A 255,763-nucleotide genomic window follows, 5' to 3' on the forward strand; every position below is an offset into this window, starting at 1 on the left:
ACAAGAAACATCGATCGACTGGAGATTATACAATTTATAATTTAGTTTGGTCTTCCATCGAAAGCGTGCAGCCGTCGTATAAAAATGGAAAATAATAATAAAGGACTACTTAAGCAATTTCCTTACCACATAGTCGCTTCTTTTATTCTTTACGAATGACAGACACTTAAATTATAGGTAGTAACTATAATAAATTGATAGATCGTTCTGCAATCAATATCGTTTTCTCGACAGAAAGAAAAGAGAAACAAAGACAGTTATCGATACGTGCCAGCAGGTGAAAAGATTCTCTCGAGGAAGGATTTTTCGAGAATACGCGTCGTGGGTTGCGTTAAACACGCCCTCGCTCGGTTTACTCGCGCGAAGAGGCGTAACGAACGAATCGTATACAACCACTGCCGAATCGATTCCTACTCGATGATAGACCTTGCGTCCGGGACGGTACAGAGAGAGAGAGAGAGAGAGAAAGAGAGAGAAAGAGAGAGACGAGTGAGAATTTGCGCGAAGAACTTCTTACCCCCCTATCGGTTATCGGTAATAAATTTAGAAAGAAATTATCGTACGAAGGTAGAAGAGGGTGAGCTCTGGAGGTAGGAGCTTGTAGTAGTCGAGGCAAAACGTAGCTAAGGAGATATTCAAAGGGGTGGGGTAACGCGTTGCAAAGCAAACAACAATAATAATTATTTGATAGGAGAAAGAAAGAAAGAGAGAGAGAGAGAGAGAGAGAGGGAGAAAAGAGATAGATAGAAAGAGAAACTTGGCGCGAGCTCGTAATATCTGTAATGGGCCGTTCTACACGAGTGACCTGTCGGCCAGCTCTGAATTAATGGCAGTCGAGATTTCGCGCGGAAACGCGAGAGGGGGTGAACGGGGTGAAGGGCTCTTGGTGGTGAAGAAGGGGCCGGGTGAGGCTCGTTCTTTGAGTCGTGGCTCACGACCGACTCCCCAACCGACTTTCCTTAGCGATCGCGATCCTTCCGCCAACCGACGTAGAAATGCGTGAGGTGAGGAGAGAGAAACATAAAGGGGTGAGAAAGAAAGAAAGAGAAGGAGAAGGCACTTCCATCGCGCTCGTGCCGCCGATCTAGCAAGTAGATCCACGCGAGATACGCGAGCTACGAACGAAGAGACTTCGGAGAGCTCCGTTGATCTCGATCGGGGAAGCTAAGGAGCTCGGCTTCGATCATGTCGATCGTGTTCAAGCGTTTATGGGACGAGTCGCGATCGGATATGTCTTGACGGGCATGGGAGAATTTCTTTTTTCTTTAACATTCCTTCTTTTTCTTTTCTTTTTTCTTCTTTTTCTTTTTTCTCTTTGTCTCTTACATCTACTCGATTGAATCGAATACCTTGCAAGTAACCGTTCTCGATATCGATAGAAACACTTTCAACCACACACCATAGTACCGACAGACCACAAAGAAATACATCTCGTGTTATAAAGACGATTTACGAATAATAATATATTGGACATTAATTCTAATCTTTTTCTTTTCCGAGATAATCATATCGAATGGTCGATATAACAAAATCGATCATAAAGATAAAAGGAAAGAAAATTAGTGTTACTTACGTGGTAAGACCAACGGCGAATCATTAGCAGACAAGATCTAGGAAAAGGAGGAGAAGAAAAGAAGAGAAAGACGAGGAAAGAAGAATTCTTACCATTAGAAGGGAAATATTAGCATGCAAGGGGCCGCATCGTGGCTCGATATGCGGCATCGTGTGATCGGAGTCGCAACATTGTCGAGATCTCGTAGGGATTGGCATGCAACTCGTTACGAAGCCGGCACACGAACGCGTGTGATCAAGAGAGAGAGAGAGAGAGAGACAGAGAGAGAGAGAGAGAGAGAGAGAAGCATGGTGCGGGAGAATGGTCGCGTGCAGCCGATCCGTAACCCATTGAGTTCCAGAGCCAGTGCATCGCACCTAAGGACTCGCTCGGAATTCGAGGACGAGAGAGAAACCCTTCTCCTTCCCTCTGCGAGCTCAAACGTTAAGCCTCCTTATCGAATAAACCATCTTCGTCATATATATATATATATATATATATATATATATATATGTGTGTGTGTGTATGTATGTATGTATATGTATGTATGTGTGTGTGATATATAGGTATAATATACGTAATAAAATTTAAAAGAGAAGGATCAACGATTTCATTCTCACACACACACACATATATATAAAGATAGAAAAAGAGAGATTAGTCCTTTTTATATTTAGTTTTAGAATTCTTCTTACAATGATTCTAACGATAGCGTAAAAAGAAAGAATAACACAGAAGGGAGCGAGATAGCATGAGAAGAACGGGGACCATCTGGCAACTCGTTTTCCCAAACGGTGTGTAAGATGAGGAAGAAACGAGGAGTAGGACGAGAAATAAGGAGCAGGAGTATATAATGATACAGTGTGATCCTTAGCTAACGGCTGGGATCCTCCCGCTCCTAATTAAAATTCGCCAAAGGAATACATTATGTTGCTGGCTCTCTCTCTCTCTCTCTCTTTCACTCTTTCACTTGGTCTTTTTCTTTATCTCTTTCTTTGTGGTCGCACCGCGACCCACGCTTGAGAACGACGCCCACCGTGAGGCCGATTTGACACTTCATTATTCGCCGGCACTGCGGAGGCCTGTCATTAAAACGAGATTAGTCCCGTAATCGTAAAAGTTAGCTTGAGTTTGGACGTAGTCCATCGAAGAGTCGTCGACTCTAGACCGTTCAGGATCGATTCTTTTTTTCCTTTTTTTTCCCTTCGTTTTGTTCTCTTTTCCATTTTTGTTTTCTTTTCCAACTAAGGGAAGTCTTCGAACTTCAATTTTCTTAACTTTTTCCTTCTAATTGGTTACTGACGATAAATTCGTTCAATTTCCATAACGTCATCAACGGGTTGTCTAACGTTGTCTTCACTCTGCCTATGTTTATAAGTGAAATCTTTTTTCTTTTTTTTTTTTCTTTAACTTTTTAAGAGAAACGTTACATAGAAACGACTGGAGAAAATGTAATGCAAGTCTCGTCGAAGAAGAAAACGGGAAAACTTTCAGAGTGGATGGCGTGGGCTCTTAACATAGGGTAAAAGGGGATCGTTTTATACGATTTTATAGCTCGTGGCAGGCAGACACGGGTAATACCGTAAAGGAGGGATGAAACTTAACTCGAATCGAAACGCTAATGTATACGCGTATGCACGCGTACCTACGTATATATATATATGTGTGTGTGTGTATACATATGTACATACATGTGCGTGTATTTAAATATAGATATGTATTATATATAGATATATATACACATCGTTTCCTGAATCGGGGTTAAGCCACGCTTCGCTGAATTTTGTTGAACAAGAGGATGCAACGTCGTGGTGGTTCAGTCAAATCCGCCGAAAACAGACAAGGGTGGCGCACGTTACCGGCAACGCGTCCCATCCGATTTTCAAGCGGCGTACGTCGACTCCGTGCATACGTAAATGCCTTTCGAGCTGGTGGCTAAAATGCCACCAACGTGTCCAGCTTATCGAGGATTAATGTCACGTCCTTGTTCTCGGCCAATGGAAACTCTACTGTCCTTCTTCTTTACCAAATGTCCTCCCTATCCTTTTTCTAATAAATTCAATCAATTGACGTATCGTATATTTCCGATTTGTTACGAAGCTATAATTTTTACGATATTGTAAAATTATCATTGAATTATGATATAAATGGAATATGAAAATTGATGATATAAAAAGCAAAAGAACGTATGAACTGAACGTAAAACGATAAACTGTGAGAGAAAAAGATGGGAAATACGAAGAAAATAAAAGAGGGAAAAAGAGAAAAGAGTTAGAGTCTCCTATCTTTTTCGATCTTTTTGCGAAAAAGGAGAGTTTACTACCGCTCGGTGCCTTCTTCTCCCTAAGGTCTCCGAAGAATACTCACTCCTTTGTCTCTTTATGGTCCGAAAGTGGCCCGTGGAAGCGAGCGATGCACCGTGCAAGTCCGCTGCCGCCATATCGACGCCGCCGCCACCGCCACCGCCACCACCGCCACTGCCGCGGTTACAGCCGTCTTCTTCTTCGACGCCACGAAGAAGTACGGTCGGATAATAACGAGTTTCGCTGTCGTCCTTTCGCCCTTCGCGTAACGCGAGTCGTAAAGTCGAGCGTGCGCTCTTCTCCTCGAGCTCTCCTTCCCATGTTTCTTTTTTCCTTTTTCTTTTTTTTTTACCTTTCCTTCCTTCCTTCTTTCTTTCGTTCTTTCTTTCTTTCTTTCTTTCTTTCTTTCTTTCTTTCTTTCTTTCTTTCTTTCTTTCTTTCTTTCTTTTTTCTCTCTTATTTTCTTTCTTCCTTTCTCCAGCCAATCATTTTTCTCCTTCTTCCTCGCTGATGTAGACGACGATGTCAAATTTTTATTGCACCAACCAGCCACTCTCAAATAACGTCAGTACCTGCCTTCCGGCATGCTTTTCGGCAATTTAGAACGTTTTTTCCTTCTTCCTTTAGAAATCCACCCAAATTATCGCGATTGAGTGATCTCGCTTGACCTGCCTCCCTCGAAAAGACTCTTGAAACGATACACATTTGTCTCGAGCGTTTAACAGTCAAGAAAATTTTAAGTGCCGACATCTGTTCTAATTGAAACCATGTTTTTAAATTCTTTCTATCGGAATTTACATCGTTTTGTTAATGGTATAATTTTAATCATTATTTAGAGATTACTTCGAATCGAATCGAGATTAGAAATTCATTATTTTTTAGTAACACAGAACGGTACTCGATCGTATACCAATAGAAAAAGTAACATGTTCGAGAAGTTTCAAGAGGAAAAGTTGCAATATCGTCATGAGAAAAGTAAATTTTTGATCTCTCGATCGATAGAATAATTAAGGATTTGAAATGGATAAAAGCGCGAACTGATATTACTTGCGTTAAGACGTGTAATTAAGTATAACCTCTTCGTTGAAAAACAGATTATTACGAGCAGGTAGAAGGTAAGAATTCCTGGGACAGATCTCTTCGTGATGCTACGGAACTTCACGACGTACAACCAGAAGGCTGTAGAATTCTGCAGATTATGAAAGAAGATTGAAGATAAACATGGGTCTCGTCGGAGAAAATTTATAGAGAGAAGGCAATAAATTTGATAAATTAAATATTTGAAATTATTGTATTAAACTACAAAAAATTATCAGGAAACAGAAATGTTTCTTCTTATTAATTACACCAGGTAATTCGACAATTGTTGATATAACAAATACTTTCTCACGCGTTCCCCAAACATTCGTAGATTTGTACAAACAGAAAAATTCGGGTTCTCGTACGGAATAGCAGAATCGACAAACCATACCATTGTGCATACATTTGGTATAACAGCATGTTCCCGTGTTATCCTACGGGACACGGAGAAAAGACCAGGGGTAGGAGGGGTGAAGACGCATTACCAGATTGCCTCACGCCGCTCGTATTCACCGGTCTTTTACATTCATGAAGCTTTTATTCGCTTGATTTGCCTATACGCTTCTCGTATTCACGGCTCTCGATTTGATTTGCATTGATTGGAGTGCTGCCCTTTTCGATACCCGACCGGTCTCTTCTATCTAACGCGACGTTATAGCGAGCACACGCGTATCCTGTTTGGTCGTACAATGAGAAGCGTTGATCGTATCCATGGAATAATCCTTCGAAAAATCGAAAACAGAAAAAAGAAAAAAGAAATTACTCAACTCTACGTAGTTTTCGTCGGAGCTTTTCTCTATTACGGTGCATAGGGATCATCGATTTAAATTCTTCATGCATTCGCTTTGAAATAAACTAAATTTATACTATGGATATGGAAAGTTTACATGGCTTTTTTTTTATTAAATTATTTAATAATTTCCAATAACCAATATATCGTTTCATATCATTTTCTATAATCAATAGAATGAAAAGGGTCCATCGATTTTTTATCATGCAAATTTATCAAGTGATCTAGGAAAATAATATAACTTGACCGACAAATTTTATCGACTGGTAGCAATACTCTTGGTTGTATCGCAATGACGAACGACTATGGCAAGCATGCAAGTATCTCGCGTTAAGGTAATTTCGGTCGTAACTAAAGACCGCAAAGGTCTTCGACGAAGAACATCGTCTCGATTCGTCGATGATTTATGCCAGGCCATGCGGGAATGGCTACTTTGAAGTACCAACCAAGCGAAAGTTCTTACCGACCAAGAGGAAGTTCAAAAAGTCGCTAGTAAAAGAGTGCTAAGTATTCGATAAAAAATTATTCGCTAGAATAAATTATTCGGTATGAAAAATTCTTCGACGACGGTATAGTAACAAACTATATAGATACTACGATTTCGAAACAAAAAAAATTAAAATAATTCTAATCAAACGGAGTATCACCGTTCGACTTTTCGAAACTTTCGTTTACGAAGACAAGTTTAGAGATTCCATCGTCGGAAAACGAAAAAGGGCTACCGTTTGTCGTAATGTCCTGTCATCTAACACGACCGTCAAGCTCGATGATTAATCGATTTCTCGACAAGAAGGAACCTGTCGACGATCGAGAGAAGAAAGAGGGGAACGAACGTGAGCAAAAGATGCCGACGAGAGACGCAAAATATTTGGGGACAAAACCCGAGTGGCAAGACTGAGTCATTAATAAAAATCATTCTCTCGTTAAACTGAAAATATTTGTACCTTGCAGTCGTCAGGAACACCATGAACACCCTCGCGGCTTGTGAGATCCTGGATGAACACAGATGAAAAGAGAGTAAGGATAAGCGAAGATCAACGTTTAATCGTCACGGAATGAGTATGAGTTTTTTTTCTCTATATTTTTTCTTTTTTTTTATATACCGTCTCTTTTTGCATGTATGCATGTCTCTCTCTTTTTGTACTTTACGCGCGGCATCGAAAAAAGGTGGGCCACCTGGAAACTTCCCAGATGAAATTGATTCGTACGCGTACTTCGCGGCGACCTGGACCATGATCGTAGCATCATTCATCTCGCTCCTATACTATTAGTACTGTTATTTATGGTTTAAAAAGTCTATAGATCGTGGTAGGCTATTATGTATCCGTATCGAGACCACGTCCACCGTCGTTGATTTATGTGTCCGCGCAAATTGCCGCTTGTCCTTTGTAAGACGTTGGAAAACTTGGACGATTAAATCCCTGGCTAAGAGTATGGATTGTAATTTAGCCAAGTAGAAAAGTTCTCGTTATTCGATAACGTTTATCTTAACCATAATTAAATTGCTCCGCGTTACAATTAATGCTATGTGATATTTTTCGAAAGGTTTATATATTGATCTTTGATATAAAACGATGAAATCTCGTTTTTATAAGAAACAAGTAAGTGGCTTTTGCGAACCGATAGGAAAATCATAACGATGGCGTGAAATCGAGTATATGTCGAATAAGAGTGATCAACGTTTCAACAGGGCTTCTTGTTATCGTCCGAATCGTCCAGTCTTCTAAAGAATTTCAACGCCGGATAACGTCGCAATCGTAATAGCTCGTGTTCTGTCTGCAGAGCCAAGAGCTCAGTATAATTATCTTGAAGTTTCTTGATCAGATCGGATCTCTTCATAAGAATTTGTATCTTCCGGTCCACGTACCGACATTGCCTATCCTCACCGATAAGATCACGGCTGTACTCCATCTTGCACCTCACCACGTTCATGTTCACGATCATGCGATCGAGAAAATCGTTTTTCTTCTTGATAGTTTCGATCTTTTTATCGACCTCTTTGAGTTTCTCGGCCCATTCATTGAGACTCTTGCCAAAATAATTCTGCAGCATCTCGAGTTCCCTTTCCAAACGTTGAGCAGTTCTATCCTCCCTCAAATTTTTGGCCTTTCGTTTCAAGTATATCTGTATTTCCCTGGTGAGGTTGGTGCCTTCGACGAAGTGTAGATCGTCTTTGAGATCTTCGATTCGCATCTTCAACGCACGATGCTCCCATTCTTTGTTTCGAACTGTCTTTTGAAAACTGATCGTATGCTCCACTGCCTTCAGTTTACGTTCTCCCGCCTCTGCGATCAAAACGTTCACATCATCGACCACTTTTCTAGGTATAAAGATCGCGTTCAAGGTGTCCTCGCAACGACCATGTAAATCTATTTCCACCTGGCCCAATCTCATGACCAACTGAATCTCGGTGTTGACATCGAACATCCTTCTATCTTCTTTCATTTTACTTAATACTTTTCTCATTTCGCGTGTTCTATGTTGACAATTCTTCACTTTCACGCCGTAGGCACGTACTATCTTCTCCGCCTGATTTATCTCAGCCTGTTGAGCCTTTATTCTCAATTCCAATTCGATTCGCTGACGTCGAATTCGCGTTAAATGTTCCCAGATAGAATCTTCTATCAAAGATGGCAATGTGCTTGGTCGTACGTCCAATTCGTCCAGTAATTTCAAATATTCGGTACATATCCTTGGCAAATAGACCAATTTTATTCGGTTCAAAACGCATTTACCAAGATCGAGTAAATCAGACATATTGACGTTTTTCAAACTCGTTTTCGGTCGACGCTTATACTGACGTAAGATAAGTTCCACTGATGATTTTCCCAAAGACGGAAATTCTAATCTGAAATTCTTGTTCAATATTTTTTCGCGATTGAACATTGCTTCCAATGGACTTAACAGACTCCTCTGAACATTTTCGAAAGATTCCAATTCCTTTTTAAGCGTCATCTCCAACGTTTCATTCTCCTTAATTTTATTTCTCACCTTCTCGTAGCTTTCAATATTCTTGACGCGATTGTAATTTCGTATACGACCGCGTACGTAACGAAGTTCCATTTGTTTTATCGCAGCTTCCAATTTCATTCTCAACTAAAATATTATCAGGATAATGTTATATGAAATTCAACTAATAATTTTATAATAAAAATCGTTAATATATTAGTTCCTTTACAAACCAGAAATACTTCGTCTAATTTGGCATTAAATTTATCAATGCCTTCTTGCAAAGAAGATTCCAATTTCACATAATCAGCTTGTAATATCCTTTTGTAATGTTCTCGTTCCTCCAAACGATTCTTAACGTCGTCTTCATACTTATTAACTGCCCGAATATCTTCAGCTGTGTAATCCTCTGGCTTTTTGATCAGCATACATTCGGGTTTTGGTATGTCCTTCTTAATAATGTCTTCCCATCGAACCTCTAACACACCATCCATCATTGCCATCAGTGCGCGCTCTCGGAAATCATCGGCTAGCAACAATTGTCTGATCCTTTCGGCTTCGGCTTCCTGTTTATCTAAAATTTCTTGTAGCGACGGTGAAATGTAAGGTTTGACCTTCACTTCGCTATCCAAAACTCGTATGACTTCCTCAGGTTTTTCCTAATTTGATAATTCGAATGAAATATTTTTGATCTCTCCAAAACTAAATGATTTTTATACCTTAATGTGCCACGTGGGTACCAAAGGCACACGTGGTATCGATTTATTGAACATGATTTTTAATTCAGAATCAATGTAATGTATCCTGTTGATTTTATCTTGTATCACTTTCATTTCGCGTTCCTTATTCTCATAAATCTCATTAAAAATCTTATTGAAGTAAGATCGGAGTTTGTTGCAATCGTCCATCAGGTAATGATTATTCAGTATCACCTGACCGAACCCATAACATTCCATCTGCGGATAATAATAAGGGGATTGCTCGATGAACCGGTAGCCCGTCATACCTTTGAACAAAACGAAAGAGATGGACGTTAAGTATTAATACGAAAGATCCAATCGATGCGTTCCAATCTGTCGGTTTTCTACCTTCGAAAGCCCTTTCCTCTGCCAGTTTTTCCTCGTCGATCTCACGTTCCTCATCTTCCAAGAGTTCGCCCAATTTTATCCTTTCTTCGCGATCCAATTTTAAAGGATCAACTAATGAGAGTTCAAGCTGAGATTCGGTGTACATTTTCCAAAATTGAAAATAATTCGCTTTAGCGATACCACTGAAAAAGGTTTTTTGAAATTCCGCGTACTCGATGGCTTCTTTAACTTCCGGGTTTTCAAGAACGGATGAAAAATTCGTCACTTCGAGAGAATCCAATATCGAAAAGATCGATTTAGCAAGAATCTTCTGAGAATCCCAATAAGTTTTTTTGATCCAATCGGCAATGTGGTCCATAGAACTGCATTCAAACTCGTACTCCAGTCGCTTATCTTCTCGAGCGTTCTTCGCTACTTTCATCGCGTGTTCGCGCTCGACCTTGTCGAGGTCGAAAGCCGACACCGGTAACCTCTCCAGCTCCGGAACGATTTCGTTCTTATTCAGCAGTTCTACGACGTCGTTCTTCAGAATCAAGAAGTCCTTCATTATGCTTGTTCTTTCCTCAGCACATGCAGTTTCTTCTGCCTCTAATTTTTCCTTTGCTATCCACTCGACCCAGGTCAAATCGATCTCCTCTTCGAATTTATTTAATCTTCGCTTGGCTGGATTCAGTAGATTTACTAACGATTGATTCAAGCTAGCATAATCAGCATATACCCTTTTTTTCTCTTTCTCGGATTCAGAATCATTAACGAGATACAATTTCTTTGTGATATCTTCTTGCTGATCGGCCTACGCTAAATGAAAAAAGTTTTACTTAATTTCGATAGTAGAACGATTAAAATAATATTAATTTTACCACTTGCTCCACTTTCTTCATTGCGATTAACGACCCATCGTGACCAAGGACAACAGCTAAATTAGCACTAGAGTTAACTAGACCTTTCACAGATCCAAAGTCATACCTATGATGTGTCATTATGACCGCTACTATTTCACTTATTGTCTTATTCCTGACGATGATCACACCATCGTACGCGGTCGTCGTTAACCAATTACGATCGGTGAAAAGATGAGCACATCGAAAATAATGATTCGTTGGCTTTGTCCTAACGATTTCGATCTCTTTCGATGTTGTTTCTAATAGTTTTAATATTTGAAGTTGGCGTGTGAGATATGGTGTACCCACTACCAACTGATAATTTCCTGGTACGTTGTACAAATTACGAAAACGACTGTGTAAATGTAATATTCCGATATACTCTTTCATTTGAACTTGCTTCTTCGATACATTATAAACGAGAACTTGTTCTCCGACGAAATATTCCATCGATGTAACGGGTATAACGTATATTCTAAATCCCTTTTGAGTATCACACAGCAACACATCGGTAATTACTCTTTTTACACGAACTTGACCTACCACCGTATACGAAGTGTTTTTCAGGCTGATGCAAAAACAATTACCAGATTTTGTATCGCTGACGACTAGGGACCTGTTATAGAACAAATTTGACGGATTAAAGAAATATTTTCGATCAAAATTATGTCAAACCTTCCGGACGAAGAAAATTTTATTAAGTTCAACGCCTTTTTATGTAGTCTCATGTTTACGATAATCTCAGGATTCTTTGGATTATTCATACATATGAAAAGTACTTCACCCTCGTTAGTGGTTAACACGATAAGAGGATAATCTGGATGAGAAGCTTGACAAGAAATATCACCGATCGTTTCTGGAGAGATCCTTGCTATTTCTACTCCAGTATTGCACTCTAATACTGCTAAGTCCTTAGAATTGTCGCTGATTACTACATGATGGCACCAAGGATATATAAAATCAATGTACCGATAATTAGCACCGTGATAATAGTATTCTTTTATCAACGGTTTTGTATGACTCTCCAAAAATTCAATTTGTATCAAATATCCTTCGAGAGTGTAATAAAACAACCAATCGTTCTTTAAAGGAGATGCTATCAACATATAAGGTTTTTTCGTAGATTTAATACACCTGTTGATCAGGACATAAAACAAATACAAGTTCGAACGTTTTTTAATTATGAAAAGCACGTACCACTCTTTATTCCAAACATCTGTATTAATATATTTTTTATAATAGCATAATTCGCAAAATGTAGTCTTCAAGATTATTCCATCACGATACCAACAAATACTTGGCATTTCATAATCTTCGCATAACCCACAATGTTGTGAGTGAACGATAAGATACACATTCGTGCCATCCTCATTACTCAAGTATATGTGTCCGTCGTGATCAGTTATCGCCAATATAGGATCACCTGCTAAAGGACACCAATCTATCCAACGTATCAGCTCATTTTTTGGTAGTTTTATCTCGTGATCTGTACTGTACATTCTCAATCTTATAAAATTAAAAATGCACATCGGAGGAATCAAATCTAGTTACATACCTTTGAGAATGTAAGACTTGCTGATTACATCGAAACTCCAAATGAACAATGCGCCACAAGTTTTGCCCAATTGAGCTATAAGCGTTGGACCAGTTTGATTGATTCTAAGTATCTGTTCAACGTCATTGGGCATACGCGTGTTAACATTCATAATTTTTTCACCAGTTCTCCAACACCAGAGAATCATTTCAAAATGAGGGTAATAACCCATTGACACGAGATAATCGGTTGCAGTGAAGGCAATAGCCGAATATCCGTTTATAGATCCTTGGACGCATTCGGAAATCTTATTTAACGAAGGATAAGCGAAAATAAGGATTCTAGGTTTGAGGGATTTCTCAGAAAACGCAAAGATTTGAATCGTAGGATGTGCTGAGAGACAGCAGACACCATCGCCCGTACTTTGATCTAAACAACGTTTTATAAATCGTTTTTTCTGATTAATGTGAAAGAACGTTATGTGAACTCCACTGGACCAAGCAAGAATATCTTTGCCTATCCAAACCATTTCTTGAATCTTTTCACCGCGCGTCCAACATGGTATCCACGTGCTTTCGGACATTTCTCTGTTTATTAATAATAACCTCGAAAAATCCTTACACGTTTATGTAATTTGCTTGATGTTTCGAGATGAATGTAGTTGACAATGGAACTTCGAGAAATTTCGTTTTTCACAAATCGATACGATCGAGGGAAACCGATGGGACTTGAAATAGAATCGTAATTAAATATAATTAAAAATAGAAGTAGTTTTATTCGAGATGAGAGATCGAGAACGAGTTAATCGGGCACGTTCGCAGACTCTTATCGGTTAGAACGAGGTCCCCGGCAAAGGTGAGTTTGGCAGGCTTAAGACAAAAGGTGATTAGGATACTCGGAGTCGATGCTGGTTTATAAAGACCCCCATAGCGTAGCGTGATGAGGTCAAGCAGCAGGGAGTCATCCGTATAGCAGAGCCCGATCAAAAACTTATCCTTGCAACGTGATATACTGCCTGCTGTACTGCTTGCTGAGACTGTTTTTTTTTTTCTTTTTCTTTCTTCGTCTTTCTCTCTCGTTCAACGAAGAAAGGCCTGCATGGAGTCTTGCCCTTCTGAGACTCTGCCCTTTGCGTATCCACGACTGAAAGATGCGTGTTTTGCGTTGATCGTAGGACCCAAACCTACGGTCTTGCCATTAAAGTGACACCCGCTGAGACGCGTATTTGCATAACTTATCGTCATCGACATGATCATTGACGCAGACTCCCTTTTTCGGTATTTAGAGACGAGGGAGATAATATACATAGTTACATGTATGATTAAACTTTCTTCTGAATCTTACGTTAACAGTATCATCAACGGTACAGTAGTATTGTAGTAACAAGAGGTTCTGAGACATACAGAAGCTATAGGATCGAAGGTCCTTTGGTATCTGTACACGTGTGTGAACTGTGGGAACACACGAATCCGAAAGGAAGAAAAAAAGAAACAGAGAAAAAGAGAAAGATCAAGGGAAGGAGAGAAAGAGTCGTCGAATAAGGAAGAAAACAAGGAAGAAGAAGATGAAGAAAGGGTGAGAGAGAAAGAGAGAGAGAGAGAGACGGCGGGTAACATTTAATCAGAGCCCACGGTGAAGTACACGGTACGCGTATGTATATAGAAGCGGTATATGGTTCGGTTAGTTTTTGCTTGGGAGGTTGCCTGGAAATTGGCGCCAAATTAGTAAGGAGGACGAGGCGAGGCTCACGGTGCCTTGGGCTGCGTGACGCGAGACATTAAAAGTAACCTCTGCTCTTGTACACCCCCGTCCCTCCATCCCGGATTTCTTCCACCCCAAATCGGCCTCCTCCTTGTCTGCAGTCCTCCTCCTCACTCCTCCTCTTTTCTCCTCCTTCTTCTCCTTTACTTCTTCCTTCCTCTCCTCCTTCTTTCTACCCATCGAATTCACAACAACAACTACCACCACCAGCACCATCGCAACCATCAGCTAGCACCATAACTTCCACTTCCATAGACAACGTCCGTGATCCGTGGTGCAACAAAACGAGAAGATTTAGAAGAAACTCTTTCTCTCTCTCTCTCTCTCTCTCTCTCTCTCTTGCTTTCTTTCTGACTCACCACGGTAATCACTACCGTCCAACGAAACTGAAAGAAAGAAAAGAAAGAAATAAAAAAGGATTCGCACTTACGTCGAACTGAGAGAACCAGGTTACTGCCTGATTCTTTTCGTATCGAAGAAAAACGAGAGAAAGAGTAAGGGTGGAAAGGGTATCCTGATGAACTTCGTGTTCAGCTAACGATAGTGCGAGAAAATTCTGAAAGTAGATATGATTTTTTAGCGCGAATCCTTCCAGGCGTTCTTTCTCGAAGGAAACCATAAGTTTTCTTTGTTTTAAAGAAGAAGAGAAAACCGTCGAGAACGTTCATAAGAAATCGTAGAAATGAAAGAAAGAAAGGAAGGAAGAGGAAAAGAAAGAAATACAAAAAAAGAGAGGATAAAAAAATAGAAATAGAAAAGGTGAGGAAACTGGCCAACGCAGGTCGTCGTTTCGTCGAAGCAGCTGCATTTTAACGGTTGCATGTTTCGGTTCCGAGCTGGTGCTAGATTATATGGATGCATCGCCGCGATCACAGACAAACGTTTAAATCGCTAAACGTTAAATTATACGCGGCTCCGCCGTCTATCCTCCGCCCATAAAAAATAATAGCACGCTCGGCATAGATTCGCCTAGCTCCCGATTTGGTATCTCGTCTTTTGAACAGCTGCGGTCATTTCTTCGGGTTCTTCGGCACGTATTATAGATCACGTGCCGTCTCTTTCAGGATAGAGCATAAGATCTTTCGAAGTTTTAGATTTTTTCTAAAAATAAATAGTTAGGTATATATGCGTCTTGATTACTATTTACTCAGCTTCAAACATGAGTAATATCATCAGTGCATTGGAATATACAACATATTAATAACAATGTCAAGAGACTATTTGTATCGGACCACACACGAGGGCGGGTTGGTCTCCTAGTCGGTAACATTAATTAGCATTCGTCTTTACAGCTCGCTTGTGACTCTTAAGTATGAAGAAGGCATGCATGTAGCGGCATCAATGATGAAAGCTTTGACTCTCTCTCTCTTTCTCTCTCTCTTTCTCTCTCTTTTCTCTTTCTTTCTTTTTCTATATATTTATGTCTACGTGCGCGGCAAGCACCAATCGACAAAGCGATCCTAAAGAAAAAAACTAGAGAGAAGGTATAGCGTTGCCACGATGACATATGAGCTACCAGACTCTTTGTGTCGCCATGAATACCACTTAAATTGGGGAACGAGCCATCAGGGCTCGCTACTGAATATCATCGTGATGCCGAGCCGTCCGTTCTCCGCGATTTATCACCTCGTGACTCTTTACGACGAACGGATTACAAAATCTGCGTCCTTGCGTTTGCCTCTTTGCACCCTCCGCGTCTCTGAAGCATAGGGAACGCGAACATACTAGAATTCAAATTGGGATTCCATAACGTGGTGAAAGGATAAACTGTTCCCGCCTCCTTTTCCTATCGATTCATCATCATGCCAGTGTCATCGAGTTCTCGAAAGATCTAACAAATGTTCTTCGCATAGCGTAGTAAGAAAGTATTGAAGAAGTTGGTCTGGATTAGAATGTTGAAGCTTAGAACACGATTTATACCGTACGTATATTGGACACGTAAATATAATTTTACAAAGTATTACAAGTTTATACGTTTTGAGTCTTCGTGAAGAATTTTTCAACTCCGAAGAGTTGTTCTCTTTCTTCCCTTTAGACATCTGAGATGTCAACAATGAAAGAGAAGAACAGATATAGAGTTAGAAAATACAAGAAGCCGGAATACATTTCTTTTCTTCTTTTATTTGTTACACGAGTGAAGCTTGTAAAACAGGATCGAAGGTCGGAGGTTCCGGTTAACGCGCAACCGCTTCGCATGACTGCAGTTGACGAGCACTAAAAATTTCGACTCTTTAGCGAGGCAGGGCGAGAAGGCTCCGGTATAGAGGCAGGTAGATATATAAGAAGCAGATGCGTCTGTCATTAATATGAACCGGCGAAGCTATTAATAACCGGTTAATGAGGACTCTCTTTCTCTCTCTAACGTCCCTTTTCTCTGTCGTACGTGCGTGCGAGACGAGGTCCTGCCGTAAGATAGGGAGAGCTTATGCGTATATACACATCGCCAGCTCATATTGTACTCCTCGAATATACCTATACGATTGTAGAGTGTATCGTCAAAGGGCTCCGGCAAACCTCATGATTTATAATCGGCTGTGTCCCTTTTTATTCTTCTTCCGTTCTTCTCTACGTTCTGATCGTGAAAAAATCTTGAATTTCTTTTCTTCGAATCGATATAAATACGATCGAATACATTTACAATCGCGCAGATAATTAAAAATATTCTACATAAATATTCATATATCTGATCAATATTATATATTGTAAATTCTTGTTGTAGGTACTCTATAATTTCATGATAAAATTTGTAAGGTGTCTCGGACATCAACGAGTGGCTTCCATCATTCCAAAAGTCGAAGGGTAATTAAATGAGAACCACTGAGTACGAACGCAGGAACGCCCACGCCATGCATCAACCGTGACGTAGATAGGTAATGCTGCTGCAGATGGAGAAGATGGTCCTCGGAGATATACCCTTGGTTTCTACCTTAGTTAGGGTCAGCTATCTCGCGCGACCCATCTCCGCCTATCCAATCACACACTGCACACCGCGTATGGCACGCAAGCGATAATACACGGTGTCCCAATTATCCCGCGACACGGCAAGGCCCACGCTCTCGCCGTGAGAGCATTTTCAACACGCCCCTGCTAGCCCCTCCACGTGCACGGACCGGCAAACGCTGGCGCCCCTCAACGGATGGTTCTCATAAAGGACGAATCCTCCTTCTCACCTCCTCCTTCTCCTCCTCCTCTTCCACCTTCTTCTTCTTCTTCTTCTTCTTCTTCTTCTTCTCCAAATCTTTTCCCTTCGCCCTAACTGACTCTCAAAAAGAAGACGTATCTGGAGTTTAAAAAGTAAAGTTTTAATGAGAATGAGAACCGTGTGTCATACTTATTCGCACTCTGATTCCTTTTCTTCTCTTTTTTCTCCCATTTAAACTCTAATTATAAATTCGACAAATATGTTTGCACTTATTTTATAAAGGTATATTTTAACATGGAGAACATTGTGTTGAAAGCATACAAAACGTTAGGTAATTAAAATCCTCATGAAAGAAAAAGGTCTTTTCGTTAAAGTATAATCGATAAGACCTCATCAATATGACAAATTGCCAACGATTATGTGCTTCATTCGGACGACCCTCGAATGAGTCCTCATCAAATTATACGTGATTTTCGAAGGTGAGGCGAAAGTAGGATCATTTTTAAAGTGAAAAACGTGATGAATACACGAAACTGCGACGTTCTTGATGCTGTATAATTATCAAAAGACGCGATGGAGGTTAACCACGCCCTTGTCCCCTCGGGCGACCAATCACGAGTGTCGCTGGGGTCGCCCTGCGGCGGGGACAGGAACGACGACACTCCGACTCGACGAGGACGCGGGACGAGTGGCATGGCGCGCTGAGAGGATATACATACCTACGAAAACCACTGTCCCTGCCCCTTGACTTTCTAGAAAATGGTAGACATCTCTTACCTCCTACAAGCTGTCTCCAGATTTCCATAAAAAAGTGCTCCGGTTTGGATCTGTTCAAAATTAGCGATATTAAGATTCCAAATATGTCTATGATATCTTTGATACTGTAACAATTTGTTCTGATCGAAAATAATCTCTTGATTAGAAACTGCTGCGATAATACTCCTATGGTGATTATTAATTTCATCTTAGAAGAATCTTGAAATCATTATATCTGGAAATTCTTAAAAATCTCTTACTTCATAGGAAATAGTTTGAACCGTTCAATACCAATCGATCTCTCATCAACTAGATACCAACAATATCGGTAACTTTCACATACAAGACATTAGAAAAATGTCTTTCTTTCCTGTTACTTAATTCCAATAGAGAGATCAATAAAAATCTTTGTCTTAAACCAAACGTAAAAAAAAGCCAATATATATTTTTTGGAAAAATTTTGACCTATAGACAAATTTTTGGTAGGAGAACCCATAGGAGCTCCACCTACGAAGGGCGACGACCGCCTATGGAATCTGTCGCGAAGGTCGTCGGCTTTGGTTGACAGAGAGGAAGAGTAGGAAAGATCAGGAGGTACAGGGAGAGAGATAGGTAGATGAAGAGAAAGAGGGAGAGAGAGCGAGAGAGAGAGAAAGAGAGAGAGAGACAGAGTAGGATAAAGATAGGAGATGTGGAGAGGAGTCAGGAAGGGAGCGAGAAGGAGTAGTCGAGAACGAGGGAGGGTCGTAGAGTGACAAACTCGAGAGGACTGTCACCGTGCTCAGCGAATCACGGGCGAATCGGAGGGAGGCTGTCGTCGTTGGTGGAGGACAGCTCGGTGGAGGACGGTGTCAGAGCGCAAGCGCCTACGACTACTGGACACGCGGCGACACATCGATCCACGCTTCTACAACCTCTCCTCCACCTACCTTTCCTCTTCCTCATCCTCTTCATCCTCTTCTTCCTCCTCCTTCACTGCTTCCACCCGTCCTCTTCAGCTTCAGCTTCTCCCACCGCTTCGTACACTCTCACCCTCTCGGTCTATCTCTGTCTCTGTCTGTCTGTCTATCTGTCTTTCTCTTTCTCTCTCTCCTTCTCTCTTGTACGAGTACTCGGTCTCTCTTCTCCATCTCCTTCGCCTCCTTTCCTTGATTAAACCGCGTTTGCCATGGCGTTGTTGCTTACGAAAGTATCCGCCGCGCCGTCGGTACTCTCTCTCTCTCTCTCTCTCTCTCTCTCTCTTTCTATCTATCTATCTATCTATCTCTCCCTCTTTCGTTTTCTCTTTCTCCTTCTCTCTCTTTCTCTGACGAGGATCGCTGCCCCTGTTAGACGAGGGTGGAACTCGAGGGACGAGAAAGAGGTGCCACGGCGCATCCAACTGCTGGTGCTGCTGCTGCTGCTGCTGCTCTTGCTCTTGCTGCTCCTGCACTTTCGACCGGGAGATTAATATCCTCTTTTTGCCTCCTTCTATGCATCCTGCTACATAGTATAGATATAACATTTTCTGCGATCCTCCGTCGACGCTGAACGAGAATAGAGTACCCACTTCTAATTCTCCAAAAATCACCTTCGTTTATACCATATTCTACGTTTTCGAAAGAATCGAATAATCACATTCTTTGATTTACAATAAACAAGTTCGGAGAAGGATGAAACTTATCTCGATATGATCCATCGTTGGAGATGATATTCCGTTGATGTACCAGGATTATCGATTCTCTCTTACACCTCAAACGAAAAAGGCGAAGTAGCAACGTCTATAAAGGAAGAGAAAGAGAAGGAGGAGAAAGAGGAGGAAGAGGAGGTACTAGCCGACAGGCTTACTCGCGTCTCACAAACGACAAGAGGGTGATATATTACCAGGAACTACCCAGCGGGACCGACACTACCACCTACGCTACCATCGCTTCTATCTTTCTTCTTTCCTTCTACGTATGTGCACTCACACCCCCTGAAGCCAGTACTTCAAACTACCCCTATCCACGCAGAAAGAAGAAAAGAGAGAGAAAAAGAGAGTGAGAGAAAGAGAGAAAGAGAGAACCTTATTCGAAGGAAGATCCATCTCCATAATGGCCCCCACGCCCCCGTTCTCTTCTAGCACGCTCTCTCCTCTCTCGTATTGTACGAAGCATCCTGAGACACGCAGACACTCGCAACCACCCATACCCGAGTCCGAGTCGCCACCCCATGTTCGCGAGTTCGTCTCTCGAAGGGTCGAAACTGCCGGAACGGCAGAGATTTTTTGGCACGGGCTGTGGTTCCTCGCGATCGAGACGACGAAAGTGTTAAAAAGTGTTAAAGGTCTCAAATATTTCTTTAAAAATAAATTCATTCAAATGAAAATATCCTTGTATTTGTTCTGAATTTAATTAATATGCGAATGTAAGTGTAATTTTGTAATCGACGAGATTTGAGATTAATTCGATTATTTGATAATGAATATAATTATTCAAATCCTCGAATAGATTTACAGTATCATATTTAATTTGTATTTCTTTGTTGTCTTTTCCTTCTTTTTTAATTTTCTCTTTGTACTCCTAGTAACGATTTCCGTAACCACAATCCTCGGACTCCTTCCAATAGGGACGAGAATAATCGTCCTTTGCTTCGGAGAGGATCACTGCAGCAAATATCTACATTTGGGATTTCACGCGAACGTCCTCCCGACTCTGAGCAAAAGTTCTCACGCTACAACGGGCGCAGCTCTGCTTCTTTTTTTCCCTCCTACTCTTGTATCGGCTCTCGGACCGCACGAACCTTCGAGGGCGAAGCTCTCATTATGCATATCCGATCCGGCGCTCGAGAAGAAGCGCACGAAACTTTCGTCCAAGTCCGCCGCCGCCATCACCATTGGAGCTTCTTCTTTTTTAGAATGTACATATATACGCATACATATGTATGTACATTTGCGAACGAACGGTAATCGCGAACGGTGACTGGTATGAGCGAGGATCCAACGCTCTCTGCTCGATTCGATTAATTTCAAAAGTATGTTGAACGTTCCAGCAATACTTACTTTAAACAAAATTTTTCCATATCTTTTTTAGAAATCATTTGTATAAATTTACAAAAAATTGTCCGACGAATTCAAAATATTTTACAAAATTTCTTAGTAAAAGATAATTCTTTCGGAAATATCTGACGTTTTACTTAAAACATTGCCAAAAAAATTCTGGGAAAATTATAAAATTATAGAAGAAAGATTATAAAAATGAAAAAATTGTTTGATATACGTAATAAAAAATAGTGATCGAATTACGATGCTATTACCTACATATTTTCGTGACCGAGGATGATGCTGGAGAAGCCGTTTAGAAGTTGCGTCGAAGGAGTAGGGAGGATTTAAATTTTGCCAAAGGATAAAAAATTATGAAAATCCGTGGGACGAGAAGAAAGAGGGAGTGAGAGAAAGAGAGAGAGAGAGAGAGAGAGAGAACACACCTGCCGCCCCTTCTAGAGTTTTCCGCGGTGAGAACAGAAGCGCGCCAGCGAACAGATTAAGCTTAGGAAAGAGATTTATGAGCGAGCGTGTAACGAGCAACTTTTTCATGCGATGTGCTTGCCGGGGGTAGCCTGCGGGGGTGGGATTAGCATAAGATCCAGCAGCTGCAGACCGCGCGGAGACTTCACGGACCTCCCTCTCCTCTTTCATTTTATTTGAAAGAAAAAATCGTTTTTTTACCTCACGACCTAAAGAGAGGGAGAAGAAAACGAGCTATCCTCCAAAGAGTCCTGTCATCTAATATCTTGAAGTCATTTAAACTATAATAATATTTCTCGATAAAATGGACCGTCACATATAAAAAAGATTTATCAACGTTTCGTGAGAGAAATGTTTTAGTCAGTTATGTTCGAAAATTAAATGTTCGATAAGATATTGGTATATAAATTAACAGGTGAATCTAATGAATATTTTATTACTGACAAATTATTAAGACGTTGCATAAGTTTTTATCATATCTATCTAGATATATAAGTACGTTATAGACGGCTGGTATTATGAGGATAGATTATTTTAAAATTATTACTTTCTGCCTATGAAACGTCCAATTATTTTTAGATCGATCAGCCGTTGCGATAAAGATCATTAAAGCGACAGCAACGATATTGATCTCCATTTTCTTTGATGAGAAACGACCGAGTACAAAGTTCGTGTCCACCTTTCGTGCGCTTTACGAGATAGGGAGGAAACAGAGGTATATATTTATCGAAAGCAAAAGGGTAGAAGAGAGAGACGAAGAGCGAAGAAGGGACAGACAGTGTGGATTTCGAACTCACAGCGTAATAATCGACGGTAAAAGCTTCGTAATGCGGCGATCGGCAGCGGAACGATCGTACTGTGCCATTGCCTTCTGACATCGTGCATCGATCGTGGCTCGAGTATTCAATTAAGTATCTTCCTCCGTGGCCCTCTCGATCTTTCGATCCTCCACCATTTTTCAGCCCTCTCTGAATGTACGACGTACGACCTTCCAAAGGCGGTTGTTTCGTTTCTACCACGAAATTAAGCACGGATCGAGTAAGAAAAGACACGAAAGTATTGGCGATCTTTCTTTTTAATAAATATACGATCTTACCGTTTGTGTCCGTACATTTATTACAAGTGCTATAATAGATCATGATACGAGACGATTAATTCGTACTCTTTTCTTCTTTTCTGTTTTTAATGAGATGTTAGATATTTAATATTAATTATATATTGGTATCTCACATTATTAGTCTGAACGTAATTAACTGATATATCGTTATACTATTAATTCATTATATTTATCCTATTTAATATTAATTGCATATATCATTATTGTTGTTATTCAATTTAGTTAATACTGTCAACAATAAAGAGTACAACTATTGTTCATTATTATCTAACATTATTCATATTGATAATAATTCATCATTCGACACGGAGATCGATTCGATCGGTCGTAATTTTCTACGATCGGCGTCGTTGAATCTTCGGCTACCGTATCGTATAGGTCGAAGTTTCCGTCGATCAGAACGGCGAACGTGCAGGCTATAGAGCGCGAAGCGAGTTGTACGGAGCGACTGCACGGACCTCCTAAGGTCGTGTCTCTGGATATTAATGAGAGGATAGAGGCGGCCACCTCACACCACTCTGGATCTCGGCAGCAGACTCACGGATCGTCTCTGATGGAGAGAGGTTACCGACGGCCTGCCTCCCACCTCCACCCTATAAGCTCATGAGAGAGGAGGAAGAGAGAGAACTGAAGGAGCAGTACCGGCAGGAGGAAGAGGAGGAGGTGGAGGTGGTGGAAGAGGAGGTGAAGAGGGCGGGTGGACCAGGGAGGGTCTCCACCCTACGACGATGGTGGAGGGAGGACATCGTCGGGTCACGAGAGGCAGGGAAAGAGGAGAAGCTCGAGGAGAGGACCAAAGAGAAAGAGAGAGAGAGAGAGAGAGAGATTGAGAGAGGGAAAGAGGTGGAGGACGAGGACGACCAGGAGGAAAGGACGGTTCTCTCGAGAGGGCGAGAGAGGGGTGAAAAAGGAGAGCTAGCGAGTGAGAAAGAGAAAGAGAAAGAGAGGGAGAAAGAGAGAGAGAGAGAGAGAGAGAGAGAGAGAGAGAGAGAGAGATATCTGGACCCCACGTAGGAGACGTTCAATACTGTAGCAACAACGCAGAGCCAACGCCATTGGCTACCATTTTCTCTCTATACCTTCTAGGCATACACCTTATACTCTACTCCACTTCTCTTTCTCTTTCGCTCTTTCCTTTTGCTTGTTCTCTTTTCTCTTTCCCTTTCCTCGTCTTGCCACGCGTTCTCTTGGTCCACCCCCTTTCTCTCTCTCTCTCTCTCTTTCTCTCTCGCGATCCTACACCGAAATGAGTGGAGAAGGAGATATAGAGAAATGGAGAGAGAGAGAGAGAGAGAGAAAGAGAATAAAAAAACGCGATCACCGCCTTTCTTCCGAATCCGCGATGCGTATCCTCGAGAGAGGTTTCGACCGATAACTTACGGCCATAGAAAATTGGATACGCGAACGAAACCGCGAGACTTCGTTGAAATCCGAACGAATCGATAGATCGCGAAGAAGACACTGTCGTTGATTTTTCGTGATTGATGTTTTGGGTTCGATGCCGATATGATACATTGTTATTCGATAATTCACAAATTTCTTTGGTAGATAATTAAAATAACGTTAGTGTAGCATGTATATATTTTGTATGATATTTAACGAAGAGCTCTACGAAAAGTGTGGAATTAAATTAAAATACACGTGAGTATCTACGTAAAGCTGATTTAATTTGATCGAAAATTTGCAGGGATAAAAATTTTTCAGCTCGCACGAAGTATGTATAACAGCGAGAAAGAGAAATAGAAAAAAGGAAGAAAAAAAGTCGAGTGGCTCTCTTGTCGTAGTACTTGAAAAAAGAAAAGGAATTAAAAAGAAATAAAAAAAAGGAGAGTTACCATGGTTCTCTGCGCATTTCGCCGGATTTCGAGCGTGATTCGATAATTACCACGATCTCGAGGGTCGCCCTTTCGTTCATTTCTACCATATGCTACGGATCGGTAAACCTTACAACCACAAATCCAAACTACCGAATGTAAAACTTACCTTCGGATCGTTCTTCTTCACCTTTTTTTCTATCTTTCTCTTTTCCTCTCTCTTGGTCTCTCCTTTTCTACCAAAATTTTCGATATCATAGAATTGCGAGTTACGCTTCAAATTGCTCGAGCGTGTTTGATATTTTTTTATGAGTTTTGCTACAGTATGCTCGATGGTATTTAAACGTTCGTGAAACGAGATACCTATGCTGGTACCATGCCGAGAGAGATATACAATTTTATCATTTTATTACTAGAAAATTCGATATCGCGCGTGAGAAAGTATCTTTTTCCGCGTGTAAGTATTTCATACGTATTTATAACCGCAACAATTGCAACTATCCGATGCAGATTAATATTCGTAACGCACTCATTCACAGAGAAACGGAGAAAAGTTTGGAAGTAAAATCGACATCGTTAATACAAAATTATAATAAACTTTATTAAGTTTACAATGTCCTTATTAAAATACGGCTCGTATGAATTTTGTAGTATCGGTTGATCACTTTTTAAACGACGTTTCGATATTAATGATCGAATATATTAATTGAAATTAACGAGGAAACGAATATGTATATCTGTATATATACATATTATATATATATATATATATGAATGTACATATATGTATACACGCATATATATGTATGTAGAATCTAAAGGAATGTATGACTACCAAATATGGTAAGTATTCCGCGTGATCGGATTATAAAAATTTAATAAAGCGTAACTATTATTATTATTATTATTATTATTATTATTATTATTTTTTTTAAGTTAACAACGTACTTAAGATATATAAGAATAAAATATCATTACTGGAACATGTACTAATGTGACAAAATAGTAATCATTCTTTTGTGTTTCTTTCTTTATTGACATCATGATTATTCTCAAGTCGATAATAAGATATCACAAAATTTTGTTTAAAATCTTTACTCTTTGAAAAAGGCTTCTATCGAATAAATATATTTGTATCGAAAAATATAATCTCTTCTATATCAATGATAGTCTCTCATTGATAGAAACACCAATCTAAATACGAATTTATGCTTTTCTGTAACCGCGGTGATAGATAAACATTTATTAAAAAATAGACATTATATGTTAACGATAGATAAAATCGTGATATTAATAGATAATTCCTATATATAATGGATAACGCGAATGTGTCTATGAAATATGAACTTTCGAACGATATCATTTCGAATTATTAGTGCGATAAAAAAAAATTGCGTATTCAGTCTACTATATTACATGGCGATCTTCTCTCTTGCTTTTTTTTTTTTACAATGTATACGAATATTACTTGACTTAATACATTTTTTTGCACGTGTAATGCATAGACGTAGGAATAGCTCACCCGGTTTATGTACATATGTATCATTTCTCCTTGCTATCACTCAATTTCTTACTTTCGCATTCTTTAATATTTAGCAAGGGTATCTCCTTTTTATCATTCTTAGGAATCGAAATTAACACTGCTCGTTTCGGCGGTCTTTGCAATATTGGTGTAGGTTTTATAATTTGTTTTGGATTGGTTGAAAGTTGACGTTTCATTTCCTCCTGAGTTATTTTCTTTGTAAATTGAGTTATAAGAGGTACCTTCTTCTTATCCTTGTCATTGTCTTTTTCCAATTTTTCTACCTTATCATTACTATCGGGGATCTCACTTTTACGTTTAGGTGTCAAATTATATGTCCAACGATTCGGTAGGGTTAGTTCTTCGTTTAAATATTTCTTTCTGATTTCCTCAGAAACGTACCAACATGCCTTTAAATGCATTTGTCCTTCATCAGGACAGGATATCCACTTTCCTATTTCGCCGATTTTCTTTCCTAAGCTAGCTTTTGAAATCTGATTGTCTATACCTACATTTTTCTTATTCCAAAACGTAAGGAACTCCTTTACTAAGAAGTTTTTACCATGGATATTTCCATGAATCAAACGAATCAAGTCGGCCAACGCTTCTGCCGGTACTTTTGTTTTCCTCGTATATCCACTGGTTTGTGTTCGCGATGGTGTGCCGCTATCGGCGTCGGTATTTTCTTTCATAGTAGACGGAAGTACGACAGGTATTTGAGAGACCCAAGCATGTCGTGCTGTCAAAAATTCTACGACTCTCTTAGGAGCTAATGAAAAAAAAAAAGAAAGAAAAAGAAAGAAAAAAGAAAATAAAAGGAGAGAGAAAAAAACAAAATTTATCGCAATTCCTACGTATATTTTTTACGTAATAAAAATCAATTTGTACTCACTATTTTCAGGATACGTATTATCTGGACCAAGCCAAACGCAACCGATTATTTTCGGTTTTAATTTGGACATTTTTGTCCTTCTTTCGGCCTCGAATTCTTCACCCAACAGTTTCAACTTGAACTTCTGAGTTTCCGGTGTCTGAAAGATATATTTTATGAGTACAGGAGATATTCGCTCAGAATAGATAGGTAATCATACTGAGAATAGATAGGTAATCGCGTTAAGAAAAATGTTTAAAAACTCACCATACTTTCGTCTTCCTCTTCGTCAGTTCGAGCTTCCTCGTCGGACAAATATCTGAAAGAGACACACGTAATTATGAAAGAATGTGATACCGTATCGTGAATGGCAGGGATGCATAGCAGGAAACAATTTACGAGCTCGCTCATTGTCACTTGCTCGTAATAAGATCTACGATTTTTTTTTTTTTTCAAATGACTTACCCGTGTGGGACCATGAACTCATTGTCAACATCGTATTCATTATCGTCCGGATTTTCCTCATCTTTCTCATCTTCGGAACCATGTAGAGACTCTCCAGGCTCTTCTTCTTCCCATTCCTCATCGGAATCGACCTCGTAATCGAACCATTTCTAAAAATAGTCGATATCGAAATCACGTGATTAGACGTACATTTGAAAGTCAACTGTAATCATATTTTTCTTTGTAAAAAAAAAAGTGCATTCCAATATTTAGCTAGCTTATTTTCATACACGATTGAGGAATCCCACCATTATTATAGTCTATACACAATGAATAAGCAGGACGTTCGTATCAAAGCGACTTCCTTGACGACCGATATCAAGCCTTCAAGCGACCAATTACAGTGGGCACGTGTTGTTCAGTACGCTTTCGTTTTCTCTTCTTTACAGACAGCAGAAGAGCACGCCGCGAACAAACAAGCCTGTCAAAATGTAGAGACGTTGTGAATATTTTCGGTTTAATATCTCTCGGATGATCGATCTTGAAATCTTCGTGATTGGTGACAACGAAAAGTGATTTGAATAATCTTCTTTATTATCATTACTATTATCACCTTCATCATCATCGTCATTGTCATCGTCATCATCGTCGTCATTGCAATTCTTTTATTCTTTACGTAACTTGGTAGCTTAGAACGTAGCTATTTCGAATTTGTTCTACACGAGGATAGAAAACGTCGAACGAAGGAATCGATTCGATTAATAAGAAACAATAAGAGTCGAATATATCGAGATCGTTGGCGAGAAACGTTCCTTCGCCTAAAAGTCAATAAATTCTCCTCTCTCTCTCTCTCTCTCTCTCTCTCTCTTTCTCTCTCTCTCTTTACAACCGCGGCAAGGGAACCTTTGTCCGATAAATCAACGTCGATTTCATCCCTACGCGAGCATCAATTACAAGACCTTCTCGAGACATTAATTTATTGTTGGAGAGGAACGTAATCTACCGGCTCGTTGATATTATTCGTCGCCGGTTAGGAAGAAAGAAAAGAAGCGGGCATTTCGAAAAGTGTACTTTTGACAGGAAGACGGCAGAAAGACGAAGACGGAAACGAAGAAATTATAACTGAAAGAGAAAGAGACACTGTAGCAGCTTTCGGCAGCGATACGAGGTAACCGGTCCATCATATACATAAAAGAATATTTATTATCACGTAGACAGGAATAGTCGCGCGCCATCACGTCGCTGATGCTTAACGTGTGGGCAAATATCGTAGATCGCTCATGTTCGTTAGTTCCGGATACGATAACTATTCGTACGCAATGCGATAATACAACGGCACATCTTTCTCGATTCAAACGGACTTTCTCGTGAAATTGAAAAAAAGAAGGATTAAAAAAAGAAAAAAGAAAAGTTCGATTTCATGAACAAAATCAATAGATTCTTTCATTTTATTTACAACTTACGACGTACGTGCGATTATAGATATCTACAAATATTAATAATTTCGTATAATGAAATATTATAATAAACGTGTACTTAAACGCTATTTCTATCGTTATCTATGCGTAAACAATTCGATTAATAAACTTAAATTAATTCGTACAGGAAGATACGAAGAACGAATTAACAGCAAGAATGTTGAAGTTAAGATAAGGACTCCGAAATTTTTTTCTTATTTATCTTGACTCCGATACTTTTTTTTTTCCTTTTGTATATTCTTTCATTAACATAGTACGCGACGAATGTCATTTTTTCTTCCCCTCTCTTTTTACACTCTTTTGCAAGATATCTTGTTATTTAATTTATTTACCGCGATCTACCACCACCTAACTATGGTGCAATTTTTAAAACGTCGAACAAAACTTCGGCGTAACTATGATTAATTATCTCGAAAAAAAAAAAAAATGTAAAAAGAGAAAAGAGAGAGATCTTCGTGCCTTTTTCGTGAACTTGACGCCTCTGGCCAGATCGGCAGAGCACGCCGTGAAAAATCCAAAACAGACGCTAACGCACACATATATATGTACGTATATAGATACGTATGTAGAATATGGGGGTCCGGTCTCATGGAGTGGGACTAATCGTAAAAGAAAAAAAAAGGAGGGAGGGAGAGAGAGAAAGAGAGAAGAAAATGCACTTATCGAAGTAACGCGTAAACGTTTCGACTGTGCCTGCCGGAGGAGCGAGCCTCGTTATTTACAGCGTGTTGTCACCCAGCGGGCCATCTGTAATGGCTGTTATATGCCCCATTAAGATTATGGTCGTTGCTTCTCTTCGCGCGCGCACACCGGCGATTAACTCTTTTTCTCTCTGTCCCTCCTTCTCTTTCTCTCTTCTTCTTTCTACAATCGTAACTGATTTATTTCCGAATATACCCAAGTCCTTCCTGAACTTTATTACGTGCTACGAATGTAATAAAGTTCAAGCTGACTCGCAATCGGACCGTCATCGTGGCGGGTCTCTTTTGAAAATTTCCGTTGAAGATTTTTCTAACTGTGAAGTTTTTACAAAATTACAAAAAGAGAGAGAGAGAGAGAGAGAGAAAGAAAAAAGAAAAAAAAAACACATGGAGAAAAAGTTATTACGTATTAGTATGCAAGATCATTAGAACGATATAGGAAAATTTCTTTTAAAAGAAAGATTGTTCTTAGATATTGTTAATAAATCGCATCTTCGAATTGAACATTTACAACAAATGGGAAAAAAAAGCGGTCGATTGCAAATCAACCCTTCGATATCTTCGTTCTCTGTTTCCTTCTCTATCATTCTCGATATATTATATTCTTTCAACGCGATCCTATATAATGCACGACGAGGACGCGTTCTTTCTCTCTATAAAATGCGTCATTAGATAAATTAGTATTATCTATACGAGCATAAATTTCGCGGAATGTTTGCTTATCGAGAAGTTGCGACGTTTGTCTCTAAGGTTCCGGCGAATTCAATTAAATCAGATATTCTAGATATTATATATAGGAAATATAAAGGAAAAGAGAGCAAAAGAAGGAGAGAGAAAAAAAAGAAAAATCGGAAGCAGCCATTATAATCGTATCTGGTCATTAGAAATGTACGAGGGAAGGGCGGTCCATACGGGATGGAAAAATTTTGAGAGCGAGAATTATCTCGAGAGTTTTCACGAGTAACCTCTCGAATTTCCAGTCGCACCGCGAGATGGGGAATAATTAATAATGCTCGCTGGTCTCGAGCATTGCGTTCTTTCTAAAAAAAAAAAAAAAGAAAAGACGAAAAAGAAAGACAAAAAAAGAAAAGGAAACAACAAAAAAATCGCAACGAAATTAGTCTATCCAAACGAACGAAACAGAAAAATTAAATGAGCAAGTCATCCGATCAAATTGAAAAATATTTATAACCATTATCGCAATCAACGATGACGAAACGATCCACGTAAGTAATCATTTTCAAACGATTTCGATGTTCGGTGATCCATGAGTATTTTCTGACGACAATGTGCCAACGACAACGCGTGCCAATGAATTGCTTGACGTTATTGGTTTTCACTTTTTCTCTCTCTCTCTCTCTCTCTCCTCTAGATCCCTTTCTTCTTTTCTCTCTCTTCGTACCGTTGCTTGGTTGATAGAGAATCGAAAAAGCGCCTAAGTGCAACGGATCAGAGCAATCCGGTAAAGATATACCGCGGACGCGGTCAATCTCGCAGATAAACGACGGTGATAGACCGCCGTGCTGTGGTCTGTTTTTCATAACGTGGTAAGAGACTGCGATAACTATCGATACACTTCGAGCAACGCACGCGCATAAATCGTAAAACGATGAATAAGAAAGAAAGGGGGGGGGGGGGAGGAAACAGAAAGTAAAATAAAAAAAAGAAGACTATAAGAGAACTTTGTTTTATCCTAGTAGAGAATCAAGAATTCTCTGGAAATAACGAAAACTGATCCTTTTGTGTCTTACTATAAAATAAAAAGAAAAAAAAAAGAAAGAGAGAAAGAAAGAAAGGAAGAAGAAACAAAAAAGAAAATGGAATGGTTCTCTTCTTAAAATCAATCGATCCTACTACCACTCTCATTTTTTTTCTTCTTCTTTATACGAAAGTGCGAACAAATAATATAAATATATACGTTGTATCTAAGGTCAGCCTCCTTTATACCGATAAACATGCATAGTACATGGAAGCAAATTCCTGGTGGCCACTGACTTCGCTGACACTTTATCATGACTCGAGCCCCTCGAAGTCGCTCTAGGTCAAAGCCATTGCCACTTCGAGACGGACAATCGTCGATGCAGATACAATATAGAGAGCGTGAGCTCGTTGGAAAATCTTGGTAAAACTCGTGACAGTATCCTTGACAAAGAAAGTTGTTATGCGATCAAGAACGCTAACGATTACTGTATCTTCGTTTCTATCTTCGTACGGTACGTTAAATTTGGAGATGAGATTGAATTAGTTTGTGTACGATCAGGTATGGCAGGGTATAAAAACAAACGAGTCAAACTATTTATAAAAGATATGACGTGATGAGTTGCCACATATGTATGTTTTTTTATAAAAAAAAAAAAAAAAGAGAGAAGAAAAAAAAAGGAAATATTATGACTTTTGCGTGTCGCAAAAGTTGATGGTCGCGAGAGGACGATTAGCAAGCAAGGGAAGGATGAACGATACTCGTAAATAAACGAACGATGACGGAATAAAATAGCGAGGAACGAGAGCTGTATCTGGACCGGTACGGTTCTGGAGATCGGTGCTTTCTCGATCCCTTGGGAAGGAACGACAGTGACACGGCACCGGCTGGCACAGCAGCGATTATCTCTCGAGTCGTGTGTGATGACAACGCAAGCACTACACGTCGTCTTCGATCTGCCGATCGACAGTCTGAAAACGATCCTCGGCGACGAAGGTACACGTGTAGCTCCAACGAGATCGATCATTTGTCTATCTTCGGTCAGTGTATGTGTGTATAAGCATTCACATATGTGTGAGACCGAGGATCGGATAGCAAAGATACCGGTTTTTCTCTTTTGCACGCAACGTAATCAAGCAAATCGTAGTCGATGCGAATCACGAAGTACCAGCTATGTCGTGATAATAATCAGTCGATACTATTCGCGTTACGTTATTAAATTTTTTATCTTTCGTACTTTCTCGATCGTGTTAATATATCGTTGCTTTGTCTTTCAAGGATTTCAACTATTATCACGAAATGTATGATCACCATTGTCTATCGTTTAGTTGGTCTTGGTCAATGACAAAAAAAGATTGTGTAGCTTGGTGCTAAATAAAAATTACTTTCGATCGAGGATCAAATTCACGATCTCCTTCTTCTCTTCTTTTATTTTCTTGTGAAAGTTTGTGGGGGATCGATCTATCGTTATGATCGAGGAAACTTTGATGTTCGACGTAAGTATCGAAACGAGATTTTGAAAACATTTTAACGCGTGCTTTAATGCGCGTCTTATATAAATTTTCTTGCTTTCTTCTATCCCATGATAATTCGCGATAAAATTCAATTTTAATTCGATACGCAAGGTTCACTGAATGAATTAATGTCTTTATCGTAATGCGTGTAACACAGCACGCGATTGTCAGTGCATATTTTGCAACGCTCTGATTCATACATTTTCACGTTCATGTATCTAAACTTTGTTCCTTGACTCGTCGATCTATTATTATTCTAACCATTGTTTTCTTTAATCATTTAGATGGCAGACGAGCTATTATTTTCTGCTTTGGGATTAACGACGGATACAAACTTCGATAGGCCACTATCATCACCCTGTGTATCGAACCTACCCTCCGAATATGAATCCTCCTGCAGAACTCCTTTGAGCGATGATTCAGAGATCATCGACAATCATGCAACATCTTTAAAGACACCCGTTGAATGTTACACAGAATTAACGTGTTCTCCGAAGGATTCGTGGAACGATTGGATGACAAACACGTCTACATCTTCCTCGGGTAAGACTATCCTTAATTAATTATATTTATTCATCGATACGTTTTTCTAATTCTTCCCGTATGCGAATATAGCGCCTAGAAGAAAGGCAACACTCAATACTTCGTAGATAATTGTGTTGGTATACCATCGGAAACTTGAATAAATTTTTTATTGTTAGATGGCGTTCGCCATCATTATTATCGACGATGTTATCGAAAGAGATCGTCTTCGGGCGCGATATTTAAAAAATTAAATAAATAATTGTAAATCAGTACGAATAATTTTTGTTAATGTTTTGATTAGTTTGAATCATATCAATTTACCTAAAAATGAGAAATTATTATATATTTCTTGTAAAACGATAAATAAATGCAACTTCTTTTTTCATCTGCAATTGAAAAAGACAAATTTACGAAAACTGATGAATTCCATTCGTACAGGTTGTTTGAGCGAATTGAGCGAATTAGATTCCGAATTGGAGTGGTGCTTGGATAGAACTTGGAACTCTGGTCTTCCTGAAAGAACACCACTTTGTACAGCGGGATGCGAAGGATTTTTACATTTGCCTTTACCAAATCCGCAACAAGTATTCAATAACGACGAACCTTTGCTCGTACTTGGTATCGATTTAAGGGCATTAGAAAATACATTAGGACCGGAGGAGATAGGTAACGAAGTATTATAATTTGAATGAATCTCACTTAAATTGAAAATATTTTGGAAAATGCATATATCAAATTATTGCATTTTAGTTACAGATTATAATAATAATCAATTAGAAGAGAATCTACTTATTTCGTCAGCAGCTAACGCAGCATTGGCCACTCACGATTACACTAATCGTAATTTGGCTAATGCAGCAGAGGACAGATGTTTTCCATGTACTTATCAAGGCTGTCTAAAGGTACTAGACATGTACTTAAGAAGATCTTTAAGGTAAACGAAAAATATAGTTTGATTTTAACATGATTTTTTTTTTTTTTGTAATAGGTCTACGCTAAAGCATCTCACTTAAAAGCTCATCTACGTCGTCATACAGGAGAAAAACCATTCGCCTGTACATGGTCAGGTTGCGGATGGCGTTTTAGTCGATCAGACGAATTGGCGAGGCATAGAAGATCGCATTCGGGAGTGAAACCCTATCCTTGCGAAATGTGCTCGAAAAGATTCGCACGCAGCGATCACCTAGCGAAACATCGTAAGGTGCATAGGAAAAATACTTATCCATTGTTTCAAAATGGACGTGGATTCCGTAGTGGGAAAACGAACGTATTACCAGAGATTTAGTGAATTCTCATTCCAAAGATAATTTCGTTAAGAGTTAGCAACACAAAAAGAAATAAAGTCTGTGGAGATCTTAAAGTATAAGTAATACCTCATGCAAATACTCGTGTGTACATTATTACGTGCTTCGATTACATCGTGCCCTTTATAAAGTAAGAGCATTAAAAATCCGCATTAGATAATAGATTTAAAGAAAATTTTTAGACGATTACTCACCGAGTCTTTCGAAAATGGTCGACGAGGATTTATATTATTGCTTTGTTTTCTCCAAGTTCCCCAATATGGTGGTCGACGATTTTCATGAAATTGTAATAATTTTGGCCGATTTTTGTCCACGACAACTTTAGGTTGGAAGATTATACTCGATTTACTACCATTCTCTTCTTCATCTGTGCCATAACGATTAATGGACAAATAAATATTTTGTATAAATTAACTACCGCGTAGAATTATTACTATTGTTGTTGTTTTTATTTTTTTACCTAATATGACTATATCTTCTTTTGCTTCGAGTGGCCAAGTTTTTCCAGATTTATGCGTAATGATTTTTTTAGCTTTCATTACTGCGAGATACAAGTCACTGTTTTTTGCTCTACCGCTATTAAACTTATCGTCTAACGATAACATTTCTTTTTTATTTAAACTTCTTCTAGAAATTGGTGCAATCCTCATATCTGCTTTAACCTCGAAAGGCATGAAAGTTTGTACGTTCGTATTATTCTCCTCCTCTGTACTTTTGATTTCCAACTTTTTCGGAACAAAAAAGCTCGCAAAATTTGAAGCTGCCTTTTGCTTTTTACGTTCGGATTCTAATTTCTCTTCTTCTTTCCTTTTCCTCTCTTCTTCTTTAGCTTCTTCTCTTTTACGACGTTCTTGCTCTTTTGCTTCTCTTTCTTTCTGTTTTTGTCTAAAAAGAAAGATACCTTTTGTAATTATGCTATATATAAATTTGTATGTGACTTTGCTTTATAAAATGGTACTTACTCCATTTCCATTTGTTTTTTAAGTTCTTTTTGTTCTCTTTCTTTTTTTTTCTGTTCACGTTCAGCTTTTTCCTTTTCTTCTCTCTCTTTCCGTCTTTCTTCCTTTTCCTTCCGTCGATTCTCCCGTTCTTCCTCGCGTCTTCTTTCTTTTTCCTAAATGATAATATTTATATATGTATGTACATACAAAATACTACAGAATATAGATAATGTTAATGATAAATGTGTAACAAAAATTTGATTATCATCATGATATTATACGTTACCATTCTTAATTTTTCCTTTTCTAGACGTTTTTTAGCACTTTCTCCTTTGTGCAATAGCTTCGGAGTAACTCTTTTATTTTTCATAACCTCTGTATTTTCTGTTGTTTTTGTTGGTGTTTTTAAACCTTTGATATCGAGACTTATGGATTCCTTATTCTCTGATTCTTTCATATTATTATCTTCATTTTCTGAAGAAACATCCATTTCAGAATTAGAATCAGCACATGATAATTTATCATTTTGCTGAATATCAGTATTGTGAGATGTTTCAGAATCATCTATTTTAACTTCTAATATATCATCATCAGCTACATTAAAATCTTTATCGGAGTTCTCATGTGAATTTTGAATGGGAGAAATATCACACTGTTCTGCATTTTCTTTTATATTGTCATCTATACTTATATCTTTATCATGTTTTTTATTTCTCTTTGTAAGGAATTTTGTTAATGGTGCATTTGGCGAACAAGATTCTTTCTTTTTCGTTTTCATAAATCTTTTAGATTTCACACTATTATTTATACCTTCGTTGTGATGCATAGATTTTTCTTGAGTCCTTTCTTCTTCATCCGTAAGTTCTATTAATTCTATATCAGTTTTACTACTACATGATGTCGTACTTTCATTTAATACCTTATCGTCTATTTCAGAATCTTTTATTGAATTTTCCTTAGTTGTTACCTTTACCATTTTAGGAATTTTACATTCCTCTGGAGATTCTAATTTTCTCTTTTTTGAAGAAACATTATCCGATAGAGATTTAGAAGAACAAGACAGTTGAAATGTTAAACGTGCTGTAATATATATAAATGAATATTCATTTAAATTGTAACATGTTTCTAATAAAATAAAAAAGTGTAGAATTTTATAAACAATAAAAAGGTTAAATAAATATATATTATTTATACCTTGTTTCAACTTTTTGGATTTCGAAGGGGTGACCTCTTCGATAACACAATCATCTTTCATATCCATTACTTAAACGTTTCTTTAACTCTGAACAAAAAGAAAAGTTGCAGTTTTTGTGACTTATTAAAACATTGTACTAGTTGAATAATATTTAATATATCTTAATTTCTTACCTTCACTTCAATTGCGCAATATAATTTATTTATTAATGCATAGTACGCTTGACAATATCAGCAAAATAAATCTGTCAATGGAGCGATATAACCTAATTAAAAACTTGTAATTGCACTATTATAATCTATAAAATTATTATATTTGAATAGTAAGGCACTGATTAATGCATCTATGTGATATTAAAAAAAAAGATAGGAAATATATAAATTCGATTTTCTATTATGAAGTAGATGCAAATACCGCATGTAAAATACCATTGCTTTCTTTCTCAACAAAATCCGCGGGAAAATGTAAAAGAAAAATCACTACACATATTTCCTCTATAGGGTTTTAGAAAATTTCACTAAAATTAAATCTCTAAATTTTTAAGAATCCAAATAGCAGTAAACCAATCACTAACTCCATGAGAGACGCGCACCAACTGAAACATGTCTAAAACCTTGATCAATGCTACCAACCTGACCTCTATACGATTCTCATTGGAAACAAAATATTTTCACTAAGATGAAACATATTTTTTTATTTTATCTAAAAGATACTTTTATTCTATGGTAAGCTATACTGTTTTCTTATTATTTTATTTGAAATTCTTATTATTTATATTTGAAAATAAATTAAATATAAAAAATATAAAGTTACATATTAAGTCACGTATAAAAATAAATTATACATAGTTAATTCAAAAATTATATTGTTTATCATTCTTATACTCTTTCAAGTTTCATAAATATAAAATTTGTTTATAAATAATTTTAATAATAAATGTAATAGTATATATATATATATATACATACATACATATATATATATTTTTGTAAAAATATAGGTCAAACTATACGACTTCTATAGTTAAATATAAATTATACATTACGATTAATCGTATGTAAAAAGGATCATTAATACTTTCTTAAATAGTATACAGTTGTTTTACACGCTTTTTATAAATACTTAATGGTAGAGATTTTGCTGAATCACATGAGAAAAACTAATTATCTTATATACGAGATATGATATATGTTACCGTAATAAGCAGTTATAAAAGAAACAAAAATTGCAAATTATTCCACTTTTAATTATGTTTTGATTACACGATCAATTTACATACTTGTTATGTGTCTTTTTAAAATCAAAAATACATATATCTTATTGTTTTTTACAATTACTATCTTAATAAAAAAATTATTGAAACACTTCTTACTTAAAATTACATTTTGATAATAAATATACGATAAATTATTGAAACAAAAAATTATAAAAAAAAAAGCGGAAAAGATATTTATGTTGTATTTACAAATTTAAAAATATTTTCAAATATTGACACACGCAATATATATATATAGACAAACACATACACATTCACACATACACAATTATTTGACCTATATGACTCACACATGACCTATGTGTTTCTCTTCTTAATCGGGGGTAGTTGTCAATATTTGTGTTCCACGTGATAAAAATAATGTTCGTGCTTCTTGAAGTTGTTTCATGGAATGATTATTACTCGTACAATTGCTTCGCCGGTGTAACGTTAAAAAATCTCTGTAGATATTAATGGAAATGATTTATAGATAAAAAAAAATATATATATATATAAAAAATTCTTTTGCGTCTTATTACAAATGGTTTTTTTTCTTTGCTTCTTTCTTATTACGAGCTCGAGGTTACCTGCGGTAACAATTTTGCTTCTTCCGTTGCGGCCAAAGATGAAAGGCACCGTATATCAATGGATTCACTAAACTGTTGCTCATACCAAAAAAGAAGATTCCACTTCGGAGATCCTCGCTTAACTAAAAATAAAGAATAGATCGTCAAATCGATCAATGAAGTGATCTTACCAAATGGAATCAACGATATCACTTACGTGCTTATCGGGATTGAGAAACATAAAAATTATCATCATCGTGTAATATGGTGTCCACCAAAGGACAAACGCAGCGACGATGACAACACTGATACGCAATGATTTCGTTTTCGCACGGTTTAACAATTTTCTTCTATTAATATCGCTATTCGTACGTTGCAAATTACTGTTGATTAATTCCGACTTGAATGCCTTTTCACTTCCTAAAAAGACACTGTTCATTAATCGAATAGATCAATGATATGCTGGTTAGAAATCTTATTAAAATAAAAATTTGTTACTCACTTGATATCGTAATCACCGTTGAAACGTACGTGGTAATTAAAATGGTTAATGGTAAAATAAACATAAAAAATATACTGAATATAGCGTACAACTGTTCCTGCCATGGTTCCGTGTAAAATCCATGCGTCACACATTGCGTAAACTCCTCGACGAAAGGTCCATATGCCACATGAAAAATAACGATCTGTCAACATAGTGTTTGAATTTCGTTTAGTTTGAAAATTATATATGTACACATATATATTCATAAAGAAAGGAAGACACATATATTAAAATAGATAAACACGTCCTTGAAGATGGATATGAGTTTTGATCGAATAAGGATCGATCTCTCTCTCTTTCTCTTTCTGCTTAGTTACAAACATCGGACGATCATACATAAATAAACGAGTCGTCTGACTCGTCGTTCGTCTTTCCTCTCTTACTAAAATAAGTAATGTTTTGGTTTCACTCTCTAAATTTAAAATTCATCGTGTTCAGAACGTAATATCCGGGGAGATATCGTTAAAACATGAAGTGAAGCTTACAAAGAAGTAAAAGAGTTCGAAAGAATTACCAAACGTTCTCTGACGTTTTACTTGTCGAGGTAATCTTTACCTTTGATACACATTTCATTGTCTCCCTTTCTGTAGTTTTGCAAGCTTCAGACATAGTTTATTTTCTTCTTAAGATTTCCCGACTTGTTTGGGATAGCTCGATCATTCATACATGCACCTGACGCCACGATTGATTCCTCGAGGCTTTATCAATGATCTGTTTGTCTGCAGATACCGAGCATTGGCGCCCTCTTGTCTGCACAATTATCCATTTATGGATAAAGCTGCTCGACTCTTTCACATACATACACGCTATTTCTACTCCTTATCGATACATAATATTCCGAACGTCTCTGATACTTTCTCTTCAATAAGAGAAAGAATTTAAATATTTAGCATATATTAAAATACATGGAGTAAGCAAGGTTATCGATAAAAATAATTCCTATGCAGGGCAACATTTTTGAAAGTTTACATAGTCCTTCAATGTCTTGACCTTCCAACATGGTGATTTTAACGGCCAAGACCTTGGCTCTAGTAATCTCGGCTATCAAAGAGCTACGAGAAATGAAAGGTTCGACATCGCGAGAAATTCTAAATTACATCACGTCTACCTACAGCGTACCATCAGAAACAGCTCGTCGTCAGGTTGGTCGATCTTGTCTTAACGCTTTATCATATTATCCTAGTGACGTTTTATTCAATGTTAATTACGAATTATTTGATTGGAATAAGAATGTTACATGAATTCTATGAATTGACCTTTGGAAAAGAGAAATAAATTTTTTTGTTTAACTTCTTAAATTTTATCGTAATTCTTTTTTATGAAATAGATGCAAGTAGCTTTGAAACGTGGTGTCGCTTATGGGATTTTGAAAAAGAGTGGCGTACATTATAGCTTGCCAACCGATACACAAGCGGAATGTGAGGAAATCGCGAAGCAAGAGTTGGGTCTTTTAGACAGATATTGTCGACGAAAACAACGAAAGAAGAAACGTGGTTGCAATCCAAGAAGACGACCTAAACGTAGGTCATGTAGGTGTAAGAAGAAACGTCGAAGTTCGAGAAAGAGACCTCGTTGTAAACCGAGAAGACCACGAAAAAGGAGCAAGTGCTCTTGTAGAAAACGTGGAATTTATCCAAGAAGATCGATGAGTCCTTTATCGAAAATAGAGAATCTTTCTTTGAAACCAAGGATCGAGAATAATGACCGCAATGAATGTGAAAACAGTAGTCATTCTTCGATACCTTCCGTGGGAAGACGTGATCATGATATGTCATTATCTTACTAAATATTAATTCCATGATTAATATATTAAATCGATAATAACACTGTGAATAGGAACATAGAATTAAATTGATTTTTTTTTTGTAATAATGTTTCTATCACATTTTCATTCATCAAATTACATCGACTCAGAATATATTTGATATTTTATTTTATTAGATCTTTCGAAATCGTACTTTCTTATTCATTGTTTTTTATAAATTATTTCTTTGTGATATGTAAATATTTGTATATTATGTATAATATATATGCATATGCATTTAAGTGCCTACGTTTTCCAGTTTTTCTTTCGTTAGTTAAGGAATATTTATTATTGAATATATGATCAATTTTTTCAGATTCATCGTTTAAAACAACGATTTTGTTTTATTTCCGTTTAAGTAGAATTCATGGACATTATCTTGTACAACATTTTAGTTATTAACTATTTTAATTATTGTTTTATACTTTCCTTATTGACAATAGCATTTAATTGTATTTATATTATATATCTTTTAATAGATATTCACTATCACAATTAGTTTTTCTTAATGAAATATAAACCAATTTAATATTCATTCGTACATCCTTTTTAGTTACTTTTATTATATTACAGATGAAAGATAGATATAATTTGATTACAATTTATGAAGTAATTTTAGGCTACTTCTTCATGAAATTATGATTACAGTAATTGCTGTAAATATTCGAGAGAAATTTGGAAGAAACACAAATTGGTTGTTATATCGTATCTTTTCTCGGTCAGTGTTTATTTTTTTTTATTTTTTAACAATTTCCTTCAATCTTTATTGATTATATGTTTTTGAAGAAAAAATTGTCTTTAGTTATATAAGATTTATATTACAGACGATGAATTTTATATACATATTATTCCTCGAAGGATAGAGAAAGAGAGAGAGAGAGAGAGAGAGAGAGAGAGAGAGAGAGAGAGAGAGAGAGAATGAGAGAGGGTGAAATAGAGGGAGAGAGAGAGGAAGGAAAAGGTAATAAAAGATGAAATATCAAAAGATAATTACTTATAATCAAAGAAAGTAGAAGGGAGAACTGGTTCGTTGCGTTATTGCTGTTGCAATCTGTTTTAGTATCGTACGTCTTAGCTGCCTGTCTCCGCATACATGAATATTTTTCTTTTTTCTCATAAAAACCAGATAGAACGCGATCTCTGTTCGATTTTAGAACGAAAAAAAGATATGAAATAATCTACATTTAATTCGTATGATTTATCTTTTTTACGGTCCCTAATGTTTTTGCTGACGACTTGATCCTGTATCATAAAAAAATAAATTACACTTAATTAATTCACAATTTATAAATTTCTGTTAATTATATGTAATAATAAAATAATTTGAAAAGCTGCTCCAATATGACGGATATTTTCAACAAAACTAATTTTATTATCTATTACGTATTGTACGATACGGTCAATAACATTTTGTTTATGTTTATATACGTGTATAATAGGTTTTAAATATAATATAGAAAATAGTTATAACGTATTTTAGATTTCCATTCATACGTAGCCAATTAAAATTAAAAGTATCAGAAAAAATTTTAACGAAGTTCGGTAAAAAATCTGTAGAACGAAGTACGTATGTATTATATATCTCGAACGTCACGAGAAGAACTTTATTTCACGAGAAACTTTCACATCGTTATTTAGATCGTCATCGGGTTCTGTGATCGATGCGTTTCCGAGAGACAATTTAACGGTAGCTGTGAGAAGAGAGAATGGGAAAGAGTGATAACGAAGACGGAGCGAGAAACGATAGTAATGTGGAAGATTCATTGCTCCTTCTTCGATAAAAATCGATGCAGTAGTTCGTGAGAAGTTACTAAACTCTTTCGATTTTTACGACGAATCCTCGACTATTTTCTAAAACTCTTTTTTCTCTCTCTCTCTTTCTCTCTCTCTCTCCCCCTCTCTCTCTTTCTCTCTCTCGTTCTCTTTCTCTTTCACGATTTAAAAAAAAGATCAGAAATGCAAAGAAAAAAAAATAGTATAGCTAAAGTACGATACATTTTCAAACAGGAAGTTACATAAACATCAGTGATCTTACGGAAGATGAAGTATAAAAAGAACAACACATGTTACTTCCGTTTAGATATCGAAATATGTAAAGTACTCCAACTATGAACAAGATATCGAGAGATGACAATCTATCGATATTCAATTTTTGAGATGAAAGAATGAAGTCCATTTTAATCGAGTGGAGCATTTAATTAGTTTTACCTGTGGTGTTGCCAAAAGTATAGAGAGTACCCAGGCAAACACGACGAATCTGAAAAATCGATGAGTTGTACTCAAATTCTTCATCGGATATCGAACAGCAACGAAACGATCGACACCTATCAGCACGAGGATGAACGTGCTGAGATAAAGACTGAACACTTGGAGAAACTTAAAGAGTTTGCAGGCGATATTACCCCAAATCCATTGAACGGTATAATTCCAGACTGCTTCACCACCGATACAAAATATCGTTACGAGAAGATCTGCCACGGATAGATGTAATAACAAAGTATAAATGGCCGACCAGTTTTGCTGTTTTCGACGATTTTTTGTTACCGAATATATTGTAGCAAGATTGGCTATTAGACTGATGACCGACATGACAGCTAATATAATGGCCTTGAGATACATCGTTTTGGTCAATTTCGGTGCATGTTCGAGATACGTAGAATTGATTGACATTAAAATGTCGTTTTTCGACAACATCTCTGCTGGATCAACGTTTATTTCATTACTGAAATTCTCGTACTTCGATGGAAAAAGGACGCTAGTATTCACCGTTCGCATCGTCATCATCATCTTCTTCATCCTTCTCGTCTCTTTTTTGGTGGAAAGCTAAACGAATTCCTCCCGAGCAACTACGTTTCCTATTCATCGATATGTCCTTCTTTCTCGAATATTCCTTCACTTTTTTGTTTGGTCAGAGGATTCTGTCACATTTTTTTTTTATTGCTCTTTTATCGAGGAATATCAAGAGTTTTTATATTTCTATGCATCGATAAGGACGAAACCAAATGAGTTGTTTTTGCCCGTTTGTTTTCTATATACATGTATTTCCGGTATCGTCCTGGGAAAACTTCCTCTTCTTCGTTTGCATTTGTTGGATATCGTCGATGATAAAAAAATTTTTTTTTTCTATTTTTTTTTTGTAGATCGTGATATAATTTTCTTATTCTTTTCTTTTTCTTCTTTTTCTTAGTTTTTCATTCTAGCAAAATTCCTTCTCGATGTTCATATCGACGCATCAATAACCACAGTTTCCAGCAATGAGTTGCGACATTGACGCATATGTTACATTTTTAATCAGGTTTTTTTCTTTATGTCATAGGAAATGATCTTTCTAGACTTTTTATTCGTCGATGATTTTAACGTAGTATATGAGTATATATAAAAGATATATTTAATTAAAGGTATATTTAATAAAAGATATATTTAATGAAGAGATAATTGTGACAAGCACTTGCACCGAGAGAAAATGTTAACGTTATATTTTCGTTTGACCTACGCCTGTATAGATATGCGTCTAGCAACGAAGAAAAGATTCGAAAAATTTTATATTTTTCGCGCTATAAGAATTTGTTATAATTTTTGCAAATATTTTTCTTTTATTATCGCGTCATTTCTTGTTCTTAATATTTTTCTTTACGTACGATCAGTGAAAACTTTCAATTAAAGTCTCACAAATATATTTTATTCTTTATCACACTAGAACATTCGATTCCCACACGAAATTCTCAGACACGCTCACGTCGCCTTTCCACATTCATCTGACATATCGTGTTGTTTCGCTCGTGAGGCAAGACATCGATGTTTTTATGCGCCTATTCCTCCACCTCTCTGCGTTTGTGCGTTTTTATTATCTCGTCGCAAAGATTTATATCGATATCGTTTTACGTTTCGAACTTTAATAGCAATGTACGCGATGTAAAATGCACTTACTAAAAAAAACTGTTTAAATATATAAAAAAGAAAAAGAAGAAAAATAAATTTGATGGTTGTATAGTTAAGAATCATTATTTTCTGATAAAGACTGTCCTTGGCTTAAGTTCTTTCTTTGGAAAAGAACATTTGTGAAGCAAAAAATATTCGTATTTTAAAATTTTATGGCTATGTATTTTGTACATATAAACTGTACACTGTCGTTCCAAGCAGCCATGAATATTGTAATATTGTTTATCGGTAATATGAAGATAGATAAAAATTAATTGTCTGGTCAAATGTAGAAAGAATCTTATCAACAGTCGATATATTGTAACTACTTTATCATGATATGATAATGCAGTTTTCGACATTCACTAATTTATATTTTTCGTCTTAAAATAGTTATAGAAGGTAAAATCGATTTTAATTTGCAAATCTGATCCAGGAAATGATCCTGAATTATATAACGACGAGCCTTCATTTTTCATTTCATTATTTTACCACGATTCCGTATATAAAGAAAATAATAATAAAAAAGATCTAGATAGTAAAAATAAGAAGCCATGCGAACGTATTCTCGGACTACACGATTCTCATTATAACTTGGAATAACGCTAGGGAAACATAAAAGGTGAGGATCTTTTCAATTTAAAATGAATATAACTCACGTCCGTTGAATTCGATTCGCAGCTCGCGAATGTACCATCGTGCGAATGACTTAAACTAATTTCCATCGTATGTTTTGTTCGTTTTGTTGCACTCATCGCTCGGGCTTTGTATCTTGGGTACCTGGTTGGTCTTTTGTATCGCCCATTCCCGCAGGAATTTTCTTTCTTCCTTCACACCCCTCTCTCTCTCTCTCTCTCTCTCTCTCTCTCTCTCTCTCTCTCTCTCTCTATTTCTCTCTTTTTACGGTGGACAGCGAGGCAAGCCAATCAAGAAGCTAGCTCGTCAACAGCCAGTATTCTCTTTCGCACCCTTTCATAAAGCACGGTACTTTTTATTCCACGGGTTCTTTCTTCCCCAACGATCCTAAGCACCTCCTATCTATCCCTTGGCGAGTACACCCTTTATGCTTTCGTTTATATTAAACGTACCTTATGTTTAAATCATGAGTTCGTTTCCTCGTCATTCGATGTTCTATCACTCCGGCTGGGATTATATCCCGAGTTGATCGTATTTCTCCTTTCGTATTTTAACAACCAAGGGACAAGTATATAAAGTTGCCTTTTAACTTAACCACAGTGTTCTCCCTTAATTTCTTGCTTTCTTTCAAACTACCCTTAAGATTCAATTTAATTTAAGTATTGTTGTCAAACTTATTCGGTTCTTTTACAAATTATTTTATACGATCAAAGTCAGATATATATGTGTGTGTGTGTGTGTGTGTGTGTATGTACATAGCAGAGATAACCAACAGAATGTTACAAGTGGTCTGTATGCACGGAATGCGTGATAAATCTTACCGTAACTAACTCTAATGTTTCGATATGGTACGGGCGAGCGCGAGAACTTTGTAATAAGATGTATCTGCGTTTCCTCCTTCGAACTAATATGCGAGTTTACAACTATCCGTGTGTCTCTCTGTATGTGTGTGCGTGCGCGTGTGTCTGACTTTGTGTGTACACGTCGGAAACATTCTCACGTTCGAGTAACTTCTGTTCGATCTATTTCGACGTAGAAATCGATTGAAGAAACTAAGAAGTAGAAGTTCGATCGTTGAAATGAATGATGTAGCTACTCTTGAAAATGGAAGTAGTCACTTTACCAAGATGTCTTTGACTTTACGTTAAGTTGGACTCTGATACGTGTTCGCTAACGTTTCTCGATTATCGTACTCCCTTTAGGGACTGAACTTCTGACAGCAAACATCCTTGAATTTAGGGCAAATGGATATTGCCAGTGAACTAGCCTAATTATAACTATAGCAACGTGTGCGTGTCTAATAGAATTCTAGTTATTTCCTTCGCGTTGAATAAATTGTAAGAACGATGACAAGTCTGTAACGCGTAACGTGACCTAGACGAAAGAAACGTCAGAATTTTACAAAAGAAATACGTTTTAACGTGCTACACGATAGAACGAATATATATTCTCGGTATTTTCCATTTACATTGACTTTCAGCGGCTCTTGCACCAACGCTTGTCAAGTTCAGTCGAATTTTTGGAAAATTTCCCTTTAAAAGAAAAAAGAAAACATTAATAAAATCATAATCTGCAAAATCTGAACGAGATTTGAAACGAGGATCGTTTATGAATTAACCATCGACTAAATACGAAAATATGGGAAAAGAAAAAGGAAACATCTAATATCTGTAAACATTATTGTCTCTTAAATCTACGCGATAGTTGAATGTGCTCATAATTACTTTTCATTCGATGAAAGATAATATAGTAGTAGATAGAAATCGAAAACTCGTCGTTGTTGATTCTGCCGATATGCGAATCGCTGGCACGTCGTATTTCGAGCTTTGACTTTTAGCCCCGTCAGGCACATAGATGTATCGTAAAGCCTCGGGGTGCTTTTACAACGGCTAACGGATTTAGCGATAAAGTATCGCTTCGACATTCTTCTTTCGGCTTCGCGTAAAATGTTATCCAAGCTCGTAAACGCGTCTCGCGGGACGCGTTCCATAGCTGCCTTATATGCATACGTTATACCTTTACGGTATCGGAAGTCGAACACGAAGACGATCTGCCGTATGTTCTACTCTTTTGCCTCATAGTAATCCTTTATACTCCTTACCACCACCCGTAACCTCCCTCGTTTTCTTCTTCTTTCTTTCTTTCTTCTTCGAAGACTTTACGAGGCATACAACGAGTCTACGCATTTTCGTTCTCGTATCTTTCACGAACTTACTTTTCTCCTATAGTACGGTACACGCGAATTTATTTTTATTTGTCGCAGACGGGGTACTTACCATGAATAAAAGAGAGATAAAAAAAGAGATAGAGACAGATATATATATATATATATATATATATATATATATATATATATATTTAAAGAGAAAGAGAAAGAGAAAGGAGAAAAGTTTTTTCACAACTATCGGACTTATATTTTTCTTCATAATAATATAATGTGATAGTTTTCCACTCTAATTTCTGTAAAAGAAAAACTTACATTTAGATTCGAGACCAAACGCGAGTATCATAATTCGGATAAGAGAGAATTCTTTTCCTTTTTTTTTTCATTTTTCTTTTAATTAAAATCGATATCTAAGAGATAAGAAAGAAGTGTATCTCGCTGGCTGGTACAAGAGTAAAGACAATTACCATTTTGTCGGTGGTGTGCTTGTTATCGGCAGATTCTTGCTCTCCTTAATGCTCCTTAGCGACCAGTCAAATAAATGATAATCCTACCACTAGAAAATTTGGATCCAAGCCAAAATCCGAGGCGGTCATGGCGTTGAGTTTGCTCGTGACTCTCACGGTTGCGCTATGCGAGCTTTTAAGTCTGACTGTGACACCGGTCGAAGGAATTTTCTACTTTGGAATGTCCCTGACATATATATGTATATACGTATATATATATATATTACTTTCGCGAATAATACGCTATCTGTTCGTAGCTGCAGAATGCAAAACACGCGATCGATCTAGCAACTTTTTTCATTAAATACGCGGCATTCTTAAATTCTACGTTTTTTCTCCGAAAAGACCCATATCTTTAACAACAATCCGTGTTCACAATTGAAATTTGTATATATAAATTTATATGCGAATGATTTGTGAGAAATCGTTGATGTCACGCCTGAAAATATGCAACTTTTTATATTGTAACGATAATTGCATATTAAATAGGTCACAGGCGTTACCAGTATATAAAGATGCATTGTCAAAAAAACATGAAAATTTTTAAAAAATTATTCATGCATTGTATAAAATAAAAGCTACGTCGAGAATATAATATTTAACATTCTAATAAATAATTAAAGAATAAAATTATTATCGTATACGATAGAAATTGTAATCATGATTTTTTAGATAAGCAATATAAAATAATAATATGTAAATGATACGATAGAGAAAGAGATGGAGAATATATTACGTTCTTTATTATACTCGTAATCTTATTATCTATATATGCACGATATCGAAAAAAGGATAATAGCAAATATGCTGGAGTATAAGAAAAAGAAAAAGAAAAAGAGGATGGAGAAATGGAAGGAGAAAAAGCCTTGGATAAAAGCAACTTGAAGATGTTCCTGCTGATCCTTTTTCAAATCCGACGCCTGTTCGATTTCACGGTAGACTTGCGAGAACGGAGACTGGCATGGATCGCGTGTCCACGCTGGACCGCGAGGGAGTCTAACGACGGCGTACCACCAATGAATTCAAGAAAGTTTCGCGATGTGGGAGTGGAAGAGTAGATATGGTTTCTGACCTCGATACTACCTCGTCCAATCTAACTTCCAGGAGGAGATCGTCACGCGTGAACGGATACACACGTATCACACGTATCGTTCAATCGCGATATTGCCAATCGAATTCTCTAACTCTTCTTACAATTCGCTTGCGACGAACTCGTGTCGAATCATAATTTCTAATATAAACTTCAAATTAACAATATCTTTAACATTAATCGATTTGTTACACGCCGTCGATTTGATAGCACGACGACAAGCATTCCAATCTAATTTTATTGGCAAATATTTCCAAGGCAATAACGAGCCATTGTTCTAACACATTAACGCGTTAAATACGGACAAATATTGCTGTTTGTTTTATATACATAAATATTAGCCGTATCGTCGTTCGCACTTTTTTTTATTCCTTCTCTCCTCATTTTGAGGGATCGTACGATAATTTGGGAATCTCGCGTTATCGGTGGTTGCCGAAATCGAGCCAGGATCACTCGAAACGCTCTCACCATTCGAGAAGCCACCGTCCAATGTAATACTACGCGGTGAATAACGATCGCGTCGCGACAGCTCGTGTTGGAATATTTACGGTTTTGAGAGAGAAAGGTAGAGAGGGTAGGTGTGTGCGTGTTTCGAAATATCGCGCGTAATTAATAATCGGACAATAAACGGACCGCAATTACGAACAGGAGAAAGGTACCGAAAGCTTCTCTCTTTCTCTCTCTCTCTCTCTCTCTTGTACTCGTTTGGCCATCTATCTTCTCTCGTATCGTATTTCATATACGTATATATTTCTATCTTCGTCACAAGCATTGTGCCACAGTTTTCAGTAGCGTTCATTGTAGTTGTTCGCGATGCTGAGTCGAATATCGGCGAATCGTATATCGTTTATCGACGAGATTTCACCTCTGTAAATCTTTCTGACAGGGTGGCACCTTAATTGGAATCGAAATTAATTAGTAGGACGTCGCATACTGACACGTCCACAGCTCAATGGCCGCGCTTTTCGCAACCTTTTCTACTCTAGTTTGGGGTGAATTTTCGAAATGAGATTTTTCGGGGCTTCCTGTATAAATGTATCGCTAGAAACTCGTTCGTATTGTAGAGATACGTTCAAACGGCAAGCTCGTAGCGGCATCTATCAAAGCGTGTTTTGCCTGTTTCGTTGCTACGCATTCGGATTTGGCGAATAGTCCGATTGGAAATTACGATATTGATTCGAATAATCCTCTATAAACCGAATGTGTATATGTACATATATGTCTATGTATGTGCGATGTAAAAATACATTGAATTGTACTATACAATCTATGGAGAGTTCCGATTAAGGCTATTTATTATCTATAATTTTATAATGATTTATGCCAACAATGAATATAGGAGTAATTCTTGATCAATTTTGATGAATAAGGTCTTTAGGAATTAAGGATGACATTTTAAACGAGGAAACAATTTGTTCGAAATTTCGACGAAGCTTTATTTTAAAAACAAATTGGAACAAACAATTATTTTTATCATTTAATATTTGTTAAATAATAAAATATATGTAACACTTTAGTGTAAAATAATAATATCAATAATTAAATAAAAGTAATATATAAGAATCAAATCTTGAGATCGTATTCTACAAGTAACGTCGTCAAAAATACATATGAATGACTTCGACATATAATATAATAAATTAAAAATATAAATTATAATGTAATAAAAGAAAAATACATATGAATAAGTACGCATAAATAACTTTGACAATAATGGAGACAGATATTTCTTACACTTCGACTTTCGAAATATCGAAATTCTCTCTTTCTATCTGGATAAACATAATTAATTGAAACTTTCGCATATTTTTTAATTATTTCAAAATTATATCATGCTCGTGGAATATGATAAACTAATATTTAAATAATATAACATAATAATAATACATTTGTTTAAACATTGCAAAGCTCGAAAAATGCAATAAACGTAAAATAATCTTAATTTAAAATTTCAATAATCTTAAATTCCACTTCTGGCCACGTCTTTGGCAACAAAAACGGATTCTTGAATGACTTTGACGATTTACGAATCAGTCTTCCTTAGTACTCCGACGAGTACATATTGAAACTCTCTCTTTTTCAACTTAATAACTTCAAAATTAATATTTTTGACAATTTTAGATTTATTTAAACAATACGTGAAGTTAAATAAACTAATATTTAAACGATAGTACACTCAGTTAAACCTCTCAATTATACCGCTCGGAACACATGCTGAATATAAAATAATACTAATTTATCGTTTCTTAGACTTAAATTCTGGGATAAGAGTCCTTGTTTACGTATAACGTCAACAAAATAAAACCTTTGATCGACTGTGATATCTACTAAATCAGTCTCGCTTTGTACTCCGACGAGTAAGCATAGAAGCTCTCTCTTCTTAAACGTGACAATTTTAAAATGAATACTTTTGATAATTTTAGATTTATTTAAACAATATAAAAGTACACGGAGTTAAATAAACTAATATTTAAACAATAATACATCCGTTTAAACATTACACTGCTCGGAACACATGATAAATATAAAATAATTCTAATTTATTTTTTCTTTTGCTTATATTTTCAACTGGAAGTTCTTGGTTATATGTAATGTAAACAAAATAAAATCTTTGCCCGACTTTAATAGATATTGGATCAGTCTCGCTTTGTATTCCGACAAGAGAACATCGAAGGTCCTTCCTGCGAATACCAACAAAGATTTAAAGTAAGTATAATTCTATATCATATATTTCTCTAATAATTTATACAGTTGCTTATTATTATAGTGATATTAATAATTTTGGTTTTAATTTTTCTCTTTTAGAAGATCGTTGCAATCGTACGCGAAGCAATGATGCAATCGGATGCTTGTATCACTAAAATAAATTTATCGTGAAGTAGAAGCAGTGTTTGTACGTCCGCGTTTCGCGATTTAAACAAGTGAATTTGCATCAACTGCGTGCAATGCAGTCGTTAGAGTCAGTGTTTGTTCGTAAAGTGTTTTGCATTTTTAACAGTCGTACAGACTGTATATATAAAAGATAGTAGAGTTTCGCGAAGTAAATTCAGTGACCGTCCGTTAATAAATAACTATTGCGTATTAGAGTCAGTGCATCATTGAAGAGAATTTCAATCTACGGCGAAGTCGACTTACTCATTTTCAACCACCTACGAATCATCCACCCTCAATGTCGACCTAAATCGCATACAAGTGTTTTGCAGCCATGGCAGAACTTCTTAAGTAGTAAGTGAATTTTTAAATATCTCCGATCACTCAATCATATCGAAGAAGAAAGGTTCGAATCGGTTGTAATTAATTAGTATAAGAGCATTGTGTAACTACGAGTAACTTTCTTCGGACATTTACAAGTGAATAATTTGTAAAGTTTCTTATTTTCTGATTTATTTATTAGATCAGGATAGAATCTTCTTGTTTCATATATGTTTGTAATTATTTGCGATTTAAATATTTCAATGTATTTTTAATATGCATTTTTAATATTCTTCTCTGAAGAAAATATTAAAAAATCGGTATTAATGAGTTGTAATAAAGAATGAACACGAAGACATTCGCAATGGTTAGTCTCTGGATTACAAGCGAAATGATTTTTTTTTTAATAATTAGAGTTTGTAAGAAAGAGCAGTCAAAGATTTTTCATTATATTTTTAAATAAAAATTAATCAAATGTTTAATTAATTTTATTGAGAAAAGAAAAAATCTCGATAGAGTCATTTTTTCTTAATAAAAAATGTCGAGTAGAGTTATTGGTAAAAACAAAGAGACTTGTAGAATTATAGTCCGTAGATTCTGATTTTCTTTCATATTTTAGAATCAAAGATGGTTCTAATTTTTCATTAATCGATGTTAGATTTTAGTTATTACATTTTTTTAACGATAGGTGATTTAAATTAGCATTAAGTTAAGGCATGAAACTTTATTTTCAGAGGTTTTCCAGAAACTTTATAGAATGGCTTTTAGTCATATTTTAATTTTATCATGTTATTAAACAAAATGTTCTTATAATGATGACTGTAAAGTAGATTTGAAAAACTGAAATGACGTAATATTCTGTCTCCGGTCACACATTATTATTATTTACAAGTTTAGTAGTGTAAGACCTTGGGCGAGCTGTTTTCTTAGAACGTCCTTTGGAAGGACGCTTATCGAGCAGTCTCGAATGAATATTAAAAATATATTTAAAGCTGCTTGAATTTTAGTAGATATCGCTGGTCGGACGTAGGAAAAAATTTTTATTTCATTTTTAATACCAAATCATAAGTATAATAGATTTTTTAATAGCATAATCATATGTCAAAACTTTTATCTTACTTTCAATGAGCATCAGTTTTTCCTCTTTTTCAAATTTAAATTCTTATAATCTGTCAAATCAATATTGATTCAAACTATTACAACTTGATCAAAACTATTGACTTTGGAAATTTCGAGTGACTTGTTTAATCAGATTAAGATTTTAATCGGTTTTAGATCGAGTTGTCCGATATTTTTTATCGTACGCACAACCTAACAGTGCGTTATCTTCCATGTACATAGAAATAGGTACAAAATCAAGGATTTATGTATAACGAGTAAGCAATAACTGTGCTATCTCGCTATGTCCAGCGACTGGCCATTCTCATGGGAATACGTTCACAAAATAACGCTTTCTCCGTCATTCGTATCGTGGGTCACACAAATACTCAAAAACAAATGTATCTCAAAAACATATGTACGTAGCTAGCTATATTTATATATATACCGTGCCATTGTATTTCTTATGATTTATATATTCGCACACCAGAAAGATTTTCACTAATTTTGTCTCTTTTTGAGTTTAAGCACGTGGAAAGAAAAGCAGGAATCTCCACCTTCTTTCTTTCGAGAAAAACTGGAATGTCTTTCGGACGACCTTCCAACGTTGTATGGACCATAACGAGAAGAAGCTGGATGTCGTTAGTACTCGTTACGTTTCCTCTCGTGATGAAGAAAGAAAAAGAGAGAGAGTAAGAAAGAGAGAGAGAGAGAGAGAGAGAGAGAGAGAGAGAGAGAGAGAGAGAGAGAGAGAGAAATAGAAAAGGATAAAACTCGTTCGTTGAACTTGCATTTTCTTTTCAACAAAATTTTACTATAACTATAAGAGTACTCTTCTTACGTTGTTGGATAAAACATTGTTACTATTTCTTACCGGACAATATCCTTTATAACGTTTATTATTTTTCTTGTCAATACAATTAGTGCTAGTACTTTTCATGGTTCGGACTAGTTGAAATCGTTTTTGTTCCATACTGTTTCCCACACTAAAAGTTTATATATAACGGAGAGTTTGCCAATTAGTTGAAACGTTGGAGCAGTAGATATCGTTTGTCGATACAAGATGTCGAAACTATTGTAAACTAGTTGCGCTTTTTTACGGGGATCGAGCGTTACGACTTAGAAGTAATTCCTTACTTCATCCGAAGAAATTGTTGTTTGGTTCATAGTATTTAGAAAACGATGCAAATCTATAACAATTAAAATAAAAAATTAATATCGAAATAAAGTATCGTTGATATGAAATAAAAATATAAAATTGTGATCGTGTAGATATTGAGTTATGAATTTTTTTTTTTTTCATAAATTCCATTAGTTCATTTATAAAAGCGATGTTATAAATTGTTTATCATTATTTGTCATTACTGAAAAAATTTCTATCAGTTTACAATTTGATATATATGTTTAATTCGTCGAAGACATTCTCTCGTGCCCATTTGTACTATAGTTATCATCAAATCGTACATCGGGCGATGCTCGCCAAGTAACGAAAAGGATGGACAGGCACGCGATGAACGTGGAACTTGTTAGATATCTAGTTACTTACAACTACCCTACGATTTTGATCGCGCAGATGTCAGATCGCATTTTTCATCCTTCTACGATGTGGATATAGGTCCCTCGCGACCGAATGCTTCCTTCTTGCTTTACACAGAAACATTTTCGTTCGGCTTTCTCCCTGGCTACGTGCGCTTAATAATATTTCGTGACGTTTCGTGAAGTCACGAATAACGCAGAGCTTACTATAAAATTTCTAATTCTCCATCTGATATCAAAGATTTTATATCGTAACCAAGATCAATTTTATTCAAACTATCGATATACATATATAATTTTATAATCGTAATAATTGCTAAGAAGAATGAAAGAATATATTTTCGTTTTGGAAAAATTATCAAAGACATTGGATAGAGTATAAAGGTGTTAAAGAAAAAAATGAAAAAGAAAAAAAAATTATATTCTTTCTTTTTCATCTTGAAAATATTCTTCATTCGGATTTGTCAAACTTTATCCGACGTAAAATAAAAACGAGCGATTCTCACGCAGAAGATTTAGGTCCGCCGTTAAATCCAAAGGGCTTTAAGCCTTACCACCTGACAGAGTGTTTGAAGCCTAAAGGAGACTAAGAGAAGCTGAAGGAGAAGCACCACTAGGCTGAAATGTTTGTAAGGGGAGGAACTTCACCGACACTTAGGGATGTGGTTTCCTAAAGGTTTACCACAGACCGGACCTGGAATGACAAATCGTTGCTCTAATGATCGTATTAAGCAGATCATAGTAAGATATCGTCTAAGATAGAACGTTCGGACATAAATGTATTAATGCGGCTGACCATTACCCACTTCCTAAGCTAGCTTATCGTAAAACTACTACGTGCTTACCATGAATCTCATTCGTTCATCTATCTTTTGTTGTAAATAGGTAGAAAAAAGATAAAGCAGGTCGGATGTAGAGTACCTAAAAAAGTTCATTCTTGCTAATTATATTGTAAAAATAATCGAGTCCACTTTGCGATTATTTTCTCATTAACGTGTTTTCCTTTTTCTCTTTTCTCTAATTTTTTTCGTCAAAAAAGATAAGTACTATAAAATATTTCATAGACAAGTAAATTTATGACCGTATATAAATATTTTACACGTATGGATAGATTATCTTATATGATTAGTAATTTTAAAAAAGTTGAAAAAAGTATTAAAAGTATGATTACACGATCACATTTATTAACAATGTATAAAATATCGCTTATCTTTCGACGTGATATTAAACAAATTATAATTATCGATCGATTCCCGGTGTAAATTTTTATTTAACGTTTAAAATCAGTAAAAATCGATTATTTTAGTCTCGCCTTTTATCTTTTTTGTTCTGACAAACAGACTATTATCTCGGGAAGGATAATAAGATATCTCAATGAATATATTATACAACCATGAGAGGAAGGAATATAGTGAGAATATATCAAAAGTTGCTAACGTTGCTACGAGAGGAACATTTGAGCCAGCTGAATATCCATCGGTGATTTTCTACAGCACTATCTCGAATAGTATCTCTTGTTCGTAGGTGCGACTGCTCTAGCGCTAGAAGGATAAATAGAGTTGGTGGAGGACCCCAACGAGGATCGATGAAGCAACGTCCAATCTGTCGCTAGCGTTGTACTATACTTACCGTAGACTTATCCTCCTTCTCTATCTTTGTCTCTCTCTCTCTCTCTCTCCTCTCTCCTCTCTCCTCTCTTCCGTACTCTCGGTCGCAGGAAGAGAGCACATTTCGCCAACTCCAATCTCCACATAGTCGGATTCCGAATGTGTGAATCGTAACACGAAGGTAGTTACGAACATTGCGGTGCACGTTTTCAGTCGAGTAACGAGAAATCTACCGAGACATGGGCACTACCAAGAGAGAGAGGGAGAGAGAGAGAGAGGGAGAGAGAGAGAGAGAGAGAGAAGAAAAAATCATTTTGACCGTACTATCTTTTGTATTTTCGAAATTTTATCCACTTCGATTATATTTCTTCATTATTCTCTATTATTTAAAAATCTTCAATTCACAATTCGATAGCACGAAAAATATAATATTGATTTTATCGAAAAATTAACGTTCTTCCAAAGCCGATAATACTTTTATCCAGATCTGTTATTTTTCGATTTTACGGACGGATAATATTGAACGTTGTACAGATATGTAATTTTGGAGGAACAATATAATGTTAAAAATCTGTACAACAAAGGAAAAACTTTGGAAGGTACGCGAGGCACGCTTCGTGCTACGGTCAATTCGATTGATCGATCGAGTGAGTGCTTATCGAGCGTTTAAATTCCATTTCGAGCATGAAACAAACGTTCTACATCAATGCTCTTTTATGCTCGCGCGAACGTCACGATTTTAACAAGGTCCACGGTCCATTCCCGTAGAACTCGTTACACGGGCATAATTGCGACGATTTCGTACGCCCCAGTGATTTACATTTCACTCCAAAAGAGAGAAACGCGTGAGCATGGAAGTACAATAGTATGTGTCTTGTCTATTTTATTCCTGTTCCCCGTATGTTAGACTTAATTGCTTCGCTTCACGTCGTTATACTTGAAACTGCATAATTCAAGAAGAAGAGACTCTTCTGAATATTAAAGTAACGAAATGTTTCATTGTTTCTCCTTTTTTTCTTTTTATTTTTACATTTCTTTCTGTTTTCTTTTTTTTTCTTTTCTTTTATTTTATCTTATTTTATTTTCTACTATTATACTTATAAATCTTTTTTTTTGATCACCTCATCCTTCTACAAATACTTTCGCTAAGAAGTATTTAAAACGAAGAAAAAGAAGTTTTTATATTTAAAAATGGCTCCTCTTTCATATCATGATTTCATAATTTTACTATATAACGTAATTTATACCTGTGATAATCTTTCCTTGTACCTTTCAGAATCCAAGGAAGGTCGCTTGAGAAGATTGAAGCGTCGTTTTTTGTAGAATTTCTTGACTGAAATTAAAACCATCAGAGAAAGAAGGGATGTAATGAAATAAAGGTCTTTTTTTTTCTTGTAAAACGCGTATAGTTTATTTCGTAATATTTTCCTTTGACGAAAGCGCGTAATTCTCGCCTTCATACGTAGGTATTAGTTCGCCGTTTGGCCCGATTTTAAATTATCTCACATTCCCTTCAGTTTTGCAAATATACATGTATACCTATTTCTCGTATCATCGATTCTCGAAGTCTTTGCGAGGAAAAACAGCTTTTGACATTTCCGATACACCGAGGATTCGCCGTAGGATTTTCGAGAAACGAGGAGTCATATGTATATATATATATATATATATATATATATATATATATATACATACATATATACTTACATATGTAAATACATACATACGTACGTACGTACGTACATATGTACGTTGCCTATAAATATCACTTAGAGAAAAAGAGAACGAAGGGGCTTATTCTCGCTCTGTTTCTCACGCGTTGTTCCTCGAAAGTTCGAACACTGAGTTTGAATCGTGTTCTTCGATCTTCGATTTTACACGCTACGTAAGCGAATCGTGCTTACTCGATCGGACGAATAAGGATATTTCTTGGTCAATGATATAGCACGCGTAGTCGTTCTCATAGATTTCCTCTTTGTGAACGGATGATCGGATCTCTCTGTTCATTAAATTTCTTCGATAAATTACGAACCAAACGTGTAAACGTTTCTCAGCCATCGGTCGTATTTCATTTGAACGATAATTAATAATAACAAACTCCAGTTTTGCAACGTTGCATCGATATTTTTGCGCGACTGTACCTTAATAATCTATCTTACTTCGTAAGATAGCAAGTAATTGAACGATTATTGGTTCTTATTCAAGTAATAACGACTATGTTAATTGTATCGAGTTATTTGATCTCAACGCTCGATCTTTTTCCTCGCTGATGAACTAAATGAGCTCTTGGACGATAATGCGATTCTCATTTTCGCATTACGTCGTTTCAGATCTTCTCTCAAAATTCTCAACGTTGTTCCCGAACCAACCTCTCGAAACAATTCCAACCACTCGGCAAATTTTCCCACCGAAGCTCGGATAAATGTAATCCCCGTTGTAACAACGAAGCACGATAATTTAATTTACGACAACTGTAAACGGTAAATAGTTTACTATCGGTATTTCAATTACGACAATAAAAATATCGCTTGTCTTGTCAAATTCGACGGCGTTGCTGTAACTACCCTTAGGAATTACGATAAAAAGACAATAAGTTTCATAAAAATTGACGACAGTTTTTCAAAGAGCGATTGCGTAAATCGAATAAAACGATTATCGATAATCAAGTAGATCTCTATATAAGATAATTTTTGTAGAAACAAATTCTTTCGTTTCTATTTAATTTTCATACTTGAACGCGTGTTAAGAAAAATGAAAAAAAAAGAGAACGATAGCAACGCCGTCGATCGTACATCTCTTTTCAATTTTCACAGGACCCTTCCTAGCTTTTTTCTTTCTCATTCACTCTCACATTATTCGAAACAATAGAAAAGTTCGTGCCACGTATAAGACGATAACGTTTTTCGTCACGTTCGTTTCAAAGTCATCGGTCATCGCACGCTCATCTCTCAGCAGCGAGTACTGAGAACGCCTTTGTGAGGGTCGCAGCGAGCATTGTCGAGTCTTCATCTCAGCACCTGAAGCCATCCTAGAATGGCGAAGAGAAAGAGTAGCAGAGAATTCCAGACGTCCGCTTGAATGTCGCGCGAACCACCATGATGCAACTCGGCTAGGCTTTCTCCTGAAACATCGGGGTATACACTCAAACACTGTAACTTTTATACGAAGGTGAGATTCTCGATGAGAGGAAAGTGCTATAGAAGTGTCTGAGAGGAGATTCTAAAGGTAACCCTTATGTTGTGTCGTTGAATTGAACCTTCTTTTTTCCTCCGTCTCTCTCTCTCTCTCTCTTTCTCTCTTTCTCTTTTCCTTTTTCTTTTGCCATTGAATAGCGTATCTTTCGTGTCTATACGTTACGTTTTACAATATTTTCACGACTTAACATTTTATAGTTCTTTCGTTTATAGTTATTCTCCTTTTGGCAAGGAATAATCGAAACTTCTTTCTATCTTTTATTTTGAAACAATCTTTGTTTGGACGATGATGAACGTTTGAATTCGAATCTAAAAGAAATTTGAAATCTCGTTTTTTATTTTTTTTCTTTCTCTCTTTTTTTTTATCGTATCAATATTATTATCATCGCGTGATCATCGCGTATAAAACACATATAAATAAATTTTCCTCTCGAAATATTTCGAAATTATTTCGAGGGACTACTTGTCTGTCCACTCGTGTAAAATGCAACGAGATTGTGTTCGAAGTGGATAGAATGGAAGAGGGAAAAAGAAGAGCGAAGCTTTATCGAGACAATGTTCCGATCAGCATCGAGGGAAGTATCGATAGTTGAATGCTTTCTCGGTTAACAATGGCGCTTCTAGTTATAGTGGAGCAACATATCGCTTTCTCTGCAACATAAAGGATACGTGGATGAGGCTTGATGGAATTATGGTTGGATTATCTATACATCTATCTCATGGTATGGTGTTCACTTTATTCCACCAGGATTTGTTCCGAAGGATCGATCGAAATTTTTTTTCTTTCTTTCTCTTTCTATCACTCTCTTTCCTTTTCTCTCTCTTCCTCATGTTTTTTTTCTTTTTTCTATGCGTCTCTCTGTGTGTTTTTAGAGACAGATAGAAAGAGAGATGAAGAGAGAGAGAGAGAGAGAGAGAGGAAGAGAGAGGAATATACGAACATTGAGTAGCGGCTTTCAGTGACGAATGCGTCACTTCCGCAAAGCTAGTGCTTCAATTCGAGTAAAGAAATAGAACGAATTGCGTTTTAAAACATTGACGGTCGAAAGCTCGCGAGACTAGAGTAAATGCGTTTGAAAATTCAATGCATGTCGTTGTTAAAATCCATTTATTTTATTTTCGTATACTTTATTTGATTATTATATTTGCTCGTCTATTACACAATGATAAATCTTTGATTGGAAGGTAAACGATGCATGGTATTGGATTACCGAATAAGTAGATCGATGAAAAGCATGATTTCGTGTCGTCTCATCGTAACGATGCAATCAAAAAGATGGACGAATACGATTAAATAGCGTAGAAATTTAAAGAGACTCCTCGAAAATGGCGCGGCAGTAGTTACTCGAAGGACGTTCACGAAATTGAAATTAATCGTGTCAATGCGCTCAAAGTAATCGCGTTTTACGATGAGTGCCGACGAGGACGAGAACCGTCTCTATCGAAACGTTCGTTTTCGAGAGGATGCATTTGAAGAAATTACGAGTTGAGTGGTTGGCTCGAGTTTTTTCTCGAATCAGCGAGAAACGTATTCAAATAGCATCGTCGACTGCCGACAAGAAGTCGTGCGAAGGATAATTACGTTAACGATAATCATCCTGATAATCTTCGAGATAAAAATTCTCATATTTTTTCTCCTTCTTATTGTTTTCCTTCTTTTCTTATTATTGCAAATATAAAAATTGCAGATATTCTCCCGTGAGAGGAAGATTCAACGTTGGTTAAATTTTCATTGAAAAAGTAACCATAAAATGTAAGTAATTGAAAAAATCGTTTCAACGACGAAACGTACTTATCGTATCTTATCAGAAATGAAGAATTCACTCGTTGATCCAAAAGTTACGCTTTTCAATTTTATCCGAATGTCTCTCGAACGATAGGAAGGTATCGGATACAGAAATTTTTTCCCGTGAGAATAAAAATTCGGATCTCTGTGGACTAAAGTGTACATACGTGTGTCAGGTATATGTATAGGTATGTATCTATGTATAGCGATAGGCAGTAGGATCGAGGTCTTTCCCGTTGCTCTTCCTTCGTATGAATATTTGAGTGCTTATCGATCGGGATGAGAGAGACGACATCGTATTTTGGTGGACGGTTATTCACCGTGAGGAGGAAAGGAGTAGCGGTTGAATGAGGATGAGAGTTAGTCGAGGGACGAGGAATAAAATTTTATTCTATTTTATTCTCACCATTCAGGACATGTACATGAATCGTTGCAGGCTGATCAGGCATGGTGGTGAGCATGCACGTGTAGTTACCACTGTCCGCTGGTCCGACTCTCGCTATGCTGAGAGTAGAGTTGGCCCCTTCCTCCATTAGGTCCGTTTTCACGCTAAAACAAATGTGACTCGTTGAAATTTTCATTTCGATGTATGTATATACATATATAAATATACATATATGTATATACATATACGAAACTTCCTCTTTGTACGTACGAGTTTTCCCGAATGAAATCGGAATAATATATGTGCGATAAAGTGTCCCTTCATGTACGATCGTAGGACAAAATATTGCTTTGAAAATGCGTTCGTTCTTTGTAATATCTCTTCTTGCTTTTTATTATCTTTCCTTGCTTTTTTTATTTTTCTTTTTTTCCTTTTTATTCAACGGTCCTAATAATGTACAAGCGTAATTTAAAAGGGATATGCTGTAATTAAATAACATTGTAATAAACGTAAACTTGTATCTGTCTGTCCCAGTTAAAATTACGCACCGGTACTTCCCCTGTAACGTATACTTGATTTAATGCATTATTAATTAATTTACGGAATTTAAAAAGAACCGGGAGATTATGCGCAGTTGACAAAGCGTTATAAATTTACACAAGGGTGGACTGTTTAGCAATTAAAATATCGTTGAATTTTTTAAAACGATAAGACAAACATTTTATTGCTGACGTTTATGAGAATTAAAATATCATGAATTTCTGCTTTATATAAACGCAAGTTTTACTGCCTTGCATATAAGTTCTTTTTAAGGTATGTTCGCCGATTCGATCAGACGTAAGACGCTTTTAAAGTCGTTCGTTTTGTTATTGTCCTTCTTTGCTTTGTTCCTTTAGTGGAATGGGAAACATTTCAGACGAGAAGAGTTTCTCGAATTTCTCATTACTACCAACGAGCATGCAATCCAACGTTCTCCATTATACTATATTCTCTTTCCCTTTTTCTCTTCAAACTATAATTACAAAACCTCGTCCAATTTTATATTTTAATTTGATCTTAAAGACTCATTAAATCTCGAAGAAAAGTAGTTGCACAACTATTTTTTTATTGAACGTATAACGTAGAAAAAAGTTCGATATGTTAGAATATCATGAAATTGATGATTATCCAGTATCTTCGTACATGTATCTATTCAAAGGACGAGCTGATAAAAGTGGATAAACTAAAATTAATCATCACTTGTGAAAATTTATTACCAAATTTTTAAATAAAGTCTACCTTTTATAATTATCCGAAAAAATCTACTAATCATTCTTTCCTACTAATTATTTAAATTTCAACGTAAATAAAAATATTCCCTATCTCTCTCTCTCTCTCTCTCTCTCTATCTCTCTGTCTCACGTTATGCTGTTTATCCAGTATGAACATAAACACGAAATATGCGATAGCTGCGTCGAGACACATTAATGCGAAAGGATTCGCGGCCCAATTTTTCCTTTTTCCTTTCTTTCTTTTTCCTTCGCTCGTCGGCGGATCGATGCAGCTCAGCGCAAAATTAAAAAAGAAAAAAAAGAAAAAAAAGAAAAAGAAAAAATGACGAACGTAGGTGGGTGTATCTCGGTTTCTCAAGCGGGCAAGCGACACTGGCATTAAGTAGGTCTCCTTCTTCTCGTTAGAAAGCGTCTCTACTTCTGCTTTTCGAGGAGAAGAATAGCGCCGACGACCTCTTCCTCGAAGTACGTTAATTGCTGGTTTCAATTTAACAACCGCGGTTCTCGGAGGAATGGTGGTAGGAGGTTAGAAAGGAGGGGGAGGGGGAAGGAAAGGAGAAGTTGAAGGTTGGCCTCAAGGGACTGCCCGTCTTCCGTTCGTGCACGCTTTCTTGGAAACTCGGAAAGGCGAATGAAAAGATGGCTGAACTTCTATTCTATTTTGATCGTATTTCTTTGGTGAAAAATATTTTACTGGTACGGTCTTTATGATTTTTCCTTTGCAAAAGGAAGAAGAGAAAGAAGATGTGAACGACGATAGCAGTAAAGTCACGACAAAGACGATTGTTCTATACGGTTAATCCCATTTTTTGTATTACTTATAAAAAGATTCCATTAGAATGAAAATTATTCACAAGGATGAGATAGAGAAGGAAATGGAAAAAAAAGGAAAAAGAGTAAAGAAAAAGAAAGTAAAACTCTTATTTCTTACAGATTCGGGTACGACGTAAGCTCTTAATCGCAGTCACCACGATTCTCGACATGATTCACGTTTATCCGTTTAACTGAACACACGCGAATGTTGGAGAACGATTCTCTCGTAGTAAGAAAAAGTAGGATAAAGGGGTTACCTCGTACTAACTCTTGAAAGAGAGAAAAAGAGATACAGAAAGTACGGAGAACAAGAGAGAGAGAGAGAGAGAGAGGGAATGAGTTTAATTGAAAAAATTCCTGCGCTGCAATTCGTCCGCTCGTTATCTCGCAACGATAAAAAGTCCCCAAGAAAATTGTTTGCTGATCCAGAAGGGGCTCGACGATAGACATAGGTACACCAACACGTCCCATACGCTAATACAACGACGTATATATTTGATTTCGCAGCCGAGCGTAGAGCTAATTGCGTCGCGAACCGAGTGAGAACATCTATTTCATGTATATAACGAGATTACTCTTCTCGAAGTGAAAATACTTCCTCTTTGCGTGCAGTTTAAACGTGATGAAAAATGGTACTCATTTAAGGAACGTAGCGTTTGAATTGAAGACATCTTCGAACGATCAATTTTACCTTTTTGAACTTTCCCGTTGGAATTGTAATGAAATATTAAGGAGTAAGGTTTATATTTATTATTATAATTGTAGAATCTTTCGTTGTACCTATTTAATAATAATAATTTCATGTAAGTAAAATGGAGATTGTTTAGAAATAATTTTGATGTCTAGTGTGTTCAGCGTTAATGATCGAAATACTTTAATTTTATTATATTTGATAAAAAAGCTTTTCTTTCAAAGCTTTCCTGCTCGGTCAAGGTTCGATGATCATAAGAATTTCATCCGTTTTCTTTTTTCCGTACAAATCCATCCTCTTGCCGTCACGGTTAATAACCGCGAAGTGAGTCGCAAGCTTTTATCTTGATCGATCGTTGCTAATAATAGGGGCGTGTAATCGTTGATATTGGAAAAAAATGTGAAACTTTTTTCCTCTTATATCCGTGTTCGAACCATCGTATCGTACATGACACGTTGATGAATTAGGATCGATTTAGGACTTTTATACGATTTGATTAGGTACTGGTTATTACCGTTTCTGTGATTACAGTTAGTACAGTTAATAGAAAGAGATAAAAAGATCAAATTGTGATAGAAGAAGTTTATAGGCAGTAAATATACATTTTAGTCACGCCGATAAACATCATTATAAAATGTATTCTTTCCTAACTAATTTCCTAATGTGCTTGAAAATCCATTATCCGAACAACAATCTGAATGAAATTTCGATTATATGATCATTAATTAAATGAATTCTCGAACGTACGATTAAATACAGTTTGATTATCTCTACACGCGCTTGCTAATCGATAGATTATGTTGGTTTATTCGGTTAGTTCTCGTGAACTTTTTATTCCACCATTTCTTTTTTCTTCTTTTTTCTTTTTTTTTCTTCTTCTTCACGACGATACACTCCAGAGCTGATTGTAATCATTCTTAGCAATTTGCCTCTTCGAGAGGAAAAAACTAAATTGATCTCTTCCTTTTTTCCAGCTCCCTTTCTCGAACAGTAATGACGAAGTAATTCAGTTCAAATTTCAGTCTTTGCGTTCGTATGCAAATTTCTTTTCGATGCCAAATTTCCGATGGATTTAATATCCGCGCGATTTGACGATCGTCGAATCTCTTTCCGTTCTCTTTCATTTTATCATCGTGCCCTATTTCCTATCTCCATAGACGGAACCATATATCACGCATCGATTAATCTCTATCGGTCGACATACATAGATATTTCCTTCTCTTCTTTTTCTCTCTTTCCTTTTTTCTAATTTTTATATACGAAACGAAGCTTTCCTGACTTTAACCACCAAACGAAATTACCAAATTTACTAGCTTTATCGCCGATCGTTAAACCGTTGATGACGATGCGTCTCTACCGTCACTTTTATCACTTTTATCATCGCTTTTCTCATTACTCTACTCCATAATGTCATGGAAATGCCGGAGGTCGGCGTACTAAACAGCTTCGAGTGCTCGTTAAATCAGCACTTGTCGGCTCTAATTTCTTACCCGACGAAGGTAATAGTGTCTCCGTCTTTTTCTTTCTATATAATAGTGTCCTCCTCTCTTTCTCTCTCTCTTTCTCTCTCTCTCTCTCTCTCTCTCTTTCTTTCTTTCCCATTCTTGTTATCTTCTTTATCGGAAGGAGCTTACGGGGAAAATATTAAGCGACGTTAGTCGCTTGTTTATGCGACCACGTGTACCACGTGGTAATTTTACGATGACGAAAAAAGAAGACGAATAGATATTGCAGTAACAAGAGATCGAGCGAGAAAGAGAATGATGGAGAGAAGGTAGTAACTTATTTTCCTTCTTCTCCCTTCATGCTCTATCTCTTCAGGTAAGAGGAGACTTTCCGTGTATACACCTTGATATGTACAAAGAGCACAGGAAACTAATTCCATTTACCGCTAGCAATGTCTACGATGGTGGCATCGAGTTTACTCTTCGTAATGGTCTACGAACCGATGCTCAACATTTTCAATCCAAGAAGATCTTACATTCTGTCTCTATCTTTTTCCGTCTCGTTTCTTAAGTCTTCGTATTTTCAACTTTATTTTCGATTCATCGTTAGAAACAATTTCACGATTATCTTTTTTTCGTTCTCTTCTTCTCTCTCTCTTTTTTTTGTCTCTTTCTCTTTCTCTCCCTCTGGCAGTTCTATCTATTTTCAAGTACGCCAAGGTTTACTTAGCATGGATCAACGTACCATGGGAAAACGTGAGGTGTCGCTTTGCGAAAGGCACATCACGAATAGTTGAAGTTGGATTATAACTTTCCTTGTAAAGACGATAACTCGATCTCCCTTTACATTCTAGTGGTATACCAAAGTTACCCTTTTGCAGTAACCGTTCGTAGTTATATATTCGCTATATTCGATTCTTTTCGTAAAATGTGGGTTCGTTACATTAATGATGTATAAATTAAGTGTAACTTATAAAACAAAAGCACCATTACAGATTTATTTAATAGCACTGGAGAATACTGAATTAATTATATAGCCACATACAAAATGGAGTTGAATATAATATAAAGGCAATAACAAATTCAAAGCGACTATCCATGTTTCATTAAATAATTTTCCAAACTACAAATACATTGCAAATAATAGTTCATTCGCAGGATGGAAGGACATATTTTGGCTTTCATTATTTTCCCGCAAGCGTTCGCTCGAGTATTTGTATAATTTTAACTCTGGTATAAAACGAGTATAATGTATGTCGGTAATTAAAGGACCAATTTTGTAACTCGAACAGAAACATTCGAACTCGCTCCTAACTAATAGAAAGAAAAACATGGCGACATATACGTTCATACTAGAAGTTATATTGTATGTATCTCGTCGCGTAGCAATTGTGGTGAGTATACAAGCGGTTACAAAATTAACGTTGCACCATTTAAATGGAGTTTCGAAAGGTGACAACGATGGAAAGTTTAAATTGCTTTAGTTTTAGTGTTTCAAGCTTATTTTGTTCGCGGATAAGTCCTGCCTAGAGAATTCAGTTTCTTACGCGTTTTCTTCATCGTATCGCCTTCGATTTCGACGAAAATCATCGTCGTTGTTCATGGATTCTTAACCCAGAGGTATTGCCAGAAATTTTCTTATTTTACGAGCTTGAATGTTCTCGACCATTGCTTCGAGCGAGTTTGAACTTTATTCACAGAACTAAGAGTAGGAGTTACGGATGCTGAGAGCTCGGCATTTATACCGAGACCAACTGGAATAATGAATTCTTACGCCTTGCTATTACTTGGTTAAAACTCGACCTTATCGAATCGAGTTATGAAAGCGTAGCAACGTATTAAAAATGTCTTTATGAAATAGAGAGACAGAGAGACAGAGAGAGAGAGAGAGAGAGAGAGAGAGAGAAGTGCCAGGACTTTTGATCGTCTAATCCCATTTTCCTTTTATTTTCGAATAGTAAAATTGTCCTACTCTTTCTGGAGCACTTCTAATTGAGAAAATTGCTATCCAGACGTTTCGCGAGTCATCTACCTTTCTTCATTCTTTCCCAAAGAAATCTCATTAAAATGTTGGTCGAATGATAATGTTCCCTTTAATTGTTAAAATGTTCTTTAATATTTACATCGACTGAGGCTCCGAGTTGGAAGTAAAGAGAAGACTCGAAGAAGAAAAAGAAACGACGCGCGTATTGTCGAGAATAAAGAATAATTATCTCAAAAGCTGAGTGCATCGTATATAGTTGTTGGATAGCGAACAATGACGTTTCGATGGAATACTCGTAATATTCGATAATTAATGGAATTACTTTAGCCAATTAATGAATTGGATAAGTCATTTCTTAAGAGACTCGTTGTTTCTTATATTTTTTATATAATCTTTTAGTTGGAAAAAAACCTTACCTTTTTACCAGCAAGATTTTTGCAAAGTCTCTATATTATAATTCTTTTCAACTCCCCTTTTTCCTTGGAAGCAATTCCTCATTAAGTATAAACAATTCGCAAATTAACATAAGAGCTAATTAAAAATAATGTTAAAATCGATCGAAAGAATTATTCGCAAAGCGTTCGGATTAGAACTGATATATTATTTTGAATGTTTGACCAACCTGATACCACCTCTCGTTGTGTCGTAGTTCAGAGTTCGATTACCATGGAGCCATTGGACGACACTGTACTGGACCTGCATCGCTATGTGACGCACGACGCATAGCAGTTCGATGGTGCTATCCGCCTCGTAGTATTTGTCCCTTAGCGGTTGACCCGCGGCGTCCACTATTTGGACGGATGGCGCTGAAATGGGATGAAACGAATTCAAGATGCGATTACCTAAACGTTGTCAAGATCTTTCGAATGGAAACAAAGAGCATTGTCATTTATTTATATTGTTTATTTGAGGTATCAATATTTATCTCTAATAAATATCTACGATATAAATACATTGGATATGATAAATAATAAATGAAGTTGCATCGAGCTTCGATTCGTGCCTCAAAATCTCTTCTACCATCGAACGTTTTCATAAGAATTTATTAATAAACGATCACATTATGGAAATACATTTTCGCACTTTTGCGATTAAAACTCAAACTTGTATTATCGTAGTATCGTTAAGCCGTAGATTATAAATTATCGTTGAAAATAAATCTCGACGTTTCATTTAGCGAAATAATTTTCAAATTTTCTCTCTCTCTCTCTCTCTTTTTTGACCCAAATACTCAGAGCACTATCGGATTACGGCTGACTTGAGCCACGAGTATTTTATTTTATAGGGCCAATAAATAATGACAAAACGCTCTTGTCCACGCGCTTGTATGCATATATAACTAACAGTGCTGCGGGCTCCGTTAGTTATATATGCATACAACGCTTCAAAACGATTCCACCCTATCCTTGTTTTCTGGATCTCTTCCAGGTACGAGATCGAAAGAGTCAGGGTTTACGAATGTATGCATGAAAGAGAAAGAGAGAAAGAGAGATATTCAAGTTGGGCCGTATGCATAGATGTATGCGTCTATATGTTTGTGGCCACAGGAAAAGAATCATGAAGAAGGAAAATGCTTTGAGTATAGATCTCGTCTGCTCTCGAGTGATATTTTCGAGCTCATGAATAGGTGAAAAATGTTTTGCTCCTGCCAAACTTCTGCTCTCGATCGTTTTCCTTCTCGTTGATGCCATAGCGTTTAGGATGTTTGCCGTGCCACGAATTGTATAAACCGCGTCGAAAACTTTTTTCTTTCCCACCTCTTACCACTTTACTTTCTCTGTTATTATTCGTCAAAAATATCAGAGACGCGACGGCTCCGTGCAGATCGATTTATTGGCTAAAAATTTAGACGAGAAGTGATCTTTTGTTGAAATAGACGTAATAAATCGTTCGATTATTCACCCGTATAACGTACAAGATTCTGTTTCATTCGGACGTTATTATATAAAAGATATATTCGTAAAAACTACGTGTGAAGAGTTTCATTCGATCAAACTGTGTTGATCGAAGGAATTTGCAAAGAAATTTCGCAAGAAGAAAATCAAGATTCGTTCAAGTAGAGAATCTTTGATATTTTTTATTTCATATACATGCTCTTTTAATAGTAAAAAAAATTTCCTAAGCTGTAATTGTCGAAAGGTAAAAGAAGTTCGTTGAAAGATTGATGTATAGATAAATTTAGCAATTCGGATGCTACCTCTTTTTCGTTGGATATCTTCCTGTCTAGGATTATACACTGATCCCTTACTCCTCGTTCGTTCGCCAGCTCGTTCAACAAGGGAACACGACCCCTCTACTTCTTGGTATGTATAAGTGACAACGGATGCTGTAGTTTCGAGAAGATTATCTGACCGGGATCCTTTCTCAAATCCTTCGGCTAAACATGTCTGAACGAATTCGTGGATATAACGAAAACGCTCATCGATTTCGTATTACACCTGAACGAAATATTTGATCTGATAAGTTATATCATTTTTCTTGACATATAAGTACAGTATAACAGTCAATTTCTTCTTTTTTTTTTCTCTTCTCCTGTAAGAAGGAAGATGTTCGTCCAGTCAATGTACTTCCATTGAATAATAGAAATAGATGTTACGAAGAGTTTTCAAGCACATAATTTTTTCATTACGCAAATACTGTAGAAAGTTAATAATATAAATTTTCTCGTTGGAACGAACTCGTGGCATATTCCCGTGAGATAAGCAGGGAAATGGATTTTTCAAAGTATATCGTCTAGTTGAATGAGAGAGAGAGAGAGAGAGAAAGGGAGAAAGAAAGTTACGAAAGAATCTTCTGAAACTTCATGAAGAAGGTGTCATAATCCCTTTTCTAAAAAAACAAAACGTTTAAGCTCTCGACCTGTTATGAAAGTTTCTTTTTCTTGGCACCGACTACGTAGTAGGAAATTAACTTTGTCGATCGGGCGGACAAGAAGGAAAAGATATACGACTATCATAAAAAACATATTTACCGTTGTTTCATCAATTTTTCCAAGGTTATATGAATATTTGAACGTGAACAAACAGAGAAGAGATATTTCTTTTGTAATTAGTCTAATTCGCTGACTTGAAAAATTAACGCGTCGAGGTGGAGTAAAAATAGATAGAATAGATAGAATTTCTTTCTATGAGAGACATAGAAACAGGCGATCGAGAAGTTTCTTCGAGAAGAGAACCTATAGAAGTTTCAGCGTGAACTTTTCCGCAAACCTCTTTCGAATTTATACATTATCGTGTGAAATACGTTCGTAAGTAAAAATTATGATCTCTCGATTTGCTCATTAGCGATACTCTGAAATACTATGGTTAAAGTTTTTCAATCAAAACTTTTATCTCAAAAATCGTAAAGGCTCAGCCCATTAAATTTACTGGCGTTGACATTTGTTTCTTTACTTTCAGAAGATGGAAGCAAAAGAAATGTGACACTTCCGAACATTATTTTAAACGTTTCGCTTAATCCTTTTTACATCGGGAAATAGAAGAAAAAGATGATCGTAAGCAAAGAAGAAAAAAGAAAAGAAAGAATTCCCAAGCTAGTTCCGCAGTTTGACGCTTACAGAATGTCTCGGAATTAATTTACGAGCGTGACGTTGTTACAGGAGTTTGTTCGATGGTTTGTCGGTAGCGCGACAAGTATTTGTTACTTCCCGATAGGTCCGTTGGAAACTGGAGCAAACTGAAATTCCTGAGTGGATATCGACGGCCGGTGGTCGAAACATTAACGCGCACAACTAGTTTTGACGAATTGGAGAAATGAATAATCCTGTTAAATCGTTCCTAATCACTTCCAACTTCGATGCTAAGCGTTCGCCGAGGTACTATTCCAAAGTTAAGAGATCTTTTCGAAAAGACATTATGGCTGATTGTTACCATGAAAATTAAACGATCCTGTTAATTTTCCTTCGAAATCGCACAAGTCAGACGATATTTCACCTTTGAAATTGCTTCTCTCGAATAAAAAATATCTCTCGCCATTTTCTAGACGATGCCAGTTAACTTTGCTTAACAAGCGTTCTTAACAAGTCACGTTCTACCTTCTGAAAACTTTGAAGATCGCATTGAAATTTTCATTGGCACCGCAGCTGTCCACTTTTTCGGTTACGTTTAAGGACCATTCTTGGCTATCTACTTTCTTACGGATCCTCGGAATTGTACAGTACGGCTTGACAGAAGACATTAATCCTATCCACTTCTCTTTCGTGGATCGACAAAACCAACTTCTTCCGTTTTCGTTCGCGCAGTCTCATCGAATAGTCGGCTCACCAGTACTCCCCGTCCATTTCAACTACGCCACTTCGCCTTCAATTATCCTTCTAACCGGTCTTCCTACCACGAGGGCTTTGCGAACGAAGCCAATTTGTTCGATCGCTCGCGGAATACCGGAGCTCTCTTCCATTCTCCTTCATTCCACTATTCTTTTCTCTTCCTCTACGTTTTACTCTCCTACTAATCTAATGGATACGAATATCAGCGAAGGATTTCTTTTATTTGGATTATCTATATCTTAGGAATTTATGGATCCACTACTCCTTATGAAATTCTCCAACATTTGTATCTGAAATTAGATTAGCTATTTTCGTGTATGTATATATATATATTATTCCAAACTTTCTATGGAACTTTCGACATTTTTATTATTAATTACGAAGAGCAATGAGATCATCGATCGAATGTAATTACAATGGAAGTATACAAAAATTGTTATTAACAATAACGTAACATAATTTAATTAATTTTGAAATATAAACATAAGAAATAAAAACGAAGAATTTATTTTTTATTGAAGTTTACATTAAGCGCACGTTCCTACCATAATCGGGAAATCCTTTGTATCGAATAATCTCATTACGTTTGATCTAGAAAGTCTCTTATTCGAAATTCCTCTTAAAATGAACGATTCTAGCGAAAAATTGTTACGCATTAAGGATCATACCGTTTTCGTACGAAAATTGTTCTGAACGACTTGAACGGCTTTCTAAACCGTAGTAGCACTGTACAGTAATGAGCATGGTAATCGGCGTATAAAAGAAAGAAGCTCCAACGAAATGTCCCACAGAGCTTATTCGCGAGAGAAACATTGTTATCGTTGAAAAACGATAAAAATACACGAAAAGAGAACTGCTCGAGAAGAAAATAGAATGAATACAATTTCTATCTGGTAGAAAATGAAATAGGGTATGGAATGGAATTGTAAGTTTATCAAAGGGGGTTCAAGTACTATGAAACTTTCGCTGATTATATACATACGTATGTGCATACGGATATCGTCGACACAAAGGAAAATGTAAAAACAATAAACACGTTCAAAGTTACCTTTAATTACATTTAACTGAAACCCGATATATGATACACTCAGCGTTTCGAATCATCATCAAAGAACTCGTTTGCGTTATATTCACTCGAGTAATTGCAAATAAAATATTCTACGTACGTATATATGTAGGTAAGCGTTATCTAGGCACATATTATTCTCTAGGAACATGGCTATCATTTCGAAGGATGTTACGAAAGACTTACCGTTGATGTGTAAATTTATGCGAATAAACTTGGGCGGATGAGTGCTGATCTGACATTCGTACTGACCCTCATCACTGCTATTGACGCGTTTGATTTCTAAACGCCAATTGTCTGGATACTGAAACACGATGGTGTATCTTGGGTCACCGGTGTACGTGAGATGGCCGACAGTCAACAAATTCATTTTTTCACTGTTTTCCTGTCTCCTTACCCAAGATACCTATGAACAAGATAAAAGTTTTATTTTATATACTTATTATATGAAAACATCGATATTTTGAATATTCTAGAATTCTTTTTAAAATTGATAAAGGACAAAAGTGGAATTCTACAATACATAAAATATCAAGGCTGTAACCAAGCAAATAGATAGTAGGTGAAAATATCAACAGGTGCGTAAAGCGTCGTTGATGTTCTTCGAACGATTGGAATCGATATTTTTGAGAACTTCTAGCATATGTGCATACGTGCATTCGTATATAATATACATACACACACACACACACACACACACACACACACACACATATATATATTATCTCTGTCTCTTCCTTCTTCTCTCAATAAAAAATATGATATGTCACTATGAAAATATATAGCCGTAGTATTCTTTTTAAGTACGATCTGTAACATTCGATTGGAAAAAGTATAATTTCGAGCGTGCTTGAAACTTTAGTTGGATGCTGCAGGGAGAATAGAGAACAAGCCGATTGGAAGGTGTCGCGTTAGAGAGAGATGGAAAATGAAAGAGATAGAGATAGAGAGAGAAAGAGAAATAGAGAGATAGATAGATAGAGAGAGAGAGAGAGAGAGAGAGAGAGAGAGAGAGGCAGAGAACGTTGGGCGAAAGCGTAGGACGGAGTATGCAGTTTATCCGCGTAATTGGAATTGGATAGTGTGTTTCCGAGTAACTCCATTAAATGCACGCGATATCGTACATCTTCTACATGGATATCTACGAGGTATACAGGTATTATCTCCCCAACCGAGATTCGTGCGTTGTGTATAGCCACACACGTTCCACGCAGGTTACACCTTGTAATCGCTGCTACCTCTCTTTTCACCTTTCTGTCATCCCATAAAATAACTATCGAAAAACTCGTTTCTATGATCAATACGAAAGACCTTCAATGCTTTTCTATTGTCCTTTGTTTAATATGATTGATCTATGGTAACGAATGACAAACAATGGATGTAGAATTTTCATCGTAGAATATATCCTAGAATAATATGAGAGATTTTCATCTATATGAAATGCAGGATATTCTTTTTCTTTTTTTTTTTCTTTTATATAATATTACGCGCAGATATTTTCTAGATATCCCAATTATATATAGATTATTAATACATACAAAATTAATATAATTTATTATATATTATTATATATATATTATTTCAATTATATATATATATATATATATATATATATATATATATATAAATTGTCGGAGGAGAAACGTCGTCCAATTAAAAACATATTCACCGTAACAGATCCTCGAATATAGAGAAAATTGAAGGGACCTTTTAAAATCGCATATACCTATCTACGGGCAAATCGTTTAACGATACTCCCGGCATATAATAGCCGCAAAACGCACGACTTTTTACGCTCTATCCATCATTCCCATCCAACATCCGTTATTCATTATCCATCAATTATTTCATATGGAAGTTTGAAATCGTAAAAACGTTTTAATTTTACGATCGTGACCGATTGTTTTACGGTACGTCTATACCTACGTGTCTGATTTGGAAAAGTCGAAATGAGTCTCGTATTTCGGGAATTTATTCCTACAAATGTTACGCATATAATAAATGTGATCTTCTATGGATCTTTAATTAATTATACGCCGAAGATAATCGCGTGTGGATAATATCGTTAGCATGTCGTCGTTAGTAGTAATAGCAACAGCAATGATATTAATAGTCCATATTCCTCTGAAATGTGACAGGCAAAGAGAGAGAGAGAGAGAGAGAGAGAGAGAGAGAGAGAGAGAGAGAGAGAGAGAGAGAGAGAGAGAGAGAGAGACATAGAAGAAGAGAGTGAGAGGTCAGAGTTTAGCAAAGTGCATCGTTTTCAGGATATATTCATAACCGAACGAGGTGATAGCGATGGTGGTTCAGGGTTTCTCAACGTTTTAGCATTTCGAACGGGCGAGTGGGTACGTTCGAGAGGATCATAACCATTAGCAGTAAAAGCGGTAACTCTTTGATATATACCGAACATATCGCGTAGCCGTAATTACCAAATTATGTAAATTATCGTCGAAAGTTACACTAGTGATGCGAGAACACGAGTCTTTTAAAACATTTCCCTCGTACTTGGAAAACGAGCTTCGTGGTTGGCTACGCTTTTTCGTTTCAATGATTCTTAAAAAATCTTTTTTTTTTTACTTGTAGATCTATAGAGATACTTTTTTTAGTTTAACGTTATATGAACGTATAGATTATATCTAGAAATGCAATGTTTGTTAACATTGATAAATTAATTATCTATTTATAAATGAATAACAATGTGATTCTCTAGCACTATGTATTCGTAGGATACTTTTTTTAATAGTACTCGTGAAAGAAACCGTATAAATAAATGTTTATACCGATAAAAACTGATACGATAAGTGTATCCGATTTGAAATTGACACGCTCCTATTACTGTAGAAACACGATGAGAAAGCGATTTCTTCGATCAGTAGGTTAGTAGCGACCGTAATTAGTATTATGCTAATGACAAACAAGGTTTCCGTTGATGTAAATTAACTCGTCAAACGCAATGTGTATTTGTAGAGGTTGGTAATAACGTGAGTTCGATTATTAAAGGAGATATTTGATGGAAGAACGTCTATCAAGGGCTTCATCGGACGTGAACCATCAAAGGGCTTCTTTGATGATGTCGACTAAATAACAGAGGAAGATGGTTTGATACTGATTTGCTTTAGCTACGTTCGTTTATCGTTATTGTGTCATCGGTCTTTGGAAAGCAAATTACTTCGTTTGACATTTTGCAAAAGAATTATTGTAGGATGAAAAAAGAGAGATAGGGAATGGAAGAAAGAGGGAGAGAGAGAAAGAGATCTGATTTTCTTTGCTAAGGGCAAATTGAAAATTTGAAAATTTTGGACGAAGAGGCAGCTTGTTAACCGGAACACAGGATAGCAAGAAGGTGACAAACTAGACGGAAATACTCTTCGTACTTGACATCATTTTTCAGGGTATTTCCCTTGACCCTTTGAACTCGCTGACTGAGCCAACGGAATTTTCAAACGACTTTCGAAATTGAATGAAAGTCGAGAGCTTGTTAGGTACGAAACGTCAGTTAGCGGAAAAGCTAACGTACCTACTGGAAACGATCGTTCCCCGACACTTTTTAATTATCGGGGATAGCCAGGAGAAAATTGAAGAGTGCACAGAATAATACATTACTTTGAAATACATACATAAAGTTAAGAATGAGTTATTCCTAATATATAGAACTATGTCTAACTTTTAAACCTTTTTCCTAAATTATTCCACTTAATTATGAATTATGATTTTCTCTCTCTCTCTCTCTCTCGTCTTTTTCTCTGTTTCTGTCTCTCTCTCTCTTTCTCTCTCTCTGTCCCTTTCATCCTATATTTGAAAAGGATTTAACGGTAAATGGACGAACGGTCAATTCGAGATCGTTTAATGATTCGGACATTGTATAGTAGATACTTAGATAGTACAACTCTCGTTAGTGGTTCAAAGCATTGAGCTTGATGGTCGAAGGTATACATGCTAGTTGCGTTTAGGTATTAAGGTAATGCGAATTGCGATTGCTCGACTCGGTGTATCTACTACTATTGCGCGGACGAGAGTGCGGCCCCATTGCGGCCGTATTGACGTGCGACGTGATGTACACACAAGCCGCGGGAAGAAGGATTGAATTCAAAATGACTCGCCGAAGGAAAGACAAACACGTTCGAGCTCGGCACGGAGTTGTTGGCTCGACAAGAACCAGACCGAGAGAGTTAGTTGGCAGGGTGAAAGAGAGAGAGAGAGAGAGAGAGAGAGAGAAATGGTGACAGTGAGAGAAGGAGAGAAAAGTTCGATTTAAAGAATCACTACATATAGCTACGATTGAATGCGAAAGGAGCTAACTCTTCGTTCGTACAGAATATTTCATCGACGCTTCAACGATCGTACTAGCCTCTCATAAAATTTTCTCTATTGAATTTCTCTATGATTTTGAAATTAAACTAATTTCTAAATTTCTAAATTTCTGATCCCCCATCTCTCTCGTCCTTCTATTAAATTATTCGTTTGCTAACACTGCCATTACATATTCATAAGGCGTAGATTTTCTCGGAATTTCCTGGATACCTACGTACTTCTACACATATTTGCTTTACGCGATATCATAACGTGTCATATAGGAAACGTTATACCGTTTAGACAGTTGAAATACGTCTCGTATTACCGCTATTAACCTTTCACAAGCGATTAGATAATCTATGATTTTTAGAGATTTTCTTCCATTCTAAAATGTTTACATAGTAATTACAATATATCTGTTATATTAATAAAAAAAAATTATACTTTAATATTTAACGTGCAGTTGCGATTAGATTTAGCGAAACGAGATTAATCGTATATCGAATTGAAGCTTAGATTGTGACATACCGTTTTGTCCTGCAACAATGATATTTTGCAGTCAAGGACGACGCTGGCACCAGCTTGAATAGTAATGTTTTTCGCTGAACTCTCACTCTCAAAGTGAGGACCCCAACGATGATCGTGGTGATGTTGATGTTTGTTCAGAGTACTGTGTGCATCGAATATGTAATTCAGCATCGGTGCGTCTGTTGCTACTGATCGCTTTGCCGCCGTTGTCGCTCTCGTTGATACTTGATCCGTTGACAAAGGTAGATCTATAAAAATTCCATCATTATATCAACAATGACTAATCTATATCAATGAAATATAAAAAAATGTTAGTTTTATCGTTAAATATATACCGATGTATTTATGACCGTATTCAATAAAACATCTTGTATTATACATAGAGGAAATCGATTTTCCAAAATTCTTCGAATATGTAGATATAAAGTTTTCTTTTATTTCTATGATTTATTATAACATTTGATATGTCAAAAATAAAGTTCACCTCGTTCTCTTATCGTAAACACGTCGGATATCGATACGAACCCTTCGAACTTGATCGGAAACATTTGCTGCGTGCCTTATCGCGATGCTCGTATCCTACGTCATCGCTTTGAACAACTCCATTTACGATTTCGCGACTCCAAGTGACATTTTGTTCGTTCATGAGTACGAAGCCGCCGGAATGGAAAGAATATTGGTCATAGCTTTTTCCTACGCGATATTCCAATGGAGAAAGAACGTTGCGCATTGTATTACATTTCTTATTTATGAAAGGAGGAAGAAAATAAAAGTGAAAAAGTTATATTGTTACTTCGAGTAGATATACATTATTTATTCACCGGTGAACAATTTTGTACCTAAGATATCGTAATTTAAAAACAAAATTCATTTTCTTTATTATAACATCCACTTTCGTTTATTTAAAATCAAACAAAATATTTTCGTTCAAATGAAAATCGACACCTCTTTACTATTCGAAGAAGTTATCCTTCCAAGAAGTTTTTTCTTTATCCATCACGATCAGAAAAGTAGATCAGAGGAACTTCGTGATACGGCACGCGCGTGCACGGCCTCGTGATAAGTTCTCTACGAAGCCGAATCGAATTTGAGATATTCAATACAGGTACGTATAGCTACGTGTAAGATCACACAAGATTGCTTTTCCTCTTATTACGAATTAAATGGAAGAAATTCGACGTTTTTCATTAGATTATTTCAGAGGAAAAATTTTTCGTGTTAGGGTGGATACGTCAGAGCGCGGAAGAGGTAGGAGTAGAAGGGAAGGAGTAGAAAAAGAAAAGATCAGAGTGTCACGAAGCGTGAAATTTTCTTTTCCCTGTAAGACAGGAATTCTTTTCTTCTTTCTCTTTTCTTTCCCTTTTCCACCTTCATCCTTATCCTTTCTCTCAAATCCCCACTCCTTCTCTTCCCAACGCCATCCTTTTTCATCTTCCACGAAAATTTCTCCTTCTTCCCTTGAGGGAAAGAAAAACTGATCGAGGATTCAACTGGAACTGTCGAAAGCGTGTCCGGAGTAACAAGGAGTGGGTATATGCGACTATAGGGCTCTTATCTCGAATATGAAAATCGTCGTGCGTCGTATCGACGGTACTAGGATGGGTTTCACGATCGGCGAACGTTTTATCCGTGCCTCGCGAGTCTCCTTCAAGGAATTCGGATCGTTCTGTCTGTTTAGGAGACAGCGAGCGAGACGTCGGTCTTACATAAGTGGTTATCTCGTCTAGCTTTACGTGCTTTTCGTCTTATAAGAAAAGATTCGAATTCCTAAAGAAAAATTCTTACGAAACGTAATTCGCATTTTTATGAATCTCAGTGACTGGAAGAGATGTTCGGAGATGTTGTATGTTCTTGTTGAAAGAAAAAGGAGGACAAAAGGAATGAAAGAATAAAAAAAAAAAAACATTTATTTTTTGAATCAAATTATATGCTTGCGATATAAATGACTTAGATAATTGCTTAAGTAAAAATTGATAAAGTATGGTAAATATCTTATCTCCTTGATGCATCTCAAAGAGTTTATATTGATTTTATAATGCATATACCACAACTTGTTTTAATTCCAACGAATAATCGTCGCTCGTTTCTTTCTTCAACGTTTCTTTATTCAGCAACCCTTATAAGTATTCTTTTTCAAGCAGGCTTCAGTCTTGCGAAGCTTTTTTATAACATCTCTTTTCTTTTACCTTTCTGTCAATATCTTCTCTCTTTCTCTCTCTCTCTCTCTCTTTCTCTCTTTCTCTCTTTCTTTAAATAAAATGTAACGAATATTCTAAAAAGGCAAAGCGCGAATAAATGGAAACGAGGACGTGCCGTACGTACTGTAATTACGGAGTGATCACTTAACGTAAAAATCTCATTACTATTCGCCCAGTGAATTTATTTCATTTGTATAATCCGTTTTCGTGAAATCAAAGTCAAAAACGTATTCGGTACACTTTTCGTTTGCCTTTCGGACGTAACGATCGACACATTGATAAATGAATCGATTATTGAAAATTTGAGAAAGAAAAAGAAAGAAAGAAAGAAAGAAAAAAAAGAAGAAGAAGAAGAAGAAGAAAGAAAAGAAATAGAGAAAATCTTTCTTTTCATTCTCGTTTCATGAGAACGTGATTATTGCGATTTCTCGCAATCCATCTTTTCCACTTTTTCTCTCTTTCTTTCTTTTTCTCTCTCTCTCTCTCTCTCTCTCTCTTTTTCTCTCTCTCTCACTTTCTTCTTTTTCTTTTCTTTTTCGAAAATTCGAAAGAAGATTTTCCAGCATCGAGGAAGCGTCTCGCCGCGAAGTCCTCATATTTTCATCCTACGCGAGAACCTGCACAAGCTTTAATCGACCTGCTTCGAGTCTCGCAAACACTCGAGACTTCTGACTTGGCATTTTCCCTCGTATTACGTTCCGCGCTCCGTTCCTGCTCTAGATAGAAAATGGAATCGCGTTTTCAGTAAAGAGCAAGAAAAAACGATACTTCTCTCTCTTTCTTTCTCTCTATTTTTCTCACAAGTGCTACAGAAAACGATCGGATCGGTCCTTAAAAATCGTCATCGATTTTCGAGAGATATTTTCGAATAACATATGCGATTGAATAAATAGTAATCATAATCGTTGGTCACATGCGAATTGTGAATCTTGAGGTTTAATGATTGTTGATTGCAATTCTCATATATTATTAAATTTGCGTATTAATTTGTCATAATTATTAAAAATTGCTTTAAGTGCGTACTAATTTCAGAAAGGATAAAGAAAATGAACAAAGGAAAAGAAATAAATTTAATGTATTGATCGAAACGTGAAATCTGCTACTAGCTACATATATATAATAACTCAATAAATAATCTTAACGTTCAAACTTTATTTATTTTTACGTTATATATATATATATATATATATATATATATAACAAATAAAAAACATATTACTAAGAAATAGAATGGGATACAATAACACTAGGAGACAGATGTAACGGGTTTAAAAGTTGCCTGTGACGTATCGAAGGACGCATGTGGAGCTGGACCATGAGCAGAGAGAATGGTACGCCATGTGACGTGACTACGTTGGTATGGTGGTAGTACGTGCCACTCGAGAAAGCGTGCTCGTGGTTAAAAGTCGATGTGGTTAAACGTTGAGCTCGAGAATGTACGTTTCTAACACGGCACGCTTTTCTCTCTCTCTCTCTCTCTCTCTCTCTCTCTCTCTCTCTCTCTCTCTCTCTCCGTCTTTCTCTCGAATAGGATACAGCATCGAGGCAATGTCGGTAGCGTAATTTTAGGGAGCTGCGGGCTAACCACAGTAAATAATTCCGATTCGAAGCACAGTCCAGTTGTATTCTCATGTATTATGCATGTAACGTCGTCGGTGCAGCGTGCATAACGCACATAGTCTAGACTTAGTCGATACGCAACATCGCTAGAGATAGATAAATACAGAAAAGCAGAAGAAGAAAAAAATATTTGTTAAACGTGACATGTACTTTAACAATGCAAATTTCACGATCATTAAATTTAGTAAATTAATTAAACATAATATTATTAAACGATATCCCAATGAAAGTCAAGTCTTATAATAAAATGAAATGGTTAATAGCATGTCTAGACGTATTTTAATCTTCTTATTTCTTCTTATTCAGGTAAATACATCTAACCTAAATGATAAAGTAAATATAAAAGCAACTTATTTCTAGAGATAAACAAAGAGCTTCTAAAGCTACTTTATTCCCTTACGTCGACGATTCCCGTCTCTTTACTTGAACGCGTCATCACCAACGAGATCCAATTTAACGATCGCTCGAGGAGAATCGATGCGAGCGTTTGTGCGAAAATCCGTAGAAATATCTTCACGACGAATCACCCCCGTGAGACTTGGTCGTTTCTATTTGAGAGCTGTTCAGTGAACTCTTGCGTACTCTCGCTCGATGGAATGGATTAAGGTAAAAGCAACGACGAAAGGAAGATAGTGAGAAAGAAGAAGAGAAGAGAGAGAGAGAGAGAGAGAGAGAGAGATGAGAAAGAGAGCAAGAGATAGATGCTGGAGTCAGCAGATCGGTGTTTTAACTTACAGAAGTCGATGCTACATATATATATATATATATATATATATATATATATATATATAGCGTATCTCTATTGCAACTTATCTTAGAATACATTTCCTTGCGGTTTGACCTTGATTGCTATTTGTTCGTCAATTTCTATAAGACGAATAACCGCAAACGCGAATGCATTATATTTCATCGCTTCGTTATATCAGTATATAATGACAAAAAAGATCAAATTGATTGATATCAATCGGTACGTGACACTGGGCGATCTATTCTACATTGGAAATTTAAAAGGCGCTTTCCAACGATTTTTGAACATTTCCTTCATGAATATTCCGATCAGAAGTGATGTTTATGAGAAAGCGGGCTTAAAGCTTCAAGATCTCTTTTCCATAAAATATAGTAAGGAAACGCTATCTTACTGATCTTGATCGATTCCTCTATCATGCAAAGTATCTCCTCGATATCGCTCGAAGCATCTTCTTCGTCTCGTCTCGTCTTGTCTCGTCTCGTCTTTTTTATACTTTCACTTCGTCCTTAGATATCGCCATCTTTGAAACGTCCTAACCACAACGAAAATTTACGATAACGAAAATACATTTATGAGAGATTGGAACGAAGTTAAGGTCAATACGATTTTGTCGATATTCTGTATTATATCGATATTCCATTAAATATGAAAAAAAGTGTATAGTTATGTACATGCATTTGTTTTCAATCTCTTTCTTTTTTCTTCTTTATATTTCTCTAATAGTCGTTAAACGGTCTTTGATAACTCAAATCGAAAAAAAAAAAAACTTGGTATTGGTCGTTCTCGTCAAATGGTTCTTCATCTTTACGAGGCTATTATAGTGACGGACCTTTTTACGGGGACGTAAAAAGTAGATTTGCATTGGACGCTTTGAGAAACGAACGAGCTTCGTTCTCCATAGACGACAACGACGACGACGACGACGACGACGACGACGACGACGACGACGACGATGAAGGGATGTACTACACGTCGAGTTTCTCTCAAGCAATTGCACTATTCGCTGTTCCACGCATTAAATTCTGCTGGCTCGCGTTACATGGGCCCTTTGCTCGATGTTACACATAGCAAGCTTGAAAGTCAAAGCGTTCACGCGTTAACGTATGCCTTTTCAAGCGTAAACGCAATCCAAGAAATGTTACTAATTGTAACTCGCTTCGTTTCAATGCTTTCGCCTAAAGAAAGTTAATATCAAACTTTGATCTTTTACCGAAATGCTATTTTTCATTTAATCGACGTACATAAATCTTAAAATTTATCTTTATTTTTATTTATTTTTTCGTTACGTTTATTGACGATAGATAAACGAATCGATATCGTACCTTATTACTATATTTTAAGTAGTATAAGACAAGTAATATAACAGAGTAAATTTTTTCAATGAAGTCTTTTATGTCTCTTTCTCTTTTCTTTGTACTTTCATCGAAATCAAATAATTCTCTAGCATCCTTTCCTTCTTTCAATAAGTTTTATCATAGTGATTCAATGTATCTCTCGATGCCTTCCGATAAGAATTCGCATTTCTTCGGTCAATTCTATCAATTTCTTCAAACTTTATTTCCGGAATAAAATGACAATAAAGTTTTATAGCGTATTAAGTATATTGCCGGTCAATGGAATTCCAATTTATTCGATCGTACCTCATAAATCTACGAGGCTAACTTGTCGATCGTCGATCGTTCGCATTTTTGCGATTGAAATCGTTAACTCGCTGGTTATAATATTTGTATATAGATATTTTTGATCGTAACTTCGCGTCGAGGTACAATATTTCTCTCAATTTTCTCTCTGTATTTCACGAATAAATCTTACTTTACTGAGAAAATCACACCCGGTCTTTGCCCAAAGGCATACATATATCTTCTTAACGACGTACCGTACCTTCGAACATACTCGCTTGACGTAACTAATTCCACTGAAGTGCAGGCATCATCATCGGCGAACGATACGAAGGGATTCCTCAGATTCGCTTCTACGTTTCACGCGTACTATGCATTGTCGTTGGCAAAGTTTAATCGTATTGCTTAAGAACATAATGTATCTATGTATGGGTATATGTACGATATACGCATATATATGTATATATTTATATGCACCAAATTCCTATAAATCCGCTTAATAAAATGAAGTCTGTACATGAAGGTGCGCGAAGGAAAATACATAAATGTTGAAAATGTTTATGCCAAGATAATGACTTTTATGGACCGCGTTTTGATTGGTTTTACTGTATTTATTTTCATCGAAACGTTCATTAGAATTTCCTCGACATTTTAAACAATATTGGACAAATCCCATTCGTATGAAAACGTATAACGTAAAGTTCTTTTATAAAATGATAAAATTAATCAATCGTTTTGTTCCACATGCGAAATAACTCTCGTCTTTTGACGAAAATGTTAAACTTTATAACGATATTATTCTCTTTACGCGCAGTTCTTTAATTTGAAGAACAAACGCGACTGTGCGTTTATCGGGTTTACAACTTTATAATTACTGACAACACAAACGAGATGCCTCCTAGTCACTTTAAACTGTGTGGATGTTCTCTTATTGATGCTGGAAACTCTCATGAAATGAGCGACCTCGGAGTTTCGTACCTTGTTGCGCGTCATTTTCACGAGATTCATTGGCTAATCAAACGGAACGCCCGAGGCTACAGCTAACCGTTATGATTCTGGTTATTTGGAATTTAATGGTTGAGCCTGTTAGTAACGAGCTAACACAGAGACAGAGGGTCGCCGAATCTCGGAATTTGGCACTTCCGATAGGATCTTCGTACATGCTGACGCTGATTAATCATTTCGATCGAGCATCCTTGTGATTCGATGTCGATGGGTAACCGGAATCAACGAAGAGAGCTCTAACCTCCTTACTGTCCATCGCTATACCAGAATTTTAATCGCTTCGACAAATTCATCATCGATGGAAAGCGTTTTCCTATAGATATATTGGTACGCGTGTACTACAGGGGATACCGATATCGATTATTTCTAATTGCGTATACGTGTTCTCTGTTTATGGGAATTGAATATTCCAGAAATATGTATATATATACACATTTTTTTTAGAAAATGTGATAAATGTATTTTTTATTAAAACTGTTTGAACAAATATATTTATGGAATTTTCTCAAGTTGTTTTCATTAATTCGATTTCTTCTTTCGTATCTTCAACGATGTTAGGAATTAACATTCGTTCATCAATGTGCATCGATTATACTGATATTAAATTTCTTTATGACAAATTTTGACGAACTAATCATTACTGTCGCATGACTAAGATCACAGAAATTGTCGATGGGATCTTTAATAGCTGTCGACGTTATTGTACCATAACTCGTTGCAGCTGCGAACATTTGAAATTCCCGGCACATTGTTATCATTTTGACGCGATATTCGCATCATCCTAGATATACATAGTATGCTCTCATACGGTCTACGGATGTTCGCGGTCTACGAATCATCCGGGATCGTGCATACGGTAAATCGAATTACATCGAGAGTACGACAGAATATAAATACGATTCCTTTGCATGCGATAATTGAACAGCATTCGACCATATGATAGAAAGACAAAGAGAGAAAGAGACAGAGAGAGAAAGAGAGAGAGAGAGAGAGGGAGAGAGGGAGAGAGGGAAAGAGGGAGAGAGAAAAAAAAGAGAGAGGAAACATCCCCTCACTTCCATCGTTATTCTTTTCCATTCTTTTTTCTTTCCCATACGTATCCCTGCACATTTAAAATACACATGAATTGTTTCGTTCGATTTGATCAATTAAAATCGTTCAAAAAACAAAAGAAATATTCACTTTGATAAAATTACAACAATTTTTCCGTTTACACAGCTTCATTTTCTTTTTTTTCGTGCTTTTTTTTTTACATATCCTCTCTACGGATGCATGATAAATATATTGAAGATAGTCGAATTGAATAAAATATTCGATATATATGTATATATACATTACATTTTATAATGCACTGTTAACGCAAGCTTATCTGTATCCATACGTCGATAGAATAACAAAATATTTCACTATGCAAACGAGCAAATTTCACTCTGCTCGAAATGTATATCCGCTTTACTCGATACATATTCGTGCCGCAGGCTATTTATTCTTAAGATGTCTTGTAAAGAGCTTGCTACACTAAATAGAGAATCCTAGTCCAAGTTACTATTATTATAAAGCGGCATACCTATATTTCGTACACTGACACAAATAATTAGGTTAAATCTGTAAGCATAGGTATTCCAGAATACAATGACCATGCTGCGGATTTCATGCTTCCTCGGTCTCTTCATAAGCGATTCTGTTCGAATCAATAGAATAACGAGGTGGCTATTCGTGCATTGCCCCGTACATCAATGGTATTCGAGGGTACATTATTACCGTATAAACGTAACACATAACGCGTTCGATGTCGAGTTTGTATAAAAAAAAAAAAAAAAGAGAGAGAGAGGGAGAGAGGGAGAGAAAAAATATCGCGGTGAAAAAATATTTTCATTCATACCTTTAGAAATTAAAAGCATTACTTTTATACATTTATTATATCATATTTTCTTTTTCTTTTTTTTTCCATGAAAAATAAATACGCTATAAATCTACTCGTGCGGGCTTTAAAAAAGATATTCATTATAAAAATGATCGTTTTAAAAAGGACGTCTCTTATAAATTGTTTAAATATTATAATAGAAAACTCGACATATCTTCGAATTCGATCGAACTATCATCATATGACATAATTAGGTTCACTACTGTCTTACTATTGAATAGATAGTAGGTTGAATGGAAACAATGGAGTTGAACGTACCTGTGCGTAAATCAGACGCTGATAGAAGTGCGAGGCAGCAAGTTGTCAGCAGCCGAAGGAGCCACATGACACTGCACATGACTGCTCGGCGTGATGCCGTTCACCTTCCTTATCTCTCCCCGCTACTGCGGTTCGCGTACCGCGGCTTTGACGTTTCCGTCATCTGAAACAGCCATCGTTCCTGTGTCAGCACGTATACGTTTCTCAAGATGGATTGATCATGCTGAATCGTCCATTGAAATTCGTATGACTCTTATACGTATTATGTATATTTTTTATATGCATATTGTAAATATGCATTTATAAATATTTTTCATCAGACAGATAACAAAATTAATCTAATAAAAAATTTGTTTTTAATTTTCATTCAGTTCGAAATAGCCATTACGGAATGTATAAAAAATGTATCTAAATTATAAATATAAATCTTATATAAAATTATTGATCGCACTATAGCTCGATAATGTTTTGTATTACGAATAAATGTTACACATAGAAATCTCTAAAACAGAAGAAAGACAAAACGGTTGTGGTAAATAACGTCGATTTACGGAGAAAAAGAGGGGTGTGAAAAACCACGTTTCATATGTTACACGTACATACTCGGGGTTTAGTTTATAGCCAGGAATACCATAATGCTCACGGTATTACTCCGCAATGCGGTGCCAGGTATCACGTAATTTCGCTTATGCCGGAAAATTATCACTTTTCTCTCTTGCTCTTAAAGGCATGAGTTAACGGTGTAAAAGAAAATATAGAAATGGTAGTTGCAGCAAAAAATGTTTGCTAATATATGAATATACGTGGAAATAAAGGAAATATCTTTTATTACGTTTTTATATGTAGCATCTTTATATTTCAGCTAATTAATATTTGTATAAATGCTGTTTAAATATTATAATATAATGATTCAAGTTATGCTCATACCTTGAAATAACGAATAACGTCTTTTTTTTTCGTCGATTATTTCCCCTAACTCACGAACGTAGTAGTAGTTGGTAAATTTAGTCAGACGCAACAAAATCGAATATAGAGAAAGTCAGACTACTAAAAATGAATTTAGAAGCTTTCGTGAATCGTACGATAGGAAAAAGAAACGGAGACGTAACTTGCAATGCTATAATGTAATTAACTTATTTTATTTGTGAGATAGAGAGAGAGAGAGAGAGAGAGAGAGAGAGAGAGAGTCGTGCCACGCTAATATGAAAGTATCGTCGACTCTCTGTGGGAATTAACTTCTCAAACTTATCCTCAGTTAGCGAGCAAGGATTTTAATTAAACTATAATTAAACTCTCGTTGCTGAATAGTGAATAATTTGAACGAAACAAAGAATACGGGTCCCGTACTTTCCATTCTTCGTCTTATTTTTCTTCGAATCTTTTCTTTTAAGTCGTATCCATCTCTAGAATTTTTCGTTTACATTTTTCGTATAGATCGTTATTTTCTAAAAAGGTAGAAATTCCATTATCGTTTCTATAGGAAAACGTTCTTGGATTAATTACTTCTTAACGTAATTATTTAAGATCTAGAATTTTGATAGTAACGTCAAATATCTACAACTAATCTTATATATCAAAGTGATATTAAAATTTCATTTTTCTTTGAAAGTATATAAAACTTGATACGACGAATACGTTTCCTTGATAGCATTCAAGAGATTACTTATCTTTTTTTTTCTCTACTGTCTCTTTTTTCTCATGGACAAGAGAGCTTTTTCTCTACTCGTGTCTATGTATCATCTGGGAGTTCGAAGGGCCAAAAGAATGTCCGCATAGAAATCAATTTCGGTCTCTTGAGATACTCAGGGTCATGCTTGAAAAAGATATTAGATTACAGTACCCCTTTATGGGTAGATATATTATATATCTATACATGTAGATATATAATCCACATGAGTGTGTGTATGTGTATGTATGTGTATAGGATACATTTTTCAAATTGAAATATTTAAATATCCCGAAAAAATGAAATTTTGAAAAGAAAGAAAATTTCCAACGTTATTTGGTTTTGGAGAACTAACAAATTAGAAATATCTATCGTTTGAAATTATATCGTCAAAAATGCATTGTTTTTGATATACAGAGGTATGTCGATTTAGAAAACTCACTCTGTATATGAGATTCATAGGTTGGGAGTTTCTTTGTTTCGGAATGGATGGCAACGCTCTTTGTTGCCTAATGTACTGTTATAATAAAAAGGGTATGAATATAAACGACAGAATGACAGACTCGGTATCATCGAACTTTACAATTCAAGAGGAAATCTAAGTTCCTGCTTTTGTCAGGTAATAACAGAAGAACGTTGTATCGATCGGCGAGAGCGAAAAGTAGGAAATTCATATTTCATAGAGACGCGCTAAAAGATAGTATTAAAAAGTTAATAACACTTTAGACCATATACTGGGAGGGTAAGAAAATGAAAACTCCACAGAAATAAATCTTGACGGAGCGATCGAATAAATCAAGTGAACGCTTGTGAGGAAAAAGTAAGAATGAAAGAAAGAGAGAGAGAGAGAGAGAGAGAGAGAGAGAGAGAGAGAGAGAGAGAGAGAGAAAGAGAGAGAGAGAGAGAGAGAGAGAGAGAGAGAGAGAGAGAGAGAGACGACGACGACGACGACGACAACTAGAATGTCATATTTGTGATCTCATGATTTACTTTAGATTCTGATTTGTTGAGCTAGTTTGAGATAACCGTTCACGATTTAATATATCCCCATGGAGATGCATAGTCACGGCGTTCTATTAATTCCAAGAAAGAAATGTTCCAATTGCTAGTAGAAATGATTTGAGATAAAAGAAAGTAAAAGAGAGAGAGAGAGAGAAAGAGAGAGAGGAATCTTTTCCCCTTGAAAATTTATTTCTCTTTTTCCCAATTCCCAACCATCCATTTTCAATTCTCCGTTTGCCGTTGTTTGACTTCAATGATCTTCGTTGTTCCGTCAAAACTATTCACGTATACATGTGTTCGTCTAGTTTATCATTCATCATCGGTTCCCATCCTCTTCTTCTTATTTCTTCTTTATCCATCTTCATCTTCGTTCTTCTTTGTTTCTCGTTTGTCCTCATTCTGGTTCGTTCCTCTTTTTCTTTTCTCCCTCTCTATATCTCTTTCTCCTAACTTTCCTCTTCTTTGTTCTTCACAGTTAACAGTTTCATGAGCATGTTCTCTCTCTCTCTCTCTCTCTCTCTCTCTCTCTATCTTTCTCGCTTTTACTCAACAATGATGTATCCCGATCCTATGTCCTAAATTCTGCACACCAGCACCTCGACGCAAAGAGGAGACGTATTTCGACGCTCGCGCAGTTCCACTTTTAGTACACTATGTCTTTAGGAGAAAGAGAACGAAGGTATTCTCTTCCTTCCTTCCTTCCTTCCTCGATGTAATCGCGTCTTTGCGAGTTATTACGCTAACGCGAACTCCACGAGCGACCTCGAAATTCCCATAATTCCCATTTTCATCGTCGTAATTCCTACTCAACCTCGTCACTCCACCTTTAAATCGTGTGGTTTACACGCGAACTTGAGAATTAACGGAATTAATAAACGAGGTACATACGAGATGTAATCAAATATTTATTAAAAATTTTAGACTCTATTCTTATCTATCTTATCTTTCTTTTCATTTCATTAAATTGTTGTCTTTTTTTTTTAATTGAACTTAAAGTACGGTGTATTCGGATATCTTCTATTTGACTTACTATTCTTTATTCATCAATGTCTGTAAAAACGAAGCTTTGATATTAGGAAAGGTCGAAATATCGTGATCGATATGTCGAAAACTTCGTTTTCAAACATATACGTATTTCGAACGTGTTGGTTCGTGGTCATCGTACTCGAACACCAGTTCGATTCCGTTTTGACAGTAAATCAATACCTCGAATATCGACCGATATTACGTGCGTTACTGCTGTAGGAATTCTCTTTCCTTTCTCTTCCTCTCATTTTTCCTTTTTTTTTTTTTAACACATCCCTGCAATTGCAATCTGTAGACATAAAGTACGTTTACGCTAACGTTCGACTGTGAACGGTCGCACAATTCGATTTGATATTCACCGTTCGTCGAGAATGTACATATTGTCTTACGCCAGCAATGGCACCACGAATTTTCAATTAAATCAAAAATTATTTCCGAACAAGCTCAAAAATTATGCAGATATTAATGATTCAATTTACTCTCGTCGAAATGATAATTAAAAGTTGAATCTAAAAGTATATGCAAAACCCTTGAATATCTTTGTTTCTACAGTAATATATGAATGTAAAATAGAAGAATATATTTTTATTACATTATCAAATCGTAAGAAGTTTCATTATTCATAAGATACTAGAGTTTATCGCTTATCGAGAGATAGTATCGACCATGAAAATTCGAGGTTCGAAACACGTCCTTGATTTTTGTATAGCTCAACAAGGAGAGCACGTCGGGACGAGAAAAAAAAAAGAAGAAGAAGAAGAAGAAAGAAGACGAAGAAGAAAAAGAAGAAGAAGAAGAAGAAGGAAAAGAAGGAGAAGAGGAGAAGAAGAAGACTTAAATCAGTCAGATCGAAGTTGCGTGCCGTTGCTGGTATACCTCAAGCACGTGACTTGGAAAGAGGAGGAAAAATAGGAAGAAGAAAAAGAAGCAATCGGTTACGTAGAAAAATGACAAGGGGAAGAAGAAGAAGAAGAAGAAGAAGAAAAAGTAGTAAGATCGAACGTGAGTCTGTATGGGGGACGGGAGGATAATACGAAAAGCTTGAGCGTCTGCGATGAAAATAGAGGGGTAGAGAAAAGAAAAAGAAGAAAAGAAGAAGAAAAAGAAAAAAAAAGAAAAAAAGAAAGGAAGAAAGAGGCAGGAAGAGGGAAGACAGAGGGTGATGGAGGATAGATAGAGACAACCCTCAAGTTTTTAGATCCGACCGACAGCACCGAGTTAGAAAGGACAGTGAAATGGTGGGGAAGAGAAAAGGGAAGGAAAGAGAGGAAAGAGAAACTTAGACAAGTTTAACGCCGTGGCTAAAGCGTTACTCTCTTCGTGGCTTCGAATACGATGTGGAGGAACGAGAGGCGGAGATAGAGAGATAGAGAAAGATAGAGATAGAGATAGAGATAGAGGTAGAGATAGAGAGAAGAGTTGGGGGATGAAAACTGCTTCATGGAGCTTCTCTGCGAGCGCACCGAGCTCCAAGAGTTCGGTTTTAATGAACTTTGCATAATGCTGTTCGCGAGTCCATCTAGCCACGCGTGTGCCCGAAACGTTCGCAGCAGTTATTCCGCCCTGGTACGTTTACTTGGCCCTTCGCGGAGTACCTTTTAATGCTTCGCTCTTTCAAATACGATATAGTATAGTATCGTGATACAGACAAGACTTTTTTATAGGGGAAAAAAATGAAGCCTTCCTCCCTTTTACTCGCAACCGTATAATCAACCGACATGCAAATACCATCGTGGTTTGTGAAAAAGTTATCCTCGACGGTCTTGCTGGATGTAAAAGCGTTGAAAAATCGCTATCCTATCCCCCTTGGAAAATGTCGAACGACGATTTGTCGAATTTTTTTCTCTCCTTAACGTTCCTCTGAAAAATGCTAAACGATTATGTAGCGACTCGGTGATCAAAGCATGGGACTGATATCTCTTTGCACGGTTAATTTCAATGTTGTCTAGAAAGGATTTGCTATTAGTTTTTCAAAAGGATTATGGTTCTTTTGAGACCCTTACGTTCTCAATAATTTTAGTTCATAGCTGTAATAACTTGATTAACAGCTCGATTTAAAATTTTTTATTAGCATTTGTAAGATTATATAATTATCGATATTAAGATTGAATTATTGCAAGTGTTACTGTCATAATATACGATATTTAGATCATTATTTAAATCATTTTAACAAATTATTTTTCACGATACATTTTTTGATTTATAGTAGATCGTGAAGTGAAATATAGTATGTTAGTATCAGGATAGAAAGTGTCTTGATAGTAAATAAGCTCAAGCATCTTCATCGAGGCAAATATATATACATATATAAAGAAAAAAAATATATATATAAAGAAAAAGAGAAGAATGAAAAGACTAGGAAAAATGAAAGAACCTTAGAAGGGTTCCATAACGTAAAAAAGAGTTTGGATGACGTGCAGAAATAGACATCGTCTTCTCACAGACAACTTCATTCTGTTTTTCGTTTAGTCACGATACTTTCGTGGGAGGTAACCGACCTCGAACGATCATCTTGGACCATTCCGAACTTGCAACTTTGTTACATTATCCTTTGGTAAGTACCTAAGTCCAAAACTTCGATCGATCTTGAACTACGATATCCACCCACATCTATCTATCTATCTATCTATCTATCTATCTATCTATTTCTCTTTCTTTCCCTCTCCCTCTCTCTTTCTCTCTTTCTTGTCTCTGAACTTGAACTCGATCTGAAAGACGTAATTTTCAAGTTCGTTCGTGCGGCGAGAATCGCTAGAAGGAAATTCGAATCATTCGTCTTCTACGTTCGGACGTTTCGCTTTAACACTGGCAGATCTTTTCGTTCCAGCAAGTCTTTCTTCTTTCTTTATTTCTCTCTTTCTTCTTTTTTCTCTTTCTCCTTCTCTCTCTCTCTCTCTCTTTTTCTCTTTTTTCTACGTAGAATCTACAGAACGAACGGATACTGTCAATTTTCCAAGCTCGAATATCCGATATAACTATCCGATATATTTAATGTACGTTGCAATATCATTCAATATGTTATAACTGAGCCGATATAACAGGACCTGCAGAGAGACTATGAGGTGGAATCACGAGTGTAATAACGATGAAGCTCGATTCTAGTATTATATTCTATACAGAAGTTCAGCCCTCTATCACCTCTTTCAGTCTCGTCCTAGGAAACGCGTATGCATGTGTCTAGCATTTTTCACCGTAATTGCTTGCATCGCGCATTCTTCTTTTCTCTCCTTTTCTCGCCGTGAAAAAGGAAACGTTATTACGTTGTGCGGTCGAGCCGCATCAAGAGTCGCCTTTCATCATTGGACAGGTGTCACGGCTTCGTAAGACGAGCTGCATTGTGTATGCGTATTTCTATCTAAGTAGGAAGTGTATGTGCGTATATAAGGCCGCCAGCTCGGCGCGCGTTCACCGAGCTAGAAAAATTACATTTTCTACCGCGTAATTTAATGTTTAAAGTTTTGCGCAGAGGCAGGAGTTACGAGTTTAGTTTCACGCCGCAGAAACGTCCGTAACTTCGCCACGACGACGACTCTTCTCTCTCTCTCTCTCTCTTGCTCTTTCTATATCTATCTCTGTCTTTCCTTATATATTCGCCATCTATCTATCCATGGCTTTGGAATACGTAGCTCGGAGGTTCTCTTATCACGTTGTTAGTGGGAAAGTTCGAAGTTCACTAAAGCTATCTCTCTGAGATCCTCTGATTCCCTTATACCTCTCATCTCCTCCTCCTCCTCCCACTTTTCCTCCCTCTTTTTCTCACCAAATGGAAGAAAGCTCGACCATAGCAAAAACCATCGTCCCGCTTCCTGATTCAACATCAAGTTTAATGTATTTACAAGGTTTGTTACTCTCTTGCGTAGCATCGTGTATAATTGTTGTACACTTAGCTGAAATTAGAATAGGCCTTGGCAATTATACTTACGTATTACACGTATAAAAATTTTATTCCATAAATGTTTGAGAAAGAAAAAATATATATATTCTTGTCAAATATAAAAATAAAAATTATTTCTATTCCAATTTTATAAAAGAGAACGAATACCATATCGAATACATTCTACCTTATACGAACTTCCCGTTGCTTCTTTATCAGATAATAACAAGCTATAGTTTGGCATTCATGGGAACAACGTGATACTTTCAAAGCGGCAACCGAAACCTTTCAAAACCAGCAGGCATTCTCTCGAAAGTGAATTCTAAGGAAAAGATGTGGTACTTTCTCTGAATCGAACTACCTTCCTTCGAAAGGATATGAAAACATTTTCGATTCGAGGTGGGTTAAGGTTGTTACACGTATTTTTATTATTACGTATATATATATAAAATATATTATAAATATTGTGGATATTAAGGATCATCGGAGAATATTTTCGAATGGAACTTCACGTTGGCCATTCGCCCAACGACCCAGTTATTAAAGTCCTTCGAATTCGCGTGTTGGAAGAAGATAAAGTTCTCGCGATCGATCGGAATAACAGTTCGTGAAAATTAGCCGAGATTTCGTAACCTCCGGTTCGGCCAGTTTTCACGAGCTCGAGCGAAAAAGAAAGGAAGAAAGAAAAAAAGAAGGAAAAAGAAAGAAAAAGGAAGAAAAAAAATATGAAAGAAAGAAAGAAAGGATCATATCGGGAGGATGATGATAGGTCAACTTTAAGGCGTTATACTCTTGCGAGAGATATATGTACGCGAGAAAAACTTTCGTGCCTCCGGTATCATCCGCTTAGAATTTTCCTTTTATAAGAAATAACGAGTCTCGTGCAAGTAAAGCATGCGAAATAAAATTCAGCCGACTCGATTATATTGCGAGAACAAAAAAGGAGAACTCCGAATAAAAGAGAAAGGATGAAGTAATGTTCCTTCCGAAAATGGAAAATTCGTAAGAATCACGTTACTTGGGACTATTGTGTGCACGTTGAAAATTACAAAACCGGCTTCTCCCACGCTTATACCGTCACGTTGTTCAAAAATTTTGGTCGAACGTTCGTGAAAATGTCGTGTGCTCCTTTCAAAATGATGCTAGCTACTATCTAAAATCCCCTCTCGTTGAGCCTGGCTCTAGCGCTCGTGCAAATTGGATCTCGAAGCTGGTAGTGTTTACTGAAAATACAAGGAATGCACCTTTGAAATTTCTACAAGTCAAAAACAAACCAAGCAAATGTAATTGCATAATAAATGTTCAGATCGATAATCAACCTTAAAAGACAATTTACTCCTTTCTATGGACAAAAATTGCTTAATTTTCAAAGTCATTAATAATCAATTTTATACAGAGATTAGATATTTCATAGATATGTGTGATGTATGTAATAATGGAGTTAAAATTTTGTTTACGTTTGGTCTCAGGAAAAATTTTTTCGGAAAACTCGAAAGTTATACTTAAATGTAACAGTTTGAAAATAATAAAAAAAAGGTGAAAATAAAAAAAATGAGAATAGAAGGCATCTGCAAATGCAGTAGAAATGTATTCAACGATTATTCGGTTCGGATAGCTGCCAGCCGGAGAAATGTTCGCACGTGAGTCTACTTAGCATTTAAATATCACTTCTCCCACGAATTTCCTGCTGGTACGTGGTCTCAGTTAGCGAGATGCGTTCATTTACTTCAGGACATGGACCCATCAGCTTACCCGAATGAATCTAAGAAATGAAATATTCCGTGTTTTTACGTGTCTTTTGATAATTCCTATCTAAACATCTCGATTCATCTTTTAGGATTATTTTTATTCGGATTAAGATTTATTTTCTTAATAAAAATCTCATTTCTTAAAAAATATCTTATCGAGATTACCTCTTACCTAGATTTGAAATTCTAACAAAAGCGTATATACTTATTAAGAATCATTGCGCCTTTTCTCGTAAGTTAAAATAGAACAACTTAACAAAGCCAGGGTGAATAATGAAACTCTGTTGGAATAGTAATGCTCTGGTTGGCTCAACTATAATACTAATTCAACGGCTGATAATAAGAGAAAGCGATATATAGTCTATTCGCAGTAATATATACGAGTATATAACGCAGTACTTACTCGTTAGGAGTACATACATGTATAGATGTGCACAGTTGCTGTTAGTTACACGTGAAACAGAATATTTTCGGAAAGGAAAATTGATTTAGATTAATATTGTACGCTAAACTTCTTATACATTAGATTTAAAACAACAATTTCGATTAATATAAAAAATTTGAAAGATTATTTTAAGAGAGATCTTTTATCGGTCACATAGTTCAATAGATTTTTGAGTATTGAAAAATGAAATTTTCAATTTTGAAATGTTTGCACCACTATTTTCAATTATTCGTAAGCGATTTTAAACTCGAGGGTATGATGTAAAGCCGAAGAGTTGACGTTTGCGTTTTCGTGTGTTAATAAAACGGAATATTTCATGGTCTCGTAAAGCACCGTCAATGCCGCCGCTGACGACGACGACGACGACGACGACGAAAGGAAAATATTATTTCGAAGCTAAAATGCTTCACGAGAGTTTTATTATTAAAAGTTATTTCATTCGAAGACTGAAAAGCCGAATGCTTTTTATAAGGGTTTAGTGACCACCGTTGAGTTAAACGTAACTACGCAGCGCTTGTGCGTATTTTTACGGAGTGCCGGCTTGAAAAAACCGTGTTTCCGTTCTTCTAACGATCATTTCGCAAGGGGAAAAAAATGGACGGTCTTCTCTTCTCTTACTTTTCGTTTCTATATAATCTCAGTTGTCACCCTTCTAAATCCTCGAGCCTTACGACTTTGTATATCTATAGTTTATCTTACACTAATTAGAATGATTATGATTAAACTGTTCGTTCGTAGGTTTTTCACGCTTTAGTATTACTCGAGGACGGATGAGCGTGCTAAATTACATCTGCTACCATTCGTGCGAAGAAAATCAAGAGCACACCCGGTTCTCCTCCGTCAGATTGAAACCCTCCTTTTTATCATTTTATTTCGTGTGGATTTGGAACACGTTGGCTCGCGATGAAATGAAAAATTCAAAATGATATTGTTTATAACGTCTATAATGATTATTTTATATTAATTATGAAGTAATTATAAAAGTAATCGGGTGTTAATCCAATCGTGTAAATCGATATTCAAAAATGGAATATTCATGAAATTGGGATTGGAAATTTTTTAATTAAATATTATCTTACAAATCTTTATTCAACGTATACACGTTCGAGTACTTTTACGAGAGAAATAAGAAAATTGTGTAAAGTATATTCAAAAGATAGGAAACAAGTATTCATCTCCGTCGAATCAAAACTAATAATGGTCTTTCGTTATCGACACAAGAGACGAAGTTCATCGTTAACTAAGTTTACCAAGAGGACGTAGCTTTCATGAGCCTAAAAGATCGTCGTCGACTTTATCGAAGAAGAAGAGAGCTTTCGACGTTAGGCGAGACTCTCCTAGCTCCAGGCCACTCGTTACAATTCTCAAAGAGATATAATAAACTCGTCGCCAGTCTACTCTAATTAAGAGCTGACACGAGAAAACGAACTATCGAGATTTGTCGAACGACGTTCCTGGATTTTAAATAAACCCCCTCGTCAAGTCGCTTCAAAGGCCGATTCGCGAAAAAGGTCGAACGATTGACGGGGTTGCTAACATACATCTATGTATATGTACACACGTATCTACGTTCTATATGCGTTAGGAAAGCTCGAGCTTGCGACGATTCGATTACGACTCGACAACGCGTTCTCGTGAATTCGAATGAGATTTCGTGTTTTTTATTTTTTTCTTTTTCGATTCAACGATGTTTCTTTTTTTCTTTTTCTTTTTTTCTTTTTTTTTTCCTTTTATTTTTATTCAAAGCGAAACACGCTCGTTTCTACACGGATAAACTGTTTGCCAGTAGAGTCGCCTATAAATTTGAGGGCAACGGAAATTCTCACAGTAGCGCGACGCATTACGGAAAACTAGTTTTAACGAAATAGCTCGAGTACTCACACAGAGGTACAATGTGTATATACAACAAACTCAATATACATACAGATACACACATGAAAGTGTGTTTTCATGAAGCTAAATTTGTATCCCTCGAATGTTCGTCGAAGTTCCTTTCTAACTGATACCCGGAAGCCAACTACCCATCTAACAATCAGGATACTACTACATGCTACTGAATATACTGTTCTACAGGATGTTTCTCTTCTTATCCCGTTATCTATGAGATTCGAGCAATGAACTTGACAGATAGATGAAAATTTTATTGGACCGAGTAGAAATTGAGAAGATGTTATTACTTATAACGAACGACGTTCCCTTCGACGTCCATTCCATTCATGAAACGTACTTTCAGGATTCACATGAGACGATAAATAAAATTAAGAGTGAAACGATACGGAAGAGGAGGAACGATCGAGGTGGAAAGTTCAGGCGAATAGCCTGAAAGTGGAGTCGCTCGAATGAAAGAGTTCTCCGGTTTCCGTACCTCTACCTTTCGCGGCTCGTAAAATGGAGGCTAAAGTTGGGCCGATAAGGCAGCTGCTTGCCGAGGAAAGGAGCGTTCTCAAAAGATCCAAGCTAGCGATTAATATCTCGCCGTGACCGTTTTAAGAGTTAAGCCTGGCCATTTTAATTCTTGCGATAACTGTGCTAACGTTGACTGGCTGCCTGGTTTGCTGGTTGGTTAGCTAGCGGTCTGAATAGTTGGTCGGTGCGAGCTAGCTTGCTTATAGAGTCGGGATAATATTTAACGGTGTGTAACACGCTCAGGATAATGCTCGGATAAAACGTAGATAATTACCTTCGCGGCAGCGTGACGTACGAAGCTAAATTACACTGCCTACGGCAATATACGCCTTCTTCATCTCTCTCTCTCTCTCTCTCTCTCTCTTTCGTTCACTTTCTTATCCCTGACTCACTTTTTGATATCACGCCCATACCTTCTTCTTCTTCTTTTCTGCTTCTTTTTCTTCCTTTTTTCTTCTTTTTTTCCTCTATCCTTAATGTTAGATCTCCTACAAATTCAGAGGCGATAGGGGTCTCGCTTTTTTTCGTCTCACGAAAAAGGAAAGCTTTTTCTTATTCTCCATCCTTTTCTTATTCTCTCTCTTTCTTTCCAGCTCAAATCGCGATAGGTTGCCATCATCTTATTTGAGATAAAGGAGAGAAAAGCGAAGAGAGAAAGAGAGAGAGAGAGAGAGAGAGAGAGAGAGAGAAAGAGAAGCTGTGCTCGCGAATCGTCTAAATCGTATTCCGATTCTCACATAAGATTTTCGCGAAGGAAAAAGAAAGATAAAGAAGAACGAATACATACGACAAAAAAAAAACGATGAGCAGCAAGTCGAGATTATTTTTCTTTAGGCATTTACGTTTAGAAAGGGATGTCGTTGAAACGTCGGGTTGAATGGGCTATCGTATCGAATAAATTCCAGAAATAAAGGAGAAAAACTTCTTATACATATTTTTCGATCGGCCGAGGTAATCTAATCGAAGTAGTGTTATGAATTTTACGATAAGTAGGTAATTGCATTTTGGGGTTTTCGTACAAGGGTCGTTTAAGTCGGCACAAAGTAAGTCGAACAAGGAGAATACGAATGAGAATGGAACAAGGACTTTCTTTGTTTCGGCGAAATCGAAGGGGTAGTTTGTGCAAAAGAAAATATGAAATTTCGAATTTTCCACGAAGAAGAGCCGCGTGGGAAATATACTTCGAAGAAGGAACAACCGCTATGTAGAGACTTCTTTATGAATTCGAATATCGAACGTCGAGAATATCGGCAAGACATTTTTCTTTCCGATCGATCGGATTGAAAACTGAACATCAAGACTATCGAAATAAAGAAAAAAAAGAAAGAAAGAAGAGAAAGTAAAAGATGGGAGAGAAAAAAAAAGAAAGAAAAGGGAAAGGATCAGGGACAGAAGAAGAAGAGCGCCATCGGTGGACCTTCGATCCTTTGTCGAGCTTTTTCTTAGTGTTCGGAAGCTTGGCAAAAAGAGCTTCTTCCAAAATCCTCTCACCTTCCTGTGATCCCTTCGCAATCCTCGCAATGAACGATTCTCAAGAAAGGAGAGATGGAAAGAGGAGAATGATAGCCCGAAGGAAGAGTCGATTTCGCGAAGCCGAATAAAAAGCTTGCCGATGGAGGACATCACAGATGCGGACTCGTACATTTCGAGTCTCTAGTCGAGAAGAGTGGTAGGGTAAAGGGTACGAGGTCTTCAATCCTCGTGAGGGACGTCAAGCGTGGAATTAGGTACTTTTACAGAAGGGTACTCAATGTGGCCAGACGCATGAGTTTGGAACGATGGTTAATTACGATGTTTCTATCTTCTTCTATCTTTCTATATATTATCCTTCCTCTCTTTTCTTTCTTCTCGATCCAGAATAAGTAACGTTATTGTATCAGTATATTATTAATTAGCAGAGATATTGAAAATATCTATAAAAAAAAAGGAATCGTTTGAAATATTAGTAACATTTATTCATTGAGATAATGAAAATGTTAATTATGATGTATCTATTATAAGATCATTAAACGATATTTTTATATCTACACATACACACATACACATACATGTAATATACAAATTCTCTCTCTCTCTCTCTCTCTCTCTCTCTACATTTCTATCGATAGATCGGTAGGTCCTTTTAGTTTATTTACTTTTTTCTTCATTATTCTCTTCTTTCAATTTTCTATTCTCTCTTTGTCTACCTATATTTTTCCCTTGTTCGTGTCAGCCTCTTCCTATTTACTCGAAGCGAGATCCAGCAAGCTTTCCTATCATCTTTTCCTTGAATTCGCTTTGTGCTTTTGAGACTAGAAAAGTTCGTTTCTCTCGTTCTCTTTCTTAATAGCACTGTGATTACCCCACCCCTACGGAAAGCACGGAAGAAGTAAATGAGATGGACTTTAGTGAAACGCGGAATCGATAATCACTGGTATATACCGTGCAACGTAAGCGTCTTATTTTTCGCCTTCGTACTGTGCAGATATATCGAAGAAAAAAGAAACAATGTTCAGGAGAAGAGAAAATACGTTTCTCTTTTCTTCTTCATTCTCCAGAGAGAAAGAAGAAGAAGATAGAGAGAGAGAGAGAGAGAGAGAGAGAGAATAAGGAAAGAAGAAACAACTGAGAAGAGACTCAGGCGACACGATGGCGCCGGTCGATCTTCTCAATTCAGGATAAAGGTAGGAACGCGAAGGATTTGTTGCTTCTTTGATTCGCGATTACCCCTTCTTATCGTTAAATCTAATAGTCGTATTTATTCTTTGACACCTCCACGAGATCGTTTCTTTTCTATTTTTTGCTTCTTTCAGTCATGAAAAGATATTTTATTTCTTATCTTTATTCCTTTTTTACTAGCATCAAATATTTGTAAGAAATTTGTTGTAGAGATCGATACGATTATGAATTGCTGAAAGAAACTTTCGATGAATTTAATGATCAGCCTGATAAATATATATACATACATGTACATATATATATTAGGATCCTATGTATATATACATATCATTAGAAATATTTTACATAAACATAAGTGCTCAAAAAAGTGTATAAAAGTATATCACACGTCCTTTTTCGATACACGAAGTGAAAGTGCTAGTTAAGCTCTCTAGTTTACTCGATAGACCATAATTGCAATTTACTAACATTGTTAAATGAAATCAGCAGACATCGGACGTAATCGTTGAGAATACAATTACCATGAAACGCGAATACGATCTATGATAAAACTCGATGCTCGGATTAAACTGTAGACATCCTTTTGTTCTAATAATACTACAATCGAGCTCGGAACATGTCTTTCTAGCTTTTTCTATTCTCTTTTTGGATATCCTTACATTTCATGATATTAACTTCTCGAATGACGCGTGGAAACGCCCACGAATTGCAGGTACCTCGACAGAAATTTCTCTTTACCTAAGGAAATTCAATTTCGTTGCTTGTTCTACTGCTCCGTTGGGTTTCACGTCGCCAGAACGACGAAGATCAGGAACTTTCTTCCTTTCGTTCGTTTCCTTCTTGTTTTCTTTTTCTCTCTTTCTCTATCTTCCTCTTTCTCTCTTTCTCTCTCTCTTTCTTTCTTTCTTTCTCTTGCTTTCATTCTCTTCTGCGAGGATCTCATCGACGGTGACAATTACGAGAGAAATTGAAATTGGTCAGACACGAAAGTGTTCGTCTATCTGATCTGAGAAACCCTGTCATAAAGTTTAACGAGTTCGTCAAACTCTGAGAACGAACTATCATATCCTATATCCGTTCGTTAATAAGCGAAAAAACGACGAGATATGAGGATTATTTTTTTCTTTTTTTCTTCTTTTTTGCCGAAACGTATTTAACAAGCGAATCGAAGTTTAAGTCACCAATTGTCATTACCCTCCATCTATATATGTGTGTGTGTGTGTGTGTATACACACGACTTTCTCGAATTTTTATGCACTCAACGCAACTCTCGAGATATATACGAGCGAATCGTTGGGAAAAGTTCGATAAAATCTGTTTGGTAAATACTTCTCTTTGGAAGTTTGATTCAACATTCATTCAAAGAGGTAACTCTCGTATGTGTCCTGAAAATTTTCGAGAAACGAATACTTATCTTTCTGGAAAAACATTTTCTTAATTTCACAAAAATAAACGCGATATAAAAACTGATATAATTTCGAGAAAGAATTTTTTTAATTAACAATATTTTTCGAAACGTTAAAAGAACGTTCACTTGTTTGAACAGAACATTTCTTATAGGATTTTAGGAAACACGAGAAAAATTATGCAATAATGTAATATCATGAGGATATCGATACGATAACTTTGATGTGAAATATGTGTCGAGCTTGCTGGTAAATAAGACGTCGGTGAAGGGCCTTTGCACATTCTTCTCTATCTGATTTTTTTTTCATGAAACGTTGAAAGAAAGAAGAAAAGGAAGAAAGAGAGAGAAAAGATAGAGAGAGAAAGAGAGAGAAAGATAGTAAAGGACCTTTTTCGTAAAGGCTCTGAAGCAGCAAATAAAAAGGGACGAGGAAAACGTTTTGGTAGGTTCCACGGAGATGGTACGATGTCGGAGAAGGATGGGTAAGAAAGAAACGCGTGGAAGTAGAACATCGTCGTTGCTTTTCTAACAATGAGACCATTTTGGCTACGAGTCTCACCGTCATCCATTTGCATAAATATATAAAATGTAATGTTTTTAATGTGACTAATGTATTTTTCGAATTTTTCAACATGAGTTATCACATAAGATATTTTAAGACATATCTAACAATAAGTTTTTTGTTTTACTCCTTTTGATAAATGATGATCGGTGACTGAAAAATTGACTTTCTTTTCCTTTTCTTTCTTTTTTTTTTTTTGTTCATGATTAAATAATATCCTTCGCCATCTTTTATTTTTCGAAATAAGACGTTCGAAAACAAGAGAAGGAATACATTTTATATTTTTATCGTTTTCGAATAGAAAATTATTGAGTTTCTTCTTCTTTTTTTTTTTGTTCTTCTGTCTAGAAAGAAGAGCGTTGATGTTAATTACGTGCAAACGAGTTTTCTGTTTTGCACGATAATTACGCGATCCGCTACAGACAGTAACGTTCCGGAAAGAAAAAAGGAGCTCCCTTTCGCAGGGCACGATTGTTGTAGCGCGACTAACTAAGGTTAATACGAATTTGAAATGAGTCGAGCGAGAAGCTTTACGTATATATATATATATATATATATATATATATATATATAATTTGTAAATACACTCACATGTATATACACATACGTGTATATAGCTACGTGAATGGAGAGGATGCAACGACGTTTGCTAGCACGCGTTAAACTAACCACGCTATGGTGCTATTGCTATTTAGCAAGCTAACGACTCACGGAGATAAGCTCGAGACTTGACTCGTACTTTTCAGGAAAACTACATTTGGAAAAGTTACAGTTTTTTTAAATTGATCATTTGTTAAATATTTTAGAAAAAATGCAGGATTTTTATCTAATTCGTGTATTTTGTATATTTCGTAAGGGAAAGATAGAGAAAGAGAGAAAGAGAAAGAGAGAGAGAGAGGGAGGAATTCATGAGAAATATTGATTTTACGAAGCGCACCGTAATTATTTCTGGAGAATAACAAGTAACGTAGTAGCGTCTGTTAATTGGTTCCCTCTATGGTGCCCTTCGCAATTGAAATAAATTCATGGCTCGTGCATACGCGTTGGTGTTGTTTCTAGAAAGCAATATAAAGCTCCCGTACCTCTTCATATCTTTTGTAAACTTGCTATCTTCCTTCTTTGTTCTCTTCTTACATAAATGTTTTTCTCTATAAAAAGGAAAACTACACACAACCCAGCTTTTAAAGAGTAAAACTATAGAAAGAAGACGAAGGCAAATTCAAAAGATATGAAGATTCGTGTTACCTTCTTTTATGCATGAACGATTTTATAAGGAAAAAGAAAAAAGAAAAAAAGAAAAAAAAAAGAAAAAGAGCTGTTCTAAGTTCGATTCATTGAAACAGCTGTTCTCGAGAGAGCGAGCATTCAGGAAACGAGCAAACGAGTGTGAATCGGGGCGTTAGATCGAGAAATATCGATGTCATAGAGCCCTCGGCGCCGTTTTCCACTTCTCGCAATCAGCATTTTTGTGAATACTTGTAAAAATAAAAGTCACTTTGTCCTCGACCTCGCACGTTCGTTTTGCACGATTTCATAGATACGGAAAATAGGAAATTCATTCGCGAAATCTTACCGACTCTATATATACATATTCGTTCTAGTTTGCTTTAGGTTAACAGGCTTCCTTCAAAATTGCCGAAGATGCGTTGATTTTAGCCAACAAGTTCGTCACGCGTATGTACTTACTTAAGTTGAAGTATGCTGAAGTGACTGAATGAGTAGCACAAGTAGAAACGTATATAAGAGAGAAAGAGATTAAAGGAATTCCAGTCACGTGCCGAGCAACCAATGCTGTGTCTCTATCCAACTCTATGAGCTTTTCCTTTCTCTCTGTTCGTTTCTCTTTCTCTCTCTCTCTCTCTCTCTCTCTCTCTCTCTATCTATATCTCTCTCTCTATCTATTTTTCTCATTCGTTCTACTTTTCTTACGCTTGCTTTCTCTTTTATTTATTTCTTTCGTCTTCTGTCTCAGCAACGATTCCTTCTTCTTTCATTTCCACTCGACACGCTTCGCTTCTTGCAATAAACTCGCTCACGCATACGAAATTACGCGTCGAGTCGTTATACATTATGCCATGGGTCGATATTATGTACGTCTAGTACTGCTAAGAGAATACTCCTTTCTCAAATTCGTTCAACGTATAATACGATTGGGTCTCATTGTTTGCAAGGCTTTCAACCCATTATCCTTGGCACCATGTTGAAGACGGCAACGCGATATATTCATTGTTTCGTAGGGCTGCCACTAGTAACGGTACTAGCCTCGAAGGTGCAATATCAAAAGTTAGAAGCGGCTAGATGGTAAAGCAGTCTAGTGAAAATTTGTATTAACTCTCTTACTCTCTTACTACTTCGTTTTAAGATGTCATAAGAGCATCGTCGTGGGTTGCCTCTTATGGATTCTAAAATTACATTAAACTTGACACAAGAGAGAAAGACAGTATTTCTAACAATTTCGAACTCCTCGTTCTAATCAGCGTACTTGAGTCAGTTTAAATTCAGCGATCAAGGCGAGTTGAATAATGTAAAAATTTGAAATTTTATATGATTGTTGGATAAGAAGAAATTATTTTCTGTGAAAAAATTCAAAGAATGATCTTCGAAATATCGCGTGAAAGAAGTTTAATTAACTGGTTATATCCAATTGCAAAAGGGAAGAAATGACTTAATCACTAATTAAATCTTTTTCATTTTGATCGCTATACTTTCCCTCGGGCTATGATTTTTCCTTCTTCTTTTTTTTTTGAGAAATATCCTTCTCCTTTGTCTCGACATAATTCTTAATTTAAAATCATGCATTAACTATTCGAATTTAATTATTCGCGTTCGTTGATCGTTTAACGAGATGTGTATCGCCTTCCATGGGAATTATCTCGTAAATTTGACTGAAGTCGGTCATGTACGAACGCTTATACTTGCAAACATAGTATACGGAGACAAACCATCGATTTCATAGTGCCGTTAATCATCACAGGGATGGAGCTATTCGAGTAGAACATAGCCAAGGAAAGCAGCTGCGGGTCTTTCGAAAGTGACAACGCTATATCGTAAGATTCATCTTTCCCTTAATTACAACTCATTGTCTCTATTCGCTTGGACTCGAACTTCTCCGTAAAGTTAGGCGATAGCCTAAAGGTAACTATGCAGGTATCGAAAATGCTTCTTAGACCCTTTTCAAAATACTCCAACCTCCATAATCGTATCCATATCGAATTTGAGGAATACAAAGCTTCTGCATTAGCACATACATCTCGTTTATAAAATATTTATTAAGAAACATCAAAACTTGTTTAAATTTCGTTGATTCAATCATGTTGAATTTTTTTTCAGGAAACGTTAGAACACGATATTGGTTTTTCTAAAGAACTTATTGTCAAATGATACCTTGTCTACTGCACAAATATCGTATCGCAATAACGTATCTTATACTCTTAAATAATCGTGATGTTTTTAATCAACTAATTATAAGAGAATATAAATTTAACAACCCCTAGAATAAAAGATCCCTTAGTGTGACAAGTTACTTAGAAGCTTACGAACCAACATCGTTTGTTTCCATCGGACAAAGAAATCACGAATGTGTTAATTAGAACGAATAGCGACCTTTGCTGTCTCCGTTTCATTTTACTTAAAACTTAATGGAAGCTCTCCATCACATCGATACTTCAAAACAATACTGTTTCATATCTCTCGCTAATTTATTTCACTCACGCGTTCCTAGAAAATTACTCGCTGAGTTATCTGCATTCATTCTTATCTTGCACGTAAGATGAGCGTTGTTTATCATCCGCTTCTTTCTTGCGCGATTCTACCATAGAAACTCAGAGAGAATCGTCTAGCACGATTGTCTTTTTCTCGAGACAAGCTCGTTTATTTTTATTCGTCTTCGGTTACGGATAGACGAGAAATTATAAACGTGAGAAGAGAACGTGAAAATGGAGTATCCTATAGAGAACTCTACGAGATGTAATTACGTGGACTTTTTCATCACGTACAGGTACTTTAATTTTTTATTATCGATGAGCAAATTTAATTTAGGAACATGTTCGTTTAATTAACTGATCGATGGTCGACCGATAATAACGACGTAATTAAGTACATAGTCTATGACAAATTAATTAAAAGAGATATTACATTGCTGTGTAAATGAAATATCCCGACAAGTTCGTTAACGAAATTGATCGAAACGAAAGATTTCCTCTTAGTTATCTTAGACGCACATTTCGAAAGAAAAGCATCACGAACCATCGTAAACAGCGTGTTTCTCTTTGTGCTTAATGGAAACTCCATCTTACTGTACCCTCTTATATTCACCAATTGATTCCACTCACACGTTGCCCTCGAAATGGCTTGTACGAGATGCTTACATCTGTCCATATAGTAGGGCCGTGAAAAAACGACCAGCACTTTCCGTCCATTCTTGCTTTTACGCTTTTATCACGATGTCTCGATCGACCGAGGGGTTGCCGACTAGCATCTAACTGCGTACGATAACATCCCTTAAAATACAGAGAAGGGACAATATTTTTCTTTTCCTACGTTTTACACGAGAGAAACAAAGAAGGAAAAAATAGAAAGGAAAGAAAGAATTGTTGAAAAATGATGGTCAAATTATGAATAAATATTGTTTCTCTTTTTCTTTTTTTTTTACGAGATACTCTCGTAATTTGCCATAAAAGAGATATATTATTTCTCTTTGGATTTCTTTAATGAAACTCGATTTTGATCTTTTCCTTTTTCTTCATTTTTTCTTTTTTCTCCTTGAAATAATCGATCTATCGTGTTTCTTCGTTCGAATCCTGTTATCGAAGAACTTCGATTTAGAAAAGAAAACCGTTTCAATTCTTTTTCAGCCATCTGTCGTTACATCAGAGTCGTATCATTTTGCGTTTCCCCAGAGTCAGAAAAACAAACTTCGTCCGCGTACCTACTTCCGCTGTTAAGGATTTCGAAGTTAGAGGTTCTCTGAAATACAAAGTTCGGCTTTCTCGCATATGAGAAGAAGAAAAAGAAAGAAAAATAGAGTTCGACTTTTGGAATATGGCCTCTCTCTTTCTGTCTCTCTCTTTCTTTCCTTTCTTTCTCATTCCCTCTTTCTTTTATGAGAAACTTCTCATAACGATGAGAAGACCTGCCCCTATTTTTACAATCTCCAACCTTGGACGCTTTGCAACGGATAATAACCTTCTTCTTTTCTTTTTTTTTTTCTTTTCAAGCTTAGTATCTTTCTCCATGGTGCCAAAAGCAAAAATAAAGAAGGCAGCTTTCCTCTGCACCGAGGCAATCGCTTTTACTTTCTCGAGCGATCTCCCGAAGGACTCTTCGCTTTATTCTGTGTCCTTTCCCATTCCCTTAACTATTCTACTGGCACATAAAATACATTCACACGTTATTCTTTAACATGTATTCGGTTAAAGTCAATATTCTTCTTTTGAAGAGTTAAATTAATCCTTGAAAATTTCATCCGCAAAGAATTTTTATTCCAATGAATCAATTACTCGAATGAAAATAATTTATTTCTAATATATTCAGGAATAAATGTTTTTCTATTCTTATACTAACGTCACACACATGTACACACACACAGGCACATCCAATTTCTAGTAAGCATATACTATACTATCTACTAATTACATCATATCTATTTCCAAAAGCTAGTTTATACATGGACTGACATAATGACATTTTGGTTAAATAACTGAAGATTCTTTAAACGTTATTTAAGAAAGAAAGAAGAAGAGAAGGAGAGAGAGAGAAGGATGGAGAAAGACAATGTAATTTCGTTTCTCTCCTTATTTTCGTTACGACAGTTTACACGGTGAAATGGAATAAAATACGATGCTTGAGAATGAGAAAATAGAAAAAAGTTAATGAGAGAGGGAGAGAGAGACAGACAGAGAGAGAGAGAGAGACAGAGATAGTTAATATCTCATTAAAGAGTAGAATAGAAAGAGAGAGAGAGAGAGAGAGAGAGAGAGAGGCAGTAGACTAGTATAATCCTTCTCTCCTAGGAGAATAGAGGTAGTACGTCGATTGATTCTGGGAACTACGTTGATTATGTCCTAGCGATAGTCTTGTCTTTGGAACGCGGACGAGCGATGAACTTTGAACTTCCTTTGGCAGAATGAAGCCTTGGCTATCTCGGGATCGATCGTTGAAAGAGCACCACCGACCCAATTCAACTCAACTTTGCCTCCACGCGCTGTAGGTGGTCCGGTAGCACAAAATATTCCAAGAGTCTTTTCCACTATCTTGCTTCTTGTTTTTCTTCGTTTCTCTCGAGATCGGAATCCTTTGACGGGATCCATCGTACATCGTACGTGTTAAATTAGAAAGAAGTATCTACTCTTTGATCTTTTTTTTCATCTTGTTTGTTTGTTATTTATTTATTTATTTATCTGTTTGTTTGTTTGTTTGTTTGTTTATCTGTTTATTCGGATTTTTAAAAAACTCAAAACAATAACTTGTTAGTGAATGGCTGATCGTTGGTCGATTGTTTATTTACAAGTGATCATCGTATGAAATATTACCGTATTATTTTATTGCCTGAATAATTAATTCTACTGTTAGATATAATTATGTTCCTTTTAATGAGCGTAGTTAATCAATTATATCGAACTTTCGTTCGAAAGTATTAATCAAGCAAAATTTCAAACTTTTGTATTTCCTGAATTAATCAGTGGTAGTGTGATCTAATTATCGATGATTCGATTCAAATAGGGAAAAAATAAAATTAAAGCTTGATAGCTTTTCTATTATTGAGTTTATCGTTACATCGATATAACACAGTCAGTACTGATAACAAAGACGGAGTTAAAGGTCCGACGGAATACAGAGAAACGTCAGGAAGAGAAAAAAGTGGGCTTAAAGAAACTCATGAGGTTTCTCCAGGAAAAATAAAGGGACTCTGTATTGTGCCTCCTTTTCCGTTTCTCGGGGTGTTCAAAGTGAAATGTGAAAAGACTCGGCTCATCGTGGCGTACGGGGTTGTACCAAATAAAACTTTTGTTTCGACTATTTCTCTCTTTCTCTCTCTCCCTCTCCTAACTTCTTTTAAAAACCACAAACAAAGGATTCATCGTTTCAAGCAGTCGTTTCTTTCTCTCTCTCTCTCTCTCTCTCTCCCTCTCTTTTCTCTCTCTTTTTTTTTCTATTTTATTCTCAGACTGTGAGAAGAAAACATAAATAAAAGAAACGAGCGAGTAACATAGTACAAAGGCACGTTTACTCTCAGCATTTTCCCATATGCTTTTCTCTCTCCCACTCTTTCTCTTTCCAAATACCAAAGATATCATTCTCTTTCTTATCATGACGAGCAGAACTAGGACTCCTTGTTATTTAGACATACCAACGCAGACTGCTCGTGTGCGTGCACCTCTTAAGAGGAACAACACACCGTACTTGTCGTCGTTTGACCGGTGAGAATATTTCTCTCACGTACAGCACATACAACACGTCCGACGTCGGCCAAGAAATGAAAACCATAAATTTCACGAATCTCCATTTTAAAGTCGCACCCGACGCCCTCTAGTCTTCGTCAAAATCGAATCGAACGTTCCGGATAGCTTTTACCATTCCGTACCTCGATGATCTTACAACATTTTACGAATAATCTGATCTTAATGTGGAAGGAAGGATGAAATAAACCGAGCTCTAGATCTCGGAGTTTACCGTCAGTAATCCGAGAAATAGGATCCTCGCAATAATCCTACATTTCGATGGAGCAACTTCTATGAATATTTATCGTTAACTGGATTAACGGAAGTGATGCAACTAATCCTTAACTTATTTTATCGATTCACTTGATGATCTCAAATCGAGAAACTTTTCTTGTTAATTCCGTAATAAATTTAACTTATAAAGGAAACAAAAGGAATGTATGTATATATTATATGTAGATTTTTAAAAATTCATACTGTAAAATATACATATGTATTAGTTCGTTTAGCGTCGTTTACGAGCTTCAACGAGGAAGAAAAACCATCGAGATTTACTCTTGAGCAAAGAGTATGGCGATTAACTTTCCCTGTTGATTCTGTTGGTTGTTCTCGATTGTATATATATGCTTCAGAAAACGGCACGATGGCCGCAGGCCGTCTACTCACCCTTGTTTTACTCTGCATTCACCCTTCGCCCACGTTCTAATGGGATTATTACAACTATGTACGAACAACCGAGTACTACCACCACCATCTCACCACTCTCTCTCTCTCTCTCTCTCTCTCCCTCTTTCTTTCTCTTTCTCTCTTCGTTCCTCTCGGTACACCCTTTACATGTTAATGTCTCAGTGCTGAATATCATACGAGCCTCTGAATATGAAATAGTTGGAAATTGGAAAGGGAAATGTTCTTCTACTAGCTCCAGTTTTTCCTTCCTCTCTGAATGACCGCGAATAGTATCAAATGTTCCGCAAAAAATATTTTAAAGTATCCTATCAAAAAACAATTAGTTAAATTTCTTTTCTTCATTTACCGAATACTACGTTCAAACACGCTGAGAAAGATATAATACTATTAACGGTATCAATCATTTTTGTAAATTATATTCGTAAAAATTGTAAAAATGTTCAAGTTTATCGTATTACACTGCTCACTTTTTGCGCGCACGTACTCGTACAAAAAAAGAATATTATATGACATTTTTAGTTAAAGGATGCCATATTTAATCAGTACGTATGCGTACGTGTTAAAAAACGAAAGAAAAAGAAAAAGAAAAAGAAGGAAAACAAATGTCGCGGTAAAGAAGTTTCCTATTACGGGTGATATAACGAAGAGAAAATTTCTTCTCGAATTGACATTCTCTGCCGAAATTGAATCGTTTTAATGTAGTCCTCATTGGAAGAATCTCATTAACCGCTCAAACAGTTCTCTCGAGGCTCGCTTAATCTTCCAGCTCACGATTCTCGTTTCGGATTCGACGGGATTCGATCGGGATCGAAGTCCTTCGAATGGCTCCACTTTCGAATATTCAAAGCGCTCTTATTCGAATCCATCACCCTGCTCGCTCATCGTCAAAAGTGGGAGTGAAAGAGAGACAGAGAGAAAGAGAGAGAGAGAGAGAGAGAGAAAGAGAGAGAGAATGAGAGAAAGGGAGGGAAAGAGGAAATCACACTTCGGATTTCCAACGAACGATTTATAAGGGTCAGTTTCGGCTAGAGTTATTAAGCGAGAAGCTATCAGTGCGTTCGATTAAATTACAATCCGACTAATTTTGAAAATGCCAGAGACAACGTATTAGTATTTTCAGGCTTTCCGGGAGATCGTAAATCTATGGATTTGTTGAAGCTCGTCGGATTGATAATCCGCATGACGTTTAGCATCTAATGCATAGTCAATCTCATCGATGTAAATATAACAACGGGAAGTATTTGCCGATGCAATATCTCTTGTATATTTTAAAAAATCTCATATGTAATGAATATGTACGAGTAACAAGGATTTTAACGTACCTTAAAATAAAGATCTAGAAACAAAATCAAACATCATTTTATAATAAATAATGGCGATAGACCTTGAGGGTTTGTACAAATCCCCAAAAAATATATTCTCGTTGTTGCTTCTCTTTGTATTAAAATGCCGCAAGAGTGCACAGTGATTTCGATATGGGAATGTATACGTATGTACTAACATGAACGAAAAAAAAAAAGAAAAAAAAAAGAAAAAAATATCATACCAAATAACGCGTCGGTTCGTATGCCGATGGCTTCGTCTCGTTAATCCGCTCGATTCGCGACGAGCGATCCGCGAAAAAATCACCCTCGACCCCACCCCCAAGCCTGGTCATGGCTGTCGCAGGGCGAGAAAAAAGCTTCGGATAAAAGGTTTTCAATTAATCCGACGTAAACCACGGACGATAGCCAATTCGCGGAAGCGCGCTCGCGCAAACTCTTATCGAAAACAGCAGGTCAGCTGATGGTAAGAGGAAAGAGAGAGAGAGAGAGAGAGAGAGAAAATAGGGGTACTTTTTCGTTCGATCTTTACAAAGCTTTTTTTGTATTTTCGACGATTCATAGAAAATATCTCGGTATTATTTTCTTTTTTCGTAAATTTAGCAGAGTTTGATTTTCATCTTTTAACACGTTATTACTTCCATCTTTTTTTTTTCTTTTATTTAAAAGCTTCAAAGATTTTTTCTGTTTAAACTAATACGCTCCATTTTGTGCTACGTAGATACTGATCGCTTAAGCTTTGATAATATGCTTTGAAAAATTTGTCGAAGTTTTGTATCTGGTCCATATCCAGTTATTACATTTCAGTATGCATGTTGTTCTACATGTGTTTTTATGTTCGATAAGAAAAAAGAAAAAGAAAAAAGAACGAGATCGAGTGTTTTACATCGGTTTGAAAAAAATATATATTCTGAACTCTTAACATTTTGTATTTACTGACCTGAAGAGTGAAAAAGGACAAGAGGCGTGGTCTCTACGTGACTAAAGAAAATCCTGATAAAAACAAGTTGGGATTTGAATCATGGTCTCTTGGTTTTGTACAATACGACAAAGTACTGAAAGTAAAAGGAAACTGAAAAAGAACAGAAACCTCGGGACGACTTTTCCGTCGATTTTCGACACGAACGTGAACGTAAAGCAATGGGGTGAAGACTTTCGTGCTGTTGGATTATAACGGTGGTTTAATAAACCTCACCAGGTCTTATTACTTTTGATTTGCGAACCTCCTTGATATTTCGGCGAGAAAGGAGCCACCAATAGCTAGGTCCGTGTCGATCCTAGAACGGAATTCCAAATGGAGACGTTAATTTTCTGGTATTAGGCACGATCGTTCCGCATGGAACGTAGAAGGAAGCATTCCATAAGAAGAGCTCGAAGGCTTTGCCTCGAGGGTTATCACGGATACGGATCTCGTTTGCGTGCCGAGTGTGTCCTATATTTAGCTTTAGGATTCGCGTTGAAGTACTCGGCCTACCTTGATAGTCGCACCGGTGTTGGTCTCCTATAAATTATGTTTGCGGCGGCGCGAAAATTCGAGTAGTGTTAACCTCATGATAAGAAGAACAAAGAGAGAGAGAGAGAGAGAAAGAAAGGAAGAAATAGAGCGAAAGACAGAGAATACGGAAGACAAGATAGAGATGAATGGAGGATACATTCAATTAAAGCTTACCGATTACGAAAACAACTAATTGCAAGAGATAAGTGAACTAAGTGAGAATCTAGGTTCTTTGAGCGAACCGTAAAGGGAACAACGGTTGATCGACTTCGTGAAATTCGTCGGTTGGCTTTTCTCACTCGGCCGAAACGACGACGTTGCCAACATACAAAGGCAAATCCATCGTGAAACTTAGTTCGACGTGCCGCTCTACATGCTAATATCTGTCCACTGAATATCAAGGCGACACGCTCGTATATTAAATCGTAGAACTCTCGGGACAAACTCGGCATTCGTGAGCATCCACGACGATGAAAGAGAGATACTAACACGTTTCAGTGGAGAAAGCAAGATGGAAAGAGAGACTTCTCTACGAAATCTCCGAAGAGAGACCTTAGGGATTACCTCGTCTAACGAACTATAACCATCGCAATTGGATGCTACCTTCACTGCGTTGCGAGAATATATCTATTCCAACGGATATGAAATAAGTCATACGCGATTCATTCGTTACTGTGTTATATTAGATGTAGTTAACTGAATCCATCTCGTATTTAACTAAAGCGGAGAATTTAACTATTAATTAAATTTACGAGAATCGAAAAGTGTTGAGTGAATCAACACGAATCACTCGACATCGAGGTATCAATTGTCACGTTAAATTTTATGAATGAATGTCAAGTGATAATTAAACGTCAAATATCGTTAATTTAATTATATGTCATTCCAAATAAAATTTCACCCTTTTGGAACCGTTCGGATTAGTACGTCTATTTCAGTCGACGCCAAATATATGATCAACTAATTCGATTTAATTTCATTTCATTTTCAATCAAATTAAGTAATACTAAATGACATTAATCTGTAATTTCTACTTATGCGGTCTTCTATAATAGATGGGCGAAGTTGAAGATTATGTCCGAATTATTTTTTTTTTTATACATATTACGTTAAATTACTTACTCGATTATAATTACCCTAATTTGATAATCTACCTTCTAAAATGTAATAAATAATTTTTATAGAAAGTATAGAATAATATCGAATACAATTATCGAAGAAAAATTTCGTAATATGCGTCTTAAAAACTCGACCGTAATAAATTCGACTAAAACAATGTGATTTAGGTGTGCGATTATATTACTAAATTGATAAATCTTGGCAATGTCTATTAACAGAACGACCAACGAAACTTTTAAGTATTTCGATGAATTAAATTCACGAGAGTTTGGAATAAGATTCGAAAAAAGAAAAGTATGATTTATCGTCTACATCTTGGAGCAATCGAGATAAAACTACAACTTTGACAGTTTTAAATGAAAATCGAATTTACACACTGGCAAACGTTTAGTGCTAGACGCGATTCATCATTCGATAACGGTAACGGGTAACGGCTCTACTTGACATCCTCGAAATTACGAGCGTTTACAATTCGAAAAGAATAAAGCTAGGAAAAACGAACAAAAAAGATATAACGCTTTTCTTTTCCCTCTTGTGTGAACGTATTCGCTATATTTTCACGAATATACCTACGTAGAGAAAATTCTGCCTGGAATATCATTTTTCGTGGAAAAACAAAAAAATAGTCGCGTGAAACATACGACGAAGAATGAGAGACAGAGAATGAGAGAGAAAGAGAGAGAGAGAAAGGAGAGAGACAGAGGGATGAAATTCGTGTTTCTCTGCGTGTGATTCGGACGAGAAAACTGGAAAAAATAAAAACAAAAAGAAATAAAGAAACGAGAGAGAGAGAGAGAGAGAGGGAGAGAAAGAGAAAGAGAAAATAAAGATGAAAAAGAGAAAAGGAAAAATAACGGAGAGTACAACGCGACAGAGTCGGAAAAAGATGGAAAGAATGCTCGGCAATGTAGAAATGACACGATAACGGGATTATACACAAAAGCTACGGGAAAACATTGCAACGCGTGAATTTTCTTTTCGCAAAGGTCGAAATAAGCGAAGCCAATGGTGAAACAGGAAGGGAACTATAGTCCTTGTTTGAGAAGATGCAGCGTGTTCCGTCAATCCCGTAACGACGTACCCGTCCCGGAAAATTACTATTTTATTTTACTTTTCATGATCGAAAATAAATATTCTTTTGCGAGAGTAGAAAGAAAGAAAAGTGAAAAGGGATTAAATGAGAAAATAAAAGAATTTCAGATTCACTATGATTTTGAACTGAGAGAGAACGACCGCATAGCAATCTTTTATAAAATTTAATTCGACGTTTTCGTTTCTTGAATTTTTGAAAAATTCAATTCCCATTAATTATGAAAAACTGAGAACGACTTAAACTTTTATCATGAAGGAAGGTTTCGCTATTTGAAAATGATATTTCCTTCCTTCGTTTAGCATCCGTTCGTTGTCGTCGTTTAATTAACAAACTTAACAACGCTAACGAACTTACTTTCTTATCGAAGATCATTAAATAAAGAAGAATGTCAGAGATGCGAATTCTTACTTTATTCGTAAGTCTTTTAAAACTTGGCAGAATCGACGTAGTTGCGATATTTTAAGGTTGGCATAATCGGTGTTCCTAAAGCTTGCAATTTGTTCGACGTGACGGGCATCGTTGCTAATCGTCCGGAAAAACATTTCGTAAAAGGAAGAAAGCTCGCGTGCCAAAAGAAGCTGGTAACCGTTAATAGACGTTAAAGCGCCGTTCGACTTCCCTCATAATTTCATAGCCGCCATACGAGACAGTGCACGACCATTAAAACTCGTTAGATATTTAAGAGGCTCTTTATGACTGCTTCTTGTGAAAGACTTTTTCTAGCATCTCGTAATATCGCGTGCTCAGTGCGGCGAGTTAAAAATTTTATGAAAATATATTAGGCCCCTTGCGGTTATTTTTTCGAGTCCCTCTCTCCCTCTCTTTTTTCTTTCTCTTTCTCTTTCTCTTTCTCTGTATATCCCCTTTTCTTCCACTTGCTTAAATGCATTAACGTTTACTTAGATGAATTACCTTTCTCAGCTTTTTCCTTAAGCATTTCTTTCGAAAAAATATTGCATTGTATTTAGTTAAAAATATATACACATTATTCATAATTTTTCTTCTTCTCCAACAACATCGTTTCATTTATATAGATATCACATGAAATATATAAGAGTGAAAATATATCTATCCATCGTAGGCCTTTATCAATCTTAAGTGGAACCATTTAGTTGGTACGAGGTCCCTTAATCGTTTTCGCTAACCCTCTAAAAGTGGTGTATTCAATGCAAGTGAAATTATTGATCGAAAGGAGTGCTGGTTGAGCTGAGCGAAGCATTACGAAACCATGGCTGAGAGGAGGAAAGGGTTATGGCGATTTAACGTCAGCTTAGGAACAGGTGAAACTGCGCTCGTCGAATTAATGACGTTAATGGACGGGGTAAACATAATGGGTAGCCTAATTATAACGACACGCCGTGTTATATTTTGTCGTTGTTCTCATGTTAGTCGGGAATATGGTGAAGTTACACAGCGAGTGGCCCACCCATCGTAAACTCTGAACGTAATGGGGCTTCATGTTCGAGCTAAACACCGCACTACGACACACCTGTGGACTACCAAACGATTGTATTTTTTTCTCTCTCCTTCTTCTTCTCTTTTATTTGTTTATTTATATATTTATTATTGAAACGAATACAAGCGGTTTTATTTCCATTCTTTTACCATATTTCTCACCACCGTTTTAGTTTTATTTAATATGTCAATAAAGATTTGACTTTACTTTCATACTATTCACTTGATCGACTTGTCGGATTTATTAACATTTAAATAAATTTCCTATCGAATAAAAAAGTAAAAAGAAAATTGATTCAATTCAATATAATCGTTTACCATTCTCGTTCTATTTTATTTTTCTTTCGCTCGTATTTACGACTTTAATCTTTTTCGAACTTTTATAATATTCTTCATTTCAAATCATTCCCCCTTTTTAGTTCGATTTAACTCACCATTATGTCGTTCTTTACAATAAACCTTCGCTCTCTACCAAAACATCCTTATTATTTTCGATCTTTGTATCCTATCTTTGATGACAGGAAAACGATCACTCACGTCTATACTGACTTGAACTACGTACTATCTCCTTTCAAAGCTCATCCCTATCTCTATTTTTATCTCTCTCTCTCTCTCTCTCTCTCTCTCTCTCTCCCTCTATTGTTTACAAGTACCGTTTAAAACGGAAGCATCAATTTGTATTTATCGAATACGAGACTTCGTCATTTGAAATTCTCTTCGATTTCTATTGAAAGTGTCTTCTCTCTCTCTCTCTCTCTCTCTCTCTCTGCCTTATTCAGAAGGAGTACCAGAAGAAAATCCTTTTACTTTAAATCACCAATGCTTCCTTTTTTCTTACTTTCCAGTTCGATACTCTCGACGGTAATCCGTCGAGATGCTATGGCAGATATATTCGATAGAAAGAATAAAGAAAAAAAGAGAAAGAAAAAGAAAAAAGATTTTCGAATACTTCGGAGAAAAATGCATTGTCGACATATCCCGTCATTTTTATTTAAATAAAACGTACGAGTTACAATTTTTTTCTTTCTCTCTTTCTCTCTCTGTTCTTTCTCAAAACATTTTCAGATACCTTTTACTCTTCAAAGATATACAAGTGCACATTCGTTAAATCTTTACTCTCTTCTTTACTATCCTTCTTTCTTATCTACTGGTATTTTCCTCGACGGGATACTCGAGAAGAGTCAATGCTGTCGACAACTATATAGGAACTTTAATGTTCTCAAGTTTTAAGGATATCATTTCGCTTATTACTTTCTTTCATGTAACTATGATAACAGAGGATGATAATCGCGAGAGATAGCTATAGTAAAAGTATCACAGAAATACTCGCCGTAGAACGTCGTTATACATTTATTATATTGTATTATAATCTGGCGAATAAAATCCGAATGTTTTTTATCTACCTAATATTTTATTCAACGATTTTAAATTATCAAATTCGTATCATTTAGTAATACTAAAAATGAGAACGTTTCTTCTCTCGATCATCATCCTTCATAGAAAGCTTTTCTTTTTATCAAAAGAATTATGCGAGTGAAAAACAAGTAACGATTCAAAGTTAAAAACGGTCCTCGACATCGTATCCTATCCCTTTGACCTAATTCCAAAGTATCCACGAGTAGAGTTGAAAAATATCGAGGATTTACATACTATGGTAGATTAAAAATGATTCGTTCGAACGAAATATTGTTTATCTTGGAATTGTCTTCTTCTCCAAAGTAAAAACCATCTTTCTCGATAGTTGTTCTATTTTTTACGTCATACGATCCTTGATATAAAAGGGATAAAGATTGGAGTTGGAGAACGACGATGACGACGATGACGACGACGACGACGACGACAACGTAACGACACAGTCCTGTTGGATTAATGGTCGTATTATCGCGATCTGGCAAAATTTAGCCTCCCTTCGAGTAGCGCTATCGGTCCTCGTAGTTGTCGTCGTCCACGTAGCTCGCTTCGATATCGATAATGGACGGCGTTCGAGGTCCTCGGCATCGTTTCGCATACTCTCCCATCCTTGCGCATAATTCACGCCCGCGAACCGTACTCCGAATATTCCGAGATATCCCTAGTAAAGAGAAGGTGGGATGGGTCGGGTTGTACCTTCGCGTATCAACGCCATGGAATTTCCAATCTATCCCTCTTGCCGTTAAATCCAACGGCTAGGTGGTTTGGCAAAGCTTTCGAGAACGGCATGGTCTTGTTGCGCACAGCTAATTAGTAATTATCAAGAATCTTCGAATACCGAGATGTCAGCAATCGCAAAGACGAGAAATAACCTCTGTACAGTCTAACGAGAACGCGATGGTTTCTACTTTGTAATTTTATTCGTATTAAACGAGTGATACTTGACTTTATTTTTATACTTTCTTCTTTCCCTTTTCTTTCTTTTTCTTTTTCTTCTTTTTTATAAGTACAAGTACTTATATCTCTTGGAAAAATAAATCTTTGAAAAAGCATTTGATAACAATAATATAAGTCTCTTGAAATTTATCAATGTAAGTAGAAACCAGAGCTATATTTAACGAGGACGTTGATTGATTAATATTGAAAATATCGTTTATATATCTTATCTATCTTAGTTTCATTTCTTAATAATAAATTTATCGTATTATTAACACATTGCACTTTAAGAGTTCGTAAGTTTTGTTATTTTCGTTAATGACGCTCTGATTTTGTCGAAGAGAAATATCGGTTTCTGGTCCTCTCTCTATCTCGATGTCCCTACAATCGAAACTCTCGGTAGTTCACCTAACCGTACTAGTCGATTCGACATGACACGCGCGAGAGCTACGTTTCCCCGGAGGCACTAAACCAAACCACCGCGAACGCCGATATACGACCACGAGATCGTTACGAGATACGGACACGAGTATAGAACGCTGGAGACCCAACTGGACTATCTCTCTCTCTCTCTCTCTCTCTACCACTATTCCTTCTATGTGGAAACACACGCGTGTTAGCTTACCGATAATGTATATTAACCAGTCCGTGTTTGCACAATAGTGACAATAAGTACTCTTTTAAACGATCAAGAACTAGAAATACGCGAATCATATTAATACAATATAATTATATTTAATAGTCAACATTATATCCACGTCGTAATAATTATTCACCTGGAATAGTAAAAAAGTAACGTAAATCTTAATAAATGTAATCAATTGTTTAATTCTTCAATAAAAAGGCTAATTTTCACATAAAGTAGTATATAATGAATTTTGAAATATGCGATGTTATTGCTCGCGAGAAATAATGTTCCTCGAAACGATTTTGTCTTATAATATTTTTGACGGACAACGTCCGTCCTACTTGTTAGGACGTGATTTTTACTGAAAATCCTGCCTCGTTCGTCAGCCATTTTTTTCAATCGTAAATCAACGCCGCAACTCGCGTGTCCAATCTGCTTTATTCCAAGAGAAAAGTCCGTAATTTTACGATGTTGTCTTTTCGTCACTTTGACCATTGACCAATCTCGGAATGGACGTTCTCTTCAGAGCAATACGAAGTGGACTGTGTGCGTTTTGATTTTCTGCGTGAGCTTTGAATGAATATTCGAAAAAATAAACAAATAAAAATCTAGAAATAAAAAACAGAGACCAAAAAAAAAAGAAAGGAAAATGCAAAAAACAAATAGAAAAAGAACAAGAAATGGGGGTGAGGAGGAGGAAATTCGGGCGTAGGTACAGTAAACAAAAAAAAAAAAATTACAGATTACTTTTTTTATTTCATCGAACGGCGAAGCGACAAATAAATCGGGAAATAAATTCGCGCGAGTGTTCGTTGGATACGTGGGAAAAAGCAAGCGTTTCACTTATAATTATTTTTATTCCGCGAGAAATGCGTTCAACGCGAGCTGACGTATTTACAGACCACTATCACACATGACAATTTCAACTACATAGACACAGACAATATCTTTGTATGTTGGCCGACTGTTACACTATAATTCGACGGAACGGATTAAACTGTCTTTCAACGGACGAACACGATTCGTCGGAACGATCGACGAAGGGTGCTATTTCTATCGAACCTACAAACATATATACACTCGATACCATCTGTCAACGTTTCACGGAAATACAAGAATCATGAGGCATCGACTCTCGTGAGATACCAACATCGCGATATCTCTTTCTTTCATTTGCCAACAATACGATTCACATTTAATGGCATAGCTGAAGATGGACTATTCCCGATGAAATAAATTAAATCGTAAAATTTTCATACTCTCTTCTCGTTGGTGCATCGATTATTCATCCATTCCAGAATATTAAGTATCCTTTTAGAATAGAATATATAGCAGGAAGTTCATTTTGGTGAATCTAATGTGTGTTAAATAAACGACACATTTGTGACAGCTAAAAGGGAATAATAATAAAAAAAAAAAAATAACAATCTGCATAGAATGCAACGTTCTTTTTTTTTCTCAATGAATATAGACGAAGAGAAGAAGAATGAGAGAGAGAAAGAGAGAGAGAGAGAGAGAGAGAGGGAGAGAGAGAGAGAGAGAGAGAGAGAGAGAGAGAGAGCGTTTTAATTAAACTATGTATTCTGTATTCTCGTCGGAACAAATTCAATCTCACCGGTTTATCCAGGACCGTGACCCACATCGCTATCTTCGTGCATCCCCACACACTTTCACTCTCCCTCTTTCGTCTTCCATGAACCCCACAGGTTATCCTTTTTTATTATTTCCTCGCATCTACAAGACAGCGATAGCTTGATGGACGTTGTGGGAAGAGGGTGAAACGCAAAATAGATGCGACATTCGTACGCACTAGTCTAGGCTCGTATACTTTTAAATTTAGAGAGATGTCTGTGTATTTTACAACGTGGAACGACCAAGAGCCTGTAACTATCGTGCGTTTCCATTGGCTATTCGTCAATGGGATATACGATCTCTTTCCTCCAAATGTGTATACATACGAACAACCCTATGCTGTTGCTTCGAACGACTCCCTCGATTACTTTTCATTGTCTGTAAATGTAAGTTAGTACGTTAGACCAACATGGTCGTTTATTTTAAACGTTTCGTAGTCCTCGTGTTAACGTAGAAAAGATACGTATGTAGGTATTTGGTTCCGAATGGATATTCTTAAAGAAGGGATCCCCGTAAATCGAAGATAAACGATGTTCCCAAAGCCGCATCGTATTGCTAGCAGTAATTCGAATTCACTGTTATATTTATTAGGTACGATCGGTAAAACCTATGGAAAAAAGAAAAGACGAAATTCTTAAGTAAGTAGAATTTCGAGCTGTGAAATAAGTTTCACGATAAATTAGATGAATTATTTCCGAAGTATTGGATTTTTATCGAATTAACGGAACAATATTAATTTATATAATGTATCGATTCAGACGAAATATATGATTACACGTTATTTTATACGAAGAAAATAATTATATTGAAAAGTATATAGTTAGATTTCGATCTCGCTCATTCTGCTATGACCTCGTTATTTCTGCTGTGGTAAACAAAACGAAAAGTACGAAACAAAGGAGAAATAAATATAGAAGTCATCTTGTCACGAGATAACGTACGATAGACACTCGTAAATATCGTGTTTTCAAACTGAAATGTCATATCTTATAGATAGTACGTAAATATCTATTACATTATTATTTAATTATGTCAATTTTATATGCACGTATATATTTATATATATATATATATAATAATTCATACTTATTTAAGATAGATAGGAAAAATTCATCGTCATACTTTATATATTAAATTAATCTTACAATTATTATTGTTTCTCTTTAAAGACATTGTCCTGCACGTGTTTTAATATGAATTTTTAATAAAAAATATCTTTCAAGTATGACGAATTTTACAAATGCCTGGAGATTATTTCAGTACGTACGTATGTTACATTGCATGTAATGTCCACTTTAACTGCATACTTGCTGACAAACACTCGTGTACGAACCACATTTCGTATGATTCTCATACTAGACGTTCGAGAGAAAACGAAGAGGATGAGAGACGAGCATACACCAGGGATTTGTTTATAACCCATAGACTATATGCTCACTGCGAATTCGTAGAAACATTCGTACGAAATATATGTGGAATGCGAGAGAGCGTTGTACGTTCCAGCTTGACACAAAGGGAGAGAAAGAGATAGATAGATAGATAGGTAAAGAGAGAGAGAAAGAGAGAGAGAGAAAGCGTGCGCATTCTACGATGCCATGATGAAACGAACTAAAGTATCGTCGTGTATTCTTGCGAGGAAACCAACGCAGCGCGGGAAAACGTATATTTCCTTTCGTCGGTGATGCTCACTAGAATTCGCTGCGACGAATTAAATTCTGTGGGAGAGAAACTCTGATATTTTATTGTTAATGGAGATTCAGACAAAATACAGATAAGAAATCAATATTATTCAAAAAATACAGATTTATTTTTGTATGAACTAGATATGTTCATTGTTTTGATAAAATCGTATAACTTTCTACAGCTTTGTAGACGTCTAAAAATGTTTTCGCAAGAGAGCTAAGAATTCTCTTTAATATTTTTGCCAAACGGAATATTAGTTTTATAAACGTGCAAGTGTAATTGGTTAAATACATCGAGGCAAGCTCTCCGATGAAACTTTTTCTCCGAAAAAATATTTGTCTTATAAATAATTTCTTGAGAAAAAAAAGCCGGTTAATTCAAGGATATTTGCCAGTTATTTACTTTTTTCTGTAAATTTTCACCATCTGTAGTTTACACATTTATATGGAAAACAGTCCGACTATAATCAAATTCTTTCTCTTTAATCTTATCTATCCTTTGATAAAAAATAGTCAAAGAAAGATAAGACGTGTTCTTTACGTCAAATTTCCATCAAGGAAGATCTAATTAGCTCGCGTGACATCATTGCCTTTTACATTTCTGATGGGGCTTAGAAAAAAGATAAATAGAGTACGGATAGAGAAAGAGAGAGAGAGAGAGACAGAGAGAGATATGGAGAGGGAGAAAAAGTACAAAGGAACGAGAGCGATGGCGAGTTCCTCTCGTTAGTGAACGGCTACATACAGTCTGCTAAGCAGAGAAGACTGCAGAGAAAGATAGACGAGAAACGGGTCCTCGACCGTTCGACGGCTTTGACGGCAGTTTTTAGCGCCGGTATGGCTCTGCTTAACAGCTGTGTGATCTTCAGATCACTGACTCGGAAATATCGTTCGCATGCCGTACCTAACGCGAAACTGAACTTTTGATCCTGTGCCTCCTATGCACTTACCACTACTACTGGTACCATCCCCTTTCCTCTCCCCACTACCATCACTTTCTACAACCCCTACTTTCTTCGACCTTACACAAGTTGGCCCCCGTTCGTCTTGAACGAATTTACTCGTTTGCTCGTATCCGAGTTGCTAGCCCTTTTTATACACTATACCTCGATTTCACAGGCTTTGAGAGCATGCGAAAGAAACTAGGAAAGAAGCCTTTACATATTTTCTTATTTCTTCGCGTTAATCGACCTTTTCGATTCTCTTCCTTTTGTATTTTTCCTTTTTTCTAATTTTTTCATTTTAATCGAAGAACGTTCCGCGAAGGAAAGAAGAAAAAGGAGAGAAGAGAAAGAAGGAACGTCGAACAATTTAACTTTTTTAAGTGAAAGTAATTCGATAAGAAACTTATTCTAGGTAGAATAGATCGATCATAGAATATATCGAAACTAACGAGACATGCAATGATGATTCTTCGTCGTCGTTATCTACGAAATACGAGCTATCTCTCTTCTTTCTAGCCGAACGCATACCGTGAGTTCCGGGTAAAGATTATTAGTGTTGTATAAACCGCGTTCGCTTGGTATTGTCCTCTCTTTCTCTCTCTCTCTCTCTCTGTCTCTCTCTCTGTCCCTTCCTCCCTTCCGTCTACGGCCGACCTTTCGATACAAATACTTTCACGTGACCTTTTATCCGTGCTCGTAGAGATAATAAAGTTTCGAAAGCATAGCTATTTTAGGTCGACGGGAAAAAAGTTTTTTTTCGCGTCCGTCCAAACATTCGGATGCAATTATTTTCTTCGACGTTGGAGCTCGGCTCATTGAAATCAATTTTTTGATAGAATTTTTTAAAACTATTTTTTAAGTCAACAATACAAATTTTTAAATACGCGAATCATCCAATCAGCATTGTTATATAACGAGGTTTCCATCTTTACAAATGGCGTTAACTTTAATATAGATGAAAAAGGAAAGAAGCGAAGATCCCAAGGAGCTGTAAATTCCAAGTTCGATCGTTGCTCTGAATTGCCTACCTCGGGCTTGCACGATCGACTTTTACGTATTTGCATAAGGACGATGCATCGCCTTGTTCTCGACTTTATTTTATCTTCATGGAGCAGCCACGTTTTGTATCCTAAAACTGAGAGTGCATACTTCGCAACTTTCTTTTTTCTTGATACTCTGTAAATGACTTTCTTCTTCGAATTCGTCGTCGTTGCGGTCAAAGTTTTCTGGAAGATTACCGTGAAAGAAAAAGGAGAGAAAGAGATAGAGAGAGAGAGAGAGAGAGAGAGAGAGAGAGAGAGAGAGAGAAACAGATAGAAAGAGAAAGAAATATATTGATTCATAAAGCTGAACTCGGATAATCAGCGTAACGTGATTTGTTTTTCTATATTCTCGTAGCAATATACCGCCGCAGTCGTTGTTTTTATGAAAAGAAAAAAGAAACAGAAAAAATGGGAAAACCGATAGTCGCTCGGAATTCAACGAATTGCCAGAGAAGCGGCCAGGATAACGAGGGAATTGCATTAGAGTATCGCCCAACGATGCTTCGTCCGGCAATAGGATACCCAGCCGTGAGTTCGATTCTTTCCTCTCATTAACAATTATCCTTTGTTACTCTTATCTTACTTTTTCTATCTTTGATCGCGAAAGCGAACGAACGAACATTACGAAAAAAAAAACATTTAAAGCTCTCGCGAGATTTTTTCTCTTTTTCGTTCTCTTTTGTTTCTCTTTCTTTCTTTCTTTCTTTCTTTCTTGCTTTCCTTTTCGCATTTCACGTTATTATGAACGTACGTAAATCAATCGTTAATGAAGAAGACGGCGTTTCATTAATCACCAAGCAGATTGCAATATTTTCTGTGCGAATGAGAAATAAAAAAAAAAAGAAAGAAAGAAAGCGATTCGTTATAAAATCGTACAGAGTTTTCGTTTCTATCATTGCGGCAATTAATTTTCGAAGCGAACGTAACGGGTTTGTTAATCCGATTAGAAAGTATCTGACGTATCGTTAATTACAGTTCGTACGTAGGAAAACCGCATTGATTGTTCCCTTTAGAAAAATACTCGCCGAGTGCTTTTATCGATAAAGAAATATAATACAACTTCGTGTATGAAACAATGCGAGAGAAAATAATTCTTAATCCATGGGGTATTATTTAAACGAATAAATTCAATTTTCACGCTACTGTCAACCGTTATCGAACGTTAAACTAAAAGAACCCGAGGATAGAAAAAGTTAAGAAGTATTGTATACGATAGAAACGATCGAGCGAAATATTATTTTAAAAATGAAAAATAAGAGAGAACACTTTTTATCTGTCCTTAAGACGAAAAATAAAGTTATACAATAACGAAGTGTATTAATCCTACGATCTTTCTGTTCCGATGGTGACCCGTAAAATTGTATTTATATTTATTGCATTTTTTCTTTTTTATTAATCGTTTATTGCTAGCGAAATTATTTTCTATCTTGCATATATCGATTGACAAGAACAAAGAGAATTTCTTTATCTACCGATAGCGTTAATTTTCTGTAAAATTTCGACGTTCGTCATTGATTGCTTGAATGGTTCCAAAGCTTTCCTTCAGAAATTTTTTTACGTTCAAGAAGTGGACATTAATCAATGGACGAGAAGGACGTTGTCGTCGTTAGGGTTGTCAAGGCACATTGTCGTTGAAGGCCTCACACAGGCCAGAGAGATGTCAACCTCGAAAATGAATTGCCCTGGTATAAGAAAATATGAGAAAAAAAAAGAATCTCAAATTAATAGCATACCTCCAATATAGCTATCTTAAGGAATGCTTGCAACTCGTTTTCCTTTTCGTCGTGTCATCGCGTAGTAATCTTGCTTTCGATGAGACAGACCAAACGATCGGGCTTCTTGTTTCAATACCTGTAAAAAAGAAAGCAACGAAGAATTTATTTAAAAGGAGATAAAGATTAATAGAAGAAGAGGATGCCTCGAAAATTTCTATGTTTTTATATTTTAAGTCGATTTTCATTATTTTCTATATTATCATAAAGTATCGCTAATATGAATCTTTATGGATTCCAAATTTCCAAGTTCGTCCTACTTATATATTAAAAAAGATGCTTTGGTCGACTTTGTATATCCTACATATATCCACGATAAAGGAAATTCTACGAAATTCATTGCTTTGCTTCAACCCTTTCCAACGAAAATCCGTTGCCTTTGGTTGCGTGCTCTTCTTTCGTTGGTCCAAAGAGAACAGGGAGAAGAGAGAGAGAGAGAGAGAGAGAGCGAGAGAGATATAAAGAGAGTCGACTATTTTAGTAACCCTAGCACGCTTGTGCTTCGGATGCTAACATACCATGCGCATGTATGTGTATGCGTACATATACACATATGTCGTTGGTTTACTCACGTGTAATCGAGAACCGTGACCTGTAAAACAACGAGTATACCATAGATCGTCATTATCTCGTGGCTGGACAAACGCCGGAGGTTACATAGGAAGATGTAAAGAAAAGAAGAAAAACAAATGAAAAATACCATTCGTATATGTCTCGGACTGGACGGTTTCAGAAATATCCTAAATGGCGGCGAACCACGTAAAGATATGAAAAGCCATTGCTTTCGTTTAGATACATCCGTAACTTGTAAATACCTCTGCAATACCATCCCTATAAGCAGCATTTCGCGATATCCATTTCCTTTGAATTACCTACTTTGCATTACGCAAGCAACGACCTCCTTTTCCTTTCTATCTTTTCTCCTTTTTTCGTTATGAAATCGAAGGCATTCGATTCAAAGAAAGATCGATCGGAGGAACATCCAAATATTACTTTTCGAAAATATTTTTATTCTAATGTAATTTTGATTGGATTTATTATGTTTTTGATAAAACATTGAAAAGAACAAAATGCAAAGATCGATCGAAAAAAAAAGGAAGGAAAAGTATAGCGAAATTATTTTCAAATCACTGTGTCAAACACTTTCATTGCTGTCAAACGAGATGGAAAAAGAGCTATGACATTACATTGTGTGCAATCGATCGATGACGTTTCTTTTTGCAGCGTTATTCGAAGTGAACACGGTAGTAATCTTGTCTTTCTTTCTCTTCTCGACACCGATGACACAAAGCAACGACGACTGCAGGTCATGCTCGAGTTCGCATAAGCGAGCAACGCGTTGCTAGAGATGCTGGTGTAGCTCTACACGTCTGAAGGATATTTTATCAAGTATATATTATCATTAAGTGCAATACTGTCGACATTTCTCTCATAGCCTCAGAAAATATGAATACTGAACTTTGTCATCCCAGTTGACCTAACTCATTTGACCTCTCCGATCGACCTTGTTTCCGTCCACCTTATTTCTATTAAATTCATTGTCTTCATTGTTATCCCGTGAAATTCGGCACAAAGAGACATTGAAGTAGAATAAATATATGACAATGACATTTTACAAGTCTCGTTCGACAAATATCCATTAAGAACTCATTTTATTTTCTCTAGATACATTAATTAATATTTCATGATATTACTGAAAACATTACTTTGATAGTTGATATTTGTTACGTATCTTTTATTTATCTATCATTCAGATTATACAAACGACATCTATATATATATATATATATATATATATATATATATATATATATATATATAAACGATAAAGGAGATTTTAAAGATTCCGAAGGGATTATTGTAGTTAGATTCTTGAAGAAAAGGAGTCGACGTGAAACGGACAGTAGTAAGTGATCGTGAAGAAGATACGAGTCAGTAGTAAGTACCGACGTTTAAACTGAAACACATAGACACGTTGCACGTTCTCGTATATTTGAGCAATTTCAAGGAAATCTCTTTTACCGTACGTGTCTCTTGGGAAGCGTGAGTCGATTCAAGTGTGTTTCGACAATCGATAAAGATCCTTCTTCTTCTTTCTCTCATCTTCTAGTATGTAGTCCCGTGAATGGCATGCTAAAAGGAGGACAAACGAGAGAGAATGTACGAAAATACGAAAAGCCGTGTTAGTTTTGTGTCAACGAGCGCGAACGAAGAAGGCACGTATACGGTGACGTATTCGTTCGGAAGCCGAGTAGTCTCTACTAAGAGTTACCCTCTTTCCCTTTAGTCACCCTGCTTCCATCCTCAGTCCACGTTTCAAAGAAATTTCTGCGAAAATAAAGCGCCAGCTTGTCTTCCACCTATTCCTCTTTTTTTTATTTTTTCTCTTCTGTCTCTCCGTCTTTCTCTCTCTCGTCTCTCTCTCTCTTTCTCTTTCTCATATTTCCTATCCATCTATTTCTCTCTCTCTCTATCTTTTTCTCTTTCTCCTTCTCTCCTTTGGTTCCTTGTTCAGAGAACTCCCTTGAACTGAAATGCGGAAATAAAGAATAGAAAAGAAAGAGAAAGAGAGAGAAAAGGTAAGACGAACGTCGACAACCAGTGCAATCTCTTCCGTACCAACGGACTCTTCTTCCTCGACGTGGGCTGAACTCGTGAATACGAGTCCGAGTCGGCTGACTTCTTCACTTCGACTTTTATGCTTGGCGAATTCGACGAGGCGAGTCAGCACGTGATTCGATGAGTATCCTAGCGAGGTAGTTGTTACAACGAGTGGATGTTTCCTGAAGTTTATTTGTCGGGAAACATGTCGTAAACTAAGTAGAGATTCTAACCTTCCTAAAATATTAACAAAAGATACATTTTCAACTATTTGTTAATAAGGAATATAGGAATAAAGATAAGAATTTATTTCCAACCTTGAAGAATAACGATCGACTAGACAATGTCCGTTCTTCTTAAAGAAGACATCGAACTTCTCGAAGAAGAAAATTACGAGAATGTCCCAAAGGAACTCTCCAAGTCTTTCGCAACGACGTTCATCCAATATATCTACAGAGAAAACTCACATCGACACCATGACCAAGCTTTCCCTCTCGACGAAACACGAAGAGGAGGGAGAAAAAGAAAGAGAGAGATTCCTCTCGTTCCAATGTGTCCCATCGTTTATCTTGACAGTTCTCCTGTAACGTGGAGTATCTATTACTCTTCGAAAAAGGGAAGTCAGTAGTTTGGTTTCTTCTTACCACTGGTTAAACGTCCAAACATCTTTAAGGAACTCACCAGATACTGCCGAGCGATTGAACGTTCGAGGAAAAATTCGATCGGCTCACGGTTCGTTTCTCGTGTCTTTCGCACGACGAACAATGTAATTCTTTCAACGAGATAGTCTTTGTCTTCGTCTATTGTCGAAGAAACGTCTGGTCTGACATTCGATCTATCTCCTGTTCTACCCCGAGATCGGGATTGAATACAAATTCGTGGTCAACGATTAACCGATAAGAATTTCAAAGAATGAAAGATATTTTTCTTTCTACTTTCGTAACTTTGTTTTTCTAAAACGATGTAAGAAATATCAGCAATTATGTTTTATGCAATTTAATGTTGAATAAGAAAGATCTTTTCTACTGGATGAACTTAAAAAGAACAAAATTAATTCAAGTTGGCATCCCGAATATTTTTCATCGGTTCGATTTTTAAATAAGACGGTAATGGAAACAATTTTTGTCTTGAAAATAAAGAGATTAACGAACGAGACGTTGAAACGATGGGAAATATTTCCGTATTCCAGATGATCGGCTAAAGTTTTCGGGAAGTGTGCTAAGGTATGCTCTTTTCTCTGACTATACTTCGTTCCACTCCAAGCCTTGATCGTTGGAAACTTCGACTGACTCTCAGAAGTTCGATCGGCAAGATGCTCGTGTCTATGCATGAACGAACGACGGGTAGCTACGATATATTCGCTGTTGCTTGGTCCTCGTTGGCGTAACTAATTTAACCATGTAAATACAATATTGGCTTACCGACCAGACCCGTGGGATCCTATGAAGCTCTTACCCCAAAGTCGCTTCATTCATAGCTCTCTATCAAGTTGGAGCAACCAGCCAACGATCTTCACTTAAACTGTAAAACTAGAATCTCTCTCTGTCTCTGTCTCTGTCTCTCTCTCTCTCTCTCTCTCTCTCTCTCGCTTTCTCTCCCTCTTTCTTCGCTCCATGTTCTTCGACGAATTTCAAGCAATTTGTAGGAGCTACAAAAGCTAGCAAAATTCATCGAGTTACTCTCCACACTTACCTTCTTCCTGTCCTCTCTTCTCTTTTATTGCTTTCAGTTTATCAACCGTGTCTATTCATAAACTCGAGATAGGTATTAAATGTTCTTCAAATTTTTGACGTATGAAGGAAAAGTTTTCTATAGCCAAATTTAGTTTTATACTTAACTTTTTTCTTCCCTTTCTTTTTTTCTCACAAAGAAATTCACGTCCTTTGAGCTCCATTTAAATGAAGACATTTCGATCTTCTTTTTAGAACATACGAAAGTTTATAAAAGACAAGATAGAATAATTTTGCTTGTATTTCTTTTAAGGAAATTACGGTCCATATGTGAACGTGCACGTGACCATACAGATAATTTATGCGCATAACCAACATGGATATAGAGACTCACGTATTATATCCGTATAGATGTTCGTACCTGTGTCGGATTAGTGCGATCCACCAAGAGAAATTTCGTCGTCTATTATCTAACATAATAGACTTCGTTAATATCAATGTTTGCCTTCACTCGCTCCGACATGTGACTCGTTAAGTACAATATTTTACATGAAATGATTTTATTATCCACTTGTACGTCGAGAAATTTAAGTTGGTAAATGAACTAGCTCTATAGAAAAAAATAAAATAAAAGCAAACAATAATCAAATAATCATTTAGAAAAAGTTTATCTTCGAAGGTTTGATTTTAATACTTGTAAGAAGAATTTTCAAGGTTCTTAAAAAAAAAAAGAAAAAAGAAAAACAAACTTTACAAATATCTATTAAAGTTCTGATGTTATCGTTTCAAGCGCATACGAACGTATAACTAGATATTCATCTTTATCTGCTTAAAAATAAATACGCGCATAACATTAGCATATTTGACCGAGTTTCAGTGATGTCATAGGTCAAAGACCGAAAACACTGAATGCGTGGATGTTCTCTATGAAAGAGTGTTCGATCGAAACGATGGGCTGGCAACGATCGCCAACGAGAGGGTTGGTTGCCCTCGATCCTCTTCTTCCCTCTCTCATATTCGTCCTCCTCGAGATATGTAGCATAAAACACACAGGAACGATTTATCGGGAGCTTTATAAGCTTATACAAGTACGTACATACACGAAGAGAAAATAATATGAATGTGTGCGAACGGCGAACTCGATGGAGTATTCTATCTCTCTCTATTTCTATTGTACCTTCATCGATCGAGAGGACCATAGCCCTTATACCGATTGAGTGCACCTATGCCGGCCCTTCTCGATATTCTCTATATACTACATGCTCGAGAATGCTGCAAGGCGTTGCAAAGACCTCCTCCTCTCTTCTCTCTCTCTCTCTCTCTTTCATACACACACACATAAACACACACATTTTACATTGTTTCTACATTGTGAGAAGCCTATAATATAGGTGTATTACTTTAGAGAATACTCGTTCATGTCATAAGCAAACTATAAATCTCTTTGGGCATTGGGAGGCGTTCTTAAGAAGATAGAAGATAGGAGAAGAAGAACAGGAAGAGAATGAAGAAGAGGAAGAAAAGGAAGAAGAGGAACGACCCATCGAGCTTTCTTGGTGAATTTTATCGACGATCACATTGAACTCTCTTCACGATTCGCCTTCTATTTTTCAATCTTTCTTCCAAGATCGAGCTCCTTCCTGAGATTCGAGTGGAACCTGCACCGATATAGAGCTACGCTATCCGACGTGAAAAATTCGTACGTAAGAAGATCAGTAGTAAAACAGTAATAGAATTAGTCGATCGTTTGTTGTAAAATTTAATAAGATAGAAAGGTAGTAGGGAAACGTACGTGGTATCATAAAGACGAATTATTCATGCAATATATAGTCAGTATTTTTTCTTGGCAAGAATGCTTGCACGTGAAACATAAAACGAGAAATGTGATTCGATGTGGTATACCTCAATGAAGAAAAAGATTATTATCAGCTTTAGATAGATACTGGCAGAATGTTGCCACCTTCTTTCCTTGCCAGAAGAAAAAGGATCTTCTCTTACTCTTTTTTCTTTTTCACTCTCTATCTATCTCTCTCTCCCTCTTTTGTTTCTATCCAGCTTTCATCGCGTTAAGGTTTAACGACGCACGTATAACGACGCTGGTTATTGCCAGCTGTAAAAGGATGGCGCTTTGAAAGCTTCTCAAAAGCCACCGAACGCATAAAGCTCATATACGTATACGATACGCAGACGTCTAGAACTTAGTTACAAGAAGTGTGCTACTCCTGACACATCTCGCGATTACTCGACGTGTTCGCGATCGTGTAAAACGCACGCCACTCGCATGCATGAATTATTTATATCTTGTAGTTCTAGGTACGCTCAAGTATCCTAAAATATGCTGCTTTCTTTGAAATGGATAACGCTCGGATAAACATACAAGGGGTAAATTGTTTTTATCCATAGGATTTCGATATTCCTCGTTCGTTCTCTAATATGAATATTTCATGACGATGCGCCATATTTGAATTGAAAAATAAACTACACTCATAATTGAAAGCAATCCGAAGGAAGCTTCGTACTAATGGGTTTGATCAAAACGTTGATTGCAACATGCCCTGCATCGAATGATACACGGATTGATGTCTCTGATTTATATATGTCGATGATTAAAAAACTCTATACGTCGCGATCGCGAGGAAATAAAAAGAAAAAAAAAGAAAAAAAAAAGAAATACATGGCTTTTCGTAACGCTCACGGTACAAGTCGATGTATGAAAAATTTTTGTCCCAACGAATCCGACTTTCACGTTTCTTCAGATATCGTATCACTTGTCATCCAGCTTCCCACCTCGGTTCGTTGCTTCTGCACTTCATTCAGAGTGATATTGCTATGTTGCAGATAGAAAGTAATGCGATCACTTCGATTTTTTAATCGTATATACACATACGTATGCAAATCAATACTTTCAAACATTAAAATATTATCCCTTTGTTAATGATCCATTATTGTGAATTTTTTATTATAATGAGATTTCCTTTTTAAAACTGTAGAATAGGTACAATGAATACCGCGTGGTATATAATCCGATAAATATTTAAAATATTAAATTCATTTCATATAAACTCATGAATTTTTTACAAATTTATGATAATGTAACACTTTTACATAAAAGACAATCGTAAAGAGGATTTGTAAAGCATATAATCGCAGATATATTTTATGCATGTTGAAAATTAATTTTATGAGTTTTAATCAGCGACAGCGAAGTTTATTGATATTTTCGTAAATCTACGGAACGAAAATACCTATAATTAATTCCCTAATAATCACTAACGAATAGTAAATAAAATTTAAACGACATCTCTTATAAAACAAGTAAATATATAAACTAGAACACGATCTCATCGATAATACAGAATTTTCGTTAAATGGTCTTTATTAATGAGGCGAACATAAATTGGTGCGTTTAATTAATTCTGCGACCTGACGTCACACGAATGATTATACACGCCGTGCAAAATTAACGACGACGGACTCTTCCATTTAATCCACTTTTCTAAACGTCTCCCCGACGCTTAGGAAAAACGCTTGATAAAACTTTTGCGATCCATGAAGTTTCTCTCCGTCGAACAGAAGCATAGTTTTCTCTCTCTCTCTCTCTCTTTCTCTCCCACTCTCTTATGCCATTATATCGGAACGTCATCAGGATTCTCTTCTCGCTTCACTGCTCTTGGATCTGACGTTGAACCCTGATATTCTCACTTTATAGCTAACAACGAATGTCGTCACCGTTCAACTACAAAAGTCGCCATTGTCCGAGTGATTTCTTTCAGCGATTTCTACGGCTGGTCTTCTTTCTCTCTCTCTCTCTCTCTCTTTCTTCTCTCCTTCGATCGTATAAATTCATTCTCATTATCGTTTACGAACCAACCTAATATTGAATTTAAAGAAAGAATCTTATTTCCTTCAAAATAGATATTCTAATATTAACACGAGAACAATGATCAAGATTTTTCTTATTTGACGATTATGATAACGTTCAATGTATTCCGTAAAGGAATCTATGAGAGAAGAATGCAAAAGGGTAACCTCCAATTTCTCGATATTGCCTCGTAACACGATATCTAGGGTTTTGAAAATATTCATAAAGACTAGTGACCGGTAGAAATTTTCCACTCGAAGAAGCGTCTCATATAAGAAAACGAGAGAGAAAGAAAGAGAGAGATATCTTCCTTATACTCTATCGTAACATCGATCTTTCTCTTCTAGAGACAAGTTTTTCTATTCTTTGTCGTGGCTTTGTTGATCCTATCGATATAGGTTGAAACGATTTTTGCGTGAGATAACATCGATGGCGGACCGAACGTTGTATACAATTTCCATGGTACGACACATTCTATCATTTTACAAAGAATCATCTAAAAGGGTGAGATAGACAGAGATTACTTTTACACTCTTTCTCGTAACTAAGTACTTAGAAATCTCATCGTAACGCGAATTCCTCTCGAAAAACGTAGTAAATCGAGCAAACTCTCGTACCATTCCACGCGTCTTTGTTGAGTTTATTTTCCTTTTTAAATCTACGAAGGAAGCTTGAGTTTATTGACTTTCGAAAGGTATCTTTTTGGTGGTACTTTCTACACGAATTCCCTGTACTGAGATTTAGTCGCGACGAGACAAAGAAATAGAGGGGTTTTAATGTCTGAAATATTTTATTCGAGTCTATCTTTCTTTTTCCTCTTTCTTTCTCAACATATATATGTGATATAGCTCTGTATGTGTGTGTGTGTGTGTATACCTCCGTTTAGTTTTCTTTTCCAAAGCACGACTCTTTCGCAAGAGTATTATCCTTAAGCTCTGGGGCAAAGCCCAAGAAAAATAATTGCTCAATGAAAATGCCAACACTTTATCCTGATCTGATTTAGAAATACATTCGATTAAACTCTATTGGTTTGCAAATTAAATCGAAGAAACTGAACTGCTTGTACATACTGGATTCATCTAACAATGTGAGAAAAAAGAAAGGACTAAAGTTACGTTTTATGTATCGTTTTATAGGGTATTACGCAAATCTTTTTGTCCAAATAATTCGTGGCTACTGACCCTTATAGTGTTCCGAACAAAGAGCTTACAGTGGATTGAAGAAGAAGGGTGCGGTTGAGAAAAGCTCCGTAAAAACCTTTTTCTAATCTCTTCGCCCATTCGAAAGCATATAATAGCGAGATAAATAGAGCGAGAGAAAGAAAGAAAGATAGAGAGAGAAAGGAGGAGAGAGAGAGAAAGAGAGAGAGAAAGAAAGAGAAAAAGAAAGAAATTCCTCAGCAAGAAAGGTGAACGTGCGGTGGAGGTTAAAGAGAGTTCGTGGTTCCTGTGTGTTCGAAGATGGAAGAATGCTCGAGGAGAGTGAATAGTCGTCATGGAACTACGTCGACGTGTAAAAGAGGAACTCACAAAGATGAGGAAGGCGGAATGAAATCGGCGAAATTAGTAGCGTGACGTTAATAAGCCTGAAAGGTTCTCAAAGTTGAATAAGTTTCTCAAATCGATTGGTTCTATTCTTTGTTTCTAATCCAAGCTTTTGTATCAAAGAAAAGTCACGTGATTACCTCGTAAATTTCTAACAAGCAAAATTATTGCATATAGTTTGCTCATATATATTTTTCTTTGATGAATGTTAAATGTAAAAACGAAAAGACATTTTTCTTAAAGATTTATCTTTTCATACGTTCCCTTACTTCCAATTTCCTTTCTCCTTTTTAAGAGTAACTCTATCAAGATAAAAGCTCTTAATCTTGGAATTTGCCGTGTGACAAAGACGAAACTAACATTTGTCTCTTTCATTCTTTTTCTCTATGTGTTTACGTATACGAGAACGACTAGAGAAAAGGAAAGACGATCGTCCAGTCCTCTTTTACCAACAACACTCCCAGTGCAATTGAGACGATTGAGAAAAATGAGGGAAGACTAGAGGAAAGGAGATAAATTATTTGCACGGATTTCTTTCCACATTGCTCGATGATTCCATTTCGTTCCATTAAAAAATAATTCATTTTTCCGAATGATTTGTCATTAAATTTACCGTCATTATCTCTGTCTCATAGCTCGGAGTACGAGAAATCATTCACGTCGTGTATGTATAAAATGCAATCTGTTATTTAAACTTTATGATTTGATTATGATATTTGATTATGATAGTCATAAATGCTATTATTAAGAATTAAAATAAACTTCGAAGATCGATTGTCAAGATCGAATTGCCATAAATATTTCTAAAATATTTACAAATACATATCAAAATGCGATCTCACGTCATATAATGCTCCACACGGCGACGAACGAGTGGTTTATTGAAATACCATCACGATTCGAGCATTTAAGAAGGCAAACCTTCTTGGAATTCCAATTTCGAGGATCTTGCCACCGGTTTACCATTACTCCAACCGACAACGCCATGGTTTTCCCCAGACGATTATGAGTGCGCCTAATTACGACGGGCGTCTATACATTCCCAGGACTTTCCTCTAGTAAGAATTAAATATCTAGAATAGGAAGCTATGGTACAATTCCTGGAGATGAAATCTTGCGGGTATAATATCTCTTTCTTTTTTCCCCCTTGGCAATCAATTTTCTTTTATTTTTCTTTTCATCTTACCGATCAACGTTTTATAATTTCATCGAAAAATACCTATCGTTTCGATAAGAGAACAAAAACCACATAATTTCAAAATTAAAATGAATTATAAATTTTTATTACGTTCTATCTCGATGTATGAAACGAACGTTCGTACCTCGTCTCTATATTTTATTCAATAACGATTAGAGAAGGAAGCGTAGAAAATTGAAAGATCATAAGAAGCGGTAGTCATTTTGAACGGTATGATCGTTTTAACATAATAAAAGCCTCGTTTGTTTCGCAAAGTCTCACGATAATGTACCTAGGATAAATGGCTCTAGTATACCCTATTATGCGACAAGCCGTGGCGAGGAAACGAGTAAAAGTTTCTTCGTCTAACGGTTTAGCGATATTCGAGAACATCGAGATGGAGAGAGAGAGAAAGAGAGAGAGACAGAGAGAGAGAGAGAGACAGAGTTGAGGTAAAGTGTCGCTATGACAAATTCAGAATGTGAAGGATACTATACGTATAACCCGACCTACGCGATGAAGTTTTGTACTTATGAAACTTTGATGTTAGAAACAACAGTTTTCGAGGAGAAAAATATAGATAAATAATATACAAAAAGAAATAAAATAAAAGTACTTATCTATTATTTAATTAGCTACATTCTATTACTATATCTATTATTTATTTATATATGTAAATGATGTAAAAATGGTTGCAATTAATCGATTAAGTAGGAAAGATATGTGAAACAAATAATTTTATCGAACAAGTAGAGAGAAACTTCTGATGAACATTAACGTCTTCGTAATGTCTCATTACGTTTGTGCCACGTTCAAAGCCTATTGTCTTTGAAACCAGCAGGGAATTCGCTCTTACAAGCAACGCTTCAGCACCGCTCTGTAGCATTGTATCGTTACAACGAGCAATACGCATCGATCGTTACTTTGTAATAGTTTCACGAGCGAATAACATGAAGGGATATAATTTCAAGGGATGTTTCGTTCGTCGAAGATAGATTTCAGATCCGAATGAAGATACAGTAACATTTCGGAAAATATTACGATTCTGGAGGGATTATACCAGAGAAAAACATAGAAAAAGAGAGAGAAATAGATAGATAGATAGATAGATAGATAGATAGAGAGAGAGAGAGAGAGAGAGAGGGAAGGAGAGATCGTTGGCACGTGGTATCGTTCATTTTATCGAACAGGGTAACGCGTTTATCGAAAAACGAGCGCTATTCGTTGTTCTCTAATGTCTCCAATCTGTTCCACGATCGATAACGCGTTTTTCGTTCAAACCGGTTAAACTTGATTACTCGATATCGTTTTATATAGAAGAGACTACACACTATGAATCTCGATGATGATGATGATGATGATGATGATGATGATGATGATGATGATGATGATGATGATGATAATGATGGTAGTGGTAGCTTTTAAATTTCACTTTTAAAATATTTCACGTTTCCCATAATAATCATTGAGATCATCCACAGACGTTAATGCTATAATCTTAAAATTGAACAATTTAATTATATTCTTTTTAATTTAGAATATTATTTTTAATTTAGATTACATCGACGTATCTCTAAGATGAAGCTTTAAAGAAAGGTATTTGGATATTTCTATATAGAGAAATTCGATATTAGACGGATACTCACTCGTAGCAAATACTTAACAATCGACGAATTTCATTCCGTCATGTTCCATCCGGACATACATAATAACAATTTTCATGGTAGTAACGATAAACAGTAACTTCACGGATCGTAGAAATTCTCTTCGTTGATCCACGCTCTTCAGCATCCATGCGTTTTACGTTAAATCCAACGACGAAAGTTGTTTTATCGGTGTGACGCTTTCGTACAAGTTCTCTCTATCTCTCTTTCTCTTACTCCCTCTCTCTCTCTCTCTTTTTCTTTCATTATCTTTCTTGTTCCATTCCTTCATTGAAAGTAACATTTCAACGTGACCCATCTTGAAGAGCAAGTAGATCTCTCTTGTCTCTCTCTCTCTCTCTCTCTCTCTCTCTTTCTCTCTGTCTCTGTCTCTCCTTTCCTTTGAACGATCTCTTTACGTTCCGTAGTTTCGTTCGTTTGTTTACTTCAGCAGCACACACAAAGTAGCCGAGACCTCGAGGACGTTTTCGTCCTTCTCATTCCTTAATAAAACAGTGTTTACGATCTTCGAAAGGTCTCGATCGAAGAGATTAAATGGAACTATCCAAGAAGCACGAAACAATAAAGTCTAATGTATTCTTAAATATTATTTTCTAGATGTTATTATATTTATGTGTATAATATTTTCTTATGTGAACGTGAGAGAATATACAGATTCTAATTCATAAAGCTTATAATTCAGATTTTAGGTATTATCGTTGAAGCTCCATTCTTAAGAGTATAATTCATGGAGATCTCTGACTTTAGTTTCCCAGTAGATTCTCGAGGTACCTAAGTGCATAAGCGAGCCAGCAACAATTCGAGTTTCCGTCGTAGGTTAAGGCTATATATTCAACGTGCTACGTGCTACAAGCGAGGCTATCGCGTTGCATCGCGATGAATCCTATCACCAGAAGACACCTGCAACCTGCTGTGGCCGAGGAATAAGCTTTCGCGTGTGAGAACCAACACACTAGCCGAACTTCGTCCCGTCATTTCAAAGTTGGACTCACGGGATTCCACTGTAATTAGCCTTGTGTTCGATGGTAAAGGTTACGCTTCCTGAGAGTACAAGCTTTCCTTTAAGACTCCCTTTGCTCAAGATTAAATACATTCTAACTGGATGTATCGTTTTGCTTTCTTGAATCACAATAATATATTTCTATCTTGTCAACAGGGGAACTTGTTGAGCAAGTAAGAAGAAATTTATTTCTCTATGAATTTCAATTATGCGAATATATCGAAAGATATATTGCAAGATAAAACTTTATACATTGTATTAAAATTTTCATTGCGTATCGCAGTAGAGATTACGGAAATTGTTGGAATTGTATTTTTTCTCTTTTGATTTATCTCTAAAGTGACATCGCATTCGTAAATGATTTATATCGTATCTATTGTCTCTCAATGTTTGGTGATCATTCGTTTACGAAACACCTCATATATTTTGGAACTTTTGCCCTCGTCATATGTCATTTGGAAATGATTAAAGACGGACGAAAATAATACGTTACTTTGAACAATGGAGGGTGGATTTAGCTTTAATGCGTCTTCGTCATAGCTTCAAAGCACGAGACACCCTATCCTAAAGACGAAGCCATTAGCCTATCACGCAGCACCTGTCCAAAATGTATATATGTACATATATCGTATTACTGTGAATGTGAGGAAGCATCTATGAAAACGTAGTGGGCGAGCATACGATAGGTCGAAATGGGAGGTGCGGGAGTAAGATATAATTAGCCAGTAACCTCTTACAAAGGGATGCTTCGACGGAGTACGGCTTCCTTTACATATATCTCTAAGTGCTTGTATATATATATACACACACATACTTACATACAGTCGACATTGATGTCACAAGCCATGTATTTTGGATTCACTTAACACCTATCTTTCGCTTTCTCTCTCTCTCTCTCTCTCTCTCTCTCTTTCCTATTTATAATTACACTTCAAAATCTATATTGATTTCTTTAAAATTGTTATTCTTTTAAATTGTTTTGAAAACTCTTGATAATAGGATTTTGATATTTCCGCCGATATTTTTTTTCAAGTCTGAAATTGCTCGGTCTGAATGAAATAACATTACGATCGTATTCCTGATGTCTTTTAATTAATTAACAAATCGAAGAGCCTACTCAAGTAACTCGTTCTACGGATTAATCGCAAGTGTCCGGTAACTAATAGTTTCAGATTACTATAGGTCGTATCCTGGACCAAACATAACGAGCAGCTATGTAAAACGACCATGGGTCGAGCAATTAAATCTGCAGCATTTAACTTAATTTACTCTTTACTACCTTTAGATGGCAGGAGGGGAAATTTATCTGCAAATGCGCTTTCAGTTTAATCGTCGTACGGATTCCACTGTTTTACGGGCTCGCGCTTTCATCCGTTTCACCTTTGTAATTGCCATGTCCACCAACACAAGTACACTCGATGTGCAACGTGCTAGTATCATACGGACGACCTTCGATACATTTCCAACACCTATGCGCTTTTCGAACGACCGAGAAGCCTCATTAACATCGCTCATTCTTCCATTTTTCCTCATTCTCTCTTTCTCTTTCTGCCTCTCTCTCTTTCTCTCTCTTTCCCTTTCTATTTGAATACTATACAACATAAATTAATATATAACTCGAAGTATTAAATACAATATTATTACTATATGAAACATATAGTAAAAGTGACTTTGCCTTTCAATTTTAAATTGAATTTTTTAAATCGTTGAAAGTAACATTTTTTCGAATATTCATATAAATCATAAAGATATTAAATATAATAAATTCGTTGTTGCGATATTTTATATCAAATATTAAAATTCGTCAATTCCTAAACTAAACTAAAATTATTTGTATCATAAGCCGGTTTCTGATAACCGTAGTGACGACTGTAGATTTAGATTTCGCCATACGATATTGCATTAAGCTGCGGAACTACGATCACCGAGGATTGCGTCTCCAAGGGGTGTCTCCAACCCTCTCTTCCACCCTATGCACTTTCTCGTCCCACGGGCAATGGTAACGGGAAACAACGTTCGTCTGGTTGGGTTCACCACGCGGCACGGCATTCGCATTTCCTTCTGACGTAACATATTGTGCAGAGATACAATCAGCAACATCGTTTGATACAGTCTCTCGTGCAACATAACTTGAACGACCTCAACTCTCTCTCTCTCTCTCTCCCTCTCTCTCTCTCTCTCTCTCTCTCTCTCTCTCTCTCTCTCTCTCACGCATACACGGATATCCACTAGAACGCATGAGTATTCTGAGAAGGAACAAAGTCACGAGACATGATATATATTCGTTACTGCGATTGCTAGATGGATGGATCTTTGATAACTACGAGGCAACTTGATGAGAGAGTACTACTGGTAGATTACGAGAAAAAACCCATTGTTATTGAAAATCGATGTTCGCTTTTGAAAATAATCATGGGCACACCTGTACAGTCTGTCAATGTTCATTATTTAATCAAATTTGGACACATTATCGACAGTACACAATACACAATAAAAACACATTGATATCTGTTGTTCGATACATATTAACAAGCATTATCTTAATCTATAAAAGATTGATGAGTTCATTCTCTTGTTGCATGCGTATGTGTACATACGTGCGTATGTACGCGCGAGTATATATAATAATGTTCAAAAAAGATATACATGTACCATTTTAAAAGAAGATGCGGCAAAAGGTTCTAACATAGTATTTCCTTTCTCGAAAAAACGTACGTGTAAATCTTGGAAATATAGGAGGTAACCATGTCGTTGGCGAGACATCGGGTCGCCGAGTTCTTTCAAACGTAAGACATTCATTAAAAAATCTGTTCTTTTTAATATCCGACGGATATTATCTGTCTCCTCGAAGAGGCAAAAGAGAAAGAAAGAAACAAAGAAAAGGAAGGAAGGAAGGAAGAATGGAATGAGAGATAAAGTAAGATGGCTAACCGACAGATTAATCATGCTATTCACTAGAACCATATATGGAACAGGCGTACGATTCGATTGGAGTTAGAGAATAAGGGCAAGATCAACGTGGTAAGAGCAAGAGAGAAATTCAGCTTGTACACATTTTCACTTCGTCTTAACTCTACTGCGGTTGAAGATTTATGGTAAGCGTAGCTTCTGTCAGAAACCAGTGCAGCTCGAGTCGCCGAAGATACGGGGTAAGTAATTAGCCTTTGCACAGGAAGTCCAACCCTCTCCAAGGAGAGAAACCATGTCGTACCGAACGAGCACGCTATCGTCCCTTTGCGTTACTGTCCTTCCTATCTAAAGGTACATGTTCGTCTAACATATGTACAAAGCGAATCGTTTGAATTTATAACCGATTTCTTTTACGATTCATCGACTTCCTTTCTTCTGTTTTTTCCTTCTCTGTCTTCTTCTACTTTTTCTTCTTCATCTTCTTTTTCTTCTTCTTCTTCTTTTTTCTTAAAAATGTTCTCTTTTTCTTCAACGAAGTGCCGATAAAACGTAACCTTATTCACATCTTGAAGAGAAACGGTTTATCGATGCACGAGACGGTTTTAGAAATTCATTCAATTCTCATCGTGAAGTTTGCAATATTCTTTACTGAAAGTGAAGTTAATTATTTAGTCGGGAGTTAGTCGAGTGCCAGAAAGAAGAAGTAGGTATACTTATTCTCTTCCCTAAGCGCCACTTTTTCGAAATGAATTCTAAAACGTCGGTTCTTCATTGGTTAAAACGAACCGAATTCGCTTACGCTTCTTTAAAAGAGTCTCTTCGCGATAAGTATTCTCGAGAGAATCCTTTTCGAGGGAAACGAGATAAAAAGGGAAAGAGACACAGATAGAATGTTATTCGTTTCATGAGTAATCAGGACGAAGATTCGATCGACGTTTAAATACGAATGCGATCGATCACGGTACGATATAATTTTATGTAAGAAAGCAACTGCTATTCGAGATTTTCTCTTTCCTTCCAAAGACTTTTTTCTTTTTTCTTTTCTTTTTTTTTCTTTCTTCGCTCGAACGGTGAAACTCTCTTTTCACGACATCGACTGGCTGCTATAAACGCCGAAAGCGTTTCAAAGGACCATTTGCCCGGCTAAGAAAGACAGAGGAAAAAGAGAGAAAACGAGAGAGAGAGTGAAAAAGAGAGAAAGAGAAGGAAAGAGAGAAGATCTTACTCCCTCTATGCCATCATTTATCCCTCATTTTATCTCTTAAGCTCTGTTTGATTGCACCAAGTAAGACATTGAAAGCAAGCCGGTGAAAGTCGCTGGACAATTGCGGAAGAGCAGAGACAAGGAGAGCGAAGGGCCCATCTTTATAAGGAAAGAGAAAGACAGAGAAAACGTCATCATTTTTCGCGAAGGCTTTTTCACGGTGAAAAACGAAAGAAAGTGGGAAAGAGGTTCTCTTCAATTTGTGCTTCCTTCCAGATAGAAGTTCTTCTTCGTCTCTGTCTCTCTCTCTCTCTCTCTCTCTCTCTCTCTCTCTCTCTCTCTCTCTCTCTATCTCTGTCTTTCTCTGTTTCATCGGTACATTTTGAAGTGTATTTATCGAATCGTTTCTACTCTAAAGTTCCAATATGTTTTCTCTCTCTTTCTCTCTCTTTCTCTTTCTCTCTTCCTTTCTTTTTAGTTCGTAGGTGGTTATCTTCCCTTCAATGAGTTGGAATGGTCTCTGAATTTTTCCTTCCATTCTTCATTTCCTCCTCTTTCTTATACAATTTTCTTCCTACCTAACTCTTGACACTAGTTTCATCATCGTTCTCTCATCTTTTGAAAACTATACTCATCTTTGCTCATCGAAACCTACCAAATGAACTTTCTGAAAAGGTATTGCACCCCAACAAGTCGAATTTTGGATCATACCAATTTTCTTCCTTCTTCGAAGCTTTCAAAAGATAAAAGAATACGCAAAAAAATCGGAATAGTATATATATGTGTGTGTGTGTGTGTGTGTGTGTGTGTATGTTTGAAAAAGAGAAGGTAAGGAAGCCAAAAGAGAATTTAAAGAGAATTTTACATTTTCTGAAGCAACCAGCTGCCGATGGTATTTCCTTGCTGTTCGACCGAACGAAGGCCTTCTTCAACTCCTTTTTATCCTTTTCTTTTCTTTTTCTCTATTCTGTCTCTCTTCCTCTCTCTCTATTTTCTTCTCTCTTTCTTTCTTTATCTATCTATCTCTATCTTTCCAGGATTTCAGTGAGGTTAGTCGCTTGCACGTATCTAACGGCATTCAATGCTAGTGGTGAGAAAGGATGAAGGGCATTGAGACGAGTGAAGAAACGAGGCAGAAAGCAACGACTTTTAACTTTCTCTGCCTCCAACCCATATCTTTTTCTTTTTCTTCTTCTTCTTCTCTCTCTCTCTCTCTCTCTCTCTCTCTCTCTTCTACTTCTCCTTTCTTCTATTTTGTTCTCATACTCGGGACATTGAACTTTTAACTTCCCTTGCAAACTTTCTTAACTCAGGGAACGTACTCTAGATAACAAAGGATACGACGATGTGCTGCATGCCGAACGAAAGTGAACTGCTAGACAATCGAGCTCGATAGGGACCAGTGTTATCTCTCTCTCTCTCTCTCTCTCTCTCATCCCGTGGTTTTTGTACGTCGAACGTGATTAAAATACAAAAAGTTCACAAGTTTTCGCTGCATGTCAGTAAAATAAATACATTTCAATTATTATACATTTTATTATTATACGATACGAATCGATAACAAGTCGTGCGAATTTGATTTTACACAGAAATAGTTTTAAAGTCGATTGTACGATTTCGCCAATTTTTTTACGAATGATTTCCAAAATGTTACGAATACGAACAAAAAGAGAACGTTAAAAAATATATTTGCCTATGCATACTTATCACGTTTTTCAGTCAATTTTATTCAACATATATATATATATATATATATATATATATATATATATTCCTTTGGGAACATATCGAGTAATATTTGTTTCGAGCTATCAACATTTTTTCGACGTTCATACGCATTTTAGTTATCGATTACAATCAGATCCAGATTCGAGCGTATATGATGTATATATGTCAAATCGTGCGTCGCCTACGGCGTTCGGGAAAAAAATTCAACTACAAAGGATTAAATGACCGCAATCTGTTATGGGATACCAAAATGGACACTGAAAGAGAGAGACAAAGAGAGAGAGAGAGAGAGAGAGAAACAGAGAGAGAGAGAGAGAGAGAGAAAGAGAAACAGAGAGAGAGAGAGAGAGAGAGAGACAGAGAGAGAGAGAGAGAGAAAGAGAAACAGAGAGAGAGAGAGAGAGAGAGAGAGAGAAGAGCTTGTTTAATTGCCAGCAATATACGAACGTGGTTTTCGTATTCATTGTTTAACACGTTCATTGTAGAAATCCGTTCCACCGTGCTGCCAATGATATTATCATCAGTATTTGATTACGATTCTCGAATGGTAATTACGGCAAGTGGCGCATTGGCACGCATTGTGAATACAAATCGTTGCCTCGTTTGTTGGATTAATTTTCATTTTCACTCGTCTTTCGGTTTTCTCTTTGTTCCTTTGTTCTCCTATCTTTCCTTTTTCTCTCATTTTTCTCTTTTCTCTCTATTTTTTAATTCTTCATCGATCCGAATTGTTGCGTACACTCATAAAATTATTCGAATGTCGATGAGTTTCAAATCGCTCAATCGCAAATTGATTTTATTGGAAGAAACGCTTTACTTGGTAGATACCGTCATGAAATAAAAATAAATATAAAAGTCGAGACGAATGAGAAGACGTAATCTAGTTTCATCTTTACTTCGTTTATTTCCTTAAAAGCAGAAAAACCACAAAAATCCGAGAGAATCAGTAAAAGTTTACGAGTTATTTCACGAACGTCGAACGTGGCTTCAAGCAAAGTGTATCTTTCCTAAAGGTAGTTTCCAGTTAAACGTTCCTACAATGTAATCTTTTTGTTTTTAGAACCCCACACGCGTCAGGATCAATTGCAAGAAAGAAAGTAATCGATTCAAATTGCTGACTTTTACCTTCCACGAGATTCAATGGACAAATTTCTTCTTTCCACTGATTGTAAATATATAGGTATATATATATATATATATATATATATATATATATATATATATATATATACACAGGTATATAGGTATATATAGATATATGTGCTCGTACATGAGCTCGTATAGGACAACCGTGATATACCGTGGTCATAAAATCCAACGTCCAGAAATTTTTCTTATATATATATATATATACATATTATGCTATACGGCATACATTGACACTGAATGAAAGATTTCTTCATACGATCCTGATCATGGTTTTTATTTCTCATCTCCTAATATTTCTGTCAATTCGCTTGTTCTGGTAACTGGTACATATTTAATTTAATGTTTAACAGATTCTTTTTTAATGTGTATTTTTATATTCCTACTACACGAATACTTCAGTCTCTCATATATAATATATGTATATATATTATATATTTATATATATATATATATATATATAATATACAAGGTTATTTCATAGAAAAGTATGTACGAGTATCAGGAAACCAAAGATGACATCCTGTTCTATGTTGGATGTCGACTACGACAATGGTCCTTGGAAACTAGCCAGGAAAAGAGAGAAAGAAAGAACAAGAGAGTTGAAAATAGGGTGACAGAGGTTACTTATATACCTGGTGACCGAGATTATATATATATATATTATATTACAATATAATATAATATATATACCTAATTTGATTATTTTAATATAAATACGCATATGGAATATATTTTCTATTGTCTATGTAACATTGAAAACGTTCTGCATTTTGAAAATATTTCTAGTACGTTCACTAGAAATCGTTCATTGATTTGCGTAATGTTAAAATCGAATAAAGAACATTTTGAATCCCTTCAGCTTATTTCCTCTCGATTTTCTACTTTCCGCTTTTACCTATCTTATTCATGCTTATCTAGTTTCACGATTCTAAGTTTTATTGAACCTTATTTGCCAGGAGAAGGAATAAGAAATAGAGACAGGATGAAGGAGAGAGAGAGAGAGAGAGAGAGAGAAAATCCGATAGAAATTGCTTTCTGTTCGATGAAAGTTTGATTAACCGAAACACTGACTTTATTTATGAAATAATTAAATAATAATGTTTCTGGGATTAAATTTCACGGTGTCAGTGTTCAATATGAAAGCTTATAAGATGAATTTCTTTACTAATACGTGAGATAAACTCTCGAGATAATACAAATGAATATTCGTCTTAAAGAGGAAAAAATAATGTTCATCTAAAAACATACATGTATATATGTATAACTCAGTATTTCGCTAGGTAAACCAAGAAGTAGAGTTACTTTGAACGGAACTCGTGAATGTTGGTTAAAGTGACGGTACCTTCAAGCTATTACAGCCATTCGGGTAGAGCGCACGTGTATCCAACGTCAGAATTCAGGAAATCGTTGAGTATGGGTGATTACGAGTGATTAGAGCGAGAGCATACGAAGCCATTCACACTCGGTCGTTTTCTTGCTCTAGAATTCGGAACATTCAGCTCTGTTCTCTCTTCGATATACGTACGTCTAATAAAACTTCAACAAATCGTCGACTTCGATGGTTTCCTTAAATATCTAAGATTTCGGTGAAGTAAGCAATCAACTATGACGTCGATATTCGTTGGTAAACGCAATATCTTTAAAATGCCGCTTAGATATGGTGATTGCATCATATAACTACAAAGAAACAGCGTTAAACTTTTACAAATCGATACCGTTGTATTCGTTTACGCAGCCTCCCTTGAGCATACGAACTAAAACGCTACTTCGCTACTTCGTTTTTACGTTCTTATTTATTTATCTCGTTTTCGCTGATAAAATTTCAAACCGTTTCTACCATTGTTTCTCTCTCTCTCTCTCTCTCTTTCTCTCTCTCTTTCTATCTCTCTCTCTCTCTCTCTCTCTCTCTCTCTCTCTATCTATCTATTTCTTTCTTTTTCATTGCATCCATTAATTCAAGCAAATAAGAAAAAGAGAATGTAATCGTAAATATTGGTTTACATTGAAAAAGCAACCGAAGGTATTCTTTTCCGTGGGTAAAGTTGTAAAAGGCAAAAGGCGTATGGTTAGCTCGAGAAATTCTTCTCTGTTTACTCGTCTTCGGCTTCTAGTTTGGCTCGAAAAGAATACTTCCGTTTCCTTAAGATTCTAGCTACGAAGGAATTACTCGAATAACTTTAAAGCGATCGAATATTTTTAGAAAATCTTGCCGACAATAACATTTCAAGGAATATCATCCTCTTTGTCATTTCATTGCTACTGGAAATATGGGAACCGGAAGAATAGCAGGCTACTATTGCTATAAGATTTTCCCTTGATTTGTGCGCACCTGTAGCTAACGTCCGGACGTGAGGCTTGCTAATAGCGAATGATTACGGATGATCAAACTAAACGCGCATTCTGCGGACTCAAGAATTTCTCTCTCTCTCTCTCTCTATACGTGCTACAAGCTCGAGTTTCCGTACATGAATCGCCACAAGACGACGTCCCTAACGACGCTTCATTTCCAATCCTCGCTTCGACCCTCGAGTCCCTTTGAACGTTCGAATGCCACTAATAATAACCCATTTACGCGTGGCCAAGGTAGCCGCATAATGATCGACCGCTAGAGCCCGTTCCATATCGTATCCCTACTACTCTCCAACTTCCTAAATTTTCCCAACAACGATTTCTATCGACGTTCGTGAAATACGGTACTTTGCGGAGAGCAAACCGCAAGCCATTTGCAATAGTTGGACACGTTGCACCATAGCTTCAGATGGATCGAGGTCCTTTCCATCGCTTTTTGTTAAATAAATTACTTCCTTATACATTTTAATACCGTTGAATTGTATTTAATGTATTTTTATATTTGTAAAGTAAATCATTTTAGAATGGAATTTAAAATAATGAAACTATTTTCGAGTAATAACGATTTTGTTTGTGGAATACCTATATCTAGATAACAAGGAAAAAAAGAATTTCTACGTTTAACTTACAGAAAGAATTGTCTATGTTTCGCTGATGAATTTACAGACAACACGAAATTCCTTCAGACGCTTTCGCCTCGTCTTTCTTATAGCCTCTGAAAATGCGGAATTCGCACGAAGGCGCGTTTCCGCGAAAACGAACGGAACGCGCAGTGAGCCGTGATTTAATGGGATGAGCGAAAGGATCGTAAAGCACTCTTTTCTCGAATCGCAGCTTTTTCTTCTTTTTCGAGGAAGACAAATAAAAAAAGAAGGAGAAGGAAAATGGGAAAGAGAAAAAAAGGAAAAGGGATAAAAAGAAAGAAAAAAGAATTCTCTGATCCCCATTAGATGGATATCACAAATTTAATCTACATTAAATTAAGACAATGAATATTTTAAATTAGACGAATTATCCATCGACGTAAGAATGAAAGTATTAATAGATGCATAAATCCTTTTAATAATGTCGATGAAGCTACGAACATTTATTATTTCTAAATCTTTGAAAAATCTAGATCTTATGAGCTTTCACGTTGATCGAGTCACCTACAATATATATATATATATGGATGAAGCGATTTACGATTTACGAGCCGTTACCTTTAAACGATTTTCTTTCGAAAAGAAAAGAAACAAGAGGTTCGAACGGGAAAGACAATGGATTAAGTAATAAAATACAATAAATAGGAAGATGTAAGTAGATAAATAAGAAGTCTTTCGGTTCTCTGAAGTTTGGCACTACGACGAGAGTTGGCAGACTTTCTCCTGCTTTTCGTCGTTCTCTCTCTATCCTCGTTTCTCTTTACTTCTCTTTCTCTTTTTCGGCGATACACACGTAGAGACAAACAGGCTCTACATCTCTTTCTCCTGCCCACTTTTACAAATGTCTTGAAAAGTCGAAAGTACAAGCTTCGTAGTCTCCTAGCGAAGAATCAGTGGTATATACCTACCATCGTTCGTTCTTTTATCGTTTTTCTCTCTTTCTCTCTCTTTATCTCTCACCCTCTTTCTCTCTTTGCCTGCCACCATCCTTTTTCTATTTCCCTTTTTCTCAGAACGACGCGCGCGCCGTGCCGGTAAAGTGTTCTACGAATTGAAATATTACCATTGTGGAAAAAGGCAACGTCGAAACGATTTGGCTGCACGCCAGTCCTCGACTTTTCCGATTACGTCGGAGGGCTCGTAATCTTGCGTAGATATGAGAGAACCAAGTAGAGACTAAGCTCACTCTCTACCTTTTGCCTTTTCCCTTTCATTCTTACCCTTTCGCTCACTTTCTTTTCCTCGCTTAACAAAAAACACGCGTAATGAAACCGAATGATTTACGCGTTTCTTTTCTACAACATGATCGGAACCATATATATATATATATATATATATATATATATATATATATATTTACATAATTCCTTGTTATACATACTTAATTTAGTGAATTTAATTGCAATATTTTGTCATGTTTATATATAGCTTTTCATCCTACTCATTCTTCTGTTCACTTTTATTGTCTGCTTAAAATACTTAAAGTATTTCGCTATGGAATAATTTCTTTCATTTTTTTAACAGTAAATACTAATTTAATGTGTGAAAGTTGATCTTGACGATAAGGGTGGTAATACAAATTTTCTTTTTATGGACATTAAATGAGGATTGCGAGAAACCGGATGGTAAGCCTGATATAGTTTATATCTGTTAAAAACATTTTTTTATAACATTTGTTTATCACAAAATGTTAAACGTACGCATGTATAATATGTTTATAACTTTTATGCCGCGATGATCCGTGAAAAAATGCTTTATCAGAATTGTCGATAAAAAATTTGTTATAAAAATTATTAACAACTAATTGTTTATAACAAATTGTTGAATGTATCGATGTATATGTAGATATAATGTGTACGTAGCTTACATGACGTGATAGTTCATAAAAAATTTTTCATCGAAATTGTTAATAACAAATTGTTTATAACAAATTGTTTACAACAAATTGTTAAATTTATCGATGTGTACGTAGATATTATACGTACATAGCTTGTATGTCATGATTGTTCATAAAAAATTGTTTATAAAAATTGTTTATTAAAATTGTTTATAACAAATTATTTATAACAAATTGTTAAATATATACGCACGTATGTAAGGTTATAATTATATTTAGATTGTGCGTGATTACTTTGTAAGAAATTGTTTATAAAAATTGTTTATAACAAATTGTTATATAATTATAAACAATGTCAAAAAATAAAGAATAATTTATCCTTGAAAATGGTTTTTGTTTCAAGTCGCTACGATTTTTAGTTCCGGAGATATTCCTATTTAAATAAAAAATAAATGTATTGACACACTGACCTATATAATTTCATTGAAGAAATGCAATGACACAGTGACCTATATAAATTCCTGGAATTTACGCTAGTCAGCTCAGCTGATTAACGTAAACTCTTTTTTTGGCTTTTACTACACGCGTACGCACGCTATTACTCACACCACATGACTATTGAAATTATGAATGTAAATTTTAAACGGGCATATCTTTGTAACGAGAAGTCGTAGAGACGTGAAACAAAGACCATTTTTTTCGTAAAAAAATTCTCCTTTTATCTACGTGCTTTAATACCAATGGTATAATAGAGGCAATTTTGTCTACATTTTTTAGACTAGCTATCTCGCATGTAAAAATGTAACTATGTACATATGTAATGAATCTGCTTGGAAATCTTTTTAAGTCATATATAGCAATGTATTCTTAATGATTAGAATAAGTAAAATTATTTAATTAAGAGTTGAGAATGTTACTTTTATCCCACTTTATCTCTTATACTTGGTGACGATCAAACTAACGAGATGATTCGTTGAATATTTCTTGTTATCTACGTTGTCAGTCATAATCGTTAAAATCATAGCGCGATCTTTTTTCTTTTTCGTTCTGCTTTTTTTTTTGTTTTTATTACACAGTGCTTTTCTCACACAACTCAAATAAACTGACTCTTCGCGTAATTCTGAACTCAAGTAACTTCCATTTTAATTGGCGTCGACGATCGTTCCACTTTCGGTAAGATACGAGATATATAAATGTACCTATATACTATATAGAAAAAAGTAATAACTGCAGACTGGCGAATTTAATTATGGGAAAATTCAACCGCATTGTTCTCGAAGAGTATAGCCTTCCGTGGTCTTCTTTATTAACAGGACACACGTACATGTAGGTTTAATAAGATGATTTAAAAGTTCTATCGTTTATTCTAGAGTCGAGAAAGAAAGGAAAAAGAACGAATAAATGAATTTATTTTCTCCTTTCCATTTTATTCATTACAGTGTCTTTCTTTCTTTCTTTTTTTTCCTACTGCCGCGTTTGGAACAGAAATATAGCGTACCAAAGTTAATCTTTCTTTGAATTTGTAAGTCATCTGACATTTTTATTATACAAATCTTATCGTCTCTAAACGCGAACCATTTATATAAATCCATCTCACTTTCTCTTTCTTTTTTTTTCTCTTTGGTCAGATACGGAGTTACCCTTTTTCAAAGTGTCAAGATTTGTTTACCATAAAATATTGCTTAATCCTACTGTATCCGACGAAAGTACAATGTGTATAGGAGCTTCTAATATACACGCCCGATGGGAGATCTTATGTACATATTCAACAGACACGCAACGTTTCTCTCCTTGTATGCTAAGTTCCGATAACCGTGCCGTAACATACCTAGTTGACCATTACCGTTCATCGAACACACCTTCGGTGCTTACCAAACGCGTTCGAGATTACAGATTATTGATTATGATTAATCGTGCTCTCTGTTAAACTATACGATACCTATCATCGAGCTTAAACCGACGAATATATATATACCTATTTTATTAACGATAAGATAATTTAAATATTTAGATAATACTTCACGTGTTGTTATAAAAACATGAATGAATCATTTCTATTGTAATATGAATGAAAAGATTATTGTAATTAAATGAAGTATCTATTTTATTATTTAAAACATATTAATAAATTTTATTTAAGCTTGAAATAATTATTTCCATTTACAACTAATCTGACCCTTAATTACTTGAAATAATTATATTAAAAGATAGCTCAGCTTGACCCGATTTAATTGTAAGTTCTCTAATTTCAGACAGATCTTAAAAATGTAGTAGAAAGCCATTGGAAGGATAGTCGAAACGTGATGGAAAGCGTTCGGAAGCCGTTTAAAGCCGCGAAAACGGCGATGAGATGGGTGCATGGAAAATGAAATTACCGGGGGAGGACTACAGAACCGCGGCACCAATTAGCGTGGCATTAATTGAGTCGGGCGTCGCTAGCGACTGATGTATACATGCGTGCTCGTATTCGTGAGCTCACGTATGGACGTCGTTCGGCCCACGTGCATAATAAATTTTCACCGCGACGACCTTTCGGCCGCAGGAACGGTAGTGGCAATCCCATTACCGCGATTATCGTCGATGAGTAGTGAGATCATTGTGTGAATCTACCGAAATGTAGATATATACGCATAACCGAACATTTCACAAGCTTCAAAAATCCACGCTGACTTAGCTTTACGAGCTTCCGTCAGAAAAATCTACGAAATATTTGGAAAATTTTAGTATCCACCACTTCGATTCCGGTTTCGGAAATTCTGAAAAAGGGGTCAATTGTTCTATTGATTTTCTAACCGACATTGAAATCTACGCGTCATTTGCACTACTTCTCTTTTTATATCTGATTTATGAGAATGGGAGAAAAAAATATTTAAGGATTTATGATACACGAATATTCCGATCTATTCCTGTAAACTCGTGGTTTTAATTTTCTACAATTCTTTTATTCGCGTGATATTTCACTGATTGTATTGGAATGACAAGGTATCTCCTAGTTTAAGCTATTCGTGATTGACGTACACTGTCAACCATTATTGATTCCGTTATATGTCTAGTTTAGGTATAAACAGAACGTAATATGAGTTCATCTCCAAATACAATAAATAACTCGGAAATTTGTATGATGTTATCGCGAGTGATGTATTATAATCGATAATTGAAAATTGATAAGTGATAATTGAAAAGCTTTTTAAAAGTCGATAGTATAGATTTTGAAATAATGTAATTACATCGGAAATTGAAATGTATCTGTCGTCGATTTAGAGAAAATGTGAATGGGGAAACGTTCGTGGGGAGAAAATTGGAAAGGGAAATGGAAAGGGCGTGGTCCTCGAAAAGTAGGGATAGACTTGTTCGAGATACAATCGTATAATAATAATAATAATAATAATAATTCGAAGAAGATGGAATGAAACGTAGCATCCTTAGATTTTGATATTAATGAGAAAAAAAATTGTATATATTTGTATATCAAATTGTCTTGTTAGAAACGTAACATCTGATTCTTACGTTTATTAAAAGGACACGCGAGCTCGTTCGAAAACGTACTTAAATCGAGATTGGACGAGTTCGTTGATATATGATCGAATCAGAATAAAGATTTATCGTTGTATCGAACATGCGAACAAGAGAGATATAAGCGAGAGCAACGATGAAACCTCATTTAAATTCATTATTTCTTCGATGAAAATCAAAACTCCGATTGAAACTGTTCGTATCGATGACACAAGAATAATAGAAACGGTAAATAATGATAAAACCTCATTTAAATTCATTATTTCGACGATGAAATATATCGAATCGAAAGATGGTTCTATACGTAGATATAGATAGACCTTTATTCAAGGCTGCTTGAATTCGAATCTCCTTTCGTTGAAAATAAATCCTCCCACAACTTCCATGGACTGTACACTGTAGAAAAGAGAGAGAGGGAGAGAGAGAGAGAGAGAGAGAGAGGAAGAGGAAGAAAAAGAAGGAATATACCATGTGATACCTACATGACACATCGGTCGAAGCAATGGAGTGAAAACCCTTGGAAAAGACGTTTCGTAGAAGTTTAATGGAGTATCGGTGGTCGAGCTGGCAGGAAGAGGAAGACAGTAGAGACGACTTGTGCAGCGATAGTTGCTCGACAACGTAGGAGCCTAAAAGTGAAAGAGAAAGAGAGAGAGAAAGAGAGAGATGAGATAAGAAAACGTACAGAAAAGAGAGTGAGAAAAGTAGATAAAAACAGAAGAAAAGTCATTGATCGTTTCGAACATTAGTAGCACCAAACTCGATCGAAGGTGTCGATGAATCTAATAGAGAGAATTCGATCGAATTGCTAAAGTCAAACTTTTTAAGATCTCTCAAAGAACGTTATACAATCTAGAGTATTATATTTTTCTTATTTTCGAAGATAGCAGATAATTTTTAAGATGGCGATTAAAAAAAAGAAAAAAGTTTAAAGAATTTAGCAATGTGCGAACATCGGTTTATCTTGAGTTTTATGTGTTTCTAGACGATGAATCCGAGAGTACTTAATATCCCTCTATGCTCAACTTCAATTTTAATTTTCAAGTGAAATTTACTTAATGCGATAAAAGATGAAGATGCATTATTTCTTATCTCTTCAACGATAAAAGCTCAAGAGATCCTTTGGCGAATCACTATTCCGTGAAGTCATCTGCAACGAATTCTATATTCGATGGATATTAAAGAGACATGCTCTGTAAAATTTTATAGAAAAAACTTCTCTGTTACTTATGAGAAGAGGAAGAAGTTTTAGGATGTGGCAGGGAAATAAACGCGGATGTAATTTTAGACCAGAAAGTTCGTAGAATTTTATTTCTCTCTCTCTCTCTCTCTCTCTCTCTCTCTCTCTCTCTCTCCCTTTTTCTTTCTCTTTATTTCTCTTTCCTTCAGTAAGTAGAAGCAAGAAGAAATTGTAGCCCAGTTGCATAAAATCCATATCTAAGACTTTCGTCATTGACATTTTATCACGCCGGAAGGGGAACTTTCGTAAAACGATTTGAAATATTCTTGAACAGAGAGTATCATTTCTGTTTATCTTTTTTTTTTCCTTTTCGATTGCACGTAATCTTTGAGAGAAGTACTTTGATTTTTTTTTTCTTTTACAGAGGAACAATTTTTTACGAAGGAAGAAAGGAAAAAAGAAACAGACAACTTTCCTGATGCAGACGAGTTGGATAATTTAAAAAAAAAAAAAAAATTGGAACAGCACAACTTTTTTAGCGAGTTTTCCAATCGTATTAGGTAAATTTCCGGACGAGTTACGTACGGTCGAGAAATTTTATCGAAATCGATGTGTATGTGATACGTGGACGTATCGCGAGAATTTGTATTTATCGTTGCAAATGTCAATTTTGCAATGGCAATCATTCCTTTCAGGATTACTCGATCGAATTTAATAAATTTTTCTTCGAACGTACGTGAATTCGTTGATGTCTGAAAAAAGTAGCTATGCCTTTTGTTCGTTCGTAGATATAAAAAAAAAAACAGAGTATGGTTGTGTATATCGTGGTAGAGAAAAAATCTTCGAAAAGTGCGTATTTCGCATCGTTTATCGTCAGACTCGACACGACAGCTAATTTTGTAAAAATTGTTGTCCGATGCGTGTTAAACTGGTTGAATGACGTTCTCGGATTTACAATATAATAATATCCGACAGCGATCGCCATTTAAATTTCTCGCCTTGACAATCGTTCTCTCGATATGGAAAGTTATAGATGCTGTTAACCGGATTAATTCCAATCGACGATGTAATTGTAAAACGTGTTCGTTTCGCTCTTTTTAGTCACGGATTTCATGAATTACGATACGGCTGCCAATTTCTGTCGTTCTGACGACTACGAACAGGCCATCAATTTGTCGCGTTGTCTAATGAAACGATGAAAACTAAACGACGAATTCTTACGATTGACGTAATTCCATTCTCATAATCGATTCGGCCGATTAATTACGTCAAAAACATAACGAATAATCCGACATAATTCTTTCGTACTATTAGTTAATCTTTGAAACCAATTTTCATCGTGTTTACGTCATTTGCAGGCCTGATATTATTTTCCATTCCGTCGGTCAATCATTTTCCGAGAGACGTCTTTCGTGTCGCGCGACGAATCTCATTCCGTTCGACCGAAACTACGAGCCGATATGCCTCGTTTCCATTAATTGCAGCTAGACGGGAAAATCCACTTTTCCACGTATTCTCCTCTCTCTCTCTCTCTCTCTCTCTCTCTCTCTCTCTCTCTCTCTCTCCGTCTGTCTGTCTTTTCATTTCTCCTTTTGAAAGAATCCTCTGGTGATATTCGTCGGTACGTTTGTCAAACGAAATCGTCATGAGGCCGCGTAAAGTATTTCCATCGTGATGAGCGATGAGCGCTCTTATCGTAGCACCGTTGCTGCCATATGTAAAGAGGTGGTAAAGAGAAAAAAAATAGATGAGAAGGAAAGGAGAGAGAGAGAGAGAGAGAGAGAGAGAGAGAGAGAGAGAGAGAGAGAGAGAGAGAGAGAGAGAGAGGAAATGGACTTCACAGAATGAGAAAGACAAGTAAACTGAAATAAAAATGATATAGAAAGAATGAGGGAGACATAAAAAAAAAATTAGAAAACGATCATTAGGATAGATATAATTAATATACCACGAACGTTTATTCACCCTGAATATTCTCAGATGTTTGTATCTCATTGCTCGTTAATATTTCATTAGCAGAACTCTTCCTGTTTACTTTTTTATCCTCTTAAGATACCCTGTGGACATACGGTATGAGTTAATAACGAGTGTTGGATCTCGTTATAAGCTGCACATATACACATATTGTTATCTCTCTCTCTCTCTCTCTCTCTCTCCTTTTCTCTTGTGAAAATGACCATAGATTTTCACGACCTACTCTTATCTGCTACAAGACGATATCATAACACTATATTTCGATAATTCTCTTCGTAAATTATAACCACTATACTCGGTAACGTTGTTACCACCTTACGAACTAATAAACTCCACGCAAGGAAGAACTCGCTTGGAAACTGATAATGACGACCGCGATTTCTTGATTTATTTTCTGACAAGCGGTGCTAGCTGGTTTTACGTATTTACAGTATATTCAGGTTTGCGGTTTCGTACAACATACCTTATTATATGGCGTGAGCTAATTAAACGGGTGAAACGGCAGGGAGCTAATTAAGCGTAAACCATGTTGCTTACGGCTGAGAAAGAACAACTATGAAGAAGAAAGAATTTCGTTAAAAGACGACTAACTTTTTCTCTATGTGCTCTTTTTTTTCTCTTTTTTTTCTGGCCGGTAGCTTTACTAAAGGAGAGCCTTCTGTTTTTTATCTCTCCCTTTAGCCCCAATTTTATATCTGTTTACACGCTCTTTCAAAATACCATCGCGCAAAGAAAAGAAGAAGCTCCTAGTTGAAAATAATTCATCACTGTCTGCATACTCTGTCAACCACTCTCTTGTATCCTCGACGTTTAACGTCCTTGATGGATGATAACGCATTCTGAAAATTGTAAATACGCCCAGTACGTCTATATAGATATGCGACGTTCCCATAACGAATATATACTTTGCAGGTAATGTATAAAAAATTTAGGGCACACGTTCAGCAATCTTGTCTTTGTGCTTGATTCTTATTTCATGGTCATTTAACGTTATATATTATATATACATATATAAGCATTTTAAAAATATGTAAAATTATTCCGTAATTCTCATTTCTCAGTATTCGATAGAATCCTTACAATTCATAAATTACTATACATAATGGAAGTGCAACGGCTCCGTCTCTTTTGACATATACGTGATCGCCTTTCGTCACTATATTTTAATATATATGTACCTACCTACGTATGTATTAATCTATGTTTATATGTATGCATCACGAATCGCATTGTTCGTTAATCAGACGATTCGTCGTCGGAGATACGAAGCTCAACGTTACGTACAGGATCGATCCATCGCAAAATGGACTTGGCACTGATTACGGTCCATCCCTTCACTCTCTCATCCTCCATTTCTCTTCTCTCGATCCCTCTCTCTCTCTCTCTCTTTCCCTCCATCATTCTCCTTTCCTCTCACTATCTATCTCGTACTCAATATCTCTTCTCTCTCTCTCTCTCTCTCTCTCTTTCTCTCTATCACTCTCTTCATCCTAGTGCATATACTATACATATCTATATATGTATGCATATCTATCTATCCATCTACACAGATACGTCTATTCATCAAGCTCTCTAGGTACACTATTGTCCGATGAATATACATATTCATTCGATGTATCGAAGATGTCAGAGCAAACATGCCACGTATTTTATGGACGAACGATCGGTATGTTTGGTCGAGCAAGATATTTCATAAGAGAGAAGGAGAGTTAGAGAGAGAGAGAGAGAGACAGAGAGAGAGACAGAGATTCCGAAACGGCCAGAGGTTTCTTGATTGCACTGAATGAATAAGTGACAAGGAGGTGGAGAGAGTGAGAGAGAGAGAGAGAGAGAGAGAGAGAGAGAGAGAGAGAGAGAGAGAGGAGAGAGATCTTTGTTGAAATTCTCAACTATCGAAGCTACGTCGGAACCAAACGTTACGCGTTTTCGAGATATTATCGTACTATCGCGCGGGTAAACCGTTTTCCTAAATCCACGATCGTTAGGAAAACTCGTTGGCAACGTATGCTACAAATTGACCCACATCTCTCGTCCGACACGGCTGGTTCGTTCGTGTATTGGATCGCAACTATTCGGTCTACTGACCAGAAGAAGAGAACTCACAGATACACAGATACACACACACTCTCCCTTTCTCTCTCTCTCTCTCTCTCTTCTTCCTTCTAACCGAGAAGCAGTCTCATTTATAACTTTTAATTGAGTAGGAAACTTCGTGGTCGAGAAAGAACCAACAGAAGGCTGACAACGCAAGCTCTCTCTTGCTCGTTGATTCGTAACGTTTGATCGTCCATCCAGTTATGTTTCTTGTTTCTTTCGTTTTCTTATCAACCTTGTGACATTATTTGAAACGGTTACCTTTATATATCAATGAAGTAACTAACGAATAGAACCCGTTTCGTTACATCCAAAGATAGAAAGCTAACATTTCGGACTTCAGTTATCGACAATATTCTTATTAAATTTTTTCCTATCAAATTTTTTATTAAGATCGCAGTAAAATTAAAAGTATTTACGACTTACGAAGATTGATCCAAGATTTTGGAGTAAAAGCTTTTAGTATATTTCCTTTAAGACACTCCGTTTCCTTGCCAGCTAGGGTCGTTCCAACGATTTTATCACTTTAAAAAGTACCTCAGGAACTCTCATCTAGCCGCACAAGAAAGCTCTTCATATTTTACTTAATTTACTCCTCGTCTTGAAAAGCTCGTCCCTTCGCGACAAGTTATTCCTGCTGAGTTAAACAGGGAAAAACTTAACTAATTGGCGATAATTAATGAGCGTATGATCGCGTCCCTCTCTCTCTCTCTCTCTCTCTCTCTCTCTCTCCTTTCTCTCTTTTTTATTCTTTCGATCAAACAGATTGTACAATTTAATAAATGTTCATAAAATTGGGTCGCGATATAACGAAATTTGTCACTTCTTAAAAATTATCTTCTCACGAGTGATTTCCAGTAATTCAGTTGATCAATTTGAAAATTAGAATTACTTTGATGTTTCGTTGAGATAATGGAAATTGAACGCTTCTCTCACAAAATTATTACGATTCGAATGATATTTCGTATAATTTCTATCCAATAATTTCTATCTAAACTAATGTCATTCGAATCGTGAAACAACACTCGAATTAATAAACCGCGATCGCTTCGCATCTATCGATAAAGAAAATGACGCCGGAAAACGATTAATGTTTGTTTCTGACAAAGAAAAATCGTATTGAAGACGTTCCTAAAGCGAATTCGAATTCGAATCGAAGGAAATAGAAGAGGTTATATCCTTCTTCGAAAGATCTTCGTTGAGTTTGAGAAGCCTTTTCTCTCTTTTTTTCTTTCTTTGTCTGTTCTTTATCTTATTCCCTATGGTTCCATTTGAATCGAACGTAAATCGGTAACCAATGCATTCGCGTAGAGTTCAACTTGAGGAATAACCGAAAGAAGAAGAAGAAGAAAAGAAACAGACGAGAAACTTTAAGAATGCTTAACTCGTCCTCCCGTTATCCGTGAAATAGTCGAATAAAATAGCGTCGTTAATAACGCAGAAAGAAGGTTAAAGTGAATCCAAGTAGCAAAGAGGTCGGACTATTCGTTTGACCGATTTAAACCTTGAAAAATGAAGCGTGTGCGAGGCTTCGAGTGACCCTTGCCACGTTAGTAAAAAGAGAAAGCTGGAGTCTAGTTAAGAAGGATGGCAGAGACAGATCTTTTGGACGTAGGATGGTTTCGAGGATTCGAGAGAAGTAATCCCTCGGAGCGTTTAAATAAACGACGTCATTTGTATATTCCCGAGAGAAGTTACCGTATACCGATCTCGTACGATCTTTACTTTGGCAAAAAATACAAGTACGTGCTAGAAAGGAGTGGATAGGTGTTCTCATTGTCCAATAATTGTCTTTCGATCGCCATCATTTTCTCCTGAAATTATATCTTTGCTTAAAATTATATTGATTCGCACGTATGTCATGTGTAATTTCGAACCAGTTGACTTATCTTCTACGCATTATCGTTTATATTATTTTTCATATATGTATGTAGAGGTGTACATATATCATATATAAATATATATTTGTGTGTATATGTGTATAGAATGTGTGCCATTAGTTTTTGACGCGGTTACGTAGAACCGCATACGGTGCGTCTCGAATTTCAAATAGCTTGTGAAAGAGAAAGAAAATGAGGAAAGCGTGAAAGAGAAAGAGTGAAAGGGTCAGAGAAATAGAAAGAGAAACAGAGAGAGAGAGAGAAGGGGGAGAGAGAGAAAGAGAAGGAATGACGTCCCACGAGAAATTTGGTGCGGGACACCGTGACCAATTATCGGAGAACGAGAGCTGAAAAGGGGATGAGACGATTCCCTACCTATACCGGGTGTCGCATTTTCTTTCTTCTTTTCATGCAATACACTCGACCGAGCCACGACCTTCTCCGAAAGCACGAAGGAGTACGAATAGAAATTGGTCAGACGTGGTCAGTCTAACCTTCGTCCCTCCAACCAAAGGTAATACGTCTCCTTCCGATCGACTTATCCTCTGCGAAAAGAGATCTTATTCTCGATTTAACGTAGAAAAGAAAAACGTAATCGTAATCTAAATTATAAAATTATTTCAAGAAATTCTTTAACGAAATAAAAAATCATATCGAAATAAAACCCTTATAATATAATTTATATTCTCCAATTAAACAAATGCAAATAGTTTTCATAAATTCGTATAAATATCCTCTATTCGAATAAATCTAATATTAAATAAATATATATATATATGTATGTGTGTATATATGTGTGTATGTATATATGTATATGTATACATGTATATGCGACACGAGAGAAGATTACACATGCAATTTCGTTGTAACAAAATTGGAAAATTAAATCCGGATTTCGATATTAAAAAAGAAACAAAAAAAGAAAAAGGAATTTACCCTCGCGGGAATAAAGACTGTCTATAATGAAATCTCGAGTATGAGTAAGGAATATGAACTTTTTAAGAATGTTCAACGAATTTTCTTCTTATCCAAAAGGTTGCTTTCAACCAGTGAAGTCAACGTTTAGAGGCGATAAGATCATAAACCTCGTCACGTTCAACGGATAGTATATCTCGATATAGTTTTATTACGTTGCCTCAGGGAGATGGAGAATCGCATAGATGGAAAGGGTCAACGAGATTTTTATCACAGTGCTTTGGCTGAGAGATGCGTACGTCATATGATTTTCTCGAGCCCAAGATCGATATATACATACATACATACATATATGTATACGCATACATATATATACTTGTACATAACAGCGAAGACAGGTGAACGTGAATAACAAAGTGAATAAAACCACGGTATAGATCGGACATCGGTGTTTCTAGTCAGAACCGTAGGTGTGAACACGGTCTCTCAACGCGTATCAGGCGCGCGAAACAAATACGCTCGCATCGAAGGAAAAAGGAAGGTAAAATAGGAGGTTGGTGTGGCATGACATGTCTCCCTATAGTGTATCGAGAGTTCGAGCGTCGGCAAAAGGTCGGCATTATTCACACTTTTCCACCCTTCATCCCTTTCACCATCGACACAGCTTTTCTCCTAGTTCGCAGCTCTCACTCTCGTCGAGCCATAAATCTGGGATTTCGATAAAGTCTACGCTACTCTTCGATCCTCTTTTCTCCTTTATTTCTTTTTCTTTCCTTTTCTTTTTCACCTATACTGACCTCTTCTCCTAGATCAGAGTCAAGCGAACCGAACTCGTCATCTCTCTCTCTCTCTCTCTTCTCTCTATTCTTTTCTTTCTCCTTTCGTTGTCCTCTTTGAACCATCCCTAGCCGCAAGCATTTTTGATCAGTTCCATTACCGAGAACGTGGAAATTTTCCCAGCTAGACGAAGTATCTTTTCTCTGACCTCAATATGGCGTCTATCTGCCCAATCGATGACACATCCTTGTGTTTGAACGATGAGAAATATTTGCTCGTACGTAATCATTGTCCCATCAGCCTTTAAAGAACTTAGAAAACTCTTAGCGAGCGACTCACGCTATTCCTTTTAATCATTTTTCCAAACTTAGGACGATTCAAGAAATTCAACAGAAATGGCTTTCTTATAATGCTCTTTATATTTCCCCTTTCATTCTTCTTGAGTTATTTGAGATCAAGTCAAGGTAAAGTTAAGAGCAAGCATTATCCATAGACCACCATTATCTAGAAACTCTTTGAAAATTCGTTCTGTACATAAAATTTCGCTTTTACTCGGCCATCAAAGAAAGAGAAAAATCCTGACTCTTTGTAGTTGAGAAAAATCAAATCATTTCGAGTAGCGGATGTCGCGCCAGTGCTTCTACCGTGGCAAATTCAATTTTTCCTTTACCTCCGTAGTACATACGGTATAAACTCTAAACAAGATCCTTTCTCATGTCGTCATGTCTACTTAAGGAATCCAATGTACTTTTTCTTCCTTGATCGGTTCAACGAGAAACGGAGAAACGCGTTTGATATACGCAATCGATTTTCGCAGTCCGAAAAGTAAAACGTCTATGGTCGAGACTGATATAAAGAGTATCTACCTTAGGAAAAGAAAGCACAACGTAAACAGGCTTACTTCCTCCCGGCTGAATGGACATTTGTCTACAGAAACGACTTTGGCCAAACGCCAAGCGTCGAAGCATCACGCTCGACCTAGACTCCGGTTTCGTAGTTCGATACTGACCTATATCGTTCTCTCTTTTTTTATTCCTCTCTCTTTCTCTCTTTCTCTTCGTTCTCTAAAAGCGAGATAGGAAAAAGGAAAACGTACTACCGAAGAGAAATTGACGTCCTTACCAGAACCCGCTGAGTTCTTCTTGTCCTTCAACGTTAGCAAACGGAGCGAACGACATACGCTTGCCACCTAACGTCAGCTCGAATCCATCTTTGTAACTTTCAAGAACCTTTGCACTTTCTTTCCCTTATCGATTTTGTGACTCCCGATAAGTCATATCGAGCTGACGACACTTGATTATTCAATGGGATCTACTTTATCCTTGTTTTCTTCGACTCGTGACGATTTTTGTTCGGAACGAACGGAACGAATATTAAAAGTAATGAATCCTTTTTCTTATCAGTTGAATTAATTTTATAAACGTATGTAATTGAAACGTTTGACATTTTACCATTTCGCCGGGAATCGTCGCCGGTATTATTTTTATTCTAGAAAAATAATAATAGGTAGTAACCATAAAAAGTCATGAGTTCAATCGTGTTCGAGCTCGCGGAAAAATATAACAAGGAAAGTTTTTCATGAGCAAAAAAAAAAAAAGAATTGATGAAAAAGAAGAAAAAAATAAAAAAGGGATAGAAAGAGAATATAAAAAAAATAAAGAAAAAACAGTCGAAAAATAAAAGATATAAATTCCGAGTAGGAAGATAGGGCAGAAACAATATTTTATTAAATACTCCGAATACGAATGTTTGTTTCGAACGTGGTCGTCCGTCTTCCTTAGAGGATAATCCGAGTCTCGACAGAGCAGTGAAAATTCGTGACCGCTCGTTGCCACCTCCAACGAGGCAATAGATTTTCGATTTTTCAAGCATGGCCTGGCTGGTACGCGTGAGTACGTTTTACCGGTTTTGTATGGTTTAAATCGCCACCGCTGTCAAGTTAAAGCCAACCGATTCGCGTGTTCGCAATTTCACGACGACTATTCCGATGGATCACGAGCGATTAACGAGACAAGAGAGAAAGAAAGAAAAAAAGAAAGAGAGAGAAAGAGAAAGAAAGCGAGAGAAAGAGAGAGAGAGAGAGAGAGAGAGAGAGAGAGAGAGGAAAACATTAAAGTAAGAAAAAGAGATAAAAAGGCGAAAAGTAGAATAGCTTGCAAGTTCGTAAGATTTCGACGATTCGAGGGGATTACTAACTTTATGGCTCGAATGAACATGAGTGCACAGGTGCACTTTCAAACAAAGATACCACAGATAGAAAGAGAAAAGGAGAGACAGAGAAAGAGAAGATAATGGTACGAAGACAGTTAGAAGGTACGAGGATAGAAAAAGAAGAAGAAAGGAGAGAAAAGAATCGCTTCGACTAGCGAATCGTTCTCCTTTTGTAAACGTCCCCGAAACGAATTTGTATTCAGCGGTTTAGTGTTCGTGCTATATAGACGCTGATTTGTACCTTATTGGACATCGAAAAATCCAATTATAAGTTGGAAAAGTTTTATTCCGCAGCTCGACGTCGTATTTCTTGCCTCGAATTTGTCAAAAGTCGTCGAGGGGAGAAGAATTTTCTCCTTCTTTTTTTTTACTTTGGATCGTTCACGATCCCGTATTTTCTCATACAAATGAGAATGATAGAAAGAAAGAGGGAGAGAGAGAAAGAGATAGATAGAAAGAGCACTTTTTCATTTTTATCCCTCTCTCTCTCTCTCTCTCTCTCTCTCTCTCTCTCTCTCTCTCTATTTCGTTTTCTCGCTCCGATTGATTTTCTGGTCCAATTGATCGTTGGTTTGATTTATTAAACGAGTGAAAGTGTGTATGTATGAGCGAGCGGTTTGATAATTGAAAATTTTCTATGCAAGTTAAAATATCTCTTCCGGTTGGGCACATATTTTAAACGAACGTTAACGAACGCAAAATCCTTTTTCGTTACAGGGAAGCCCTCATTTAAAGGAGTATTTATCTTAATTACGAAAAAGTCCAATTAACGTGCGGTTTCATAGATTTATATGGTAAATAAAATGTTACATAACCATGTTTTACATAGGACGTTAAAATTCTAATCCAGATATTCCGACTATGATATCTTTCAAATATGAAAAAACTTATTCATAGAAACCAACCTATCTACGTATATAAAATATTATGTATATACGTATTATCTGTCCTCAAATCTCAGTAGGAAGTATCAATATCTTTCATTTCCCAAGATGATGAAAGCGGATACACCATGTCATTGATCGTGTCTATGATGAATTATCTGTTCAGAAATGTAGTATGTGGAAAGATAGGGAGATATGGCCATGGTTCAACCATGCCGAAGTCAATCATGAAATGTCAGATGATCCGCATCACTTATAGGAACAGGCATAATTACTGTTCAAGATCCTTGACGTACATACATAGACAACCGAAGGTATTGACTGCTTCCTCGACAAGCAGGTGTCTCATAAGCAGCGACAGACCGATGAATATACTCTGTCGTGTAGCGGGCAAATAGTGAGAGACACGCGACCAGATGAATAGATTGGTAGCCTCCTCTGATAACCGATAGCCCACTAGGGTATCTCGGTTATATGTGATTCCATGTACGCTCCGAAGAGTGACGGAGGAAACTCTGAGAGAATAGAAGATATATAGAGATAAATAGGTAGATATATTATGGATCAAAAACAAACAAGTTTTAGAACTTGGACAAGCTACATTTATCCGACTGATAACGAGACAAACAAATGTATATACCGTCTACCGATTGCAAAGGTTTGTAGAAATTTTTTACGAATATAAAAAATGAGAAAACGGATTATATCATTTATCCGAGCAAATATAATTTTTCAATATATATTGACTAATTATCTTTTTGTTTTCGATTCAATGCATGCTACTTTCTTTATTTCCATACTATATATTTTGACACTTGGTTTAAATGAAAAAGGAAAACACGTGAATCGACTATAAACGTGATTTTAACCAAGCTTTAACTCGATTCCAAACAGTGATCGTGCATGCGTGTTAATTGCGAAGCTTTGATTATCCTGGGCTTGTTCGAATTGCGTTAATCCGCGACCGGGAAAAGGCAACGACTGTGACATTAGCAGGTCCTTCTAGTTGACCCCTTCGTCGATTAGTCTATCGATCGCCTTGTTGGTGCGTTTAATTTGTGGCCTCCCTTCTCTCACCTATATTATCCTATCTCCCTAGCCTCGTGAAAACAATCGACCATTATTCAAATCCAGTTGTCTCGTATTATCCTAATCAAGGATCGTGGTTTAAACATCGAACAAATGATAATGCCGGGTTTATTATCGATTTCCATGTTGACATATCGAATGACTAGTTAGGAATCAGTACAACCGTAATTAACAAACGTATCAACAAAAATTTTTAACGTGCTTTTAGAATAATCTTTTAGAATATGTAATACGTCGAATAACTCAGGTAAATAATTCGTTCCTTTTTCTTTCTTATATTTGTCGAACAGCCACCATCTCGTGAAAATTTGTTTAACCCACTTTGACGAACAATAGTGATTGCACGCGTAACTCATCTTCTTCGCTTAAACGAAAAACATTGACGCGTGAAACTTAATCTCGAATTCGATTAAATTCGTAGATTTAAGAGGTACTAGAGAGAAGGAGTGGAAGTGATACCACCAAACGAATCGATTAAAGTACTTGATTTTTCTATTCGCACGTGCACAGAACGATTTAATTGTTTCCCGATTAAACGAGGATTTGCCGTGACAAATCGACATCGTGTTTACAGATATTTCTCTCTCTCTCTCTCTCTCTCTCTCTCTCTCTCTCTCTCTCTGTGGTTCTGTCTTTTTCTCTCTTTCTCTCTTCTCTTTATTTCTTTTTTTTCCTCCTCAAACCATACGTTCTATATATTCTTTTTTTTCTACTCGAGATATCGGAGAGACGTATCTCTTTCGCGGTTAAACGTCATAATTCTTCACATTGCCGTTCAAAAGAGAGAGGAAGAGATGAGAATTTAAGCGGAAAACATGAACGGATCGTGTTTCCTGATTTACGAGAGCGACAAATGGAAATATTATTCCAAAGGATGGAATTTAAAAATTCTTCCCTTCCCCGATGGATGAAAACGATTCGTCTTGATTTTTCGTGACGTTAACTGCAATTTCGAGTTAATCGATCGATGAAAGAAAAAAAAGGGAGAGAGAAAAAAAAGAAGAAAAAACAAAAAAAAAACAAAAAGATAAGAAAAAAATGAAGGAGGAAAGAAGAAGAGATAGGTAAAAGAGAATGTCTGCTAGGATTACTTTGGTAACAGTTAGAAATAGAACGAGTGTGTCTCCTTGTTTCTAGAATTCCGAGTGGTATAATTCTAGCGAGTGTGACAAGTGGATTCATCGTCGACGCGATAAACACGTTACAAGAAGAGAAAGCAGCTAGGATAGATTCGTTTTGCACTACGATGACAAAAGGGAAAAAGGAAGGGTTTGAGATAAGAAAAAACGCGAAAAGAGAGAGAGGGAGAAAGAAACAGAGATAAAACGAGAAACCCAAAAATATAGTTCGTCATAAAAGTGTCGTCATAAAAAAATAATTACTCCATGAATTTTCTTAATTAATATTCAAACTTAATTCCTCTGCGAACTATTCGATTTTCGGTTTTTAGGTCACTCTCTTTCACGGTTATGAAACGAGCCGGAGACGATTCAACCCTTATATCCCTCCTACCACTCTTCGAGCATACGATTTTGAGGTTGCATGTAAATCGGTACTAGCATTAGCGCAACGAGACCCATCCCGATAACGAAATGGCCTTAGCCTCGACTCGATACGACGGAAGATCCTCCATGTGCGTTCGAACATCGCATCGGAAGATCCCTTTGGATCCTTTCCTAGCCATGATACTCGAACACCTCACCCTTCTATCCTTAACAGTTATCCTGATATCGAGCGAACGTATCTTGCCATTACTCGCCGCACACTGGCACATACACATCTTCGACTATCCTGCTATACTATGTTAAGGATAGAGAGAGATAGAGATATAGATAGAAAGAGAGGGAGAGAGAGAGAGTAGATCTCTTCGACGAAGAAGAGAAAATAATTTCCACCGAACGAGCAGGTATCGCGAGTGTAGATACGAGCAATAAGGGATACTACACCTGCTAGAATATCCTTCGATAACTTCACGGATTTCCACGGAAAACGTGCCAATCCGTAGGCTCTTAGAGATTTCCCACGAATTCAAAACGAGAGTAGATCCTTGATAGCGCTAGAGAATGGCCTGTATCGTAATGATTTCGGTACGATGATTTCATTGATTGTAAAATTTTCTACCTAGAGACTGCATGCAGAGTTTCGATCAATCATTCGTAGTTGTCTATTGACTCGTTAATTAAGTCGTCGATTTCCTGTCTCTAATTAGTTTCGATTCGTAAATTAATTACAAATCTGTCGACGGTGTTTCTCCCTGTATCACTTTAATACGATCGAATTTATTCAAATTTATTTGTTTTAATTACTCCACTTAATTGAAATTTCTTCATATAATTACTTCATCGTCTATGATAGCTTTTAGTACATATATATATATATATATATATATATATATATATATATACGCGAAATATTTACCGTATTTATTTTATCTCTTCATTCCCGTAAATAGAGATATCGAAGTGTTTCTCTTCGAGAAAGTCGATTCCAGATTTTCTTGCGCCCGTCTCGTTAATTCTCTTTCTTTCTTCATAATTCTTCTCCCATGGCTTTGTTTCAACTCTAATCGGATCGAGCTTTTTACGGATTTGACCAGAGAAAAAGAAGGAATCCTGGAGTAATACCTGCAGTAAAATAAAAGATACGGAGGACAGAACATGTGGAATGGAGACAAAAGAGAGAGAGAGAGAGAGAGAGAGAGAGAGAGAAATAAATAAAGAAAGAAAGAAAGGAAGAAAGAATGAAAGAAAGTAAGAAAACAAGAATGTAAGAAAGCGTAGAAAGACGACTAATTTTTCATTTAAATCTTCAGAAAATTTAGTACAACTAATATAACATTTATGAATACTTTTATATACCTTTTAACAAGACATTTCGAAATATCAACTCGTGCATGTTAAACAGATCATACGTGCTTCAATTAAACGTTCTTCTCTTCACATCCCTGTTGATTTCATCTCTCAATTGCATTTACTATGCTTTTACGAGTATATTATGAACACCCTCTTATAATTAATTCATGATATTCTTCCCAAGAATCTTCCAACTAAGATTTATATTCCTACGAAATAGAAGTAGAACTTAACGTGAGATTTATGTTCGTAATCTTCAAAAAAAAAAAAAAAAAGAAAAGAAAGAAAGAAAGAAAAAAGAAGAAAATACAAAAAGACATAAGTCATGGCACCACGAATCGTATGTATCTTTCGACAATAAATCGAAAGCTTTGCTCGATCAAACTTAAAACATCCAAGTAATAGATAACGATCTTCTCTTATCGGTCTTTTAAAGCTTATCATTGATTTTTCAGAAAATGTCTTGAAATCCTTCGTAAATGATTCGAACGAATTCTTTCGATCTATATTGTAATTCTCCAACATACGTATGTAATCTTCAATCACGATGGGGTTAGTTGTGGATTTAAGAAAACAAATTCAATAAATTTATATTATTATTTAATGATTGATGATATTTAAAAATTGTTTTTCATTTATATTTTATATTATAATAAGTAATATTTTGTACTATAACATTAACAGAGAATATAATTATTAGACAATGAAATTAAACGAATATCTACTAAATATGTAGACTCTCAGCAAACTCTGTTTCATATTATCGAGTTATATGATATTATATAATGATAATAACAACAATAATAATAAATGTACTTAGATATAATACTACGAAGTCTTTAAAATACGCATTGTTATCGATATGTTTCTACACACACACGCGCACATTATTGCGTCTGAATATTGCACTCGTTGTATATGTAAATACAAAGGTGTAAACATGTACATGTCTATGAAGCAATAATATGTCAGTAACAGGTCAAAATTGATTCTATTGTATATTTCGATAATAATGCTTTCGATTTGTAAAAGAAAATTGAGTAGTTTAAATGATAGACAGATCAATTATAATACGTAGAGAAATTTTGATCTTTTGACAATAATCGAAATGATACTTTTATTTAAAATAAAAACTTGATACTTGTTCATGGTAAAAGAGATAAAGATAGAAAGAAAGAAAGAGAGAGAGAGAGAGAGAGAGAGAGAGAGAGAGGAATGGAGAAAGCGATTTATAAGCTAAAATCTGTGGGGAGAACAAAGGTCGATGACCGTCGTAAAGCGTAGTTCAATGTAAAGTGTCAGAAAGAGGGAAAGAGAGAAAGAGATGCAAAGAGAAAGAGAGAGAGAGAGAGAGAACGTTACTGCACTCCTCGCGAACAAAAATCCTGCGGTAGTCGCTCGCGCCAGAGGCCGCATTTTAAGCGGATTGGTCTTTGCTTTTATTGCACCAGCCTCCACCATATCTCGCTTTTCCTGTCGTGAGATGGGCGCAACGCACACACTACTCGTTTCCTCGAAAATGCCATTCTCTATCTCTCTTTTTCCCTTTTCTATGAGATTCGTCCGTATACTTTTTGGTATAGACGATCTCGCCAGAGTGCGACGAGAGACTCAAAGTGCAAAAGGACGACGAGTCTTTGCTGCCAAGAACAGATGAAGTGACGCAGAAAAAACTAAATGGGCTTTAAAACGATGTCACTTGGTCGAACATGCTCGAATGTGTTTGTTAACAACAAAACAAGAAAAAGAAAAGAAAAGAAAAAAAGAAAAAACATCATATAAAATTTTGAAGCGGTTATTTGAATATTTTTTTCCTTTTTCTTTTTCTTTTCTCTTCTTTTCTTTTTTTAATTTAAATATGTCACGAAAAGGCAAAGAAAGATATAGGGAGAAAATATTTTTTGTTTCATCGAAGTGACGTTACAAGTTAGATTATATGTACCAACTCGAGCTCGTATAATTTCTTTTGAAATTGTTTTGTAACTTTTGCTTGAAGAGTGATTAATTTTGGTCGGTGATGTAACGGGTGTCAGAGAACGAATATATTTGGTAAGCTCTCGAGACTGTCAAGAAGAGATCATTGAGAAAATAAATATATAAAACAGAGAGCGAGAGAGAGCGCGGGGAGAGAGTTGGAAATCGTACAAAACATTTTCCATCGTAGTGAACTGTCATGGTTCCCATGATATTCAGACTCTCCGTAAAATGGGACGAACGTCCACTCGGTGTAGATAGTCGAGTATACCGAACAACGATATGATATACGCTTGCTGCGTGTGATTTATGCTCGTCCAATTACACGAAATCAAAGAGACTGGAGACAAAAAAACAATTCGACTATCGTGAGAACTCGCTGCATTTATTTCTGAAGGATCATAATATGAACATACGATAATGTACCATTAATTATTTATGGAAATGAAATATGTATTGTATTTAATAATAAAATATAAGAACTGTCATGAGGAATGTAACACAAATGTAATATATTTTTAATGTATTATTCGATCTCTTTTTTTCCCATTTTTTAATTATTTTTTTAATCGTTATTCGCGTTTATTCGCGTACATTCTTTTTCTTCCGGTGGAAAATAGAGAATGAGAAGAGGTAGTATTTAATTTTTGAAAATGTACTACGCATAGAAACGAATCGAGGATTATATGCGAGCTACTCGAGGAATGAAGTACCTAATGGCATACTCGCGTTTTGTGCTCGTATCCTATTGTCCTATATACACATGCATATGTACTTACACTATAATAATTCTCTCTTTTCATACCTCCTTTCCCTTTTTTTTTTTCTATCTCTTGCGTTAATTACTGACGAGCAATAAGTTAGAATTCAGAAATAATTCGATGTTTGACTAGCCATATTACTCGCTGTTTTTTTTTTTCTTTTTTTTTAATACCGACTGCACATAAAACGAATTACTTTTTAATTATTTTGTATAATAGCAAAATAAATTTCATTCGTTTGTAGCTTCGTTTCGTTTTCTCTTTTTCTTTCTTTTTCTTTTGACTTTGACAAATCTTCGACCCCATCGATGCGAGGACCGTCGGCTCGAAGACCGTCCATGCAAATAGAAAACGAATCGAATCTATTCACCTGTCTTACATGGAACATGAAGATCTCGTAAACCGATAAAGGACTGAAGGGTGAAGATTAAAAAGGATTGGGATTAAATCTTCTGTAAAATACGAGACATCGAAGCGAGTTCCTTTCCGTCGAGAAAGTCGAACGAACGAATGCCGAAGCGACATAAATTCTTGCTAGAACGGCTGGTAACTCCAACATCTTAGGTAAAGGCAGAAAAGCAGAAGGAAAGAAAGAAAGGAAGAGATAAAAAAATACAAAAATCTTGTCTCCCATTGTACGTTCGCTGAAATAAATATAAAAAAAAAAGAAAAAGAAAGAAACGAAAAAAAAGAAAGAAGAGAAATATTTTAGGATGTAAAAAAAGAAAAAAAAAAGAAATCAAACGTAGACAAATATCCGGGTGATTTCAAAAAATGTTACTTTAACGTCAAAAGGAAGATATTGTGAGAAAAGGAAAATCAAGAAAATTCGTGCTCGCGTGAATGGTTCAAAATTATGTGAGAGTCAAATTCGAATTTACAACTATGTCAAAGAGAGTTTTCTTCTTCTTCTTTTCAACATGTTTTCACCCTTATTCTTCTTAGTTTGTCTTTCACTTTGTTTTCCATCCGTCCATTCATTCCAACAAGGACACATGGATTTGTAGATCTCACATTCTACCGTTCTACCCTGTACCTTGGTATACATTCATCTTCTCCGTGCGATCTTCGCACGTCTGTCTGTCCACGCCCTTCTCTCTCTCTCTCTCTGTCTCTCTCTCTCTCTTTATCTCACCACGTTTCTCTTTTACCCCAGTTTTACCCCCATCGGCGCTTCGATCCTACCAAACCAGGAATTACTGCTTAGATACCAAGATCTTCCTCTCTTGCTACGTAAAGTACAGGATAACTCCCTCCTTCGGTATTGTCATTCGAATCCACCTGCCAACCGCAAACGAGAGAGAGAGAGAGAGAGAGAGAGAGAGAAAAGGAGAGACAGATATTTCATCGAGATTCTGAATCCAAGACGTATTGCCGTTCCATTGTCATGGAAATCGATGTAAGTTTGCTTTTCCATCGAGATTCGAACGAATGGGAAAGATGGTCCTTTTTTTATAGAAGAACTCTTCCATCTCTCTCTCTCTCTCTCTCTCTCTCTCTCTCTCTTTCTCTCTTTCTGTCTCTATCATTTTATCGAAAGCTTGCACTATACGGAAAATTTTATTCGAATAACAAATAACATAGATAAGAATTCCGAATAAAATTTGATGTTTCACTACTTTTCAATATTTTCATTTGCAAAAAGCTCGGAGAAGAGAAACGTACGAAAGTCAGATAGTTAAAGTTCGCAAACATTTCTAGGAGATAGAAGAACGGAGAAGATGAATCCTCAGCGGTCCAATTATAGGAACTGGGACGGTACCGCTATTAAGAGGGTCTCCTTAAGTAAAAATATAGACTTTTTTTGAAACTGGACCAACGCCAGAGTTCGAACGCATAACCGCTTTTTCGGACCACTATTCTAACCCCTCGTATCTATTTTCTCGTTTAAAAGAAGAAGGAGAAGGTGACGAAGAACCTCGAGAAGAAAAACAGGAATAGCGTTAAAGTCGTCCATTTTACTCGGTTCTTCTTTAACGAAGGAATCGTTTTTACTAAGTTATTTCGATTTCTTCGAGAAATGGAAATTTTGAAGCGACCGTCTACTATTGCATACGATTCCTTCACAAAAAAAAAATAAATAAGAGGAACGAAATGTGACGAAACAAGCAAACAAGGACAAAAATTCGTATTAACGCGTTTATTCGCATGGACGAAAATGAAGGGACAAAAAATGAAAAGAAAACAAAAAATGTAATAACTGTCCACGAGATACGAGAAACGTGCTTATTAAAATTTTGAAAATGCATTGACCTTTAGCAAGCGAGCCAGCCAAACCTTCTCGTCGGTCTAACGGAACGTCTCGCTGTTATGTGTCCTGGCAATTAATGTAATGACTACATTCCGTTGTGTTGCTAGGACTATCGTGGGTATCGCGGCTAATTTTATTCTTTGGCTCTTTGCCATTTCGAAGAGAGAGAGAGAGAGAGAGAGAGAAAGAGAAAAACAGTGAGAAAAAGAGAAGAAGAGAGAGAGGGAGAGTGTGAGAGGAATAGAACAAAGGAAAAGAGCGAAAAGATATCGAATTAACCACGTTATGCGCTTCTGTCGAATCCACTAAAATAAAATTCTCTTTACTAAACAAATTCTTTTTATTCCTTTTGGTTTCTGATATATGTCATATATACATATATGGATGCATTGAAATGGAAGCCTACATACGTAAATTGAAAAATATTTTGACGGTCTTCAACTTTTTTCTTTTTGTAGATAGTCAAAGCGCGACACAACGCTAATACCGAAATATCTATCGAATCCGATTATTTGAAGTTTGGGGTAGGTCAAAGTGAAAAAAATAGTTGGAGGGCTAGGGGTAAAGAGAAAAAGAGGGAAGAGAGAGAGAGAGAGAGAGAAAAAGAGAGATATGAAAAAAGTCTCTATAAAGTCGGGAATAGAACGGGTTTGAAATTGATGGAGGACGGAATCAGTCGGCGAGAAGCTGACATTTTTTACAGGATTAACTCGCTCACCGGAATATCTCGTGGTATATGTGTTTTTCTCTTTTCTCTGTTTTTCCTTTTTTTTTCTTTAGTCTTTTTTAATTTTTTATTTTCTTTTTCTGTTTCTTTCTTCTTTTTTTTTTTTCTTTTAATATCGAATTCATCTGCGAAACCATCGATCCATTCGTATGATCTCATGGCTTATTTACGTGTCTCCTCCATTTCGTCCAGTTATAATATTTTACACCCGTCTCTTATCTTTACCAACTTCGTTAATACGATCCTCGGAAAAACGAATCGTTTAACATTCTTCTCGTTTACCAATAGTAACGTTGGATATAACAAAAAGTCGTTCGAAAAACTCAAGCTCTATTCCGTTTGTAAAGGAATTTCGCGTGCAGCTAACAAAGAAATAGAAAGAAATAAGAAACGATTCTAATTCACATCGACGTATTTCACTCGTTATCGCGATCCCAAGTTCGTTGCACCGCTTTAATTCGAATAAAAATGCACCATAGGAGACATTCCAGTAGCATTAAGAAGAAAAACCGAGTTCTACGTTAGCGTCGAATAGATTTACAAAGGAGAACTAACATTTAAGTTACATTAATCGATCGATTGAATCTTTCTTGTTCGAGAAAATCATCGATCATCGATCATCGGTCGTGATATAACTACGATATATCCAGATACCTATTCGCTCTTCATATTTCTACATTTTGTCCTCGTATCTTACGAGATACGTTCATTTCCATGATAAACGTTGCTCTCTTTTTAATTACGTCGATAAATTAGGAGAATAGCGACAAAGTTTCATCCGACTGACTAATAAAATCGGAACACGAAGTTCTCTTATCCGAGAGAAATCCTTCGTTATAATTTGCACGAATTTGTCGAAAGTTTTGCCTTCTGAACGTACCGAGAAGACGATGAAATACTTATAACACGATTCACGAAGATAGTCATATTTCTTCGTCGAAATGTCGTCGAATTGTAATACGTCAGGTAACGCGTTTCGAAGCGACTACGTTCCTGTCTGAGAAATGGTGAAATTTTTCACGATCGATGCTCGTAAATGGAACTTCTGCAGCGGCGAAGAATAATACAGAATAAAAAGGAAAGATGTGAAACGTGTTAGCGAGAAGTCAGACAGGCAAGACAGGTAGATACGTATGTATATATGTACGTTCACGACGTGCTCGTTCATTTTGTTAGATGATATAAATCATTGCAACAAAGAAACAACTTCATTCGCATCGACTACCGTCAACTATGCCATCGTTTAACTCCTCGCAGTGCTCTCTAAAAGAGAGAAAGAAGAGAGAAAGAGCTCTCTTCGTTGACTTTTATAATTTATCACGGACGACGGGAAGCGGATTTCAGAAGGACTTTCATAATTTGTCATACCAACGGAAAAACGTAGCTTTCCTTCGACTTCGTTTTTCCAACGGGAAATACGAACTCCTTAGGAGAATTCATAATTCCGCTGGACCTGCGTTACTCGTGTTTTTTACATAGAAGAAACAAAAAACAAAAAAGAAAAGAGTAGAAAGAAAGAAAGAAAGAAAGAAAGAAAGAAAGGAAGAAAGAGATAAGTAAAAATGAAAATAAGAAAAGAATACTTCCTGCTGGAAGTAGTCTTCTTATTCTTCGAGCGAATTTTGAAGTACTCGTAAAAAAAAAAGGAACAAACGGGTATCTCTTAACGTTATGCTCCGATTTCCTTAAAGAAACAAACGAAAAAGTTACCCTCGAAATAATATTCGAGCGTAGAAACTATACATATATTATATGCCCATGAGAATTTCTAAAGGATTTGGTTGAACATCGTAGCCGTTTCGACGAAAGAGTTTCCTCGAAGGCCGCGGCGGCGTAACAACGACGAGGGTTAAACTTAAGTTGATAACGTTGTTTGCGAAAGGAACGAAATCTCGCCAAAAGGATTTGCCAAATCTTAGCCGTGAAAGTCGTGGAATGTAGTAATGGAGAGAAAAGGTAGAATGGAGAACTGGGATACGATCGAGTATGGCACGAAAGAGTCACGGATACATTTTTAAATAGTTGCTCGCCTGGGACAACGATAAGTACGTGAGACTGAAGCAACTTTGTAGTGTTACTTGAATTCCGTCGCTTACATTCACGAGAACTCGAAGACTTCTCGTGATCGTTCGAACTACGGGACTACGTAAGAAGCATGTATATATATATACACACACACACACATACACACACTTGTCTCTTGGTGGATATTTTATATGTATAGGTATCGCACACGTTTCATATACACATATTGTATATGTATATATTATAAAGAGTTGGTATACGTCAGCACTCGAAGACTCCAAGAGGCACGCGTATCCACAAGAGTGTTTATAGATACGGCAGACCGTATCAAACATTTATTCAAGTGCCAAGCTGAGATGGGGACTCGGTTTCGGCATTGACGTTACTTCCCACTCGATTGCCATGCGTTTACCCAACCCCTTTTCGCCGACTATTTTGCTCTCGTTCGAAATTCTTGAGAATTTTAGAACGCATACACCCTCTATCTTCGAGCGATTTCCATTCTATCTATCTCCCTCGAATTCCGGCTTTTATCAGACGATAAAATAGAAAAATTCCACTCACGAAACGCTTTCTTTTACACCGGCAAGCTAAGAGAACAAAATTCATCAGAGATATGAGAAATTTCATAGGTATGTGAAATTTAATTTAAATAAGTTTAACAAATGTCGCGATCCAGAGTTTCAAACGTTCATATCTTTATCGTTACACGGGTTTGTCGCATGGTAAACGAATAAAAGGATTTATCGAAGAGAAAAATAGGAGACAACGAGTACATCGAATTTTCCTGCGCCGAATCCATTTGAACCGATGGAAATACTCTTCGAAAGACTGTGTGTATTGAAATATTCGCCGATACCAAAGTATTTTCGTGCGTTCACACGTTCACAATCTCATTCCCTCCATCTAACTCTCTCTCTCTCTTTCTCTCTCTCTCTTTGTCTCTTTCTCTCACTTTCTGGTTTGGTATCGCCTAGCTCAGCGATTTACCGCTTCTCTCTTTCTCGACGAGTAGCTGCATCGACACCTGGATCGTGAGAACGAAAGAGATAAAGAGAGAGAGACAGACAGAGAGAGAAAGAGAGAGAGAGAGAGAGAGAGAGAGAGAGATACAAAATCAGTGCACCGGTGCATGCAACGAGAACCCAGCCAATCTCGTGTTACGTTCAATGAATTCAAGTTGGCCTTTTGCTGATTTCACACTATTCCTAACGTCCTTCGTGCTTATCCTTCTTCATTTCTCAATCTCTCTCTCTCTCTCTCTCTCTCTCCCTCTCTTTCTCTTTTGAAAATTTTCCATTCCTGTCTGACCATAGCCCATATCTATACTACTACAAGAATCATAGGTTGACTATGTATACCACGTTATACTGCTTGAAATGTATCTCCTCAAAATAAAATGGTTAAAAAAAAATAGCGATCTCATGCAATAAATTTTACCATTCTCGCATTACTAATTTTCTACTTGTTCTCATTTTGATGTTCTTGTTACGTGATCGATTTATAAAGCAAAAATATTCGCAGGACTTTTCTCAACGTCGAACGTTTTTATGAGACTTATTTATATACACACACACACATATATACATATATGTATAATGTATACATATATTTCTTTTCGAACGAGTTCTGCTTAAATGTAAATACGCTTAATGATGCGCGACTTCTCTTTGATGTTTTCCTTCTGCCCGTATGCCACGATTTCGCGATTGTATCCCGAGTGCAGCAGAATTTCGACCGAACAAAAACTCTCATACCCGTCTACGCGTTTTGTTTGTCAACGCATACATCCATATACACATACAAACACGCACTCGCGTATTCGCAGCTTTAGAGTATCAGAAACTTTAAAAACTTTTTCCAATATTTTTCTTACGTTCAAGCACAAAAATTCTATGCTTTCCCTTATTGATCCTAGAATATAATGTTAATGTTTAATACAAAGCTGGATAAATAAAATGTATTTCGATCGTGTTTGTTTGAGCGTAAACGCAACGAGGATAAACAAAGAAACGAGTTTGAACATTTCTTCGATTTCGTACACGACGTTCGATTCTAAACGCGATTCGATTCTATTTACGAGGGGTACACGTAAATAATGAAATAGTACGTTGAGACCGAGTAAACGAAATCGATATCGATCTGTTGATAAAAAACGATTCACTGTTCGTCAAAAATACATAGAATTGTATTTTATCGGATCGTTTTTTTACGGATAGAACGCTAATACTGGGCTTGTGAACGAACTTTGTATATCTATATATACACACATACATGCATATATATATATATATATATATATATATATATATATATATATATATATAAAGAGAGAGAGAGAGAGAGAGAGGTCTCGGACCTCTTCGTGTTTGGTCAAAATCGTTTCGTACGTTAAATGGAACGGCGTTACATAGGAACTGTCTATCATGCGGATTCCAAACGATAGGGGTGTACAAACAGCAAGGAAAATAACGCTGGTTTTCTGATATATTCCGCTCTGCTGTATTTCTGTTTAACGTCACACGCGAACACTCTTCTCGATTCGCAAAAATGGAAATGTTTGAACAACGTAGACAAAGATACAAGCTTGTAAATGAAGAATACCAGACGTTTCGTGTTTATGACAAATAAATGCAATTATATAATCGTATTTTAAACATTATGTCAGGACGACTCACTAAACTCAGGAATATAAAGACGTGTTTTTGGTGCTATAAACTAAAGATAAACTAAAGGAAACTAAGAGTAAGCGAAACAAAGATGGTGTATCGCGTTTAACGTGTATACGTATTTAACGATGAAAATTAGAATTTTGTCTAAGCGCCCAAGTTATCTCGTCAAAGCAACTTCGAATTTAGAAACCAAGAGAGCGAAAAATCTGCGGTTAAATTGCCGGTAACGGCGACCAGCTAAATGTGACAATTATACGGTGGAAAATTATACGATAGTTTGGTGCGCCGCCGGTAGCACACCTCCGAGCCTATCCGCGAAATTTACTGGACGAAAATTATTACGGGCGAATGCTTACGGTAGACTGTTCGCGTTCTACCTTTCTAACTTGGCGATTCAATTTCGTTTCTCTTGAAAAGGTGACGGCGCACTAAGAATTAATTATGTAGATCTATGATGCGACTACTGCTACTACTACTACTACTATTACTAAGGTTTCAATGAAAAAGAGACGGATAGAGAAAAACGACTCCATTTAACGAACAAATTGAACCATTAACAGTCGACGATGACATATTTTCAAGTTAATCGGTTGAATAAAACATGAATCATTTTTATAATCACATACTTGGATTTTCTAGAGAATTTACGTTTTTTCATAAGACGATAATTATCTGTAATTTTCCAAAAGAGATATTTCGTTCTATTTAAATTAATCATCAAACTTTATTCCATTTATTATAAATATTCCGAAATATTTGATACATTTTCCAACAGGTTAACTTTTCGAAAGCCTAAGTTCAATTACAATCGAAATAAGGAAACATATCATTTCTCGCTTTCCAGAAACTCGTGAACATGAGAAGAAAGAGAGAAGAGTCTTCTCATCCCTTTCCAAAAGTCAAAGTTGTCTCAACGCCGGAAGACGTCTTTTGAGGAGGACGAGGTCGAGGACGATCTCAAAGCTTGGTTCCAAGTTTCAAACGACCGACTTTGCTCGCGTCGATCGCGGGGCTAAGAGATCGTGCCGTTTTAAAGGCAAAAGGAGGACACAAGAAAGTTTTTGAATGCTTTTCATCGTCGTTCCATTCTCCGACTGGTTATAGAAGGAAGTGTGAAATCAAAACTATCGATCAACTTTCCGGTTCAACGCGAAACGAAGAGTAAGATTGATTGGGGTTGGTTAGTTATCTCTTGTGATGTTAACCGATCTACTGAAATCTTTACGTGCTACAGGTGTTTAGTTCTATCTCTTTTCTTTGTCCTTCTCTTATCCAAAAGGAGAAGAAAAAAAAATGAATAATTTTATAGTAGAAAAGGGAGAGCATTTTCCGTTCGACCATCCACGAGAACGGTATTACGTTCTTTCAAGCCCATTCTCGCGTATCCTCTTAAAGTTCCTCTAAAAGTTACCAAAGTGGATCCTTCTTTCGTTATGCGATCTTTTCGAAACTCCCCAAGCGTTGAATCTTGAAAACTCATTTCAATCGGCAGTGTCATTCTTGTGCTCGAATACTCGCGGCTAACGCCGTGAGAAAAAAAGGAATGCAATAGAGAGATAAAGAGAGGGAGAGAGAGGGAGAGAGAAGAAGAACGGGAGAAGTCGTGCAGGGAAAAGCGTTTTATGCAAACTGTGTCTAGAATTTTTCTCGCTTCGCTTTGCGTAGGGACCGAACTCTATAGAATTCTCTGATAGTTAACAAACGCTAGCGCGTGTTCTTATTTAAAGATATTTAGCATAATATGAAAAAAGGGAGCTCGCGAAGGGAATTCCGAAGGGAAATCGATTTATTTCTGAACGCGTGGACCACAAAAGAGAAAGAGAAAGAAGGACAGATAGACAGCCAGAGAAAGAGAGAGAGAATGAGATGCAAAAAAATTTATTTCGCTAGCCAGTGTTGTTCACCTCCCTCTGGCCATGCTTTAAAAATCACCGCGCCATCAATGTTTGACGAAACATACGCGCGAATATCATCGAAAGCACTCATCCATCTCGATCCCGTGCGAAGCAATTAAACGTACCATCGTAGTCGGTGTGACGAATGCGAGCTGCGTCCGCGGAGAGAATTTGTTTGCGGTTGGAAATCCATACGTTGCCGCTGGAAAATTTCTGTGGGTGCGGTTCGACGCCGACAACAATGCTTTCGATATAACGCCACGGCGTAAAATTAAAGGACGCGAGGCGATATAAGAAAATAAATAAATAATTCGATGGATACTCGTAGGAAAAAAAAAGAAATTTGAAAAAAATTCGACAATTATTAAATTCGACGAGGATTCGTCATATCCTAATAATTTGCGAGTAAAAAATTTTTGTTGACGGAGATACGCTCAATTATGCTTCGATTTAAATTCTATTTGCATCATTTTTATATTTTTTTCGCTTGAATTTTTTCACTTCTTTTTTATTTTTAACGCAATTTTCACCTACATACGTTGCATCTAAAAGTTGAGGGAGAAATGATTAGGTATGCTTGTGCTCTACGTGCAACGAATGTTGCTTAGCCGTTCTAAAATACACATGAATTAACACCAGACAGATAAACTAAACTACGAAACTACAAGTAATTCGTTCTACATTATCGTAACGCACGAATGCGCTTATACACGTTAGCAGTACATGTTCGTATTGCCATCGTTTTCTACCGAAAGTAGGAATGTTACTGAATCGTAGTCACCACGCCTATATCTCTATATCCGTTTTCTCCCTTTCTCTCGCGTAAATAGAACCGAGCAATTAAACGAAGAATTGGAAAAGCGTCTCTGTTAGATTTGTTCATCACCACGTAACCTACAACGTATCTAATAGGGTCGTTAAACTGAGCAAGATGGACGACTTTGATGCTCTGATGCATTATCGAGCCGTCCGAAAAGTAACGAAGCGAAATACGATTCCAATCGTTAATCATTAGAACACGCGAATCAATTTAGCTGGATCTAAAAAAGGAAAATTAGGATATCCATTTTTGGATGTTGCATCAACGAGGAAGAAACAACTCCTGTTAGTAAGAAAATGAAGTAACCATTTGCAAAGAATAAGTTTAGTAATTTTGAAACAAAAGCGATAAAGGGACGATGTAGAGAAGAGTCGTGTGAAATTCTTGATATTAACGGACGATGCAAGGAATGGGTCGTTGGAGCTCTAGAACTCTTTAGACGCATTTTGGGGACTAACTTGGGCCTGCTCGCGTTTGGGATGATGTTCTAATTACCGTTATCTACTTTACTCGCAAAGCGACATGCTACCAAGCAATTTGTATTCTAGACTGCCAAGAGAGCTACGAAGAGGTATGGTGGTGTTAGTGGTAGTGGGAGTGAGAAGAGCTTTCTGAGAGGGTGGTAAGGTACGCGCGAGCACACACTCGGTGGATGGAAAACGAACGAGAGGGTAAACCCCTGCTAGAATCACCCTTTCCACTCTTTCTCTTCCTTCTCCAACCTTCTCTACCTCCTCGACCGGTTTTGAATGCGGGACACAAGGAACCTCGGCGATGTTCAATGGCAAAATTATGCGAGTAGAACCTTACGGACGAAACGAGATGCGTCACGGAAAGTTCTTTAGACTCCGAGCGTTCGTCGGGCGATTAGCAATTCGGCAGATGTTCTTGGAAGTTTGAGCACAGATCGAGGTCGATGACTTACCTAATTAACATATCCCGTCGACGACGAGGACGAGGACGAGAACGACGAATGGTTCCTTCATCGACTTCCTCTCGTCGTTTCTCCTATCGAGACCTCGTGTGTCTTTTCGACGTAAGTGGTTAACTTACGAGTTTAAAATCTACAACTTGCTCCACAATTCAAAGCTTTCATTTTTACTTTGATTTTGGATAGATATATTATTAAAAAAAGAAAAAATATATATATACGTGTGTGTTACTCTCTACTCGTTCAAAAAAAGAAAAGAAGAGAAGATAACAATCGTACCAAAATATATTTTTTATAATGATAAATAAAAGGTTATTAAGTCTATTCAAGTTCGTAACATATTGTAATCAGTTTTATTGACTCGTACGTTTTATGGCCAGTACTGTAGATCGTTACGAATTTATATCAGCAGAGAGAACATGGTAAAGCCTTCATCATATACGTACATATTCAGGAACCAATGTTTAATTTTAAACGCGGATACGTATGTATGTATGTATAATATCACGTCTCGTTCATACCATCGTAAACACGCATTTCATCCTAAACAATCGTCCAAAATGAAATGCGCTCGTTTGCTTCTAAACACGTACTACCGACCTATTATATTTGCTTCAAACGATAAGATAGGATACCGACGTTGCAGAAAATAGCTTCCTGATTATTCGAGGCACTCTCTCGATCGTTTGCAAATCACGCTACTAATTATCGATCTATATTTTACAATTCAATATTAGTCTCTATGTTTTCTATAAGACAAAATCCCAAAACATAAGAGAATTTAATGACGTGATCTAAAATGGGTTTTTCGATTTTTCGTACTGAAAATAAAAAAGTAAACACGGGGAACGATTCAAATTTTTTTTTAACAGATAATTATTAAGATGTGAGTAAAAATAAAAACAAATAATAATATTTGTTTCTCTGAGTAATAAAGTTTTCCAAATTTATTTCTTCCTTTTCCGAATACCTCAATCTCGTCTTCGTAGTTACGCGTTTCTAACGCGATAAGAAAGAGAGAAAATAAAGTAAAATGCTGGCGATTATAGGCGTCCATTGTCTCGTAACTCGGAGCGGTTTTGTGCCGGTGGCACGTATTTTCAAGCACGAGGAGAATTACAAGCGAAGCGTGAAAGAAGCAGAGCTACTACCGAGAGCAAAGCTGCGAGACAAAGAGGGAGAGAGAGAGAGAGAGAGAGAGAGAGAGAGAGAGAAGGAGAGAAGAGAAAAAGAACCGACAACGTACAACGAAGGAAAGGCGGGCTGTTTCGGAGAATGAAATTTATATAGGGTGACCCCGCGATCACGATACAATTTGCTAAGGGATGTTTCCTTTTAAGAAAATAAATCGTATTTATAATATAAAAAACTTAATGTTTGTCACACGACATTTTTTCTATAGAAATTCGAAGATAATTTATGGGATTGGTGTTTAAAAAATTTATTTATTCACCACTTGTTTTACCCCGTATAAAAATGGAGAATTACAAGCGCTGTACGATTCTTTTTTTCCATATCTTTTTCTTTTTCATTTCAATTAATAATACGCTTATAAGCATATGTTTTATACGAAATCGTGCGTAAAAAAATTATCGATTATATTCATGTCGGATTTTTACGTTGTGCTTAGACGCCTTTTGCTGGGGCAACGTGCTTTGAACGAAACGCTACACAAAGGTCGGTGTTGCCAATATAATTCAGTCAGGATCGTTCTAGCGTCTTTCGAAAGAGCCAAAAAATTAAGGAAAATTATTATATCGAAACAAAAATGTCAATTTTATTTTTCGTCGTTTAGATAAGTACCACGAGGGAGAACATTAGTAATCTAATGTCTACTTAATTAAACTTAACTTCCTACGGCTGCAAATTTTTATTTTGGACTCAAACATCCGTGATATTATAATTTATGGAATGCATTACATGTCAAGTTATTGAATTCCTTATGAATACTATATATCGATCGATCTAAATTTGTCCGCTTATTATAAGTAAAATAAATCGTACGTCGATAAAATATTTATGGATATCCACGTGGATTCGTAGTGACTCTCTTGCGTGAATAAAATATTTGGAATTTCATGATTAATAGAAAAACAATATTACATAAAAGCATATCCCAGTTTTAGTGAAAACGAATTTATTCAGCTTCTATATTCCAGGACCAATGAATAATCCCTGCTTTATTCGTAGCACGTATGAAATCATTATTTTATACGTATCATTTATATGCAAGTGTACATCCCTTGGAGAGAAAGCTTTAGGAAATTTATTTATGTTTCAAATATTAATCTTCAATTTCCATCGTGTGACTGATTCGATTAAATGCTTGGATTCATTGCAAGAAAAGGATGAGAACGTTTCGGGAAAGTTTACCGCAAAAAATATAACGGGTAGCCAAAAGGTGACTCGCGAGATGTTAAGCGTTAAAAACTTTTTCCTGTCAACGTTCTAACATAACGTTGTCGACTCTCACGAGATTCCTCGAGCAAAGTCGACCGTAACGAAACTGGGTGATGCTCTAGATAAAAAGAAAGAAACGAAAACGACTGAAATAAAGGGAGAGTAAGAAGGATGAAAAAAAAAGTAGTAGCGGGGTTGGTAGATTTACGTCGTAAAAGAATGAAAAGAGTGGAATGCGCGAGCGCTGTGGGAATTCTTGTTCTCGCACATATGAGCTTCTATATATACGATATTTCATTCGCGATTCGCGACCTTTCCATCACTCGCTGAGCACCAGTTCGAACAACCCCTAGTGACGCGTCTATTCGCCGATGCGTATTTAAGCGCTCTTCCTTTCTAGCCCGATGGGAGGAATCTATGAATTGCGTATGCCAGAAATATCGTGCGTAATTAATCGCGCTGAAAATATTTTGAAAAATCAAAAATTTGCACCCTTTCTTCGGCTCAATCGCGAATTGTCGGTTAGAGGAATTTCGAATAGAGAATTTTTTTTTTTTAGTTTCTTTTTTCTTCTTTTTTTTTTATTTTTAACCCGTTTAAGAACGATCGATATGGACGATTAGATAAATTAAAAATCGTTACTTGCGTAACTATTAATACTTCGCGGATATTCTAGAAAGAGCATCGATTTTATTTTTAATTTTACCTTCGATAAATATCGCGCGTAGAATCGGCCATTAAAGTATACTCAAGGGTATATCGTTTAAAAATCTCTTCGCACTACTCAACGTGAGTACTCCCGAATTGAAAACTTTCACCCTTTTTATCGTGTTTCGAAATACTAGCACTTCTTCAAATTTGTAACAATGTAATATCATCTCGTTTACCATTTTTTTCATATTCCTGTATATGTGTGCGTCTGTGTATAACGCAGTCCTTTAAATAAATCAGTCCGTTGCAATAGAATGCATTAACAAAACTTAATGCATTCGTTTTTCACTTTAAATGCAACACCATATATAATCCATTTTATTTATAATTGGGTACGTACGTTTAAAAGCGCTATATTTTTTCGGTGGTTGCGACGGAATCCCTGTCACGGGAGAGCTATAGTATTAAAGACGAGACGAGATCGAGAGAAAGAAAAATATCGAAGAAAAATAAAAGAGAGAATTCGCCGAAAAGTCAGACCGCTCGGACGAATCTAACGAAAGAAAAAAGTTCAAGTGAAATATACGTGCCTGAGGGTTTCAAAGGTTAATAAATGTGAACCCAGGCAACAGAACCTGAATATATTTCGGTTCCGTTTCACAGACGTGAATCGTGTTAAACCTCAACTAAGTTAACAGAAATTTCAAAGTAAAGCGTGTCCATATGATTTTGTATTTCAGTCGATTTTGAATGACTCCGAGTTTTATTTATTTTCATTATTTTTTCTAAATTCACAAAATAAAAAAATAAACGAGAAGAAATAACGAGAGGGCAGAGAAAAATAAAATCGAAAGAGAATGGAACGTGTTGCGAGTGCGCCCGTCGGCTTGGGAAAAAAAAATTTTGCAAAAGCAACAGAAACGAAAAAGTAATGCGAATCGATCGTGCGGAAGGTCGTCGAAATAACACAGCTCTCGTACTCTAAATAATTTTCTCCATAGTACATACATTATGCGCGAGACTTCGGCTATTGCGTTATGCCAGCCCGAAATCCGCGAGCCCGTTGCGCGATTCGTAGGCGTGTTTCAAACACGCTTCGTTAAATTTGTGACCCGCGTGTTCGCTTGCTATGACCTATCGAATAGAGTACCGTGTATGGGACGCATAAAAGCGCTCGTTAAATATCATATTCCGTGAGTAACCTCTTCTAATTGTAAATACATTGACTGAGAGATCCAAAAGTTAGCACGGTGAAAACTAAATCATACCAATTTTTTTTTTTTTATTCAGAAAGAAAGAAATGAATTTAAAGTCTAGTATATTCAACGAATTATTAAATTACACGAACTTGGTGAATTTTCTTTGCTGCTCGTTTTTATTTGAAAGTAGTTTAAAATCTAGGAAAACCACCGTGAAATGATTTCTCAAAGTTCGTCGAACTATCGTTTATAAAGCAAACCTTATTTTTGTGAAAGGGGAAAATGAAAAAAAAAGGAATGAAGAAAAGAAAAAAGAAGGAACGAGAATAAGAAAAGGCCGCAGTAAATAAAGTCGCTGGGCTTGAAGCCAATATCAGCTTCGGCGTTTTTCGCGTCTTGATTATGGATGCTTGGCACTTGGATCCTACTTTATTATCGGATCTATATAACTCTTTAGATCAATTTGCCGAGGCTAACCGGATTACAGTGCCACCACGAACTTCCAAGTCACGATTGCATCGAGAAGATATTGGATCTTTAATTAGTGGACGTAACTAGGGAAAAATCATTTACCGGCTCTATGGAACTTTTCAGTTTATCTTAAAATAAATGTCCTTCATCTCTCTTTTTCTCAGCTTCATTTGAAATTGCCTGATATCCGATTCTAATATCGGCAACATCTGTCGGTGGTTTAAAATCGATCGTCGAGGAAAAAGGCTTTTCTCTCATCAAGGAAATATCATTTTGGAGGAAAATCGATTATCGAGATTGTTGTTGTGAGGACTAGCTAACACCGATCGATCTTCGATATGGATCATCACGGTACACGCACCGTGAACATTAATACGAAGATCATACGAGATTGCCATTTGCTATATCGTTCTCTCAATGCGTCCAATTCTCGTATCCTGATATTGCTTGCGCTCAGCGACAATGCGATGAGAGAGCGTGGCACGCGTCAAAGAAAACCGTGATCTCGTCTATCCATACGTAATACGTGCTATGATATCCCGCCATTTCTCTCTTCTATGATTGATCACCGCGAATAAATTACGAAGTTGCGAATTTGTGAGACGTCTACCGGAGATCGAACGAAACGAATCGTCAAAGTAGCATCGACGCGATTGCCACGATCGATCGTCCAGTGACGTTCAAGCACAGGAATATTTTTCAAAAGGAAATTACGATGGCTAGTCGCAATTCGTCGCCCTTATCACGGATCGGAAATTAAGAAGTTAATATAACTCCGGAACTTGTTTAACGATCAAGATCTTTTTTGTTTTTCCTTTTTTCTTGTATTCGAATGTTTTACAAACTTCGAGCAATTTGTAAAATCAAGACTCGTAAAACTGACGCAAATTTACAGGATTTTATTTAAAACTCCGGGTTACAACATATTACTCTTTCTTTTCTGTCTCTCTCCCTCTCTTTCTCTCTATCTTTCCCTCTCTTTCTATAGAACAGAGTTGCACCGAAAAGAAAATTTGTTGAAATATAAAATCATTCGGCGTAAAAGTACAAGTCCGCGCGTGAGTAGTATACGTATAAGTAAGAGCGGTACTATATTTGCTGGCGATTCGCAGAAAATGCTCGGCCTGTTTGTTCCCTTCCATATCCCCATCCAACTCTCGGTACCACTCGTCGTTCACCACTTTCCCATTGAGCTATCCCATAGCAACCAATTCTGATCGCAGATCGCGAAGCAATTTCATTCTCAGCGATCGATCGAACTGCAATACGTATACGTCTGCTGCAACAGCGGGGTTGCAACGTATGCGAGGGAGAGAGAAAGAGAAGAAGAGTGGACTCACAGCAGGGTGATCTCGTCGATCGTGAACACCGAAAAGGTCATAAGCTTGTGAAACGAGAGAGATAGAGATAGAGATAGGTAGATAGAGAGAGAGAGAGAGAGAGAGAGAGAGAGAGAGAGAGAGAATAGTATCCACGGTTAAACTCAAACTACATGGTACACCAGCATCGCCTATTGCTAGGATTCTCCAGTACTTCCTCCGTATCCGTATAGTCGTCTAATCGTACGTACCTATCGGGAACAGATTAAAGGGGAAATAATCGAAGCTACGAGATCGAGCTTGCGAGTGAACGACGAGAGGGATAGAGAAAGAGAACGCGATTATTCCCATGCTCCCATAAATTACATCAACCTCGTCGAGTATGCAAACGCAATCACGAGTACTTCGCGTCTGCTCGACCTTCCTACGTTGATACATGCCAAACGAGATGTCGAGAAAAGAAATGACGTGAGACCGACAAGAGTAATTCGTCGTGGAAGGTGCTCCGCCTCTTTTTCTCCTTCTTCTCGCTCCTCTTAGCGCGAACGGACCTAAGTCAATTTCTTTTGGATTTCCAAGTTCGCTCGCTACGAGAAAAATGTTCCTTAAACTTTCCTTTTCTTTGTCTACTTCCTCTTCTTCCTCCTCCTCCTCCTCCTCCTCCTCTTCTTCTTCTTCTTCTTCTTCTTCTTCTTCTTCTTCTTCTATATTTTTGTCATTTTCTTTCTCCTCTTCATCTTCTTCATTTTCGTCTTTCTTTCCTTTATCTTCTTTCTTCATCATCCTTTAACTTTTCCTTTTCTTCTTCATCTTCAGCTTTGGCTGTAGTAAAATTCTCCTCTTTTCTTTTTTACTTCTATCTAAGACCTCGAAATAAAGAGGCGAGATTAACGTGTTTCCTTGCCTCGAAAATGTCCAGCCTTCTCGTCCGCGTTCTATTTTTCTTTCATTTCCTCTCTCTCTCTCTCTCTATCTGTCCCTGTCTCTGTCTCTGTTTCTATCTTTATCTCTGTTTTACTTTTTTGCTCTCTTTTTTAATTTTTTTTCTTTTTAATTTTTTTTTTTTTTTGTTATTACTTACTCGTCCATCATTCTTATACATCACGTTCTAAATTTATGAATCTTTCGAGAAAATATATATTTGTACCTTTTTTTTGTCTTCCTTTTTTCGAACAATTCCCTTTTCGCTATCAAGCTGGTCATTCCATTCCGTGGAAAATAACACATGTGACGTGCAGAAAACACATTCTCGCGATGATACGAAATAATGTCACTTTACTGCCCAAAGAATAATTCTGTTCACCGGGCTATTCGTTTTTTCCCTCCATTCCTTTTTTGAAAGGAAAACGTGAAACTGGAATGAACGAATGTTATTTCATTTGATTATTATTTGTTCGATCTAACGAACGAACGTATTTCGTTATCACACAGCAAAGTTCGTAGTTTTTCGTTAACTATAGCATATTACAATTTTTGTTTTCTTTTTTTTATAAGAAACAATCATCTACGATAGAAAATTTCTATAAACTTTTATTACAATCACTGAAGAAAATAAGGAATTCAATTCGAACGTTCAGAGTTTAATTTACATCATGACGAATCGATTTTGTCGTAAGATCAGTCCTGATACTAATTGGTTTCTGTCTTCGATCGGAGATGAGTTAATGGAAGAGCTTCCCCTCGACCTGCTGCAATCGATCACTGGAATCCTACGACGTTAATACAAGTATATTCCCGGCTCGACGCCTCAGGAGGAATACTTAGGATTTCCCTAAAAAAGTTCTTGAAGCACTTTGCTTAATAAGCCATTTAAGTCGTCTGTTCTTTCGCGTCATCAAAATCTCTTTTAAATAAACGATGAGGAGAAATTAGATCGATTTTTCATAAATTTCGAGTGATTTTTGTACATTTACCTGACGTCTAAATGGGTACTTAACTAAAGCACACAAAAGTATAGAATGAGAAAAACAGGAAGAGAAAGAAAGAGAAATAGAGAAAGAAAGTTCATCGTAAAAATAAAGAAAATGAGAAAATTAAATCCCAACGGTCAATTAGAGAAGGATATCGCTTGGCAACAACGAAACTTTCCGGCGCTTGCCTCAATCGCATCGTATAAGATGTTTTAACGTTCGACCATACAACTAGACGGCCAATTACTCGAAACGAGAAGCTATTCTGCCAAGACGAGGACTCGTGAGATCATCCGCTTCCTTATCATCGTGGAAAACCTTTTATAAAATGTGGCCGATTTCAAATCGTCCATTTCTTTTTTAGTTCGTGACGTATCTTTTGTTAGCACCATCTCGATATTGGTTCTGAATGATAGCATTTATTTGATTTTGTGATAGGATATAAACAGAGCCGAATATATATAAATAAATATATATATATATATATATATATATATATATATATATGTATGTATTTATATATGTGTGTATATATGTATATATATATGTATGTATGTGAGGGAAAAATCGAAGATCATTAATTCAGCACGCGGCCATTTATTTCGAGCGAGCGAATATCGAATAAGAAGGACGACGATTTGGACTGGGGAGTTTATGCGTGATGTCGTTGGAATAACAAATATCGGCAGGACCGAATATCCGATAAGGAAATAAAAGCGACGAAGAATATACTTCTCACGAGAAAGGACTGAAATCGAAGTCTCGGAGTTTTTCTGGAAAAATCCCGTGCTCTCCTATCTTCTGCCGAATTTATCCTATTCGATATATCTTATATAAAATGATATAAATCTATATATACATAATATATATATATATATATATATAATATTATTATGAAAATAAGAAATGTCGAAATACGAAAAAGAATACATTAGATTAATCCTAAGAAAAATAGGTCACTTGTTCTCTTACTACATAAACAAAAATAAATATTTATTGGATATATTATTTTTTGGAAATTGTATTTGGAAAAGAAATATAGTTTTGCGTGATGTGTCAAATTATGAGAATTTTCTTGAAAGAAACGTAATATAAGTGACAATTTAATCTACTTCGAACGAACATGACAATACCGAACTCTTATGTGGTTATTATGCCTAATATCGTTCTCGCGAAAATAATGCGATTGAAACATATACAGAATGAAACATTGTGTAAAGGCTCAACCGTGGTCGATCATTCACCCAGCTTTCGCTCCGATTTCCGACATTGACGAATTCTCACTGCTCACAAAGCTGGTATACACATACGTGTATATATACATATACAAACATATATATATATATAATATATATGTATTTGGCACTATGTATATATTAGAAGAGAAAGGGAGAGAGAGATCAGCGTACATATTCAATGCTTGCAAAGGTTGGTGCGAAGCAGAAACGCACGATTAATCATTGGGTACTTTGACAAAGGGAACGCCCGCCAAATTTTAACGCCTTCCAAGTTCACACTAAAAGCATTAGAGAGAGAAAGAGAGAGAGAGAGAGAGAGAGAGAGAGAGAAATAGAATAAAATAATTCTTTTTAACGAGCATTATCTGAAAATATAATATATAGATATATTTTACAATTATTAATATTTATAAGCTACAGATTTCTTTTTCCTTTTTTTATTTCAATTCGCAAAAGATTTAAACAATCGAATAGAAGGAAAAAAAACAAATAGTGAACAAAGTCGAGGACAGAGTTCAAGTTCCTCGATAGATCTCGACCTAGACGATCAAGTGCAATGTATATACGAAACACACGGCAAAATAAAAAGGGTGGATAACTTCTGCCCCATTTCGTTATACCATTCGAAGGGTAGACGCATCTGGAGCAACACCCATCTACGAACCTACCCGATAATACTCGTATATCTACATCTATATACACGTAAGAACACAGAGAAGAGATACAGACACAAGTTTATTCTATTCGTCGAGTTCTTCGGAAAAGTTTCGGAAGCGGCGGGCTCTCGACTTTTAAAACTTGTACCTACGCTCGCTTGCCCGCCCAAATCTAGCAAGTTCTAGACTGTCAGGAGAGGGCTACGAGATAGCGCGGAGGCTTTCGAGTCTCAATGTTTCCGCCCACACCGTTAAAAGCTCGTTCAAAACTTCTATGTCAAGATATTTCTTTCGAATTTGTTCTTCTAATGTTTATCGACTGTGAATTCATTCAATGACAATATAATCAAAGTGTTTATCGTTATTACTTATAATAATAACAACAATCACTTTTATTATAACAATAACAATTATTATTACAAGATCTAAATATCAATTTATTGAAAAAGAAAAAAAAAAGAAAAGGATTTGTTCGAAGCGTAGAAATAAAAAGAGAAAAAGTAAGAAAAGGAATCTCATTTTGGTAGAACGTTTAATTTGATAAAACGATTTGATTGAATCCATCGAAAGTGTCCCGAGGAGGATAAAAGCCATCGTCACGGAGTTGGTTATCGACGAAAAAGTCAATAAAGCTTTTCGCGAATAGATTTCAACTATAACGAGAGAACATCGAAAGGAAGAGGAAAGAGCGAAGAGCGAACGTTGGTATTAGTAAGGGCCGAAATTGCAATCAGGGATGAGAAACGTGCGATCTATTTACCTTTGATGGATGGTCTCTCTCAAAATACCAGCGTTGTCGATTCGCCGCTCGGTTCCGCTTCGTCCATCACACGGATTCAGACAGATTTTCTTCTCAGTTTAGTTGGAAAATTTCTTCGAGCTAGAAGCTTCCTTATGCGAGAAGTTTATCATTGAGTTCACTTGGAGATTTTCACGTAGTAGCTGTTTTCTATGTCATATAACTCATAGAAGTGCGTCTCTGCGCGCGCGGTACCGCCCTCTTCTTGTTCTCCAACTCCTCTCTCCCTCTCTCTTTTTTTTTTGTTCTTTTTCTCTGGCCTTACGACCTCTCACATCTTCTTTCTTCCTCTTATTTTACTTGTCTACCGGAGCTTAACTCAATTTCTAGATATCCCTTCTTTTTCCCTTCTCTCCCCTTTGTCTCTCTCTCTCTCTCTCTCTCTCTCTCTCTCTCTCTCTCTGTCTCTCTCAAGTTCTCCCTCGTTGACACGTTCTCAACTGCGCAGCCAACATTTCCCTCCACTCGAGAATATATTAAAAAGATTTCCCGGGCACTCTTCCCTTCGCCTATTTCCTTCCAACTCGAAACCTTTATTCCGATCCAACAATCACACGACTGTCTTTGACCAGCCACGAAACTTTGTTCGTAGTAACACTAAACACTAAAACTTTCCTCTTTATCGGTCTCTATTATATTTACTTCCAGAATAAAAATGTCACTTCATCTCGATCAAGATACCAATCTGATGAAAACGTTTTCAAGCACGAACACGTGCTCTCTCCTGATTACGAAACATTTCCGAGCTTTTTCTTTTCCCTTTCTCTGCTTTTCTATTTCCCTTTTTCCACGATAAAATGAAATATACCGCACGCTCAGAAATTTTACTTGATCGTGGACGATAAATGAAAAGGGACGATAACACGAGTTGTCCGTAGAAGTTGTACAAGTTCAAAAGGGCTCGTTCGAAAAGCAAAGATACTACGATCTCGCTCGCGAGGCGCAGCGCTCTTCGCAAGGGGCGCGGCGTAACTGAGCTTGGCGAACCAACCCTCGTCGTCTCTCTCTGTCTCTCTCTCTCTCACTCGTTCTCTCTCTCTCTCTCTCTCTCTCTCTCTCTCTCTCTCTCTCTCACTAGTTATCCTCGCCCTTCCGTCTCATCCCTCCCACCCTACTGTGGCGTTCGGCAACGCTTTCCCACTCCGACGCAGTCTCCACCAGCCTTCCACCCCTTCTTCGTCCTCCTCTCACCTTTCCGCGTGCTTTCTCTCTCCTTCGCTCTTCCTTTCTTTCTCTCTCATCCCCTCCACCGTGATCCCTTTCTCTCTGTTTTCAACGCGTTCTCCATCTCTCTTTTTCTCTCCATTTTTTTTTTTTCATCATATGCGAAAGAAAAAGGAGATAATATAAGAACACGTTTCGTTTTATTTTCTCCCTCTCTCTCTCTTTTTTAGAGATGATGATATAGACATATTGTTATATAAATAGTGATTCGAATTTATAAAGTTATTACTGAATGATTTAAATGAAATTGTTGATTTAAATGAAACGTGCTGCAGTATTTTCTTTAAGATCATCCTTTTAAAAAATAGTTATGTACACGGGAACGAACTTATATCCGTCTGATTCTCTTTTAGATGTTATTGTAAATTATTATTGTAATCGACGAAATTTTCTTGTTAGGTTTTAGTACTTGTTCAATTAACAGGTTTCGTTCGACAAATCGTATCAATCTCATCTGTTCTCTTTCACTATGTATAAGAACGTCACCAATCTGCTTTCCTCTCCCTTTTCTCGGTCTTGTTGATGAAGGCTGAAAGATAGGTGGGTGTAAACGTGACATCGGGAATTAATTTTCGTGAGAACTCGATTGGCCTCCATTCCGTAACTTGGTATATTGGAGTTGGTTCGTTTCCGTAAAGAAGAGAGAGAAGAAGAGAGAGGGAGAAAGAGAGAGAGGGAGAAATGGTGCATCGAGATATCGATCCCTTTCGATTAAACATTTAAATCGTTCTTATGAGAAATTCGAACTTGCGTATATTCCATCCGATTAAAACGCAAGAATGGATGTAATGCGGTTCTACTTGAAAGTAGGTACACGTATGGTTCGGTGGAATGATTAATACAGACTCATTGCAATTACATGGATGAGACACGCTTGAGAATGACTTTCTAGCATCCACCCACTCGAGAAGAAGTAATGGCGATCGACGCGAATTAACGTTTGTTTGCCTCTTCCTGAACATGAATTATTCTCTAACTTTCTACATCGATCCATTTATTTTATAGGAAACGTATGTATGAAAACATTCGAATTGATTTAATCGATTTTAATCGATATTGTTTTTCGATGGAATTAATGCTAATAGAGATTATAGATTTTTCTATTATATTTTATTTCCTCGATAAGATTCACAAATAACGATTATATCCGTTCGTGAATAGTTCGTATTTTTTCCAGGCGAATAGAAAAATACTTTAAAGACTTAGAAAAGGAAAAAATAAAGAACGTATAACACAGGACGATCGTAGCTTGGCTCGTTCGATAGAAACAAAGTGGAAAGCTTGCTTCGAAATCGCCCCTCGGCGTCATTCGCTGTCGAACGACGAATACAGGCTGCTGCATCTGGTAAAAAGAAAGAGAGAGATAGAGAAAAAGAAAGATAGTAGATACAGCAATGTTCGATCGGTACTCGAGGCAGGCAGTAAAATTTCAAATTTCTCCGCGGCACAATGGCTACGCGTTCGCATAAATATTTTATGCATTTCCCGCAGCGAAGTCGATGGAGGACAAGTCAGAAAGCTGACGTTTTTAAGAGATAGAAAGAGAAACGCCCTCGACGTGACGCAATAAAATTTTGAAATTTTTCTTATGAACTTTTCTTACAAGAGCAAGGAACACATCATTGCGTGGGATATCAGCTCTCGTAATATTTTCAACCAAACGAAAGGGCCTCCTCGAGCGTTATGACATTTATTTTATAAACTCGAACCTTCGACGTAATAAAAATTTCTAGAAAAATCTGATATCAATCAGTTGGAAGATACGAAAAATAATTATCATTTCAAAATTACGAAAAATAATTATCGGGAGATAACGAACATCTTTCATAACGAGGGTAAGAAAAAGCAAATTAGTTAATTACTTCATCATTAAAGGCAGTAATTGAAGTTTTCCACGGAATCAACTTATCCTCTTCAATTAATAGTCTTCAAAAATCGTACGTTTTATCGAGACGTAGAGCAACTGCATCATCATCCGTATGAATTTTAAAGTCAATATTATATTTCGATAAAAAATGAAAACAAAGATAGATATACGTGAAGCTACAGAGATATACATATTTAGGTATATGTATGCTGAGGAGAAGTAGTAGTGGTTAGAACCGAGGCCGTTCGGTCAGCCTGAAATTTTCGAGGTTGCACCTACCGTAATACCGTTTCACTACGGATATTGGAGGCAACGTGTGTGTACTCGTTGGTTGCGAGTATCTTTTAGGAGAGAGAAACAGGCGTGAGAAAGGCTTGTGTGAGTCCTTGCCCAGACTATCTACGTAGTACATACTTCATATATAGAGACAATGGACCTTATATATATATATATATATATATATATACACATATGTATATATATATATATATATATTCATGTGTCTATGTATCTACCTATATCTCCGTACGTTAGGCTACCGAACCTAGACAGGATGTCTATGTTGTGTAGACTTGTTCAGAAACGTTCTTGTATGTGTATATATATATATCTATGTATACATATATATATATATATATATATGTATATGTATATATATAGTAACAAGGAAGAGTAGGTACTATACAGACTATATACTACACACGGACAGTAGCTGACCATGGTTTCGTCGTAACGCTTAGTGGCGTGAAAATTAGGTCGGTCGCGCTTCGTAGATGAGAAAAAGCTGAGAACGAAGAAGAAGGTAAGACGGGCTCCGTCGAGACCGAACTCTTCTTTTTCATTTTCATTCTATCCTTTTTTCGTTTCTTCTTTCTATCTTACGTGCATCCTACGATCGCATCGTCGACGAAACGACGTCTTCGAACCGTGAATTTCAGTGACGTCTCGTTTTCTCCTGACTTTCTCTCTCTTTCTCTCTCCCTAACTCTATCAATATGTTACCAGTAACAAGATTTAGAGATTGCGAACACCTGTACGATGTAATAAATGTGATTAAGTCGTCGACGTACAGGTTGAACTGTATAACAAATATATAATGTTATACATATATCTGGAGGAGATACATAAAAGCATATGGTAACATGTTCGATCGACTATTAGTTTATAATTAAAACGATTTAATTCTATTACGTTGTTAATAGATTCCAATAACGTTACATAGAATTATTTTTTGCTCATTTTCTATCTTTAATTAAATGGCTTGTTTAATTACACGTGTCGATTTAAACAGAAGGATATGTCCGTTCGTTATTATATTATGAAATTATAGAATATATATACAATAGAATGATAGAAATTTTGACACTAAATAGAAGCTAAATCGATTTTATTTGCAATTACAATCGATCGCAACGATGTTATAATCAATATAGATTACCAAATATCGAAATGAAGAATTGGAGATTACGTGAAGTATTATACTCGTTACTTTCTGAGACAGTTCTAAGATCCTGACGTAATTGAAGTCTTGCGACTAAAGTTTTAGCGAAATATCTTCGAGTAATTAATTAATTAATTAGCGGTCAAGTCGACGTAGTCTCCTCGTTATTTACTTACCTTGATCGACGAGTTGCGATCATTTATTTAATCCTTCTTTCTTTTTGTCTACGAATTATCGATGCTGAGAAAAAGTCTACATGGAGGATATTGTTCGAAAAAGTACAGTAAATGCTCTCTCTTCTTTTTCGCTGTTTTCTCAATCTGCTCCCTCCGGGTATTTCCGAGTCTTATTCTTGAATCCCTTCGTCATTCATAATTAGAGGGAGCTCGTTTGAAGAGGAAGAAACTTTCTCCCTCGTACGAAAATATCTCGTATTCAAGATTTTATCATTGAAATCCGACTTGATACATCATTTTTATTTAATCTGTTTTTTAGAAATTGTATTCAACGATATCCTAAACGTATGTAAAATATGGACCTCAATGAATTTATAACGATATTAATTATAACATAGAACGATCAAAGTTACAATCATTTCTAAACTTATTAATAATTTGCAAATTAGATATAATACAATACATTTTGCAAATAATAATTATCAAAGACTAAACACTAAACGATAACATAATATTTACTTCTATATTCAATGAGAACTATATGGGACATGAAAAATAAATGAAAAATAATAAAAAACAAAAATAAATGAAATCAATAAAATATTGTCAGTAGAGAATAATATAATCGTAAATCGTAGGATCGACCACGATATCGAAGGATCGATCACGTAATTTTATCGAGTATGTATATTTTTTTATGTTATATCCCCTAAAAGAAAAGGGCTGAAGTTTTGTTTCAGATTTTATTGGACCACGTTGGTAACGAGTGCGACGTCGAATCGTGATATTCGCCGGGCGGCCATAAAACTAGTGTGGCATGGCAAAGCGACGGACGTGTTCGCCCACGACGAGAAATAAAATTTACGATAATGAAAGGCCACCCCCCTGTGTATATCCAACAACGAACAAAAGCAAAGAAGTTCGATACGGCTCGACCGCACCGGAAGGCATTTATCAGGATTTCGAGAAATTCTCACCTTTTTCCTACCATGTCGTCCTTCGTGCAAGCTGGTAAACAAGGAAGCCATTCTGTATTTTATCTCTTTTTTTTTCCTTTCTTTTTCACTGTCTCCTTGTGAATGACTTTTACCACGAGCACGTATAGTCTAGCGTATTGCAAAACGGTACTGGGAATTTTTGTTTCAAACCTGATTAAAATAAATTCTTCTTTAAATAACAAATATTCGATATATATATATATATATATATATATATATATATATATTAACTATATAGTACATTAAAATTATTATATTACTTATTAAAAAAATAGTAATAAAATAAAATTCAATAAAATCAATTTATTATCTCTATAAATCTCTATAATTTTGTTTAAAAGTCCTAAAAAAATATTTGCGTTATCTTTTAACCATCTTTTCTTTCCTGATCATTGAACAAGTAGTATATTTATATCGATGGCAGTGTAGTGATGTATCTACGATGAGATACTCTGAGATACTTTTCTCGAATAGTTTTCTCTTTTACGAGAACTCTTCGATATCCCAGGCTTACACTTGCGCGTTTAAGGTGAACGACGTAGCGTGATTTCTCCTTGTCCCTCGAGATCGTTCGTATCCTTGTCAGGTTCGTCGTTTTTTCTTGGAATTTGTCGGTTAATTAAGAACGAGTCTTGGACGATTTGTAGAAGGATTTGATCTCGTCGAATAAGACCTCGGCTAGAAGCTCCTATAATTCAACATTTTCCTTTCTTCCTTTCGAACGTCAAATATTTTTTCTTCTTTTTTCTTTTTTTTGTTTGAATACAAAATTACTGTTTGAATAAAAAAATACGCGCCTACGGTACTAGAATAATAAAACAAATCGCATCAACTATGAGTTCAACCTCAGTGAGAAATCGGGGATCAGAATCTGCAGAGGGTTCCTGAGGAGTTGGCACCGCTTTCGGCGATTCATTTCCAGGTGACTGGACCGCTGCCGAGTAAGTATAAGAAGAAAGATGAGGTTAGATAAATACTCGGATGATTTATGTCTGCGGATAAAATTACCGTAATAACGAGCCGCCAGAATGACGCGGTACATTCTTCAAAATACGGAGCCTGCCGCTTTATCGTGCTTAACTGTTGAGCTCGAAATAATTGGTACAAGCATATGAATATTTAAACAAAATTTTGACCGGACGAGAGCTAGAGCTCTATGTTTTTTGTCGAATAAATTATAAAGACGATTAATCGAAAGGCATATAGGTATTTGGGACGACATAAAAATAATGATAAATGAATCAAAGTTCGAATTAAAAACTTTTCTCTAAAGAATTTGTATCCAATCAGTCAATAATTATTGCCGCTAGATAGAAAGTTTATTATTCGCTACGCATTAGATAAGACTACTCGAACAAATTGTTTTATAATACGAGAATATTTTAAAAATACGATACTTATTTTGAGAATGTTTGTTCTCATAAAACTTTTCGGTAAATATTGGTCACGTCGTAACAATGTAAACCTAAGTTTGTTCTCACAGCAAAGACAATTCATTTCGAGAAAGTCCAATTCAACTGCGAATGGTACGCAAGCCAAAGTAAACGCTCGGACTATTCACCACGTTAAGGAATGATGGTAGGGGTAGAACTGAGGGTAAAGTTGCGCCAAGGATGCTTCGACGTTCCATCGGCGTGTCGATGTCTTGTTGAGAAACATGGAGCATCCTGTCGCTATCCCAGTAGGACTATCCACTCTTAGCTCGCATCCATAATACATGAGAATCGGGAATTATTGTTCGCCGACTTTGTGACAATAAGCGCTTAAATTTTTACCATCCCATTTCGGACCGAATACATTCGTAAACGAACGTATTTTCATGTTTGAGGATATCAAGATTCGATCGACGTAAGAATATTTTTTTCTGAATCTAAATTCTTCAGAATCTTTGATTAATCTTCGAATCTATTAAGATTGGTACGATGACGATAATCGTACATGTTGTACTTATCTACGAAGATAATACAAAGAGCTTACAAATTTATACAAAAGTATTCACTATAATATAAACATTAGTAGAAACATTGCAAAAATTATAATAATATAACCATTGACTTAGAAATTATTCTCTATTCAGTTCTTAAGATTAATTTTTAGATCGATTGGTTGAGTATTAAGTAAGATAATTAAATAAAGAAATATTTAAACAAACAGATGAAAGTATCATTTGTCTGTTCAAAATCATAACATGTTATCTTGTCTTATATAAGTACCTGAAACAATAACGACATCGGACATCACACGTCGAGCTTTCGGAATTGTAAATGGCAAGCATCGACAGTGTCCGAACGTATCTGCATGATCCGGAACGTAAAGCGGATTAACGCATTCTCTAATGTGGCCTCGAGGGAGAGTGCTCGCTACCGTTTGACGCGATACGATGTATGAAAATACATCCTGGTCATTGAAATTAATTCGACGATGGTAGAGCGACGAACCGTCTACGATGATCATTTCGAATCTGTTATAATTGCTCACATGAGATATAAATGAGAATTGATTACTTTATACATTTTTTTTTCTACTGCAAAATTGTTCAAACAAAAAGCTCATAATGTTTTTTAATAGATCTAAACGAAAGATAAAATCATGACTTGAAATCTGGAAGAAATCGTAGAAAAAAGAACAGAACATTAATAATAATTGAAAGTTTCTATCAAATTTTCATTAATAATCGTTAAATCCTTTAATATTTTTAATCGAAAGCTCCAATCGAACGATTTTCAAAAGATAAAAAGGACAAAGGACAAAGCGATATACAATTATCCACCACCGAGAAAGATCCTCCTCACGAAGTCTATTAAAAAGGTATTTTTCTATCCCCAATGCGACGCTTTCCGTATTACTTTTTGGAGTTTCGTTCTCTCTTCTTTTCTCTCGAGGCACGTTTTACGGTTACTGCAAAGAACGGAGAATAGGTGGTAAAGAGTAGGTGAAAAGGAAGAAAGAAAGAAAGAAAGAAAGAAAGAAAGAAAGAAGGAAGAAAAGAAAGGCAAAAAAAAGAAGGAAAAAATATTGAAGTTGAGGAGAAAAGAAAGAGAGAAAGAGAGAGAGAGAGAGAGAGAGAGAGAGAGAGTAACTTCGTTGAAACGACTTCACGGACGGTTTTCGAAAAATTCAAGGAAAAGCGGATTATCGTCTCGATCGTCGTTAATGACGTCGATTCTTCAGCGATTTTTACAAGTAATTGTTATCTATAAAGTCGAAGCATATAAGTCGAGCTTTACTTTGTTCCCTGATTTTTCGAAATGATGATTGAAAAAAAAGGGGGTTAAGAAAGGGACGTATAATAAAAAGCAGGACAAGGAGCAATATAACAATAAATTTTATATTGTCGATTATCGAAGGGATATGAAATTCAACGATAAGAAGATTAACCCGTTCGTTAATGTTGCCCGAACGAAGACACGATACGACGTTAGTATGACGGGTTATTGGTGCAAGACTAGCAACTCGTTTCAAAGCGGGTTAACGTATTTCCTAATATAATACAATGAACAACCTTTCCTTGTAGATATCTTGCAACAGTTAACGTTCGAAAATATTCGATAGGACGCGAACCTCTCGTGATTTTGATTATTAAGATCTACATGGTTACGTAAACCTAACATCATACATATTTTGGGAATAATTTATAATTATTTATAAAATTGTTAAGACAATGTATTGTAAATCGATTCAAAATTGTCACTGTGCACGTTCTTATTTAAGATATCTTTATATAATATTTTATCCGATCAAATGTTTCGAAGAAACCCGAGAGGTTTATTTGTTAAAATTGTTCCTTTAGTATTTATCATGAAAAGCATAACGTTTCTTTCTCTCTCTCTTTTTATCATTTTAACATACACGGGAATTAAAATGCATCAAAGAGAAATTAAAATTCAATGAACGATTTCCTCGATAATTGTTATCAATTCGATACAAAATTTATGCGTTGGTATTGTCTATTATCGATCTGTCGTATAAAAGATATGTATTAATAATTCTACTAAATACAACATTCGAACGATTTTGAAATTATTTTGAACGTTCGAATTCAACTAGAAATTCAATTCGGTCTTTCTTCGAGAAAAATCCTCGAGATCTAATCGAAAGAAAAAGCGTGGAATAAAGGAGATAGAAAGATATAGAGAACGGCATGCAGACACTTCGGAAATGTCTCTATATTCGGTTATCGAGAAAGAAAAAGAAAGGATAGAGCGAACCGTAGGGATGCGATGACAAAGGAATAAACCGAGTAAGGCGAGTCCTTTCGAAGGATGCGACGAAACCCTCGAAAATTCAACGACTCCATCTATCCTATCCAGCTTCAACGAGGAAGAAAGAGAGAAAGAGATAGAGAAAGTAGTTACTCGAATTCGATGCTGACTAAAATGCACATGCACAAGCTCAAGAGGAAGAATGTTTCGGGGCTTATGATGTATAACTATCAAGTAAAACCAAAGACGAATTCTTAAGTGCGGTCGTTACAAGTTTGCTCGAATACGACAATGAGTTAGATGCTAAGAGACAGAGGGAAAGAGAAAGAGAGAGAATATCTTATCCGAGAGTAATTTTCAGCTAGATAGGCTCGCTAACTGAACTACCAGCAACTTCTTCAACTCTCTTATTCTCTTTGTCTCTCTCTTTCTTCAATTTTACCACCATCTCGTGATATCGAAATTTTGTTCTTCTCTTACCGAGAATTCCAAAAGAAAATAGGACAAGAATTCTGTTTTAATTCGTTCTTCGTCAAAGTATTCGATGCAATAGAAACTTGCCGTTGGCAAACAAGTCGTTCGCTGACGAGGTCAAAAAAGTTGCTTGCAATAAATATGCATTAACATCAAATTATTCGTCTTTTAAAATGGACAAAATAGTCTCGAAGGAAGCGTAGGAAAGTTAATATTAAACTTGTGTAATTAATTTCGAGTTATTACGAACTAAGTCGATGTTCATATCAACGTACACAAAGGACTCGAATATTTCTTTGAATATCGGCTAAGCTTGACCCGTTAAAATTCAAACGGAGAAAATCTTTTTCCAGTTAAAGTACAGATATTCCATATAGAAAATATTATCTGCTAGATTTTCGATATCTAAGCCGGACGTTTTCTGGACAGGAACTGAACAGGAAGAAGGATCAGAAGGGCGAGGTACGTACTATGCGTCATCCAATTTCAAGTCTCACTGTAGGATAAACAAAGTAAGAAGCCCCCGTAGAACCAATAGCAAGGATCGTATAGTCTTTGTGCTCCTTCCCATAACTTCTTACGACATCACGGTTATACCACCTTAGATATTGGTTGTCTCTCCAAACAGTATCCGTTCTTACAAATACGAGATAAAATCTAGTGACCGATTCGTTCGTTCGTGTCCGCCTCCGTTTCTGATGTTCTTTCTTTTTTACATGAAATTCAATACTTTCGATGTATGTAACTATATGTACATGCATATGTGTATGCGCGTGTGTATGTATGCAAGTTCTATACGATTTCTCGCTACACACTTACAAAATATACCTATTCCAATATCTGATGAACGATAATCCGAAAATTCGATTATCGTTTCTCCATCGAAGCGAGGATTTTAATATTTTTTTTTTCTTCTTTTTTTTTCACTTTAATGACCTCCAATTCATTCCGAGCAACACGCGTTGAATAATCGAGCAGCGCGGTAAACTCTTTTATCGTAAAAATTTGATAACAATAATCCGTTACGTGCTTTCTTGTATTATTATATATATATATATATATATATATATATATATATATATATACTTTTTCTTTCTTTTTTGTTTTCTTTTCTCTCTTTTTTTCATAAAAACATATAATCTTTTACTTTTTTAATAAATGAAATTTACGTCTACCACCATTTACGATTTACAATATCTTTTAAAAATTTCTTACGTATATTCAACATCGTACTATGCAGTTTCTTTCTGATGGATCTTATAAAATTGGCAGATATTCTCGAGCTGATCGATCTCTCACGCTAGATGAATAATCCATGGAATAAATTGACGTTGGGAAAGAATAACGTGTGATTAATCCCAATTTAACTAGTGCTCTCTTTTCTCTCTCTCTTTCTCTCTCTCTCTCTCTCTCTCTCTCTCTCTCTCTCTCTCTCTCTCTCTCTCTCTATTTCTCCCTCTCTTTCTCTTTTCATCTCAATTCGGTTTTATCCACCTACATATCTATCTATCCATCTATCTCGTTTGCTAAAAGAAAAAGTAGCAATTACCATCCGATTTGCATTTCAAACTTTTTTTCGATCGAATTCCCTCGACCTTATAAATCCTTTTATCGCGTTTTCATTATAAGACTCACATATACCCAAACTTGGAACTTGGTTAATGAAGTCCGAATTGTGTTTTAAATGAACCAAAATTTCCGTTGGTATCTAGATGAAGTTATTTTATGAAAGTAACAAATGTTAAGAGCTTACAAGTTTGCTGTAGGCAGCCGCAAACTCGTGTTACGCACAATATCACCAGAACCATGGAGACCATTGAAAAGCATCTCGAAACTATTTTATATATTTCACCTTTCTTTTTTCCTTCCTTTTTTTTTCTTCTCTACTTTTAGCTCTCCGCTTATTAAAGCGAACACAAGCTCTTAAAGTCGTTTGCATAAAGCTAGCTTCACCGAAATATTTCGTCGTTGGCATGCCAACAACACCACTCTGACGTCCCATAAATTTCGGCCTTTCGCATAGGACCTTTCGTACCCTTTTTGCTTTGGAAAAAACGTTGAACGTAATATGTCGACTCGATCAGAAATAATATTTTCTTCCCTCTTTTCTTCAACGGCCATATCACTTTTATTCGCTGAGACTATAAGACGAGATATTGGTAGTAGTAGCAACAGTGTTCCCCGTTGGGAACGTAAGAGATTTAATGGTAGGGAAATTAATTGATCCTCGACAGCTGGATGACTTAAGGGTGAGAGATGTTCGTCTTCGAAGAGGCGAGAGATGGATGAGATACGGGTGAACTTGTATGGCACGCGATCAAGGAATATTTTATATGTGTGTGTGTGTGTGTATACAGTGTGCACGTGGAAAGTTAATCTTTTTAAGGAAGGAAATTTACCAGGTGAATTGATGCTTCAAAATTCTATCGATACTCGATTTTAATATTTTCTCTACCCTACCCTCATAAAACCTTTTTTTATCCTTAAAATCTCCAGCTTTAAGAAGATCTAACTTTTTCATATACACCCAGTATATGACTTCGTTGCTTGTAAACTTCCTCCTGGAGATTGAATTGACGCAGTTGTAAATTCGTTCGTTAAAATCATACGCTTAATGCGTTCTCGAATCTAACTCATTGAATTATATCTACTCTCTCTCTCTTTCTCTCTCTCTCTCTCTCTCTCTCTCTCTCTCTCTCTCTCTCTCTCATAATTTTAGAGAAGGAAGAGAAGGTAACCGAAAGAAAATAGAAAAATGTTTAATAATAAAATTACATAAGGAACTTATATTTGAAGAATTAAATAATATTTGCATTAAATTTTTTCGTTTCTTTCTTCTTCTTCTTTTTCTTCTCCCTTGTATTCCTTGACATATTTCAAAGCAAATTTGCCGAAGAGAAACTTTATAGAAATTCAGATCACGCGTTTTAAAGAACGAACTTTGATTTCGATGCCAGCATACCACACGTACAAATGTACGTATGTTCTTTGAAACGAATACGTAGTCGTTGTCGTGAAGAGAGATATAGCAGAATGCTTGTACGACAGCCAGTAGTATGTGGTTTGCTTTTCGAAGAAACATTGAAAATCCTTGTGGTCATATTCGAATTAAGTATGCGCAGGCCGGTCTCTGAAAGGGGTTTAACAAATGTTACATGATATATCGGCTACATCGTTACATTCCCTTTGGAAATGATTATTTTAGAAATATACAGGGAGAATCTCTCGATTTGATAAAATCGATATTAAAATTGTTTACTACATCTATAAATTGTATACTAAATCTTTATAAATTTACTATTTAAGTTACTTTACAAGTTACTTTAAGTGTTATTATATTAAAATTGTATACTAAATCGATATAAATTGTTTACAAAAGAAAGACATGTTCAGAAATATTTCAATTTGTGATTTCGAATTTGAAGTTGTTTTCTTTGCAAATCTTCGAGGTTAAATATAATTACCAACAAATTTCTACGTCAATGAAAATAAGACACCCTGTATGAACATCAAAAAAAAGAAAATGAAAAGATAAAAAAAAAAGGAAAAATTATGGTAGGGCAGTTAGTTCGGTAGAAAAGTCGAGGAGAGCCGGTTACGAATTCCGTTTTTATTATCCGAGGAGTCCTCGAAGCGAGGAAAAGTAAATTGCACTGTCGAGAGTGTCGAGCGTTGTCAAGTGCCGAGCTTTTTAGCACTAGCACAAGAGAGGCACGTCCGCGGTGGTACGCGGTCTTCTTCGCCCTCCTATGTTTTCTCTCTCAACTTTTTAAATGCAACGCAAGCACTTGCGGTCGTTTGCATAACCGCGCACGACCAAGGGAAAACAGCAACGCTGTGGCACGAACATATCCGCGGATATACTTGGGACGATGCAACCAAAACATTTTGTCATTCGTCCCTTTTGACCTTTCTCTCTCTTTCTCTCTCTCTCTCTTTCTCTCTCTCTCTCTCTGTTTCTCTCTCTTTTTCTAACTTTCTAGTCTTCCCGTCTTTCAGAAAAATCGAGATTCTTTTCGTTATTTGTTTCTTAATGCTCATTCGATTACAACGTCATCATTTTTCTTGCATATTTTTCTTACAACGAGAAACGTAGAAATCACTGAATCTATGTATTTGAAATTTTCTATGAAATCCTTTTATCTCAATTGTTTTTGTCGATGATCGAAAATTAACATTGCAATTTACATATTTACGAAGTGATGATCGGATAGTTTGAAGTGACAGCAAACTCTACAAAGTTATTGAAGGAACGCTTTAAAACAGTTTATGATCTACACGCCTCGATTATTCTCAACTAGAATATTCTCGTTTGTGTAATATTACAGAAATTAAGCTAGTCTCTATCTCTCTCTCTCTCTCTCTCTCTCTTTCTGTATCTATCTATATATCTATCTCCGTATCTACGTATATCGACTTACAATAAACTTCTTGGTAAACACCCGTGCGAGCCCTTTAGAGAAGACGAGCTGATGAATATCCGCAAACTTCCTTTGTTAATCGAAAACGTATACACCTAATAATGAAAAATCTTTACCTTCGTACATTATCTATATCTACCGAATTGGTTCGCTATTGAGTAATAGCTAGTCTAGGATCTTCGAGAGATTATTCTTCGAAATCGAAGAGACTCAAGTTCTACAGATTCGAGATTACGTCGTTATACGAGTAAGATATTCGGTGGCTTACTTTTCCTCGATCCATCAGATAAAAGATAAAATTGCGTATCACGTAACGATCCAACCAGTCTTTTCCTTTGATCTTTTCCTTCCTTGCATCCTTTTCAACGAAGATACGGCAACGATAGTCTGCTTCGTTCAAAATTACGAGTGGTAAGATTTGTCAAAGGATAACGAAGACTTTATTATCTACTTGCTGACAATAATATTGTACATTATATAATGCGAATAATCACAACAATAATTGTTAGGTATTTCGATTTTTCTTTTCTTATCTTTTTTCTTTTCTTTTACAAATTGCAACATTTCGAAGTCTAATAAATAACTTTTATTTTTATTATTATTCTTTTTTATTATCCTCTGGAGATATCAAGACGTCAATAATAGTGGCCTACTTTACATATAATAAGCTCAATGTTTCCTGAACTTCAAGTTGCTTGCACTCATTACGCGATAAATTGACCATACATAAGTATGTATCACGAAAGAATTATAGTGATTAAAGCGACCTATTCTCCTTTCTTCCTCATGCTTCCTTTTTTTTATACACCCGTCTGATATCATTCATCTTCATACTAATAGTAGTATACTTATACTCGGCCTGTAATTTTAATAATCGATTTGTTTTAAGTATTATATATGCAGAATTCTTACGTGTTTTGTATTCGCTTGTTAAGAACCTATCGTCAATGGATTATCTACGTCAAAGACATGTGTAACAAACGTAAATATGTTTCCGATTATCTCAGCAAAGATCTACTTGAAGAAGATTAACGATGATGACCGGAAAACGGTCGGATGAAAATGGAAGATCGATGGAATCGAGTACATCGAGAGTAACAATGTTAATGCGAATGTGTGAATTTATCGACTAATCGATAAACGTACACGAACATATAGCTATTGATTCTGTTATGCACAATACTTTGTAAAAATATCAAGTTATGCTTTTCACATGTCTCGCTATTATAAAGTTAATTAATCAAAGATCTTTGATTAAAAAATCTATTGATACTAAAATACTATTTGTTGTCTGTAAGACATAAAGGATTAAGGAAATGAATAAAATGAAGAGAAGACAAAAGTAAAGCTGAAAAAATTACTAAGCAGTTCCACGTCGTACGAAAGAAACGTTCGGATGATTTGCACTTTACTGATCATCGGTAATTCTATCGTTTCCGGCTTGACGCTTTCTTTTCCAGAAAGTGTAAATTTTCCTTTCCATTTACCAAAGAAATAACGATAGCGAAACAAAGTGAAAAGGGATGAGAGAAATTGTCTTAAAGTAAACTGAAATATCATTCTCTTTCTCTTTTTTCTCTCTTTCTCCCTTTCGCCTTTTCACTTAGTTTGTTCCTATCCCCTTTCCTCTTCTTTGTTTCTTTACCTGAAGAATCCTAGCACGACTGCTACTTTAGAAGTTGATTTTAAATTCAAGAAGATTCCAAGGTGGACGTGTACACAACGTTAATTGTATTGCGCTGCCTGCACGTATTTCGCATTTCGTCTACGTGCTGCAACACAGGCCAACACCAGATGTTGCCTCATTCGTTCGTGAGTATCTAATTCTAATCCATTGATGACTACCAATTCGAGTTGCATCGGAACAGGATGTTAAAAATCCCTTTCATAATGACCGCTTTACCTATCTTCGTTTGTGAATAAAATTTACATAAAATCCCATCGAAATCTGATAATTATTGATAGGTAATTATTAATATTATTATTTAATTATCTATATAAAACACACACACATATATATATATATCGATTGTAACAAAAAAGAAAAAATATAAAATCAAAATAATAAAATAAAAAGATTGACTTCAGAAAAAAAAGAAACCTAACGATGAAGATGTGCATTATAACTGGACTTAGTTACTTCATACATCGCAGTCACAATTTTTTTCAATGGATTTATGTTAATGAGTGCACCTCTAACGAGCAATGCACACGCATTTCGGTCTTCCGTTACAATTATTTCTTTCGTTCTTGCTCTCTCTTTCTCTCTCTTGGATCATTGAATCGTAACGAGCTCGTTCCATCGTAAATTATAATGTCAGCGTCGTATTCCGTTCTGCTGGAAAATTCGAAACCACTACGAAGCCGCGATAAATCAGGAGGGTTATTATCGAAAATGCTTTCGATGAAAGACAAGATTTATCTTTCGATGGAGGAAAACAAAAGAAAAGAGTAATGTTTTTCACGACGAATTGGACCGAGTCGGAATAGCTTGAGACTAATTTCTTCGCGATTTTGTGATAAAAGAAGCGCATTTTGATGTTAAGAGATGAGTGCTATTATTCATCAAGCTCGTTTGTTAGATGAAAGCTTTGAAACGAGAAAGAATGCTTTGCTTCTTACGTTTCTTTTCCTTGTTGTTTTTTCGCTCTTTTTCTTTTTTATTTCTCTTTTACCTACACATCTTCCTTTGAACGTGTTCACTTTTAGATGATTGTTCCTTTCGACTGCATGATGTCTTTAGCCAAGAATATATATATATATATATATATATATATATATATATATATATATGTCAGTAGTACTATTCGCACATTTCTAGTACCTCTAGACTCTTCTACTTCATCTCTTTTTCTTTCTCCCTCCTTCCCTCTCTCTCTCTCTCTGTCTCTGTCTTTGTCTCTGTCTTCTGGTACATTTGCATCATTCTTCGAACATACTAGAAGACACAAAATACAACTTCTCTTATACACATTGTTATACCTATGGAGACGTGTCGAGGTTTCTCTCTTTCTCTGTTTCTCTTTTTCTCTCTTGCCTTTCACATCTTTCTTTCTTACTCGTATAGCTATTTTCTTACACGTACTGTCTCTTTGTAATAGTTATTTGCGGTCTACTGGTGCCAACCAGCAAAGTACCATATGTCCATCTTGTCTCGTAGTTTATTCCTGTTTCCTTAAAGAAATCTCAGCTAAAACTAGACAAGGATAAACCTATTTAACGTCGGAAATCACGCAATCGAGGTGCTTTGTTTTCTTTTAATAATCTTTTTTTTTTTTTTTTTTTTTTTTAATTAATGGGAACGAATAAGGTAGAAAGTTTGCTTTTATATATTAATAAATAAATCTACCTTTCGTAGTTTCTTCAAAATGAAAACTCGACGTGAGAACGTATCTTCCTTTTCGAGCTTTTATTTATTACGAGAGTAATACGTGGAATAAACGAAACCACATTTCTATAGTGGCGGATCGCGACTTTTACGACGACTGAATTTCAAAAAGTCGAGATTACTTTCCCTATACAGAGCGCTCACCGAAAGGAGACTAATAATGCGAACGCTAAGAATCTATGCCCGGAACGTGAGTCATGTGTGACCATCTTATGCGCGGCTCTGTATTTCATAATGCATATAAACATATATATATGCATATAGCTATATCAAGTATATATATAAATTACAGGTACTAACTTTTCAGATTAAGATAAATTAGTTATAAACGTAATAAAAAGTTCAATAAGAATTAATTGTTTAATTTATATCGTATATCATTTTATTTATTTCGTCGAATTAAACGTCAGTAAAAAAATATATCGTAAAAATTATTCCATTCAAACAAATAAATTAACTCCGTTTCATTTTCATTGTTCTCGATCGCGTTTATTTTCCATTATAAAGTCGATTTATTTTCATTTTACATCTACCAAAATTGATACCCATCTACGCTATCGAAGATTATTTAAAAAAATGACATTTCTCGATTCGTGAACCTCGTGCTCGAGTAAATTTCAATTTTTGCGGACTACCGACGCACGTGTCTCTAACAGGACAAGTATGAAACGTCAAAGTAACGTGCTCATATTGAACGAAGCACGCGAGTACTACCAGCGAATCGCTATAAATCGTATCGACGTCGTATATCACGAAACGATTTTGTAAATGTCCGAGAAACGAAAAAGGGATTTTACAACGTGTATCTTTCTAGAAAATATAGATGCACGCGTGCACATATGCGTTAACTTACGTACCTACATATCTGTGAAAGAAAGTCTCATGGGCGTCTTTTATTTTTCGAAGAACATATAGCAACGAACGTGTGTAACAAAATTGGAATATCACGGAACGGTCCTATTTCGCGAACGAGATATGCTGAAAGAGAGCGAACACGAAAACACTATATTTTCCTTTTTTTCTTCTTTTTTTTTTTATTTCGGCCATATATCGCGGTCTCAACATGACGTACGCGTAGCAATTTCACGGCATTATACCGTTTTCATTGATTCACTACACACCATTCTTGTGAAACTCTGCTGGTGACCATAATTTCGAGTCATTACGACTCCAATTTTACTGGTTATATGCGAAAACATAATAAAAAAAAAAAAGAAAAAAGAACAACAAGGGAACGACTCACGCTAAAAGGTTGCATAATTTTTATTCCAAGATCGTACACTCGAAACGGTCCATAAACTTGTTTCCTCTCTACGAGAGAAATGTAGCCTTTTAAGCATGGCGTTCCGCAAAATGGTGCGTAACGAGCGAATACGATTACTGGCGATTGAAATGCTCTCTGAAAAGAAGAGAAAGAAAGAGGGAGAGCGATATAAAAAGAGAGAGAGAGAGAGAGAAAGAGAAAGAGAGAATGATAACACCGATTAACCGAACACGTTTTATCCGCAAGTCTCATTCACGGTTTCTACTTTTCCGTATCCGGTTGACCTGACTCGTTTTCACGTTGGTAAATGGTAACGGCGCGTATCTAAGCAGCTGATGCATTTCATATTTTACGGAAAGGGAGACAACTAGTTTCCTGCTTGTTGAAACAGGAATATTCAAAGATGCGAGCGTGGTACGAACGGACTGCTTCCGTGCTGGGTGGAAGCCGTGCATACTATGTACTGTATACGTGAGATATACTATGTGTGCGAGCTTAACAAAGCATCATGTAGAGATACGCACGGACGAATTCAATTCTCTTCACATACCGAGCAATTAAATAGAAACTAACAAACTATTCACGGATTAATAAATTACGTAACTCGTTTCTGATGATTCAAGTTAATTCTATAAACTTTTAATCAATACGTACGATAAAACAGATGCATACGTTTTTTTTTACTCCTAATCTATTTCGATTTAATTATTTTATAAGCAAAACGTAATCTTTATGGTAGTTCTCGTAAAAAGTCTCGTACCGATGCTGGTGTCTTCTCCATGTATGAAGCATGCTGCTTTCTTCTTCATGTCCATGAAGTATTCTCTATGTACGAATGTAAGTACTTTAATGTACTTTAATTATTATTAGAGAGAACAAATTTGGAAAAAGTAAGTACTTTAATGTATAATTAAATTTGGAATGAAGAGATTTTTGAAATACATTGAAATATGCAGCCATTCGCCCGGTAGTACTTGCGTTACATAATTTAAATTTACATTTTGATATTTCGCAAGTAATACCGACTCAGATCTCACCACGTGAAGGTTGCTGCATTTGGAGATCCTCCACTTAACGCTAATTCTATTCTTTTATACTATTTTATGTTATTACTACTATTATTATTAAAAAATCGAAGCAAAATCAAAGCAACGAGGTGATTATCGCTTCACGAGAATTTAGATCTCAAATGCTGAAATTGAAAACTCCAGCGTAACTGCATATTCGGAAATCAACTTACACATAGCTCGACCGTCGTAATATCGCAAGCTTCAATCACTAACATGGAACATGACTGGTCGTGCTTTCGCAACAATAACTCCGAGACCAAAGATTGGACCCTACCGCACATATAAATATTTACAAGAGTACATTGAGTACGTTGGAACCGAGTTTGAACTTAATTGAGACCGAGAACACATAATGCCTAAGTGTCCTTCTATTTCTCTTACCTGAACGAGAGAAAAGAAATTCGTCTACATTTGAGATAAAAAGATTCTTTAAACACTCGTGTAAATATTTAAATCTCTCGACGATAATTTTTCGCAAAGTAAGAGAAACGGAAATTATTATATCAATTGCTGAAAATCTTAAGCTAAAAATTGATTATTTTAGGGTCTGCGAACTATTATTCTACAAGCTCCTTTGTCCTTTATCAATGACTCTACTCAACTTTTTTCTTTTAAACGGAATGACTCTATCGAGATTTTTTCTCTTATCAACAAAATTGATTAAATATTTCATTAACCTTTATTTATATTAAATATAATGAAAGATCCTTAAACGTCCCTTCTTACGAATGATTACTCTAATTATTACAAAAAAAAAAATCTTGCAATTTCACTTGCAATCTAGAAACTATTCATCGCAAATACCTTCTTGCTCTTTATTAAACTTTCTTAGTACCGATTATTTATCATTTTTACGAAAGAAATACATTTCAAAATGCATTGAAATATTCCAAGTGCAACTAATTATAAACGATAAAAGAAGACTTTATCCTGATTTATTAAATAAGTCAAAAAATAAGAAACCATTCACAAGTAAATTTCCAAAAAGGGTAATTCGTCATCACTCAAGGCTCTTTTATTAATTAATTACAACCAATCACTCGTGTCGATTCAGACCCTTTGTTCTCGACAAAATTGAGTGATCAGAGGGATTTAAAAATTCACTTACTACTTAAGAAGTTCTGCGATGGCTCCAAAACACTCGTCCGCGATGTAGGTCGAAATTGAAGGTGATTGACCCGTAGGAGGTCAAAAGTGAGGTAGGTCGACATCAAAGTTGGTTGAAATCCTTTTCAATGATGCACTGACTCTAATACGCGGTAATTATTTATTAACGGGCGGTCACTGAAGTTAATTCGCGAAACTCTACTATCTTTTATAGATACAGTCTATGCGACTGTTAAAAAAGCAAAAAACTTTACGAACAAACATTGACTCTAACGACTACATTGCACGCAGTCGATGCAAGTTCACTGGTTTAAATCGCGAAACGCGCACGAACAAACACTGCTTCTATTTCGCGATATTATTATTTTTATTTTAACGATACAAACACTCGATTTAATCATTGCTTCATGACCCATTGCAATGATCTGAAACAGAAATATACGAATAAATTTAATAGTATCATTGTTACGGAAAGAAATTGTTAAAAATATTAAGGAAATATTTGTTAGAAAAATAGACTTACTTTAAATTTTTGTTAACGCTAGTGCAAAGAGAGTCTTGATAATGAAGAAAGAATCTATATAATGATTATAAATGAGTTCGTATCGCGACCGACTATCTCACGATTCAATGTAATATTATTGAAATATTCCTCGATTGTACTCGATGTACATTAAACAGTAAAAATTGTAAATTATTTAAACTTACCCGTTTGGAAAGAGAGTGCTTTGATCTTTATTCAATGAAATCCAAAACGAAACTGTTCCTATACGTAGTTTTCATTGACTTTGAAATGAAAAGTATATTTTTGTTTACATAAACACTCACCGACCGCCACTTCGGAATGGAAGTTCTTTCATTCCAAAGAAATATTAAATTATATTTAATTTATATTAATAGCGTGTTTGATGCTATAAAATGTTTAAATAAATGTGCTATTGTTTAAATATTAGTTTATTATAATCCTCGCACGTCACAAATTGTTTAAATAATTATAAAATAATCGAAAATGTAAATTATTTAAGATTAGTCGTATAGAACGAGAGAATTTTGATCTTTACTCGTTGAAATGCAAAAGAGAACTGGCTCGACAACAGGCAAAGTCGGTCGAAGGTTCGTTTTTGTTGACATTAAAAGCACACAATGACTTTAACCATATTGAAAGACTAGAGTAACATTATTTTATATTTAACGCGTATCCCGAGTTATATAATATCTAAGCAAATGTAATATTGTTTAAATATTAGTTTACTGTACTTTATGTACACTATATATTGTTTAAATAATTATAAAATTTCCGAAAGTATTAATATTTTAATTTAAGATGTTCGGAAAGAGAGATCTTCAACGTTCACTCGCCGGAGTACAAAAGAGAACTAGTTCGATAATAGACGAAATGAGTCACGAGTACGTTTTTGTAAATATTATGCGAAAACAAGGACATCGAGTATAAAATTTAAGCGTATCGGCGTATTAAATTAAAATTGTTTTATATTTGTCGCATATTACGAGATATGTAATGTTGAAGGGAATGTAATATTTTTCAAATATTAATTTATTATATTCCGAGTACTTATATATTGTTTAAATAATTATAAAATTAGTGAAAGTATAAATTATTGAAGCTGATTATTATTATTATTTTATATTTATCGCTTGTTCCACCATGTAAAATATTTAAGCAAACATAGTACTATTGTTTAAATATTAGTTTATTATACACCGTGTACATATATATTGTTTAAATAATTATAAAATAACAAAAAGTATAAATTATTTAAGCTGACCTGTATGGATAGAATTAGATTCGATATTTATTTGTCGAAATATTAAAGAAGATTAACTCGATAACTGTTGAAGTTATTCGCCTGCAGGTTTTTGTTTATTTTATTGGTCAGCATCGACCCAGTGTTTGAAATTTACATTTATCAGCCATTATACAAAAATTATTTTATATTCAAAACAGTTTATTAGCTAATTAATGTTTAAACAAATATAGTATGGTTTAATCCTAATTAATTATACTTATAGTAATATACGAGCATCATATATCGATGAAATAAATGTAAAATAATAGAAATTATTAATTATATATACGTATCTATGCGAACGGAGAAAGTTACGATGTTCATCATCTGGAATACTAATGAAAACTGACTTAATAAATATCAAAGTTGCCCGATATTCGCTTTTGTTTATATCACCGATGGATAACGTTTCCAAAGCTGAAATGTGTACCATATTAAACTCCACATTCAATTTAATTGGAATTCAAAGTGTGTTGATAAATATGTTACGTTTAATAAAATTACATTAAAGAATACAGTATTTATAATGACACGTTACTTTGCTAATTGTCAAATAAATTTTTTAAAGCATTTCCACGAATGCAGTGGTTCTTTCATATAGCATAATAATATTAAAAATCATTGATATTAATTTTACATAAATATTATACGAACTAAAAGAATCATATTATTTGAAATAATATTATTACATCTAAAATCGAAATCGGTAGTTCGATATTCGTCATATTCATGAATAGAGAAAATCAGGGGAGAGTCCGGCATGCAAAGCACGATGGGACTATCAGGAATGGTCCAGATACTCTCGTTTGAGTAGCATTAGTACCGCGTGACGAGTGTGGTCTCACGTCCTAATAGAGTCGACCGCAGCTTCTGTCGTGTTTAGTTTCGCAAACCTTCAAGTCTAATTCTTGCTGTTGCTGCCGCTGCTGCTGTTGCCGTTGGTTTTACTATTGACGGTAGTAATTAAACAAGATTGAACGTTATATAGAGAATAAGTGTCATTTGTTAACGAAATAGAAGTCTCGAAAAAGAAAGGACCTAGAAAATATGGGGAAATTGAGTGGTGATATAGCCCTATGACGAAGAGAAAAGGAAAAGATAGAGATAGAGATAGAAAGAGAGAGAGAGAGGAATAGAAAAGAGCGGTTGGGTTAAGACTGGTGAGAGCCGAGGAAACATTAATTACTCTTATCTGTGCAAACAGTAGGTCCGTTACAGGCAAGCGCGGTTGGCCTCGGAGACTCGGCAACTCGTCCAGTTAGTTGCGGCCTGCCCTCGTTCCGCAAGCCCTAAAACCGCGTCGCTTTCAATCGCATTGACCCTCGACGACACTTCCTCTATCTCTCCCTTCCTCTTCTCTTTCCACCCTCCTATCAACTCTCTCAGTCTCTCGTTTCACGAAATACATCAGTGGGGGCGATTAAACGAGCCATGTCGGTCTTGTGGTACCCGACGAATGAAAGCCATCACTGATCGAACACATACGAGAAGGTACGTATCAAAATTCAAGATGGTGAGCTTGATGTTAGAACGTTTAAACAAACGAGCTGCATAACGACTAAACTCACCTCGGGCGACGCGGCAAACCCGCAAAAGTCGAGAAAGTAGAGAAGGTTTGTATGGTAAGTCTAGGTGAATTGAACGTAAGATAGTATACGTGTGTATAAGTGAAAGAGCGAGAGAGAAAGAAGGTTAGACTTCTCCAAGCATGATCTCGCCTATACGCGAGAAAACTTCACTCTTTCTCTGTCTTTCTTTAGCTTCTCTCTCTTAGTCTCTCTTTCCTTCTTATGACTGACCCATTTGGCCGAGGTTCCTTCGAACGGTGGCACGTCGCTTAAGCTCAATTTACGTAATATCGACGTAAGAGCCACTGAGTAAAGCAAGGCACGATGAAAAAGTTTGTGTGGGTGTTGTGTGTATGTGCGTGTGTGTGTGTACGAGAGAAAGAGAGAAAGAGAGAGGGAAGAGTACATACACATCCCACGTTAGAATCGAGGTGAGCCAGCATGCCGTCTGATATAAGAGCGTCTCAAAACTTAAAGTCCTCTCCCATTATAATGCCACAAGCGCTAACTGAATATTTCACGATACTTTTGGATGCCTCTTCCGTGTCGTATCAGATTCTAGGCTGACCTGTCTGCACCAACTACGTGTAGATATACCAATGTCGGTGTTCGTACTCTCGAAGGAAACTCGGCTTCTTCCTCTTCTTCCCTCTCGAGCATTCAGACGGCTCTTGTCTCCTGTCTCTCACGAGCCGAACGCGACGTTTTCGAACGAGCCAAGTATCTAACCATCCGCCTACTTTGCAAAACAGACAGAAAGAGAGAAATAGAGGCAATACTTGTATTTGGAATGTATACCAAGCGGATATCCCATTACGATCTGTCCTCGATTTACGAAATTTTTAAGAGAGAGGGAAAGAAAGAGACAGAGAGGAATAGAGAGAGAGAGAGAGAGAGAGAAATGAAGCATCGGTCACGATAAAATTTTTCTCGTTACCAGAAAAAACAATTTATTTCTCTCTAATGAGCTCGACTTCGTAAAACTAAGTGTCCTCCTTCTCATAAGTGCTTTCGTCAGAAGAAGAAGAAGGTAGGAAGCTACCCGTAAAGTTGTGGTAGCTAACAAACTTCAAGTACTCACGGGTTGCTTCGTGTAAAATGATTCACCACTAGCTTTTTCAATGTACGAGTGGTAATGTATAAAATATATCTTATAACGTCTATGTTAAATACATTATTAATAACGAAGGAAAAGTTATTTTTCGATTTACTTAAAAACTAAAGAGGAAAACATAGTAATAAAAATTAGGATTAACTGCTCGAGCAGCATTTCTGATGATTTATACAAAACGATCGAAAAATCTTGCTCTAGTTGGAAAGTTTGAAAGTAGAAAAGTAAGGTGGGAGTACGTTGGATTTCTTTAGATAATTAACCCTAATGATGCGTCCATTAGAGCAGAACGGTCGGAGTACAAAATTGAAGAAGTTACTTTATTCTCTCTTTCTTTTCTTTCTACTCTCTATCTGTCTGTCTGTCTCTCTCTTTCTCCTTCTTCTCTTCCTCTTCTTTTTCTTTCTTTCTCTTTTTTATTCTCCTTCTTTTTATCTCCTTTTTCTTTCTCATTTTTTATGACTAAAACCATAACGAATAACGCAAATTTAATAGATGTGCAATAAATATAGGAAACTTTTTTTTAAACCGGAGTAAAACTGGTGAATCGCATTATCAAAAGCAATCAATGGAAAGTTAACAAATATCATTACCATATGGATATGTTAGGTATGTACAGTATAATCGTGTAATATGCCAATGGATCGTGCACGTTGCTTTTTCATACACCGAACGAGTTCCTCTTCGTCACGAATCGATCCAAACGAAAATAAAAACAAGAGTATGTCGCGATATTGGTCGAAAAAGAATTTCCATTCCTTTTTTTACGAATCTCTTTATACCGTGAAAGCATAAACTCGTTATTCCGATAGAAACGTGTTCGGGTCGGCCTATATTGTATAGGACGGAAATCTGAAAACGAAAAAAGTTCGATAAGAGATATATTTTTTTTTCCCCCGTGAAATTCGCTTCGAAACATGTCCAAATAGTCGAAATGAAATTCCTTCAAGTAGAACAGCAAACAGCAAATTTTTAAGAAAATAATTTTCCTTACTAACGAATCAGAAATATCTTGATGAAAAGAAAAAAAAAAGAAAAAAGATGGGCGAGACGCTAATTATCATCCATTAAAGCTAGCAACTCGGGCCAAACCTCGAGTCCACGTTTCATCCACTTTCGAGAGAAAACTTTACCAAGGACTCTGGCGTAAATTGATGCATGGAATGTTCGTGAAAACCTCCATCATCTGTGTTCGAAGTGGAAATTAATTGGCTCGCTGAATTATTCGCTCTTACTTGACGATAGACGACCAATATATGTATATTGGTACCTTGTCGATGACGGCGATAAACGGATCTTTTTCTCGAATGAATTTTTCCAACGAACAACGATGGAGGATGAACTAAGATCCGCGAAAGAAACTCGGTACTCGTGATTTTCCGCTTACGCGAGCGACGTTACGTTGGGATTTCTACATCGTTTCTTCAAATGAATTTCCTTTCCTGTGCACGGATTTCAGAAAAGACGAGAGACCAAGATAGGAAGAGATAGAAAGAGAAAAAGAGAAAAAGAAGGGGAGAAAGAGAAAGAGAGAGAGAGAGAGAGGGAAAGAGAGAGAAAGAGAGAGAATGACTGCTTGGAGAATCTCGTTCTCGTTACAGTATACGACATGTCCCACGGCGGCTCAGCTCAGAGATACCGGACAAGAAGACGGAAACATGGCGGATACTTAAGTCGCGATAATATACTTCGTGCCTCGAGAAAAACGATAATGAGATATACATAGAAAAAGTTTCGAGCATATAAGGCGTTCGAAGTATCACGGTTATTCGATCATTTCATTCGGTTTTAAGAATTGAATTTTATACGTTCGACCAGTTCGTCCTTTTGAATCTAACGAAACCTCTTCGCTACATCTTCTGATTCACAATCTTGACTACGTTGATCAAAAGTTCAATTCGAATTCAAGTAACACGCAATGTCAGTGAAATGTGTCTTAAGAGTATAAGATGGTACGTGGTAGATTTAAAAGATGATAAACTTTACGTTTTTCGAAAGATCTTTCTATCTGTCCCTCCCTTCCTCTCTTTCTCTCTCTTTCTCTCTGTCTCTGTCTTCTTCTCTCTTCTCTCTTCATCCATCTCGTCTCTCAGAAGGAAGGAAGTTTTACAGGAATACAAATGAAGGCTTAAACTTGAAGGTATCCGGAAATACATCTTCTCGAAAAATTCTCACTGGGAGAAGCTCTCGTGCTTCGATTTTTACAGGCGATCCCTGCGAAAGTTCGCGAGCACGTCTAACGCTCTATAGGAACAGGGCTATGGTTTTTCAAACTAATGCTTCTCAAACTCTTAGACACTAGTTCTTCAGCAGTTTCGTAGTATCAAGAAGCTGTAAAAACCTCATAGCTTTATCAGAAAGGTAGTAATATGTAAAGTAGATGTCAGTTTTTGAGAGTCACCAGTTTATCAGGCACAGGGAATAACAAATTTTTCTTCTGGCATATTTAACGACTTAAAGTTTTTCACTAAGAGTTAAGAGAAACACAACAATTTTTGTACTCGACTAAACGATTAGTCGCTCGCTAAAATATAATATTTGGAAAGACGGACTATAAGATCAACGAGTTTTCTCATAGATCCTTCAATGATCTCGTCGTTGTAGTCGGAGAGGACGTTAATCGTTCGTTCGCTACAAAAGTGCCGAGTGTACGGAGGAGCACGAAGACGACGATAATCTTGCTCAAAATTCGCCAACGTCGTTCGCCATTAAGTGCCGTTCGAGTTTGCGCGAGCGTCTCTTAATCCGGAATTCTCAGGATAGTAGTGGTAAGGGTGAAGGTAAGGGGTTTGGTCCATAGGGTGGCAGGAGCCAAGGGGTGACTCTGGCCGTTCGCCAAACAACCCTCTCGAGAGCCGCGAGACCGAAAAACTTCTTAGAGTCGCGATCTTCGGCCTTATATTTTCCCTCTCACTCTTTCTCTCTCTTTCGCTTTCTCTCTCTCTCTCCTTCTCTCTGTTTCTTTTTCTCTTGGTCTTTCACTGCGTTCGATTTAACATGAATAAGTAGTCATGTGAGAGCCTAAGTAATCCCATTACCGTTGATGGCCTTGGCACGTATGTCGACGCGAAGTGAACGAAGTCTCGAGATTTTACCCTCTTCGTCTTACCCTCCTTACGCAAATCGTGAAATTTCATTTTCCTTCTTGTTTCTCATTCATTTTCCCTCTCTTTTCCATTTTCTAGCATTGATATACGAAATTGTTCTATACATATATTAAAAACTTGTTCAGACATATATAGACAAAATTAATGAGACACATATTCGACGAACTAAAGTAATTTTTATGAACGACAAACGTGATCATTTTTTGAGGATAGAACAAAGATATTATCGCCGATTCGTTTGATGTTATAGCAAAGAGAAAAGAAATTTGCCATTAAGTAAAACCATTTTTCAAGACTGCCAATTCGTATGCTTCTTTTTTAAGTTGCGCTATAGCCCCACCATTTCTATCTGCACCACGCTTTTCATTCCTTTCGCTTATCGTTCAAACTAACAGGAACTTAAGTAATTATAACGACGTCAAAGGAGGGTCATTAACGGCAATCTGTCTTTTTCGATCGATTTTCTTCTCTCTCTTTCTCTCTCTCTCTCTCTCTCTCTTTCTCTCTCTATTTATCTATCTATCTCTCTCTCTCTCTTTCTTTTCCCTACCTGCAAAATCGCACGTTACACTCGAGTAAACTCGTCCTCACGAAAGAATCTTTTTCCAAAACGAAACATACTGCCAGTGATATAAAACGCGAGTCTTAAAAGTTTTCCTTGTCTCCAGTTTTTCTCGAACAACGTTCGTCCTCACTTCGAATTCCCTTTCTTCTTTCTTTCTTTCTTTTTTTCTTTCTTTCTTTCTTTCTTTCTTCCTTCTTTCTCTTCCCTTCTTCTTTGTTCGTGCACAGTTTAATACGAATTTAAAGAAGTTACGGCATGCTCGAGTAACGCCATTATCGTTTCGTCGACCGGTACTCTACCGACTCAACGACGAAATCAACGTTTCGTAGCTTTAACTTTTTTTTCTTCTATTCGAAACCGGCTACTCTCCTTTTCCACACCCCACATCTTTTCCGTGCTGTTTAACGCGAACTTAAAGGATTACATGGCATTTAAATAACGCTGTTAGCGAGACTGTTCTTTATAGGAGATCCTTTTTTATTTTGTAAAGTTCGGTTAAAAAAATGATTTTCGTATTCCATTATTGGGTTTGGTATATTTCTTTTTATTTTTATATTGAACTGAACTCTTTTTCTTTCTCTCTATCTCTCACTCTCTTCCTCTCTCTATTTATAAATAACCTAGTATTATTTTATGAAAAATATTCGTATGAATATACGTTGGGTGCAATATTTCTTCGAATTTATTTGTTACGTCAAAATGAAAAATGTTTCCCTCTAAAAATTAAAATTAAAAAAAAAAGAAGAAACAAGAAAAAAATGGATTTAAAAAATCTGCGGGCTCTCATCCACTGGAAAATTATTTTAAAAATGAAAACGTCGTATAAGTTACTCTCCATTTAAGATCGTCAGAGGTTTAAAGAACGTTACGTGAAAATATGATAGTTGTTTACCGTCGGATGTTGACTATTCCTTGACCTCGAGCTTTTCTACGCACCATCACCATCATCATCACCCTTCTCTTCTATATTCATCCCCCTCACAAGAGCTTCTACTTCACACGCTAAATATTCATGATACGAGACCGCATATCTCGGCCATTGTTTTAGGTTGCAGTGTGGAAATATCCATAGGGGTAGATGATGCTTCGAGAATTCCCTTAGTCCCTTCGTGTTTCCCTATCTATCTGTCAGGACCTTCTCTATCCCGTATTCACCTACTCAGTATTATACTATATATTTCTTTCCATGCACGAATATATCTTTTGAACGCCTTCACCCTTCGTCCTAGGTCTCGTGACGTTAACCTCATCACATTTCGAATATAAACGAATATATATGTATGTATATGTTCTTTGCCATTACTTGCTATTGCTCCTTCGTAAAAGTATATATACATTATTTGATATTTCATATATTTAAGAATTTAAACGAAAATTTAATGATAATGATTTTTTAATAACATTCTGATATATAATAATGATTGGAGAACGATATTTTTATTTTCATTGTTCTTTGTTCTTTCTTTCTTTTTTCCTTTTCTTTAAAATAGCCGATGTATAACGCTCGTAAAAGATAAATCCAAAAATAGTTGGTCGAATATCCAGGCTTCGTAATGTACACATGAATTTTTTAATCGGAAGTCAGTATCGATCAGATAAATTTTTCATCGATCTAATACGAGATATGCCTACATATATTAAAATCTAAGTAAACGCTTGGAAGTTACGTTATTTTTTTAAAATTCATTCTTCAACACGATACGCAATGAATTTGATCGCGATACGTTACAACGTTATTGTAAAAAAAAATTGATGGACAAAAACGTAAAAAAAAAAATATGTAAACATACTCTTCCTAAGCTATCGAAACGAATCGATGTTATAGTTCGAATAAGAGTGATTTATGTCGAGCGTATACCATTTCCCTTCTATCGATTTTTTCATTTTGGAATTCAGATATATATATATATATATATATATATATATATATATATATATAGATATGTGTATATGTATAGACATACATATGTACGAATGCAACTACTGACAAAATATCCTGTCTATTTCTGCTCACGGATAAGCAGTAAAGCATTCATACGTGACCTAGGAAGCGAAATGTATTTGTAGAATGAAAACGAGGAATGTAATATTGTACTAATAACGATGGACAACGAATGTTTCGCGACAGATATAAACTATCTCGGTTAGTACGTGAAAATCTGTTATATATTAATAGCTCGATGTACATACATACATAAATGTGTTTAAAAAAGAAAAAGAAATTGAATAAAATCAAGGTCATACAATATCTTAATTTTATGTTCATCGAAGTCACAGAAAACGTCGAACGAAAACCGATTAACCCAATTACACACACCCCATCGCATTTGCATAGTCGATCCTCCTGAACGTATGAATCACACGTAGAAGTAGCTTACTTTGATAAATTTTCTCTTTTACCAAGGAAACGAGAGTCTCGGGAACAGTTCGAAGATAGAGGAATGATGTCACCTATTTGTTGTAAAAAAAAAGCGTTAACGACTACGTGATTTATATCGTAAATATATAGATCCGTAAGTACATAAAAAGAAAGGAATTACAAAGAAGAACTCTTGAATGTCGTAGAAGATCTTTGTTCCATTATACTCTATCTGTGTGTGTGTGTGTTGTGTTTACTCACATCAAACCGTCACCTATTGATTTACGAGGAGTGTGCGTAGATGTAATGCCTACTGTTATTCCCGGTAAACATGTTTCCGTTGTTTCTCGCGAATAACATGAACACATGCCTATCCGGTACCTTAACGTTGAACATCCTGCGAATTCCAGCCTTTACGATCGACCGCGTAACTTCTTTTTCTCTTTAAACGAATTTTACGACGTTGAAGAACGAACTATGTATTTAAACTCGTTGTTACTTTGCTCGATCTTTTAATTCACTTACCGTATAAAAAAGAAAACCTACGTATTTTACATTTTATTGCATATTTGTACCAAATAAAAAAGTTATAACAAAGGATAAGAGAACTTTTAAAATATTAAAAAAATATATCATATATGTGCATGCCAAACATTTGAATATATATATATATATATATATATATATATATATCATATAGTTCTAAAAAAATACCACAAATAGGAAAAATAGAAAAATATTTTACAATCAACAAACAGATGTATATATATCGTTACATACATAGATTTCTAAGTCATATTCTTAAGTTTGATATAGATATATTCGTGTACTTACGCATTGGTACAACCTCCATCACCTCTATCTATTCCTCCTTCTTACAAGGATGGGAACGTAGCTCGAGTGAACGTATTAAGCTGATCCGAGCTTTACGATCGATTACGTAACCTGTTTACGTTTCGGCTCGCACGCGAACTGCTACATTTACGAGATACTGTGAAGGTCTCAAGTTACCGCTCGTTTGTAACTCAATATATATATATATATACACACACACATATATATATAGGTACAGATCTATAGAATGTTTTTACAGTAAGTGTGTGTGTAATGTAAGCTCCTGCTGAACTGGCTCGTTCAAGACACCCCCATCCAACGAACGAACATGTAAAACGAATAAGTTAAACTTATTCCGGCTCTCTTTTCCTGTCCTTTCGAAAGACCTCTCTTTTTCTTTCCATTTTTTTTTCTCCAACTTTCATTCGTATATATAGTTTCTTTTTGAAACTAAAGGAAAGGAAATTAGAAGGTAATTTTAACTGTAGAATCGTTGAACGTGTATACGTTACGTAGATATCATTTACGAACAAGTTTTCTTTCATTTTCTCCTTTGTTTACTTTCGTCCAAGTAAAGTACGATCTTTCTCTCACGAAAAAAAAATATATATACATATATATTTAGTATTAAATATGAAAAATTTTAAGAAAAATCTAAATAGACAAATATTGCAGGAAAAAAAATATATATACATATATATTAAAAAAGCAATGAATTATCTTATTCAATGCGTCTGATCTCTATTTACGCACTCGAGACACGTTCCTGAGTTAGGGGAAAGAAAAAAAAACAGAATAGTAAAGAGAGAAAGAGAGAAGAGAGAGAGAGAGAGAGAGAGAGAGAGAGAGAAAGAAGAAACTTCCCAGGGAAGTTACGCTGAGTAGAAAATGAGAATTTCAAAAACGTCGGGCTAAAATAAATAACAATAATGTTATGAGATTATACGAGTTCGAAATATGCCACAGAACATTGCATGATACGTGCTTTATACCGAGCCAGAGAGTCCTTCCTTTATTACCCTTTTCTCATTTATTACCATGCATTTTATACGTTCGTACGAATAAAAAGAAAGTCCATACACTCTCTCTCTCTCTCTCTCTCTCTCTCTCTCTCTCTCTCTCTCTCTCTCTCTCTCTCTCTTCTGTGTTGGGCATTTTCGAAAAGAGATTTGCGTTATAATAATTTCGCTATGAACTTGTATTTCACTTGATGAATACGAATGTTTATTCTTTCTCCTCCCTTTTTACATACGCGTAACGTCGTTAATTCATAATTATAATTGCATTCACGAGATAAAATCAGTTGTTTTCCTCGATTTCATTGCCGGAGGATATAGTATTTTAATGAAAATATGAAACATAAACGAAGTTCATCCTCCTCGTCAACGCTGTAACTGTCTGGCATAAGAATTTATTTACCTATGTATCTACGTACACGTAAATGTATAGATGTGTGTGTGTGTGTCGCTGAGAAAAGAATACGGACATGAAGATTATGGGGAAGGGCATGAATAAGGCAAGAAAATGGAGTCACGGAAAGTAGAAAACATCGAAAGAAAGTGTTACGTGTAAACTTATATACATGGTTATATTCATGTAACTATGTATGCATACTTAGTAACATACATCCTTGGAAAACAACATATTGTGTATATATATATATATATATATATATATATATATATATATATATATATAAAGCCGACAAATCTTTTCTAAAGAATGTAAGCTAGTGCTTTGGAAAAATCATATGATCTACCCGTCCTCAGACATGAGTACTATAAACGATCATTCTTTTAGTTTTTACTTATTTTTATATCCTTTTTCCTTTTTCGCTCTCTTTCTTTCAATCCTTGAATCTTTTGGATGCAACGGTTTTAAAAGGTAACTCGATATAGAAAGGTAGAGCTCCACTTTAAAATAGCTTCTACGTTGCATCCCTCTTGCTTGCACTCTACTTATCTCTCTTTTTTTCTCTCTTTTTTTCCTATCGTACTTGTTTAAGATAATATCGCGAAATTTCGATTCAAGCATATGTACTTAGCACCCTTCTGACAACGATAAGATCCTTTCAAGGGCCGAATCTTTCTACCCTTCTTTTTCTTTGACAAGCAACGAGGGCTAATATCCCTTATAGGGTTGAAAAAGATATTTCTTTTTGGATTCTATCGTTTCAGTAACTAAAGTACATCGTTTGGTAAAACCTTACACAGCCAATCCATGTTCTTTGTTCTCGAATATATTAAACACCTAAACTATCGTGGTAAAAGCGTGCTAGGGTAGATACGCAATTTTCTGCATCCACGAAATATTCTTAAGACGGGTTGAAGGTGCAAATTATTTCTTGGTATGCACCTTACTATTTCCAAAGAGCTCCTTCAAATTCGAATTAGCCAATCTCCCGGGGCGAGAATTGGCTCGATTGGCTGAACTTCCTACAGTTGAAATTGAAGTTATTCAGGAATAGAAACAGGCTCTGGTATATCATGAATTTAAGTTCCTTCGAATAACCGAGTTGATATTCATTGTATTCAGTTTAAACATTTTTAACCTATTCATGCTTTATAATTATATCTAGTGAAAGACAAAAAATGTACTCTCTTTGTCTCTTTCTCTTTCTTTCTTTTTCGTTGATTCACCTAAATTTGTAATAAAATTTATCGCGAAAAAAATTCGAAAAAAACGATTCGTTTCGAATATTTTCTGTATACAAGTTTATGGGTGTTACAATATATAATTGATGAATGTGAGAATCGATGTTTCATGGTCTTATACGTCAGCCTGCATTTTGTTTTAAATAAATCAAATTTTATTACGTTCGAGCGAAGATCAATTTTCGTTACCAACGCTTAAAGATTCATAGTTTTTCATCTTATCGATCAATTTTACTATAATATCCTACAGCTTTATATTCTGGAATTTGCGTATTCTTTTTTTTCATTATTTTTTCTTTTCTTTTTTAAAAGAATCACGCATCGATCTTGCACCTACTAACAAATTGTTTATCTTCGTCCAAATCGTTTCTGACGCGATGAAAATTTTTATTGGCAGAGACAACGTCAAGAACGAAAAGGACTCTATTACCGGCGAAATATTAAATCTTTCATCGTTCCGTTGTAATATCCGGGCGACATGAAATCGTGCGCTTTTATCCTTAACGTTCGATGTAACAAAGCAAATTTATTTCCCAGTGTATCCAAGAAAAAAAATAAATAAATAAATAAAGAGAGAAAAAAGAAAAAATAGGAGAAAAAAAACGAAAAAGAAAAAGAAAGAAAGAAGTAACCAACGATACTAGTTAAATCTTGTCAAAAATACGAACTATACATTATTACAAATAAGAACCAAAGTAAAAACAAAGGGAACTTAGAATTTTACGTTTACTTCGACGTTGTAAGATACTTGAACTTTTAAATATGACGTAAGAGGATTTGAGAAGGTGAAGAAGAAGGCAACATAGGTAAGTAAAAGCTGCGAGAAGAGTTTTCAAGGATCGAGAATTCACGAGGAATCCTTTCGAAGACGTAGAAAGTGTTGAAACTCTTGTGGAAGAGAAGAAGATTGGGTTGCACGGAAGGGAGAGGTACGAGCAAATAAACTGAAGTTCACTAGGGAACACATACGTAATTCCGATGTTGCTACCGCACGATATATCTCGTAATTAAGATCCGAAGGTAAGTGTGTACGATATCAAGATTTACGAGGATATAGCGAAGGAAAGGTCGTTAACGAGTTAAGGATGGACCAAAGGTAACGAAGTAAATTGGAAAACTCATTACTCGGAGTCTGCAAGGCGAAAGCCATTGTATACATCTATGCATGTGTATATATATATGTGTATGTGTATGTGTGTGTATGTTTTATGTCCATGCGTTTCTATGTATATACGGTCAAGTCGTCCGACGTTACATACCTCGCGATGAATTAATTAACATTGCCGGAGGTTTCTATGCGGCTCCAAATACGCTAATGCACGTAGTTGGTTTACGCGTCTCTACTTAAAAGCAGCTAAATGCGGATGTTAAATGCGGACTTTAAGATTTAGGATCCGAACAATCAGCGTGCTTACCGTTTTACTGCGACGTTAACATGTTCTTCGTAACGTTTATACGTAACTAAAGGAGCCTGAGTCATTCCAAAGATCGATCGTTAAAGCTAAGTTAAGAGTCACTTGTAGGTCATTTTACGTTATGAATGTTAGTAAAGGTCGAGGGTTTTTCTTTTGGAAAAAAATGTGTACGTATATTACAATGTTTATATAAATGTGTTTCTGTTTCTCCTTCGATGTTTACCACGAAGGTCAAGCACATTTATTTATTTCGCTAAGTACTGAAACAACTGTTGGAACAAATCAACACGGAAAGATAGATTAAAAGAAAATTGACTTTAATACGTCTCTCGATTAATTTCACTTCAAGTGGTTCAATTAGCAAAAGTAATCTCGGTGTGACAGAAACTTGACATCTCTCTGCATTTCTTCGTGTTTTTTAATCGGACATTATATCCAGCTTTCTCATTTATAACAGGTACGTTCGTTATTCTTTTTGCGAAATATCACAGGTTAATTTAAAATTGAACGAGCTCGTTTTAATTATATTATAACAAGATGAATATTTTTACGTTCATTATAAAAGAAATAAAGATTCTCAGAGTTTAATTCTCCATTAATCTATTTCACCGTTCGTCGTTCTACTTTTAACTTTCTTCGATGGGCTATAAATTCGTAGTTAGAAAAATGTGGACACAGGACAAAGCCGTCGTAGAAATTTCACGGTAAAATAGAGAATACGGAGGCGACGGATCGTTTACCGGAGGATATCCGCGAGTAACCACGGATTGGCGTGGCCGAATTACCGGCTTTCGAGTCATGTCGAGTCCAGACGAACGGACATCGGAACGATCGATAGATTTCTCTCTCTCTCTCTCTCTCTCTCTCTCTCTCTCTCTATCTATCTATCTATCTTTTTCTCTCTCGAACACATAGGTATTTCTTCTTCGCTTAGGTCGGATAAGCTAGAACGAAACTATGGCAATTTTTCGATGGTTATGAAACCAGAAAGAACAAACGTTACGTATCCATACTATAACATAAACCGTATCGTTACTGCGAATTTTCAACAAAATATTATACTTTGTTGGTAGGTATAGCGACTTAAAAGTAGCACGCTCGGTCTATTCGCTTTTTAATAAAGTTCCAAAATACGACAAACTTTTCCGGTGGAAATTCTCTTGGGATGAGGTTGAAGAGGGAGGCAGGATCCCACAAACTTTAGACATCGAAGACCTTTTGTAGATCTTCGAGTCGCCGGTGACTTCAAAGAATGCGGCAAGTTCGCGTTCGATAAGTTTTACAAGGAAGTAAACACATGAAAGGGAATCTTTTAAGTGCCATTACCTTGTACTCTTGGATTTTTACTATCTGCATGGATACTGAACGCTCGACTCTTTCTCTTATAAGAAAGAAAAAAGAAAAATGAGAAAACAAATGGACGGATAATTTAGATAACAAAATTCGTTTGACTTTAATCAAATATAAATAGGATATACGGGAAAATAAATGCAAATACTTTGATTATATCGAAAATTCCTAAAGTGCATTAATATCGTTCGTATAATTAATATGAACCAACAAGAGGCAATAGTATCGTATTTACATAACTTTCTATACGCTCGATATCAAAACCAATTATATCCCAAAGAATCCTCGGTTCGGAATGGTTCGAGTTAATGAGTATCTCTCTATTTATTCCTTACAAAAGCGAATGTAATATACATTATGTATAATAATCGATAAGCCTATTTTCGTAGTAAACTAAGCTTAGAATAATAGTACGTAGCCACATGGAAAATGATATTATAACAGTAGATCATTGTGTTTACACAAGCATCTATTTAAGATAATAAAGCCTTGACACAATAATTACCGAATAAAATTCTTCGACGAAATAATATTTTTTAAAGGGAAAAATAAAAGATCATTTTCAATTATTCCATAGACATCATTTGTCGCGATTGACGTGTCAATGGAGAATAACGTAAAATAATTTCAAGGTATACGTCGTGTTTATCGATGAAAAGGTAAACAATACTAGCAACATATATAAAACAAAGGTTATCTACGCGTATCTGTTATGTCAGTTCCCTCTATATATATATATATATATATATATATATATATATATATATATATACACATATGTATAAAGATCTATCGTAACATATCAGTAGTCATAGTTCAACTGTACGAGAAGGACTCCATCATGGATCGATCGATCAATAAGATCAATCTTCGTAGTGCGATTTATATTCGAACGATGATTCTCGTGTCTTCGAACGATGTCTACACATGGCACGAGTAAGTGAGAAAGATAAATAGATAGATAGATAGATAGATAGATAGATAGAGAAAGAGAGTGAGAGAGAGAATGCCTCGTTATCCGTGGTTTCAATGGCGCGAAGTGGTTTACATCGTCGTGTATGGAGGATGATCAACGTTTGCGGTCGAACATCGATATCCGTTCTCAAGGGCACGAAGTGGTTGACAGGACTCGAACAATCAACGATTTCGAGGGAAGGCTCGCACATATACTACGTCTATCGTGGAAACTATCGTAGAGAGATAGAGATTCTATTTTAGCGAAGGTAACTACATACATAAGTACATACGCACGTATGTATACATATGTAAGTGTTTACGAGTAAGGCAGTAAGCTGGCGAGCAAGTGCGAGAGCGTGAAATTACACACGTGTGTAAGTACATGCATGCGTACGTGTATACGTAGTATTTCGCCACCTCGAGGAAACAGGTCGTAACATAAATACGTCCTAGTGCTTTAATTAAAACCTTCGAGTTATAAGTCGTCAAATTCCAAAGTACATCTTTTTCGTGTTTACATTTCGAGAATCATCCGTTCCATCGTATTATTATTTTAATGTTATTAATTACATTCTTTCGTGATATACATTTTATAAATTTGTCTTTCGTATATCTTTTGTGTATAGATATATTTTTATTTGATTTTCACTGAATATTCGACAATTTCTTTTTTCTTTTCTTTTTTTTCTGTAATTCTCTAGATTGAAAAGTGATTAAAATCTCGATCGTTACTTCGTACGTGGAACATCGGTAGCAGAAATCACATGGCTGAGAGAATCGGGCATCGAAGGCATTTACACGCGAGGGATGATTGATCGAGCTCCCCTTCCTCGTTCTCACTCTCCCTCTCTCTTTATCTCTCTCCCTTTCTCTCCCTCTCTCTTTCTCTTCCATTCTCATTTTATTTCTCCGCCTGTCCAACCACGAGACTATCCTGTCGATCGAGTCTTCTCGACATGTCTTTTTAATCCGGTTCATTCTTCATCGTAATTCAAACCTGGTTTTACAACGTGACAGATATGCTTCCCAAAAATAGTTCAACTTCAAGGGTCAGAAAAAGAAAGAAAGAAAATATAAGCGCTTTCGTAAAATATTTGCAAAATTGACGCGGAATTAATTTCATTGTTGAATTAATTCTACGATTTCTCGTAACGTAAAATACTTTTAAACAGATTCGATAAAATTCAAATTGAAAAAAATTCTTACGGTTTTCATCGATGCAATTAATAAAAGCTTATTTACACTTCGTTTATATTACAGGAATCTTCGTTTCAAAGGAAATATTCCGAGTAATGGAATATTATCGAGTCTTTTTGTGTCCTTTGAAAATTTATTAAAAAAGAGCAAATATTAAGCAATTTATTATTCTTTAACCGCGTTTATAATGGCGCTTTCACTGGAAATAACTTTATTTTGATTAAGTGCAATCATTGTTGCAAAACAGCGACGATACGTTTTCGCTTGTCTACTAATTGAGAATAGTAGAAACGAAGAGATAGAAAGATAGAGGAAGAGATAGCGAGAGAAAGGGAGAGAGTAAGACAAGTTTACCTATGAACGAAGCCTTTCACCCAAATTCAATTAACAATGCTACTCCTTCTATATCGCATTACGTCTACAGTCTCCTCCTTCGTTATCTAAGAGTTTCGCGAAGACGTTATTGATCAATGCTTCCTTGATAAAGAGATCCTCTTGATGAGAATTTAACTCTTAGATAATCTACCTTAATCGTTTACCATAATTTACCTACATCATCGAACGCGTTAGTAAAGACGATCGACTGGAAATTTAATCAATTAAAATTACGAACATTTTTCTTTTTCTCGATGATTGATTAAACAAGTGTTTATTTGTAATCGAATTTTCATTTGAATATTGTCAAATATAAACACGATCACAATTATCGTAACACTTTATCGATTATATTACACATCAATGTATGACTAGCAAATCCATTGACGTTAACCCTCGTAGATAATTACCTTTATGAAAGTTTTATCGATGAACGAAGCTTTCGATAAATGCCGCGTTAAAAATGTCCCCTGTGGGACGTGATCGTACAATCGATCGATTCGGCTCTTTGTTATAATCTATAGGGCATACAGGTTATCGATCGTATACATATAATGTTATTAAAGGCCGATTCTCCGCAATAGAATAGGTACATGAGGCAATTTAATTAATCAATCATTATACGTACGCAACAACGAAGTTCTCTCGTAATCGCTCGAAGAAGGCATTAGACGTTATTGGATAGACGTTAGAATTACGTTTCATCGATTAAATTATTTATCGATTAAAATCTATAATTTTCTAACATTTTTATATCAAATATTTTCTATTATAAAACGATTTTTAATGTTTCGCGAGTGATTATGGATCATCTCTGTTATACGATAATATACGTAAATAATACATATCTATAATTAAAACAATTATTTTATATAATTGTTTAAATAAATTTCAATGAACGAACTCATACGTTTGTTGAAATGCAATTCGACAACGAGCATATTCAGAAACGTGCTTCGATTTCGATCTCATTAAAAAGCATTGAAAGTGAAATGAGCATCGATAAATCGTTAAAAGTCGTAGCTCAGCGTAGCAGCACGTTGTAGACGTTATCGCGGCTTCGTTTGTACGATAGATCCTATTATCATCTGCTGTAATCAATGCCGTTTATCGATTCGCCGAAGCTGTGTCAACGTCTGGGTTAAATTTCCATTGCATCAATTGCTAACGCGGATTGCATCGTATATAGATCTATAATAATAAACATTGCGTGAACCAATATGACATATAAATTCAGAAACGATAATTTCCCCTGTACTTTTTCAAGTTTTAACAAATTATTGAAAGATTTATTCCTAAATTCTGAAAAAGGGAAATAATTGTTTTGTTACATTTTTTAATACAAATTTATATACTGTAATATCGTATTACAAGAATATTAAATTAATTAAACGGCAATTTAAAAATAGAAGGAAACATCTGATTTTAGCTAATAGAGAAAGAACCCTTATCGTAAAATATCTCTAATTCGTTTAGCATCTCTAATTCCGTAACAATAGGGAATACAACCAGGAGAGATGCAGAGTGAAATTCTGCAGAGAGAAACGTCGTCGCCCTTTCCGTTATGAAATTACCATAATCGAAATGATCGTTCAATGAGAAGGGTCACATACAAGCTTTCGACATCGAGATATATGGAACATAGTGCGTATGATTAACATCGACGAAGACGAAGATGGAGGGAATACGAGAAAGCGAAAGAGAGAAAGAGAAGGGAGATCGAGAAATGTTGGATTCTACGAACGGACCGAAATTATCAAATTTGCATTCGGTTTACAGGATAGCGTCTGGCTTTGATCAACGAACAAGAGTATCTCTCTCTCTCTCTCTCTCTCTCTCTCTCTCTCTCTCTCTCTCTCTCTCTCTCTCTCTCTCTCTCTCTCTCTCTCTCTCTCTTTCTACTTGTATGCGTATCGAGAACAATGCAACGAAGACCAATTACTTGACTGACGTAAATGGCTCCTCATCTCTCTGTTTTTCTCTCTCTCTCTCTCTCTCTTTCTCTCCCTATTCCTCATTTACTCCTTCCCAAGAACAAAACGCGTTTCACACCTCCGTTCGAAACGGCTCACCCTCCACCTATCATCTACTTCCCGAAGCTTAGGTTCGTTCTAATCCGCGAAATTCCTTTGTGGTAACCAACATATTCCAAGCGAGGCTAGCGGAAGCAACCTTTTCTCTACCCTTTTCGACATGGAACATGGCCAAAGCCGCGAGAAAGCCGCAAAGCTATTCGAGGAAGTACGCGACCGCGTAATAAAGAACATCGGCCGACCGTAAAATCGTGTTCGCTAACTTTGCTCGCGAACTGGCTAGTAGGTACCAGGACAAGTCGTTCTCTCTTAAAAATATCATTCGTTCGATGTACCTCTAACACACACGCGCGTGCAGACACACAGATACACGTGCACACATACGCGCGTCTACTTAACTACTTTAGAAAATGAACTCTCGTCGTTCAGTTGATTCTCTCGTTATCGTTGTTGTTGTTGTTGTTACTGTTAGGATTACTCTCGATGGTAAACATTGTCGTTTCGTGCTCGTTTCATTGCCGATCTCCTTCGAGAGTTCTGAAACGGAAAGACAAAGGAAAAGAAGAGGAAAAGAGAGAGAGAGAGAAAGATAGTTCTACCAATCTCATCGTTATACTCGTCGATCTAACATGTCGTCGTTCCGAAACTATGACCAAGCCAAGTAAGTTCCTCCTTGGATCGAGGAATGTATCGTGTCTTCATGGCCTTCCCTCAACGTGGTAACAGCTGTCGTTTACCAGGATACTCTCTGTTACCGGTAACTAAATCAAATCGTCGTGAAATCCGGTGACTAGAAACTTCTCCGCTCGGTGCACGATGTTTGTCGGCGAGGATAATGGTCTCACTGGTTAAGCTCAACGATCGCCCGTTACCGAGTTTGGATTAAGCCGATAGTCTCGATCAATATAGTTCCTGATTTATCGGTAGGATCGAGGTTAACCAGAGAATATTTAACTAGTAATATCATCCGTTTTCTATCTTTTTAACGCTGATCACGTTTTAATAAGGAGAAAGACAGAAACTGATAAAGAGAAAGAAAGAGAGAGAGGGAGATAGGAAATTTGGTGTAAGGGGAGTAAGTAGGGAGATGAGAAAGGGTTTATGAAAGACTTATTAAGATCAACTCTCTGATATCCGCGATAAATTGTGAACGATAAGCCAAAGAGAACAAAGAGAAGTTACTGAATCCACGTTGGAATATAATTTTACTATCGAAATACAGAGCTTTGAAGAGAAGGGTTCGGTACTTAAATTAGAGGGTATATGGTATTCGTGAAGTTAAGTGGAAAGTATTTAACTTAAATGAGTGGAAAAGTTGACTAGATTCAAGTTAAAAGTGATTTTTTATTTTATAATTAGATGAAGCAATATGATAATTTAATATATTGATAAATTATGTCAAACGTTGTAAAGAACGTAATACAATTGAAACGAACGTAATTAAGGAAATTACTTGGACAGATTAAAATTTATTTGATTTAGCGAGCGAATTCATTCTTTGAACTTTTGATTTACGTTTATCCTATTTTTATTGTGGTACTTTATTTACTTTTTTTTCATTCTTTTTTTTTTGTTGTTGTTTTCTTCTTACCTCCCTTAAGCTTTCACGTTTACGACGATCGAAGGGTAAAACGTAACAACTTCAAAATAACCAATAGTACTACGTGGCCAACGCTATTCCTGGCGCTATTCGTGTTTTCACGGAACATTAAAACGAAGTTACGATACCTCGAAGCTGCGGTCAACCGATGGATCGTGTTGCGTTACCGCGTTAAACGCGTAATCGTTCCGCACAAGAGAATGGAGCAACTTCGAACAAGTAATGCCTGTGATGCCGACCGCTATACACGTACTTTGTAATTTCTCAAGGTATGTAAGATGCAAAGAACGAGTGAGATAGAGAAATAGAAGGAAAAAGAGAAAGAGACAGGGAGAAAGATAAAAAGAGAGAGAGAGAAATAGTTGTTTAAGCTAGGAAACGAAGGACGAAGGGAAAGGGATGTTCCATTGCTTTACTCGTTTCAGGTCGCTCGTTAAATTTGCACCTTTCAAGTAACGTTTTTGCCACATCGTGAAACTTTTTACCAGAAAATTTCCACATTTTCTTTCATGAGAACACGATAATATATTTTTCAAGGAAAAACGTGAGTGGAGTATGTAACGATAATAATTCAAGCAAGCTTCGTTGTGACTTACCAGTTCTTATCGAATTTCATATTAGGAAAGAACCTTTTAGGGAAGGTATGTCGTAAACTTAAGCATATTACTCTAGTTTTCTTCCGATCATACTCTTTATATCGTAAAATGAAAATTCATGGAACGAATTGATGATGGACATTTCATTATAAACGACGCGTTTACGAAAGGTACGGGTCTTTCTTTTTGTTCTTCTTTTTTCTTTCTTTCTCCTTCTTTTTTTTTTCTTACTTTTTTATTTACTCAATTTTTTTTTATTCATTTATTCCTTTTTTATGAAAACCATATCGATGAAAAATCTATAACGTTTAATATTTTCGAGCATTACGAATTGGATAAAATTTCGTAACGTGTAGATGCATACGTATGCAGATTTACGAGTTTCGTATATAACGCTCGTTACGCGATATTCTCGTTATACCTAAAACGTCATTGAAAATAACAGAGCGAAAAAACAAAAACTTAGTTGATAGTTCGTCGACGTCCCACACAATAGCGAATTCTTCGTTTTCTTTGTCCGATTATTCAGTTGTCGAATAAAAGCTTTTTATCCCAGACAATAAAAGAAGTAAGTTAAAGAGAGATAGACGAATAAAAAGAGAAAGAAAGAAAGAGAGAGAGAGAGAGAAAAGGAAAAAAAGAAAAAAAAATGCATCATGATTTAAAACGAGTTAAACATAAAACTCATCGCTTTATTATTCACCTTTGCTAGAGCTTTAAATAGTATACTCCAAGCGTACTCTGTGAATACGCAAATAGTTTAACTCGCGTAATAGTGTAAGAACACGTTCCCGTTTGCTAAAAAGGAGTACTCGAAGAACATTTCAATGTTTCGAAAGGATCGTTAACGAATTAACATGCGAATTAATTCATTCGATTTTCCTTCGCCGTTCACAATTTTATTTGTCGACGGTATACACGATGCAAATTAATGCTACGTTTCATCCACAAATTGAAGTGGATCTCGGTAGGAGATAATTAATGAATTACCGAAACAAAGGGATAGAAAATCGTTCGCTTTTCTCTTTCTTTGTTTTTTCTTTGTTTCTTCTTTTCTTTTAGTAATTTTTGTCCGACGATGAACTCGATTAATTTTCATCTTTTACTGAGAAATATATTCGTAGATTAATGAAATTATTATAAGGTAGAACAAGAATAGCAATAAAAATAAACACTGACATATAAACATTGTTTATCGTTGCAGTAATCGTAAAAAGTATAGAGTAAAGATGGCATTGACAGATGCCATACTAGAGAGTCATGGAGTCCTTTCCTTTTTCATCGTCCGCAACGACTCGTACCGAGCGTCGTGCGGAGAAGGGCGTAAATTAAAACGAAAGCACACATTGTAAAGCTCGGTGTTACTCTGAGAAACATCGAGGTAACGACGAAACGCGCGTGCACGCGCATTACACACGGCCGTTCCGTATATAAACGAAACAAGGATCGGAGTGCTTGGAATATGAGAAGAGTAGACCATAGTTCGAAGGGAGTAAAAGAGAAGGAAAAAGAGAGAGAGAGAGAGATAAAGAGAAAGAAAGATAGAAAATCATGGAATAAGGTCATACGCGTTTTCTGCCTTGTTGTAAGGCAACTTTTATATTCCACGATACTACGGTGTTTCTGTCGACAGCCGTTGTTTTACCTTTCCGTTCATCCACCACTCCCCTCGGCCAGCTTCATCTATAGCTTTCATTTTGCTCCTCCTCCTCCAAATGTCCCATCCTTTAGCATTTCCTACCTTTTTCCTCGTTCCCTACTTCCGTCCTCCTCATCTTTTCGAGCCACCCCTGTTCTTCCTATCCTACTTTCAAACACCCACTCTCTCTTTCTCTCTCTTTCTCTCCCTCTCTTCTTCTTCCTTCCTTTCTCTTTTCCTCTTTCTATTCATCCCCAGGAACGAGAAAGGAGGAGACGCAATCGCCAGTGGCGTCTTTTGTCTTGACTTTTATGAAGCGTCATTTTTCAGGCTTCCACTTTAATAATGCGGCTCGCATGGATCCAAAACATCTACCCGGTAAATGTCTTTGCTGTGCCCATCCGGTTCTCTTACTTTCTCTCTCTCTCTCTCTCTCTCTCTCTCTCTCTTTCGCTCTTCATTTCTCTCTTCTTCGTCTTCTTCTTCGTCTCTATTTTCTGACTTTGACATGGATCGTCAAAGAGACAATCCATTGTTACTTCGATGTAAAAAGACCCAAGCTAGCTTGTATTTTCACTTCGTGAGAAAGAATAGAAAAGAATACTGCCCCTTTCGACAAATGCAGTCTCGTTAAATAGCGCATAGTTTCCAGTTGCAGTTTATATGTTTGTACGAGATCAAATGCGAAACGTAAGGAAAGATTAGCACTCGACTTTTTTTCGTTGTAAGAAGAGTGAAAAAAAAAAAGATAAATCCTACGATCGCTTCGTATTTTCTTTTTTTTATTCTTCGTTTCATTTTATTTCATTGATATTGTCAATAAAAATTTATCGATGTAAAGTATGGATAATATATGTCTGTAAAAATTAAGTAGAGAGTTAACATAGTTCGTAAAAGGATGTCGACTTTTCGAAAGTCACTACTGTTCGGAAAGACTCGACAATATCTCGAAAAACTTTTTGGAGTCTATATCATTCTATGTCCGTTCTGTCCAGCATCTTTTTCCTCCTCATTTGCACTGATTCCACTCTTGAAATTCAAATCGCCCTCTTCCATTTCTCAGTCGCAAATTCTTCAAAAATGGGAGAGAGAGAGAGAGAGGAAAGGAAGATTATTCGGGTCGCTCACAAGTTTTAAGCCAAGAACGGTGCACCTCAGTCACGGGTCTATTGCCATCATAGGAAAGATCTTTCAAAAACTGGTTGAATTAAACTCTTAAGCTAAATTAAACTTTAGAAAATTTCGAATTGTCGGTCGATTTCGATCGAGATATTCTACTTTAAGAATAGATGAACCTCTAAAATTCAACAATCAAAGACGTTAAATGAATGCAAATCTGAAAAATTTTATTACAAATTTTTCAATCAGCCGATCTATATCTACTTTTTAATTTTACCGTCGATTGTTCCTGTTTGTGTTAAATCATCTTAAAATATCTTAAAAATCTTACTCGAATCAGATTTTCTCGAAAAGCTTTACGAAATATTTACGATAGAAAGTTCTCTGGCAGTACTCGTTGAATAACATTTAGTCTTACTTTAATTGTTTTATCGTGGACACTTTTCTTTCGGAAACAGCATAACTTTAATTAAAAATTCTTAGAACATTGGTGTTCATTTAAAATGTTTCATTTCGAGTCGGTAAAATAAATTCACTAGCCCGAATTGGAAATGTAAAAACAATCGTACTTTTGAAAATACGCGTATTATAACAATTGAGTCTAGAAATTAAATACTTAAGTTGTTGTGGTTTAAGCTGCAACGAGAACCAAAGAGAAATTGTAAAAGTTGATGAAGTTGGTATTACCTTAGCAGTAAAAATATGAATAAAATTTCAATTAATCATTCTTGCTTATTTCTTTTTCAAATCGATCCATTAAAAATTGAAGCTATTTAGCGCAGTACACTTTTTGACGAACTCGTATACAAAAAAAGTGACACCAGTGAGATTATCGGTGGGCAACGTAAACACAGAGATATGTACATACGTACGTATATAGAACGAGCGGACCTGTTGAATCCGATCACAGCGAGTGAACACTAAATTTAGCCAACGTCAATGGAAGGTTTCATTCACGAAGAAAAAGATATGAAGTTAGGTGCGAAGCAAGTAGAGAACAAAAACTAACTATTTGACAGGAGGAGACGCATGTTTGACAAATATTTACGAAGTTCGATGAAAAATGATCGGATGGCAATAAAACGATTAAAAACGATTAAAAAAAAAAAAAGAAAACTTGTATTTTATGATAATCAATTTTTTGTAAGAAACTAAAAAATATTGAAAAAAAAATAAAACAAAAGAAAATAAAAACAATTCCAACAGATATAGCGTTCGATTAAGCAAGGAGAAAATAATCGAGAAAATAGTTTGATCTGAATTGAGATAAACGTGTCGGTTTAGCTAATAGGAAGAGTGAGGGGGGTGTGGAACGATCGAAATCGCTGCTTCAGATGAGCAGATACGCGTTCACGGAAGGTCCCGAACTATGGCTCCTGTAGGGAACTAACGATAATAGATAGATTTTACGCGAGGGCATCACCGATCGCGATAATATCTCGGCTAATTGCTGGTTACCCGCACGCCACCGTCGGCCTCGTCTCTCGTCGAACTCTGAACCAGATACCACTAGCTACCCTCAACCCTCTCTAACCCTAGCCCTTTAACTCCCAACTGGACTTTAAACGTGTCCTCTCGGTTTATCGGATATCTGCCATTAATCTTATCTCCATGTCGATTTCCCCAAATCTACGCGAAATTTATCTCATTCCTCTATTTGATCACATCTAATTCTTTTTCCTTCCGCAATTGTCCAATGTTCTGCAATTTTTCTTAACCATCTTCTAATCTTTTTTTTTTGACCGTCTATCTAATCAAATTTATTCTTCCAATTCTTTATTCAAGGATTTGAGAAATTCGCTAGTATCTCCATTATGTAACGCTTGAACTGTTCGCACGTTCGCGCGTAAGTAGCCTCACGTAACTATGCAGATTGGAAAATTTGAATATTGTAATCACCGGTACGAACCGGCCAACGTTACGACTATATATTATCTAGTGTATATATATATATATATATATATATATATATATATTCATATAAAATTTAGTATATAGAGTAGAGTATCTCACGTTTCCTGAAAGCTGCGTTATCATAGTGTTGGTAGACATAATTATAAAACATTAATGATAAAAACCCGTTTTATTTGTTAGCCCAAGGCCACCGAACTTTTGCGTTTTATATGAGCTATTCCGAGAAAAAAAATCAAATACCGCGGCATTGTATAAATATATAACTTACAAATTATTTATTACAAATTATAAATTTTAATGAGAACTTTATGTTTTATTCACGTTCCTTCCTCTGTACTGCGGATAGAATACTTTTGGAAATAGACCGATTTCATTAAAAGTAAAAATTATTTTTCAGTTCTCTCTTACAGTTATTTTCGTCAATTAAATAAATTATGTTTTTACATCGAGCAAAGTTCAATGATTCGACTGAGCAGCTCGTTCTCGCTAATGCGAGTTCTTAAGTAAAGATATGTCTATGCTAATGATAATTGAAAATAAGGAGAAAATTTGAAGATTACTCGTAAGGGAAACCGAATTAAAATATTTTGAAGATAAGTTTTTTAAGAATACCATTAACGCTTGATTGTCATTCGAAAATTTATATTTCTCTCTCTCTCTCTCTCTCTGCGATTTTCCGTAAACGATTTTGAATTTAAAAGCTTATTCCTGCTAATTCTCTGATCGTAAATCGTAACACTAGAAATTCGATGTCACAAAGCAAATCAATCTCACCGTTCACGTGCATCGTACGCGTGTAGTTTAAATCAGACTACATTAACTGCAGCTCCATTCCATGATTCCCGATTTAATGATTTCCATGCGTAATAGAGTAATACGTTACGTCTACAGAAAATAACGAAACACGTGTGTGATATCCTTTTAAATTAAAAGTCATGTAAACGAACATCGAATAGTCTGACTAACGTGACAGTCCTTTTACGATGTTCATTTGCATTGTGATTGACTTTATTATCAACTTCCTTTGCTTTCGATAAAATTAACGTCCTGGAAATTTTCAGCTTATCTACTTGGTACAACCGTAGAGCTTTGTTTCCTATTTCAGTTTTACGCGTATGCCAAACTTCAACTAGTAGAAGAATCGTTCTTATTCGTTTAGAGCTCCACGTAAACGCTTCTATTTTAACAAGAATTTCAATTACAATGCCCGAACGACCACGAAATTAGCGTCGAAGAAGTTTCTGGGATGAGAACATTTCGAGAACTTCATGGATACAAAATATAATACAAGGTGGACTAAAATCTCTACGTGGGTCAAAATTTTCTAGGTCAATTTAAAAATCGATATCTCTTTCTCGAGACTTTTAGACTGATTTTCTTTTTAGATTGTAAAACTACAAGCTTAATTTGTAAAGCAATAAACCTATCTAGATGCCTAAAAAGTCTTGAAAAAAAAGAATTGACTTTTACAAAATGATCTAGGAACTTTTAAATACGATTTAAATTAAAATTGATTTGATATTTTAGTCTTTAAAACGGATCACACGATCGATCGATCTAAGGACTTTTAGTCCATCCTGTAGAGTACTTTAACGTATTGAAGTTAAACGAAAATTCCGATAGCCCAGCGAAAGACAAAAAGGGAGAGAGAGAGAGAGAGAGAGAGAGAGAGCTTAATAGTCAGCCAATTTCTACAACAGAAAGTTTGTATGAAAAAATAAAATTCTTAGTTATCTCACACGAATTTTAATAGAAACGAATTTAAGAACGAAAAAGAATATTTTTGATGAAAGTTTCGATGGTAAAAAATAATTTTATTATAGCCTTAAATTCGACATAAAGAAACTTTAACGAATGTAACCACGCCATAATCGTAATGGAAAATGGCGACGATTCGAATCACGCAAACCCTTTTTTTACAGGATATAAAAGAAAATGACTTGTCCGATAAAAAGGAAGGTTACGAGCGTGCAATTCGTACTCTGTACCGATGAAATTAGCAACGAGATCAGGTTCAATAGACCGATCATGAAATATTATTTGAAAATGAGTTCGTGAAATTAATAGTGTTTTTGTAATTATCGAGTTACGTTGGTTTAATGTATTAATTAATAAATTAAAAAATGTGCGAACGTTCGCATCTACGTATGCAATTATTATCGTGTAAATAAAAAGAATTTTTTATCGAAAGAATTGCAGTAGTTACGTCGACAGAAGAAAACCACGAAAGGAAGATCGAAAGGATAAAGAAAAGAAAACAAAGTAATGGAATATAGTTAATGGGCGAAGCGGACAGAAACGTAGCAGCATCCGAACGCGAAACGCGCAAGCGTTCGTCTTCTTTTCCGGTTCATCGAAGAAACTACAATCATGGTTCGCGATGTCAAGGTTTAATTAACGAGAAAAATGTCGAGATATAAAATAATTCTCTCGTGGTACAAGAAAAAGAAGTCCTCTCTCGGACGATTTGTTTTCCTGAAGATATCCCGGTAAGAATTAATTTTGAGATTAGGGAAAATAATGAGGGTACACCGTATTATGGTTGTTTTCTATTTACGGACGATTAAGATCGTAAGAAATTATAAAAAAAAAGAAAAAATAATCAATATTTGAAAGAAAGAACAGAAATTATAAATAATGATAGAACGATGATCCATGACTGATTTAGAAAGAATATATATGTATATGTATATCGGTGATGAGTTTTTTAACAAATTAATTAATTAATCGTTCTAATTTAATTCCAAATATGTAGAATTTCGTTTATCACGTTCTCTCTCTTTCTCTCTCTCTCTCTCTCTCTCTCTCTCTCTTTCTCTCTTTCTCTCTCGAAGGACGCATGTATACCAATCGAGAATCTCCATGACTTGTTATTTTGTCGTTACCAATGTCGACGCTCGATCCACCAGGATCGTTAAATGTTCCAGTACAGAAATTCCAGCGAAATGCGAGGCAAACGTTCTCGTTACGAGCGAAACGTTTCCCTAGAAAGTGCTTCTTAAGTACTCGCTCTGATGAGATTCCTCTGAGTGAGAGGCCGAGCCGGACGACTGCTACGAGCAACGACAATTACGAGTGTCTCTCGTCATTGAAATTAATCCGATGTGAACTGAGTTGGGAAACAGAGATAGATAGATAGATAGGTAGATGGATAGATAGATAGATAGATAAATAGATAGAGAGAGAGAGAGAGAGAAAGAGAGATACTCAATACACTCCATCGATTCTCACGATCCTCTTCACATAATTCTCATCGAAATTCGAAGATAGATTTGACACATTTCTCAAATAATAATTTTACACTTACTTATCGCGTTTTACTTCGTGATAATTTCGAATGGATGGATTCTGACGTAACTCGATCTTTTTAGAAAGGAATTTTTTAAATCATCCCTAAATTAAGTCTCGCGAAACGATCGAGCTCAGCAATCTTTTCAACGAACTTCATCCGCCTCCATTGAAAGTTCTAGCAGCTCTTAAATAATTAAAAGGTGAAGGCGCTTAAACGGTGTAACATAGCGTGACATCGCAAACGGTTCTAAACGAGTATCTCTGAGATATTTATACAGGAACGAGAAAGTTATAATAAGCGAGACCTTCCTAAATATGGCGTTACTTGGAAAACTCCAATATATAGATATTAACACACACACACACATATTCGAAAGCTAGCTATATCTATGTATTTTTCCAAAGCATCTGTTAACGAAATTTATGCTATTAATTTTAGCAATCATCGTTAGGCATACGTCATATCATTATTTATTATATATTTATTATATATAGTATATTCGTATATGGATTGATATATATATATATATATATATACTTCGGAAGAACTAAAGAGCGAAATTTTTTTGTTTTAACAGAAAATCCAAGAAACGAGATTAACCGTTGCCCAAGCGTAATCTCTCGAAGCTCTTTACGCGCAAGACATGAACATTGTTAAGTGTGCTAGCCATTGAGCTTTCTAGAACGAGAAAGTTACCTTCTCCTTCTCCTTCAGCATCCTTACTTAAAGATAAGACGAAGATAAGGTTTCGCTCATGGATGCTTCACAACAATACACGAACTAATAATGCTTCAGTTTATATATATATATATATATATATATATATATATATATATATCAACGTGTTACTTGGTTATCCTAATATAGATAACTCCTTAAACATATATACATATATATCAATCATTATTTTATATTACAATAAATTTATTAGAATCTGCGTTCGAAGCTTAGAATAATGTTGGATCAACTTGAATTAATTATTTATCTTCTGAAGATTATATTCAAAAAAATTTTCAATGAAAATCTTAGTTCAAAGTTTAAACAACGCGAGATATTTTTCGAAGGTTAAAAATTCTACGATCGACCTGCAAGTCCCGAATAAATTGGACGAATTCTGCGAATTCCTTTCTTTCTTCTCAATTCATGCAGGGAAAGGGAAAATATTCTAGCCTTTTCTTTTTTTTCCTTTCCTTTCGATTCAATACCCTTTAGGAAATCCTCTGATCGATGAGCAAAACTTAATTATCGTAGATCCGAGGCGAACGCAACGAAAATGGGTAGATCGAGCGAGAGGAGTTTTATGTCAACGTATTTGTCCTAATCCTTCTAATTGCCTTTCTCTCTCTCTCTCTCTCTCTCTCTCTCTTTCTCTCTCTCTCACCCCTTTTCTTCTCCTTCAGCTTCGTAAAACTCGTAGCTCCTTTCGTTACTAGCCAGCCAGCGAAACAGGCAGCCAGCGAACGAGCCAACCAACCAGCCAGCCAGCCAGTCAGCCAGCCAGCCCGATTACAGGCACGCTAACTGGGGATGGCCGTTGATTCGACGAATCGATACCTTGCATCGGCGCCGACCGATTCGATGCTAATTGCGGAGAACTATCCACTCCGAGAGCACTGCTAATTTTCCGTACGCCTCCTCGTTGTTCCGAGGCTTTATGCCTCCCGTACACGTTCTCAACACGCTTACGTATGCATCTATGTACGCGAGAAAGTACGCATTACGCTTAATTATATCGTTCGATAATCGATTCTCTCTCTCTCTCTCTCTCTCTCTCTCTCTCTCTCTCTCTCTCTCTCGTTCTCTCTCTTGAATTTTAATGATCAGTGATAATAATCTTGATTGAAGCCAATAATTGGGTTTGGAAGTTTTATATATTCTTTTATATGTATATATGTGTATACGTATGTAAGAACGTATGAAAAAATGGTCTTAACTGAGTATAGGCAGAGAATGAAGAAGAGAGAGATGAAGAGAGAGAAAGAGAGAGATATGTTTGAAGCGAAATAAACAAAAGATGAGTTAGAGGACGATAAGAGGACGGTAGAGAACGATAAAGGATGACTAACGTCAACAAAGGAAATAAAAGGAACACAGTCGAAAGTCAGCAAGCGAGTGCGATGGTTGTACGGCTCTTAAAATCTTGTCTCACAGATTTTAATATTAATTAGAAATTTAAAAATGTTTTTATTTCTACGTAGTATCGAGTTATAGACGAAGTAATTTACTTTTCTTTCTTTTTTTAATGAAAGCATTTGACCATTTTGATTCTTACATCGATTATGTCTTTCACGAGCATCTTCCATAATCTATAATCCATAAGTTCTTTAAGCCGAGCCATATTTGTAGATTCGCTGATGTTCCTTTTCGTCGAACGCTTTACATAAATTTGATATAACTTTTCAATATCATCCCCAAGGAAGAGGGATAAGCCAGGAAAAAGATGCGTCGTAGTTTTCGTAAAAATTTTCTCACGAAGTGGTGAATATATTTGGAAGTCGTCATAAAAAAGAAGGTCGAAGGTTAACACACGAAGATTCTATCTCTGCTACCCGGATATCTCTACTATACGTAAGAAGATGTGTCTGTTCTCGTATTTGGATGATATCCGTGCCTTGACGACGTGAAATATATATGTACGTAGGTAAGTATGCAAGATAAAATAGAATGGAAGTGCGTGTAACGTGGTTTCCGATGTCTAAACGCACGACTATGTTTCAAGCGGTTAGGTACTATAGCTTTCGTAAAAGCTACTTTATACAACGCATACCACGAAATACGAACGGGATCGCAGCGAAGCGTAATATCCTGTCTCCTATATCAGAAGATATTCGTGCTCTCGTGAATTTCAGAGCCGGTGTATCGGTTTATTTTGAAAAAATCCAGTAAAGAAAAGGGAAATGAAATTCACAGTTTAGAGTATACTATGTAAATACATATAATATGTATTGGAGATATAGAAAATACATCTTATAAATTTAATTAAACACTCGAAGAGTATATCAACATGTACGATTACATTAGAATATATGATACTTATATTTAATTAATATTTCTATATAATATTTGATATCATAATTAGTATTCGACTACGTAAGTCCATTGTTTCAAAATGTATTCCATGACATTGAACATTTATCGAATATAAATATGAAGGAGCTAACTTTAAAATTCTCACGAAGGGAATAAATTTTCAAGGATTTTCGGTGAATGGTAAGAACGAAAAAACGAGACCAAGAAAGAATGTCACGCCTGTGCTCGTGTATATCCTGAGAGAAAGAGAAAGAGAGAGGAATAGAGAGAGCAAAAGAGAGGAAAAGAGAGCTTAGATAGATAGCTCTCGTTGATACGAGTTTAAACGTTCTTCAATGGAAAAAGTATCGAATCCTTGGAAGAACGACGATAACGATAGGTAGATACGACCTCATGGGATGCGATCGTAACGTAAAAGTAAAGAAATTTATTCGTGATATTCGTATTTTTTTTTATTTTTCAAACAAAATTTGACAGTGATAACTTTCAATACACTTCGAGGTACACTGTATATATATATATATATAAAGGGATAACAATGAAAATAATTGGGAATTAATTTCTTATATCAATTTCTTCAAATATATAAACGAACGAAAATAATCGTGTACTCGAATAAAATGTCAGCAATAATCGTTAATCAGTTCAACCTCTGCAATTTCCAACGTGTTTTACAATAAAAATGAAATTGTACGATAGCGGTTGAACATCATTGCAAGAGAAAAATTGGATTATCGTTCTCATCGAGAATCTCGAGTAGTCACGTACGTCGTTTTCGCGTTCACGGCATATAACGATCCTCGTTATAACGTTTGTGATGCAAAAGGGAAAACTTGTACTTTGTCTTCCTCTCTCTTTCCTTTTCATGCGTTCACTAGCTCTAAAGTTCGCTGAGAATAAGAAATATTTATCGAAGAAAAGTCGGCACTTGTGGAAGCGATCGATAGATCGATCCTTCCTCCTTCGAATAGCAATTTGTACGTCTTGCGTCTGAAGTCCGTGCGTAGAAGGTCTCGTCGTTGTCATAAATCTTAAAAGAAAGAACTTACGAAGCGTTCTTCGTATTCCCCAAAGATATTCCTCGGCGAGCCGTCATATTTTATAAACATTCTTTTAAGTGGATCTAAAAGCACCATTAAGTCCTAAAAAGTTAAAATCCTGTGCACACCGCGAATGTGTGTCAGTGTCGTTACTTTTTCAGTCGAACGTGTTATATCTATGTTTGATACGTACCTAACACAGACAAGTTTTTCTATCGCATTAAATCAAAAAGAAAGATTAAACAAGTATAAA

The 255,763-nt window shown here is 36.1% G+C and overlaps 6 protein-coding genes and 1 long non-coding RNA gene across 19 annotated transcripts; 3 read left to right on the forward strand and 4 right to left on the reverse strand.

Annotated features, from left to right (window-relative positions):
• Positions 1–7,408: 7,408 nt before the first annotated feature.
• On the reverse strand, positions 7,409–20,684 carry LOC127064787 (cilia- and flagella-associated protein 43-like). The gene is made up of 11 exons (XM_050996342.1): positions 20,568–20,684; positions 19,219–19,406; positions 17,858–18,022; positions 12,199–12,764; positions 11,841–12,129; positions 11,319–11,777; positions 10,623–11,259; positions 9,763–10,555; positions 9,394–9,680; positions 8,908–9,333; positions 7,409–8,821 (listed from the first exon to the last, which is right to left on the reverse strand). The coding sequence occupies exons 1-11, from the start codon at positions 20,682–20,684 to the stop codon at positions 7,409–7,411; spliced, it is 5,340 nt and encodes a 1,779-aa protein (XP_050852299.1).
• Positions 20,685–25,141: 4,457 nt separating this feature from the next.
• Positions 25,142–36,936, reverse strand: LOC127064361 (chromatin assembly factor 1 subunit A). 2 transcript variants are annotated; one of them, XM_050995292.1, is made up of 11 exons: positions 36,874–36,895; positions 36,619–36,689; positions 36,445–36,532; positions 35,537–36,330; positions 35,272–35,423; positions 34,770–35,194; positions 34,504–34,676; positions 27,110–27,258; positions 26,912–26,963; positions 26,666–26,804; positions 25,142–26,542 (listed from the first exon to the last, which is right to left on the reverse strand). In XM_050995292.1, exons 3-11 carry the CDS (start codon positions 36,509–36,511, stop codon positions 25,794–25,796), a joined length of 2,700 nt encoding a protein of 899 aa, XP_050851249.1. In that variant the 5' UTR covers positions 36,512–36,532; positions 36,619–36,689; positions 36,874–36,895; the 3' UTR covers positions 25,142–25,793. The 2 variants fall into 2 exon arrangements, with proteins under 2 accessions (XP_050851249.1, XP_050851248.1); XM_050995291.1 differs by having other exon boundaries at positions 36,619–36,936.
• On the forward strand, positions 27,515–34,388 carry LOC127064362 (Krueppel-like factor luna). Of its 6 annotated transcripts, XM_050995294.1 has the most exons (6): positions 27,520–27,660; positions 31,198–32,006; positions 32,765–33,023; positions 33,444–33,671; positions 33,756–33,907; positions 33,994–34,388. In XM_050995294.1, the coding sequence occupies exons 2-6, from the start codon at positions 31,890–31,892 to the stop codon at positions 34,288–34,290; spliced, it is 1,053 nt and encodes a 350-aa protein (XP_050851251.1). In that variant the 5' UTR covers positions 27,520–27,660; positions 31,198–31,889; the 3' UTR covers positions 34,291–34,388. The 6 variants fall into 6 exon arrangements, with proteins under 6 accessions (XP_050851255.1, XP_050851251.1, XP_050851253.1 ...); XM_050995298.1 differs by lacking the exon at positions 31,198–32,006 and having other exon boundaries at positions 27,515–27,660; XM_050995296.1 differs by lacking the exon at positions 31,198–32,006 and having other exon boundaries at positions 27,523–28,256.
• An 803-nt stretch (positions 36,937–37,739) lies between the features above and the next one.
• LOC127064428 (gonadotropin-releasing hormone II receptor) lies at positions 37,740–44,383 on the reverse strand. Of its 2 annotated transcripts, XM_050995456.1 has the most exons (6): positions 43,017–44,383; positions 42,823–42,938; positions 38,769–38,952; positions 38,484–38,686; positions 38,288–38,409; positions 37,740–38,161 (listed from the first exon to the last, which is right to left on the reverse strand). In XM_050995456.1, exons 1-6 carry the CDS (start codon positions 43,408–43,410, stop codon positions 38,035–38,037), a joined length of 1,146 nt encoding a protein of 381 aa, XP_050851413.1. In that variant the 5' UTR covers positions 43,411–44,383; the 3' UTR covers positions 37,740–38,034. The 2 variants fall into 2 exon arrangements, with proteins under 2 accessions (XP_050851413.1, XP_050851412.1); XM_050995455.1 differs by having other exon boundaries at positions 42,823–44,383.
• Positions 39,058–40,863, forward strand: LOC127064429 (histone H5-like). Of its 2 annotated transcripts, none has more exons than XM_050995457.1 (3): positions 39,058–39,354; positions 39,536–39,952; positions 40,138–40,863. In XM_050995457.1, exons 2-3 carry the CDS (start codon positions 39,809–39,811, stop codon positions 40,594–40,596), a joined length of 603 nt encoding a protein of 200 aa, XP_050851414.1. In that variant the 5' UTR covers positions 39,058–39,354; positions 39,536–39,808; the 3' UTR covers positions 40,597–40,863. The 2 variants fall into 2 exon arrangements, with proteins under 2 accessions (XP_050851414.1, XP_050851415.1); XM_050995458.1 differs by having other exon boundaries at positions 39,758–39,952.
• Positions 44,384–51,778: 7,395 nt separating the features above from the next.
• On the forward strand, positions 51,779–58,059 carry LOC127064910 (uncharacterized). Of its 2 annotated transcripts, none has more exons than XR_007781869.1 (3): positions 51,779–52,153; positions 53,741–53,910; positions 57,638–58,059. It is a non-coding gene; the product is annotated as an uncharacterized LOC127064910 (long non-coding RNA). The 2 variants fall into 2 exon arrangements; XR_007781868.1 differs by having other exon boundaries at positions 53,741–53,859.
• Positions 57,744–199,300, reverse strand: LOC127064909 (zwei Ig domain protein zig-8-like). Of its 4 annotated transcripts, XM_050996568.1 has the most exons (9): positions 198,277–199,300; positions 173,183–173,388; positions 128,870–128,987; positions 87,457–87,619; positions 78,085–78,332; positions 73,447–73,666; positions 68,553–68,736; positions 61,748–61,890; positions 57,744–59,482 (listed from the first exon to the last, which is right to left on the reverse strand). In XM_050996568.1, exons 4-9 carry the CDS (start codon positions 87,533–87,535, stop codon positions 59,367–59,369), a joined length of 990 nt encoding a protein of 329 aa, XP_050852525.1. In that variant the 5' UTR covers positions 87,536–87,619; positions 128,870–128,987; positions 173,183–173,388; positions 198,277–199,300; the 3' UTR covers positions 57,744–59,366. The 4 variants fall into 4 exon arrangements, with proteins under 4 accessions (XP_050852525.1, XP_050852524.1, XP_050852527.1 ...); XM_050996567.1 differs by lacking the exon at positions 173,183–173,388; XM_050996570.1 differs by lacking the exon at positions 173,183–173,388 and having other exon boundaries at positions 57,744–59,479; positions 198,277–199,298.
• Positions 199,301–255,763: the final 56,463 nt, after the last annotated feature.

This window comes from Vespula vulgaris, chromosome 6 (genome assembly GCF_905475345.1).
Source record: "Vespula vulgaris chromosome 6, iyVesVulg1.1, whole genome shotgun sequence".
Taxonomy (NCBI): Eukaryota; Metazoa; Arthropoda; class Insecta; order Hymenoptera; family Vespidae; genus Vespula; species Vespula vulgaris.

Coding starts and splice junctions, on each gene's coding strand:
- LOC127064362 (XM_050995294.1), top strand. CDS start 31,890: ATGACAACGCAAGCACTACACGTCGTCTTCGATCTGCCGATCGACAGT. Junction 33,672..33,755: donor ATTAGGACCGGAGGAGATAG/GTAACGAAGTAT, acceptor ATTGCATTTTAG/TTACAGATTATAATAATAAT. Junction 33,908..33,993: donor CTTATCAAGGCTGTCTAAAG/GTACTAGACATG, acceptor TTTTTGTAATAG/GTCTACGCTAAAGCATCTCA.
- LOC127064361 (XM_050995291.1), bottom strand. CDS start 36,511: ATGGATATGAAAGATGATTGTGTTATCGAAGAGGTCACCCCTTCGAAA. Junction 26,964..27,109: donor GAGTTCATGGTCCCACACGG/GTAAGTCATTTG, acceptor TGTCTCTTTCAG/ATATTTGTCCGACGAGGAAG. Junction 26,805..26,911: donor AAGAGGAAGACGAAAGTATG/GTGAGTTTTTAA, acceptor TATATCTTTCAG/ACACCGGAAACTCAGAAGTT.
- LOC127064429 (XM_050995457.1), top strand. CDS start 39,809: ATGGTGATTTTAACGGCCAAGACCTTGGCTCTAGTAATCTCGGCTATC. Junction 39,953..40,137: donor CAGAAACAGCTCGTCGTCAG/GTTGGTCGATCT, acceptor TTTATGAAATAG/ATGCAAGTAGCTTTGAAACG.
- LOC127064787 (XM_050996342.1), bottom strand. CDS start 20,684: ATGGCGGCGGCGGACTTGGACGAAAGTTTCGTGCGCTTCTTCTCGAGC. Junction 10,556..10,622: donor TGAAGAAAGTGGAGCAAGTG/GTAAAATTAATA, acceptor CATTTAGCGTAG/GCCGATCAGCAAGAAGATAT. Junction 9,681..9,762: donor AGAGGAAAGGGCTTTCGAAG/GTAGAAAACCGA, acceptor TTTTGTTCAAAG/GTATGACGGGCTACCGGTTC.
- LOC127064909 (XM_050996569.1), bottom strand. CDS start 87,535: ATGTGCAGTGTCATGTGGCTCCTTCGGCTGCTGACAACTTGCTGCCTC. Junction 78,333..87,456: donor AGCGTCTGATTTACGCACAG/GTACGTTCAACT, acceptor GAATTTTTATAG/ATCTACCTTTGTCAACGGAT. Junction 61,891..68,552: donor ACAACGAGAGGTGGTATCAG/GTTGGTCAAACA, acceptor CATTTGTTTTAG/CGTGAAAACGGACCTAATGG.
- LOC127064428 (XM_050995455.1), bottom strand. CDS start 43,410: ATGAAGAAGATGATGATGACGATGCGAACGGTGAATACTAGCGTCCTT. Junction 38,410..38,483: donor TTCTCAATCCCGATAAGCAC/GTAAGTGATATC, acceptor CTTTATTTTTAG/TTAAGCGAGGATCTCCGAAG. Junction 38,162..38,287: donor AAGCAAAATTGTTACCGCAG/GTAACCTCGAGC, acceptor TAATATCTACAG/AGATTTTTTAACGTTACACC.